This window comes from Numenius arquata, chromosome 1 (assembly GCF_964106895.1).
Source record: "Numenius arquata chromosome 1, bNumArq3.hap1.1, whole genome shotgun sequence".
NCBI lineage: Eukaryota > Metazoa > Chordata > Aves > Charadriiformes > Scolopacidae > Numenius > Numenius arquata.
Window position 1 is genome coordinate 68,399,293 of NC_133576.1, and position 288,358 is coordinate 68,687,650.

The following is a 288,358-nucleotide window of genomic DNA, read 5'->3' on the forward strand; positions in this document are numbered from 1 at the left end:
CTGGAATCAAGCGACTTATTGAAGCATCTCCCAAACTATGGGATAACACCTACTGTTCAGGCAGGAGCACACACTGCAAGGTGGCTTATTCTTCTTCTACCATTTCTGTTCTCAGCAAGGATTAGGAGTGCGTGGGCTTCCCCAAGAAATGCAAGATAGATGGTTTCTTCAGGAAATTTCAACCTGGTTTAGCAAATCCACAATAACAGAATGAGTTCTAATCATTATTTTCTGTCTTTACCTTCAAACACAGAAAGCAACAGTCAATACAACTAGAAGTGGTTTATATATAGAACGTCTGTGGTGCCATATGCCTTTGTTAGGTAATTAACAGGTTCTCTACACATCAGGTAAACTCCAACAAAGTGTTTACCAAATTAAAGCAAAGGGCCTGATACTGCAACCTTGCAAATCCACTGTTTGCAGGTAGTTCTGACGTGCGGAAAGCAGACTCCACAACCTGTGGGGTTGTAAAGTAGGTATGTTTATTCAGCGCCGGGCAGCACGGGGGGTCACCCCACCAAAATCGTGCGCACCCACCGCGGCAGTTAGCTTAGGATTTATACAATCAGATCTTACATATTCAAGGGGCGCCTATACATATCCATAACCTTTCCCCGAAAAGGCGGTCGTTATCACAATGAGTTACGAGAAATCATTTCCATGGTCTCTGCCTTTAACTCCTCCCCGTTGCACATGCGCAGTGTCTCCTGGTGGTCGTGGGCCGGGGTCTCGGGGATGAAGGCCATGTCTTCCTCGCTGTGTACCTCTCGCTTTTAATGTTAATGTGTTGCTCCAGGCCACGGGGTTGGGAAACCAGATGATCACTCTGTATACCAATTGTTCCCTTATCTCCCATCGAGGCCGACGTGACCACTTTATGGTTTCAACACATCCTTTCTTTTGCCTAAATACCTTATCAATGGCTTAAGGCGATGGATACACAGCTTAAACCAAGCAATGGCCCTGCCATTAACCCTTGAGTGTTATCTCCCTTATCAGTTCCATATTCAGTGAAGACAAGGAGACTGACCATGTAAGTAAAACTGGTCAGATTTAGATGTCCTGACACTGAATCCTGCAATGGAGACCAGAAAATGATGCTGAGCCATTCAGAGTAAGAGTCAGGCTTGGGTGTAAACAAATAAATCAAGCACAGAAAACCCTCTGGGGCAGACAGAACGGCTCTGGAGAAGATGCTTTAAAGATACTTCTGAGTTTCTTGTTCATGTAGTGAAAAGCCTCGCACTGGAGGCTTTTTGTGGAAGCTTGAGGAAAATCACAGAATCACAGAATCACCTAGGTTGGAAGGGACCTTTTAAGATCATCTAGTCCAACCGATTAAACAAACAAACAAAAAAAAAAAAATGAAAAGCAACTTGTTATGATTCTTTCTCGTTCTTCTTTTGGGATTCCTGTGTATTCAGACATCCTTTTAGCATGTATGGTGTTCTCTGGAGGTTCACAGATTGCTCATAGTTTTCAACAGTGTGGTAAATACAGCCTCTGTATTGTCCCAGACGCACTGGTGCCACTTTCACAAGTACTTTGCGGCCTAATGTCTGACTAGGCATTCCTGCGCTCCAGCTTTCTCTTGCAGAACATTTGCTGAGTAGCTGTACCGGGTCAGGAAAAAGGTCTGGACAGGGCAGTATCCTTCCTCTGAAAGGGCCAGAAGCAGAAAGCCTGGAGAAAGAGTAAGAGAAACGTATGATATTCTTCCCAATTACTCCTCTAGCTTCTAGCAGTCAGTGTACCAGGATCCTGATATAGTTTATTCTATTTAGAGAATTGTGCCACAGCCCCATGCTCCTAATTGAACTTGTACCCACAGAACCTGTTAGTGGCTGTCCCGTTAGTTCCTTAACAGTAACTGCTTTTATTTTAAAACCCTACAACTACCTATTCTTCCTGTGGAAAAAAAAAAAACCAAAAAAACCAAAAACCAAAACTACCACCACCACCAAAAAAAAACCCCCAAAAACCCCAAAACCCACCAAAACACTGAGCCAAAACCAGAACCAAAACCACCATGTTTTTCATGTAACTTGTATGTTTGGTATCTGAGTGTTAAGAGCCCGAGTTTGCAATTGCAAATATTATCATATATAATAATGTGTGATAAAAAAGTTTGAGCCTGTGCCACTTGTAGGCTGTAAGAATGATTGGGAAGGGAACAGATGCTGATACATACCCGTCAACAACATGGTAGTGTGTGTACATATGGGGTCAAAAAAAGGGCAAGTCATCATGTGGACTATCTCCTGATGGGTCCTCATCAGCCTAACTATCATCCTCAGACACCTGGTTGAGCAAGATTAGTTTGATGCATTATGCTGTGTCACTGATGTTGCAAGAATTACATCTCACCTGTTATTCTGGTGAGACTAGAAACAGCAAGCTGTTGGTAAAATGATTCCTAGCAAGAAGCCTTGTCCAGATGTATTACCCATGACATCCATCTGCCATGAGTGTCAATGGCAGGCCCTATCATCATCAACCACAGGAAAAGAGTCAAAGACAGTGAACAAACACTTATCTGTAGAGCTGCAGGCAGTTTCCCTCAGTGATTAACAGTAAGAACCTAGCAAGCCACTCATTGCATGGTCACTTTGCCTTGCCACAGGAGGAACGTGTACCCATATGAAATGGTTAGAATAAAAGTTGCCCAGCTGTGTACCCCTTTATTAAGAGGAATTGTTATGTTTGCTAGCCCTTGACAGCATGTTGGGCTTACCTCCCCTTGTCTGGATATTCAGCCTCCAGGAGTCTAGCACTGCATTCATTGTACATCTCTATGGCCATAGGAAGAGGCAGAAGAGGCTGCAGCTGAGAGGGCCTGTCTTGCATATGCAGAAAGGTCTGCTCCTCTCCACGAGTTGCCCAGTGTGAGCTGTTTTGGATTGCTCAGTGATTGAATCACTGGGGATACCCTGTGCCATGTGTGTGCACTTAGAATCATAGAGTAGTTTGGGTTGGAAGGGACCTTAGACGTCATCTAGTCCAACCTCCCCTCCAATAAGCAGGGACATCTTCAACTAGACCAGGTTGCTCAGAGCCCTGTCCAACTTGACCTTGAATGCTTCCGGTGAAGGGGCACCTACACCTCTCTGGGCAACCTGTTCCAGTGTTTCACCACCCTCATTGTAAAAAAACAATTATTCCTTCCATCTAGTCTAAATCTTCCCTCTTTTAGTTTAAAGCCATTACCCCTTGTCCTATCGCAACAGGCCCTGCTAAAAAGTTTGTGCCCATCTTTCTGGGAGGCCACAATAATAAATAGTCTCTATAAAGTTTCCCCAGAGCTTTCTCTTCTCCAGGCTGAACAACCCCAACTCTCTCAGCCTATCTTCACAGGAGAGGGGCTCCAGCCCTCTGGTCATTTTTGTGGCCCTTCTCTGGATTTGTTCCAACAGGTCCATGTCTTTCCTGTGCTGAGGACTCCAGAGCTGGACACAGTACTCCAGGTGGGGTCTCACCAGGGCAGAGCAGAGGGGCAGAATCAGCTCCCTCGACCTGCTAGCCACGCTGCTTTTGGTGCAGCCCAGGATACGGTTGGCTTTCTGGGCTGAAACTGCACATTGTCGGCTCATGTCCAGCTTTTCATCCACCAGTACCCCCAAGTCCTTCTCCACAGAGCTGCTCTCAATCCCTTCATCCCCCAGCCTTTATTGATACTGGGAGTTGCCCTGACCCAGGTGCAGGACTTTGCACTTGGCCTTGTTGAACCTCATGAGGTTCACATGGACCCACTTCTTGAGCCTGTCCAGGTCCCACTGGATGGCATCCTGTTTCTCAGGTGTGTCAACTGCACCACTCAGCTTGGTGTCATCTGCAAACTTGCTGAGCGTGCACTTGATCCCACTGTCTGTGTCATTGATGAAGATACTGAACAACACTTCACTCCACTGTGTCCCTGTTGGACTTGGCCAAGCTACATGCCCTTCACCGAGAAACAGGAGGTCTTGTTGCCTCCCACCTTTTTGTGGGAATAACCTGCATAAAAGAAAAGAAATAGCCATGGGACTTTATGAAGTTTTGCCTCCCAATAGGATCTGCAATTTTTCACTCTTTTCAATCCCCAATGGGCTGGATTAATTGTATTCAGATACTATTACCCCACTTTTTAAAACAAAGAAATGATGAACATGGAGGTCTGTGGCTACTCAAAGCCATAGGGGAAGCCTAGGTGAAAACAGAGATCCAAATCCTCACCTTGGGTCAGGATAGCACTGTTACTAATAGATGGGCATGCCTTTCCCTTGCTCCTCCTTTCCAGCTTCCAGTCACCCACTCAGTCCTGTGGCTTCTCCATGGCCACTAAGAATTTGCAAATTTCTAATTCCACAGCATAAAACGAAAAGCTGGAAAAAGGAATGGATATGTGAGATTTTATTTTTTTTTCTTGGCAACATTTAAGAATGAAGGGGATGAAGAGAAGACACACAGGAAGCCCAGATAGCTCCCCCGTCCTGGATGAGACCCTCACCTCAAAGTGAAGCACGGACTCCCCTCTCTTTTACAAATAGAACATGGGGCTAATGCTCCATAGGAAGAAAACACCTACTCGGAAACATCCCGGTTCACTGTCTTTACCCAGTATGTACCTTTCTGGGCAACAGTGAGGATGTGTCATGTACACACATGTGATCGAGTGCACGTGTGTGTGCTTTCCAATTAATTCTTTCTGCTCTTGTGGTGATTTTTTGGTCTCTCTAAAAGGACAACCAGTATAAGAATGACATTTTGCAATCAAATGTTGAATGCATTTTTTATTTAAACATTACAATTAAATTACAAAAGCTTCTGGAACAAAGAAAGGATGCCAAGGAGGAAAGAGCTGAAAACTCAGATTGCATTTTCTCATTCATTGTGAAAGCAAAACACATTGGCAGCAGCAAGGCGTTTTATAGAAAAGTTTCAGATGGACAGTACAAAGACCTTTCTGTCAATATTGTCACTGAAACACCTTGCTGTCATGAAGCACGTCTTTTTTTCTGACCACACTGCTTAGTGTTGGCTAATTGGTTTTCATTGTGGGAAACAAGTAATAATTATTTGAGAATTACTGGAATACTTTACTGTTAATCTCTGCTAATATAACACAATCTTCTTCTTGGGAAAATGTCCAAACATAATTTACTTTACCCTAGTAAAAATGTCTACTGCTGTTGTTAAAAGTTTTATTTGCACAAGTATGTTCCTAATCTATGTTAATTTCATGCATTATATCTCTATTTTTTGGAATAAATACTGAGAATCATTAGAGAAATTTCCTTGGAATGCAAAATCCAAACAAACTTCATATTTTCTTTTATGGGCAAAATTCCACCACCTTTATTTACACAAGTAGCATCCTGCTCCCTCTATTACTTCACTGCAAGCTAGAGGCTCAAGCAGTGAAAATCAGCATAGCCCCATTAGGATCTACTGCATTGTATTAACTTCTAATGGAAATTGGGCTGAGCAGTTTCACCTGTGGAGTAATGAGCTACTTCTAACCAGTAAAGGTGCTCAAACATAGCCCTACACTTAGTAATTTGGCACATTTACAACTGGCGTTACTCAGTAACCTATCAGATGACAATAGTGGAGCTCTTCTGTAAAATATAGGTTAAGCCTACATTTGTATGACTGTACATCTGAAGTATAAAAACCACGATATGTAGTACACTCGAACAGTTAAAAAATATAACTTATTTTATTTGTAAACTATCAATGCAAGATACTCAGCAGCAAAGAAGCCATGTTCAATGTCTTCTGATCTTTTATAAAGATCTGTTGCTGTAAGTAATATAATCGTCTCCGAAACATCTGAGGTTACATGTAGAAACAATCAAGGCAATATTATTTGTACATATTATTAAACATGCAAAAAACTTCCTGAAGAATATTGCCCAAATGTAGAAAGTCGTCTGGATCTCAAATTTTCCTTGGTAGCATCTGCTTTGTAAGTATGGCTCACATGTGGCTTCAGAGTCCTTCAGTTTATTTTGGAGAATTGGCACCTTTAATAACAGGCTCCCTATTCAAATATGTGGCCCAGTAAACTAAATTGAAAGTTCCAAACAGCACTGGGAAAATTATCCGGGACATTTTGTCAATCTTACTGATGCTGTTGTAAGTCTTTTTGCTTTCAGCGGGCTTTTCTTCTGCAGGCTTCACTGGGGCAGATGCAGTGTTTGAGATGACAGATGGGGCTGAGTCCTTTGGCATGTTTGGTGCGGGGGTCATCTTCCCGGTGCTGTAAGTATTAGTTGATTTACTTCCCATCAATTCACGTTCTTTTTTCTGCAGTGTGAAGAACAAAAGAACAGAAAGTGGAAACACATTCTCAAGATATTAACCCAAAAATCTAAGTACCATAATCAATCCTGCTAACAAATGCCTGTTGGCTATTCCGACTTTGACTCCCAAGCAGCTGTTTCTGCCTCGATTTTACAGCCCTTACTTAGGTTAAACTTCCCTGACACCAGAGAAAGCTAAGAGCAGCTGGCCAGACCTGGATCCCACCTGGTGTGTGCACTAGCAGCCTCTTTTGTTAGGGCAATGCAGTCCTGCACCTGCAGAGGTTGCTGCCCCATGGGCAGCTGCCAAGACGCGGACCTCACCCTCCTGGCTGCAGCAAGGAGTGTGGTGAGGGACTCATTGCTCCTTGAGCAAGCTTCCCCTCTCTGTGTCACTCTTACAGGACGCCTGTGGGTAGGAGCTCTCTCTAAGAGACCATTTGCTAAGAGTCAGTCCTATTCCAGAATCTTCATTTCAGTGTGAAACGCGAAAGTTTGTGTTTTCACAGAACTGCTCTTTTGTCTCTTTATTATTGGGGATACTGTGGTGGGACATACAGATGGTGGAGACTGATAGTCTATCTCTGTAAACAGAAGGTGGCATATTTCCTTGCATATTTTCCCCTATAGGAAGGTGAAAGTATGTCATGAGTTAATAAAATACCTTTTTCACAAAGAAGCTGAAAATTGTCCATTCAGTTATTTGAACTACGCTGAATAACTGCTTTTTATTCTAGATATTTAACAAATGTAAGGTAAGCACCTTGATTTTAGCAGCTTCCTGGGCTTTTTTGCCATCCCATGCCCAACTCCTCTTGGTGAAATAGTTGACTGTTGCAAATTCAATCAATGCAGAAAATACAAAGGCATAGCAGACAGCTATAAACCAGTCCATTGCAGTAGCGTAGGCCACTTTTGGCAAAGAGTTACGGGCACTGATACTTAAGGTGGTCATGGTGAGAACTGTTGTTACTCCTGTAAAGGAGGAAAAAAAAGAGGCAGAGATGAGTTTGGTAGCCCTTACATCCCTAACAAGTTATGAACAGGCCCCAATTCAGCAGGATACCGAAGAAGGCCACGTGAATTCAGTCAGTGTTTGTATATTACAGTCCAAAAGAGTAAGATACTTTGCTCCCCAAGAAAAAATGAAAGCCTCCACCCTCAGGTGTTTATTTCTGTGGTTTCCTGGTTATCTCTAGTATTTAAATAAGTATTTTTAGGGGTAACACAAACCCAGCTGTTACATAAACCAAATCCATACTGGTATTTTATCCCCATACACTGATGCATGGTATGTATAGAGTGTCCCTCATTAAGCAGTACATTATAAAATCAGTGAGCAACCCATTTAGCAGTAACTGCCAGAATAAGGTGGGATTACTGATTTTATTTCCCTACATGGAGATTTTACATAAAAAATTGTTGGCTGTTATTGATTCCCTTGACTGTAGCTCCTCCTTTCCCACAGGCCATTAAATGACAGAGCTGCCACTACTTTAATCTGTGGACGGATGCCCCCAGTAGGACAAAATTCAACTCTTAGTTACAGCTTTGCAAACCTAGAATGGATACCACTGGTCAGCAAAGCGACGCTGGTACCTGTATTTTCCCCATACAGCTTGCTGAACTGATTTTTTGATCCAAACTGCTGACTGATTTCAGTAGGTTTGTACAGAAGGATGAATCTTTTAAGAACAGCTGAATGAAGTTTTTACATAATAAACTGTTCCCACTCCCCTCATTTTTCATCTAGTGAAAATTTTCTATTTCATCAGCCTTCATTTAGAAGACTGTGTTTATTTTCTGCAATCTTCTACTGATAAATGGAGTCATTTAAGAGACCCCGAAGGATTTTTCCATGACAACTTCTGTAGTAAATATACACTTTCTAAATGCAAAGTCATATTAACTTGTTTGATGGTAATAGAGATAATTGTCACTAATTAACCTCTACATGGTTTTCCCAGATAAACATCTTAAAACAGAGATAAACAAAATGTCTCAAAGTGAAATCTGTTTCAAATGCTTAACTAGAGTATACACTAAATATGATAATATGTATGGGGTTTTGTTCTAAACAATCCAGTATTTTACCTGAGTGGGAAAAAACCCTACAAATCACACTAATCTAATTCTTCTGTCTTCTGTCCTTAACCTTCATACAATTGATTCTTGAGCACTTTCTGTCATAACTTTAGCAAAAAAGCTCAGTGTTTTTAAATGGATTTTGAATCTAAACTGGAAGAGAACAAGGGAAAATCTAGAACATCTAACATCTCAAGTAGATATAAGCATTAGTGCACTGTGGTTTTGCTACAGCAAATCACTTCCACAAGCCAGATTGTTCTTTCCCATGTGCTGGGAGAAAGGGGGATACTCACCAAAGACAGTCCTAGCAGGGACAGATTCTCTGTTTAGCCAAAACGACACTTGTGATAAGATGACAGTCATGATGCAAGGAAGGTACGTCTGGATGACAAAATAACCAATTTTTCTTTTCAGATGAAAATGGGCTGTCATAATCGTATATTCGCCTAGAAGGAGAAAAATGCACATGTGGGTAAAATATGGGAGACTTACTGATTTAGGAACTTAAGCAGGCCAGCTCCACCCCCCCATTTGAGGAAACCATTCAGCCATTCTTAATTGCATGAAATATGTCTTGATTTCTGCACTGTAGAAAACAAGGACTTGAGACAGAGGTGCTGCTAGATCCTGCTAGTCTTCACATTCAGTCCCCAAACGCAAGAAGACAACGACTGGCTGTTCCTACTGCACTGAAAGGCTGTGGTCCTTTTATGCACCTGGGACATCTTGATGTTCACAGGCTTAAAAAATCCGGGTGGCTGGCACTGCCTGGTTTTGACTCAGTCCTGCAAACTGTCTTATCAGAGTAACGATTAAGGCCATCTACTCTAAGAAAACTGATTTAGCAGAAGGACTTAACCTCATTAGGGCAACTGTTACTGCCAAGCCATCAGTTTTTCCGAATGAGAACTCCCTCTGCACTGCACTTCAGGGACTGCCCATCCCAGTGTTGGTGCTGCAAAAAATTCAAGCTTTGCTTATGACCCTGGGATGTCTTGTTGATCTCAGTACCCAAACCCATCAGATGGCTCCTCCAGGAAACAAAATCCCTCTAGTACATGCAGTTTTCCTAGGATTTGGTACACTTTAGCCCTTGGAAAGAGAATGTTTCTGGATAGACATTGTGCCAAATCTTGTTCACTTGGGCAATGAATATTGTACTGCCTGCATGGAGAATTCACTGAAAACTGCCACCACAGTGCTAAATTCTGTACCTTTTTTATATGCCAAATTCACAGCATTGCCTTAATCTGGCTTTTGTCAGGTCTTCTGAATTTCAATAAAAGCCTAAAAAAATGCACTCCAAAAATCAACAGATCAGCTGTCACCTTCGCTAATGTTTCAGAAAAAATGAAAACTTAAATGGTTCTTTCAGACTGTTCCTGTAAAACCATATAGCTGTTACTGAAGGCTATTCATTGATGGTAACTGCTCCCCAAAGCAAAAATCTTACTACGTAAAAACAGAGTAGTTTGTCTAAGAAAAATAAGAGTAAAAACAAAATGTAAGAATGTAAAACAACTAACCCCCTTCAATCCCTAACAGATCTCCACTCACATTGATATCAAATTAATTTAAAAGCATGCATCATTCATCTGGGTACGGATGAATCAGAATAATGCCTGTTCTGAAAGATATATTTTCCTCCAAGAATAAACCAAACACAGCTATAATCTCTGTTGCAAGATTTGACTGTTAGTCTCTATAGACCAGCCACAAAAGGAAAATATATAACAGACTGATTCTGCCTTGAGTGAATAGCCTGAGTTGAGCCGCAGCCAGCATTGCTAAGCAGTTAGATTTGGCAGATTATTTCTACGTGACAATATGGCTAATTAGCAGAGAACAGGTCTACAGTGAAAGTGGCTTTGCAGGTATAGCTGCACTGGTATGTTATGCTAGAGGAGCTCCGTTATTCTGCATGAAGTTTACAGACCTTGTTCGGGCTGAGGATTTTAGATAGAAAGACTGGAACTGGAATAGCACAGAAATGCCTTAGCTGACAGCTTGCCTCAATCTTTATGACTTTCTTCTGGAGTCTGATTTTCTGGTGAAACGGTTCCCTGAAGAGGGATGTGGAGATAGGCAGGGAATGCTGTGAAACTGGGGAGAAAATCCCTGTGAAGAGACATCTAATTCCTTTCCATTTAGTGCAATTTTGAACCAGGGATGCTGAACATGCTGTGGTCTCAGGAGGAACCCCACTTGCTCTTTATTTAGGAGCATTCAGTTTGTGGATACCCATAAAATATGCCAGGAGCAGCAGGGTCTATGTGCCTGTAATCTGTTTCTCAGTTGCTACTGCACTGGGATGTGTTTGAGTCACAGTTTCCCTGCTCGCTAAGGAGTGACGATGTGCATTATTGATTTTGACAGTATGCTTTCAGAGCTGGAATAAAAAACCATCTACACAGCTTCAGCAGAGCAACAGGACCCTCTTTTTTCCTTTCTAAAATGCAGTGAACTAAAACCTACATTTTGATGGCTCTCCACAGCTGATTTTTACCTTATCATTTTCTTTAACCTATCAAAGCTCTTGTCTCCACTGAAATAATGATACGACTTTGATTTTGTACTTGCTCTTCTTCCAATTGGTATCTTCTCCAATTTCCCATGCTGTTCTTTTTCAAAAATGCCTACACTAGGAATGCTTCCTCCAGCAGACTAAGGGCTTAAGTAAACCCCATAGCTTGGTTTTTAATGCCCTACGACGACTGCTTAAAGTAAAGCCAAAAGCTGCCTGAGTTGGCCTTTTGTTTATATAGAACAAAATCCGGGCTCTCTTGCAGTGGCAAAGCTCCCTTTTATTTCTGTAAGGCCACTGTTTATCCTTAGACCATAAGCTTTCTTGAGCAAGAGCTAATTTTTGTTATAGGTTTATGTAGCACTTAAAAAGAGAATCCTGTTCCTGATGGGGTCCACTCGTCACCGCACAAAACAATTTTAATAACAAATTTAGCACTAATGAAAAGCCCTAGAGCAGGAATGGCTGCATTTCTTCACAGAGCTATGCTGCTGTGCTGCTGCTGGTCTTAATGTTGTGGGTTTTTTTATGCTTTAAAAGCTGCTACAGGATTTTTTTGGTATCTAGGTGATACGAGTTCTGGAGATCATGCTAACAAATTTTCCAGGATCTTACATGCATTCTTCCATCACCATTATGCTGGAATTCAACACAATGTTTTAATGAGGATAGAACAGCCCCTGGGCTTGTTTTTTTTACTGGATATACCTGGACTCAGGTGTACCAATAGCTGTTCTGGTGAGATCCTGACATTAGGCCTGTGAGACCACATCCCTGACCACGCCAACATCCAGAATATTTTGGCCCATGAGAAATGCCCGTGTCCTTTATACAGTGATGCAGGGGAAACATTCATCTCAACAAAAAATGAGAATTATTTGGTGCAAAATGAAGAGCTGAATGCTTCTTTTATTATTTAGGCTTTGGATATTTCAGAGCTCAGGCTCCAGCTGGCAGAAGATAAAGGAGTGGGTTTTTGTTTTGTTTTGTGGCACTGCAGATCCTAAGTTAGCAATGAGAGATTCTGGATATGGGGAGCAGAACTGGGCAACCATTTGCAGAAGGCAGTAAGATCCACTTGGACCCAAATCCTGTATATGATTGCGTTCAGCACTTGAACCACCAGGTCATAACAGATGCTGGGCCTGTTGGAAACAGCGTGAGTAGTCAAATATCTTGTTTTGGGAGAGTGACGTTTGGGGATGTTAACACAAAAAAAACCAACCCCAAACAGGTGGAAATGTCAGAGCTGTTTTCCGTGGCATGGCTAAAATGTTCCCAATTTCAAGATTGGTTGATGAATTAGGAGTGCCAGGATATCTTTTCTGAGAAGACAGCTAAACTTAGCAGCTTGCCTACAAAATCAACAGAATCCTAAGGGACTGGTGCAGGTCCAGCATTTCTGCTAGAAAGGAGAGCATAAATGTCCTATCACATACACAAACATTTTGCCTATGCAACTGCAAGGGCTGTGTAGTTTGACTCGTGTATCAAAAAACCCACAAAAGATCCAAGCACTTGGATTTGTGCAATAGCTATTTGGTTTTCCTTTTTCACGTTCAACAATTCTAATAGAAGGAAGAAATGCCTTAGACAGCGTTCATAAGTAACCCTGATTACTGGCCTCCTACGAGCTTGATGAAGTCCAGAAAATCCACCGCTGACTGATGCTTTCCCTGTGCAAAATCGGATTTTTGTATTTTGCTAATCCCCGGTTACAATCTGTGTCCTGCTCTTTGTGATCCACCCTGCAATCAGAATCCAGCCAGCCCAGATGTAACTCCGGACATTAATATAAAATCTTGACGTTGGAAAGCAAGCATTTATTAGCCTAAATCTTAAGATACAGGAGGGAGGTGTTTACTGGGCAGAAACTTTGGCATTTATCTGAAGAGCCCCGTTTCCTTGGGCTGAGGAGTACAAGGAGCTTTCACAGGCAAAGCTGCAAACTGGAAGTGACCTGGAGCTGACACACTGGAGCGCTCACTGCCTGGGCTGGATGGTTTTCTTGCTCTGAGGAGCAGAACGAGCTTGTAGGAGATGCCCCAGTACATCCTCTGGATCTTTTTCTTGGCAATGATGAAGGCAAGAGGGGAGCTGCCATTCATTGCAGAAAACAACGCAGCTATGATGGTAAACTGGTAAGAAAAAAACTGTCTTTGCTCTTTAATGGGAGATAGTATACTTGTCCTTTTTTTTCAGCAGTGGTTGCTCTGACTCTGTCTATATGCTTCTCTGGACTTTAGATATCTGCCTTTAGCAACAGCTTGCTGTCTCCTGAAATGGGGGAGGATGGGGGTGAAGCTCTATAGGACAGAGACAGCAGTTGTGTTTTGCGGCTCCCCTGTGCTGGACGAGGCAAGCTTTCCCTCACTTTGTCTCCTGTTTGGAGAATAGGTGGCAAGCTCAGGGGCCCCTCTATTTGCCATGTTTAGTCAGTTTGAGTAGAAAGCTTTATGCACCTTCATGTTTTGGTCCCACTAACTTCGTGTGTGAGTGTGTGTGTACCTGTTTTCACATCGCCTAAACTTCCTGCGGATAGTAACAGGTTCCTGACTCAATCTACCCTAACTAATCTCATCCTCTACAGCCCTGCTTTCGGCTCAGAGCCCATCATTTTTCACCGGGACACGCTGCCTCACCAGAAGACTCTGTCGGACTTTGCCAGCGGGAATTGCTCGCAGTCATGTTGCTGCAGGCTTTCCCTTTCCCTTCCCTGAACCCCGCGCGACCACCCGCAGTGGAAATCCCACTTCCTTCCCTTCCTGGCAGGCTATTTCATTTCCAGGCTGAGAAGCCCACTTGCTGGATGCCGCTAATGCTCTCCAGACCGAGTGCATTGTGTAACCTGGTTAAGCCCCCGGTCCTGCTGAGCCCACGTGAGCCCTGTCCTGGCCTCGACCCCCCCGGGAGTCCCCCTGCCAATGCGCGCCCAGGGCTGCCCTTGCGTGGAAGCCTTAAGAAGCAGGGGGGCATGGCCTCACGTGGGTGCCCGGCCTGCGATTAAAGCTTCTTTGCCTCCCTAATGCTGCCACATCTGGCGCCTCCGCTAGCAGCCCGGGAGGAAATGGGAATCCTCGGCGTTGGCACCTCCTCTCCAGCCACGTGGTGCCCCCGGACACGCTACTGAGCCACGCCACAAGCCACAGCCTCACCTGCCCTCCGCTCCCTTCCCCCCCGCCACGGTTTCATCAAGCAAATAATTTTAAAGCGATGATTGGAACGGATCAAAACGCGTGGGTGGTGTTTGCCTCCCAGGGTGGTTCCTCCCACAGGGAAATAAGCCAGCAATAGCACTGGCAGCCGCAGCAAAGGCAGTGGCCAAGAAGCTGTGTGCAGTTTCTCCACCGCTCCCGTTAAACAGCAGGGGCTTGGATGCATCTTTAGCATCAGCCTTGCGGCGTGCCCAAGAGCCAGCATACAACCCTCTCAGTGTTTCAGTGCCTCTGCCAAGTAGCCAGGAACCTGCACAGGACCTCCGCAGCACCCCACGTACCACCGATGCTTCCCTGTTCCCCTTGCAAAGTAACCAGAGCCAGTGGATCTCCCCTCCTGTTCTAGCTATCAGCAACCATGGGATAGAAATATTCTCCCTACCTGTACTGGTACTGATGTTTTCAGTTCCTACAGTTTGTCCCATCAGGTGGTACTGGTTAAGTCGCGAACCATCTTCAGCCACCACCACAGACGTTGTGGTGCTATTAGTCCACACATAGATCACTTCAGAATTTGGGTAAGCATCTGTTGACAAGAGGGAAAAAAGAGGGTGATGAGTAAGAAACACTGTGTAATATTTTAGTGGATCCTTAAACGATAAACGGTGTGGAGAGGGAAGAATGGAGGAGTGAGAGTGAATGGAGAAAAACAAATAAAGATGATACAATCATGTTCCCATATGCCCAGCTCAAAAAAAAAAAAATAAATTAGGTTGAAGCCTTCTAATATCACAGATGTGTGGGATGGCTTGTCAGAGGCTGGAACAGTGGAGGTATAAATATAATCCAACACAACCACTCGATTCGGCAAAGAGCAGCTCAGACTCACCTATCTGGCAGCTCCTAAACCCCAGCAAGCTGCAAAAGGCATTTAGCTTATTTCCCCCCCTCGAAAGGACTTGGGCATCTAAAGTGCCTGAACAACAGGGACGTGTGTCTTGTCCCATCTCCAAGATAAATTATACTAAGTGATGCCATGTGCAAGTGCAGGATCTGGTGTTTGCATGCTGACTTTGGGACATGTACGTGTGGATGAGAGTGTAGGTCTGGCGTGCAGGAGATGGCTGTAGATAAAGGAAGCTGGGATGTGAGTGCCTGTGCCTGTGATGCTGTGGAACCGGAGACAGGATTCAGAGGTGAGACTGCATGAAGGAGAGCAAGAGTGTGTGTACCAGAGCAAAAGGATGGTGGTGTGGAAACACCTGCACACCTGGAGATGCAAATGTGATAAGATTTCTCTCACATTCATTTAGAAGTCCTAGGAAATAAAGGTGGTGGCAGTACTGCCAACTCATTCCTTCCTCTATAAACGTTGCTGTTATTTTTAATGCCCTAACACCTGGAGTAATTATGCTATTATGAAGAAATCTCATTTTTCTGTTAGAAAGACAGTCAATGTTTGTTTTATTTTTTTAAGCCTTCTCTGCAGATAAAGTCTCAAAAACTCCAGGAGCCGACAATACATTTAAATATGTGTTTATTTAACACAAGGAGGTCTCACATTTCTTAAGGCACCCTGATCACTGAAAGCTTTCAGGTAACATTACTGCAGGCACGTTACAGTGGGCTGGAGTCCACTGCACTAAAACCTCTGGAAAGCAGGCAAGGCTTACTTTCCAAATCGGGGGTGAAATACAGATAGAGTTGGAAGCAGTCTGAAGCTATACTAATATCGCACATTCTGCATTCTGTAAGCTGGGGGTGCAGAATGTTTCCTACTGGAAAAAATCACATCCTAGTTCACTGCAATCTGTGCAAGAGGCAACACATGGTGGCTTTCCAGGCAAGGACTTGAGAGTCAAGAGCAAGAGGTTAGCTTGAAAGATCACGTATACTGGCTCCATCAGACTGCGAGTTTTGTTTTCTAGAGCTAGTAAGCTGTCTTGGAAAGCTGCAGCTCCATGGAGGACTTAAAAATTGTCACAGACAGTGGTTCAGCGTGAGCTGAAGCACTGCAATGGCAAGAAATAGACAAAGGTGGTCCCTGGATCCATACAATCAGGAATGTCAAACAGAAAATGGGAAGTGATCCTGGTTCAGGTTAAGAGCATTTGTGCATAGCACAATGAGCTGCAGATCACTTGGATGCTAGAGCAGGTAGCAGGGAAGAAAGAAGCACCTTGTTTTCACTGTTGTTAATGTTCCCATAGCATCTGTGGGAAGTGCTGCCAGAAGCAGGACACTAGGCTAGATACACCTTTGGTCTGACCATTTACGGCTATTTGTACATTGTTGTCCACACCTTAGAAAAGATATGGAAACAATGAGGACAGAGAGGGGGACAGAGTTCAAAAGAGGGTCACAAATATCTCTATGGGCTGGAGAACAAGTCACGATTTGAAGCTTAAGGAGCTCAACTTAGCTTACTGACAAGAAGCTGAGACGTGATTCAAGCACTGAGTTTGGATACTTGCATACAGAAGAGATCTAAAACCGGGGTGAATTTCGTGAACTACTGACAAAAGGAAAAGAAAAAGTCAGTGTCTGAAAGATGGTTTCAGGTAGAGTCTGATGAAGAAAATTATGGACTACTGTCACTAGAAAGTAATGATGGGATGAGATCTTTCTTGTCACATATCTGACAGTTGTTGCTGCTGTCTTCAGGACTGGAGCTGATCCAGGCTTTGGAAGCTGAGGATCTACAAATCCTCCATGCCTTATTAGCCATGCAGCCGTGCAGGACTGCCCACAGGCCTTCCATGTGCTTGTATTTGTAGCTATGCAGTAAAATTACTGTAATTACATCTCATGATCTGCTTTGAAAGGCTAAGAAGGAATTTCTTCCCTATTTAAAAATATTTGCATCACAAAAAGTGATGGAATTTCACCTTCCCTTTTAGAGCTGAGATACTTTCTCATCTCAGAGATGATTACAAATTCACAACATGTTGTAAATAATTCCAAAGCTAGATCTAGAGAAGGCAAGTAGGAGGAGAGGGGTCCATTAAAAAAGGTGGTGCAGAAAGCCCTCTTTTTTTAATGCTTATTTGGTATATGCTGTTCATGTGCTGATATCCCCAGTGAATATTGGATTTGTGCAGGCAGATTTGGGATTGTCAGAGAATTTGATTTTTACCTATGTTACTTCCTATGAAAAGAAAAGATTGGACTTCTTGCTGGGATGATCCAGATGTACCCCACGTGAGCAGTTCCCTGTTACTGCAACGATGGCAGACAGTGGGATAATTGTGTTTGTCCTGTTTTCTGCCAATGGCACACAATAATTCAGCCCGACTAGACACTTCCTGGTGAGAGCACTGTAACCAAATTCCACTGAAATTGCGACTACACAGGAAGATAGGCCTGTAAAGCTTAACAAGTATTCAGATGCTTTAGTCCTCTGCTCTCCTTAGCCTTGGGGGTCCTAAAATAAATCAGTGCCTCTGCTTTGAATTGCAGCCTTTACCTAGGTACTTAAATACATGCACAGGTACTAGGTTGGAGGCTCCTACTCTGGAGAAGCCCAGCACCTCCTCCTGTAAAAAATATCTGTCATTCAGACAGAGGCCAGAAGGTGCCAAAAATCCACCCAGATCTCGCAGGTATGCCCAAGTGATACTTTGTGAGGCTGCTTTCTTTCCAAACCATGGCAGAGAAGGGATGCTGCCCGGCACCCACTTCCTACCCAGGCCACCTGGTGAGAAGAGAGAACACTCAGGCAGGCAAAAGTAGAGCTTGAGGCCAGTCCTTGGAAGAGCCCACCCCAACCCGATGCAGCCTGCAGTGATGTTCTCCCCTCCAAAGAAGTTTGTCAAATAGGAATAATATGAATTTACCCCAGTCTAGAGATCACATATGTGTTATGATACTCATCTATCTTCCATGCAGGCCTAAGAAAACATGGTCTGGTTTTAAAAAGCTGCAGTGTAAGATTTTTGGCTTATTGCCTTCTTTCCTCACTATGGGCCAGGCTCTGAGTGTCTAAGCCCTCTTGGGGGAAAGAGAAGAATGGAGAAAATGTCAAAACATGAATGTGAATGTAAAAAAATACAGCCATCCTCTCAGTCCATGAGTACCCTTCAGAGAAATTTACAACTCTACAGGAAAAGGCCACCCCGTGCACCCTGGTGTGTCAGCTGAACCACTGGCCATCTCTTTTCTGGTCATCTAAATAAACCTCCAAGTAGATAAACCTGTGTACTTGTAGCAGGTAGTTGTCTTCCTACCTCAAACCTTCTGACCCGTCATTCCAGAAACCTCAAACTCCAATTATCCCAAACTTGACTACCAAAACCTCCAGCTCTGCTGCTGCTAACCCATGCAGTATAATTAGGCAGAGTCATATTGAAAGCTGAAAGTGTGGGAGTCGGCTACAATAAAGTTATTTTGCTATCAGAATAGAGCAGGTGCTAATGGAGAGATAGTATTATTCATTGTCATACCAAATTGTGTAAAAACCTTCCTCCACTTAAAGAAAGCTTCCAGTAGGTTGCCTACCAGCCATGCTTGCTGAAGGCCTGAAGAACTTCAGCTCATGCTTTCTAGAGTTGTTATAAGAAAGGTTTACCGCTGGCAAGGGAATAAGGCCCTCCCCTCCTCTCTCTGGTACACACAGGAGGGACAAGGACTCTCCCAAAGGGTGACAGAAAAATGTAGTAGAGGCTTTGGTTTAGCAAGCTGGGAGAATGCTACTGGTGTTACTGTAAAAGCAAACTCACATTCAAAGCAGTGGCTTTGAATGAAAATGCAAGTGAGAATGCCTGGTATTTATTCTACTTTAAGCAAGTGTGTTTCTTCTGGTTTTATGAATCCAAATAATTAATTTGGTGTCCTTTACATTAATTTTGCTGGCTTGCCAAAGAAAGGAAGAAGCCTCATTAAATCATTCTCTTCTAAGCTCAGTCTTTCAAAAAGCAAAAAAAAAGGTAGCAGTTGAGATGAACAGCTAAAATTACAGAGGTATAATGCTATTAAAAGTGAGAAAGTGACAACAGACGTTTATTTCTAGTGGACATTTGATAAATGGCTGCAGGCTTATCACCAACCAGAATGATGAAATAAGTAATTTCTTCTCCTGTTTACTGATGAGCAGATCCGTTTTTTCTACATTCTAACATCCAACACACACCACACAATATAAAAATGGTGAAGATCTCCTTTGCTCTTCTCCCACCTTCGTCCTGCTCTCCTATGTCTGGCAAGGAAAGCATGACATGGTCTTTCTTACGCCAGTGAACAGAGGGCACAGGAGCGACCACAGCCCAAGTGAGGAAATACATTAAGACAAAAGCCTGACAAAGCAGAGCAGCCAGTTGGTAAGACCTGGAGGATCCCTGCCATTCGCCTTGGCACTGAGGGGTGCCCTGTCTTCCCTGTTTTCATTTGCAAATGAAAACAGTGCTATCAGTGCTGCATCCTCCTGTACATTCAACAAGCAGCCCACAAGCAGGGAGTCTTCTCCTGCCACTGTCCCCACTGCAGGGCAGTGGTGGCACCTGTGGCTAGTGACAGTCTCCCTTCTCCACTTTCTCTCTCCTCCACATTGGAATAAACTCCAAGGAAAAAAAAAAAAAAAAAAGAAGAAAAAAAAAAAGAAGGAAAAAAAGAGTATTTTTTTGGCTCCTTAAGTCAAATAAACCTAAGTGTGGATTGCTGAGTCCAAACTTTATATCCATGGGACCTAGATGTATTTCTAGGACTGATTTTTTGAAGCTATAATCCATGAAAAAAAATCAGCACCGATGTCTGCCAGCAAGTTTTCATATCTACAAAACAGGGCATAAAATAATTTAGGGAAAAATAATCCCTCTCCAAAACACCCCCCAGATCCTTCTACAGACCTCACAGGAAGCCATAAAACCAGTGCCTGCATAATTAAGTGAAGGCAACCTGTGAAATGTGGAATCTGTGTGTATGGGTGCCCACCCTGCATGCTTAAGTTGCATTCCACAATTAAACAAACCGTTTATCGACAAACCATGGCTGGAACTTTTCTTTCAGAATTATGCCAGTTGGAGGCTGAATTCACTTACAGATACCCTGTAGAAAGATGAGTTTTGGCTTGTTTTCTATTTTATTCATAACAATTGTGCAGTTACAGTCTTAGCCTTTATCATCATATTTAGTACATGCCACAGGTTCGTCAGACAGTCTAGTCTTGGGAATATTGCTAATCCCCATCAAAGCCTGTTGACTATGAAAGATGTGCATAAATTGTCAGCTTTTTTAGAAGCTCTAATTACAATCTGAATACGCATACAAATCTCTACCTTTCTATCCTATTTATCCATTAATGCATTTGACTCACTTAGATACTGTTACACAACTCAATAGAGATCCAGATTTACAGCTTCTCAAAGACTTCTGCAAGCAGTAAACCAGTGCTGCTACTATGACATCATACACTAGCTTGAATTCTAAGAGTCAGGCTGGGTTTCTTCTGATTTGTGCACAAATAGTTTTTAACCCATTACAAAGTATCTATCAACGGTTGAACCTCTGCAACTGAGGCCAGGTTTGAGCTCTGTAACTGGAATTTCTCAATAAATTGGTTTGATAAGAATGAATCGATGTACAAATGAGATCGCTCTATAGGAAGAACTAGTGGAAAAGAGATCTAGTAAAAATGTAATTTTAAATATAAAAATAGCAAGACATGGTACTAAATATGCATGGACTGGGCCTAGGGGGAAATAGCTTTTTATAACAGTAAGTTATTAAAGTAAAACAGCAATTTAAATACTAAGAGAAATGTATTCACGCATTCCATGAATAAGAGCCTAAAATGAAGACTTTGCCAGTGTGATGAACTCTGCTGTTCTTGGGAGAATTTGAGGGTCATGGAAATTACTTTAGGGACCTGAAATCATAGAATTAAGACTGATCATTTAAATTGGCATGAGCTTACAGCATATGGATAAACAGCGTTCATGATTTTAAATACGTGCCATGGACAAGAAGTGTAATGTGCATAAACACATGGGATTACAAATTTGCATCACACAGAACCACAGAATAGTTGGGGCTGGAAGGCACCTCTGGAGATCATCCAGTCCCACCCCCTGCTCAAGCAGGGACACTAAAAGCACATTTTCCAGAACCATGTCCAGTCAGGTTTTGAATATCTCCACAGAAGGAGATGTCACAGCCGCTCTGGCCAACCTGTTCCAATTCTCAGTCACCCTTACAGTAAAAACATGTCTTCTCATGTTCAAATGGAATTTAATGTTGTTTAATTTGTGCCCACTGTTTCTTATCCCGTCACTGAGCACCACTGAGCAGAGCCTGGCTCCCTCTTCTTTGTTACCTTCCATCATGTATCAATACAGATGGATTAGGTCTCCCTGAGCTTTCTCTTCTCCAGATTGAACAGTCCCAGCTCTCTCAGCCTCTCCTCCCAGTCCTTAAGTGATCTTTGTCACCCTGCGCCAGACTTGCTCCACAAAGTCCATATTTTTCTTGTACTGAGGAGCTCAGAATGGGACACAGTGCTCCAAATGCGAGTAGAAATGAAATGCTCAGAATGGACGTTTTTTGGAATGGCACAGTATCATGTAGATGGGACAATGGGTGACATCCATCAGCTCTCCCCTCTAAGGCTCTACAGAGGGACCTGGACAGGTTGGATCAATGGGCCAAGGCCAATGGGATGAGGTTTAATAAGGCCAAGTGCCTGGTCCTGCATTTCGGTCACAACAACCCCAGGCAGCGCTACAGGCTTGGGGAAGAGTGGCTGGAAAGCTGCCCAGCAGAAAAGGACCTGGGGGTGTTGGTGGACAGCCGGCTTAACATGAGCCAGCAGTGTGCCCAGGTGGCCAAGAAGGCCAACGGCATCCTGCCCTGTATCAGGAATAGCGTGGCCAGCAGGAGTAGGGCAGTGATGGTGCCTCTGTACTCGGCCCTGGTGAGGCCTCACCTCGAGTACTGTGTTCAGTTCTGGGCCCCTCACTACAGGAAGGACACTGAGTTGCTGGAGCGTGTCCAGAGGAGAGCCACCAAGCTGGTGAGGGGTCTGGAGAACAAGTCATATGAGGAGTGGCTGAGGGAACTGGGCATGTTTAGTTTGGAGAAGAGGAGGCTGAAGGGGGACCTCATTGCCCTCTACAAATACCTGAAAAGAGGCTGTAGAGAGGTGGGTGTTGGCCTCTTCTCCCAAGGGAATAATGACAGGACCAGAGGAAATGGTGTAAAGTTGCGGCAGGGGAGGATTAGATTAGATATTAGGAAGAATTACTTTACTGAGAGAGTGGTCAGGCACTGGAACAGCCTGCCCAGGGAGGTGGTGGAGTCGCCATCCCTGGAGGTATTTAAGGAACGTGTAGACATGGCACTTCAGGGCATGCTCTTGTGCCTGAGATTGTTGGTTTGTGTCTGTTTGTGGGTGGTGTGGTGTGTGGTTGTGGGTGTTTGATTTGTTTTGGTTTTGGTGTTTGGTGTTGTATTTTGTTGTGGTGTGTGGTTTTTTGTTTTGGTTTGGTTTTTTTCTGTTGGTTGAACTCGATGATCTCAAAGGTCCCTTTCAACCAAGAAGATTCTGTGATTCTGTGATCCATGGAGGAAATTATTCATGGACTTGAAAAAATTCTTGTATTAAAACTGATGATAAAAGATAACAGGACACCATTCGCTGTGAAACTGGCAGTAGGAAGTTCAGTGTTACTAAAATGATTGTTTCTGTCCTTCCTGCGGTTACAATAAAAATATAATTGGATACCATAGGCAGTATTTTATATGTTTTCCCGATACACAATTTTATTTGATCTTGTTGTCACATTCTGCAGGGAATAGAATAGGATGTTCTGAAAAATGTGCCAGACAGGTCTCGAGAGACTTCATTACTAAGCAACACTAATATGCTATACTGATCATTACTAAAAAAAATAAAACCCTAAGTTAGGTCAAAATGACTGTTTCAGAACGTAATTTATAAGTCACCGAAAGGTGGGAATAGGAATGTGATAGAAGTGTCTATGGATTGGAAATGAAATGGAAGCACAGACTGTACCCACAAGGTGGTGAGACATACAGAACTGAAGGTGCCTGTGAAATTCATTTTGAGACACATAGTTTTTTAAAAGCCATTTTCTTTGGCTTTTCAAAGAAAGCGACAGGTGGGAGGTCCTCCTCAACTTTAGAAGTTCCAGTTCATGGGGGAAAACTCTAAATGTGACCCAATTTAGAGTTCAAAAATATAAAGCATAGGAAAAAAAACCCAAAACAACACTTTATGATTTTGCCTGAAAGTAACTTTGTAATTGTGGAGGTGGGATTCATGATTAGCATAGGCAAGGCTGCTGACTGCTTTAATACAATAAACTGACTATTTGCAAGCTGGTATACTAAATCACAGTCATACCAATGATGAATGTAACGTGAATACTAACGAACAGTTGTCCTGATAATTCACTCAGACACAGTACCTTCACAGGATGCTATTTCACCGTTTAAAAAGACCCTTGAGCTAGGAGATGTGCAGAGTAATACAGAATGCCTCTCAAGGATGATTGTGGAGACAGCATGGCACTTTGAGCGATGCCCCTTAAAGAAGTATGCATATTTGCCACCACGCAGGCAGTATCACCAGTGACAGCGTCACCTCTTCCCTGCCCCATCCTGCTCACCCAAGTGGCCACAAGGGAGACATCAGAGCGGTGCATCTATTGCCCAAGCACTGGGACCGCTGTGACTAGGACTGACTCCTTGCTGTGAAATCTGACAACATAGGCACCTGGATTAAAAACCAAGCACAGCACACCAAAGTGAGTTGTGTGTCCTGCGGTAGGAGGTCCTGAGGCTCCACTCAGAAAAAGAGGAAAAAAAAAAAAACAGCAAAGAAAAAGTTTTCCCATTGGGCAGCCTGGAGCACCTTAAACGGCAACAGACATGTTGTGGGATGCCTGCCATGAGCTGAGTGAAAGGGGTGACTAAACAGGGTCTACTGTGGGGCTGTCACACATCCAGGTGCTCCCAGGTACCAGGCAGCACCAGGTCATCTTCCCAAAGGCCCTGCTCTCATGTGAGAGCTGACATTAGGGAGCAGGTGATACCTTCCTTCTTTCACCTCTTCCCATTTCTTCCTCTCATTGCACTCAGCATTTATAACACAGCTTCTTGCTTTATTTTCAGATTTAGTGGTAGCTTTCTCGATCTACAACTGATCTCAGAATTGATTTTACACCACATTTAATGGTGGCTACACAATTGCTTTTCATATGGAACGGGTCTAAATGGTATTCCAGCCTCTGATGCTTTCTTTTTTTTTTCTGTTATGGACAGTATAAATATCTGCTGCAAGAGGACTAGAGCAACAGAGCAGTCAGATGTGCTGGGATGACATTTAAAAACTTGAAATATCCTGGGACCTTCCTGACCCTATGTTGGTCTTTGTAGGCCAGGCATATGGTAATTCCAAATCAGTCGGCCAGTCTGAGCGCTGTACTAACATTTAATGAACTTTGAATTTGCAACCACAATATTAGGCAGCCATATTAACTGCTTCATTAGAAAAAACAGCATGGTCATGAGGAAGATGTTAGAGATTTAATTTACTTTTTGCAAGGCAAACAAAAGTATTCTCCAAAGTGTGACTGACACCATTACTCACTTTGCATAGTACTCTAAGCAATCTCGATGGCAGCAGTCCACTCATTTTGCAAGCTGCCACTTAATATCAGCAAAGCTAATGCGATCAGCCTTCCAGGAGCATCACTGGAGTTTCTTTTGAAAAATGCAGAGTGAATATTAGAAAATACTCCATTTGATCTTGATGTGGAGGGTACCTCCACAAATGTGGTATTTTTGCTCATATCTAACATCACAGAAAGAAACCGTGACCTCACCATAATCAACAGATATTCTTCCCACCCACTTGAGTGGCACCAGGAACTCAGGAACTCACCCATCACAGTTAGCCTATCTGCTAAGCTTACCATTCAAAGCATCCTCACTTATAAATCAGTATGACCTGAAAGTGGTCAAGAGTGACTGGGACTACTTGTGGAACTAAATACATACCTTTGTTTCTGAAACCGGTCCCTTAATGAAGACATTTACAAATCTCAGAAGTTCTGCTACATTAATAACACTGTGCAAAAGTGTAATCAATAGATATGTAGAGATAGCAGGCTGAAATATTATTATTCAAACACTTTAATACTGCTCTGAGATTGCAATCACTAGAACTTATTCCCTATGCTAGAGGTGCAATCATCTAAAACTCAGAAGCTGGATTGCAGACTCCTGCCGTGGGACGTAGGGCAGCCCTGTATTTAAGAGAAGGGGAGACAACCTCCCGAGGCCATCGTTTCAGACTGCCCAGCCTCAGTGATGGCCAGAAGCAGCCCCTCTGATGTGAGCTGTTGCTTACCAGAGGCGGTCCTATTTCACCTGCTGTTTGCCACAGCACTCAGGCGCATGTCCCCTCTTTGGGAACTGGCCCCTTCCAGTCACGGACACCCAGGCCCAAAGGTGCGGATCGTCTCATCTTCCCTGTCTGCAAGTAAAACAGCTCCTTATCTAGCTGACCTATTTTAGTCATCTGCTTTAGGAGGAGATTAACCTGAGCCTAAAAATACCTGCTTCTGTCCCCTGAATATAAGAGGGTGAGAGTCATCAGCTCAGCTGTATATATTTACTCTGTAGAAATATAAACTTAGAAGGGAGGAATCCCAGCTTTGATGACAGATTTACCGCTGGGATGCTTTCAGCAAAACATCTAGGTGCTATCACTGGCTGGCCCTGAGGAGACTTTCAGTGGCTACGATGTGAGAACCAGGGAAAAACAGAGGGCCCTTCAAGCTTTCCTTCTTCCCACTGCTCCTTCCCTCACATTTCTTCATGGGAGACAACATGAAACAGCTGTTTCTTTTGAAGAAGCTTGCTGAGCTGGGACTGCAGCAAGTGCTAGGTCACAGCTTGAGCTAACTTGGCTCCCAGTGCAGGGGAGGAGGCTAATGCGACTTCCGGCACCGGAGAGTCAGGGCTCCCTGGCCTACCAGAGACTGAGGTGTCATGAAGGAGCTGCCAGACTGGAAACTGAAATCCAAGTTTCAGCAGTGTCTTGCAGCTTTTTCCCCCCCAAAAAACCCCGTAGGCAAGTCATTCTGTCATTAATGTACTGCAGTAGTACTGGGAGGCTCTAATTGAACCTAGGGACCCATAATGACAGAGGCAATAAAAGCAGGTAATGAACCACTCTGCCTTTGCTCAGAAGAGACTGTAATTGCTCTTTGCCTCCTTTATCCCCACCTGCAAAATGCAGGCAGCAGAGACCTACCAACCTCACACCAGCACCATGAGCATGATTTCAGAAACATTTGTGAGAAATGCTTACAAGCCATGGAAACAGCCGCCTTAGAAAATAACAGCCATTAAAAACCTGGCTTGTAAAGCAGTGGAGCAGTATTTACCCATTTGTCCCATTTACAAATAATATCCCATTTATTAGTGGCATAAACCCGTGATCCATGGCTGGCAACCGTAAGCCCTCACTGTGCCTTTTGGGGCACGACAGGCCCAGCAATGTCTTTGCAGGTTTGCACCTAAGGGTCATTTGAAAGCTCGAGCACATTAAGCACAGAGTCTCTGCATGTTGTGTTCTACTCCTGACAACTCAAATTGAATCACTGTTTTCCTGTAATCAGGCAGTGGAGCAGCCTTTAAATTTAGGCTGAAATCTCCAGAGTGGGAAACGCATGCTGATGTTTGTACCATCAGCAAAGCACCTGGATCTTCACGCCACTCCAACACAATTGTGTCTAGAGCTCTTTCAGGCAAGATAAAAAACTCCACCACTGGGTTATCTCCACACCAACTTCTTCCTTCTTCTTCCCCTGCCTGAACTTTTCTTTCCTTGAGCTCAAGAACGCCAGCAGTTGAGCTCTTCCTCGCCGAAAAGCCTGATGCCCGTGGGCAGGTGAGGTGACCCTCCTAATGAGGGTCCTGCTCCCTGGGCAGGTGGCGCGCAGGCTGTCAGCCACGGCCACTCAAGGGGCTCTCTGCAGTGGCCACAAAAGCTGCCATCGGCACCCCTGGGAAGCACTTCTTATTGATACCTCCCTTTAACGCTCTAATATGAACCTCAGGGGGGAAAAATGTGCTGGCTTCTAAACAAGGGGGTGATCAGAAGTAAGAAGTGACCGACCCAGAGCTGGGCAGCATTTCACAGGGAAGCACCCACACACCCAGAGGACTGGATGGTAGCAAACATTGCATTTTTAATACGTTTTTTAAATTATCTCAGTGCAAACAGTAACCATGTATACGTGACAAAGACTTTGAAAAGTTAATTAACGACAGTGACTACAGATGCTTAAAGAGGATACTAGCACAGTTTCTCCAGTCTTTTCTGGAAAGTCCTGAATGTGTGTCATTGTAATAAGTGAAGAAAAACTGACTGGTCTGATAATTTTAGGGAGCTTTTAGAAAGGGCCCTTTTCCCTTTTGTCACACTAAAAGGTATCACTTCTATGGGAAACCTACCAGACGAGTGAGAAGTTAGGGCCAAAATCATTTGCAAGTTCTGATGCAGACTGGGGTCCTGTAACAGTAGCTGCTACAGAAACCCACACCACGCAGTCCAGGCCCAGGATCCTACGTTTTAATTTCTAAGTAGATTCCTCTTAAGAAAGCTTCTTAGATCTCTGAAATACTTGAATATGAGAGTATTTTCTTTTACGCACCACGCTTGCTGAATCTCCTGCCCTTTGGGAGCTCCAGGCTGCACTGCTCCACCCCGACTATGGGACTCCATGCAAGGATGAAGCTGCTGACAGCACTGACAATAAACAATAAAGAGGTGTCTGTATTGCTATACATGCATATCTGAAATGCGTACAGGCTCTGTCACACCCCCTGTGAGAAGGCTTAAGTATCTATTGGTATAACCCACTCCACTCCACGCAGGAGGAACAGCACTGCTCATACAAGATGCTTGCAGAAATGATAACGTTGTCTCTATACTGAAGAGCCCTACTGACTGTGTTATTAAGATCCTTTGAAAAATGAGGCTTCCAGCAGAAATTGCTAAAATAGTACCTAGGAGAGATACAAAAGCTTGCCATCAACATATGGAACACCTAACCAATTTACAGCACTGACTGTTTCTTCTGAACAAAGTATAACAGAAATACGTATTTTTGAACTAGCGATGTAGAGAAAAATGGACTTCTAAGTTACTCTGACCAGGGTACAATACACTTATCTAAATCTGAGCTAGTATTGCAGAAAAATTGCTAGGAACTTCTAAAATATGATTCATCTCATCCTTAGGCAGGTATCAAAAAATACTCTAATGAACTGCACTACAGAGGTACTTATTTCCTGTCAGTGGCCATAAAGGGAGTCTAGAGAGCTAACTGTGACATATTTGTCTATCTAAAATTGCCAGAGATCCATCCTGTCCATTTTCCAAGGCTTTCCTGTAGATGCAAGGCTTTTGATATGGGCCACGATATGAAAAATAAGCACCACCGTGCTCATTCTGCCTCAGAGCATTTCCACGTCCCACAATAGGTAAGAGCAGCAGCAGATTTGGGGGGAGTCTAGTGCAGCCTTGTGGCTCTGGTGAATCCCCATTTGGTTTTGAGTATATTTCAGTCAGGAGTCTGTGTCTTAAGAACTTCTAAGATAAAAGACTGAATTTTTCAAACAGCGCAGCCCCACGACTAGTCATGTGTCCATGATTTCAAGGAAACTAGAGGCAAATAACAGCAATACCATTAGGTGATCTCCACCTTCTCCACTCATTCTTAAGGGTTATAAGGAAAATTAGTTCAGGCTAGATGCTTATGCTTTACTACCTAAACTTAAATAGAATTACAACCCTGGCCCAAGCTAATTGTCTAGACTGCCTGTCTGATGCTGCCACAAGTACCTCTTTCAGCATGTCTGGAGACCTATCTTCTACATTAGGGTAGTAGAATTCCAACCAAAGTGGTAGCTGGTAACTGCTGGTAACATGTGGCAGGAGGAGGGAGCAGAGAAACATATCAAACATTTTAGAAATACTCAATTTTAGTATTCACCTAGCTCCTCCTTATTTTAGTCACTCAATGTCCACTGCAATGGAGGTGTCTACCTGAGCTGTGATAAAACTTAGTAAAATGTAAGAGAAGACATTACATGAGCAATCAGCACGCCTCCCTTGACTTCAAGTAAAACTTCTATACACTGCATAAAGATCAAACCTATCACTTCTATATTAAGTGGCTTTTGCCTTAAATTGCAAAATCACAATGTAGTCTTGAACTTGGCTGCTTAGCATTTCACAGAGAACCTCCCTGGCTCTTTCCACATGGCCTTTCATGAAGAAGACACTAACACTTTCCAGCAAAGTCAACAAGCCATGCTGCCTGTCTCCACTCTGAGGAATGGACTCAGGAGCCTCTTCTGTCCAGCTGACAGAGATAAGTAATAGAAAAGCTCTGCCTCTACGTGCGAGACCCAGGAAAACCTACAAAGAGACATTTTCCTTTTTCAATGTCTCCTAAAATTAACATTTGTTTGTATTTATTATTCATTTAGTTATATTCTTATACAAGACTTTTACTCATAGGTTTTGAGAGGTTGAATACATTCTTTATCACATTTTACTAAACCAGATTAGAGTCTGTTTAGAAGGACTCTGTTTTGAAGTGAATCTCCCTCCACACCTGCAGTTCTCCTGCAGCTTCACAGGTGCTAAACGGGGAGAAGCACAAAATCAACAAAACTCCTATAGGTGCCTTTACGTCAGTGCTATCTCGGCTAATTCTCAGCATTATAAGGAAACATCACTATCAGGGGAATTTTCTTAAAATACTTTTTTTTTGGAGAAATTTCACAGCAGCTGCAGGTGCATGTATAGTTTGTGAACAGTGAGTTCCTTAATGTTAAGTGTTGCAATAAAATCCTGGCATACCGGTGAAGTTACCATCTCCTCTGACTTCACCAGCCTTCCTAGAGGAAAATAATTTGAGCATGCCTCCTGCTACAGAAATAGCCTATGCACTTTCCTTTATCAAAGACCACAGCAGACACCATGACTCAGTTTGAGCTGTTAAAAAGGAAGATGTACATAAACCACGTTAAGTACTTTCTTCAGATGCCATGAATTGTACCTAGTGCTATTTCTCATAAACAAGCTCCCTTTTTGATCTACAGTGATCAACCTTTGCCATCTTCATGGCTGAATTAAATTCATCAGGAACAAATGCCAGGCCTGCTTCTTCCCCTGCTCGTGAGCTAAGGGGTCTCATTATTTTCAGAATATTCATTAGACTCTCTAGTTAATCTAAAAATAGTAGGGTTTTTTCACAGCCGAGTGACTAGTGGGCAGCAGATTCATGCATTTATCTGTTCCACAATACAAGATGTGATAACTACATGTACTCAGACACTGTGCCTTCAAGAGATGGTTGCCATAAATAGACTCCACTTTACAGTATTTGACATTGTCAAAGGACTGGTTAACATTCACTAATAGCCATTAACTAATTCAGCTTCAGGGCAACCCTGTGAGCTAGGTAAAACTGATATAATTAACGCATGAGTAAAATGAGATTTAGGAGTTAAGTCAGTTGCCTGGGCAGAGGCCTTCATGGTCTACTGGATTAGACATCTGTCTCTCCAACCAAAGAAGTTGAATCTAATCCTTTTTCTGACATTGATTTGCTGTGTGACCTTAGGGAAAGTCAATTAACTTCTCTGCCTCAGCTGCCCTAGAGATAATGATGCTTACCTACCCAGTGACACATGGGTGTTTGGAAACTGTACTAAACGATACTTTTAATGTACTCTTAAGGCCTATCAGTGGACGAGGTGAAACATTAAAGCTTCCTAGCTTTAATGTCCTTGCTGTCTTATCTAATGCCTCCTCGCCACACCAGAAATAGCTTGGGGGTAAGGAGGAATTTCTTAGGCTAACACACTGCTAGCAAAACTGTGGCTGGCATCAGGAAATTTTATCAGATCCTGTCTGAGCAGCAAATTTATTTAGAGTACAGGTCAGTGCTAGAACTGCAACAGAAAGATTTTAAGCTTGGCCGTGGAAGAAACCAGCATCCTTCCCATGTTACCATGAGGTAATGAACAGACAGCTACGGCCATCTCCACTGAGTGTCCCTGATTCAAAGGCGGCAGAGCCTGTCTGCAGAGACTTGAAAGCCTGCGCTCATGCACCATCCCCAGTTCCCTTGTACCTCTAAATGAGATTTCTGCAGGATAATTTGTACAGGTGGCCTTATCATTAGCAGGGATGCAAACCCAGAGGGAGAGTACCCACGTACACGCACCTTCTGGAGCAGATCCCCCTGATCTTGCCATCTCTGAGTGCTGGAGCATTGTACTTAAAAGGAAGACAACTAAAACCTGCTCTGTTCAGTTCATTAGAAGCCGTCCTGTTCAGCCTGGAGAAGAGAAGGCTCCGGGGAGACCTCATAACAGCCTTCCAATATCTGAAGGGAGCCTACAGGAGAGCCGGAGATGGACGCTTTGTCAGGAGATGTAGTGACAGGACAAGGGGTAATGGTTTTAAATTGGAAGAGGGGAGATTTAGACTAGATATTAGGAGGAAATTCTTTACTGAAGGGTAGTGAAGCACTGGAACAGGTTGCCCAGGGAACTTGTGGATGCCCCATCCCTGGAAGTGTTTAAGGCCAGGCTGGATGGGGCTTTGAGCAACCTGCTCTAGTGGAGGTGTCCCTGCCCATGGCAGGGCGTTGGAGCTCAATGGTCTTTAAGGTCCCTTCCAACTCTAACCATTCTATGATTCTATGATTCTATGATCCTTGAACTTCTGTCCTCTTGCCAGCATAGTCTTTCATGATGTGCCATAGGGCATTAAGAAGTATTACTTCTGTAGTTGGCATTTGAACTGCCCAGCAGGTATCTAGGCTGCTGGTGTGTGCGTGTAACTTTATATCCCTTTTCCCATATTTGACCTTGTTTTTAATTATTTCTCCAAAATATTCTGTTGGTACATATAATGCTGCCTAGGCCCATAAAATCTCCCATAATTCTAATACAGCAAGAAACCCGTCAAGTGGGATGGAAGAATTTATCTCTTACATTTACCTTTATTTCTGCGAGCAAGATTAACATTCCTTCCTTTTAATACTGAAGGAAATGTCAGGGTTTTTTCCTTTTTGCTTGGTGAATTATAGCAAGTGCGGTGGACACTCATGCAGCCAGAAAAATAATAACCTGCTCCTGCCTCTGATGTGGCACCAACCGTTTCTTGGCATCCCTTCTGCTGCTGATCCGCCCCTGCGTCGGCTGCTTTGTTTCACTGCCCCGCTCTCTCCATCCTCTGACCAGTTAGCACTCGTCTCTTCTCCACCCTCCCAGCTCTACTGATAATGTGTTTAACATTTACTTTGATGCTATTTCTTGAGGCTTTGCAAAATCTGTCTTGGAAAGAAGACCATTAAAAAGAAACCCTTTGGGGAAAGACAGGGAGGAAAGCTAAAGCAGAAAGGGCATGTGCTTGTGTATAATATACCCCTGTAGGCTTTGTTTTGCTGCAAGCCTGAAGATGACTTAATGCAGACCCGTACTGCTGTAAATAGGGAATAAATATTGTATTCTCCTAAAATACATCTGGGCTAATTCAATAAACTCTGACTTATTGGTTGCTACTTGGGCAAAAATCTGCATATTAAATCCCAATAAATTACTAATGAGCTGTCAGATCAGTAATATAGATATTTCCAAGGCTGAAAAAATGTCTATAGCTTGTCCCTGTATATTTACTTTCTGCAGAGGCTACCGGTGTGGACTAGCACACAAATGGCTCCATGTCTGTGCATTGTGGAAGAACTTAACGGTGACTTGTAGTAGCTTATAAAACATAGTCCAGGATCGTATACTAAGTGTGACAAAGAGCATGAACTAAAATCGTATTCTAATGCCTAAATATGAGTTTTCAGTGTTGGTTTTTCCCCTCGTTAAAATTACCCGTGTGCTAATAGATGATTAATATGTAACATTTCATACAAGCAGAACATGTAATTGTATTCAGAGAGATTGGTGGGTTTTTTCAACGCTATTGAAGACTGTACTCCTTCTAAGCATTTGCAGCTTATCTAGTAATGTTATCTCCTGCACTTGCATGTTTTGGGGTTTTTTTTGGGTCACACTATACAGAAAGTTAGAACCTATACCTTACTGCACCTAATCTACTAATGCATTGAAGCATCCACTTAACTTAAAGGTTGAGCTTCAGATCTCTGCTGCATTAGGCTCTTTGTTTAAATATGTTTCTTTCAGTTCTATATTGCATATTTTGCAAGACTTCATAAAACTACCCAACTCCCCAGTTCTATAATCTGCACTGGAGACCAAAAGCTGTGACTTTAACTTTATCTATCAATACAGTAAAGAATATGTAATTCCAGGAAGGACAACTTATTTTTCTTTTTCATCTTAATTCTTTCCAGTAGCTTCTGTTTAACCCAATATACAAATAATAACAGTTTCCTATGAGATGTTTTCCCATTTTTAAGTTTAGAATGAAATATAATACATGTAATTTTTTTAAGGTGAGTATAAAGGTGTATGGACTTTCAGATTTATATTGGCTTTGCTGTAAATTAATGTTGCTGAAGTAAACGGACAGACTTGAACTTTTGGTGACCTTGTAAAATACTGGTGGCTATTCATATGAAACTGGGTCTATCTGGATTGGAAAACGGAAGGGACATCAGTTCACCTTAAGTTTAGTAATTTGGTAATTGTTACTGTAAACAGTGTTTTTACTTCTTAGTGTGATCACTAGAAGACAATGCATAGCCAGTATTAAACCAGGACAGACACAGACGATAAAGGCAAAGCTTAATCTTGCTAGGATTAGTGACTCTAAATTGATACAACTGAAAAAACATTGAAAAATGCTAAGTTAGGTGGCTTCAGGGACTAGCAAAATGACTTGCCTGGTAATTTTCAAAAGTCTTTAGAGACACTGATTGCACCTGGAACCTCTGATTTGATTACCGAAATAAAAATTGTCTACTGTAGTAGCCTCATCTGTACTTTAATTAAGAGCTTTGTATTTAAATATAACCATGATCCCCTGAGGTTATTTTTAAAGTAAGCTTCTGGCAAGGCAGCAGTGTTGTGGATTAGAGGCTTGGAATTGAGGAAAACGCATCATTCACCATACAGTTTAGAATAATGTGTGCATATATATAAATACATGTGTATACAACATCATGTAACAAGATACAAGACTGGATTTATTAAAGCCAAATGGAAAGATATTTCCTCCTTTAATATTCTAGATCTCTTTTAATATATGCGATGTAGAGATATTGCACTGCAGTTTGATTCATGTAAATACCACAACAGCACATCAATCTGATACTGTCCAATGAAAGCTCCATTTTTCTACAAATGTAAAACCAAGTTATTGACTTAGCCGTCTGCATCTACTACCCCATCTAACAGTGGCTGTTAGACTTGATGTGGATATATAAGACATATCAGCCATCACCTCACCATTTATCACAGAGCATGCAGCAGTGCCAGACAAAGCACTGTAAATGAGCAGCAGGGATGGCAGACTGGGGGTGCTAATGAACAATGTTAAAAGGGAAGGGGCGGGGAAAGGGCGAACGATTCGTACAAGACATGTTGGAACATGAAAAGTCACATAACAGATTTTTCCAGCTCTTATTTCAGGAGAGAACTTACAGCTTCCAAATTTTAATGGGCAAGCATGTGCATCCATTGGGAAATCTTCAAGCTGCATGGGACATTCAGCAGAGATAGTCAATCTGTGAGGAGTAAAAAGAAAACACATCATTTTTTTTTTCTGTGCCTTCACTTTAGGCCTCTCACTGCAATACACGAGTGCTGACACAAGCAAGCTTTTCCTGAAGGCTTCTCACTCCTGCTGAAATCACAGCAACCCCCAGTTAAACTCAATGCAAGATAAGCCAGGTGGACCACTGTGTGTGCATGCTGTAGGCCTTATCTAGTCACGCTGACACACGTGAACTCATTTTATTTATGTAAGCTGTCCAGTAAGATCTTTCTTTCTTATTCGTACATGAAGGAACTCCTGTGCTGAAGCTTCTGCTACACATCTTATTCTTATCTGCTTTCTGTAGATACTGTAACTGGACTAGGAATTTGATTCCTGAGCACAGCACTGTTACAGACATAAAGAAGCACTGACTTTATATATACATGTAAATACTTAAAGACATAAAAATAGATATTTTAAAGAAATGTATATGAAAGTATTTATATCTATATATAAAGTCATATATAAAGTCAATGACTTACATATACAATTTTATATATGACCTTATATAGCACTAGAGTCAGTTTCTGTGAAAATCACCTGGTATCAGGGAAGTCTCTTTCAGTTCAACATACTGTGAATTACCTGGGCACCTTGTCAGGAAAAAAACTACAGGGTTATTTCCCCCCACTGTATTGCCTGGGGAAGCTATTCTATCCTGGACCGCCCTGCCAGTATGCTGAAATTCTTGAGCTATAGTGGAAACAGACATATCCCGTGGATGTTCTGTATGACTGACAGATCAAGCTGAACACAAAGAAAAGTCTGACGTAAATTTCTGAGCAGTGCAGTATCAGTTATACTGCTGTCAAATATATCAAGAAAGCCAAAGGTTACTTTTCTAGGTGTACGCAGGACATAGCACAATGAGAATCTGGTTTTGATTAGGCGATTTTGATATTTGCATAATACAGATGGCTTGCTCAGGATAGTGAGGACGCAAATCTCATCTCATTTTACATTATGAATGCCCTTATGTCTTTCTTGTTTTATGCTGCTCTTCCTCCTCAGAGGCGTCAGATCAGAGATACCCAAAGCCTCACAGACTGCCCAGTGCTGGGGTGACACAGGGCTCTGCTGGAGGGCAGCCTGCTTCCTCACCAAAGAAATCCACAACACCGTACCACCAGAATGCAAAATACCCTTTCCTATCACAACAGCCACATGTAGCGATACTCCCCAGCTATATATACTCACCTCTTCATATCAGCACACCAAAGTGAGTATTCTTGCTACAAGAACCTCTATCCAAAGGGATCATAAAGGGTAACAATCTGTCCATGTACAGATGGCACAGCGTTCAGCCAGTCCAATTCAATACAACACAATGATGCCTTGCCGGGGCACTCCAGCTACATGGACAATAAATTGGGGGAAACATCTCCGCTCTCTGCCAACACACAGAAATTTTGGAGCTTTACCAATAGCTGGAAATGGCAAAATAAGCACAGAGAAATGCAATAGTGTTGTTGGCTAGAGGTCGTATCACGAGGATGAGCTGGGAAACAGGGAGGGAAAAAGGCAAACTAATAGAAAATGTAAAGGTAATACACCATATAAAGCAAAAGAAAAAAAAAATCCCATTCAGAACAAAGATAACTGTTAGGAACAGACGGGAAGCCTACAATATAGACAAGAAATTACTTAGGCCTGAGATACCAGCCCTTAGGCAAAACTGATCTTGGACTTTGTTTTTGTAGAAGAAATTTTAAAATCACTAAAAAACAGAGTTGTCTGCAGTGGAGACTGCCCTTGGGCACCAAAGTCAGCAAAGCCACAGTCACTGAGAGTGCTACATGGATGAATTTAACAAGCTGGTTCTGGTAGTAACATCCTGCCCAGAACCTGTATCCTTTTCATAAAAATCACTCTAATGGGTACTTGAAAGCAAGACTGCCATCCCTCAGTGCATGGTTGTATTTTCTGTACTAAGTATTGCAAATTTAATTTTCATGATAAATTCAGAAACCTTGCTCCAAGTGCCATAAGAAAGCTGGCGTGTTTTACTGCTGTCCATCTCCTGTGTATTTGTCTACCAACAGTTCAAGTAAATTTTTTCAAATTCTGCAGCTTGACAACATTTTAATACACATACTTGTCATCTGCAAGCATCAAAGGAGGGGATCCCTACATCCATTTACCAAGAGAGCAGCTGTGGAATTGGAAAGTGAAGGAAGACTCAATGCAGACTTATTAGTAAGACGTTCTGTTTCATCTGATTGTCCAATGAATTGCATCCTGCTGCCTGCATATATGGAAATAACCCTTGTGTGTAATGAGGAAGGCTGTAGACATTCCTCAGCTGTAAATGTGCAGGAGAGGTGAAGATGAGGTGCAGAGAGACTGTGACCTAGTGGAATTTAATCAAATCCCTCCAGAGATTATTTTTGTCTGTCTTAAATGAAAGGGTAGCACATAAAGCTGGAGGGCACCTGGTTGCCGTTACCTGTCTCAGAAGCCACAAAAACCTTAGTGGTGCCATGGCCACTCCCGTGCCCCCTCTGAATTCCTTATCCAGCAAAAGGTAGCATATCCCTTCAAAGGATGGTGTCTGGTGCAGTCTTCTGGGTCTAGCCCAGGGGTAGGGAGAACCAATTTTAGCAGCTGCAAATGTGTTTGGGTACAGCCTTTCCTTTCATTATCATGAATTCTTTGGATGAAGAAGTTCTTTCTGCTCCTTATCAATGATACCTACATGCTGCTTTCCTTTTCCCATGCCTCCATCCTAGGGTCACCCCTAGTCTGGCCATCTTGAACAAATGAACTGGCTATACCTGTTTGTAACATGCTATTTTTAAAAGTATGTAGCTGAGCCTCTCACACAAATTTAAAATGCTCAGTGAACACTCTCCCAGCTACCTCTTACAAAGTGGGCATTAGCCGAGCCTTGTGAAGCGCCTTGTAATGGGCAATGCAACAGAAGACTTGACTGAGGATTCTGATATAACACATAAATGTCACCACCCTGAATTTCTGCAGAGCGCTCTGTGCCCAACAGGAGCTGTTTTTCATTACTGTGTAAGGACCTGAAAAACAGAGTCACTAAATTGACTCCTGGTTCAAAGAGACTGGATTTCCTACTGCATGCAGAAAAGAAAAAAAAAAGCGCAGCACAGCAGCTGTCTCTTACACTCTGGGGGCTGGAAGCATGGGTCCCTGCATACAGATTTGCTCCTAGGTGCAGAGCACAAACGATATATTCACATCAGAACTCCAGGAGTCACAAAGAAATTGATATCTGGGTCTGCTTCTTCAAATGTCACCTGGGGTGATATTTGCACGCTTTGGCTTTTAACATTGTGTTAACGCATACCCTAGTTTACACAGCTGATTATAACAAAATTACTCCCAGTTTGCATTTATTGAAAGAAGGGAAAGGAGGCCTTGCCATACATACATGAAACAGCCTTTGCCTAATTCTTTCAATGTGGTCACTCCAGAACGATCTCCCAGTGCTCACTGCAGCACAGTTATCTGAGCTAGAGACAGTCTCCAAACCAGGATTTTTCTGTCACAGCATAAGCACTGCTCAAACTGCAGTTCTTTCCAACAGAAGCATTTAAAAGCTTCCCTCCTCCACCATCATTCTGTGTTAATAAAAGCCCTATGCGATTAGTTTCACTCAAACAGAGTTTTTGACAAGATTATAAGAGTCTGTTAAAGGTCCTTTACAATGGGAAGACGAAACTCTGATTTTATTGAAGTGAATGGTAAAATTCTCCCTGACTTCAGTGGGGCCAGTATTCACCCAAAATATGTAACAAACCTGGTTACAGCTGCTGATTTATCATTAACGACTTCACTTTCATAATGCTCCAAATACTTACACTGCTATCCAAACGTTAATCAACCAACAAAATGCTACAGCATACCTTAACTATCTGAAAAAAAAAAGTTAGGGCTACAAATTATTTCACTTCTCATCCAAATTGTACATGAAAGTTTCATCAAAGCTTCATTATGTATAGCCTTTACTTTAAGAACATAAAGTGATTACTGATGTTCTGTTTCAACAAAATATAGACACGTAACCGAATACTCATCTAAGAAAAGCACAGCAATTCAAGCAGCAAGTCTTCTTCCCTCCAGAAAAGTCACCTTCAACCATTTCCCACGGGAGAACTAAGTAAGGCAATGCTTTCAAGAGGCCGTTGCTTTTTAGCAGATGGGGGGAGAAGGAGGTGTTAAAGTCAAGGATGTGGGAAGGAAATAAACGCAGATGTTTGGGAGCCAGCAACTGTGCTGCAAGGAGAGCACAAGGCACTCTGTCCCGCAAGAGCCTGTTTCAGGGGGCTGCAGGGAACCTCCCCGCTGTTCCCATGATTTCCCTCAGTGCAAGGAGCATCTGCTCCTACTGGTGGGAAAATAGCTGGGAGACTGAGCAAAGCTATCATCTCTCTGCTACCCTGGAAGTGTAGAACACACTTTCCGGAGTATTATCTGCAGCTGCCAGGCAGGAGGTGAGGGCAGTCACCTGCCCCGGGAGCCAACAGCCAGACGCAGAAACACGCTTTTTCTTATCAGCTACTAGCTTTAGTATGCAAACAAATTAAAACAGAGAGCTTTAGAAAGAGAGGGGAGCAGAAAGGCAGAGTCACCAGTGGCTTTTGGGAGAATTTAACTCAAGATAAATGTTGAATAACAAGAGTTACTGATGAGGGGGACACAAAGAAAGTTTTGTTGTCTCTGAGCTACTGGGGCTGGAGAGATATGAAGCTCTTCTGCCCGTTTACCCTAATCCCCAAACCAGCTCTGTCTTCTTAGTTGTTTATTTCTGTGCACTGCCCTTGCCCCTGACTAAAGGGAGCATTTTAACACTGTGCTTTGGCCCTACCTGTGCTGGCAAGCAGTACCCACTGTGTGGCTCAGGCCAGAAGGGGCGCAGAAGAGGCAACGTGCCCTTCCCAGAATGACACCACCCATCACGATTTTCCTTTAAAAAAGGCAAAATGTTTGCTTGAAACTCATCTCAAACCTATCTCAACATCTCCCCAACATGTCAAAAAAACCAGTTAAGTGGATCCAGCCTTACCCAATCCATACCCCACCTCAAGGGGCTGGCTGGCTACCTGCAAAGGGAGACTTCAGGGTTGGGTCAGACCCTTCTAAGGAACCAACTCCAGGAGGAGCTTCCCTGGGTACCTGCTCTGACAGGACCTCAACAGAACAATTTGAACCCTTGCAGCATCTCCGGTATGCACTCTTGCACGCTCAACATGGATAAAAGAGTAACAGAGAATTGCTGGTTTGTGTTGGTTTTGTTTTTTTCATACCGTGAACACATTGTTAGGTTTGTGAAATTATTTATTTAGCCTTGACTCAGGACACAACTATTCACCCATTCTCCCACTGTGATATCTTGGGAACACTTCTATAAACAAACTATTATTCCTTGCAAAGGGTTTTAAAGCAAGACTTGTTACAGGCCCCAGCACAGTAACTGCATAGTCCAGGGAACTGATGTCTCCCTGCGTTCCTTAAGTAAAAGTAATGTGTGCTTATGCTCCGGGGAAACCTTATAACTGCCTTCCAGTACCTGAATAGGGGCTTACAGGAGAGATGGGGAGAGACTCTTTATCAGGGATGAGGGGTAATGGCTTCAAACTGAAAGAGGGGAGATTTAGATCAGATACCAGAAAGAAATTCTTTACTGTGAGGGTGGTGAGGCACTGGAACAGGTTGCCCAGGGAACTTGTGGATGCCCCATCCCTGGAAGTGTTTAAGGCCAGGCTGGATGGGGCTTTGAGCAACCTGGTCTAGTGGGAGGTGTCCTTGCCCATGGCAGGGGGGTTGGAACTTGATAATCTTTAAGGTCCCTTCCAACTCTAACCATTCTATGATTCTGTGATTCTATGTATATATACACAAACACACACACACACACACATGTAAAGACCTTTCCCAGTTCTGAAGCACTTCCCATACTGTCCTGACAAAACCCGCTGATGGTGGTGATAGTGGGTTACCTAAACACAGAACAGAACTGTTAGGATGTGGATACATGTTCAGTCGTGGTACCAACTCAGGCTCTTGTTCTGCAGCTCTACATGGGATACGGAGGCAGTTCACCAGTGCTTCTTATTTATAACACCTGTTGTATGCCCTTTTACTTGGATTTCACCATACCAGGCAAACAGAGCAGAAGCTAAGAGCTGGACTGAAGTGGTCTGCAGAAATTTCTATCTTAGCCCATTTTTTCTTCATAACCATTCTGCCAAGAATGCCCTTTCCCAACTTCCCTGTGATGTGGAGATGTGCTATCTTTTTATGACACTGAAATGTGCTTTGAAAATGCCATAGGGAAGGGACTATGGAAGACTAAGAGCTCCAGTTACTGATGTTTTTGTGAGCTGTGAATACATAATTCAGAGGTATGGTGTACTTGACAGCCAAACTCTCATTTTAAGCAAACCAAATCCTTAGCATAGCTTATGCTGAAGTGAGAAAACAAGACTTTAATTGCCTAGATTAACTGCTGAAGACTAGGTTATCCTGAGATGATCTGAGGTGGACAGGATTGATCTCAAAAGCTGTGCCACTACTGGAATGACCTCCCTGCATGTGGATACCTTGGCATGCCCAGAGCACACTGTTAGATGAGGGCAGGGGGGATGTTCAGCCTCTAGACACAGGAAAAACAGAGAAAGGCAATAAAATAACCATTAGGACACTTAAGTTATCTGATCTTTTATAGGGATTTAGGAGATTATAGGAAGAATCACATTTCCAGCTCCTGGTAAAAGTTTATAATAGAGGTAATACCTTTCATTCTACAGTATTTGCATAAAACCAATAGATAGAGCACTGAGTTTATGCTCATCCATCCTTGCCATGCATTGTCTAATGAAGTCCATAAGCAAAGTAAAACTTACTGGAAGAAGCTCTGTTTTTTTATCAGACTAACTGGTGCAGTAAAAAGTCCAAGTGTTTTGGCAGTCAACTCCTTCTTTAGGTTCTCTGCCTACAAACTTTACTTTCATAAAGAAACTTCAGACCATTATGGCTGCGCAGCTATGCATGCTATCGCATAATATCACACCCATCTACTTGACAGTTTCACTTAAAAACCTCTCCAAGCTTTCTCTCCTTGCTGGTCCCTTATACATGATGAACTCTGCTTGACACCCCATGAGAAAGGCCTTCAATTCTCTCCTCTGCAGTAGCTTCTATTTCTACTGAACTCTTCAATTGAAAAGCAAAAATGTAACTAGTATTAGCAATGCTAAAAAGCTGATGCAGTTATTGATGCAGGTAAAATGGGAAACAACATCTCAACCAGCCCACACTTCATTATGCCGTGCCAAACATTTCCCCAAGTTTGCACATGCTACACGTTTTGACTATGACCTTCTCATCAGCATGGCCCTTTGGTGGCGTGTTCAACTATGTGCTAACTGCATTAAATACAATTGTTCTTGAAGTGCAATGCAAGACTGAACTATGAGCTTCTCTTTGGCTCTCAAGAGAGGCCAGTCCCAGCTACTGGCAGAACCAGCCAGCAATGGCAATACCCTGTGCCACTTGACTGCACAGGAGGTCATCCAATCCTTGCTTTCAGTGGGAGAAAACCCAAGTACCCAAGAGAGAAGGGAGCACAGAAAAGTCCTGCAGGCACCCTAGGCAATGGAGGCTAAGGACTGTGATGGGCACAGAGCACTCGTCCTCCGATTTTGATACCACCTGTTAGATGATTCAATGGGTGCAGGTTTTCTGACTGGCCAGAGGGGCTTTTGTTCCTCCATTTCTGCCTGTCAGTATGGCACATGTTTCTCCTTGGATGAGGGTAACCTGGCTGCACAGCCATACTATTCCTTCCTCCCAGTTCACACAACCTTTGTATTTGTCTGGACAGGCACAAAATTGCATGCAGTATTTTCTACAAAGAAAAATGAGCTGGATTTAGAAAGTAATAAAGGACATGGGGACTGGATGCGGAGTACCAGCCCATTTGGGCTCTCTCACATCTCAACCGGGATGAACAGACATGGGAGGGCAGGTAGGAGGGATTATGATCTGGCAACCCTAAATACAGAGCTGAAATCCTTGGTTATTTTCCATAGTTCAGACGAACAATCTAGAGCTCCAAAATATCTCACCAATTTCCTTTCAGCCACTTGCATTTAACTCCAGCCTTTTCTTATTCACCTCACATTTCTGTGTCCACCTCCCAGGTCACCTCTCATCAAGACCTCCTGCTTTTTGTGCAACTTCAATGCTCCTCCACGCCTCTGTGTGAAAGGGGCATGCACCAAGCAATTTGATGATACGTTTTTTCACAGGGAAACATGCGCACACGCCTATTTGTAGATACATGGAGGAGGTTGTTTAGCCATCGAAGCAGGACATTATTATCTGGGGTTTTTTGCCTTGCTTCTGAAATGCTGCACGCTCCTGATCAATGCAGCCGTGAAGTGCCAGGTAAAGGGGCAGGCTGAGTGTGCTCACCGCTCTAGGGAAAAAGCCCTCTGATCCCTCAGCTGTTTCACACCATGAACAGTCATTAAACAGGCCTCAATTTACCATCTGTCTGCTATTTATACTACCACCAGTGCTAGCATCTGCTACAGCGTAAGCACCTGCTTGCTGTAGTGCAACCTGAGAGAAGGAAGGGCCAAATATCCTGATGACATTTGACTGTTCCCATGATAAATCATGTTCATCAATGTACTTGGCTCCTTCTCTCCACCCAGATTTCCGCAGGCTGAAGATGCAGTTTTGCAGCTGCGTGGGAGTTCCTTTTTCCTATCAAGACCACTGGGGTACTGTTTCCCCCAGCTCATTCTCCCCTGTGCCCTTGCACACAAACAGGGATGGAGCTGTGCCTACACCTCAGCAATGGGTCAACTCAGTGAGATCTTCAGAAGAGACAGAAAAGCAAAAGCAGGTAGAGTGGGTGAGATACATATTCTACCACTGGACTGAGCAAACCTAGAGATAGTGGTTTGAGTTTAATTGAGGTGGAAATCAATTTGCATAACTGATGCTTTTAAGATGCACTGTTAATGACAAAAACATAGTAGGTATTTATTATTTTGACTAAGGAGGTTTTGCTAATTTTCCTTATCTTTAGCTGAATCTCCAAGTCAAAACATAGTGCGTTTTTTTCATGGACAGAACACACGAGTGCAATAGCCACTGAAGAAACGACTGTGGAGCAATGAGACAACCTTAGGAAGTCTGACTGAGCCATTATAATAATCCAGGGTTTTATCATCCCTTCGTGTCCTGAAGTTTCATGGCCCAAATTGCTGGAAGGACTATACAAAGGAAAGGCTAGCCTTGCTTGCAGAAAGTCTTCCTAGGCTTTTATACTGCATATAGTGTCTACTATAGGACACAACCTTAGAATTTTAGCTAAAGCCTGGTGAAAAAGACTTGCTTCATCATTTAGAGCAACCAGACAGAAATAAGTTTGGAATTTTTTGAATGATACACATATCTTACACGACTGTAAGATAGAAATTTTTGTATGCAGTTTCAGGAAATTTTGATTTAACAGTAAGAAACTGAGTAAGTCAGGCTGAACATCAATATAAGATATGCTAACATAGTAAGCTCTTTTAGAATCATAGAATCATAGAATCATAGAATGGCTAGAGTTGGAAAGGACCTTAAAGATCATCTAGTTCCAACCCCCCTGCCATGGGCAGGGACACCTCTCACTAGAGCAGGTTGCTCAAAGCCCCATCCAGCCTGGCCTTGAACACTTCCAGGGATGGGGCATCCACAAGTTCCCTGGGCAACCTGTTCCAGTGCCTCACCACCCTCACTGTAAAGAATTTCTTCCTTATATCTAATCTAAATCTCTTCTCTTCCAATTTAAAACCATTGCCCCTTGTCCTGTCACCACTCTTCCTGACAAAGAGTCCCTCTTCAGCTCTTCTGTAGGCTCCCTTCAGGTATTGAGAGGCTGTTATAAGGTCTCCCCGGAGCCTTCTCTTCTCCAGGCTGAACAACCCCAGCTCTCTCAGTCTGTCTTCATAGGAGAGGTGCTCCATCCCTCTGATCATCCTCGTGGCCCTCCGCTGGACCCGTTCCAACAGGTCCATGTCCTTTCTGTGTTGAGGACTCCAGAGCTGGACACAGTACTCCAGGAGGGGTCTCACGAGTGCAGAGTAGAGGGGCAGAATCACCACGCGAGACCTGCTGGCCACACTTCTCCTGATGCAGCCCAGGACACGGTTGGCTCTCTGGGCTGCCAGTGCACACTGCCTGCTCATGTTGAGCTTCTCATCCATAAGCACTCCCAAGTCCTTCTCCTCGGGGCTGCTCTCCAGCCATTCTCCACCCAACTTGTATTTGTGCCTGGGGTTGCCACGTCCCAGGTGCAGGACCCTGCACTTGGCTTGGTTGAACTTCATGCAATTTGCACAAGCCCACCTCTCCAGCCTGTCTAGGTCCCTCTGGATGGCATCCCTTCCCTCCAGCGTGTCAACTGCGCCACCGAGCTTGGTGTCATCAGCAAACTTGCTGAGGGTGCACTCTATCCCACTGTCCATGTCACTTTTATGTCTTTATGACTTTAACATGTCATGTTACTTTTAGAAAGTAACTGAGATGTCCAAAGGCAGTATCTTAAGACTTCTACAGAACTGAGTAGACAAAAGACTAGAAACAGGCACTGCCAGTGGACTACGCATTAAATGACAAGCCATGTGCGCTTTTTCATCTGCACCATCACACAAGACACTTTCCTGTAGAAAGGCTGAAGAAGCCGAGTAGAAAGGAATGGAACAATGAAGCCTATCCCTACCCACACCCATTGCACAACTTTACTCAGCTATAGTATTTTGATTTGATGAAGCCTTCAGAGAAGGGCAAATTACTAAGAATTTCCTATAGGGTAACTGTGGTATAACACAATCCAGGATTAATTAATGTTTCTGAAGCACCTTAGACCAGACCCTTCCTGTCTCTTTTTCCAAAGTAGCTTGGAGCCACTCTCCAGCCTCCCTAAGCCCTTTATTCCTCACACGTGCTTTTGCTTTCTGACTACTTCAGATATCTATATCCCAACTTGCAGTACCTCCTAGTTGTTCCTGAGTGACCATCATCAATACCAAGCATCCTGCTCCCCGAAACCCTTCTAACCCCATTTCTTGCAAAACCGAATCTCACCTAAGCCCTCAAATGCATCTTCCTGATCCTCTACTGTTGACTCAGCCACAGGTACCTGGCACCCACCAGCAGCTAACTGGCCTCTGGCGTCCCTTGCTAGGCACCCCTTTCCTCACCAACATTCTATGGGCTCTTATCTAAATAAGCAAAGGCAGGATTGCAATTTATTGAGGTTTCTTGAGCTCGTCCTAAGTGCATTATATTCCCTCCTACACCTACCTAAACAAATGTGGAGGACTGAACCGAATTTAAGCATGCTCACATGTGTTACACTTGCACAACCTTAGGCTTTATGTTGCATGGAGAGGAAACTGTGCAAGTCCTCCACAATGGAGCTACAGGACCAGTTGCTGTTCAGAACACCCCATAGCTTTAGATGGCTGGCACACTACCCATCTCCAGGCTACATGAGTACGGGGGTGGGAAACACCAATGGAAATAAGTAAGTAGGATGGGACTTGTGACTAAACACAGACATCAATAGTAACAGCAGTTACCCCATGCTCCTTTTCCTGCCACTGTGAAAGAAACAGGAACCCCTTAAACAGTGAGTGGAGAGAAATAACCATCTTTCATATTAAAGTAGGCTTCTGAAGTAATGCAGATACCTAACTCCTTAAGAAAGCCTCTCCCCTGCACTGGGAGCAATTCTGAGCCAAGAGGCTTAGCTGCAGCCATCAACATTAAGGATGAGTAAAATTAGCTGAGGTGAATCCCACCCATCCTGCCTGGAGCACAATACCACAGCATATTTTAGATTACTCATTGGCAGTCTGATGTTTCAGCACAAACATAACTGTACTCCAGGGGACGGTATTTCCAATTAGGCAGATGAAGATTTTAATTTCAGTCTAAGTGAAACGACTAGAGTTCACTGTGATGTTATCCTCCCCTGGTAATAAAAAAAGATAGCGTAGCCATAACAATTCTTCAGCATCTACCAGGTACTTCCAAAGACCCCAGCTGCAGAAGCTGGGACCTGTCTGCAGATTTGGGCAAAGACAGACTCACCAACGCAGCTGTGCTTTCCTGGGGGTACTTGGGGGGTACCCATCAGGGCACTGCTTCCCTCTGGTATCTGTTCAGTCACCCCATCCCTCCATGCATACCCAGGACATCAGGTCGGCCCTCCTGGTTCACCCTTATAAGATGGGGAATGCACAAGGAAATCTGGCAGAAATTGTACCAGGTAACCCCAAGGGAAAGTTGGGTCTGCCTCTGTGCTCAGCGCAGACCTGGAACTAAAGTTGGACCTTTTGTAATCCCTCAAAGTCCAGGCAAGCATCTCCCTCATCCATGGACAGGCTGGTTCTGGTTTGGGTTTTGTCTTTTAATCAATTCTGCCCTTGCCGTGCAAGTTCCCATCTCTGTGATGGAGATCTCTGTGGGGCTCTGCCCATTTTTATTACCAGCAGAATAGGCTATTGTCACGCACTCTACATAGGGACTATATTTGGGCAGGTCATAATTGTCCGTTTTGAATGTATTACACCACAAGTCTTCTCTGATGCCTTTCTCTCCCTGTGGGTAACTCCAGCCATGGATTTTTCAAAACAACAAATCTGAGTTCCTTGAAGGACAACTTTTGAGAAACGGAGCAATGTGCAATCAAAGGAGAGAGACGGGAACCAATAGGCTTGGTGTTAAAACAAGAATCCTGCTGCTACCCTCAGGGAAGGGCCCTTAACTTTGTATATTCCTATTTTCTCTCACTCTGTCAAAATCTGAATTGATGAAAAGCAGCTGAGAGTCCTTGCCACCACGGCAGTTTTTCATCACTCTGCAAGACTCAGCCCAATGTGAAGAATTATTTTTTTTTCTTCCAGCTTCAGGCAGTTTGAAGCCTGAATATGAAAGAAAAGGCAGCAAGTCTGACACGGGGAAAGGAAATGCGTATTTGTATGGCTTGATAGCTCCTAATTAGTTTTGTAATATTTATACAATACCCAAAAGCATTGCCAGATCCCTTTCTGTAAATATAAATGGATGCATAAATGAAATCTTCCCTTTGAAATAAGAAAAAAGTATTCAAATTGAACAGAAGTGTTCCCATCTCGATGGCTGGCTGATTGAAAACTAAGGGTTCGTTTTAAAGCAGAGACTTTCTGGTCACTCCTTGCTCAGGGCCATACAAGCAACCCTGCATCTGGGAAAGGCTGCCTTCTGGCAAAGTCAGCACTTGAGAACCCACACGATTTTCATAGAATAATTTTCCCTTAAAAAAACCAAGCAAACAAAATCTAGCTTTCCTACTGGAAGTCCTGAAAGCAGTATCATATCTTCCAGCCAACTGGTTTTATAATCAATAGCTCTACAGCATAAAATGGTTAGGTTACTAATGAAATGCTTCATGTAAGAGCAGACCTTGTGCTAACACGCATCCAGGACATGCGTACACTCGCATGTACAATTTTAACACTCAGTGCTCATATACGAATATTTTCAGCCTCGATAAGCTAGTGTATTCATTACAGAACAGCAAGCAGCGTGGTTATGCTGCCATCAAGTGGATAGCTATCCTACATATTGCTGAATTTTATATATCTCTCAGGAGTGATAGATAGCTGTATATCAGGGCTGTACTAAAAATTTTGCAGTTTCTTAACACCACACTGACAAATGTCTGCAGTCTCCAGCTGATAAGTTATGCATTTGCAGATTAATGGCACAGATACGACGGTAAACACTCTCAGAATCTCCGGCAACCTTCAGCTGCTGTAATAACAGAAAAATCTGTTTGTACACTCTTCAGATGTATGACCATGTCATTTTTAAAAATCCCAAATTATATCAGATGCTTGGTATCCCCAGTGGTAGCAAAAAGTGGCTTAGGGTACTTTCAAAATGATGGTGAGAGTGGGAGTTCAAGGAGGCTAGCCCTTGTATTGATACAAAAACATTTTTCAGTATCTACAAATCATCAGAAATTCCCTATGAACTGCTGGCCAAAAGTTCAGTTACGGTCCAAAGGTTTAGCTCTAGTGAGCATGCTCTACTTCATACAAATTCTAGTAAAAAAAAAAAAAGGCAGACTCGCAGCTTTTTTTCTGGCATCCTACAGTCCAGCTTATCAGAGCTTCTGTCTTTATGGCCAAATCCCACTGAGTAAAAAAATGCAGCTTACTGAGACATGTTGGTTCTCTAAGCCTGAAAAGGTTGCTTAAACCAGTCCCCATTTTTCGGAACAGTTTCATGGAAGAAACGAGCTTTATGCTTTTTACAACATTTATTTCTCAGAGAAGATAAACTAAATAAATTTAAGTTTTTAAATGAACAAATCATTTTTTTGCCTCCATTCATGAAGCTATTTTCTATACAGATTAGGGAAATATGAAGTGTATTTACTAGTGCTTTTTTACCACAGTGCTCTTACAAAAAAAAATAAAAAAAATCATTTAAAAAGTGGAGATACGGACAATACTCCCCTCTAGGGGCAGAAACAGAATTTGCAACATTCAATTCAGCAGTGTATCATTTGTAAATCACATTAGCGAAATAAAACAAATAGGGCCTACCAAATCAAAGACAATCAGAATTATTAAGTTGTTCCCTGCAGAGAACGTTGCTGCCAATGAAATCTGTCTAAAGAACATATTATGTTCCTGTATTCAGGCAGGAGGGTTTCAATACTGCACGTATATAGAAGCCCATTTATTAGATTTCCCTAGCAACATATATCCCATCAACTTCTGACCTAGACAACATATCATCAAATGCAATATGCAAAGAATACATTTTTCTTTATAAGTAAACACGTGTATCATGAAAATGTATGTACTGACAAGTGCTAAAGCTGAAAGTTTGCTTAGCTGATCATCCTCGGTATATTTGGAAGTCAAATAAGATGGAAGGTCAGCATTGGCTCGGCTGCTTTCCTCCTCTTCATTCAGGCAGCCAGATGCGAGGTTGCAAAAGCAATTCAGGCATCTCTGTCAATGACAGAGGGTCCAATCCTCCCTACACGGATTACTCCTACGTACAGTCTGGGAAGCTCGCAATTCCTCCTTGGAAACGAGGGGAACACAGAGCTAACAGAGGGTTGTCTCCACATCCCCAGATCCTCAGAACTGAGTAAGGCTGACTGGAGCTACAGGAGATGGGGCTCAAGCCCCGGCTAAGACCCAGTACCTTCAACCAGTGCACCACTGACGAGGCAAGCAGCTCTCCCTTCAAAAAGCCCAGTGCTGCCCATCTTCTCAAGGAAAGCCATGCCAGGTAGTGCTGCTGAGCTGCTACCTTCATCTGGACATGCAAAGGCAGCTGAAGGGGCTGGCTGCATGTCACAGCCACCTCTGGACAGGTTGGGACGGGATCCTCAAGCCACCCAGTGGCAGAGCATTGCTCTCGCTGCTGAGATGCCCATCATGAAAAACTGCTGTCGCTAAAGTAGCACAGCTCCGTGCACGTTTCAAAAGCAGTTTCCTGACTTGTGTTTAAACAGAATAGCATAGACACTCTTATTTTTAAAGTCATTACTTGCAATAGTGGAAGGCAAGCTATTTAAAAAGCTTTGCGCTCCATTTCTTATCACATACACCGTGGTTAGTGGGAATTTTTCCACACACATGCACACCCACACACAATACTCTACCAAAAAAAAAAAAGTTATGTTGCATGTTTTTTAGGTTACAAAAGCACTCTGTGTCTTTCTGTAGCCTACAAAAACAAAAACCCCAAACCCAGGGGAAAAGAGACTGAGTGGGACGATGAAAAAGTCTGTGTCAGCCCCAATTTTTTCTCCAGCTGCATATGCTGAGCAGGGAACCGTCTTTTCCTCAATATGCCTATAGCCTGCGGCACCTAATGTGACAATACTCTGCCATGGTCACAGGAGAGGCATCTCCACTGAGTAACTCGGATTCAGCAGCGAGCTCACCTGGGTCTCGCTCACTCAGGTCTTGCTCCGCTACCTCAGGTGGCTCAGCTCATCGCCTCACAGATCGGTGCTTCACCGCATTTCTGTAACACTGCAAAACCCAGTGCTTGCCCAGGAATAACATGCCAGCTGTGAATCCGCCACACAACGCAATGTTTTCTCCAGGCTGACTGCTAGCCTGGTTAAGTAATTTACACAGATAATTGGGAATTGCCTCTGCAGTGGTCTCTGGAGTGGTACTAGTGCAGTCTTAGCAGCAGTGAGATTTATTTCAAGCCCAGCATTACCAATATTTTTGTGAAATATAGGCTTCTCTGATAGTTATTCTGACTTTCATTCATTTAAGCATGTATGTGTACCCTCATATTGTTTCAGGAGCTTATTATTACAGAGGTCTCTAACTTGGAGCTAGTAAGAACAGCAATACACATAGCAGAAGAGAAAACGAGAGGTTTTTTTCCTTCTTTTAAACATGACCTCTATCGTGGCTAAGTCTTTTTAGCACTAGTGCAGTTACAACTCTGATGCTCTAAAGCTGTAAGGACTTACATATGGATACCTTACTTCTCTTAAATCTCTCTTCCTTTCAGAAGAAGAGAATTAAGGCTAGGGCCATAACAAATAAATAAAACGGGTCAAAACCACCTGAAATAAAACCTGGGAAGCTCCAGGTGCCTGCACACAAAAGCGTAATCTCCTTGAGCCCCAACAAGCCTTAACCACTGGGCCCCAGGAGCTCACCTTCCCAACATGCAGCACCGTGTGGCTGTCAGCTCTGCCCTGCAGAGCCAGCCCTGCAGCGGGACGGGACACCGGCAGAAGCTCAACTCCCCCCTTTCCCATGTTAGGGGCTAACTTCTGAAAACCTGGGCATCTAGGCACCTAACCTCAGGCTCCCGAGCACTTGGCTGTGTCTCAGGCACGACTCTGGGCTTGTATATGAAAAGCTCAGAATAACACTCTGTTGCTCAATAGGTTTTTCCTTTCATCTCTTTTGTCTTGTCTGTATGATTACACTCTTGGAGAAAACCCTGTTGAAGATAGATGGCAGTCTTAATTACTAGAGGCTAATTACCTTTAATGAGCAAATTGCCGTTTCACTGATGTGGGATTTGGCCTGAGAAGAATTTCAGACAATCCTCAAACATCACTGATATTATATCCTATATCTAGGTTACTCATTGATGAAGCTTGACAGTATCCTCTAATCAGATGAGGAGCACGACCCTGAAGATCTGAGACACCAATTTACTTCTCTGCCAATATAATGTGCCAGCTTTGTTTTCAGGAAAGTACTTGCTAAAGCAGCTTCACAGTGCTGCTAGCTTATTTCATTTTTCCCTATGATGATTTCCCTTTTAGCACTATTAGTGAAATCGAAAAAAAAATAATAATAAAAGCTCCACGGGTTCAAGATGTACTGCCCCAGAACAAGATCTCAGTTTCTGGCCTTGGAGACAGTTCTCCCGCAATCAGTACTGCAGCTGCAAATACAAACAGTAAGAGAGAACAGATCTTCATAAAAAAGCTGGACTGAATCATCAAATCTGTTGAGAATATGCCTTCCATTTAATCAAAGGAAATATTTAAGCACTAGCAGTATTCAGAAGCTACAAATTAATTGGTACTTGTAGGCAGCGATTATGTTTTCCATTTTTCTTGATATTCACATAAATATGTGTGAAAGATTGGTTGCCCAGCTCCACTAGGAGTGGGGTAAGTGATATATTTGCAGAGCTAGTTGGGAATGATCACCAGAAGGAATCGATGCCGGGTATTACCTCATGGTATACAGCAGAGTGCCGTCATCCTCCAGGCGCAGAAGTTTGTTTGGGGTTGTCATGTTGTGAGCAATAGACTTCTTGCCATTGTGGAAAAAAGTGTCTGGGGTCCAAATCTTGCTGGCGAGCAGGTTGTTAAGAGGGAGGCGTTGCATAGGGCCTTTGAATCGCAGCCTTTCGTCTTTCCAGCTTTGTCGGAAAAAAACATCAATGGTGTATTCCTGGCACAAGGAAACAGTCGAGGTATTACAGGATCTGAATAGAAGTGATGGTTCTAAAAATGGTTTTAGCAAAGTAAATACATTGGAGTTGGCAGCCACATGTTCAAACTTACCATTTCTGTGTCTGACACTGGACCAAAACTGGTAACATAGATGTCTGTTTTCACCTGAGTTATTCTCTCTGTAATAAATACAGGTTCTGATTAGTAATTGCTTTAAGATACAAATATGTGCTTGTGATGCATTTCTTTATTAAAAATTTCTGAATCACTCAAAAATCCCCAATAGCTTGAAATTAAGATGATGTTTGAGGAGGAATTTCATCCCTGATCAAATGCAGTTGTCGACCTCTGGGAGCCCAGGCTCTCTTCTTAAAAGTAGTGGAAAGACACAGGCCCTTCAAGGGTGCAGTTCCTCTGACTGACAGGTTTTGATCACAGATCATAGAATCACAGAACTCTTTGGCTTGGAAGGGATCTTAAAGATCATCTAGTTTCAACACCCCCCTGCCATGGTCAGGGACACCTCCCACTAGAGCAGGTTGCTCAAAGCCCCATCCAACCTTGAATACCTCTAGGGATGAGGCATCTACAATTTCTCAGTGCAATCTGTTCCAGTGACTCACCACCCGCACAGTAAAGTATTTCTTCCTAATATCTAACCTAAATCTACCCTACCCTCTTTCAGTTTAAAATGGTTACCCCTCGTCCTATCACTACATTTCCTGATAAAGAGTCCCTCCCCATCTCTCCGGTAGCCCCCCTTCAGGTACTGGAAGGCTGCTATAAGGTCTCCCTGGAGCCTTCTCTTCTCCAGGCTGAACAACCCCAACTCCGTCAGCCTGTCTTCATAGGAGAGGTGCTCCAGCCCCCTGATCATCTTCATGGCCGTCCTCTGGACTCGTTCCAACAGGTCCATGTCCTTCCTATGTTGGGGGCCCCAGAACTGGACACAATACTCCAGGTGGGCTTTCACAAGAGCAGAGTAGAGGGAGAGAATGACCTCCTTCGACCAGCTGGCCACTCTTCTTTCGATGCAGCCCAAGATGCACTTGGCTTTCTGGGCTGCAAGTGCACATTGCCAGCTGGTATTCGATACCTACTACAGGACGAGATGAAGTGTATCTTGGAAGGACCTATTCCCCTCCACTGGCTTGGGTGATCTGCCCAATTTCAGACATCTATACTATAGATGTCCAAAGTTAGGTGAAATTAATTCTACCCTCAAGACTCTAAGTCCTTCTGGCATCTTTTCAAACCCAGAACTAATTTAATTTAAGGGCAGAAATTTCAGAAGTTTGTTACATAAGATAGGAGCATCAAGCCCTATTTTCAAGCATCTCTGTGTAAAGTGAGAGGAGAAGGAGAGAAAGGGATGAAAGCAATGTGTTGGTCTCACAAGAGGAAGGGGTGGGGGTAGCCAGATTAAAAAAGGGCCAGGAAGAAACATAACAGATGGTTTACACATGGATAGAAGATGAGAGAAATCTGGGGGATAGAGAGCTGAAGGAGGGCTCAACAAGGTTAGGATGGCAAGCAACTATTCACATGTTATGGTTTTAAAATAGCTGCTGTAGAGGTTATCAAAATGACATATCAATAAAGATTTCCTGTAGCTGTCTAAAAGTGGATGGTTTGGGGGTCTGTTTTTAACGAAGAGTTTCATCACCAACACAATTTTATACATGCTGACCAGTGAGGGAACCTTGCAGCAACCTGCTAGCACCATCTCCCTCACCTTAAGGAGTATCAGAAAGAAAAGAAACCCAAATTGTGTTCAATTACAGAAAAAATGCATCACATGCTCTCCTAACCCAATCTCAGATGGCCTCAATGACTGAAAGAAGACGACTTTCAGTGACCTTTGATTGTGCCCTGTTTGCCAGGAGACAAATCTATTTTCTGGGCTTTGTTTAGCTAATGAAACACAAACCCCTCACCAAGGCCCATGCCAAGAGCAGGTACCCATTCAGGAGGGCATCACGTAGACAACAGTCCCACATAGCAGAGAACAAGCCACAGCGAAGGTGTTACCTACCTCCCAGTCCCGGGCGCAGTCGATTGTCGTAGCCGTCCAGCAGACCATCCAAGATCCTGGTGAATATAGTGATGTTATCATTGGTGTCCTCTTTTCCCGATGCTGTTGGCGTTTGTGAGAAGCTATTTTATGCAAACAAAAAGAAAGACATCAACAGCCGTGCCGGCCTCGAGGGAACTTTGCAATGGAGCCTCTGAGCCTCTGCCCTCTCCTGTAGCTCCAGCTGGGCAGCATGGGGAGCTGCAGCGATTTCACCACTGCTATAAGCAACCATAAATCACTCTCCCTGGAGGAGGACCCAAGGAAGGACCCATGCCATGGAGGTACAGCCCTGGGGTGCTGAATCAGGGGATGCCTGAGCCCACTGACCCTCTTGCCATAATGCACAGGGAGATCCCAGGCCCCCGCGCTGCCCTGTCCCACCTCAGCTCTACCATTTCGCTGGCTCTGGCACGTCTCTGTCCCCTGCAGGGAGCAAGGTCTGTTCACGGGGCCAGCAAAAGTTGTTACTGCCTTTTCCCTGGGTTGGCTCTCCTGTCTTTGGGAACTGCATCAGCTGGCAGAGGAGCTGCACAGGTTTGCCTGGGGACACTCCTTCAAGTCTGCCTGAAGGTACTCTTTAATCCTTACATGCCAAACAGCTCCTAATTTCCACAGTGTATGTAATTTTTTGCCAGAACAAAGGACGAACTCTAACCTTTTGTGAGGATAACAAGCTCCCATTGAATTCAAAAATCCCACCCCAGATCACTGGGGTATCTGAAAAAAACATACTATAGTACAGAAAACACAGTTCTTCATTACTCCTCTCTCTTTTGCATAAATTAGTTCTCCCTTGTAGTATGAAAATAACAGCAATGTGTAGTGGGCCTCATTCCCTATCTTTTGGGCCAGATTTGTTTTTATTCTGAACTCTTTTTTATTTCATCATTTTATCCATGGCTCAGACCTAGGAAGCTGCTCACAGCACAACTATAACTTGCATTTTAAAGTACATTTGATTTTCATTTAAAGATGCTTAAGAGAAACCCCTGCCTTGTAATGCCTTTGTTTACCTGAAGAACAGACACATTATGTTTATCCATAAGCACGCTTCACCTGCAGCAAGCAACAAGCATCTCTTAAGACAGCAAGCTTGCTCACATTCAGTGCTTATTCAAGTTTCAGTCTCTGCTGAAATCGCCAACAAATGCTCCAGCTGTGACAGGGCACATCACCCCACTAGCGACCGTGCCCTGCCCCATGCACCCTGCCAGCAGACAGGAATCACTTACACTCCAACAACCTGAACGTGACATGAGCCAGTCACCCAGAGATAAAAAATAATAAAGAAAAAAAAAAAATCCATGTTTATTTACTACCAGTCCCCAGGGAAATAAATCAGCAAGTAAATAAACAGAGAACCTCAAAGAATCCCTCTGAAGAGCTTGCCTTGCAGAATGCTTGTATCGATGCTTTAGGCTTACCTAACAAAATGGGATTTATACAAAGAAAGAAAAGGGACCTCAACCTGGTTTTACCTGCATGAGATTTATACTAATGGGACCTCGGTGACATCCGTGCAATGAGTCCAGAAGTTATAGTGACATGAGACCTGGCTCAGGATGAGCTGCTGGTGGCCATGTAGCCCCTCACAGACATTGGGACCTCTGGTCCTGTGCCTGTTTCCTTTACAGCTTGTGTGCTTCTGCTGGAAAAGGAAAGGATTGCAAAGCCTCTCAGGAAAGGAGATGGAGGCCAGGCGGTGGGAGCATAGGTTCGATTCCCAGGAAGGCTGAATCACATGCAAACACCTGGCCAAGGAGGCTCCTTGTGGCCCAAGTGCCATCGGCACAGCCACAACCCTCAACAAGCTCAGAGCCACCAAGGAGCTTCCCTTTGCTGCAGGGGGAGACATAGCCACTCATCTCACACATTTTTAAGGCCATCCCATCTCTCGGTGGCCAAAAGACCAAATTAATTCTGATTTCTGTGCTGTCACCACAACCCTTAGTGAGTAACTGATGCAGACAACATCGCAGACACGCTTGACTATAATGAAAGACAGTTAATCCAGCAGACACAAACTGATTACAGAAACATTAGACATCCTTGCATGCTGGACCATTCAAGAAAAAAGACTGCATACTTTTTTTGTCAATCGTAATCAAAGGTATTGACCATGTAAAGGTGAATATTTACAAGCAGCAGCCTAACAAATACAAACAGGAGACAGAAGTTACAGAGGTTCTTCATATGCAGCAACCATAACTAACACTTTGGTAAAATCCTGGAACGCTACTTTAAAAAATTCTCATTTTAGCTTCTTTTTTTTTCATCAGAAAGAGATATGCATCACGCTGTCTGCCTGCTTCACCTTATCAATGCAGGAACCTGTTTTCATTTTCCAATGCATCTGACAAAGCAGCAGAGAGATCAAACTTCATTTCATTCCGACAAGTTTCATGAGAAGCAGCGACTAGACAAGAGGAGAGCGATCTAAATTAGTGCCTCATTAAGTAAAAATGTGAGGTCAGCAGTCATCTATTCCCTCTGGCTTGCTGACTGGGCCAGTCAGCACACATGTAGCTCAGAAACAGCCTCAGCAAAACCAGCCCACCTCCTCTCTGCTAATTAAGAGATACAGAGGAGACTTGCAGGGTTATTAGGAAAGATCCTGGGAGAAAAGGACTGCAGAGGTAAAATGTAGGTATTGCAATGAATGGGAGATGGGAACAAGGGATGGCAAATGCAGAGCTGGGATGATTGCAAAGGTACGGTGCTGGGGGACCAGGACACAAAGCTTCACTAGTTTCTCTGCTCTTGAAAAAGCTTGTTATTTTTAGTGCTTATGGCTGAATTCAAAGCCAATTGAACTCAGAGGGAAGACTTCCATTGAACTATTTTTGTGGGGACGGGACAAAATATACTTAGTTCTTATAACTGCTCCTCTGAATCTAACAAGAGTAATTGATGCAGCTTCCTTCTATCTCAGCTATGTACATCTTTCACAAGAATAGTATACACACCTCAAATGCTGAAATACTTTTATATCTTTACAAGAAAAGCTAATTAATAGGTGAAGAACATGGAGAAACAACTAGGGTGAAGACTCATAAAAAGTTTGCACTTCATCTGCAAAACCGCAATCCAATTTAGATTTGGCAGATCACCTGAAAAAGAAGGCATCTAACGCTGAATTTTGGAGAAATGTCAGTATCACGTGAAGTTGCATTTGTAGATGGATTGCTGTTTGCCATTAATGCAAACGATACTTTTTCTTTCACTTAAAGATTAGCGTTTAATTTATATTTTTGAGATTGCTGGTGAAATAGCAACTTATGTTTTGGAGTAAGTGCTGAGGTTGTCTTTTGTTATATGAGACCTTTAAACTGTACTTGCAAAGTTACACAAGTACATTAGATACTATAGGTCTATGAGTAGTGAAAAAACAAGTGGTGTCCTAAATTATTTCCACACAACTAAAGATTAGGTTTTATCAACATATTAGCAGGTAAGCACATTATTGCCTCTCTGCAACCAATAATATTTTTTATAGCAGACATTTTCAGTTATGGATAAAAATAAACCTAGAAAAGAACCTTAGGAAAATGCTAAGAAAATTCAAAGATAATTACATTTAAAGCTCATTACTAAACATAAACTAAACCAACCAGGAATACTTCTCATCACATTTATTTAATATTGCAATTTCAGGGTGACTGAAAAAATCAGAAGCCACAGAAGGGGCCCATCAGTGTAAAATATAATGACTCTCTAAAGATTCTCATCTACCTCTTCTGAGGAGTACATCATTTACCATTTTAAACATCACTGTCTTTTTTGCCATCTAGTCAAAATCATGACAGGTGCTATTCATAGCTTAGTTGTAATAAGTGCAAAACGTATGGTAGATATTTCATGATTTCCCGAAAACTTTTAAAAAAAAGAACAAAAACAACGTTAAGAGACACTGGAAAAATAACTGAGGAGTATTTTGTGATTGAAAGATGTATTTTTTTGTCTCTCTGTCTTAGAGTTTCCAATAGTTTATTTTAATAGGATTGGAATCAAGAACAGTGTGGCAAGTAGGGACCGAGAGGTGATCGTCCCCCTGTACTCGGCACTGGTGAGACCCCACCTCGAGTACTGTGTCCAGTTTTGGGCCCCCTACCACAAGAGGGACATTGAGGTGCTGGAGCGGGTCCAGAGAAGGGCAACGAAGCTGGTGAGGGGTCTGGAGCACAAGTCTTACGAGGAGAGGCTGAGGGAGCTGGGGTTGTTCAGTCTGGGGAAGAGGAGACTGAGGGGAGACCTTATTGTTCTGTACAAGTACCTGAAAGGAGGCTGTAGAGAGGCGGGGGTCGGTCTCTTCTCCCAAGTCACAGATGATAGGACAAGGGGTAATGGCTTCAAGTTGCGCCAGGGGAAGTTCAGGTTGGATATTAGGAAACATTTCTTTACTGAAAGGGTTATCAGGCATTGGAATGGGCTGCCCAGGGAGGTGGTGGAGTCACCATCCCTGGAGGTATTTAAGAAACGTGTAGACATGGTTCTTCAGGGCATGCTCTAGTGTCCAAGATTACTGGTTTGCGGTGGGGTGCTGTGTGGGTGGGTGATGGTTTTTGGTTTGGTTGTTGTTGTTGTGTGTTCAGGTGGTGGGTGGTGGTTTTGTTTGTGGTGTGTTTTTTTTTTTTTTTTTTTTTTTTTTTACTGTTGGTTGGACTTGATGATCTCTGAGGTCCCTTCCAACCACTACGATTCTGATTTGTAGTTAAATCAGTAGTTGAGGATGGCTTCCTTCAAGAATTATACTAGAACTTCAGACAAATTAACAGTTTGTGGAAAAGACAGTGGAGAACGCACTTGCACACTTTTGGATACTGTCGGCTGGCCAGACATCAAAGGCTTTACTCTTCTAAGTTAGCCTCTTACCACCCCTTTCTTACAGATTCTCAAGATCTGAAAATGCTGGTATTTTGTGAATTTGTGCAATGAAGATTCAATTCTTTCACATCAGATTAGGATAGGGGAGAGGACTGACTAAAATGATGAAACTTTAATGGTCTTTGCAGATCCTTAAAGAATAATTTCATTCTTTCATTTAGCAGAGCAGTACTTCACTGCCTTCTGGGAACGAGCAATTTGTGTGCAGTGCAATGAGAGCCTGTTTTTCATAGGGCGACATCTTGCCGTCCTCACCCCCTTGCACCTTAATGCTCTTTTCAATATCCTGAATTTCTCCCCGTCATTAAACACCTCGCAGTACTCCCAGCTCCCCAGGTCACCGACCTGCAGCTTCACTGGGATGCAACGCATGCCAGGGCTGATCCTGCACCAAGCACGTGCTGGATGGCTGCAGGTACGCGCCTGCTTTCTGGCCAGCCAGCAGGCCAAGTGAAACAGAGATGCTGAATCCATAGCTTTCTTTGAGGCGGAGGGACTAACTGATGTCTGTTTGCCCCCTCCAAGCAGTTCTAGGTCCCCACTTAGCTTTTTGAACCCGTTAGACAATTTTAATAATTGGAAAACTATCTCGAGACACAGAGAAGAAAAGGAAAACAGAATAATAAAAAAAAAAGGATAAGCATGACTGCATAAGCATATAATTCTTACGATGTTAGTCTTAAAAATATGAGGAAGAACTCCCTAGCATCCGCAAGTACTTGGAAAGGAATAAACCAGCAGAACTAACTGCTTAGGGTTGCAGAGACCAACGTGAAATAATATCCTGAAGGAGAGGTATGTTTAGCCTAAATAGCAGGATTATGGTCTTAGTGATAAGGACTGTGAGCTAGTGGAAAAGTATGTGAAACTACAGACACACCAGGACTTCATTTTTACAGTGTACAGAGAAGTCTTGCATTGGCTACATTTAATTGGGATCTTCTGTTTTCCGTGTTTCTACTACTATAAATATTATTAGCAGACCGCAACTAAACTGTGGTTACACCAACAACATCTGTCCCCATTGGTTTCGGCTCTTGGACAGATTTCTGAAATCGCACATCTAAAATGCAAAAGCACAGGGACTGTGCGTCACCAGCATGTCCCCAGAGATGTCCCCATGGACAGTCTGGGGCTTGCAAAAAACGTCAGGATGCAGTCAGGCTGGCCAGCACGAGGCTGGCCACGTGCTACCTCGTCCCAGGGAGATCTCGGTGCAGACAGTCACCCATTGCGCTGACCTTCGCAGGGGTGAAACTGGGGGCTCCTTGAGGACCAAAAAGTGCAAGATGCTGGGTGGTGCCACGGCTCCCGTGGCGTCTGGCAGGACAGGACCCTGCGTACGCTGATTTCCTTCCTCGACTGATGCACTCAGCCTTACAGCATTGCCTCTGCGGGCATCAGCCTGAAGGGAGCAGGGTCCAAATTATACTACTTTTCCACTGACCCCCTGTCAGGAAAGCACCCACCTTCTGCTTGGTTTTGTCAGCCTGACCCTGGGGGCCTTGCACTCATGAAACAGATAGAATTCTGTGCGATCCTTCACGTGAAACAAATGGGAGGAATCAGCCTCTTTTCTCACGTGAAAATACTCTTCACGGTTATATTTGACTTTTAACTATTCTCTAGCTCTTTTATTATTGTTTACTTTCAAGACAATTGTGAACTACCTTGAAATCCTCCAGTAAAATACCTTAGCTTGTTAGAGCATTATACAACCCAAGGCTGAATTCAAGCAAGCTTGAAAAAGCCTTGATTTATGCTGGACTGTTTCTGCCAAGGGAGGGTCATAAAACTGTTACACCAACAATGGCGGGGGGGCAACTTCGCATCCTCTTCTCATTTCATCTGTATCTTTGAATTTTAATTCAGTGATTTTTCTTTAAATAACTTCTACCAACTATGCCTACAGTCCTTCTCTACCGCCTATTGATGTGGATAACTCTTGATAGTCATTCCGCATTTATGTTAAACATTAATCACAGACTTTTGCTGAGATTTCTGAAGTAGCCTAGGAGACTGAGATACATAATTCCTGTTTATTTTACCAGGCATTGTGCATCAAATTCCCCCAAGCTGGCTTTGGCTATGTCAGCAAAAACTGTATTTATGATTTAATATAAATATGGAAAGACTATGGAGAATCGTAGACAAATCTCTGCCTTCCTCTGTAATGTCCTACTGTATTTTGCTTTTTCATTTGTACTCATTTGACCGATCACTTTTATCTAGCACATTGCAAAAGGCACTGCACTGTAACAGTGTAGTCCAAACACGGATGAAGCTAATAAAGGAGAACTTGGTAGCAACAGCAATTATTATCAGTATTAGATTCTTGCAGTTAATATACCAGCCTACATGTAAATTGTACCGTTCCGTCCTGAACAGTCAGTCCCAAAGCACTTAGCAAATTACACTCTGAAACTGCTCCTGCCTCTGAAACAGAAGTGCTGGAGCATCATCTGTCTTTTGAGCAGGGTCAAAATTCAGCCCTAAGGCAGCGTGTGAATGGAGCAGCGAATTGGAGCTGCTTATCTCTGCAGGCCCGGACTAAAATTACTAGATCAGAAATGGGGGGTAGAAGGAGGGGGGGGAGGAAGGTTACGTGATGATCTCATTTTAGTGCACGGCTTTTTGAGTAACTCGCAGAAAACAAGTGTCCTAGTTTCCCCTAGCTGTCCTGTTCTGATTATCTGCCAGGTTACAGGTCACACCAATTCCTACCTGGGACTTAGATTTAGTATTTGCTTTGGAATCGAAAGGAAGAATTAAACCCTCTTTTTTTACAGCCTCACCTTTCTGTTTTTCTGTTAGAGTTAACAATTAAAAGACCCCACACCAAACAGGTCATGCTCAACTACTGCAACGTCCCTGCCTTCTGCAGGGATGATGGACAATCAGGAAGGGCTTAAGATTATAGTCCTCAAGATTTTCTCAATGTGGTAATACTTTGTCAAATTACAACCATGTCAAGTCAAGTTTAAACCCAGTCCCACAATATCTAAGCCCTCTTTATTTCTATCACAAGGTCCAGGGAGAGTTTTGCCTTAGATCACAGGGAAAGCAGGATCAAGCTTTTCCAAGGTGAATAAATCAGTGTGCAGCTCTTTGTATCCTTTGTAGGATGCAGTCCTACAACCACTCACATACAGCACTGTGGTCACAGGCTTCCCGCCTGCCTACATAGGACAAACGCTGGAGACAGAGCTAAGTTTTGCTTACAGCATAGACAGTCATCACTCCAAGTTTGGTCTTTCTCCTAGTTCCAATCTGGAAAGAAATCACTTTGCTTGAAATCAGAAACTGATTTGCATCTCCATTTTGTATCTTCTTATAGCAAGGAATTGATGGGTGTGCTTGTGAATCAGCACGTTGGGAGGATTCATTTTTTTCTGGTGAAATCATAAATAATTGTTCTCCTCCACAAAGAAGAATCAACCTACGTTTCCAGAGCACTTGCGAAATGCTTTTTCTAGACTCCATTGCATAGCCTCACTTTGGAAAGTTCTTAAGATCTCTGGGTTTAGGAAAAAAACCCATATAAATAGGGGGGTTCTATTTGGTTTGCTGTTGGTTTTTTTTCTAAGAGCTATAGTAGGAGTATTTCTTCAATAGTTTTCAGAATATCACCGTCAGAAAAGCATCCACAGCGAAAATAAGGAAACAGGATTCCTCGCTATACGCTTCAGGGAAACACAATGTCTAAATATTCTAGCAAGTTTCAAACTCAGCCGTTTGCTTCTTCTGAGCAGTCACGATCTCCGCTTACTCACTAGGAAAGCCTGTACCAGCCAGCAGCCCGCACCGAGTCCTGCTGTCGCCGTCTTGCACTGCTGCCTTAGAGCCTGCACCCACCAGGTGAGACAGAGGGAAGGTGCAAGCCCCGCTCACGGCAGCCACAGGGGAAGGCAGCACCGCAGCCCCCAGCTGTGCCACGTACGCCCAGGTTAGAGCCGTCAGCATCTGTAGGCCAGGTGCAGGGAGCTCCCCGTGCCCCCCAAACCTTCCCGCAAGAGCGTTACAGGCATGAAGAACTGATACGAAACAGTAAATTCAAGCAGGAAAGCAAATCGTTCCCTTCCCCCTGACAGCAGCACGTTAAGATGAAATGCAAAGCCCGCCTGTTTTGTTCGGCTGCTCCGCACCACGCGGAGCCAAGGTTTTTCATTTCCTTAAGAAAAACAACCCACAGCAAAAATTCAAACGCAACTGGCAACTCACCCGAAGTGGCTGGCTAAACTCATGGAAATGCAGAAGAGGAAGAAGTTTTTGATCATGATAAAGCCAGAGACCATCCCATTGTCCATTCCAGAGCAGAGGAGGAACGCAGGTGGTAGCTTTGGTAAAGGTGCAGCTGCTCACTTTGTTCTTACACTGCAACAATACAACAACAACAAAAAAAAAGATAAATTATTACACGGACAAACAGCAGGACAGCCGAGTTCAGCTAACGCCGCATCTTCTGCTATCTGTTTTTCACAAACTTATCTAGGCTTATGTAAACATCAGCTGTTTATGTAAAAATTGTATATCTTCAAGGACATGTTTTACCTTCTGCTGACAGCAAACTGCAAAACAGGAAAAATTCTTAGTGGCCCAGTTTTCCCTTATATTCGTCCGTCATATAAGTAACTAAAGAAAGAGTCACCATTTTCCAAATGCCACTTTCGACCCTTTACCTATTTCCACAACTTCCACACGCCTGCAAACCCAGGGCTGTGTGCAGCCTCCGCATCCTTTCCTTCCATCGCAATTTTTTTCCCATTAAATACCCGTCTTCCCTTTCCAAAATCCCAGTTGAAATGCCAAGAAACACCTACTGCTTCTTGGAATTCACGCTGCTGATGCACGGCTTAGCAAAAAGGGGGTGGGGGGAGGATTAGGGGGGGTGGAGAGGGGTAAAAAGTGACCTTCCTCGCAAAGGCACATAAACCTCACGCTAGCACGAAGAATGACAGTAATGTAGCTGCTCCAGCGACTGCCGCTTTTCGGATACCTGCCTCAGCGACCAGATCACCAATCTCAGCATTGTGCGCTAACGTTTTCCTCTGTGCCCTATTAAAAAAAAAAAAGGCAAAAAAAACCCCAAACCAACAAAAAAACCAAAAACAACCCCCAGACCAACCAAAAACACACCCAGAGGGGAGCTTGCCCGGATTTTCCACCTGAACCCTGTGCCCCCCGCGCTACACCGCTCAGCAACTTACTCACCCCCCACCCCGCCGGCGCAGCAAGGAGAAAAGCCCAAACCAAAAGCCGCCCTCCCCAACCCCGGGGCTCCCCCCCCCGCTCGCCCGCCCGGCGCTGCCCCGCGGCGGGTCCCGCTCGCACCGCGCCGGGCACTGCGGGGCCGCCGCTCCCTTCCGCACAGGCGCAACCCTGGACCAGCCCGTACCTGCCCGGCCAACATCGCCCGCTCCCCGCCGCCGCCCGCGCAACTGCGCCCCGGGGCGCCGCGCACCGCTTCGCGGAGGGTGGCACCTGCCCGCTCCGCCGCCCCTTCCCTTCTTCCTTTACCTTCTTCCCTATCCGTCCCCAGGACTGGCCCCCACCCCGCCCGCCAAAGTTTCCCGCGGCCATGTGCGCGGCGTTGGGCGCAGCGGCGGCCGCCCAAGGGGTCTGCGGGCACGGCTCCCCGCCGCCCACCACCGGCCCGTCCGGGTGCCGGAGCCCGGCTCTTACCAGCCGCCGGCGGGGGTGCGAGGGCGAGGGGGGGGGCGGTGTTCGCCCGAAAGTTGCGGAGCGGCAGCGGGAGCGGAGCGGGAGCGCGGCGCTGCCTCCCCGCCGCTTGGCAGGCGCGGCCCCGCCGCAGCGCCGCGCCCGCGCCGCCCCCGCGGCCGGGAGCGCGGGTGGGTTCGCGGGGCGCGCCCGCCCCTCGGGGACCCCAACGAGGAGACCCCCTCGGGGGGAACCGCCCCCGGCCCCGCTGGAGCCTCGGGGGAGACCGGCGGCTTCCCGGGCTCCCCGCACCGGCCGCCCGGGAGCAGCCCCCGCCTGTTCCCCACTTCCACCCCCCGGGGCCCTCCCACCGACCCCCCGCGGGGAGAGCCCCTGGCACAGCCCGGCCGTCCAGGGGTCGTGTCACCGTGGGGCAGGGCCATCCCTAACAGCGGGTGAGGCTTGCCGGTATGTAGACTCCTTACACACACATACATAAGCGTGCACACATACACACGTATATATATACACACGCCCATACACACCTAGATCTGTATCTACATTCCTCTTCTGTAGCCAGTGGACCAGATCTAAACCATTATAACTCTTAAATGCTGAAGTGGGCATTTGTACCTGCAATGTTAATTCTTTGTACATAGGTGATCCCTAGGTCCCTTCCAACCGAAACCATTCTGTGATTCTGTCCTCATGATTACACATCCACCGTTGGCATCGGTATTAAAAATTTCAGGGGACTTTACGATAACTTCAAGGTTTCCTTGTTGGCTCTGTGTAGGGTTGCTCCAGAAAAAAAATGGATGCACTGCTCCACAGCCTCAGTATAGGGAGCTTTGTGTCCAAGTCACTTGCATTATATGCTGCTTGCAGGTGTGGAAGGATTGGTGCATTTGGAACTATCCAAAAGACGAAAGGAGTGTTGTAGAGTCCTAGTTCCCGTGGATGCCTTGAGATGCGTGCAACATTTTGGAACACGTGTGTGTTACATGTGATAAATATGATTTCAATATAGGCTGCTGTGACCCTACTTTGAAATAACACTCCAAGCTCGGTTATTAAATTAACAGCTCTAACGAGGTAATCTCTGTCTTTCAGGCAACATTATGGATCAATGGAGCATTTGTCTTTTTCCTATATCCATAAAAACGCTCTATGAAATTAATCCCTCCACTGAAATCGATACTGATTCTGTAGCTCATTGCCATAGAGGATGCTTCTATACGTGTGCCTAGTTCACGGTCTGCACGGTTTGAACTGAAAACTGGTCCTTATGAATTTAAATTTTCATATTTTTTGGTTATATGTGGTGCTTAGCTGCGTTCGGGTTTTCCAGCAGTGATTGATGATCTTAAATGCAGAGCCAATGACATACGGTGTTCCTCGTTGTTCCTTAGTGACTTCAATAAATATGAAGTTGTGAATGAATGTTGCTATCAGAATAGCTTTCCTGGTGCTTAAAAATATCTGAGTAAAGTAAGTATAAAGCGCCAGTAGTTTCTCATTATAATGTTCTCGCCTAGGAGTGTTTAAATCAGATTTTTTACAGTGCTTTGATTTCTGGTATGAGCTATTTATATCTCCTCATAGGTGATGCTGTGAAAAATATGTGATCTTTAAATAATTTTACAAAAGCAAGCCGTGGAAACTTTGGCCTAGGCTTTCCGAGGTGAGGGCTTCGGCTGCTCGCCCCAGCAATCTGGTGAGCAGCACCCAGCCCTGATTCCTCTGACGGGCTACATCTTCCTTCCCCGCGAAGCCGCAGGCTGCGGAGCCACTTCGCGACACCGAAGGGAGGAAGCATTTAAGACGCAGGGACGCGAAATAGGGAGAAGGTATTAAAGAAGAAGAAGGAAAAAAAAGAAATTAAACGAAAAAGCGCCTTTCTCTGCGAAACCGCGGGCTGATCAGTGGGTTCGCCCGCCGTGTCGCCGTCCCCCCGCCCCGGGTGGGACACCACCACCCCCCCACGGTAAAGGGCCGCAGCTCACTTCGCCGCCGCCAGGGGGTAGCCCAGCTCCACGTAAGACGGGAGGCGGGCAGCGCGCGGTGCGGCGCGGGCAGCGCGCGCCCGCCGGAGCGGGCGGTGGCGCCCGCGGGCCGCGCTAGCCCGCTGGCCACCAGGGTGGTGGTCGTGGGGGTGCCGGGCGGGAGCCGGTGTGGGTGAGGTGCCGGGGAGGGTGGCCGGTAAAGCTGCTGGGAAGCCACCGCCTGCTGCGCGGCGCCTTCAGGACGGCAAAAAACAAGCGGTTACTCGCCCGTGGCGAGTAACAGCCGCAAGGAAGCGAGTCTAACGGCTCCGAGCAGCAGCCTCGGGCTGGGTTTTTTTGTTTTGTTTTGTTTGTTTTTCTTTTTTTTTTCCCTTTCCTTGTCTGTACGGTAGCAGCGCAATACAGATCTGGTTCTGTTTGCCAGTTAATTTTAGATAATGACACAATATATCGGAAACGTTGTTTATAATGCAAGGTATTAACTCCTGGGCAAAGGTGCTTTCTTGAGAGCTTGTCAGACATTAATTGTGTAGGTTTTCAAGCTGGATCCCTGCAGGATGGTGGCATTGACCTGTGATAGCAGAGTTATTACAAGTAATAGAGATATCTTTGCTTTGAAGGCAAATGTATCGTACGTGTCCTCCGCTGTGGTTTTTTTCAGGCACTCCCTTGAGATTCACACTTGCCCTATTTGTATTCTTAGCCTCCTTGTTTGGTTTTAAAGGATTTGTTGAATTTAGTGTGTGAAACAATTGCTTTTTATCATGGTCAAGGAAACGTTTTGTTTGGCTGGTTATTTATTTTCTGCACTGGTGTTTAGCAAAAGCCAGCACAGCCTACCAGAAGCCATTTCATATCTGGGAGAAGTTTTGCGTGGTCCTTCTCTCACATTTCTCCTCCCTGCATCATTAAGTAATGTTTGTGGAAATAAATGCGTTTGAGGTAGATCATCCTCTGCACAGGACTGAAACAATAGTACAGGCAATCGGGCTGTGATTTTTTACCATGGCACTCGTAAGCACTTACACACTCGGCAGCTCACTGGGAAATGTGCACTAAGTCCTAACACCAAGACATGCTGTGTCGGAAAATTATCTGTTTCTCCAGCAGCCAAAGACATCTCTGTCATTGCCCAGGCCATTCCTTCTTCTCCCAGGAGAGCTACAGGAAGCTCATGAAGTTGCATGGAGGTGTGACATGTTGTGATTTTTGACCCAAGCAGTAGGGTCTTCAGAGGCTTTCTCTTCTGCCAAAACATTTCACTTCCGACATCTAGGTGGAGAGGATTGCCTATTTTCTTGAAATCTTCTCTTTGGCCTCCTGGCTAAGACTCTCAAAAGGTAGCACTTGGGACAGTGATTGAGAGAGCTTCTTAACAGAGCTTTGTGAAAGGCAGCTGGGGGTAGAGTAATGTTGGGAAGGATTGCTTGGAGATAGAGTTGGTCCCTTGTTGTGTGACACAGAATATGGTGCCACTGGGAGAGAGAGGTGGATGACTGCCCTCCCTGTCCCAGCAAAATTCCACCTGGTTGTGAAAAGCAACATTTTTAGCAAGCAACATTGATGCTTCTGCGTGCTATTTGTTGCTACTCCCAAATCTGCAGGTTCAAAGGTCTAAAAGCTTCATCCAAAACTAATCCTGAGCAGGTTGCTTTCTGCACACATTCAGATTAGAAATGAACAAAAGGCTGCATTTTCTGTTTGGTGGTTCATCCTATCTGTTATGGGCAACCTGTGCTTCAGTCCATTTCTACATATTAGGCTAACAGCTGAGCGAAGGTTGAGGGTATGCCCAAATACTGCTGTCACGGATTTATAGCACGCCCTAAGCTTCTGTGTTTCTGAAAACCACTCTAGGCACGTTACAGAGGTCCTACTCCTCCAAGATGAGCACCTCGGGTGCTGGCAGCCCTCTTTCTTAAAAGTGACTGGCAGGAATTTTAAATGAGTTTGGATCTGTATTAGACACTTTGCCCCATTAGACTGGGGAAATGATATCTAGAGATACCTCCCCCACCTGAAGGAGTGGAGAACACTTCCAAAATTTTTCAGTCCATTGTAAGGTTATAAATCCTCAGATTAGAGCATTTAAGCAAACATTGTCTGCTACTTACAACAACATCCCTGTCTTTCTGCACAAAGAGACATGAAGGGGCTCCACCTTTTTCCCCAAGCCCACCTTGTTGACTGTCTCCTTACAATTCCCCTCTCCCTTATAGATCCTATCAGCCCTACAGGTTAACCCAGCTGGTCCAGACTTACACAGTTTAAATCCCACCGATGTGGCTGAGTGCAACTGTTGAAAGCCTGGAGCTGGTTGGTGAGGAGCATGGGGCCAGAGCCAACAGTGGGGTTGCAGTGCCCTTTGCAGGGAAATGTTGCATACAGGAGGGTTTTGAGAGTTCACTCCTATCAGTTCAGCTCGCCAGTGAGATAGCCTTTTTCTCTTCTGCCCTGGAAAAGAGACAATTTCCTTTACACCAGTGGATAGCAATGCAAAGTCAGAGCGTGGGGTCAAACCTGCTCACAGATGTTTTTCCCATGGAAGAATTGAGGTTTAATTCACATCCTTGCCAGGTTCAGATGTGAAATCTTCTCCCTGTTCCTGCAGAGTCTATCAAAGTCTGCCCTTGAGATACAAACCATGAAAGACAAAGGGATTTGCAACATGTCCTGAACTGCTAGTTCATGATCTTAGATTCAGGAGGCGGAAGAGGCTACCTAGCAGCAGTCCCTCCTGCATCATGCAGTCCACAAATTTCCATAGCAGTATAAACTGTGACTTTCTGGTTTGCTTTCCTTTTGCTTTGTGAGAATACAGGCTGGTTTTTGTGGTTACTCATGAACTCCGCAGCAAGTCACCTCCTCCGTGAATGTTATATCCCATAAACAAGTGCCTGCTATTATCTCACCTTGAATCTGCCCCTGGTTTGTTCTTTTGTTGGCACGGTGTTTTTAGCTGAGATAAGATTGTGGACTAGTGAGATTGGCAATTGCGAGTAGAAGGAGATTTGAAATAAGGGTGTTGCCCAATCAAAGTTTATAACTTGAAGATCTCTTAGTTTGACACCCTAGGCCAAATTAACAAATTGATTTTGGACATAGTGGATACAGATGTGAAGTTCACATTTTGCCCAGCTCTTAGATGGACCAATTACAGGTTCCCTGCTTTGTGATCATAGAAATTGTGCTAATACTATGGGGATGACAGTGCAAATAGTTGTACTTAATCTTCTTAGCAGGTCTAGTAAGAAGCCGGTGTATTCAAAAGCCAAAGTCGGACATACATGGAGCAAACAGAAGCACATTTTGTCTTCTCCGTCTGTGTGTTTACTCAGTGGTGGCAGTCATTGTATCCTGACATTTCCAGGCAATTGCCTGTCGATCTTCCAGTTCTTCCAGAATTTAATTTTTAAACATGAAATATATAAACCATACTTTTACATGGAAAGAAATAATAATGTAAAAGATGAATAAGTGTTCTTTAAACATGTAAGATACTTGTAACTAATGCATTTGTGTAGATTATTCTGTGTTAAACAGTGATGATACATGCTTGCATCTAAAATGTTACGGTGTTCTATGTAAGCGTAGGGGTTTTTTATTGCACACAGTGAGCGTCAACTCAGAAAATCTCTGAACTAGAACTTTATGGTCCTATCATATATAAAATACCTTTAGTTAATTTCTTCAAAATGGCTAAATTTACTGGTTAGTATTTTAGCTAGCTTGAGTAGCAGTTATATCTGAAAAACAATGGGTCATTAGGGTAGCACTGTATAAGATCTTTTAGGTCTCAGTCCTCCTGTCTGGTCATTCGGGTGCATCTGTAAGTATGACACCACATGGTGCAGTCCTTGTGAGGATGGAGCACACCTTTAATGGTACCATTGAGCGCAAACCCAATTTACTCTGTATTTTGAAGCATCTAAGAAAACACTTTGTGGAGAATAACCACAATGATTCAGTGTCATACATGTGATTCATAAAGAAAGATTAATCAGGCTTAAACTAGAGCATACAAGTTCTGCATCAATATTCAAGGGTTATGCATATGCTACTGTACATGTAATTCCTTCCTAACAGGAAGGAGAGAACAAGTCTTAGAAGGAGCAATACAGAAATTCATTGAGCTAAGATGGAAGAACTGATGTTGATAAATTCTTCATTAAGTATATATTCAAATATTCATAATGAATGAAGGGTGAGTGCACTTATGGACAATATAGGACTGTAGTAGCCAAATGTATTTAGAAATGTTAAGGACAGAACATTTAAAGTTTAGAAATTGGTTACAGACAAGAGGTACCAAAGTGTATTTGACAGTACATCCCCAAATTTTATTATATATAGAAATGTATGTATATTTCTCTCTCATATTGAGGTTATAAGCTACAAATATTTATGCCTATTGATACATGTATGTGCAGATCAAGTCTCCCTGTCAACTGGGTTTTGGCTATGTAAATGCTAAGATAAGATTGGATTAACACATTTTAATTTGTTGTGATGAACTCAGGTCTTTTTGGCTGCTATAGTTTCCATATTTACTGCATTTCTCTGTGTTGTTTACATGTGCACTGGTCATATTGACAGAACTCATTATTTCTGTTTCTGATCAACGCAGGTAGCTGTCAAAAATGCCAACAAATATTTGCTTCCACTTTTGTAAAATTTTACACATGCTTTCAAGTCACCCTGTAATGATTCATTGTAATAATTAGCTGCTGCTACAGAAAATACATTAATGCATACCATTTGGAAAGCTGTAGACCCAACTTACATTTATTTTAGGATTTGCAATATACTGCTTTTCAGGCTGAATTTATTGGCAAGGGTTAGGTGGGAATAAATGTTCTCTGCAGTTCCAAATCCCATTAAATGTGACTTCTGTTATATAGATTCAAGTGCTATAATTAATAAAATTTAAAGAAAAATGAGGTTTAAAATTGTTCCATCTGGAATTAACATTTACAGAAATTGGACAGAGCCGTTGGAAAAAAAAAAAAAAAGGACATAACCTGAAAATGCCCTGTTTTGGAAAAGATAGTGATGGAGATTTCACAATGATCTATATATAACACTACAGGATGTTAAATATTAATGATTGAACTATAGCAAGCATTATAATATACCACACCAATGCAAGTGATGTCAGTCCTACAGCTTTGTGTGAAAGTATTTTGTCAGTCCCAGTACAGTAGAATCCAGAAAGATAAAAATAATATCATATATTATGTATACCAGTCAATAAGCCAGATCTTCATGTAGCATAAATTGCTGAAGTGAACGGCAGTGGAACTACGCCCATACATCAGCTGAGGTTATGCCTCAAGTGTGACCCAGTAATTATGATTCAGTCAATGAGAGTTTGTTTGAATCTGAAGAATGAGATTTGGCACAAATATTAAGTAGCGACGTGGGTTTTTTTTTCCTTTTGTAAATAATTTATTGAATGAAAAATGCAGGTGGCTTGCACACAAAACAACTGCAGAGCAGGCTAAAATTTGGCAATTTGTATTAGTCAATGGAAAAAAAAGTAGAGTAAAACACTATATATATTGAGCATTTTCATTTTAATATTTCTAAAAAAAGCCCATAGGATTGAAGAGGAGGATATAGCTGCAGAAAGAGTTAAGAACAGCTGTGCGGAATCATCACATAACCCATGCTTCATGTATGCCCTTTGGCTGTGAGATACCCAGATTGATCTTTGCTATGGGCAGCCATTATCTTTTTGGACACTAGGTGGGTTTTCCATCCAATTAGTCCATTGAACTTTGTATGGATTTTCCTTGGTCTCTCCTCATAAACTGTTCCAGTTTTGCAGAAGTGATTGAATGTTCAGCAGGTCAGCTCTCAGCGGAGATGAATACCTGCTTGCCAGCCCTTGCCAAGGAAAGTTTTGCCTGGAGGGAAGGAAAGCATCCTACCTCCAAAGCTGCACAAGTAGGATGTAGCAGATCTAAGTTCAGTCCTGGGTGCAGAGTGTTTTCCTTGACTATCTGTGCTGCAGTTTTTGAAGGAGCCAAACAGGCATGGCATACTCTGTTGGGGTCTCCAGGCTGCAGGCTCATTATGTCTGGTCCTTTTTTACAGTCCACAGCAACTCCACTGGCTGCAAATTTTGGAGAAACAGCATTACTTGCGTAAGTAAAATGAGCTGGATTTATCAGCATGCCTTTCAACTTCAGCAACTGGAGACTAGTGGATTAGTTTTGGGGCTGTATACTTGGATGACAGACTGCTGATCAATTACAAGAAACTGTGTACGAGAAACTGTGCCTGCTTGTCTAAACAGTATCACTTGTGGATCCTGGGAGCTAACACCCATGTTAATTTCAGCAGCCAAAGAATGGGAACGGTCACTGAACATACCATCTCAGGGGCATAGAAGAGGATCAAAAGAATAGCTTCAAAAAGAAAAAATTGACCTGAATAAAATATGACTGCCAGAATGGTTGCAGTTTGATCTACTGGTGTTTTCCCAGTTTACTAAAAAGAACAAAACAACAGCCATCAAATGTTGATCAGATGCTTTTTGTGTGGAGAGTGCTAGGGCAGAATCATGGGTACACTCAAGACAGCAGGAGGGAATGAGTTTCAGGTGAATAATACAAGAGAAGAGACCTTAAACCTGTCAGTTAGTTTTCCACTCTAAACGTGTTTCATCGTAAAGTGTCATTTTGTTCAAATCAGATTATGGTGCTTTTATAACACCTTTTTGAGTTCCAGCATCTACACCGTGGAAAAGTAAATTATGCACCCTGGAACCACCAGCACCCCAGTATCTCAGGCATTCACCCAGAGGTGGGTGAACCAGGTTCAAGACCCTTTTGTAAACACCAAACTCAAGTATTAGTTTCTTAATGTGATGATAAACCAAATATTCTGGCAGCTGACTATTAACTGTGTATCTTATTTTATGGATGACCAGCTCAGGCTGCCCAAGGCTTATAGCGCACTTGCAGTAGTAGACAAAGTCTGTGAGAGCTGTGGTTTCTCAGCACCTCTGACTGCAAGGCAGTGCAGTCTCCAGTAATGTGCACAGGGTTGCAAGCCATGAATTTTAATCCTTGCTCTGCCACTAATTCACTGTGTAGCTCCAGGCAAGTCCCTATCTCTTCAGCTGTAAAATGGGAAGAATAATAATGGTTTCCTATCTTTCGGCAGAGATAAATTCATCTGTGTTCTTGAGGCATGCAAATACTACAGTGATGAGTGGCCCAGAAAAGACCATGAAAAAATGAATAATTCTGTATTTACTGCAGGCTTTGGGTGTGCAGTAAAGAAGGCACTGCTAACTGGCTGGTGAAGATTACTTCTCTAAGTAGCTGCTTATTCAGTAGGTACTGTGTAATCAGTACCTACTTATCCTATGTAATGAATGATAAAGGATTCTTTGGGGAAAAAAAAAGAGAGGCAAAGACACATTTCAAGAAAAATCTTAATACTGTTTTACAGGAAAGCACAATTAGGACTTCTTTGTCCATTTAGGCTTTAGTGTTCTCCAGCTTTAAAGCACTTGATTTCAGCAACCGTCACAATGTTCTTCTAAGGCAACTGTTTTCTGTGCAGGCACATGATTAGGTCTGTAACTTGCTCCCTGTCATAAGAGCTTCACTCAAAAATAACATTTTGGCTGTGCACGTGTATCTGTTCTTCATGTGCAATTATTTCTATCTGAAAACCAGGAATAACAAACCTGCCCTCTTTTTAATGTCTGTTCTGATCACATCATCATTTTCCCATTCTTATATTGCATTTTTCTGGGGTCTCAGATTAGTTGTAGGGTAGGCGACCTGTTCAATTTGTTCACACACTGTCTTTCTCTTTGTATACAGATAATATTCCCCCAAAGGGCTCTTCTGACAAATAGATTTTTGCTATTGAACCCAGCAAGGAAAACAATGAAGACCACTGTACACGGTGGTATGCTAACACTTCAATTCAAACTTTATTAGAGTAGGCTGAGCCTGTTTATCCTGCAATTTAACTGCTTATTAGACCATTGCTATTGCATCTGCTAAAAGCATGCACAATCCACAAAACAGGCTGCCACATGTCCCTTTACAATTACATTGTTGGGAGATCTGTATTGTCATTCTCTATTTTGTATTTGTGTATACGATGTGTCAGGGCAGCAGTCCCCTGACGGGGCACATTTGAGTATAGCTGGAGTCATGCTTACTTTTGTATCCATAAGCAGATCTAAGCTCTGCCAAGACAGAATATGCACAGATTTGTTGCTCTAATCTCCACCCCATTTGGGTGTGAGGGATTTAAAATTAGGACATATCAAATTGGAATCGTGATATTTTGAAGTAGTCTTGACATAAAAGCGAATCATCCACTGCATAATGCTTACAGCCTTTTAATGTGTCTAATAAAGGAGCATGTTTTATTGTATCCTAACTCCACACATTTCTAGACATATACTTGATATTCTTATCTGTGATATCTGATAAGAATATCACAGATCTATTTGAGATAATAAGAATATACTGCATAAAACAAAGCAATATATGACCTCAAAGCATATTTAGAAATTATATAGTAAAAGCATTTCTTCTTGCTACTTATATTGAGAACCTTCATGAGCAAATATTTTGGAGCAAATTACTTCCATAAATGTCTCTTTTTAGGCCCTGATCTTATGAACTGCACACATTATTTATTCTGGGCGTAGGAATTCATTGCAACTGAACCCATATGCAAAGTTATTGAGGTGATTAACTCAGTAGAAAAATGTTTGCAACACTGTTCTTCAGGTTTTTACTTTTCACTTTACAAATGGTGCTACCAGCTATGAGCAGGATACAGACAATAGGCACAGAATTATTGTCAGGGATGGCTGTTACCTCTAGTCACTTATGAATTAAACATCTGCTGTCTCACATTGAAAAAGTTTTAAAAATAGTTTGCATATGAAAAGGATGACTGTAAAAGAGATTTCAGTGAAGAAATCTTTAGCTTGTTGTGAACACGGCAGCCTTGCTGCTCACTAAGAGTTTGCCAGAAGTACGTCACCCTTTGCATTGTTGTCTGACAGAATCTGATGGCCTAAATTTCTTTTAATATCTTCTGCTTAGTGTTTCCTATTGGCTAGGTCGACATCTTCAAGACACCTAGATATTAGAAAACATAGCCAAGTAAGTAGAACATGGATTATCTGAATGTGAGTTTTCATGTAGACAGGCCAGCTGAAACCATCTTTTTTCTTTCACCACTGATAATGCTCACTGGGAAAAGTCTCCTACCATGATCTCCCAGGAGAACCATGGCCACTGAAATAATGCTACTGTTGAGAGGTAAGAGATGAACATAATTGCAACAAGCAGAATTTCAGCAGGGACAGTGCTAAATACAAAAATTCAGTGTTAGAATACATCGGACTGATTGTAACCTGGCTGTACTTGGAGTTAAATGTAAAATTCTTGTCTTCCTGGAATAGCACCCTGATGCTTGTAATCAAAACCAATTCGAAACACTGATGTCTGTTTTTTGGTGTCAGGGAAAGAGATTAAGGGGAAGGAGAGATCACTGTCATCTTTCATATCACAGAATGTACTTTGAAAAGGTCACAGTGAGACCAGGGAAAACGTGAACAGAGGGAGAATGTACCATCTACCACCACTCCAGGACCAGTTGTAATGTTGAACTGAGAGCCAGAACCATAATCAAGACTGTAATAAGAATGATGCCTAAACTCAGTAAAATCTGTGGTGGCAAGCAGCAACTACGCAATTGTGGCTTAATTAACCCAGCTATGACTGCACACAGGTTAACATTTTAAAGACAAGATTTAATGTGGAAAGGAGCTGATGCTGTATGTTTTGTTGTGTGTTTTTGTTGAGATGCATGGAGAGAGTTGAGCATGTTTGGAAGGTGATACCTGAGCAATGCTCCATATTATATAAAGGGCCTGAATCATTCAGAAGATTTGCTATCTTTTAAAAAAATTAACAGATACAGCTGCTACTCCATGGCTTGTGGGCCTTCAGATGCCTACATAAAAAATGAAAGCCTTCCCTGCCATTCTCTCTATTGCATGTAAACAGTCCATGATATTGGTAACTTTGCTAATGTGGGTAATTTTGTTTCAGTCTTTTTTTTATTATTATTCTTATTATTTTCCTCCCTCCCTCCTTCCTTGTATCTATTTCCCCAGTGGCTAAAAGATTAACGATTAACCTCCCATTAGAGAGGAACAAGAAGATGGCTTCAGCATTATTTATTTATTATTCTTTTTCTTAGCTGGAAATTGAATTATACACTCCCTATTTAAGACCCTTCTAATGAAAATGTCAGTTATCATGAACTAAATGTTCTTTAATAGTACCAGTACATAGCTAGCTAGTAGAAAAGAGTAGTAGGAGGATGAGGAGAGGGAAAAAGGGAAACTCAGGTGTAGAACTGTGCACATCTACACATGGAAATAGATAAACACCTTACAAGAACAAATGGATTAATCCTCATTGCACCCTGCAATGTGGTCAAGTCTTTCTCAGTGATAGAAGGGAAATATTAATAAGGATAGCTTTGTGATTTGATAGGGCATAAAAATTAAATTGTCTGTCCCAGATGTTAGATAAATGCTTCTCTTGGTAAAATCTTCTAACTTCTGCTAATGAATATATGAAATAAAACCCCTAGAATATCCCATGCTGCCTATGTTATAAAGATTTCCTCTTACGTAGTTCTAAGGAAAATGACCCAGCTCCCGTATCAGACAGTACATCAGAGACTTCAAAGATCACTTGTGTTCCCCACAGTTCAGGCTAACCTTCTTATCTTAGTATAGTAGTAGCTGGTAGATGTTGCTGCCCAGTACCACAGTATGGTGGGGTTCTTTCCAAAGGAGAAACAAAGTTTGTTCCTCCATTGAATTCATTAGCAAAATGGCTCTTGTGCCCATGCTAAGCCATCGCTGCACTCTCGTCCATGTTGGCTCTTCTGACCTGTGCAGACTTTTTTGGCCTCTTCTGTTTGTCTGAGCTGCACAGATGACACAAGGACTTGCCCCAAATTCTCTTTCACTTGGGATGTCACCAGCTCCCTTCTCTCTCTCATCCCAGTTACCTATGCAAGAATGGCCAGAGCACTCAAAGCGGTTCCCTTCCTCTTTGCTGAGTTCTCAGTATCTTCATACTTAAGCACGTTTCTAATCACTGAAGAGTTAGGCAGCAGCTCAGGGCTAAGTGACAGCTCAGAGGCTGGATGCAGCAGAGAGCTCATGCCCTGGCATTTAATACATTTTATAGAACAAGAAGAGAAAACCTGGGGCCTGGCATGCCCTCAGATTCAACAGTGCCCCATAGCATTACACAGGCTCAAAGCTCTCTGGTTTAGAGGGACAATATTAAGGACACACCTCAGTTTAATCTGGGTTGTCCTTTGACTATCAACAGATAAAGTCACATCACATTTAAAAATAGTGCCACCCTCATGTGGATAAAGCCCTAAACACTCTGGTTTTATCACAGTTTAAAGGCGATGGGAATCTCAAGCACTTTTATTCATCCGTAAGCAACCATAAGAGATACTTCCTAAGGGAAAGGTTGACCTAGTGCTAGTTGGCCCTTGGAACAAGGAGGGTGACTACAGCACATGAAGTGTGTGTGTGGGCAGGGTGGGGGGGCACACACATACCCGTGTGTATGCTCCCGTGCTCTTCCAAGGCAGGGTCGTGCATTTTACTGAGGGCTGTGTCTGCATTGCACCCCCGTTCCTGGTCTATCAACCAACCTTCAAGATGGGAAAAAGAAACCCCAGCCTTATTCCACCCTGGCCAAACCCCCAGAAGAGGGCACGTTGTAGGCCGGAGAAGCTGCAGCATCTGGCCCACGTCTGCTGTGCCTGATGGAGCTCCAGAGCTCCCAATGGGCTGTGCAGCTTGCCATAACCTCCAGAGTAGTCATGTTTGCGTGAGGCACAATCTGGCCTATAGTTTCATATAAGCCCCTTTATTTAGCAGAAAAATAAAAAGTTGTTAGTCAGAACAATGTTTTCTTTTTCTAAGGATTATTGCTCTTTAATTATTGTTCTAAGTGAATTGTATGCATTATATGAAAACAGATTAGAAAGAAATATGATTTAAAGAAATGATTTATGTTACAAGAGTTAGATTAATCTTTCCAGGAGGGAACCTGGAAAAGATGCCAGAGCATACCACACTGAAACGTAGGAGCTGTCAGCTCCATTGGTTCCTCTCTCAGCCTAGCATCTATTACAGTGGACTTGTAGCGATTTCATTTAATACTGAAGGGATCATATTAAGAAAAGAATAAAGGTTGACGAAGTATGTGTTTTGTTCAATTTGCTACTGTTTTAAAGAATGGGGTTGAAAACTTTCTGAAAGTTATTAGATTGTATGCATTGAATGAAAAGTAAGAAAATTTGTAAAGCATAATATGACGTTGATTTCTAAAGTAAAAAGGAAATTGGATCTAAAGTTCAGTGAACTATAGCTGATTTTCATTATAGACATTTCTACTGAGAAATTCTGTCAAGATTTAAAACCGCTGCTAAATGTACAGACACCTAGTGAAATGGCAAACCTCTGTACAGTTATAAGCATATAAGAATGGGAACGCTGGATCAGACCAAAATACCCTGTTGTGTGATTCCCCATAGAACTTACAGAAATTGAGTAAGAACAGGGAAAGTACTTACAGGGCCACCAAAAGAGATGGCAGTTCCCTTGTGCTTAGCAGCAATAAAGGGCTGGGAAGGCTGCAGGAGGGTCCAGCCTCAGACTCCAGTCCCTCCGGCTGCAGTCTCAGTCTTCTCTGGGTCTCTCTTGGAGTCCCCACTTTCTATCTGGGGTCCGCATGCTGAAATTTCAAGGGCCTGGGAAGGGTGAAAGGGAAAAAAAAAAAACCCAGGTAGTTTGGGAGTAATAAGAAACTTTCTGGTAGTAAAGGAATTAGTATCTTGTTTGCTCAAGGGCCAAGATTGCATTCCCTGGCACCCAGCGTTCAGTGGGAAGTCAGCTCCTCCATAACTCCTGAGTTCCAGCAATCTGCAGTTTAGAGTTAAAAGTTAATCTATATTTAATCATATATAATAAATCTATAAATAAGAGTTATGCATGCCAAAATGAAGGGTATTGGGATGTCTGAAATATTGTAAAATGGATGTCTAATTGATTTATTTTGTCTAAAGCACTGTTGGATATAGAGCTGCTTTCAATAGGGGAAACTTATGTTTCCTAGAAGTTACAACAGAGTATGGGGTATTAGGAGACTAACGTTCTCTTCCCTGTCTGCCAGGGAAACCTTATAACCAAGGCTCACTGCATGACATTGATAAATGATTTAATTCAATGGTGTTTGCTCCATATTCCTCAAGTGGGATTTTTAAACGGAGATGAATAACTACTCTCTTCTCTGAGGTTTCAGATGCCTCAATTTTACATTGTCTAATATATGTATACAGAACAATTGAGAACTTTGAAAGAAAAACATGAAATATAGTTAAAATTTATATTAGAACCTTTTAGCCAGTTTGCATGCATAACAATTTATAAAGATGATAATGAACAAAGCCAGGCAATTTGGAGATTCTAATGGATGAATAAGCACTGAATAAATATGAACACATACAGGGGTATGAACAGGTATTTTTTTGTTGTTTTTACTGGCTATAGAAAAACATTTCAGGCTTATCTAAAATTGTCTATAAAATTCTTGATAAACTGAGGTGTTGAAACGTGTGCTTTGGATTTCAGTAGTCTTTTTTCAGACTTAAGTACTTCACAGTGTTTTAAAATAAAGATGGAGGGAATTTTGAAACATCATTTGAATAAAAATATCTAAACCATTTCATTCTCAAAAAGTCAATGCTTTCTTTTTTAGCAAAGTCAAGAGGAGAGCTGAGAGTATTCCAGTGTCACTGGATCTTGATTTTGCATTAAAAAAAAGAAAAAAAAAAAAGTTTTAGCTGCTAAAATCCCACCGAGCCCTAATTAAAGCACTGATCTAGAATAAAACAGCACTGCAACAGATGGTGGGATGTCCAAGTATGTTCAGGACAGTTTAAGTGTACATATTCACATCTCAAAAACCTGTAAAATAAAAAAGTTTTATTTCTTCTGATTCATTTTTAAAGCAAAGAACACTTCCATGTTCTCCAGTTTATAGAACATTTCCAATTTTTTGTAGACTGCCATGACTACAATTTACAGCTCTCTCACCATCACACTTTATGTGAAGTTGGGAAAATGCAGAAATGCATACGCTCTGTTACCAGCTTGTTTCTCTTTTAAATCAAAACTTCTGATGTTTAAAGAAGAGTTGTGGATAAAAGAAAGTACAGCTTGAGGCTGTGATATAATGTACTTAAAGGTCCCAAAGGCAATATTCTTAACATCTACAACCAACCCTGAAACATAACCTAGGAATGTAAATGTTAGGGCTGGGCTCTTAAATTCAAGTTTCCTGACACACTGCAGGCTGACAGCCTTTGAATTTATAAAGGCTTCCTATCTAAACAACCAAAAGGACTAACGATCACTTAGAATAATTATTTTGATCTGTACTTACAAAGCAGTAGCAACCTATGAGAAAGTATTACCATGTACATATCCAGGTGATTATTTCATCTGATCATACATGTTTTCATCATCTTAAAATTGTTCATCCATGCACAATTTGGAGACTAGCTTTGTCTGCACAAAGTAGGCAGTTGGGAGGTGTGTCAGGGGGACAGACCTAACCCTATTTTCTGTATTTGTGTATAACAATATATACACTCACAACGAGGTTTAGAATGGATCAAGAAATTATTCTTCCTCGTTATATTTTTTCAAATAGTTGAAATGATTAAGTATTTAATGGAAATGACTTCTCTCCATTTTTTTAGTTTCCTAAATACTATTTTTTAAACAAAACAAAAGAAAGTATTTTTTTTTGTTTTCTGTGGGTGCCTACAAAATCCAAGGAATGATCCAGGGAAACCCTAACTTCTTTGGAGACCAAGGGCACCTTAAATTTTTGCAGTAAAAGTACATGAGGGGGACCTAATGGGCGCTGTCAAATAGATGTGCTCATTAGCACGGCTATTACACCACAGCACTGAGTTCAGCACAGAGCATGTTAGTGACACCTACTTTCATTCAAAACTGTCATAATGTTGGGTCAAGGTGACCTCTGCATTTTGTAATACAGGTCACAGAGTAACAGAGACATCCTGGCACTAGGATGCCAGGATGAGAACTCAAGGCTCTTTTCTGCCTCCCGTGTAACTTCACATGGAAAACCTAAATCCCTCTGTGGGGAGCTGGCCTTTTCAGTCATCAGCCTTTCAGAAGTGGTGTCAACTATTCTTCATGAATTAATTTTTTTTTTTACCCAGACTATTAACTTGCATTCTGAAAAAGAAAAAAAAAACCTTTAAAGAATAAATAGAAATCGAAGAGGCTGAGAGAGTAGAGTTTGTTCTAAGTAATAATTTCTGCTGCCACCAAAATTGAAGTGCATTCCAATATACCTTAAAGGTGCACAATCCTTGTACCAAGAAGTAGATCTCATGTATTTCACAGGACAAGGGGTAATGGTTTTAAATTGGAAGAGGGGAGATTTAGATCAGATATTAGGAGGAAATTCTTTACTGTGAGGGTAGTGAAGCACTGGAACAGGTTGCCCAGGGAAGTTGTGGATGCCCCATCCCTGGAAGTGTTCAAGGCCAGGCTGGATGGAGCTTTGAGCAACCTGCTCTAGTGGAGGTGTCCCTGCCCATGGCAGCGGAGTTGGAACTAGATGATCTTTGGGGTCCCTTCCAACTCTGACCATTCTATGATTCTATTTTATAATATGGATACACTTGTCAAGCATATATTCTGGCCTGTGAAAGCATAAAGATATTTTTTTTCTACAGGATTTCATGAGCATTAACTGAACCTGAAAGTTTTCCTTTCTGAAAAAATGCTTATGTTTTACAACCACACTCCAATAGCTCATGAGAGTTAGAAGGGACACCGGCAAGTGCTTCAGGGGATGGAAGAACAGAAATTAAAAATATGAAACTGAATGATTTTCTGAAGAACCACTGACTTAAGGAAAAAGAAGGAAAATCAGTCATTTATTTCTGGAGGGTATAGTAATGAAAACAACAGGACAGTTTAAGATGTGAAAATTATTTTAGTGCTGGGTCACAGTGAACCACAAACAGGTATTTCTGATCGCATTGAACATAAAAATTCCCATAATGAATCATGTCAAAGTTGCATCTGGTTTGCTGTCTAGTTTGCTGCCTCTGACAATGGGCACATAATTTGGAAGGAGCATAAACAAACAGGACACATAGAAAGTAAAGTAATTCTTCCACAGGCATAACCTTTCGGTTTCAAGCAGTCCAAGGTCTATGGACTTTCTCAGCCAGAGGGTGCATTCACAACATTGATTTTAATACCCATTGATGGAGCTCCTTTTGGTGCATTTGTCTAATGGATTTTTGAGCCCATTTATAACTGTTGCCTCCACAGCTTCCTCTGGCAAGCAGCTCCACAATTTAATTATGCATTGTGTGAAAAAGGATTTCATATTGCTCACTTTAAACTGACCACCTGATCATCTGAGTGTTCCTTTGTTTTTTATTGTATGAGCAATAACAAATAATCATTTATGCAGTCTATGGTTTCGTATACATCTATCATATCTCTCCTCCCTCATCTGCTTTCCAGACTTAAGAGTCTCAACCTAAGTCTCTTTCTTCCTACCAATGCCATTTCATACTTTTAATTGTCCCTGTAGCTGTCCCTGTAGATCTTCCCTATACCTTTATCTATCTCTCAAGCTCTTTGAGGTGGAAGAGACCTGCATGAAGTTTACAGGATGTGGGTAGACTACAGCTTTCTACAATACTATACCAATTCTGTTTTGTTCTATTATCCCTGATTATTCTTAGCACTTGTTTACCTTTTTGAGCTCTGCTGAACATGGAGCTGGGACCTTCACTGAACCATCTGCAGTGACTCTGAGATCTTTACTGTAAGGATAATGGCAAATTTACGCACCACCGTTGTGTGTAATTTTTATATTTGGAAATAGAATGCATTAAAAAAAAAGAAAAGAAATCCCGTGGAGTAAAATAACTGTATAGAACCTATTGGATCTGAACTAGAACTAGACACCTTCAAGAACATCAGTGATTTAAAATGTTAGTAAAAAGGTGTCCATGTCTTGACATATTCTCACTTCATTCTTCCTACCTTGCTCTTAAATGCCAACGAACAGGTTTTTAGACTTGCAAATTCGCTGGCATGTTTCTGAGCAAAGCTAAACTTCCCAACTCTGGCTGATGTCAAAAGGAGTCAAGACTGGCTAGCCCTCATAGAATTGGACCTGAAAAGTATTGTTCTAGTAACTGTTTATACTATGTGACATTGTCACTTCCATACTCTTTGTGGAGCTTGATGCTGGGAAAAATGAATTTCTAGAGAGGTTATGAAAGATCAAGGATGCTATAATGTCATCATAATTACATGTAACTTGGGCATCAGCATTACATAAAAGCATATTGAATGCTTACTTAACATAACATTTGAATAAATCATGTTTAAAATCATGTTCACTGAAACATTTATTTCAGCTAGAGCCACATAGTTTAAGCTCCTCATACATAAACATTTTTGGCATTATTTATGAAAACTTGGCTTGCATCCACTTAATTTATACTTTAAAAAATAAGAGATAGCTATGAGAGTCTTATATTTATAGCAGAAACCTCCATCGTCGTCTGCTTACTGAGGTTTCAGCAGATCTACAATGGTAATTCAATAACTGTGTCCATAATATCCTGGGAGTTTTAAACACAATTTCCCATTTTTGCGTTTGGCATTTCACTCTGTACTTTCTTACTTTTCTTGATAGGCTTCTAAGTACTAAAAATAATTTGTTAGTGCCTATCATGCTGTGTGACAATGATGCTCTTGAATGCCTAACCTGGTTAGCATGGGTTGAACCTCCCAGGAAAAGTGAAAGTGAATTTTATTGACACATTAGTGTGGGTGCCTCACTGTTTCTGAAGGTTCTGCAGGTAGGATTTGCAAGGTGGGCTGAGTAATCTTCAGGTAGAAGTCCAGAAGCAGCTGTTCCAGGGAGGAAGAGTTACACTAAGGTTTTGCATTTATCTGCTAAACCTATAGTTATTGCACCAAAGCCATGTAGTATGGGCTTAATTTCATCTCTGTTGTGCATTCTGGGTGAAACAACAAAAGTATTTTTTTCACTTCAAAATGAAAAAGGCTCAAATATATTGAGGCGTGCATTCTCCAAGTCTGTGGAGAAGGAGTTTAACATCACATTTGCTTTTTTTCCTGTTTGTAAATGGCTTGTGTGAGTCATTTCAGAGTAGAAAGAGAAAGTATTTTTTTCTTAATAGTGCCATTCCACGTTCAGATGTTTTCAGATTCTGAAGCTGAAATATCTCACTTTCTTATTGTTAGTATTACCTTCTGAGCTATAAATATTAGCCTTTGTATCTATATTTTCATGCTGAATCATTTTGTTAGATACAAAACATCAAGAGTACTTGTTAAGCACTCCGTGATTCACGAGCATTGCTTCATGTCCTGGCCTTAATCCAGAAAGGGCTACCACATTTCACTCTCCTAAAGACTATTTTCAAATGAATATGATATTTGACTTAATTTCTGCTTTTACGTGATCTTGTAGGATTTAAAGGTGTGACAAAAAGTGATGATCGCTCTTTAAAATTTAACTTGCATTTAGTTAAAAGACTCCAGCAATTCCAGAAATATAGTACTAACTTAGCAGCTTTCCTGTTTTTTTGCTGTCCACTTACCATTAGCAGAGGTATTCTAAAGACATATAAGACATCTTGGTCTGTTACACTTTTGGAGGGCAGTATGCTCAATGTACTGAAACAGATCTAGCCTTCCTCCCCGTTAAAACACCATGGATGGGAATTATCTTATGTGGTATTACATACTCAAAAGTTTAACATCTGACTAGGTATAGGCTATGTTTGTAGTTATTAGGTACTGCTGGAGGGTGATTCATCTACCCTATTTTACCTTTTTCAGCCTTTGGAGTTCCTTTCAGTCTTTGGACTTTATTTCCCATCCACAGTATTAAAGCAGCCTATGGTAACTGGCTTAGACCTACACATTTAATTTCTGATGTTTACACCAGCAAGAAGGAATCACAAGCAGAGACATTCTGAGTCTCAGTACCATCCAGAAATTGTACAGACTTTAAAAAACAGCACACAAAGTTCTTATTTTGCAGTTCAGGAACGCCCTAACATTCCAGTATAGGTTGCTTATGGTATCTTTTCCTGTATTATATTGAGTGAGACTTCAAGAGAGCTGGGAGGAGAAAAAAGGGGGAAAGACAAGTTACTATTTTTGTTACTTTAATAATCCTAAATGCAAAACATTAGCTCTTTCTAGCAACAAAAACTCCACCAGCAGCAATACTGAAACCATATGCCCTCCATTTGATTTACCATCAATGACTGCCTGGCTGCGCACAGAGCCTCTCTGCTTAATAGTGGCTCTAGGCAAGTGCATGTATAATATTCAAAGCAGTTTTGTTCTTTTATTAAAGTTGTGATAAGGATGCAGAGCATTTTAATGGGAATAATCAATTATATAATGATATTCATATACAACAAAGTGCTTTTAATACAAGTACTTTTAATGTGGCGCTTTTGTGATGGGGGAATTACTTTTGTAATACTTTTAGAAGCATGTCTTCCCTTGGTGCCAGGCAGACAGAAACAGTAGGAGACTTCTGTAAGAGATGAACTCCATTTACTCATCATTCACAAGAAGGCATTTTTCAATGCAGAAACCAAAGGATTTTACCATCCTGCTGAATAAGAGAATTTCAACATCGAGATGGGTTTACATTTTTGGAAGAGAAGAAAAAAATGGAGTGCATTATCAATCTGAATAAAAGCCCATAGTGAAACTTCAACATTTAAAAGATGAAATTTTATTATTTTACTGTTTCGTTTGCCTAATTATTTTCCTGATCTCCCTTTGCTGTTATCATCTGTCTTCCAAAAAAAAGAAGCTAAGTTAATTCTATCCTGCCATTGGCAATTTTGCTGATAGATGTCAAAAGTTATAAACAGAAGGTGCCCATACAAGATGTTTTGCACTCTTTTGAGAATGTTAATAAATATATTAAAAGAAACTGTTAGTATATCCAAGTTTCTTTTTATCTTATGGGTACGGATATATTTAGGTAAGGGGTTTGAAACCAGACACTTATTCCACCTGTTTGTTTAGTAGTGCCCTCTTCAACCCATAGCTAATTTACTATGAATTCCATGCCAGTTGTCATGGTTACAGGGTGAGCTGCATCTGTCTCTCAGGTATCGTTGGCTATGTTTGGGAGCATAGTCCTAAAGCAAGACATAGGCTGAGCATGCTCCCTGACTTTCTATATCCAGCCTCTGCAAATGTAGAGTGCTTGCTCCTATACCTCGCAGCAAGTAGCCATGTGCACTTCAGAGAAGAGCCTGGCTATCTTCTTGTCTCGATATTGACCATGTAGCTCTACCAATATGAGATATGTGACTGTAGTCAGGGGATATATTTGGGTCAATGTTGAGGCTTCAGATGTCCCTTTTCTGCTCTTCCTCCCCTCCTCTCTCCTTTGCTGAGCTCAAAAATTTACCCCAAGCCTGTATCGAGTCACGGTGGCAGACAACTAAGAAGCGTGGACACTAAACAAAACTATACTTAAGAATATCAATCAAACCACAAAATAGCATGTTCAGGCATGGTTGCAGGCATGCAATACTATGATCTTTAAACACAGAGCAATGTGACTTGTGAATCCTGATGCCTAGAACTATCAAAAGAACATAAGGTATTGTGAAGTTTGGAGTTGGATTCATCTGAAGATTAGATGTAGGTGTCTACATGAGAACTGGGTGCTCCCATTATGTCAACAGAGATCTAGTCAACTCAGTTAATGGAGCCTATGTATAGAAAGCTGGGGATCCTTCTCCTGGGCGGTATCTGACCTGAGAGGCTCAGCCCAGTTCCCATACACAAGCATCCTGCGCCATTGGGATGTTCCCAGGAATCCCCCTTGGACTCCAGTAACCTCTCCAGTAGAGCGTGTGTATTACATAGGTCCTGTCTTGTAACTGACAGCTCTATTCAGTGTTCCAAGTAACTCAGGGCATCTTAAATGGAGTAGATGGTGGCATCTAACCTGAGCCCTACCCAGCCCTGCCCGTTCTGTTCTAGATGGCAGTGTATTTCAAGGGGATCCAAGACATGACAGAGGCCCCACATCTCCCTATCCAGTGCACAAGGGAGTTGGGCATTCACAATACTCAGCTCTTAACATCCTTTAGCCAGTACATATTTAATGTGAAATGCACAACCACTCCGGGAACAGGGACCAAACCCAGGATTTACCTTTCCCATATAAGTGGAGCTTAATGCATTCAAACTCAGGATCATTTAGCCCATGCTTTTAGTTGCTTCTCTTTAACTTCTCTAAGCAGACAGGTAAAGTAATGCACAGAGACATAAATCAGATTGTAAGATACAAATCAATACTTATTATGGAGAGCCCCTTACATTCATCACGCCTTCTCAGAAACTACTTAGCTAAAACTTATATTTTATTGCTGATTCCAGCAAAGCCAACACATTTCAGACAACATCTCCTCTTGCTCTCTCTTAATAGTAGCAGTATTTCAGAAGAGCCCTTTTTTACCACATGTTCTGAAACAGTCCAAAAAAAAAAATAATTTCAGGATAAAAACCTCTTGTTTCTGGTTAAAAAATGCAGAATGTATTCTGCAAAGTCATATGGATTTGAATTGAAAAAGCTCAAAAATATAGACTTAAGCTTCAATTTTTCAATAGGCCCTTTTTATATGAACCTCAATGTTTAAACACACATAAAAGTATTTAAAACATCAGAGATAAAGTATTTCATTTTACTTTGAATAGATTGCATTAAACTTCAATGTTAGTTTGACATAAAAAATAATGAAATAACTGAATTGAATAACATTCCTCTGGATCAATTAGAAATCTTTTCTGAAAATTATTCACATAGCTCTATCAAAACCATATTGTTGCATTGTGTTTTTCACAAAAGCAATTACTATTTTTTTCCTTTTTCATTTCTTGGCAACAGAGTCATGGATCTATAATTAAAAACTCACTTAGACAACTTCCAAAAGATTATTACAATCTTGTCATGTCAGGGGTTGAACAAGTCAATTTATAGATTTTTTTTTTTCCCATCTGTAGATTCTACAATGATGGTCTGAAAACCCTCAAGGCTCTAAACTATGTTTTGTTTTGGCTGTGGACACAGGGCATGCAAATGATATTCTCTCTTTCTCTCTTTTTAGGAATGCAGTTGAAGAAAACAAAAAACTATATGCAATTTATGACACAAGGTGAGTAACGTTTTTAAAAACATGATTATCTGTAAAAGGAATGCTTACCCTTTAAAATGTTAAAAATTATTACTAACATTTATTAATTTGTTTTCCTGAGCCACAAAGTAATCTTTAAATCAAGGCACAATGACAACTACTTTGATTATCATACATAAAATTCTGTATCTACTTGATCATGACTCCCCTTTATATATAGTGATTTCCCTTTCTATACAGTGCATATAACAAAGAAATGTAGTTACACAGCCAGCTTAATTTACATGTTATTCCACAGATGGAAGATGGCCCACAATCCTGATCTGTGTATTATAAGCTTACCCATGGTTGCTTCTGATGCCAGTGTTTGGGGAATGAGAGAGAAGGGCTGGCTGGCAGACCCTTAGGAAGAGGGGATGCATTTAAAGAGACTAAAAGAGGCACTTCTACCAGCAGAGCACTGTGTCTTGGCAGTGCACGGATGTGGATACAGCCTCTGTATAAACACACCTCCACATTTTGAAGCGTTTCCTTTCCCCTCATCCTTCATGGGTTGTTTCCTGTTAAGGGCACTCCTTAGCATAAGTAAAAAAACGTCCTCAAAGGATAAGAGGAAGACATACATCAGACTTTCACTTTATTCTACCCATAGCTTTTTCTTTGTTACCCTGGATTATTGCTTCCAGAACTCTTCCTAATCTTAGCAAATCAGGATTGATGCCAAATCATTTCACTGCACTTCCTCCTCATTGCTGATGCTGTTTTATGTGGGAGTGTTTGCATGTATAAATGGCTTGCTTTCCCCCTCACCTCCCCAGTGTTTATTCTTTGTCTTTCTATTTTTCCACTGTTAAAATTCAAAGGGACATTTGGATGAAAAAGTCAGGAACCAGCATCTCTTGGTGTTTTAGCTAGTCCTTATTCAGACGCATCAGTTAGGATTCTGACTTAATCTTCCTTTAAGTATACATAATACTAAATCTAAGCAATCAATTCAAACAACTTGCACTTGTCTTCTTCATTCCATATAATCTCCTGCACAATGAGGCTTGGGTCTTGACTTGGAATTCTGGCTGCTGTAGTAAAAAATTGCATAAACAATAATTATCACAAATGAGATCCATTAAGTTATTGATAAATGCAAGAACACAAATAAATGGGCTATATCCTTCTATTTTTATCTAACCTTACAGAAAAAAAGGTAACTGCTGCATACTGTTTTGTTAAGAATAATGTGCTCCTGACAAAGGGATTTAGATGAAAACACTCAAGTAGAAACTCTTAACAAAGAAGTCCTGTGTAAAATACTTCTTCCTCAACTGCAGTTACAGTAAAAAAAATAAATCAGAACTCAGTTGTTTGTCTGTTTTTCCAAACACGGACTGTGTTTTCATCAGGACAGAGATTTAAAGAATAGTACTTCTAAAGCACCACAGGCTTCTCTAATGCATTTGTGTTATTTCAGTGCATAATCATTAATCTTTATGATGAAAAAATGTGAGTTATAAGGAGCCTTGATTATTTCTTCCTCTGCCAAAGTGTCAATGGATTTTTATTTTGATGTGCCTGACTCATTATGTGCATAATCCAGAGGTTTTGCCGCATAAGGAATGGAATATTGCAGGAATACTCTTTAAAATTCATTCAGATAATGCAAATTTTTGTTCTATTTTCTTGAATATGAAGAAAAATAACCATCTGAAAATTAAACAACAGTTCAAAACAATTTGGGTCAAGCCTCTTATTAAAGGCAAATTTGTCCGCATTACTCATATTGATTAATGCCTTATTCTTTATGTGGCCCACTGAAACATTCCGATCTCCACTACATCAGAACTGTTGACATAACAATATTAATATTTCCGTATAATTAAATGAAAACCAGCAAATTACGCAACCAAAGCAAACGGATTCATGCAACACTGTTTGCAATCTGCCTGACAGAAATGGGGACAATGAGTATAAACTCATTGCCAGTTATAAGCTCAGCATAAACTGTTAAGTATTACTTAACATCAGCAAATATTACATATGCTTTCAGATACATTTACATAGTAGATAAATATAATATTGTTTTCCTCACATAGTTATGTCCAACAACCACTGCTCATTATCTGAACAAGCAAAACACAGTGTATGAAACTGTTAAAGTGTAGAGTATTCCCTTAGCCCTGGTGCCACGCATCTACTGTACAGCATCCTCCCATCACTCTAAAACTCAGCTTCTGCTGAGACACTGTAGGACAGAAAGAAAGGAAGTTGAGCTTTCTGAAGGAAATACTAAGTTTCTGTTCAATGGTATTTTGGCAAAAATGGTCCTCAACTTCTGATTTCATAAAGTAAAAAAGAAGTCAGGCTTGGGGAAAAAAAGAAAAAAAGAGTTGAAAACTTTCTTGTGGATTTTTTCCCAGCCAGTTTTATTAATTACACCTTCTCAGCAGGTTAAACCAGCAGTCTATTAAAATTGCTGCAAGGCAGAATAGGTAAGCAGCAGCATGGGTCTCAGCCTAGTAAGATTAATGTCCTGTGTTCCTCAGAAGACACCACTTCAGCTGTAGCAGCAATTCTTCCCACCTTTTTTAGTTTCTGCCTCTCTCTCTTTTGTATCTCCAAACCCTCTGTGATTGCAGTTTACGCCAGGATAAGACTGGGTTTTTGTCAAAATCAGCTAAATGACAGACAAGCCAGAGAGGAAAATGAAAAAGAAAACGTTCTGATAAGTGATTCTGACCTCAGCGTGTAAGTTGGGTTATGTTCATTTTGTCAGGCAAACCCTCAGTACCACTTTCCAGTGCAAGAGCTCAGTGATGTATTGCACGGTGTGATCAAATACTTCTCTGATTCTCGAGTGAGTCTTTCTCCTGCAGCCTGGTGACTGATAGTGGTAGTGCTCCAAATGCATTAGTTGTGAGCAGACATCTCCTCTTCTCTTTCCTTCTCGTTATTGCCTCCTCTTCTGTATCTCCATTAGTACTGACATTGATGAAGAAAATTGGAATTTGTTCCAAAATTTTGAGTGGCTCTGCATTCCACTCCCACTGCCTTCAACAATTTCTGTTCTTTAACAAAGGCTTAGTGTGCTCTGTTCCAGCTCCTGACATGATGCACCCCATCATGGGTGCACCTACATAGCATTTGAGTTCAGACCAGGACTGTGCCTGTGAAGTAAGTCATTTGATCATTCCCACTTACTGTGCTTTGGTTCACATCTCAGAGCAGTCTCAGGGCACACCAACTTGATTCCTTTCATATGAAACTAAGGTAGAAAATGCACCCCAGCCACACACTGAACGTGGTCCAACCGCTAATGAACATCTAGTCTATGGGACCAGATTAGAACTTTTCCTAAGTGAAAAAAACCTGTAACCCAATATGTGTATGGTGTGGATGTCAGATCCTCAGCAATAGCACTTTTTCTTACAGACCAGCCTTGGTGCTTGCAAGCCCAGACGTAGCCAATGAATCCATTGTAACCCCACTTACCCCAAGGATTTTCATGTGTGGGCTTGGCAGGTGTATTCTTCCACATGTATTTGCATTGGCCCATTGCTCCTTCACACATAGTGCCTGCCTTTGCAGTTCAGACTTACTCATTTTTGAAGTGGCCTTTACCTATATTGGCAATGCTAACGAAGAAAAGAATATTACTGTGCTTACCTTATTGAACTAAATTTGATTGGGACCATAGATCTTAACTGTCCCATGGCCCAGAGGCTGGAATATTCACCAAAGTAGTAGAAACAGTGATGAATTTTAGTCCCTGAACTACAGCATTCGAAGTCTCATCTTTTACAGGGATAATTTTACTGGGACAGAAAGACTGTATGTTGGAAAAAGAGCAAGAGTGAGAACGAGCAATGATGAAGGCACCTAAGGGCAGCAGAGAATCAGGTTCTGTTCCTTACACCTCTGAACATTGATTTATTTGATCCAGTAATTAATTCATGAATTACTGGATTATTTATAAAATAACAGTAATTCATAAATAAGAGACAAATCACTAGGCCACAGAGTGATGTTAACTCTTTCTCTCTCTCCCCTACTTAACTACTTGCTGGAAAGTGGAACATTTCAGACGACTGAGATGAAAACCTTACCCTGAGGTTCTGTAGTCTGGGTTCATCTCAGGAGATACATACTTGGAATTTTCTTGGATGGAGAACCTGCAGGTTCTGACTGGGTGCTTTGCTTTAGTGAGTAAAAGTGCCAAGACTTCTCCCTGCCGTGCATTGAAATAACCTGTTTACTTTTTGAAGGGAGATGTTTAGTTGCCTAATTCCAGGAGAAAAGTCAGGGTGGCAAATTTTCGGGGCAGGACAAGGAGTCTATTTCTGTGCCCATTTTTTTCCTATTGGACCCATTAAATAGCTCCCCAAAAGTCTTTGCTTCTATTATTTCTTTTAATACTCTGCATTATGCAGGGCTTTGCTGGAGCTTACCTCCAGACCACTGCCACAGAAGCTTTATTCTGAGTCTTTCCTGCAGACAAAACCCAAAGTGCCATTTTCATTGTAAACGCCATATCACTGAGAAGTTGAGGTGATTTTTACCTTTCATGAAATTCATTGATCATTTATAATTTTTAATGTCTTTCAGTTACTGCTAAGCCTAATTGAATCCAAAGTCCAAAGGAACAAATGCTCCATAACGCCCTAACTATTTCTTTGTCCCATTAGCTCCAACCTGGATTATCTTTAAACTACCCACAAGTAAATGGAAACAGTTGCTCTGAAAGATCAAGAAGACAAATACTTAAATGAAGTGATAAAATATGACAGACTACAGCACTGTTGATGCTGTACCTACCTCAGATGTGTTTCCAAAGTACCAGGATAGCGTGTTAATCAGAAATAGTGTTCTCTAAAATATTTTATTTCTGTTATAAAACTGACATTCTATTTAGGAAAAGTTATTAGTGCTTAAATGTGCTTTTAAACCATGTTAAATTCTTCATAAGAATTATTTTCTTCAGTGTTAATACTTCCTTTCAACACTTAGGGGGAAAGAACTGAGTCGGTACCCTTCCCTAAATTCACCTTCGCTGAAGTCTTCGAAAGAATTAGTCTTCAATACTGCCCATCCATAGCATTCAAAAAAAATATCAGGATCCAGGGCCCTCAAATCACTTCATATACATATAATATGACTTTTCATTTTTGAGCCCTTGAGTCACGTATGCCTCATGTCAGAATTCTCAAGCTTTCATCATAAGCATTATCAATTTTTAAATGAAAGCTAGGATTTTCATTTACTTCATAATCACAGTAATTATAACACTATTAAAAAATCCAAATATTGCAAGACTTAATAGGAAATCACAAGGCTTGGCAACACGCAAGTTTCTCTACATTTTTCCTCATTGTCTATAGGGTTTTACATTGTTTTTAAAACTGAGCCTGCTCCTTCTTTTATTGGTCCTTTGTTATTACCTGCAACAGTAACAAGGTCAGGACGAATGGATCGCACTTATCTTTCTTTTCGAGAATTTGTTAAGGAGAGACGAAAAGCCATCCATGCTTTCTCACCTGTACACAACACCACAGCAAGCGTCCATCCATCCTTTTCCTAGCAGTTTCTCTAAGGGAAAAGGATACATAGAAGGAAAAACAGGTGGTAAGAGAAAAAGTGAGAAAAAAAGACATTGCTTTTCTCCCTTGACTAGTGAAATGTTGTGCTCTATCATGGACTGGTGGCCAGCGATTGCAATGTAACCAGAATCAGGAGCTGGCTCAGGGCATGTTTACGCCATTGGTAGAGCATGGTGAAGAGGACTGGCATTGAGAAGGAGCTGGCTGTGGAACCAAAGGCAACACAGCCAAGTCGGCGTGCTTCTGTTTCCATGCCAATTAGTCCTGCTGAAAGGAATAATTAACCTGGAAGGAGGTTAACAACAATAACAACTGTGCTGTCTCCACCCCAACCAGTGTTTTATACAAAGTTAGAAGCACCCAGAAGCCCACAGGCAACACAACAGTGAGCCTATAGCTCTCACCATACGTCCCTTTGGCACCAGCGCAGTTTCCCATTCAGTGCCACATAGTCCCCGGCTACACACGCTTCGGAGCCAGTGGAGGCAAAACATGACGCTCTAGATGTGTGCTAATGGCATCCTCGCAGGGATGGCTGAAGGGACCCTCGGGCCCAGTACCTGTACGTGCTCACCACGCACACCCCTCTGGCCATGGCAGGGACCCCCTCCGGCCCTCTGCGGGTCAGGGCCGGGCTCCCAGCCCGGCTCCCTCTCCTGCCCCAGCGGCCTCCCCCCGGGGCACGGCTCCCGAGGGGCAGGTGGGCGCAGTCGCCCCGATCGGGGCTGGGGAGGGCAGCCTGCCCCAGGGCTGAAGCTCGACCCGCGCCCCCTCAGTCCGGCCCGGCGTCGGGCAGCTCCCTCCCACCCGGCTCCGAGGGGGTCCCGGCGGGCCACCGCCCCGGATCCCCTCGTCCTCCCGGAGAGAAGGAGGCGGCTGTGGGGAGCCGGCTGCCAGGGGGCTGCCAGGGCGCTGCCAGGGGGCTACCCCCGCCCTCAGGGGGGCTTGCCGCGGGGCCGTTGCCGTGGCCGGCGGGGCGGGCGTGCCCCGAGGCGGTGCTCGAGGAGCCACCGCCTCCTGCTGCCGGTCCCGGCGAGACCCGCTCCCCACCGCGCCCCTCCTCGGGATCTCCGCCGGGGGGGACGGCGGCGCCCTCCCCTCCCCTCCCGGCTGGCGGGAAGGCGGCAGGGCGGGCGGGCAGGCAGGCGGCGGGGAAGCCAGGCGGCCGGGCTCCGGCGGAGGGCGGCTTCCTCCGGGGCTCGGCGGAGTCCGGCCGCGGGGTGGGCTCAGCTGGGTGCGCGGGCGGCCCCCGCGGACTAGGCAGCGGTGTTGGGGCAGGGGGTGGGGGATAGTATTTTTTTTTTTGGGGGGGGGGGAGGGCGGGGGGGTGTGTGTGGGGGGGAGACGACGACGACGGGGACTGTCGCCTCCGCCTCTTCCTCAGCGGCAGCCGGGGCAGCCGGATCGCGGCTGCGGCGGCGGCGGCTGCTGCGCGGAGGGAGCGCGGAGCGGAGGGATGTGGGGCTTTGGAGGAGGCAGGATCTTCGGGGTCTTCTCCGCTCCCGTCCTGGTGGCCGTGGTCTGCTGCGCCCAGAGGTAGGAGCCAGCGTGCCCCGGCGGCGGCGGCGGCGGGATGTGTTTCGCCAGGGGAACAAGCTGATGTTCTCTCGCCCCATCTCCTTCCTCCTCCTCCTGCCGTCGCCCCTGGCCCCCCGCACCCTGTCCTCTGCCTCCCCCGCCCGACACCCCCTCTCATCTCTCTCGCCCTCACAGTGTGAACGATCCCGGCAACATGTCCTTCGTGAAAGAAACTGTGGATAAATTGTTGAAGGGCTACGACATCCGCCTCCGGCCGGATTTCGGAGGTGAGTCGCCCTGACGGGGCTCGCCGCCCGGAGCCCCCTTCCCTCTACCTACCTCCCCTGGCTCTCTCCGGGGCTGCCCGCCGCTCCTACACGGCGGAGTCGGCTCCCGCGGCCCCGCCGCCGCGGCCCCTCTGGCCCGCCAAGTGGCGGAGCGGCGGCGGCTGACGGTCCCCTCTGCCCGCAGGTCCGCCCGTCTGCGTGGGGATGAACATCGACATCGCCAGCATCGACATGGTCTCCGAAGTCAACATGGTGAGTAGCCGGGGGAGCCCGGCCGGCGCCGGGGCTGCCGCCCGTTCCCCGTCCCTCCCTTCTCGCGAAGTCGCCGCTGCCAGGGGCAGCCGAGCGGGGCGCCGAGCGCTGCCCTCTCCGCCTGAAAACTTTATTTGCCCCGGAGACGCGCTTCCCCCGTCCCTCCTTTTCCCCTCTCGGGATAAACCTCATCCTCTGCCGCGGGTGTGCGTGGCCCGACCGAGCCCGGGGGTGTCAGGCCGCCTGAGACCCCCCCATCCTCCTCCTCCTCCTCCTCCTCCTACCCGTTCCCCTCCCGGTCGCCGCCAGCCGGAGCTCGCTTGCGCTCCGCCGGGCCACCGGCACCGGCGGGATGCAGAGCGGAGCGGGCTGGCGGCGATCGGCGGGGATTGCCGGTGTCGGTGTCGGAGGGCCACGGCTGTCGGCATTCTCTCGCTTCTGGCGCGGTTCGGGCTTCCCAACAACCCGGCTTGTCGGGGGGATAAACTCTGTACGTGTGCGAGCGTGTTAATTACTGTTGGGCATCTAGAGCAGGCGCGGTTGCCTACGGGCTTTGGAGGAATTGTAATTTCGCTTGGCAAAGCGATGCTGTTGGGGGGCTGTCAGGGCCATTGAGGAACAGGCAGGTGTTTAGCGTGTTTCTGCGGTTCGGTCCCCCAGTCTGTGCAGTTTGGTAGTTTGGGGTTGGAAGACTGGATCGCCGTTTCTTGTCCTAATCCTAAATCTGAGGTGGTTTTTTTTTGTGTTTCTGAGCAAACTACTCGTTCCTCCTGTGCCTCAGATTTTTCCTTTTGCAAATCTGACGTAAAAGATCAGCCTACTCTGCAATGCTGTAGTTACATTTATGGCATTAAAAGTAATAATCTGCACGTTTGGAAGCTGAGCTCTCTTTCAGTAAGTAACACTAACACCAGCACTACCCCTCTTTCGTTCGCTGTTGCGGTGTTACAAGGTAGCATAGCTTGGCTTCATACCTGATCTGTGTATTTTCATTAATCCTGCCCTTTCTTTCATGGGGTCTACCAAAAGTGGTGAGAGAGAAACTTTTTGCTCTACTTCCAGTCTTTTAAAAAATGGTTTTAACAGAGATAGTTACCTGTTTGCAGTTAAAAGTGCCACCAACATCTTCCTTTCTACTCATTCCAGAGGGACAAATGAGGCAGTTCCTACTTATAAGAGTTTATTTTAGGCTTCTTGCAAATTCAGGCAGCTGCAGAGACACAGGCTCTTCTGTACGTGTAGGATTGCTTCTCAGAAATTGGAAGCTGAGTCTTTGAAGAGTAATTCAAAAGTCTGACTTCACTATCCCCATTGCCACCTTCCCCACCTTTGGCTATGTTCCATACGCAGAGAATTTAACACATTTTGTGTTAAATTAATACATAACAGTTTGTGTATGTGAAGTGCTATACAGGCAATAAATATTATCAAAGGGCAGGCTGAGACTGGAAAGAAAATGAGGGGATGTACGGTGCTTTTTGTGTTTCCCTCCCCAGCTGTGGGAAAGCCTGTTAGGTTTAAATAACAACTTGTCCAACCTACTGTAGCAGGGGTATAAGGAAAAGTAAGTAATTAGACTGCTTCTTGCGCTGCTAGACTAGGTAATTAGATCTTGAATAAGACAAGAGCTCCTCAACAGAATGGGTGCCATCCCTTTCTCCCTAACAGTGAGCCAGCCTACCAATTTCTTTAGTTTCTAACTGGGCCACAAGTCAGTGCCCACTGGTACCCATTAGTTGCCAGAGCTCTAAAGAAATGAATAAGTTTTTTCCATGCCCTCTCATGCGGCAATGGAAAGTCTGAAAAATATCAATACAGATCTTGCAACAGAAATAAATGTGTGTTTCTGAAGGGAATTGCTAAAGAACTATTGTTACAAAAACTGTGTTAATTTACTTCAGGAAAAATGAGCAGCAAGGGCTTCTGGCTGGCAAACACCTTACTACAGCTGAGCTTATCTTTTCTCCCTGTGAAAGAAGTCAATCTTTGACTAAGCACAGCTATATTCAAGTACTGCCTGAGTTGATTGCTTCCGCTTGTTTTAGGTAACTTTATTCTGATCTTCAAAGATTCTTGAGTAAATATCAAGAAACAATGAATAAGGATGAACAGAAGGAGCTTTTCAAGATTACTGAAGTGTACATTCTAAGATAGTAATTTGGAGGGGGGAAAAAAGGTCACAATTAGTTTGAAGACCTGAGCCATAGCTGTTGAACTTCGTGTTGGTTACCAACTAAACTTTTGATCTTTGACATGTTCTTTCATTTAATTCCAAGGAGATATTGTGAGCATTGACCTTTAGCCTCATCAACTATTGAAATGTCTTACAAGAATTTCTCTCTATGAACTGTGGTAGTACGGACATTAATTCCTTTGATTTAAATCTAGACATTGGTGTAACCTTTTATAAATTAGCTTGTTAAAATTCATCTCTATATTAAAAATAAAATAACCAGAGAATTAACATTCTTCAATTTTATGAATATAAATAAAAAGTTATTACAGCAAGTTTTATTATACTGCCTTCTAGGCAGCCTGTAATGTAGCTTTCAGGGACATGATGACAAGTCTTTGTAACAAGAATTACAGCTTGTATCATACTCTTTGCTATTCTTAATCAAACTGTAGGCTTATGCACAATATAGTCCTCTATGAATATTCAGTTACCAGTTATTCCTTTGGCATTCCAGCATTTTAAAAAAGTGTTTGTGTATTTTTAGTATTTCTATTGAAAATTATTAAAAATCATTTGGCAGCTGTACATCCAGGCTACCTGTAGCTATTTTTTAGAATAGACTTATTGAATAGTAATTTGCATCTTCTCAGATTACATCAAACAGTTAACTTTTTTCTTTACTTTTGATGCTGAAATGCTAAACTGAATCATGAGGACTGATGCAAGTATCAGAACTGTACAGCATCAGGTTGTTTTACTGAAAACTTTTAAATAAGCAGTTTCTATTTGATCTCATAACATCTTGAAAATACTGAGTAACATTATTGAAATTGTTACTCTGCTATACTATTTACATCATACTGAAAATTCTAAACATTTATGAAGTAAAAATAATAAGCTTTTATGTTTATTCTTTGAGTTATATATATGGTAGCAAGAATGAATTAATGAAGTTGCATGTAAGAAGTGCATTGTTCAAGGAAGAGCTGCAGTCTGTTAATGACCTGCACATATATATGTATATACATATATGGATATTTTTTATTTCCCTGATTCACCTGTGCATGCTTTCCCATTATTATTTACCTATTTCGCAAATTATACCTGTAATTGCGTACTTAACCATCTTCCTATTTACCTCCAATAATTGCATTTAAAACTGCTGTAAATGTCTGTAAAATGTATGGTAATGTAGCTCTCCAAACAAAATACTAATCGATAATAACAGACATAATACTGAGAAAATGCTGTAAGTCATTTTATGAATAAAGAATATGGAAGATTACTGTTGTCGGATTTCAAGAACTTAGCTTTATAATTTATCCTTTTACATTATTTGGGTTGTGTTCTTTACTTTCTGTGTTTTAGAGGTATGTTTTGCTTAGATGATGTGAATTGAAAAATAAATAGTTCTCTACTTTTTCACCAGTCTGTCAGCCTGTTTCCAATCAGACAGTATCCACAGTTGGTGAATTTGTATAGTCTGATTCTTGTTCAACATTAGGTCTGTGAATCAAGTGCGTTAGTTCCAGGCATATAATTTTCAAGCACCCAAATACTCCCGTAGCTTTTTATCTTCAGGAAGTTAAATAATCAATACACTGAGTCTCCAAATAACCCCCTCTTTAAACTTACTATTATAGCTGGAAGACTAAGGTGCTGTGCTTTCATTTTCCCATCATTTCAGGATGTGTGTTACAGTTTATGGGAGGTAAAGCTATGAAGCTGGTAGTGGAAACAAGGGGATCAGTGCAAAAATGAACCTTTCTCCTTAGAGATAATGTTTTATGGAGAATAGTATAATCTAAGAAAGGATACTTGTGCTACTGCTTTCTAAAATGCTGTCTGTGTTTTCTTTGTGTGTAGAGGGGACTTCAGGGCTGTTCTTCCAGGTTTTTTCAAAGGCTCTAATTTCGATAAAATTAAACTCAAACCAGCAAAACCCAGGAGGCATCATTGGCTACATAGTCATCCTGCTGTTTTGAGAATACTGTACTCAGAAAATTAGTTTGACATAAAGTCAGACCATAAAACTTATGAGTTGTTGTTTCTGAAAAAGATGTAATCTGTTCTATGCTAACACTGTAATTTTTTATTTTTACATATGTTCCATTATAAAACTGCAAGTACGCATATGGACTTCATTGGGTGCCTGCTGATTTTCAAAGCAATTTTGATGTCTTTCTGACAGACTGTGTTTTAGTTGCTGCTCTAAGGTCAACTAAAGTTCTTACTCACCGAGGGAAAATATTGTCTACTTTCCTTAGATAGTGGTGCATAAATAATTATTTTGAAGTGAATTAGTTCATATTTCACCTGAAGTACTGAAGGTACAGAACCTTCATACTTCTGTTGATGAGATTTATAACATCTTAGATGATTAAAAAATGGGATGGTATTCAGTTCATGTAAATTGAGTTGTATACAATTAGATGTCTAAATGTGAGCTGGATTGCTAAGCTCTACAACCGTAGTTAACGGGGATCTAGAATGGGATGTGGCTGCATAGGCAAAGGTGTCTACTGTCATTTTGGTTTCATGGTATCGTACTTGCCCTCCAATTTCCAGTCCAGGTTGGTGTAGATCTCTTGCAAGCCCTCTGCCGTGTCTGTGTGCTCTGTGTACATGTTAGACATGACACCAGCTCCTGAAGTTTAAAGAACTGAGTCTTATTCTTGTTAATACAGGTGATGGAGTCCAGAGAAATATTCATCTTAAAATAAACACTTCAGTAGAGCTTCTTAGATATTTTTAGTACCTCAAGGTTTGGATTCCAGTTGCCTCTCCAGAAGGGTAGGGGACAGAGATCCCGTGCTGTACCTGTCAGCCCTGTGTAGGGGTCCTGCATAATCCAGGGCATCCAAAATAGCACCAGACACCCTTGCTTGGGTAAGTAATTGTTACCTAATGAGCCAAAGCTCATCCTCCAGGCTCCCTCTGGAAGCAGGAGGAGATAAACACTAATGTCTATGAGATATCCATGTGTGTTTGGTTTTTGTTTGTTTTTTTAAAGAAGGAAGGATTCATCTTTCTGGGAGGTGTCCATCTTTCCTGAATGGCTATGGAGAAAGCCAAGATAATTCAGTTAGTCTTCGAGTGGCTGCAGCTAAGCACAGTGAAAGATGACCTATGTTTCCTATCATAAACATAGCTTATATTTCCTGCCATAAACAGCTACTTTATAAATACTTTGAAAATAGAATCTCAAAGTTACCTCATGCAGGAAATCATAACTGAGTTGTGACATATTTTGCTTTGAAGATTCAGATGGAGAAATTAAATGAGTTGTACTAATAGAGTGATTACATAATTGTTTTTATCGCAAACACAAGTTTTCTAGCTAGAAGATTAATGTGTGCAGTGCTTATGACTTGACCACAAATCACAAGAGTATGAAATAGAATATATAACTTTATATACTGATTTTTGCTTTTATATATTTTAGAATTTAATGTACATAGGGATATTAGTAGATCACACTAAATAGATATGGCAAATAGACCACATAAATAATTTTGTGTATGTGTATATATATATATATATGTATGTATGTGTTGACAGACAGAAAAAAAAAGACAACAGGAAGAAGAAAAAAGAAATACTGCCCGAGCGGGGAAGCACCTCCTGAGGCCAGCATAGCCCTGCAAAGTGTGTGCACTCTCACTGTGCTGGTGATGAGCCAGCAGGCATCCACTAGGAGGTGGCCGCAATGGGCACTGCTCCTGGATGACAAGTCTATCTTAGCAGGTTACCTGCCCTCTAGTTGCCAGCTGGCAACAAGAGCATCCTTTCTTCTGATCCCGTCTCTTGGCCCTATTCGTTTTTCTTCCTCAGGACAGTATCCATGGATCCACTCCTCTCCCCTCTCCTATCATGTTTCCTAGTTCGTGTTGATGGAGAGAAATGCTTGTTGCAGACAGTGTGATAGGAGAATGACTTCTGTTTGGCCAAGGGAATTGATGACCAAGGCTTCTGCTTATCTGTAGAGGAAAGCTGTTGCTGTAGAGGGGAAAAAAATACCTGCTTATGCAGAGAAAAGGAGGTAGTTTATGTTGCTGGGAGGTGGCAAGAGGCTTTTTAAAAGCCAACTCCAGCTGCCAACGTTGAATCATCCTGACTTGGATGATGAAATAGATACAATCTGTGATGACATCCATCTGGAATAATTGCAAACATTTCAGGGGACAAAAAGGGAATTCAAAATGATGTTTACAAATTAGGGGAATGGCCCTAAATAAAGAAGGGGCAAGCACAAAGTGCTACATTTTGTAAGGGAGGAAGAATCCAGTATTTAAAATGAGAAAGAATTAGCTAAGCAGCAGCACAGAAAAAAAGGATGTAAAGGTTTTACTGGACCAGAGTCTGAAGCAAGTGAAAAAGTTAATCCAAGTCACAAGTGCAATACAATTGAAAAAAAGACACATCTTACTTTCAGGTACGTAAATAAAAGTGTCATTCCTGAGACAGAAGGATTTCTCTGTCCAACCTTAGTGAAGCCTGAGCAAGAACGCTCTGTCCAGTGTTTTTGCACTGGCTTTCAGGGAGATGGAAATGAACAGGATGTGTAAGGAAGGGAAACAAATGTTTCTAATTAAAATAATTAGAAAACAGGGCGTATGCGGCAATGTTGAAGTAAATGGGTTTGTTTAGCACTGAAAAATAGGATGGAGAGAAGACATAAATGCAGGAAGCTGGTGGTAGGAGGAGGATGATCAGCTGCTCTTTAGAACCATTTGAAGTAAGACTTGAAGAAATTAATTAATTGATTTCTGATTAGTTTTCAGCTAGTTACATTTGTTGTAACATCTCCTTTGTTGCAGTTTTTCAAGAAGAGAGTAGAAAAATACCTCTTCCAATGGTGCTGCTCTTGCCCCTGGAGAGGCTGGGATAGCTGATGCTTTAAGATCTTTTCCAGCACTATATTTCTGTGAATCTGTGCTCTGATTTAATTTTCGTTTCTGTCAGCGCTCCCCTGAGTTGTACAGGCAAGTGCGTATTGGTGTGGTTTCAGATGCCCCTGCTGGTCTCGTGCTGGTGCTGAAGATGATCAGGAGTCTCCCATAGGCCGTTTGTAACGTATGCCAGTGTCATAAGGGTATGTCACGCCATTTGAGATGTCTTTAGATACCACTGTTGTGTATGTATCTTCATCGTGTTCTCAGTATCTTTGCATTGATTGCAGCAGGTGTCGCATGTGTGTCCTTTTGAATATGCTGGTCATAAAAAAAAAGAGTTGTAAAATGCAAGATCAGGACTTCTGTGCATGTAACCATAAGTACATTTTTACTTCTGTTGACAACCTTTCATCATGCCCAAGCAGTGAAGAAGTATGCTAATTTAAGTTATACAGGAGCGAAAAATTCACAGAAACTTTATGGATTTATACCTACTATATGCCTAGCATTTTTTCCGATTCCTTTGAAGACAGAAAAAAAGAGAAAAGAAAGAGTGATATTTATATGAAGGTTTTTATTTATGCACTGAGCGCTTATTCAGATAATTTAATGTCTGTAGCCATACAGAAAACTTAGCAATTGGATAAAGGCACGGCAGACAGATTCATGCATGGCAGAAGACAATGCGCAAACAGAGAAACATCCATGACACATCTGACTAAAGATCCATCCAGCCAAGTGTCCTGACTGGTACTGGCTGGTAGTGGACACTTAGGGAAGAATAAAATAAACATGTTTAAACTTCTCTAGTGTACCCTTGTAACCTCCCATGATTTGTGACTTGAGACTTCCTGAGTCTAAAGACTCTGAGAGAGCGCGCTTTTTGTTTAGATGTCACCAGAGCATTGGGATCATTTAGTAATGATACACTTTTCCCCACAATTTTCATTTTAATAAAGATTTTATTATGTAAATAATTTTAACTCAGGTACTATCAATTGCAATCCATCAATACTGAAGGATAATATAAACTGCCAGTTGAAGAGGTTGAGTAACATTTAGCTACCATTAGGGGTTTTAGCTTATCCAGGACAAAGTTTCTTTTTTCTCCCATGTGACACAGTCATAAAAAATAGCTGGAAGAAGAATAATTTCAAAAGGAGAGTTCATTTAATATTTGTAATTGAATTTCAGTTCCTTATAACTACAGATAATGCAAGGAAAAAATCCCCAAGTCTAGGCATGTCTAATTCATTATTCACTATTACGGATTTGAACCAATAATTTTGGCAAAATAATTTGTTCTCTCAGCAGTTAGGAACCGGTTACAGGTTGCTGTGATAATGTAACCTGCAATATGAATGTAATATTGCATACAGCAGAGAGGGAAGGTAAAACAGCTGTGCTGGGAGGTCCGCAGTTATGCTGGATAATTGGCAGTTCAATAGCAGTTAATGACTTTTTTTTTATACTAATATGAATGTTGAATTTTCATTAGTTCATGGGTATGTCTCCATGGCACAATACAGCACTCTGCAGAGATGCCAGAGGTACCTCTGGTGCAGTTAGTACAGTTTCTGGAAGCTGTGAAGTTATGTCAGTACAGAGCTCAGTACAGGATGGCTGTATCAGTGGGAGTTAGGTCCTTGAATACAACTTGTTTCACAAGCTTTAAATAGGTTATCCAGCATGTGACCAGCATCCAGCCAGAGCTGATCATCAGAGCTCCATTTAACAGAGATAAGCAGTTCCGTAAGACAATATTTTTTGTTCTAAGACCGGTATTTAAGACAGTAGGATGACTGGCCCTCCAGAAGTGCCTGTCTAGAAGTGCTCACAGGGAAAAGGGGGGGAGAAGACAATGAGAAGAGTTGACTGTCCTAGAATAGGTGCTCAGTTTTTAGTTTATGTTGGCGTGAATTCCACCAATTGTTCCTCCTTAACATGCCTTTTTGAAGGTAAGTAGAAGACTGTGCTGAACTGGTACAGAGCTGATATCTAGCAGCACTAACTAATATTATCTAGCAGGTTAATGCAAGTAAAATTCTATATAGAGTTCGAACTATAGAGGGTTTTTCTGGTAGACTTTGTGTGAGTCCTGAATTGAAATACATGTAGGACAGAGAATATAACCTTTAAAAGCAAGCTTAAATCCATATGATTTAAAAATAGCTCATCCCTTGGTCTTTTAATTGAGATGTAAGATAGCCCCACTATCATACTCTTCTGGTCTGTTAACCCTAAGGTTACTTGAAAGGAAGAGCTTCATTCCGTTGAGTCACACATGGCTATTTCATGAGGGATATTTTAACATCTCCCATTCAGGTGGTTACTTATCCATCATAGGGTTAGCACGTGACCTCATTGCTTAGTTATAACGTCAAACGTTAAGGTGTAATCCAATTCACACACCAAGTGAGTTCGGGTAGGCAGGGCCCTCCACTCTTTGGGACTGGGTTGGTGCATATTTAAAGAGCTGAGGGCTTCCCCTTCCAGGAGCTGAGCTTGGCTGTGTGGGGAATCTGAGCCCCTCTCACGTTTTTCAGTGGGGAAATAATTCTGGAAGAGTAAGAAATTGAATCTGCCAAACTTAAAATGCTAAGATGTAAACTAGTGGAAACTGTATTTCTACTTAATCAAAAGCTATTTTTCTTGGTGGTTTCTGATGCCACTGTGCCTTTTAAAATGCACTGAAATTTTGCAGTTGGAAATAATAGAAAATACAAAAATGGATTTAAATTCTGAATTTTAAAATACATCAACTCAAGATGGGAGTAGTGAGTAATGCAGTAAGTGTCATTATTCATTAAAATAAAAAAAGATGAACTTAGGCCTTTTTTTTGGTAATATAACACAATAACATGTCTGTGTTTCCCTGTACCAGCAGTGATTTGCTTTAGCTTCTGACCTCCGAGGCTATTCAGATAACAACACTTGGCCTTTCTACACATTTTCCTATCATGTAAAATAGGCTTTCTATTCGGATAACAAAAACATCTCCCAAACCAACTGGAACTTTGCATAGGAAAATATGTGCAGGACTTGCAGAATAGATATGATCCTCAATTTTGTTTTTGAAAGGACCCCATAAACTATGGACCTGCCAGATTTAAGAGTTGTGACTCTCCTGATAATCTGTAGAACGTCAAGACTTCTGTGCTTGAGCACGGTGCCTGAGCTCAGGCATGCACCCATCGTGTGTTAATCATTGCTATGGATTTGGTCCAGCATTTTCCCAGGTGATGTTGGGTACTGTCTGGAGGTTAGCACATGCCAGGTCCATTCCCACTAGGCAGCTTAGGTGCAGATACTTGTGCTGTGAAATAAATTAATCTATAGAGAAACAAGCTGTGCCATGCCACTTGTCCTTCAGACCAGAAAACTCCCTGGCTCACTTCATTTGCTAGGCTAGATATATCCAAAGAACGCATTGCACCCCTGTGAAGTTATGTAGTCACCCTTTCTTGTGGGAGAGCTGTGATACATCCTATCTGACTGGCAGTGCCTATACTAGAAGATAACTCATTGCAGAGAGCCTGTTTCTTTCCATTCTCTCTACAGGGAGGGTGACTTGGGCCAAATGCCCATCTGTTACGATTCTGGATGTAAGTGAAGTGAATGTCACCTGCCTGTCCTCTTGACTGACTTGCTGTCAGAGCTCTGTTTCTCTTGGAGACTGTGTTTTCTAGTGAAAATAGGTGAACAGATATTCTCTGCACATTGGGAAACAGCTGTTGCAAACTTGTTTCTTGGGGACAAGCTCTGTCTCTTGGTCTTGCTTGGCTCTTACCCATTGACGGTGACTTGCCACACTTGGAAAGCTGTGTGTTCAGCTGCATTACAGAGCAGAAAGCTCTGGTAGATAAGCAACAGCTACCAATGAAGAGAAAGAGGAGCTTGAAGTGGCATCCAAGCCAGCTACACTGGGCAGTTAACATGCACTTAAATTCAGATTGAGATGTTGTTCACCTCAGTTTAGTCTTTCTGTGGAGGATTTCCAGAGTACTTAACTTTCTCTTCTTGAAAACAAACTGAAGAAAGTACCAGAGTCCCCTAATCAGCCTTCATTAGGCACCTAGGATGTGGGTGCAAGTTAATTGCCTAGATGAAGTGGACTGGACTTCACTTTTACCTCATGTGACAGAGAAAGCAGGTTGTCCTTGGGCAGTAAGGGATTATGGAATGTGAAGAGAAGTAGTTAGCGGTACCTGTGTGTTTGTGTGATGAATGAGAGGTGATTAAGAGAAATCAGTTTTAAGGAGGAAATGTGTAATTTCCTTTTAATCAAAAAATGGTGTCTCTCTTGGTATTTCTTCCAATTTTTTTTCCAGAAAAAAAGGTCAAGATAGCTTGGGAATAGATTTGCTATGATTATCTGCCTACAATTCTTTTTATAAACCCTCCCCCTTAAATGGACAGAAAAAAAAAGAGGAAGAAAAAAATGGCCACTGAATTAGAAGATGCATTTAAGATAGTTGATCAGCTTATCTTTCCAGTAGACCCACTTTAGTTGCATGCTCATATATTATTAACCTGATTGTAAAGTACTGCATCAAGGTTGATACTGTATGTCTTTCCCGGCATACCCATTTATGTGGTGTTAGGTGCTTTTTGAATTGGAGGCTGATGCTGTAATTTGGAAAGGGGAGTCAGAGGTTTGCATAAACTAATCTTGTTATCCATTAGCGAAGTATTTATTTATATTTACATTAAAAAATATATATAATTTCAGCCTCTGAAGAAGATCCCTTTTGCTTAGCCTTCCTAAAGAAACGATCTAGCCCTAACACGTGTCATGTTATTCCTTTCCTTCATTAGTCACATCTAAAAGGATCTTATATATAATCTTGCCTTGTATTCCTCTAATTTACCCACAGAGACACATGCATAATGTCATTTAGTAACCTGCTGGCACAAAAGCTTCTATATATGCAAAGTGATTTGACCGAAAACAGAATTATTCCTCTCAGACCTAAGTATACCTATTAATTCAACTGCTGGTGCTCACTGCACAGCTGTCTTTAAGACAGAAGTCATAGTCATTTGTTACTACTTTTCCCTAAAAGTCCTGGAATGATTTTTTTTTAATAGCTCAAGAAAGTGACCAAATCTCATGAGACTCTGTGTTAATCTTTTGCAATTTTTCTTTCTCGTCCCTCTTGACTCTTGATTATTCGCATCTATTGTGCTCTGAAGCAGGATTTTTCTCATTTCTCTGTATTTTTCTCATCATTAATTTTCTAGTCCTTTTCCTAAGGTGTGCAGTCTACAAAAAAAAAAAAAAATCTGTTGTGGAAAACCAGATTCCTCCCTCTCCCTGAAAACACTGCTGAATTAAGCTAAATACAAATGTAGTTTGCTATTTTCTGGCACACAATTATCTAGGCCTTCTGAGCTTGACTATAGCTGATGCTTGCTATTGCATAGCATGATAATAAATTAGTTTTAAAATTCTTTGTAACACTATATGCTGTTTGATTATAACGTTTACAGAGCAATATTGAATGTATCTGCACCCTACATTGTTGAATCCTATAAGTCTCTTTATACATTGATATGTTATTCTGGCCTCCTTCATGATAATAAACCCAAAGCAAACCTGAAATAAAATGTTATGATGAATCTATACTTAATGGCAGATCACTTCTGAGGAATTTGATTAAAACACAGCAATAATGCAGTAACAATGCTCAAGATTCTGAAGATGGATTTAGTTAATTGCTTCTAGAGGACACAAAATGAAATAGTGCCTTTCAAAGATGAGTGATAAATCTTCAGATATATGGAAATAATGGGTGTGAAGAATTGACTAGATGTAATGTTGATGAAGGTAATCAAAGGATGAAAATGTCAGGGTTACTTTTCAATTTGTCATTGAATTGTGGTCATCTATCACTGCAACCAGATTTTGTCCTAGCTTCTACCGAGCCCAGCAGTATATTTCCTTCTTTTTCTCCCTGTTGTCTCTTGCTGAATCTTCATGTCTATTACTCTCCAGTCATCTTTTTGTCAGAAGTGTGGTATTTCTTCATCAGTTCTTGCAGCAGAGCCAACCCACTGCCACCTAGGCATTTTCATATTCTTCAAGACACCCTTGCATACAGCTGGCTACCCTGCCTCATCCCTCAACGCTCAGCTTCAAATCTTCCTCTTTGTCTCCTTTTCTTCTAGTGTGGCATGGCTTTCAGTACAGGCGTGTTAATTTCTTTGAAAACAGAAAGTGTTTATTTTTAATGATACTGTTATGCTATGTCTTTTTTTATTTATTATTGACTTGAATAGCAGACATTTGTGCTGTATCAATAAATAGAAGAAGGGCCAAGTCTCTAAAAGACTTGAGGGACCAGAGCTCTTCAAAAAAATCCTGCAGTTTACTTCTACCTCTGCTTTTGCTGTGGTGAGCCATACTATAAACCGTGACTGTTTCTAATGGAGTAAGAGAACACAGGGAAGGAAGACAAGGGCAAATTGTTCAATTTTTAGATTACTGTAAGATTGTAGTGGAGTGAAAGTTCAATTTTATTTGATTATCATTGCTCAACAGGGACAGGGTATGTTTAGTGTTTTTCACAAAAACCATTGTTAAATAGGCAGTTGCTCAGACGGAGCTGTGGTCTCCACATGACCAAAAACATATATTCAATATTCCTCCAGGACATTTACTTTATTGAGTGACTGAAAAAACTCCAGAGGAGACTATTTTAGCATGTTATGTCATATCAGACTTCCAAGGAACACATTTTCCCTTCCAAGGAAAAAAGTCCAGTTTGGCTATTACATGCAGTGGTGCAATTTCAGTGGTGTCAAAGAGAAGAGGTTTTGGCCCATCTTCTGTTGGCTGTTGCACAGACTGGCAGAAGCAAAGCAATCCAGCGCTAATGCTGATATCGTGACCATCAGGTTATCCCATTGTGTCATTGTAGGACGGCACAAAAGCTACAAGCATGCAGATCTTCATGCCAGAATTGTAATTTTTAATCAGTTAGGTATCATAGCCTGACTTTTTAGGTTCTTTACAGGGGGAGAGAGGGCCATGCCTTCCATCCTGTGTATATTCCTTGAAAAACTAGGACCACAGCATTATGAGTATTGGAGAGTAAGTTAAAAGCAGCAGCAGAATTATATGTAGTTACAAGACTGAATTCCGAATATACTTAAAATCTTAATTTCTTTGAAAAACTTGTTTTGAGCCATTACTTCTGTTGATTGTGCCATGATCTGTATGAATTTTAGGTCTTGTTCTGCCCTCTTCTTGTTTCTAAAAGCAACAAAACATAGCAGAACCAAGCTGATTTCCAGTTCAGTATCTTCATACACATGCGAAAGGTATTGCTTTCTCTTTAGCTTTGCAGGAGTATTGGCTGGAGTTCTCAAATGCTGATGTGTTTCTAAAACTTGCCCTTTTTCATTAATCACTCTCTGGCTTACCTTTGCTGTTGTTAATCAAGTGTTCTCTTTAGTGGCCACCAACTTTAATGCCAGTCATGATTCATGCTGATGTATTGTCTAGCGTTGTCCTGTAAGTTTTATGTATGAAAAGGAGCTTTTTAAATCCAGAGGTCTAAGAAATAGCCAGATCCTGTTCTGGAGTCTACCTGTTCGTTGTTGTCTCAATGCAGTAGAGTAAATAAGAAGCTAAGGATTCCCTTTAGGCAGAAGGGAAGAAAATAGCTGTTGGAAATACCTCCCTGGAGCTAACACCCCCTTTTCGTCTAGGCAGGACATGGAGAGAAGTTTGCCAGGATGAACAGAGGATAGAATTTGTGTGCAACAGGGTCTGTTTGACACTTAGATGACTTGGCAGCATTGTGTTTCTCTAGTCTTTGCTCTGCTGCAGTTTATGCTGGGAGCTGGCTCAGTCGGGCCTTTGGGGTCAGAGGAACAGGAAGGTGATTTAAGACAACTTTTCCAATTTTTCCCTTCATTGTCCCCTTCCCTTCTGACTGTAAGCTCTACCTGATGAAGATCTGATCAGTACATTTTCAAAACATTGTTTTCTTAATACTTTTAAAGGAAAACTCCTGGTGAAAAATACAGAAACTGAATAAAAGTTTTGTTTGACTCAGTGTATATTATCTACCAGCAGGTCCAATACCATTTTTTTTCTTGGTTTCCCTTCATGGGAATAAAAATACTAGAACATAAGACACACATAAAAGAGGAGAAAAAATGTTTTATTAATTATTCAATAATCTCCAGAGGCTCAGTGTCATTTAGAGTTAGTGCACATCCTAAAGAAATTATTAAAGACTTTACAGTTCAACAGTTACTGCCGGACCATGAAGAAATATCCCCAGGAACAGGATTTCCCTGACATGAGTATGTGTGTATGTGTGTGTGTTTCTTCTGCCATCCCACCACATCTCTCAGCGCCTTCTCTTGACTTACACAAAAAAGGCAGGGGACATACACATGCAGACCCTGCTGCCAATAGGCTGCTCCATGTTAATAAACTAAAGAGTTTTGGAAAACATTCTTGAGTGCTGGAAGTCCAACCAACCCTACCAATAAATCCCTGAAGCGCTTGCTGGGGTGGTCTTGGCCCCTGCCAGCTGGCACTCCCTCAAAGGCTTCCCAGGCACTGCTCAGGAGTCTGCATGGGCCAGAGATGCTTCTGATAACCAGCTAGCCTACAGCCACCCCTTTTTGGAAGGTGAGAAAGTCTTATAGGAAGGGCTCGAGATGTTCTTGCCAAATGGCCTCAGTGCCAGAGTATATGTTTAATATTCTCATCATGTTTAATTCACTAGTAGAGATATAGCCATAGAGTCTCTTTGAGAAATTCATATACTGACCTGTAGGCCTAATAAATTCAGCTTTTTTTTGGTACCAGATGTACTGACTGTACTGCATTGAGCCTTATTAAGCATTGTCACTAAGCCACACTTGTTGGACTTTTAAACGAGGGTTAATTCTCAGCAGGAATTCACAGCTGGTGAAAATTCCCCAGAGTTTTCTGTGACAAAAGGCTCCAGTGATGTTTACAGTTCAGCTTTTCCCAAAGAATTTTTTTCTGAAGGAAATGCATGACTCAGGACTCAACAGGCCTCAGACCTATAGCTGATGCTATGCTGGCAGGTTACCCCTGTTGGGTGCAATGGCCAGCTGTATGGATGCCACCACCCTGTGCTTTTCATCCTTGGCACCGTCAGAATCTTTCTATGGTGCAAACTTTCTTTCTGCTTTCTTGTAGTGCTCCAAAGAAATATTTGATATTCAGTTTGTGTGAGAGATGAGGGAGAAAATGTCAATAAAGTTAACACAGAGAAACATTTGTTTGATGTGTACTGATCAAACCAGGTAATTGTGGGGTTTTTTTTAATGCTATGTAGAATTATTTTGCAGGCTTTATTTTAACAAAAGTAAGAAACTGTCTATTTTGGAAACATGTCAGTGGAGAATGAAACCAACTGACATCTCCGTTTATAACAGCAATCTATAAGATTTCCATTAAAGAATGTCTTCTCTGCACTGAGCTGATCAGACCTACCTGTGTGCTCTTCAGGTTGACCTTTCAGCTGCTGATGGGGTCCAGAGGGTCTGGTCCTGCCCAAATGCCTCTATTCTCTAGTGAAGAGCCTGGCAAGTGAGATGTGGGCGGGGACAGATAGTTTAGAAAACCAAGGTTTTGTAAGGGAATTGATTACCAGATTGTCATGGTAACCATGTGTTTGAAATAACTGTGGAATTTGCTTTTCATTGATAGGTCTCAAAGTTCCATCTAAAAGAGTTCAATAGTCTTACGGTATGGGGCCACAGACGAGAGGAAGCATGCCCTACATCATTCAGCAGATCAGTGACAGTACCTGCTATCATGAGGTCTGGTCCAGCTTTTGGTGACAAAAGCTGGTACTGTGCAGCCCAGCAGGTGCAGATCTTCAGAATGCAGCTGGGTGGCCAACGTCCATAGAATCATAGAATGGTTAGAGTTGGAAGGGACCTTAAAGATCATCGAGTTCCAACCCCCCTGCCATAGGCAAGGACACCTCCCACTAGAGCAGGTTGCTCAAAGCCCCATCCAGCCTGGCCTTAAACACTTCCAGATGCATCCACAACTTCTCTGGGCAACCTGTTCCAGTGCCTCACCACCCTCACAGTAAAGAATTTCTTTCTGGTATCTAATCTAAATCTCCCCTCTTCCAATTTAAAACTGTTACCCCTTGTCCTGTCACTACACTTCCTGACAAAGAGTCCCTCCCCATCTGTCCTGTAGGCTCCCTTCAGATATTGGAAGGCTGCTATAAGGTCATCCCAGAGCCTTCTCTTCTCCAGGCTGAAAGACATGAAATGCTTCTGCTGGGAGTTCACTTTGTAGAAGTAGTTCTGGTTTGGTTCAGTGGGGTGCATAACGAGTTGTGATTGGAGCTTTAGATATCCTTATGGAGAGCACCTCTGGTTTGGGTCTGTCCAAGAGGAGTAAAGTTGACCTGCTCCCAAATAGCTTTACAGCGTGAACCAAGGTATAGTAAGGGAGAGAAATGGCAGATTCACTTCAAAAGCACATTCCTGATTTGAGTTACAGTGCTAGTATAGATAACTCAAAGCCATACTGACTCCCATTTTTAGAATGAATTGTCATTTCATTTTGGGACACTGAAGCACATCCCCATCTGATGTGTTATTTATACATCACTTAATTAGCAACTAGTTGTGAAGTGATATCTTCACCTTTATTCTCATTTCTCTGCTGTTCACAAGAAGCTGCTGTAAATAGGTGTAAGAATTGCTATATCAGCTCATACCAAATGTCTCTTAGCCAAGTATCATATCTCTGACTGTGGCTAGTATCAGATGTTTAATGAATAGCATAAAAAAGTGATACTTCCCTGGAGAAGTCTCCCAGCCTTCATAATTTTCAGTTCAGAAATATCTGTGGTTGCAGTTGGTTTCTTAATGCTTAAGCTAGACGATATTAAAATAAATGATTGCACTTATTTAGCTAATGTACTCCTACATAAAGAATATTGCTTTGTATTGTATTTTGACACATTTTTCCTTGTGCATCATGCTTTTTACAACATATTGTTATAAAGTGTGTCATTGTCGTTGTTAGTTGCACTCGTTAAATCCCCAAAGGTGTCCGGTGTAAATCACTGAGGATGCAGTGAAATCTATCTCCGTGCCATCATTCAGATTTCTGGAAGTTGCTTGCTTTCACCACTGTTTCCTCTGAATGCCAGGAAACTTCAGTGTACAAACAGTATAAAGCACTGTGTGGCTGTCTGTGACTGTAAAAGGGAAAAACTGTAAGCTCTCCTCTAAATTTCTGGACTTCTCCAGTCTGGAAATCTCAAACCAGCAATTCGTTTGCTTTAAATTGCACTCGTCCTCAAACATCTTTCTGAAGCAATGTTTGAATTATGCTATTGTGAATTCAGGAGGAGAAAATCTGAGTGTCTTTGAATATTCAGTCATGGATTAATTTATGTCTGAGACTACTTTTCCTCAAGCTCCTTTTGCCTACAATACTGAATCCTACAGTATAAGATGTAGGCATGTGTAATCCCCTAGATGAGAGTTTCTGATGACTTCAGTGAACTTTAAAAAAAGAAACTGTAATACATTTTGAAAGCTGTTAGAATCTGTATTTTTTAATACAGAATAGGAATTGAGAGCAGATGCGGTGTTCTTTTAAGAACTCGTGACTCCTCCCTTTCCAAAAAGATAAAGCTTCAGAATGTAAGTCATCATGAAATCCAGGACAGAAAATTGATTAGAGATCAGGATTAGGTGTTACATTTCTTGAAATGGAGAGTAGAACTTTTATTTGCATCATAAAAAGGTGGAAAACAGGATATTTTTCCCCTGGTCAGGACATTCTTGAGGTATGGCGCCTGGAGACACACACCCTTATTCAGGAGTTGGCAATGAGTTCCCAGGTGTCATAGTTTAGACATAATCTATTGTTCCTACTACACACACAGATCTTTCACTGACACACGCCTTCTCAGTATGTACTTCCTCATTTTCTTCCCCTCATCATCTTCTTCACTGTTGTCTACCCTGGAACTGGTATAGAGTTTTCCAGACAAGTCAATCTTTGTAGCCTCAGGTATGACGAAGAGCAAGAGGAGAGCAAAGAGACAAAGAGAGAAACTAATCTGCACAATAATTTTCTCCCTCTGTTGTGATGCTGTGAAGTGCTCAGATTCATCTCTAGTGAATTATTTCAAGGTCTTCCAAGACTATTTTGGCAAAAGTTGCTGACTGGATGGTGCAACAGAAGTTACAAGTGTCTATATGTTCTCTACCCCTCCTTCACCATAGCTGCAAGTTGTCAGACTTCAGTGTGGATCCCTGCTGTGACCAGATAGGCAGACAACAGGCACAAGGTGCCTTTTGAGGAACTAGAGCTCTTATTCTTGCAGGGTATGAAGAACCACTGTAGAAGCCTTCCAACAGAATTCTGGAGTGTAGGGGGAGAGAAAGCCAAGTAGTGGACTTACTGTGATGTGAAGTCTTCTCTTGAGGTCACTTCCAGATGCAAACCATTAATTAAGGGAGCTGTGTGAGAACCAGACTGTCCACTTAATGGCATTTTTGTTATTTACATGTTTGTTCTGGCCTAGAATCAACAAAATTGTCGTATTTAGATAATTAAAAAAATTTCTTGGGAGCAGTCAAAATGTTTTTTATCATAATGCTGATTTTCTTTTTCAATGTAGTGTTAATTTAATATGAAACTATACTGAAATATTTACTGAAATATTGCAACAAAACATTGATTTTCTTCAAACATTTTTTTTTCTAAATGGCATTTTGTCAAAATCAATATATTCTGGCAGACAAAGTATAATTTTGATGCCATAGTATTTTTTAGCAATGTGGAAACAACTAAAGTGCTATTAGAATCTACTCATTATGGTGCTAAGTGCTCCTAGCAAAGCAGAAGTGTGTGTGTAACAAAGCTGGCATCTGTGTGCCGGTGGAATCTCTTCAGTACAAGTGGGAAAATAAAGACTTAGAATAGCCTTTATTTACTTACTACAACGTAGTAGCAATGGTAGAGCTAACTCCAGGAACGCAGGAGTGTATTGAAACCTGAGCTTTCAAGTTCTTACTTTCACTGTTATTTTAGGCAGCACAGGTAGCACCAGCATTTTAGCACATAATGATCACACATTTTCTTTGTAACTGTATTCGTTGTCACGCTCCAGCAAATCTCTGCTTGAAATCAATTTATTACATAGATATACTTGGTCATTTTTTTGTTTATTTATTTATTCATTCCTTTATTTGTTGTTTGTTTGTTTGGTTTGTTTTGTTTTGTTTTTCCCAAAGAGGCTTCTGTGGAGCAGTTTAGTCCTTCACAGCGCGATGCAGTTTCATCAGATACTTTCAGAGAAGTAAACATTATGTGCCTATTAAATATTTCTCTGAAGATCGTAGAATCATAGAATCATAGAATGGTTAGTGTTGGAAGGGACCTTAAAGATCATTGAGTTCTAACCCCCCTGCCATGGGCAGGGACACCTCCACTAGAGCAGGTTGCTCAAAGTCCCATCCAGCCTGGCCTTAAACACTTCCAGGGATGGGGCATCCACAACTTCTCTGGGCAACCTGTTCGAGTGTTAATTTATAGTTACAATCAATTCTGACTGACTAATCTCAAAAGACAGGGTACGAATGTACCCTATCAGGCAGACCTTTGTGATCCTTTGTAAAGTTACATCCACTCAACAAAGGTCTACTCATTTTAGAGTATTATTTGCTCTGTTAAGTTAGCTGAATGAGTATATGAAGAATATGTGGGTCTGTATTTGGTCCTTCTCAGTCTGGACAGGGGCGGATGTTAGTATCTTTTGACTGATGAAGTCTAGGGTGAGAGGTGTAGCATTAGGACTGGTCCTATCAGCCAGCGGTGTGTGTACAGATATAACAGCCTGTCCTTAAACACACAGTAAGCTGGTTGAACTCAAGCGGAGTCTGACTAAGTGTGTTTTTCTACACTGGGATTGTAAAAGTCATTAACTGCTGCATGCTTAGATTGGGCTATTAATTCCTAGGTAAGACCACAGGTATCACAAAAATCACAGAAAGCCCTTGACTCTCAGGATAGGCCTATTACTGGGGTCATACTGGGATAATTTCATACTCCTCAAGATCCTGCTGTCATGCTTACAGTCCAGGCTCAGGAAAGTAGCTCCAGGTGCATGCAGTGATGTGGCATTTGTAAAGACCATATCATTGCATAGAGCGATTGCTGCTGGAGCAGCAAGTCGACATTAGAAATTACTCTAAATACAGACTGAATCTTCTGTTTGATGCATAATTTTCCCATTTATTTTTGCAATGTTTTTATTTAATAAGTTTTTTTACACTTTAATCATCACAGAAAGGATATGTTTTACATCCTCAGTAACATATGTAGCTATATATAATAGTGAATTATCATGAGGAGGAAAGGAAATATTTCAATTGAAACTGAAAGCCTTTCTTGAAATTGCAGCATTTTCAGTGCTGTCTTCCAGTGATGCCGCTTGTAGCAAGCAATGAGCTGTCTTCTTGCCAGAACCTCCTGAATTGCTGCAGAAGGTTTTTTTTTTTTCCTCTTTTTGGTGCTGACACACGACATGCATCTCAGGCACTGGCCTGCTCTCTCTGTCATGCACCTGATGTAGCTGACAAACTCGTTTCATTGCCAAAATCATCCCATGACCCATCATGTGTGCCTCTATTTGCGATACCTCACTTCTGAAAGTAGTGATTCTGTGACATTTTATATCAATCGGGAATTAGGAGGTTTTTTTAAGATGCTGTATATCATCTCCTGTATGAAAATAACATGGTATTCTATTATGCTACATTTCAATAGTTCAGCTGAGATTTGATACAGTAGAACAAGGTTATGGATCTGATTAATCACCCCTCTGTAGAATGCCTGGGTTTTGTTCAGGTTATTCTTTCTGGCAAGTGGTGTATTTTCTTCCTTTGAATGTGAAATAATTTAATGTCAGTGTGGCATCACTTAACCTTTATTATTTATATATATGGGGAAAATAATCTGTTTAAATTGACTGGAATGATGTTTGCAAAACACATTTTAGGATTAATGTTTAAGAAACATGTTGTTTTTGAAATAATTTTACAGAGGAATACAATAAAATAACTAGGCAAAAATCCCAACTTCAGAAGTGTCTCTGCAGTGGCTCCTGAAAATATGTTGACATAAAAAATTATTTCTTATAATTTTGACTGTATCTTAACCAATGCATTAGACTACCAGTACTGTGTGCATGTTAGGGTAAAATAAATGTAAAAATTATTCACGTAATAGTGCATAGACAAGCTCGTAATTATTTATAACTTGTTGATTGCTTAATAGAGCATTAGTCACCTGAGTTTTCATTTTATTTTCCTTTAAGATATCTCATAATTTTAGAAATAAACAAAGACAGACTTTGAACATTTTACATAAATGTGTCCTGGCCTGTTGTCATTGAGTTTTTCAAAATGACATTTTGCTTTTTGTTCAGATTGTGTTTCTGCTTGAACAGCTCGCACGCATTTTTGTAGTGTCTGAACTGCTTCTCCTTGAAAGGTAGGCATTTGCCTCCAAGGTACAGTCCTGTGCTGCACTCAGTCTTCTGCAAATCCAGTTAACATTTTAGGAAGATAGAATCATGGATAATTCTGTGTTCTCAAAGAGGAATAAGTAAGATGAACCAACACTAAATGTTGTATTGTTTCACTCAGCAATGTTTTTTGTTCCTGCACATTAAACAATATTGTTTTAAAGAGTATCCTTCTTTTGGACCTGTAATGCTAATAAAAATAACTATTCCATTCCCACAGTGAGTGGTTTTTTTCCAAGTACTTACTTGGATAAGATTATCAGCTAAAAAAGGGTGTATTTTGGTATGTATTTCTTTTACCAGAGTTGCTGAGTATTTTTTAATAATAAATTAGGTAACTGCAAGCAAAATGCAGAGAAGTGGCACTGAAAAAAAAAATGACTTCTTCCTCTCTTCCATGCAATTTCACCATTATATTTAAAGCTTTCAAAACCAGCTGTAGTTGCTGGTTAACATGTTGCGGTTAAAACCCTAAGGTATACTTTTTCATTGTTTTTACTGCAGGGTCTGATAAAAGTAATAGCAGTTCTAACCTCCTCTCTTCTGTCAGTTATTTTAAATGGGCTTTTATACTTGGAGAGCTTATCATAAATTTCTAATGATAGTGCCAATGAAGTTTGTTGCAAGTTCCTTCACTGCAGTGACACATAGTGCATATCGTAACGCAATGGAGTGGCCACTAAATAGGCTGCCAGTGACTTCCAAACTCCCAGAGCAACCCAGAGGGTCTCTGGAGGCTCTGTGTAAGTTTTCTGCTCTATTAATTAAAAACGATTTCTTTAATATGGGGAACCTATCTTGACTATAGTCATAAATTCCTAATCCCTTCGTTGTCATCTGTTAAAAGTGTGGATGATTTCTGACTAGAATTCTTCATTTAGGCTTAAATGTTTTTATCATGTTCTCGAGTGGAAGTGTGAGCAAATGCAGCTGCACCTTTTGGGAATAGAAGCTATTTTAAAAGATAAAGTTATCTTGCTATTTTTGTTATTTTCTGTATCATGAAGAAGCAGAGAAATGTAGAGTCAGGAAAAAAAAAAAAAAGTTATTCTTCCTCCAATCCTAAATCTGCTGCTTTCCCCGGAAATTAGGTAGAGTTTGGAATACTTACTGTCTCCCCAGAGCCACTAGATTAAATCAAATTGAGATTACTTAACTCTCCCAGTTAATGCCTTTGAGAAATTGCAGTAGGAGCTGATCACGCCGGTGGTGTGAGTAGCACGAGTGTGGCGAAGAGGGACTACTCCCTCCCGGGACCCTTCCCCAAGGATTTGCCGGTGGGAGACCAGCAGCATATACCTCAGGTTATGGGACGTTGCAGCAGCTGTGGTCCTTTAACCCCTTTCCCCTCTTGCCCCTAGTACCTGCTTCAAACAGAGATTGCCAACTGCAAAGGGGAAAGAGAAACTAAAATAAATGTCATGTATGCTCTGGGTCAGCGTTATCAGTATTCCTTGCTCTGTTGAATCCTGCGTAGCCTCTGAAGGAGTGCAGCCCGAAGGCCCACAATTTATAATCTGGCTGCAGGAATTTCCTTTCGGTTCATTTATTGAAAATCACCTCGGAAATGACAGCATCCCAACTATTCCAGTCATGCTGTGGCGGGAATCCTTTCTACTTGGTTTATAGTGGCGGTATGACAGAGCCATGCAGAGAGGGTGGAGAAGAAGGGGAGAGCCTTGCCAGGGTTCTTCAAACTGGCAGTGACATTTTAAGGCTTCGGTTCAGCATCGCTGTGAGGCACAGTCTGGTCAGCAGAGTTAAAGACACTCCTGATGTTAAATGATTTGCTAAATAAAAGTGGATAAATGCGCTTTTCTGACTTGGTGTTGTAATTGGGGAAGAAAAGTTTTTTAAAGGATTTATTTGTGGAGAAGTTTAATAGATACAGTTTCAAGATTCACGGTCCATTTAAAAATAAAACTTGATAAATGATCTTATAGTTGAAGATAAAAGAGTAAAACACATTATGAGTAAAGCTTTATTTTTCCCTTATATTGTTCTCATACTTGGCTAGTTCAAGTGCAGCATCATTCTTATGTACAGTATTAACTGGCATTTTGGTTTATGCCACAAAATCACTTTTACATTTTAAATTTTAAAACCAGAATGAGCATTTTGTAGGAAGATCAGAAAAGAAAGTAAACATAATTGCTAAGAATTAATTAGAAAGCGTTTATTTCTCAGTGAAGGAGTGGCAAATTGACTTAAGTTTTAAGTGACATTATCTGACCACCTGATATGCTTGGAATTAACACCCTAATCCTGAGATAATCTCTGCTTGCAGCGTACCGATACTGAAAAGATAAAGAGCAATTCAGAGTCATTAGAGAAGATGCAATATACATATACCATACAAATACTCTATATGGCAGTGGTTTAGAGCAAATGTGAGGGAGAGGTGGTCAGTGGGATATGTTAGGCTGTGGAGGAGATTGACAGTTAAGCAGTGGAAGTCTCCATTTGTAAACTGCGTACCAACATGCTTAGGAACAAGTAATTTCAAATCATTAAGTGAATGGGTTAGCAGGATAAGTCAGTATCTTTTGCCCTCTCTAAAAGATGTATGTAAACAAAAAACCCCTCTCCATTCAGCAGGATTTTTTATGTTTGTTTTTTGGTATTTCAGCCCTTATAAGACAGACTGCCTCATGCTCTTCTCCTGTGTACCTTCATTTGGTTTCGACTGATTTGTGTGTGCGGGTTGCAGGTGAAGCAGAGTATGGTCTGCTCTACTGGCTGGCTCTGGTTCCAAGGTTGAGACATCAGTACATTTCACCTATTTATTAAAATCGGCCATGAAACCAAATGAACAGCAGCAGACACCTTAACTTCAGGAGGGATCTGAAGCTTTAGAGTGGTCAGTCCTGGGCTATGTCTGGATATCAAGACCGAAGAACATAGATCAGAGAATCTCTGGGGGAGATGCGTTTTTGTGTTTGTAGTGTTTTTTTAGATGCTTGTCAGTACCAATGTATGGGGAAACTGGATGGCGTTCAGGCCTTTTAGTTTTTTAAACTCACCTTTTAAGTTTGAATAATGTAATTCTGGGTGTATATATCTCATCTGAGCAAAATTTATTTCTTCAACACCAGTGTGGTGCTCAGCACTGCGAAATGACTGAGGATGTATAAGGGTTAGACTTCTAATATTTGCCTTTGAGAAATTGATTCAGCACTGGCTGTCTTCCATAAATTTTTGAATCGGGTTCTGAATCACATTGGTGATGTGATCTTAACCTCCAAGAATGTAGGGTGGAAGTAGGGCAACGTGGAATCTGTATTCACTGCTAAATGAGAGAGCCAGTGCTGGAGCAGAGGGCTGGGCTGGTCAGGGATTGTCTGGCAACGGCGCAGTGCAGAGCGGGAGGGCAGCAGTGCTCTGCTTTAAGGCCAGGTGCCAGATGTGAAGTTTAATGATGGCTATCGCATCTTGAAACTCATTACAAAGCTGAATTGCATTAGTGCTTGTCAGATATAAAAACAACTTGCAAGGCATTTTCTTGTTTTATGGATTTTGAGCGGTGAGAGCTTTTTTAAGGTGTTTTTTTTTTTTTTTTCTGCAACTGTAAGGCCTAGAAATTTATAAAAACCCTGGAGTTCTTCTGTAGTTTATATGATGCCAAAATGAAAGTTTTTTTCCTGTACCTTTACTTTTTATGCTGTAAAAGGTAAATCTCTGTAAAGGTATGTACCTCTGTACACAACTTCTCTAATCCAGAAGAGTATATGCCCATAAGCATCTAGATGGGGTAAGAAATCAGAGAGAGGTAGGACTGAGAAACAGAATTGCAGGAGTGAACTTGGAACAGTTCATCATACATAAAAAAAAAGAAAGAAAAAAGATATGGTTGTTAAAAATCGCAGTAGTTTGATAGGATTTATTTTTCCTTGGAGTTTTTAGTGAAGCAGACATTATTTTTGATTCTTCTCTTGTGGTGTTGGTCCTTTAAAAAGTCTTTATGCAGGGTCCTACAAAGTCGTTCTTGACGCGTATTTGGAATAATGTAAGTTGGAAGTGACTGAAAGAAGTACATTATACAGGCTCTGTAGAGTAAGTAGCAGCTAAGTTTCTTCAGTCTACCATCAAGCCTTCATATATAAAACTAAGTTCAATTTTCCCTTCTTGTAAAGGGGGAAAGATTTGATTATAGAAGTGGATAGTCCTTGATTTTGTAGCTGTTTTTCTTACCAGCTATGTGCCCAGAGCTCTCAAAGGTATCTCTAGATGTATATCTACAATAAGCACATCTGAAAATGTTGGAGAAGGAAGGAGTCTACATTATTGGAAGGCTCCCATGATTCATTATTCCTCCTCCCAGTGAGACGTCCCTGGCCAGACAGCTCTAAAGTTCAAACATTTTATTTAAATTTTCAGAAACTTTATAGAGAATGACAACAAGACAGGTTGTGTTGAAATCCCTTGACCCGTACATTTTTGAGAAAACACAATAAATAATACTCCCACTGATAAATATTTTTATAGGGAGTTCTAATATCTGCATGGTGTTTATCAAGAGTATAGATGGCATAGTTCAGTGCCATTATTACCTGAAACCTGGCTACAACGTGACATACTTTGGTTTGAAGACATCTTTTGTTGTAATCGATGATTTTACTTGCATATGTGCAATAGGCTCCTTTTTTTTCAGACAATGAAAGCAGATTAAGAACCAATAAATGCCTATGTCATGCATATTTGGAGTCAGAGTTTACCCTTGAGGGGGTTCTTCAGTGCTTGTCCACTCAGTGAACTGCTAGTCATTTAACTAACTAAATGTGTATTTATTGAACAGATTTGCATTGATACAATATGCAATAAAACTGGGTTGGAAGTTGCAATCTTAGTATATTTATTAATCACAAAAATTACTTATTTTAAGTTATTTGGATAACAAATGAAGCATAATTACATTTAATCAGGGTTGCAAGGCATGTTTAGGAAAAACTTTGCTGTATAATGAAAAGCTTAAGGGAAGTGAGAACAAATGTGACCTGGATTGTCCGCCACTTTGAGTTTGAGTATAATTTTACCAGGATTATTATTTCAAACCATTTATTTGATGTCCATCCCCATTTCTTTGAAAAATAAGGATGGAATCATAGCTTCTGGGAAGTTGGAAAAGACTGTGCTTGGTGTTTGCAGGGGTTTCAGTCTTTATGGAAAGCTGCTGCCAAACCACTTCACAGCCTGATAGATTCTAGCATATTTAAATAAGGCAATTGATTGTATTTGGGACAAATTCTTTGATTTGGAGAATGTAGAAAAAATATTTTAAACTTTGTGAGTTTATATATATTAAGCTGATCAAACTGTGAAAGTTTCTCTCAGTGATCAGAGGATGCTTCTGCAGTTTAAGGAAGAGAACTTGAACACGGATCTCAATTAATGATGCTCCAGTTTTAAAGTAAAATAAACCTTCTTTACTTTTACTGATCCTATCAGTGCTACTGTGCACTTTCAAGGGATGGATTATAAATCCCACTTCAGATTTTCACATGCTGAGGTGAACAAACCCACTTTATTGAACATCAACCTGAAATATTCATGCTCACAACTATGAAACACTGATGTTCTGTAACACAAATATCTTGAGGAAAAGCTGCTAGTAAACAAACACGTGTAAGTCAACATTTGGTATAGAAATATATTGCAATGCAAAGTAAATTGTTTATTTTGGTGATAATGAATATTTTAGTTAATGGAACAAAAAGAATCCTGCTGCATACAGAGCTCAAGAACAGTTAATACTGATAAAAATACGATTTTTGTCATTCCAATTTCCCTAGTGATAGTACCTGTCACAACTTATGTTTTTAATAATTTTGTAGTTGGATTAAATATGAAAAATATTTCAGCTGCATCTTAAGTACAGAATTCCTTCTTCAGCCCTCCATTACCCTACTGAGATATATAGTAGGCTTTTATTGAATGACTGCATGGAAATAATGCTTTGACTTACCCAGCTTATGCCAGGCTAGAATTTCGATTAGTTAAGATGAAAATATCTTCTTTGCTTACTCTGCCTTTGTAAAAGAGTGTGTAAAACAAAGATTGAGTACTTTGAGTTGTATGGATGATTCAATAATGTTTGTGCTCCTTTTAGCGATGTTGGGGTATGGTGTCATCATTTGTATCCTCATAAAATGTAATTAGGTATTGAATGTTTGCCTTCAAAAATGTTCAACCTCTGCTGCCTTTTTTCAAGAAGTCTGGCAGTGGACCATGAAGTGGAGGACAGTCAGTTCTCCTGCTGCATCACATCCTACAGTATTTTCTTCCTGAAATGTTTAGTATTGTTTTAATGTTCAGCTAACAGGTCTTACTTACTTTGCTGCATACGGCAGGTGAGAGGCATCAAGCCACTTACTTATGTTCTTAAAAATATATTTAAGTGCTTAGCTCTGTCTGGTTTAGGAAGATGATGGCTGAAATGATATGCTTGCCAAAATGCAGTGAATTATGAAAAAAATATAGTAAAACTTGGAAGATCTTGGCTGTCAATGCTATGTACAAGTCACTATCTTACAGTACGAGACATCTCAAAACCTTTTTAAACTTTATGTAATTATAAAAAGTTCCAGTAATTTCCTCCACAGCTGAAATACGGCTCCCTAGGTCCATAGGATATAGTTTCTTGGTTTGCACTTGTAATAGCTTTTGGCTTAGAGGACACTCCAAATGAATGGTGCAGTAGTAATATAGATACGGAAGATAAGTTTCAAGAGAAATCTCCTCTATTTCTGCTGCAATTAGCAAAAATTGGGTTACAAAATGATCCTAGGGCCCTTACCCTTTTTTTTCATCTTTGTCTTCATCTTCTTTGCCACCGCTGCCTTCTCATATCATCCACTTTCTTTCACCAGAATGCTTCTCTGACATTTCTGGAGTGCTTTTTTTCTGCTTTTTTGTTTCTTCAGTTTCCTATGGGTAAAATGGCTGAGTGTTTTTCTACTGGAAGTTTTCAGACTTTGCTCTTCTGAAGAAGACGATGACAGGACAGCGTTAATGTCCCTTTCCTGCAAATACCCCACATTCAAAACCAAAATTGGGAGGCAAGTAGCTTGAGCTATGTTTGTAGCCATCCACTTCAATACGGTGAACTTCCTCAAGTCATCCAAACTAAAACTGGCTGGAGCAAGCATGGAGGGGTATTCCTCCATGAAGTTTAACCCCAGTGGAACTGGTGGTGCCAAGAGTGTATCACAACACGCAGTGGCTGAGCGTGGAGTGATGGTGTCACCATCCTGATACAGCTGTTGTCAGGACTTTGCTAGTGCTGCTGTGCCATGATGTGGTACTACTGCTGCACCATGGGCATAAGAGTTGTCTGTGGGACCTTGTAACTCTCTTCTCTCATTTGTATGGTGTATTTGCTGGATTTACTGAATCCTCCTGTACGTCACCTACCATGCAGAAAAACCTGTCATGTCTAAACAATTTCTCTCTTGCAGTCCATCAGACTACTTTTGGAGGCAGACCTACTCAAACATCTCTGATAACTCAGATACATAGGACTGCAGTATATAGACACTAAAATGACCTATCAAGCAGATCTTGATTTCCCGAATTTTATCTGTCAGCTTTCACTGACTCTCTACCTGGATGTTAAAGACACACCTCTGGCACACAATCAGGAGATGAATCTGCCATCGTTGTGGTCCTGAAGGTCATCAGGAGGTGCTTACAATAAATATGTCAGACAGTTTGCATTGTATGTGAGACCTTTGATTCTGGAAATGACAGTGGGCTTTTGTCCATTTGCATGCCGATATCAGATGCATTTTAACTGGTATCTAAAATAGCTATCAAAGGCTGATGGTTCCATCCCGTGGTAAAAAAATGAGGAGTGAAGTTCCTGAACTTTTGGAGAAGGCAGTTTACTGCACTGCACTGTTTACCTGAGCAGGCATTGCTTGTATTTATACTGCTACTGTGTGTGCCTTTTGCAAGCACTGAAGCAATTTAAGTTTTGCCCATAGAAATTCTCTGGGAATAAGAACATTAAGCTTGCAAACTGGAAGTCATGCCTTTTACATAATGATTAGTAGTACAGTAGGAAAAACAATGTCTCTACCAGCCTTTTGTTGATGAACCTTAATTTAAGAGCCTGCTTCTGCCCTTCTAATGCCACTGGTTGTTAACTTACTCTTGGTTCTTTTAGTGGATGGAATTGTGACCCTGTCTAATCCTGCCATTGCAAGGGATGCCATTCAATAATGCCTTTCTCTGTTCCGATGCTTGTAAATCTGCAGTGGATTTATTTCACCCATTTACAGAGTAAAGGACTCCACCATGCCCTGTGTGCAACAGGAATAAAGTTAGGCAGATGTGGTGAGTAGAGAGTTAAATAATAATTTTAATCTTCAGGCTTAGGGCTGCACAGAGCAGAATCCAGGCTGAAATTATTTGAATATTTGCTAATATTGCTTAATTGCTGTGTTTCATGAAAAATGTTACCTTCTCCCATGATACTCATAACTTCAAAATGCTGAAAATATCTGCATAGAAAAATGTCAACAGGCTAAATTAGCCTAGACAGACAGTCCTGTAACTGCAACTATAACCTTGAAGTACTCATCAAATTACCAGGCTAAGCTTTCTTTAGACATTGTTTGTGTATTGTTCATACTCACACATTATATTATGCCACATAGGGAAACCCCAGGTTTTTTAAAGCATTCTTCCAATACAAATCATTATTTTCCATTCCAGAAACAATTCTGCTAAGCTTGTTTGGCTTATCAGGCCGATCTGTACAACTTGGGAAACAAATCATCAGGAGCAAATGCTTCCATTAGTTGTTTTCAGCCAATCCACAGATGGAAAAACACTGGGTGAACTGTAAGAAATGGTGTTTGTTTAATGACTGCTCCATGTTGAGAGTGCCCATGTGGCATTAAATGAGTCAAGCTGATGAGATGCACTGACACCTGTACAGGTTTGTGTGTAATAAACAGTTTTTGCAGAACATTTGAAGGTACATGAGCCAATATGTGCTGCTGCATCCTTCACCTTGCACACCATTACTGCTCAAGAACATGCTTGGAGCTAGGGGAGCTTTTCTGGTTACCCAGCAAAGAGGCAAAATCTGTAGATCATACTCATCTGTGATTTCAGGCATCCCATTCCAGCTGGAGTGGTGAAGTTAATGCCAGCTCAGCAGTTGCACAAATGAAGACAGATTTTCAGATTAGAAGCACGGGTTTTGACAAGACTGTTCCTTTGTGGGTGTTGGAATTTGTGCTGGGTATTTTGCTGATCAGTACTTGTGACGTTGATGGATCACTATAACCCATCTTTTTGCCGTTTCTGTTACCTCAGCATTATCGCTTTGTGATTTTGATATTTATGATGGCTCAAGTTCTAGAGGACCTTATAATGTATACTTCAGGTTGAAAAACTGTTCTATCAGAGACTGTGGTTCTTTCAAACTTCGTTATGCTGTGGAAATCCCAGTTCTCTCTGTCATCCAGTACATATTTTAGGTAGTTAGGAGTGTGATTAGACATGGCCATTGCCATCACCTTCTTTCTATGCCAACTGGAGTCTCTATTACAACTTCTCTGTCTTTTTTTATTTCCCTTTCCCTAACTCTGCATACCATGGTTAATATGGTCTAGTTTTTGTTCTGATATCAACTGTCTACTGTAGCTTTCTTCACAACCAAACACCGAGCTTCGTAGGGATCAAGAAATCAGACCAGGAGTCAGTGAATTCAGTGCTGCTCTCTCTATTACTTTACCACAACTTTTCACAAAAATTTACACAAAAATAATTTACCCAAAAGAAAAAAAACTTAAGAGAATTGTTAGCTAGCACCTAAATAATTGAAAATAGCTTGGGGATGTGTTTTTTTAAAAAAAAAAAAATTCTGGTATTTTCTTCAATGTTTTTACAATTTTTTGAAAGTCAGATCTTTTTTAAGTAAAAAACAGTATGAGATTTCACATTGGAATGAGTTTAGGATCTGATTCTGATATTCCTACCCTTACTGATCAGTCCTTTTATATTTGGGGCTCTAGTGGCTTGTGATAGGCTTACTGTAGCAGAATTAAGATACTAGAATCTAGCCTTCCCTACACTTTCATTATGTAACTTTAGCAAGTTTGTGCAATATCACATAATCCTCATGTGAAACAATTTGGATTAAAAGTTTCCCCCCACCCCTTCCCTCTCACACGCATGTCTTTGGTTGCTTTCCTCTTCAGAATATAAATGGTATTCTGACTGTTGTTCCCTGTGAAGCGTTTTTGCAAATCCCATTAGGAAACTTCTGTTTTGTAAAAAAAAAAAAAAAAGAATTTTTTCTTTTTTTTGATGTTTACTTAAAACCAGCTTTTGATAGTAAACGCTGAAGTGCTGCTTTCTTTGTATTCAGCTCCTAATGATCTAGAAAGTATCCATCACTGAAACACTTATTAAAATTCTTAGTCAGTAGATGTAATTTAAGAGACCCGAACTGTCCAGAGGGCAGTAGATGTAGATAGCTCTTTAAAAATGCAAGACATGTAAACTAATTTTTGCCAGCAGTTAATCAACAGCATGAAAAGTAGAAAACTTCTGACACAGTAATAAGTTTAATTATTGTTCTCTTTATCCTGGCAGATAGAATTTCTTCTAAATCTGTGTTAAAAGCAACAAAGTTTTATATATTGCTATGAAATTTTCTGGGTCTGTCTGATCACAGGTGATCAGATTTTTCTTTTTTGGTTTTGGGTTCTTCACCCTTTTGGAGCTGTAATGTCCTCCCTCAGTGCATTTGATGATGTTTAATGCTATAAATACACAGTGCCCGATTTTCTTTTTCTTCTTAAATATCCTTTTGGTTATCTAACACATAAAATAGTAAATATTATACACTTTGAGAAACATTCAGTGATGTTCATGGAATTTGTTTCTCCTGGTTGTAACAGTCATTCTTTATTTTCCTAATACAAAAGTGTGTGTATTTGTCTAATCCTTTTCTTCTATTTTAGTTTTAAAGGTAGATTGGGATTGGCCACATGCGTGCACAAGGGAATTAAGTGGGTTGTAAGAATAGCCTTTTAGCCTTGGCTGTGCTACCGGCCTTTCTTGTTGCCAAATTGTAGGTTGCACGAGAAACCAATAGATTTCCAAATAAATCGCACCAGAATGCAGAATACTGCTTAAAAATCACTCTTACCTTTAAAAATGGGAGGTAAGGAGGCAACTTTGACTCTAGAAGATTTGTTGTGGGCAAAAGTGGCTGCTGTCATGATTATTGTGGTGCAGGAATGCGTATGCACGCCCTAACTTTTCTCACTATTCAATAGAAATATGTAGTCTAGCTAGGTAGTTGCAGGAAGACAAATTTGCTCGAGGTCTGGGATAGGGAACCGAAAACATAGGAGAGCAGCAACAGGCAAGATTTTTACAGCACAACAAAATGATAATGTTTTAGAACTTACAAGTCTTCAAAACCAAGGGGAAAAAGTCCAACCCCAAACGAGACATCACTGTGTGCTCTTATTTTACTAAGAGCAAAATATCAGAAAATTCTGCATGGTAATTTCTCTATGACAGCCAAAGAAGATTGACTTGGAGCTTCAATGAGCATCTCAGGTAATTGCAGTTTCTGGTGCACACAGATTCTTTGCTTATTTTGTGCTGCTTCAGCACTTTTCAAAATAAAGTCATTGTCACTTAATTGAACACATGTAATACAACAGATTTAGTTGATGATTGGTCCAAAGTCTTCCTCGTGTATATTCCCTGGAATTGTGCCACAGATGAAATTAGTTCTTTTTTTTTTTTTTTTTTCCTAGAGCACTGAATTATATTCTGAGTTATTATTTTGCATCAAAAGGCAAATGCTAATAATAGCAATCAGCTTGCTTAGTCCAACATCCTAAGTGTGTTAGTGGCATAATGATTTCAGCTACTGTGCTTTATCAGCAATATGCCTGGGGACTGTGCCAGCTGAAGAGTATATAGTAAAGAGTAACACCATTGACATACCAACATTAAGAGTTTTTAGTATACCTTAAATGTACAGTGTTTTAAAAACTATTAAACATAAGATTGTTCTCAGTCAGTCCCTGACTCCCTTTATTAACACTAAGATCTGCTTAAAGAAATTGACGGTAGAAAGATTTGCTTTCTCACTGCTGCATTAATCTAAGATTCTACACATGGCTTAAATTATACATGATGGAAAAGGGAGAAGAGTAGAGAAATTTAATTAAATTAAATGACCAAGTTGTCTCAATCCAAACACATTTGGTCAAAAATTGTGCCAGCAATTGCTGTGTCAGTGTTCAGGCTGACCCCAGCTGAGATACATCTAAAATGTTCTGTTTGAACTTCAAAAAAAAGAGAACTAAACAAGCCAGAAACCCCTTAAATAAAGATCTCATGAATAATATTAGCAATAAGAAAAGAATTTACAGCTACTAATGTAAGTTTTGTTTGTGTATATCATAAGGACACACAGTTCTCGATGGAGTGTCTTGCTATGAATTCTGCAGGGCTTGCAGGGAAAGATCCACAAAGATGTATAATTTTTTTCCAGGTTCCCAGGACACCAGCACAGTACCCATCTACTAGTTCCCCTCCTACACATTATGGGGTGTCAGGGCAATAAAAGGTTTTGCCTGAATGCCCCATTACTCATAAAAACAGATTTCCCCATACATGCACACAATGGTTATTCAGAACTTACTGGCTCTTGCTCTTTCAGGTGACAGTCAAACTCCTTGGTGTTGCAGGATGAGCTTTTGTCAAGCTTATCCTTCATCCTAAACATAAGGCCCTGAAGACAACACTTTTCAGATGAGATAATATATGTATACTACATATTTCATGTCTGTATCTTACATATCCTTCTAAATACTGTTTTGTAAAATAAACCTTAGGCTTTATTCTTTTTTTTTCCCCTCTGCTGGTTCAGGAATAGAGTTGTATTTCTTTTCATTTTGATTCTTATTTTTTCTTCAAGGTTTATCTATCTTGGATATTTTGTTACATTGCTATTACAAGTGTTGTGATGTTTTGGTGCATCAATGGTATTTTCTTTGGTAGGAATTTTTATTATAAAAACACATGAAACAACATAAAGGAAGATAAAAAAAAATAAATCTTTCCCTTGTGTGTTTGAGATGAAACCTGTTGAAAATAATAGATTATTTTAGTAATCCATTCAATAGAAGCCAAAGCCCTGTTGCTTAACATTGTACCATCCTTCTGAATTTAATGTTAGTGAAGCAATACCAGAATTCACAACAGATTTAAAAATTAAGGACAACTCTTGACATCTTTATTCAGGGAAAAGTGGACTCTGTTGCAGGAGCTGAGGATGCTGTATTGTCAGTATTTTCTCCACTGGCAAAGGTGACTTTGCTGTTTTTTCCTTCCTGTAGCACCATGTACTTCCCTTGTCTTCTCCTCAGCTCTGCAAGGCTGATGGTCTTTGTACAGCTTTGTACAGCACTTTATACAGCTTTGTCAATTATTTTTTCAACTAAGGCTCTTCACAAAAAAACTTTTTGTGAGTTGTGTTGGGACAGCAATGCAATATTAGAGAAATACAGATACAGAAAGGTGAAACAAGCTTTTATAGGTGTATGGGAGTGTGATTTCAATTTTGATTTTAGCAGATTTTTAGTTAGCATGAGAGAACAATCTGCTGACTTTACAAAACCTGAAAATTTCCCAGAACTGAGATCCGTCATCTTTAGGAGTTCTGGTTTCTGGTTTTCCTCTCTAGAAATAGTCACTGCTTTAGGTTTAAGTTTTCCATCAAATTTTCCTTTAAAAGTGTTTCCGTTTTTAAATCCCATCCTAATTACAGTGTTATTCAGGCAATAGATATCATTTACTTGTTCATTACTGTATTGTTGTCCTTGTTTGAGGGAGTTTTCTGTTGTCACAAGATGCTTTGGGCAAATGTCAGCTGACTAGCCAGTATTATTTTTCAGTTTGGGATGTAAACAGAGTGTTTACACTAAATAACTGTTCCTTTTCCCAGAAGAAGAAGTTGCTAGTGCTGAATTACATTATTATCTCTGAATATACATGGACTAAGTGCATGATATTCTTAGGACACACATGCAGAACTGATCATCATGGAAAAACATAAATCTGAAAAGTCCCAGTGGCCATCACTAGCTCTTGGTAAAGGAGAGACACAATTGTACAGGAACAAACCTGGGATGATTGTGCCCTCAGCTCAAACAACCAACAACTGTTCTTGCTGAGGACATGGAGCTGCTTTCATGAAATGAGAAGCTGGATGGTTCCTCAGCATCAAGTGACCGTACTCATAAACCTGCATTCCTGTTCGTGAAGTAAACTTTATTGGTTAAAGCCACTTACCTGATGTCCTAAATGCTTTTACCTCACTAGTGGGTTGAGCTGAGGGTAATTACTGTTGAGTTGCTGAGTTACAACTGCAATCACAGGACTTTAGTCACCTATGATCATCAGTCCATCCACTCTCTGCCTAAGACAATTGCTTTTAATATGCTATTCTTTTCTACCATTCCCTCTCCTATTGTGCTCCCTCTTCTTTGCCATTTTTGCCTTCTCACTCCTTTTGTCATCCTGCCTTATGTACCTATATATAGAAAGCATGGCACCCTCTTTCTGTGACTCTAGTATAACTTTGGTTGCTGTTGTGCTCTCCTCTCTGCTTGGTTTTTTTTTCTTTAACTTTTCCTGATGTAGTAAGTACTTTGGTTAAGGTACTGGCTCAGAGACTTCTGGTGTGGGGTCCTGTTTTAAGTTAATCCTGTCTTATTACAAATCAGTGACTTAATTAATAGCATCTTCTGTATGTTGTTGTGATGAGCATTGTGCTTAAGTGTCATGCATTCAGCATAGCAAAAGAATTTTAAAAGGGCAGAGAGAGGTCCTTAAAGGATAAGCTGGGAAAAAAAAAATATCTTTATTATGCTGATGTACAGTACTGTTGTGAGAAATTGGTTTATAAGGAAATTACACTACTGTCTTTAAAAATTAAAATTAGTACCACGGAAACATTGCTGACTTCCACTCACAGCACATAACAATGCAGTTGTCTTCAAGGAAAACCTTGTATTTATTCGTTTTAATAAATAGAACCTACTGGAATAAAATATTCTACTATCAAGGACAAATTATATTTATTTTGGTAGAATTTAGCATCTAAGTAATGTATCAGGTAAAATATCAAATCTACGTGAAATATGTAAATAGATGATGCACATTATACTTATGACTGTTTGACAAGAAGACATTTTTGAGTATAGTGAAAGTGATGCTTTCATTTGAAGATGTAATTTTTCTTGAAAACTAAAAATAGCTTCTTATTCAGATAGATTATCTAGCTATGTTGCATGGAAACCATTTTTCTCTATTACTGTACTTATGTAAGTGTACTTTCCCCAGACACTGGCTTCAGGCTGAAAAGCACAATTGTATTTTTGTTAAATTAACAGTTTAAGGTCAGGTTCTTTTTCCCTCTGCTGCTTTATAGATATGTGCAAGTCTTATCTCACATAACCTCTGTGCCTTTGTGTGACACACTGAGCTTCTGTAACGTAATGGAAGGGTTCACAGTAAAATGTTGTGGAAGGTTGACTTCCATCTTCTGCCTTTAGCCAGGCTAGTGTAAGTTACAACTTCTGTTGTGAGCTGTCTGTGGATCTCAGAGGATGGTATTAGTATAACATTTTAAAAGTTGAATTTAAATAATTCTATTTTGCTGTATCACTGGTCAAAATGAACTCATTTTGTTCTGGTGAAAAAATTATCTTCGGGTTACTGAACTGGGTTTTATTTTGTTGCTGGTTTTTGTGTTGTTCTACATGAATAGCTTTTGGACAGACCCAGAGCTATTTGGATAACACACTTTTCAGTGCTTTTGAATCTTTGAGTTTTAGCTGTATTTAAAGCTCAATTTCCTCCTCTTTTAATAATTATTTCACTGCAAGTGAAATAGTTTTGTGTTACCTTTAGTTATTGAAATATGTTCTAAACTATGATTTTAGCTTAATAAAGACTTTTTCCTCTGGGAATTTCTTTTCTGTATATTTTCTCTGCGAGACACTGAGACAAAATATTTGAAGAGGAGTTTTCATGGGTCTGTGGGTTCCCTGTACTACTTCATGATTTTCCATTTCTCCTGCCTCTCCGCCAGCCTTTGGAGAGCTGCGTATGTTCACCTCGGCAGTTTCTCCATGTTCCTGCTGTCTCCATGTATTGATTTCTGCTTTCCCTCCTTGCAGACCTTCAGAGATACAAAGCTGTAACAAATAAAGCTGTGTTCCTTGGTGTTTATTAACACAGCATCTGTATCTGTCACTGCTGTGATATGCCTTTATTATAGATGAAGAGATACTTCAGTCTCGGGGTTTGAGTGGGTAGGAGCGTGTGCCCTCTGAACAAAAGAAAAATGAAATCTTTGTGATAGTCATCTTGAAGCGAACCATTTGACTAAGAGTGTCATATGAAATGGTGCTTCTCTCTACGAAGCTCACTATGGCTGGAGTGTAAGAACAGGGTGGTTGTATATGGAAAAGACTGTGCAGACTCCCAAAGACCTCTGAGAGAGCCTAGGCTTGTTCCGAGATCATAAATTGGCTCTACTCCTTTATTTTAAGAGAGAACGCTAACGTGTGAATCTTGGGATTATATATTTGTATTAGCTGCTGTTCGAAATAATTTTTCCCACTTTTTTTTAAATATCTTGTTCCAGCATCCCTATAAACATCCATATAAACAGCCTTCTGCTGCTGATCATAGTTTCCCAAAGAGGAAAAATCTGCATAGGTGCCTCAGTTACATTTGCCAGTTATCAGCCTTTATTTTCCCATGTTCAGCTGACCCTTATCACAACCTGTGAGCAGAAGCACTGGGACACCTCATCCTTGGAGAAAAGACTCCAAAATTTGCCTTGAGCACTGGTCGTTAGTGTCCTGTTTAGGGCCTGAGTGATAAGTGCTGTGATTACTTTTTGGCCTTCATAGTAACACCTGGAAGATCCCTTGGGCCCATCTCTTTAGACATAAGACACAAAGGACCAGATGTGCTATTCCCTGTGCTGCATAGGGTCCATGCCTTGACCTCCTAAATCTCTTCCTGTCCAGTGGGATTGTTTTTCCACTGCAAACCAGAAGGAAGCTTCTCTGACTCGGGCATTAGTGTCATCCTGAAAATGTCCTCTTAAGGCACCGCTGGCTGTAAAACTTCCTTGCCAGTTGCCTTGAAAATGTATGTCTCTCAGCTGGGTGGAAGAGAGCTCAATTCCACCATTTTAACAGTCTTGTTATTCCATTGTTTTCTCCAAAGCTGCATTCATCTGTGGTTAACTGTAAGGATTAGAATTCCAAATCTTATTTAGTCATTTCACATCCTTTAAACATCTTTCAAAGCTCGTAATACTCTTCTTACTTTCCTAATTACCAACAAATAATATCCCAGAATGCCTTCCTGCTTCTTTTAATGGCCCTTTTCAGCTACATCTCACTTCAGATGAGGTTTATTTGAAGTTTCCAGAACAGACAATTTTTGGAGATGCAACATGGCAAAAAGTGCTAAGAGACTCTTCAAAACATAATTAACACCTATTTATTCTGAGTCTCGTATTTTACAAGTGGCTTTACCAAGCACTCTCAAATTTGGGCCAAAGAAAGGTCTGCTAATGAGAAATGTCTGCAATATCTGAAAAAGAAACATGCATTTTGTTGTGTGAGGTGTTTCTTTTGGTTTTGCATTTTGGTTTTGGTTTTTTTTTTTTGGTTTGGGTTTTTTTTGTCTGCTCGTTTTTTTGGGTTTTTTTTTGAGGATCTAAAGACTAGAGGTGGAGTTGAGAGCCCTGGAAGGAAAGCACAGAGCCAAATGGTGAATGTTTACATCTTCCTCTCATTTCTCTCTTTTATACCAGAACATGCTCTAAGAAATGGAAACTCACTGTATTTCTACATGAATAAGGTATAGGATTGAAGGAAAAATCTCACTGATATGTTTTCCCTATTATTAGAAGGAAATCTCAAATTCATAGCTTGTTTCTCCTAAAAAATAGATTAAAAATACCAAATCAGAGAAGCATCTCAATTGTGCAATTTCCTTCAGCTACAGAGCTTTTAGTCTTCCTGCATTTTCCATTCACCTATAGAGAGGCAGCCTGACAAGGCTGCTGTGCACAGCTATTAGGTTTAATTGTCATGGCTTTACTTTGCTTTTCTTTAACCAGAAAATGTTTGTGGCTAAAAATAGAGCATTCTTTTCTGATGTAGATATAACATCTGTAGGAGCTTAACGGCTTACATACTGTTTGCCAGCAGAATGGTGATTTATAAAATACTTACAAGGGAGCAACTCTGTTTGTAGGGAACCTAAGAGGTCTCAGATGGGGGATTGTTTTAGATGGTCAAGCCATATTTGTGTGTTTTTACTTTTAATTTTTAGTCTATAGTCCTTCCCCTCTTCAGCCCCCATTTCCTCTTTCTTTTTTTCATTTAAGAATTTTTTTTTATTTTTTTATTTTTTTGCAAATGATACATTATGATGTACAGAAAGGAACAATGCAGACCTCATTAAACAGAAATGCTCAGATAAAATTAAATGATTACTGTTTAGCATTTTATATGCCCTGTGTAAAGACTAGAGGACAACCCACAGAGTAGAGGCAAAGACAAATATGACAGTGGTGCCCTGTCCTGTGGCCCCAAATGGAAGACAAGCCTTGCCAACTCACCACTTCAAAACTGAGTACTCTAGGCTAGCTACCCATAGCCAGCTACATCTATTGCAGTTGACAGACTGTTTCTCCACTGATTTTGGCAAAGTGAACTCAAGGTTACCATGCAGTGGATGTGCTCTTACTGAAAGTAAACTAAAATTTGCTAACAGCAGCACTGCGTCCATCACCACCTGCCAAATGTTTTTTTATTTCTATTTGTTTTGGTAAATTAATTATATCAAACAACCAGACTTGGGTTTTTTTCTCTGAATTCTTGTTCACGCAATGTCCTTGATCTCCTCTTGCAAGCTGGAGTATGCCAGAAAAAGAATGATTTTTGTTTTCTGCTAGAATATAAACCCAGTAATACAATGTGCAGAAAATAATGTAAAACTCCTCGGGGTAGCTCTGTACCCTGGTTCTCAAAAATAATAGAAATATTAATATTGTCATCTTAGATATCAAAGATGTGGGCTGACCTATGGGCTACTCATCAGCAGCATAAAAAGCCATCATCTTCTTGGATATATATTTGTGTATCTATATAGTTTTAAAATACAGTTTTCATTGCTTGCGAAGGGAGCAGTACCAGACTAGTAGCCCTGAGGGTTGCAGTCTTTTGGTGATGCACAGGACAGGTACCAGCAGTCAGTCCAGTGCCAGGATAGGAGGTGTCCAAAGGGGCCTGATTCCTAGGAATAGCAAGATCATCCTCCTGGAAGCCAAGCCCGGCACCTCCGTGGCAGGGAAGGGTATGATCTGCTGGTGCCAACTCAGCCCCTGCACCATGAGAGCAGTTCTGTATCACTCGTCCGCTGGTGGATTGTGCTTTCCTGGAACTGGCCACCCCTCAGCTGGGTGTCAGACTGAAGCTAGAGGCTTGTCTGAGGAAATACCTTGGTTTATTCTTTTGCAGCTGCTGATGTGATAGAACATTGTCAGCTGAAGACCTTATGGCCAAGCCCAGCTTATTTAAAAATATCTCCCTTCGTTTATTATCACCATATCATTTGAATAAATAAATCATAATGAACAGGTAGATTGAAGAGAGTAGTCAGGGAGTGGGTCTCCCATATCAAGGTACAGTTCAATCCTTTCTTCTTGAGAATTTTTTCCTTAGGTCTTAGCTACTTGGCTGAATGGTATGTTTTCCAAAGGTCTTACTAGCAGAGGTTGTCCCACTCCTCTGAAAGAGTTTTTATCATCCTATAATACTCCAGTTCCTGCAAACAAATCTGCAAATCTGGAATAAAATTACCATTCAGCATTTTGTCTGTGAATTTTCAAGTTTTAATTTGATTAAAGACCAAGACATTAGCATCCTGAAAAGCAGTAGAATTACACAGGAGGTAGAAACCCAACCTGAGATCTGCTCAGGAGCTCATTTCAGAAGCACAGGACTCCTGGAGTGCCGGTGGGAGTATTGGAAGAGGTTGCCATATTATCACTCTCCCTAGGCTGGACAGGAAATCGCACCTATCTTGTCACCAATGCAAAACTCTCCTCAGCCCCCGCTGATATAATTCAGTTTGTTTCTGGAGGGAGGCATGTCTGAGGGCAAAGTGGTAATTTATTCTATGTCTTTGGCCTCCCAGCTGAGTTTCCTCACAAGGGTGTAATTCAGGTCTTATTCAGCTGCTCACTTAGGTGTGTCTTCAACTTGGAGCACGTACATTGTCCCCTTTGCTTCCATATGAACTTCTCCTAGGCATAAAGTTAGGAATGTACTGAAATGTTTTGGGCAGCGTGAATTTTTTTTAGCCCGACTTATAAAGGAAAAAATGTTCTTAATCACCTTTCGGCATTGGTGCTTTAATCATTAAGGAGAATGAAATATTTGGTATAAGCTGTGAACAATGCTCGGTACAGGACTGAGGATCTGGCTCTTGTAACCTACGTTGGATTTAGAGAAATGACCTGCAGGGCAAAGGATCTGAGCTGTCCATTTTTTCATGCTCTTTCTAAAACTAAACACATTCAGAAGTCTGTAGAAGGGAGCTCTTCAGTCAGCACATTATATCAATAGGAATGATAATTGTTACAGGGTATTCCATGTTTTCTAGAGTGTTTCTGCAGATTTTCATTTTACAGCTATTACAATTACACTAATTATACACATAAATACACCCTGCACTTGTAGACAGATTGTTTGAAAAATGTACATACTAATGGGATCTTTTCAATACAAATTAAGCCAGCTTGAACTATTTAAGTTAATTTATATAATAGAACTTGCCTATGAAGCTTAACATTTTGGTCTTGATTATAAACAAGGATATCTGAGAGTGCACTTATTACTCCTGTGAAGCCTTCCTACTGTGAAGAGGGAGTGAGGTTTTGTTTGTTTAGATTTTTTTTAAAGTTTACAATTAGATTTAAGCCACTACAAAATATCTGAAGGCATGTTTGGGTAGAAATGCTATTCATTCAGATTCCCTTTTTTCCCCCTCTCAGACATTAGACCCAGTGAACAGCAAACATTTCTGAAGTTTGTTGCACCCTTGTCTACAAACAGACTAGGAGAATGGGCACAAGATACCAGTCCAAATGGCTTCTTCCAAAAACAGGGGAGGGTATCCCAAGTTGCAAGTACAGAACTCATGTCAGAAACCATAAACTGTCTGCTGAGCTTAGCATGGGGAGAGAGAGGGAATTCCAAGTAGTCTCCTCTTGCTTCTTTTCATGCTTGGCCTTCAAAATGTCCACCCCTCTGCCAAGAACTCAAGGAGGGAAACAGCAAAAAGAGTGTATAAAGATCACGGAGAGGGACTAGATCAAGGCTGTAAATAAGCAAGACCAAAAAATGATTAGCAATGGGCTATAATTCCAGCGGCTGGTCCTCTGAAACAGGCTGGCCTTTCTCTCCAATAGAACCTTGCATTGAATAATTAATAATTAAAAATTATGTCAGAGACACAACAATTAAAAAAAAAACAAACCACAAACACCACCACCACCCTCCTACCTCTCCCCCCAAGTTTTAATTGTGTTAACTGGGATTGGAAAGATTTCTTCAGCACTGGCTATTATTAAGACAAGTTACCATGCTTGAATAACTTTCTTTCCATAACTATTACCAAAGAATTCCCTGTGTACATATGTGATAGTTAAACCCTCTCATGAGTTCTCTTGTCTATGTCTGAACAAGCACTAGCTATTGTCAATATATTTTTATTTGATCTTTGGTGCCATTTGGATCCAAAGGTTTGCGTTCCCTTGATCAATCCTGGACAATGCTTAGATAAATACATAGCCCCAGGCTTGCCTTTCCGTTCATACTCTGTGTTTGTTTAATGTTACAATTCATTTTATGTCTTCTCTTTCTGCTTGTAATTGCTAATGCATCTACAGTAAGTTTCTAAAGTGTGTCCTTGTGTGATCCAAGCTTACTTCAGTGTCCTTTGGTGACATTGCCTTTCGTTTTCTGTTTTTCTTCACATCTTTCTCATTTTCCTTTGTTCTTTTTTTAAGTACAGACAATCAAGCAATTTTTTTTTTGCCAGTAAGTTTGAATTCAGAGCTCCCACACTGGGAATCCCACCACTGCCCCTTTTTCTTCTTCTGTCACATTTGCTTTGTGTGTTTCAACTTCTGAAAGCAGCTGTATCTTTTGTGGCTCATTTGCTTTTGTATTTTATCAGATTGCTCTCTACCCCTCCACAAAGGGAGCTATCCTCATCTTCCTCACCCTTCTGCTACTCAAAGAAAAATGCCCACATGTTTTTGGATGCAGTTCTCCATCATGGGTAAGGTTTCAGGCTACTCATGACCTGTTTCTGCTGGAATTGTAATGAGAGACCCCTAAGATTTTGTGCTTTCAAGTGCATTGAGAAGATCATAGTACAAGAATAACTGACTGTAATTTTAATAGGCAAAGAGGTTAGCGTAACAGTAGAATTGGTTGTATTTCTATTTCTTCCCAAACAACCTTTTGCATCTCAGTATGTCTTTTAGAGCGTAAACTGTACAGAATGAAGACTGTGTTAATGTCTATTCTGTGCAGCAGCTGCCAAATACAGCTTAAACTAAATCGATACATTCAGGTGTTTCTTTAATGTTCCTTTTTAAGAATAATAAAAGGAGATATTTTTTAGCACTAAATATTATTTCAGTTCACCAGTACTGCTTGCTGCTGTTTTACCTTCCTGGGTTTTTTTTTTTCCACCTATTGCCATTTAAAACAAGGAACACAGAGACTGTGGGGATAGATGTTAACATTCAAATTCAAAGGGAAAGTCACTTGCTCTGCTTAACATTATGAACTGATGCTTTAAAAAATTATCTGCTTCAGTGCTAATTTTACCTTGTGATGGAAGTTAGGCTTTAAATATGTAAAACACAGTGAGAGGGCAACAGCCGCTATCAGTAGCCTGGAGAAGTTGGCTTGTTTGGCTCAGAATAATTGCATGACCTGCCTCTCAAAGCCAGGTTTGTTTAACTACCTAGAAACACAGGAGAGAGCTGCAGGAACTCCTGAAGCTTGGAGAGAGCTTGAAGGAAAGGTAGTGTCCTTTTAGATCACAAATGCTTTTAGGGTTGTAGACACCTAGGAGCCCAGAAACTGCTGAAAGAAGACAACTGAGTCCAAAAGTTTCAGGAGACAAAATTGCTATCATGTGAATAATGTGGAATAATAGGGAACAGTCTGTGGAGGGCTTTACAAGGTATATACTAACAGTAGCAACATCTTTCATGCCCTCCAACATGTATTAATCAATAAGTGTTCTATACTGATTACTAAGAGAAAGACAACTCCTAAATTCTGCAAAGGAAGGGAAGCAGAGTATTGACTTGAAGAAAACCAAACAGTCATCTCCTCCTCCCCCTCCAGTAGTATTTATGCATAATGGATTTCTTTAAACAGTCCAAATTTCATGGTTCGGAGAATGAAGCCTCATGGGCTGTGCCACTACTACAAGAAAGAGACAGTTCAGTATCTCTTCAGATAAAGCTGTGGACTTTAGCAAAAAGAATCTTATTAAAGTCAAAAATAGCAATTGTAGCCCATGCTAATTACATTATGCACACTCCAACAACTGATAGCCATTGACCTGTATGGAACATTTCCAGTTAGAAACTGATTAAAACTGCTTCAAGCAATCATTCTGTTTTACGGGGAAGCGCTGATGCCTGATGTAATGACCTAACCAACGCTGAATGCAAAGCCCTCTAAGCAGAGCGGTACAAATATAGACAGCCAAAAGGCCATGCACTGTATGCTTATCAGCTGTGAATGCTGAGAGCAGGTTTCATAGCCATGAATAATCCTAAGTGGGCTAGTCATCCTCAGCACATTCCCATGTAGCTGAATGTACAGTGGCTAATTTATTTCTGGGATGAACCAGATATGTTTTCAAAAATATCTTGGTTTCCCATGTAGTGCAAGAAGTTACATTTATGTCCTATTTGAATTTGGTAAGTGGGTGAAAAGCATCAGTAGAATGTCATTGCTCTGCTCATGGCAGCTCAAACAGTTCATCTCTTCCTCCAGCCCTTTGCTAGTCCTGGGTTAAAAAGAGCTGAACGATTGGGGACCCCACTTTCTGCAGTATGCTCCTAAATATAAAAGGTGTGTCCCCTTTCCTGCCAGTAGTCCTTAAGGAGTTTTATGTAAAACGTAGGTATTTACATAATTAGGATACACATTTAAGGGCCACTAAACACGAGAATGTAACTATGTTTGACATACTGTAGAGCCCTGAAGGCTTTAGAAACTTAGATTTGCTGTATCTGAATAATGCAGTTGTCATAAATTGATGTTACCCATCCTGTATCTACATTTGACAATATAAACCAAAGATTGCCGTATGCTGCATGCCATGTACCAAGACCCGAACATTTATCCAGGTTGGTTTGGTTCTTTATAAGCCGGTCTTCTGTACTACATCAAGGTGGTGCGTGACTTTACCCACACCAATGCAGCAAAGAATGGTTAGAATAAATGCATTTCTGAATTATCCTTTTAATTCTCTCTTTATTATTTTCAAAATGCTGAAGTTATTAAAATTTAAATTCAGATTTTTGATGCTTTTTTTCCTGAGGTGCATTGCTAAATAAATTTATTTTTCCATTTTCTTACCAAATTAGAAAAAAGAGTAAGGATAACAAATGTAGATCATTTGTATATATTAAAATTAGATCTATGATAAGGAATTCTCCCTTACCAGTATTTTATATTAAGTGATAAAAAGAAAAACATTTGCTTGAAATTTCCAGACACTAATTATTCTTCTTGGGAAAGAGAAAATCATTACAAATGGTCAGGTTTTGGTAAGTGTTTCAAAATCCAGCAAAGGTAAGCCGGAAGGAGGCAGACGAGCATAGCAATAAACAATGATGGAGAATCTGACATTCTTGTTTGCAGTTCAATAGTTTCCATGCTTCCAAGCTCAATATAAGTCAGATCAACTCCCTTACCTCACTAATCCTTCCAAACCGGTTACATGACAGGTTGCTGGTGTTGTTGGCCAGAAAAGCTAGAAAGTAAGGTGAAGGCATGAATAGCGGGAAAGGAATTTCAGAGCTGTTGGGAAACAATCAGGAAAAAAGTTAATATCCCAATCCGTTTTCTGTAATACCCTGATCAGTTTGACTGGACCAACTAGAATTTTATTTAGATTAAAGGAGGATGTACACATTTGGTTGTGGAGTCTAATGGATGATAAAGTTCCAAGCTAAATAAGTGGAGAAATTCAAGCCTGTACAGAGGTATCGGAACGTGGCAGTGCCCATTCCCCACCCCTGTTCAATAAAAACAGGTTCACAGTGACCCACATGTCACACAAAGTCTTTCCATTTGGGTTTTTTTTTTTCTTTTTTCTTTTTTCTCCACAAGAGAGTTCTGGCCCGTTGCTATAACAACTTCATAGCAACATCAGAGTATCAAGCACAAATGGCTAACCCAGACCATGGAGCCTCAGTTCACCCCCTTTCACTGTGCCCTGTGTATCCTTTCAACAACAGTTTTACATAACGTGCACCAAGGATTCACGTGGGCCTCCACACAAATTAAAATTTCAACCAGATAGCCCTCAGCGTGACTGTACATTCTTTGCAGCTTTTCTGTGTTGCTAGTTAATGGTTATTAGAGAAAAGGTTAGTGTTTGGCACATGATTTTAGACAAATGAAACAAACACAATACATTTGCACTGTGAAATTTAATTATATTATTGTGTAAATTGGATTATTTTTTTTCCTTCTGTATCTTAAGTTATCTGGGCAATAGCTTATCCAGCTATAATTAAATTCACAAACAAGTGAGAATGAGCTGCAGGATTATGCAAGACTCGTGCTCGGGATTTACTATGTGACATTGGTAAACAACCAGTGAAGTAGCATTTCCATGGCTGGCATGAAAATGGTACCTCTTTTTTCTTGGAGAATCTAATTTCAGATTCCAGAAGTACTCTATTTTACTGCAGCAACTGGGAGATGGAGATGACTTAGCTTTTCAGAATTACAGAAAATGATGTAGCAGACCCCAAGAGAGTTGGCCTATTACTTGCCTTTCTACAGAGAGTCTCAGTTTAGCTGGGCAGAAATTGTCTTTCCTCCCCCAGCACCAGGAGGAAACAAATTCAGATCATTAATTTCTACAAGCTTATATGTAGAAATATATAGATAAACTCAGAGGACCTTCCAGTTAAAGAGGAAGATGCCACAGTGAGCCTTTTTCAGCCATTTCCCTTCCTCAGAGTCATCATTTTCCAATACATGTGGAACATTAATCTTTTTGAGATTTGAAAGAAAGGCCATTGAAGATTATGGTCTTTTTCAATATATCCTTTGACTTGTAAACCATTTGGATTAGTTGTCTTTCTAATTTTCTGTTTGGTCTCTAGGTTTCTTTTGGAGAGGTGATTTTTTCCTTCTCCAAGTATATTAAAATTAGACTTGTCTTTTTTTGTGTTTGTGTGTGTGGAAAAAGTGAGATCAATTCAGAAGGCACTTACTAGTTTCCAAAGGCGATTTAAGTCAGAATAATTAAATAGAAGAGGTTTCATTTTACTTTATAGGCCTTCAGTGGCACTCTTAGGCATGGACATCTGAGGATCAATTCCTTTCTTTACTGTAATAAGTTTTGACTCATTTACCATTTGGAAGATATAATCATGAGCATGGTTTACTTGCATATGGGGTCCCGCAAGTCTCCCCTATTTGACAATGTTGTACTTGGTGCAATTCTTGCACTTGGTGCACTTCGGTGTTCACTGGAGCAGAAAGAGGAGATCATGGACTATGTGAATGTCCTAGCCATCTAGTGCCAGAGTTAACTTCAGGTTTGCTTCCTAATGGCTCCCTGAGTACTTGAATATTCTAAACCTAGTGGAAGAACAAGAAGCCTTAAAGACAGGAGTTTTAATTTATCAAAGTCAAAGAGACAGGCTTTGATTTTGAAATCAAAATACCCTTCAGAATACCCCTGGCAGAGACACTTGTCTGAGAGGTCTGCACTCATATCTCTATAACTAAAGCCAGCTATCTTTGTTAGATGTCCTAATGGATAGAAAAAAGTAACACCTTCCTTTCTTGCTTTCCTTCTTTCTTGTACTGGGAGTAGTTCAAAGTCTAGCTTTCCCCCTCTGTTACTTTGATTGCATTTAAAATGTTTGAAATGGCTGGTGACATTAACTATTGTCTCATTAGCATCCTTCCTAATGGTCAGATCATAGTTGACTTGATTAATCCTGGTTGGAGACTCAAGAGGTGTAACTTGTTGCCGTAGATGCTAGCATGGGCAGTCTTCCATACACATTGGTACTGGAATAGAGAACAAGTCAGAGCAAGACCTGTGTGGCTTTCACTCTCCCACCAAAGTTTGGGTAGGGAAGAGGATGTGGATACAAGTTCAGTTCCAGCCTTCCCAGGCATCAGGTTTATGGAGCACAGGAGGAGCAGCTGCTGAGCCACACTGCTCTCCTCACTTGGAGGTGGTGATACATAGGGATGTTTCCTGAGCTTGAAATATTTTATATGTAGACCATGGAAAAAGACAAAGTGGGGCTCTTAAATACTGTCTTGGCATTTCCACAGTGCTAGTATTTCTTGGTTCCCTTGCAAAGTTGTTAATAAAAACAGCTAATTCTGTTCACTTTTTTTTGCACGTGACCTACGTTTTCTCACATTTTTCTGAATTAAGAGATACTGTGTTAACTTCTGTGTTTTGAAGAAAGAGGTAGTAGGGAGAAAAGGCAAAACTATCACCCATTTAGCATGGCTAATCTGAGCAGGAAAATGTTAACTTAGAATTTTACAAATGGTTTTCTCATCATATCTATAAATCATGCCTCTGTAAACAAATTTATGTTTCTACTTAAAAGCAGCTTTTTTCCAATCATATACTTTGCACTTCTCTATCAAAATTGTTCAGTCCTGCTTAGGATTTTGCCTTATGTCCTTGCTGGGGTAGCTGACCACAAAGAAATTACAGCAATACACTTTACAGTTAATGCCTAAAACATAGGAAGTCCTGCCTCCAGGTTTGTTTGCATCTGCTTGTTTGATTTGGTTTTCCCTGGTACTGTTTATGAGTGGGTGATGAACACTGCCGTGTATTTGTCTCTGATTTGCCTGAAGCCTTCAGTTTGATCTACAGATGCTTGAAAAAGCCCATCTGGCATCAGTACAGCAAGCCTTCTGATGTTAACCTGTTTTCCCGGGGAGGTAAAATTGCATCCTTATTCCTAATGTCATCTACTGGTATTTGGGCTGGTGTAGTTTTCCTTGCTTGTTTGAAAGCAAGGGTACAGTTCAGATTCAGTCCTGCCAGTTGCTGTTCCTGCCTATAGGTGCTCTGATGCAACCCATGCATCTGCATGTTTTACGGCAATGTTCCAGATATGCTGTTGTCTACCAGCCCACTCTGTGCACTGCAGACAGCCTGGGAACCCTGTGCAAGGGGATGTATGATTTATCCTTGAGGGCTTTTCCAGAAGCCCTGTACTCTGACCTATAGATTCTGTGCATACTCATTCACAGTTTGTTTTCAGACGGAGCAACTTGCTTTAAGCCCTTCTCTCCAGAGAAACAGTAAAAGCTCCTCTTACCTGTATCAAGCATATGTAGTGTTGTACAGCAGTAGTTATACTGTGGCTGTAGTGTGAGACAGCACCAAATCAGGAACCATTATTTTCAGCTTGTCACCCAAATCAGCCTACATCCACAGGAGATGGATTACTCAGTCTTCTAAGCTCTCCCACTGGAATTCTCTATGTAGAGCTTCTGATTTCCTTGGCTACAAAGGCCTGAATCTTACTGAAGTTCCTTCCCTCCTTCCCTCTCCCTTTCTCTCAGTCTCCAGCAGAAGTCACCTCAGTGCTGAACTTGTTGGAACCCAGAATCTTTTCCAAGGTCTGTACCGTAGCTTTGCCTATGGAGGGACACTTTTGTGCTTGTCTTCTGTAACACAGACATATCCTTCCAGTACATTTATCCTGAGCAAATTCCCCCAACCAATATACTCAGGAATGGCTGGAATGTGTTTTGCCAGTTTCTAAAGGTCACTCGTGTAGGATGGGCTTCTTTTTATTTCTCCTCACTAGATTTCTTCATGAAAATGCACACAGTTGAGATAGTACTGGTCATACTTTGTCCCAGAACTAAATTGTATTGCCCTTTTTGAATTCCAAAAGTTCATTCAACAGCTCTTCAATAATTATTATCAAAAAATTAATAATATGTAAAATTGTCTTAGTTGGACAACAATTTGCGTAGAGTATAGTTTTGCCCTTCTGATTAAAAGCTTGTATCATACAACTCTTCTGCTATTCATCCAATATTTCCTATGTCAAGTTTTAATGACTTTGTAAAATGAGTGTTGCTTGACAGATACATTTCTGCTATTAATTTGATTAATTAATTTGATGTAGGATTAATGAGAATGAACATTTTCTTGCTGTTCTTGTTGGCTCTGCTTTGTAAGTTTTCAAAAATTACTTCTGCACACAAGAGATGAATAGGATATAAACACTCCTGTATTCTCCAGGTATACATATGCTTCAATACTTAAAATTCTACCTTTTGTCTGCTTTAGGTCATAAAATATGTAGCAACTGTAATATTGGTATAACTAAGTTATTTTTTGATTGCCTTTGTACTTGGAAAAAGCTGGAGTGCTTGGACCAGAAGACCACAGTTGCACAAGCTCAGATGCCAGGCATGTATTTGTAAAAGAAAAATTCTTCACCAGCAAGATTTGTTCTTGAAGATACTATTTCTAGCTGGTCATTTGCTGCACATGTAGAGATATTAGGAACTGGTATGTCTACTTATTCAAGGTAAAATCCTGCCCTTTTTGAAGACTTTGGCAATAAGCCATTCAGGAATGCGTTTCCCCTATCAGTGTATATATTGACAAGCATTGTTTGTATTGTCAAGCATATATTGTCAAGCATTGTTTATCTGGAGGTGGTTACAGCTTTGGGAGTTGAAACTCCCATTCTGGTAATTTATTTTGAGGATGTCTGGGTGGAAAAGTTGGAAATGAACATCACAGAAATGGACTGAAAAAGAGTTGAATCAGTTAAGTATTTCTTATCATCTTTTATCTCATTTCTCTTTTGAGTCATTTATAAAGCAAAAATGAAACCCTGATAGAGAAACAGCAGGGGCTTCTTCTATGACTAAGTTAGCAAAATAGAACAGAAAGTGGGAGAAGTTACACAGGAGGCATGAAATTTGTTTGACATCAGAATTTGTGGCCTATGCTTTTGCCTGTTACTTGTGACTCAGTCAGCTATTTCAGTCTAATGTCTCTGCAACTTTTGCTCATCTCTTTCCTTTTTATTTTTTAGATTTTTTTAGTCTGTATTAATTCTGTAGTGGAGAGGGTTGGAATCCTTTGCTCTGTTACAGTTACCTAGTTGCTATTAGGTGCTACAGGTATTCCATCTGGCCTCTGGGTACAGTCCCAAGGAATGGAGTGGGTCATCTGATGGTCATGTATCCTGTCTGAAGTTTCATGCAGAAATCTTAGATACCCAAGAGGAGTAGGTTAATGTGTCTTGGTAACTCAACCCTGCCCGCAGGTACCAAAGGGACACATGAATCTTCTTCCATGCCAGCCGAAGACATTACTGTAAAAGTGCCTATCTAGTATCTAGATACACCAAGATCTGCCAGAACCGCCAGAGTGCAGAAACACACTAGGCTCCAGGAAAATGAATTTTAGTGTCAGAGATCCATTCACCTCTATATATTTGTACCTGTTGTAATGAATTTCCTGGCAGGCAGGTTTTTTTTCTCACATTATGCCTCTAGTATGGAAATACTTGCTTGACATTATGATTATTAATTCCTTCAGACAAAGGGTTAATTTCTCTCCGGAAATAAAAAGAAACCTAGTTTGGATTTAGGGTCTGATTATGAGTCTAAATTTTTTCTATAATGTTAATTATTTTATTACTGTTTGTTCACTTACCCTCTGTTTCCCTGCAGTAAATGAAAAAGGGTTTCTAATAAATATGAAATTACAGCTTTAGATATTGTAAAAAAAATTAAGCTAATGGTTGTGTGCAAAAATTTATTTACCACCTTGGGAGGAAAATTTAGAGCGCATTCGTAAGAAGACCACAACACACCAATGCTTGTCCAGTAGTTTGTGAGTCTGTCTGGCAAGTGTAACTGCCAGGACCAATTCTATCTAAAGTAGGTGTGTTATTTCTTGCTTTATTTCTACAAGCAAATGTGTCGAGAAATTTGTATAGAGGCATATAATATGAATAATGACAGGACCAGAGGAAATGGTCTGAAGTTGGGGCAGGGGAGGTTTAGATTAGATATTAGGAAGAATTACTTTACTGAGAGAGTGGTCAGGCACTGGAACAGCCTGCCCAGGGAGGTGGTGGAGTCACCATCCCTGGAGGGATTTAAGAAACGTGTAGACATGGCACTTCAGGGCATGCTCTAGTGCCCGAAATTGTTGGTTTATGTCTGTTTGTGGGTGGGTGTGGTGTGTGGTTGTGGGTGTTTGTTTTGGTTTCATTTTGGTGTTTGGTGTTGTGTTGGTTGGTTTTTTTTTGTTTTGTTTTTGGGGTTTTTTGTTTGTTTGTTTGGTTGGTTTGGTTTGGTTTTTGGTTTGGTTTTTTTTTTTTTTTCTGTTGGTTGAACTCGATGATCTCAAAGGTCCCTTCCAACCAAGATGATTCTGTGATTCTGTGATATGGTATACTAGAAGGGGTTAGTTATCTGTTTACTGTCTTGAGTGGCAAGTAGACAATGGATGATCCTTCCTATTTACAGAACATTTGGAGGCAGCAGGAAAGTGAAATATAAAGCTTTTCCTAAACTTAGTATAAACAAATATCAACCCTTCAGCTCTAGAAATATACTGAGGGGCTGAAATGGACAAGAGTTGGTTGCAATTATGTGGTGAGAATTAGAATAGCAAGACTGAGATTACATTTAAAATAGACATTTGATTCAGATTCTGAGGTATTTAGTTCAGAGGTGGCTTTGTTTCAACCCTAATTAGTCCAAGTTGAGTAACTTGCCTGTGAAAACTGAATTAGGGTTCATAAGTGGTGCCTAAATTATGAGTGCATTTGTCTTAGGTTGCATACGCAGTCAATGGAAAGTGAAGTGCACCTCCCGATGCTTCAGCTTGCCTAAGACCTAAATGGCCCTCTGGAGTAGCTTGCCTTCTCCACTGGCCTGGGGCAATTGTGCATCTCACCCATGTAGGTGCTTAAAATTCAGCTGGATGAGCCTGGGCCTAAGGACTTACACTCTCCAAAGAAGTAATAAATGTCTTCTTTTTCTTCTTCCTGTCATTCATGAAAAAGAAAGTGTGGTCATCATTTAGCCTGTATTTAGAGTCACTGCCTGTACAACAAAATAGAAGATGGGCTTTGTTTTCAGATGTTTATTATAGTGTGTAGCATTTCCTTCCTTGGAAGCTTTTGTCTCTTCAATGTCCAGCAATATTTGGCATTATTGGCTGTGAAAGAGTTTTTCAATGATCACAAGTGTTCAGAATATGGAACTGAAATATGCAGTCACATCTTTCTGCTTAGAAATGATCACGGGTCTGTGCTTGGGAGGGGCTGGAAAATTAAGAATGCAATACACTGGCACTGAAATACAACAGAATATCCTGGGCAAGCTTCTCATGGGATACCATTGCTATTGTCATCCAACATCCACCTGAGTCTCTTATCATTGCCTTCACTGCATAATGGCTCAAATAATAAACTTTGTTATTTTTGATAAGAAGAGAATAAAGAGGGAAGGGGAGAGGTAGAGAAAGGAAAGCAGAGGGGGATGGAGAAAGGCAAGTGTAAAGCAAAAAGAAGCAGTGTTTTGGAGCGGGGAAATTTAAATTATTATTAAGTAGTAAGCAAGCTACTAAAAGGTTCAGAAAATTGTGTTTTAATCCAGTTGCCAAGCGTTCAGTTCATGAGTTATCTTGTGTCAAGTATCCAGTAGAGTGAAAATGTTCTTTTTCTTGAAAGATGTGAGATGGGTTACTTGGATTACAAGGTCATAAGCTGGTGTTTGGATGCCAGATTCTGAAAGCTCTGAAAAAACAAAACCTTGAGCACTAAATGAGCTATAAGTAACACACTGAAAGACACTATATTGTGGACTAGAATTATTTTGTAATGAGACACTGAAGAAAAATCCTAAGAAATCCTTGTAAAATAAGTACTATTTATTTTGTTCATGCAGGAAGAAAAATATTTACCCACTTTCTAAGTTAATTTCTCTCACAATCAATATTTACATTCCTAGATTTGAACAGGCTCTCTCATACTTGTAATATTTGTATTTCAGAACAAGTAGGCTTCTGTGACTACTTTATAGATTTCAGGAAAAAAGCTATTTCAATTTTATGTATATATTCTTTCAAGTAATGTGTACACACAAACATCAATGTACCAATGAAAGGATTATAGATCTAGATGAAATTACTTTAAATTTTTACAGACTATAAGTAAACAGTGTCTGTTGGACAGAATTTTCTTTTTATTATCATTTGTAATTTTTGTGCTGTCTCTTCATTAAGAGTCAAAAAGGAAATAAAATCTGCTAGTAATCATTGCCACTGATTTTATATCCTTTTTGTGTATATTGTCTTTTGGAAAGGAAGAGCTTGTACTGGCATCAGTAGTAAGTGTTTTACATAATTTACTAGTAGTCTCACTATTCATGCCTATTGTCAGATCAGCAGGGGACACTGGGGAAACGTATCCTGGTTTCACCATGGTGTTTATTGGTGACCCCAGCTTAGCAAAGTTATCTGACATTTGGGTGCTCCTTTTATCGTTGTCCTCTTTTTGGTGAGTTCTTGGGCTTTATGTACTGCCAATGAGAGTGACATGAGCGAACCAACTGCTGAGGACAGTATGAATATTAAAATGTTTTCTAAGGCAATAAAAATGTTCTGAAATTATTTTTCTTCAGCTAAGATAGTTTTTTTTTTTTTCTACAAACTTTCTGAGTGTTTTCTAAGGCTCAACAGTCCACAGGCTATCAAAGATGGATGCAAATATGTGTGGGAGTACAGAAGGGAAAATATGAAACATTTTTGTCATAGGGAAAACTGTTTGGCAGGAACACACTCTTTGAGTTAGTGCCAGCCAGATTATATTGGTAGACAGAGATCACATAATAGTCCAAAGTTACCGAAAGAGGACAGATGTAAGAAAGAAATGTGTTTATCTCATGATTATGGGGATGCAAATGATGTGCACTTGTGTACGTCAAATATCCTCAGAAGCATCAGAGTGGCTGCCCATGGAGTTTCGGGTTGCTTCTTCACTAAAACTGGCATAATGGAAATTTGGCAGACTCTCTAGTTTGGTTAATGTAATTTTTTTTTTTTTTTAATCTAAATGAGGCTATGTTTTAATCAAGTTTGTTTTAGTATTTTCACTGAGCTGATTTAATTGAACAAGTGGACAAGCAGATACCAGTTAACAAAGTCGTTACATCCTGTTGCATACCTTTATTCTGCTGCTGCTAATACTGCAGTTTTATGTGAGTGACAAAGTAAAAGTGCTGATAGGAAGGTGAGCACTAACAAATGCAAAAATATAGTATCCGTAGTGCACAATATAAACTACTGCTGGTTTTTTTTTCAGGAGAAATACAATAAAATCTGCATAGCAGGCTGACAGCTCTACTGCCCTCAGCTATCACATACATCTCCCTAACTTTAGCCAAGTTGTATCATTGCTTTTATACAGATATTCATTGTGTCAGCTGACATTTTACTGCTTTCTATTTTTTGCAGCCTGAAATGGCAGTCACTGAGTCTGAAAGAAAGAGGTGTTTTCACCTGCTACCCCCAGCAAATGCATTAAACTGAAGAGGCTTGCTATTTCTAAGCAGACAACTGCGTTTTGAAATTCATTTTGTTTCTAAAGTTAACAATAATAAAATCTTGTATGAGCAAGAAATGAGCAAATCTTGGATTTTAACCACACACTCTAGTCAGTTATGGGCTGATGTTTTCCTGAATTGGAAACACTGAAAGGGTAGTGCAGCTCTAGGAATGAGCTGATTCAGCCCTTGAGTTCAATACACAGGCACTTGGGAACTCATTTGTTTACCCTTTTTTTTTTATATATATATATTGTAAGTATAAAATGACACTGTCTTTGTTCTGCATCCATAGGATGTCAATTAATTCTACTTCAACAGTGGCTTAAATCTCAAAAATTGAAGTGAAAAACAAAGGTTTTACTAGAACATATTTTGGGCATATTAAAATGCATTAATATATAAACAGCTTTTGAGCATGTTTCTTTTCAGCTTTTCTATTCACCTGGTGCTTCATAATTTTTATTCCAGACAGAGTCAATTTTGTAAATACTAAAGAATGAAATTGTTTTTGTGAATATTAATTAAATAATCATTAAAACACTAACAGCACATGTGGATATTACTGTGCTGAGATTTATGCAGTTTGATAACATACAGGGTCTTGTTACCATTTTGATGAGAAAGGGAAATGAATGTTTAGTGTTATTTGGTCCAGTCGTGGTGTTTATTTACAAAGGAGACACAAAAAGTTGAGAATATACGCAGTCATGTTTCCCTGGTCACGCTGTGCATAAAGAGGAATATCCCTTGTGTTCAGAAATAACTTGGTCATTGCTACAAGCACTCTAACCAAAAAACCCAAACCCTCTAGTTCTTGGCTTTCTCCCAGGGCTGCACATGCGGTGTTCTCCTCATGGATGGTGCATTTTCACTCTGGTCCTTACTTCCTTTCATGTATCTCTTTATACTGAAACTAAATCTCCAGCATCTACATTTTCAAACTGTCCTTGGACACTGGTGTGATAGATACCTTTTCTTGCTGAGCTGAATCATGTGTAAGGTGCTGACGTCCTAGTATTTCAGCTATTTCCACTCTTTCGTTTGAAGTCTGGGTTCTTGGTAAAACCATACCTGCACAAATATGGTATCTCCTTTGGACTGAAGTACTTGCCAGGCTTCTTGAGGATAATGCATTAGGATTTGGGGTTTTTTTCCCTCTGGCTTCAGTAAAGGCTTTTGACAGATAAATATTTTTAGTGTCAATCTCTGTTGCATATGGGTGTCATTCTGTTCCTTTTATTTATACTGTTTTGAAATGTATCAGCTAGTGACACTGTATCATGTGATGGTAATAGATGATCAAAATGTTTGCTTCTGTTACTGCCGAACAAGGGAGAGCACAACCCCTCAAGCCACTCTGACTTCACTGCAACAGAGCATTTATATTTCCAAATCGTTTCCAGCTCTGATGCACGGGTTATTTCTACACCATAACTAAATTGTACAAGTACAAAAAAGGTAAAGTTCAGCTGTGGTGTTTTCTGTGAAGCTGTTTCTTCTTGTGGAGTGATACCTACACCAAATGAATGGGGTTTTGTCATTATGGTTGGAGGCTCTATTAACAACGGTACTGCATGTTTAAACAAACGTTAGGGGTGAAGTTTTGTGGTTTTAAGATTGCTCCATTGCTCCATACTGCTGGACCAAGATGGCGAGGATTCTCTGATTAGAATTTTCTGGTAAAAACTTCACAGTTAAAATGATCAGTGAAGGGAAAGTGTGTGCACTCCAGAATATTTTTTTTAAGTGTTGTGTTTAAAGAGTATGTTTTAAGTAAAGGATATCCACATTGTTTTTCTTCATACAAAGAGTAAAACAATAAAATGTTCAGTAAAGATGCAATAGTCAGAATAGAAATTTCTAAAAATTGTTTTCAGAAGGGAGTTTTAAAAATTTCTTAGAAATAGTTTGGCTAATCCATCTGAAGAAAGTTTGGGCATCCTGGGAAAGTTGTGATATATGTTATTGATGAGGGAAACAAATAAGGAAATACAATGACTGCATGAAGATCAGTTTGGTTGTAATATATTGTGATTCACTCCTTGCTAATGAGTATTTTAATTACTTTCAATAGTTATCATGAGTTCCTTTTGAGGAACTGATTTGAAATCTATATAATTCAAAGGAAAGTCTCCAAATGACTAAGTGCCATTTCCTTAATGCTCTACATCTAACTATCCAGGGAGTTAGACCTGAATGAACTGTCTCTTCTGTGAATACCTTTCATTCTGTAACACAACATTAAACCACACAGCAATATTAGCCTCTGGAAACTGCCAGAGAGAGAGAGGGATCTGTAGCCAAACGCTTTAGATCAGTAGCCAAAAGCCAAAGCTTTTTTCACCTGCACATGAATCTTAGAATAAAACACAAAATGCTTTTGGCTGAATTTTGGAAGTCTTGCAGCTTTCCTCTTCTGTCCATTGAATTTATGGGCCTAGTAAATTTGAGCCTGGGCGGCTCAGATAACATGTGAAAACCTGAGCTTATTGATAAAATCGTTAGTTTTTAGGTGGCTTCAATGATCTGTATTTTTTCGAAGGCAGGGAGTTACATTTACTACCTATGGGGTTTGGAGAGATTTAGATTAGTGAGGTTTAGACTGGTTGCATCTAACAGTGAGTAAACACAGCTGATGCACAGAAATATGCCAAGAGCCAACACACAGCAACCAGCAAAGTTCCCAAGACCAGCCCTGCAGAATTGCATGACTATTTGTTATTCACAGCACTTTTATATGGAAGAGAAATACTTATTAAAACACATTCACATAAACACAAGTGCTTGCTTGTGGAAAAAGATTGATTCCCACACCTTAAAATATTCTATTTCAGTTTCTGCACTGTTACGTCTGTACGAGTTCAGACTAAATCCACAGCAGAGAAATGAGGACGAATCTATTGCTCTGGTCTGATAATATTGTAACAACAAGGGTAATCTAAAAAGCTCATAGTGGCAGAAACAAGTATGGGGGAATACATTTAGAGGAAGAAGTATGAGTTCTGTGGAAGGCAGAATGCATTTAACAGCACAGACCAAATCAGATATACTCAGAAACAAAAATATGGCAAAGACGATAAAGCTCTGGTGGCATAGACCATATAATGGATGACTGTAGGTGGAATACTAACAAAATCAATAAAGGAAGAATTTGCCTGAGCACAAACTCAGCTTATCGAAGGAGAAAGAAATGCCTAGCAGACAGAACCAACAGAAAAAGCCAGTGTTTGCCTTGAAAGGAGGGAAGCACATGTTTAATTCTGGGTTGTATTTAGTCTTCCATCATAGCATTCAACATGAATCATTATTTTATTGTTTACTGGGAGAAACATACATCTCCTTTACAAGAGTACAATCCCATCAGAACCTGTAGAGTTCTAGTAGCATCACATTAGCTGGATCTGGCCCATTATTTGTAAATTGTCTGAGCTCAGTCCAGGATCTGAATCACACAACAGAAGTATTTGAAAATATGCAGCTCTTCTGCTATGACTCTGTTCTAGAGAATGCTTATCCAGGCATGGATGTGCCATAGCTATGAATATGCTCTCATCCTGTCTAAGTACAATAGTAACTGTAGTTGCATGGAAACCACACATTATCACTGTTGTTGCAGGTTTTCATCAATATCTCCTTGTAATGCTTCCTTTCAGTCAAAATTGAATATAATCCTTGAATGCAAGAATAAGCATATTTAAAATAAAACTGTGATAATGCTAACATGATGATGTAGAAACAGTCTGAAAGCAGCAACTGCTTATATCTGGGCTGTAACTTACATCCTGGTTTTGCCAAACATCAGGATGCCAAAGCCGAGTTTTACCTCTGCTTTGTGTCTTCTTTCTTCATCAGCCTTCATGACCAATCTTCCCTGTGCATCAGTCACACTTGGATCCTGATACTGGGGCATCAGTCCTCTCCTGGGAAGCTCCAAAGTCCAGAACACAAAAGCACAGAAGTCTCCAACTCCTATTTACCAACTTGTCACGCCACTCAAACTACAACCTCAAAGTAGGCTTTTGCCTCCTGTTCCCACACTCCTGGGCCTTTACATCACTTTTTGGTGCAGCAGCCCATCAGCAGGTGACATCAGGCACCAGCAGGATGACACTCTGTGGAGGGTGTCATCCCTCCAGTATCACTAGACCCCGTGCATATGGTTTCATACACTTTTGAGGTCCGTGTTTCAGTTTCCAAATGCACACTGATGTAAGTGTTCAGTGTGAAGTACACACTTGAGTAGGATTGAGACATGTAAATAGCTTTGTGGCTTTAGCTCTGAGTGTGCTTGGACAGGTCCCACAACTTCAGGTTTAATTTCTATTTCTGTTTTCTGTTCATGACACTGTAAGTCATCTTAAATAAACACTTTGAATCTTTCATTAGTGACAATCAATGACAGCGACCAACAAATCAGATTGTCGTTAAGTGGGCAACTGATGCTTCTAAATATAATTGATACATTCTTTCTAATAAATTAGAAAAATTTTGATTAATTTATTCTGATTAATTTCCATTCAAATTCGAGCAATTTATTTGATGAGATCTTTGGTAAGGAATTTAAGATCCTAAGTAATTTAGGAGCCTACATCCTAACAGCATCTAGGCACCTTTGAAAGAAAAAAGACCTATTGCCGACTTTATATAAATTGGAGTTTATTTTAGTTCTTTCTGTGAAAGGTTAATGCTAAATGATGAACTGTGGCTGGGTGGCTATTGAGGCAATCCATTGTGAACTGTCTTAGATTGCATCTGAACATGGAGTGTTTCCTCCCTAGGATCAAGGTAAGCAATCCAGATGTGTCCTGCTGTGTGTTGTGCTAAGACATAGGTGCACACATTCCCTCCGTCTCCCGTTACTCCATTTGAAAGAAATCAGTGTACATGGTGCAGGGAGAGAGTCATAATGCACTATATTTTTCATGTCTCTGAGGTAAACAAGACAGTGTTTTATTCAGAAGACAGGTTGTCTCTTTCCTAGCCTTTTATTAGCCCTTTTCTACATCTTTTCCAGTTTAACTTTTGCAGGAAAGGTGTCTGGAACTTCAAAGTGTATTTTAGGTGAAATCGTAACTGATACCTTGTGCAATGACTGCTACTTCTGTTGCCTGGTGCGTGCTGGGATCACAATAGCACCTTTCACATATTCATTTCACTGATAAATCATAGCACTCTTGCAATCACCCAAAGTACCCAGCTTCATCTGCCACACTTCCTACCTACTGATAGCTAACATTGCTGTCATTCTAAGTCCCTCAGTGGTTGGCTTTCCACTTGTGTGTTCCCCAGTTTCAAACCGCTTCATCCTCTTTGACTGAAAGGAGACCTTTACTAAGTAGGAATAACTGCAGTGTATCCCAAACATATGACAATCGATGAAATTCTAACCTTCTAAAAGGCAGGGGCTAATCTCCTACAGGCTTCATTATAATTTGTATTTGTCATTACTGGAAACACCCAAATGACATTACATTTTGTACTAATTTGAAGAATATTCCCGCAAAGGAAGGTCAACCAATTCTGAAAACACAAAGTATGTAAAATAAATTCTGGTACTCTGAAAAAGCAATATTACGTACTGATAGTTTTAAAACAAATTTTAATTAAATTAGCCTTCTAGAATTCATAGCCTCAGGGAAAGGTTTTAAAACAATAGCCCCAAGCAGTGATTCTTCGTATATTTCGGATGGCTTACGAATGATCAGCAAATTACTTTTTTTAAATGGTAACATTAACCATAAACCAGCAGCTTTTTAAAGCCTGGGTGGGGTGGCTGTGTTACTAGAAATATGAGTTAGTGTGACATGAAGACACTGGGTGTTTCTCTCATGTACGGTAGCACAAAACCAGGATTTAAAGCCTGCATGTCTGCACATACAAATGTGTATATGATCTGTATATCTGGTAGGAAAGATAAAATCCCTTATATTAGTATTTAGTTATTATATTATCAGAGACCCACTTTTTGAATCCATTTGGAATATTTCTACCATGTCATGTTATTCTAATAATAACATGTACATCAATAATTCTAGCAAAGGCCTTTTCTAAGCATAAAATAAATCACTGCATTGGGGAACGGGATCTGAATTCAAAGAATGTAAATTCTTTAATTAGTATAAATGCATTTGTTACAGGTAGTTGTAAAAGATAACCTATCAACCATGTTTTTCGAATGCATCCATTTCCATCATTACTACCACATTTCTAAGAGCTTTTGTCCCAGCATCAGGTGTTTTAATGTGCTCAGCATTCAGTAGCTTCTACTCTGAAGAAAAAGTTGCTGGATTTGGGACCAGTCAGAAAAGCTGGCCATATAGGAGTGAATTCTTTGTGAGATGAACCTGGACAAACGTGAAAGAGATAATGTAAAATTAGGTTATGTATTAAAGTACAGATCAGATGCATGTTTTATTTCTTATTTAGAGATGCGGTCTACATTTTGTTGTTGTTTTCTATAAATAATGATTTGGTAATTCTGTTTCTGCTAGTAGCTGATAATTGCAATTCTAATTAGAAAAAGATACAAAGTTGCTATAGTCGTCACAGAAACTAGCTAGTTGTGTGGAAAAAGTATCTCTTTGCATAAATAAGAACAGAATCAAAATTCACTGTAGCACACTAAGGTGGACAAATAATTATTTTTAGCTTTCTGCTCATCTATACTGGCATGTACTGTAGTTTCAGATACATCTTTCTCATGTTGCAGAATTTGAACTATTTACATGTTGATTTTGTACCATGTAAAAAATTTGATATTTGGTTATGAGCAGAGCCATTTTGTCTATATACTGTGAATAAAATCAGATCATTTAGTAGTGCAACAAATGTCCCTAAAATTTAAACTGTTAAAAGAATTTATCTGTGGATTGAACAGATAGTCAAATGTTTAAAGTCAAATGTTTACATTTCCTCATGTCCTGTTACTTGGGAGAAGAGACTGACCCCCACCTCACTATTACTCCCTTTCAGGCAGTCGTAGAGAGCGATAAAGCCTCCCCTCAGCCTCCTTTCCTCCAGGCTAAACAACCCCAGCTCCCTCAGCCTCTCCTCATAAGACTTGTGCTCTAGACCATTCACCAGCTTAGTTATCTTTCGTTGTCTGTCTTGTAGTGAGGGGCCCAAAACTGAGCAGTTTGTTTTGTTTTTTGTTTTTTTGTTTTTTTGTTTTTTTGTTTTTTTTATGGCAGTAAAGCCAACAGCTACTCCCTTGCACAGCAGCAAGACTCCGCACATCAGGCGAGTGGCGTTGCCTGCCTGCAGGCTTGCCTGGTGGTAGCCAGATGGGTGGTAGCAATTTGTCCCTGGGCACGGCAGCAAGTCCAAGAGCTGTGCTGTCACCAACTGACCCAAAATCCAGGGCTACAGACGTAGGCGAGAGCGGTGGAGAGGCTGCACGAGGGACTATGGGATTGGAGGTCACAAATTGAGGAGACAGACATAACTGAGTGAAGAATTGTTCTGCAGAGGATTTATAGTTAAACTTCTGTCTCCTGATGTAGACCAGAAAAGTATGTAATTGTTGTGTTGTGTTGTGTTAAAAAGGGTAAACGCACCACTTTAATTGAGGTTTTAACCAATTTAAAAATCTTTCAACATGTGAAAAATACTGAAATAAAATGTGAATGGTGGTGTAGTTGGAAAATAAGGTCAAGAATATTATCCCTATCAATCAACATAAATTGGAAAGAACACAGTTCTGACTTCAAGCCCCAAACTAATTCAAATTTCACATAGACTAAATTTATCTACCAACTTCAAACAATGTTTTCAATTGGAATAATGTATCTCTTGTGTTTATTTGCTAACTTCCCAACTATAAAATAGGTATTTTAGCTATGATCCATTGCCATGTTGTTTGCTTCAAAGGAATTTTACCTCTACTTCACAAAAATCTAATTTTTTCATGTTCCTATTCGTGCTGTGCATATACAAGTATCGAAAGGTAACAATTAGACGCATCTGCTTACATTTGCCAGGAGCAGATGTTAGACAAATTAAAGTGAACATAACTATCACTCAACATCATTAAAGAAGCAACTCTATAATAAATTCTGAACTCTGACAGGCAGTTAAATATCCTACATTGGCATATTTATGCTATTTGCAAAAATCTCATGTACAAAATTATCTTCATATGCAGTTGAATCAAAAATGAATTGTGTAAGTGTTCCAGGTCATAACTTCTGCTTCCTTTCCCCCGGAATGATTAGTTCTCAATCCCAACAGCAGTGCTTATTAACACCACAGGACATGCTCATCAGCTCATGACCAATGCAGTAGAGTCCTAAATGACTTAATAGCGCACTCCAGGAAAATAAACATGAGAACAGCGTTATGAAGTTAGACCAGAAGTCCATCTTTCTTGGTATACTGTTTCCAGCTGCGGGCAATGGTGAAGGCTCAAGAAGGGTATAAAAGTAGGATGAGACTAAATTGTGGTATTTCTTTGATATTCTCCCAGCATCAAACTATGAATCTGCTTGGGAGTTTCCTTGGACCTCTGCATGCAATGGTTCTTCCTTTTTTCTATTTCTTTTCCAAGCCATCTTAACATTCATTTTGCTTATTTTGACTTTACAGAATATTGAATTGATCTCTTCATAAAACTGCTGATTAATATCGCAATGTGTTTTTTTTTTTCTGAGTGGTCATAGTTAGCTCAGAACCTACCAGTTGGTCCATAGCTAGGATTGGCCTTTCCACATATACATTACTGTGCATCAGATTGAATTTTATCTATTTTGTCACTCGGGCATTCAGAATGCTGCTGTTGTTCTGCACTTCCTCACACTCACATCTTTTGTTTTTATTATTCTGGGAAATGTTGTAGCAAATATAAGCACCTTAATGTGCATCCCCTGTCTATGCCATTTATGATGATGACCAGAATTAAGTCCTGCACTCTGTTCAGGTCTGCAAGCGTACTCCCGCTCTTGTGAAAACTGACTGCTAGGCACTGTTTGTTTCTTGTCTTTTACCTTGTCATTAGTCTGAGGCAGGAAATACTTTCTTGTTCTACAAGGCTTTGTTTAAGACCATTTGATGATTTGTAATAAGTGTTTATGTCTTTAGCAAATTATTTCTTACGTGGTTTTGGCTTGCTTTTCTATGTTTATCTTCTTAGCTATTTCTTCACCTTCAGATGTGACTACTTATTTTTGAAGTACATCTTTTTAGTTCTAATAAAATTATTTACTGAAATTTTAAACATCTTGGGTTTTGTTTGTTTGTTACTCAACAGTTATTTTTGATATACAGAAGTTCATATTATGATGAATAGAAACAATCTCTTCTCCAACTTGGAAACTAGCTGTCTCATTTTCATATAGCTTACTTTTTGAAATTAAATGCTATTTTTATGTCATTTTAGATTTTTCTCAGTTTTAAAAGATGATTTCCCTATTACATCAGGGTTATGGAACAGTTGTTCAGTCACAGGGTTTTGACCCGTGACTTGCACATTGCTCAGAACCAAGTCAAGAGTGTCTTGCCTTGTTTCAGCTTTCACCAAAAGCTCCTCCATGAATCAGTCATTTGTGGTGTCATTTAGTCTCTGCATCACACCCCAAGCTGACATTTACCCAGCCTATGTGGGGGTGACTGAAGTTTCTGATTAGTAATTTGGTTTTTTGCTGTCTCTTAAATCTTTCTTGGCACCTCACTAACACCATTGTCATCCTGATTAGGCAGTGAAAACTTATTTCTAATACTTATGTAGGCCTGGCATCTTAATCCGTAGAGACAACTTGTAATATTCAGTACAGTTAACTATCTGATGCAAAGCTTTCTTTAACATAAACTACATTCTTCTTTTTCTTGCCTATGTAGCTTGTTTTGTGTTACAGGTTTCTACCTACTGCTTTCCTTCCACTGAGTCTCTGATGCTCCTATTAGGCGAATATTCTCACTTAAACCTAGATATCCCAGTTCCTTCATCTTATTTAAAAAATAGCATTTCAATAGTAGCATGTATGTGTTTGATCTGGTTGCTTGTTTTTCTGTGCTATCTTTAAATGGTATTTTTGGGTGCAGAATGAGCTTAACTTTTGTCCTAAATGATTCGTACCAGATTCTGTCTTATCTTTTGCTCAAGGATATAAAACTTTTATAATTTTACCCCTTTGTGATTCATCCCCCAAGCCAGATTTTCTTCTGCACCTGTTGACTTTCCTATAGTCTTTAATTCAATCCCCTTCTCTGGTAACGTTTCTGGTTTTTAGTCCAAGAAGCTTTACCTAAATCCTATTTTTGCTGTGCAGACTTTCTATAAAGTTTGTCCACTTCCTAATGAATATAAACCCTTCATCCCTATGTTGTTGTCTGAAAGACTGACTCTCCAGCTAGCATGAAAAAGCACTGCCAGAGCAAGAGCAGAGGTAGTGATCAAGGATATAATTTTTGTATTTGAGGAGGCCATCTGATTATCCTAACCAAGGTGCTCTACAGACTACTAAGCTCTGTCTGAAAGCAATAGTATATGATGGAGCTTGCTCGTGCTCCTTTAGTCAGCCACATTTTGTTCACCCACAGGCTTCGTGGCGAAAATGATTTCTTGACTCTTAAATGCACTTTGCTGCTTCTGAGGTATTTGACAATAGTAGATGAATTAGGTAAGTAAATGAGTAGTGGTTATAGGCCGTACATTTGGTAGGGAAGTCTTTGGTTCTCTAAATAACTGCTCTGTGTCTTTACTTCTGAATTCAAGGAGTGCCTTTGAAATCAGTGTGTCCATGTAGCACAGATTTATATGAGTAATTTTGCTTCAGGACAAGCATTACCTACAGCAGAGTAATGTCTAGAGAGGGAAAAAGGGAGGTATATAAGGTAAGGTATAAAAGGTAAGGGAGATATATAAACTGAGTTTTAAATTCTCATTGTTTTCACCAAATTTCCAAGGAAATAAAAATATTTTCCTTCTGTCCTTCCAGTTGGTACAACACTAGGAGGAATGTCGCAAAACACAAGTAACCCCTTCTACATTCAATTACTTGAAGTGAACATATGGCAGAATACATTCACAGTTTTTTGTCTACGCATATCTTGTGCTGTACGTACGAGTTGATGTTGGAAAATAGCCTACAATAGCCTTGAGGAAAGTATTGTTACTGTATGTAGGTCATTGAACCATAGAATCACAGAATGGTTTGAGTTGGAAAGGACCTTAAAGATCATCGAGTTCCAACCCCCCTGCCACGGGCAGGGACACCTCCCACTAGACCAGGTTGCTCAAAGCCCCATCCAGCCTGGCCTTGAACACTTCCAAGGATGGGGCATCCACATCTTCTCTGGGCAACATGTTCCTCTATCTCACCACCCTCACAGTAAAGAATTTCTTCCTAATATCTAACCTACATCTACCTTCTTTCAGTTTAAAACTCTTACCCTTCATCCTATTGCTACACTCCCTGATAAAGAGTCCCTCCTCATCTTTCCTGCAGGCACTGTTTAAGTACTGGAAGACCGCTATAAGGTCTCCCTGGAGCTTTCTCTTCTCCAGGCTGAACAGCCCCAACTCTGTCAGTCAGTCTTCAGAGGAGAGGTACTCCAGCCCCCTGATCATCCTCGTGGTCCTCCTCTGGACCCGCTACAACAGGTCCATGTCCTTCTTATGTTGGGGGTCCCAGAGCTGGATGCAGTGGAGTCTCATGAGAGTGAAGTAGAGGGAGAGAATGACATCCCTTGACCTGCTGGCCATGCTTCTTTTGATGCAGCCCGGGATGCGATTGACTTTCTGTGCTGTGAGTGCATATTGGCAGCTCATGTTGAGCTTCTCATCCCCCAACATCCCCAAGTCCGTCTCCTCCAGGCTGCTCTCAAATCATTCTCTGCCCAGCCTGTATTTGTGCTTGGGATTGCCCTGACGCAGGTGCAGGATCTTGCACTTGGCCTGGTTGGACATCATCAGATTCACATATAGGGGAAAGTAACCAACACTTTATCCACTACAGGAGCAGTTTTGCTCTAAGTATCCTAAGTAGGTAAAAACCCCTGGGAGTGCCCACTGTCATCAGAGAATGCCAGTTCAGAAAGTCCAGCTACTATAACTGGAAGTTTTGAAGATTTGTGACTAAATACATGTTTCATGTCAGTTGTTTAGACCATCCTGTTTGCAGTTTCAGGAGTCGGGCAGCATTACAGTTTGAAATCCTCCTCATTTTTCTTTATGAAGTGACACATTTTGATTTCACGGTTCCAAAAGCTATTAGCAGATCTTTGCAGGGTGTTCAGATCACGTGCAGGAGAGGAGACGCTCCCTCAACAAGGCATTTCCCTTTAAAATCACTCACAGCCTAATTTTTTAAATGGCGCTGGCAGGGGCATGCTCTTTTCCACTTCTTTTGTAAGTCTCTGTACAGCAAGAGGATTGTGTGTGGGTTGAATATCATGTACACTTGTAATATTTCCTCTTGGATGCAGCATTTGGCTTTTGTTACCCATTCATTTATTTTGCGCTTTACCAAGTTTTATGAGCATAGCTGTGGCACGTGATGAGTTTACCCTACCCAGGAATTAGTTCTTAGCAAATGCATAGTTCTCCTTTTGACTTAGCACGCATCCTGATTTTGTGACTGCAAGATATAAAGTTGGATTTAGTGTTACTGATAGAGTGAAAGGGTGAAGTAAGGGAAGCTGGCAGCATAAGTAACACCGCTGGGAGGGAAGGGAATAGGCTGCCCGGGGCAGTTCACTGATCACCTTTCCGACTCTCAGACATTGCAGAGAAATCTCTTCTAGTTTCATAGAATAACAGAATTATGGAATGGTTTAGGTTGGAAGGGACCTTAAAGATCATCTAGTTCCAACCCCCTGCCATTGGGTGTGTGTGTGGGTCATTTCCTTCCTCAAAAATGAACATATAACATCCTGGTCACCATGAACTGCCCATTAACGTACAAAGAGCCACAGATGCTGTGGACACCCTGTCATGGTGTCTGTGGTGGCAAGGGCTCCCCACGGAGAGCAGCAGGACAGGGCCTGGCAACCAGGGCCTGTCCCACCCCTGGCCAGGCACAGAGCAGCCACGGGCACCGGGGCAGCCCCAGCCTTGGGCATCGGCCATCTCCCTGGGGATGGGGACAGGCCAAGGCTGGGACATGGGCCCACGGGTGGGTTCAACTCAGGGGACCCATGGCTGGGAAGAGCTGTGGGGAGCTGGAGACTGGCCCTGCTGCAGCATTGTTGGGGCTGACAGCCCTGGGGGTCTGGCATGGGGTCCTGGGTCCTGAGCAGGGCAGGAGGAGCCCCAGGGGACCAGCAGGGCTAAGGAGATCTGCGGGTTCCCTCCAGGCCTGGCATACCCAAATGGCATGTGCCTCGATATTGGAAAGTACACAGGTGATGTATCAAGTTACATATTTTAAAAGCATTTGATAACCAATGTGTTCTCAGTCTCTTTCTCAAAGGGCATTTCATTTGTGGTGTCTGTCTTGAATGGGATTTCCTGTAAGAATATCTGGTGGTTCAGATAATCACAGACAGCTAGTAGAAATTAAGACATCAACCTTGCTGCTCTACGGCCAGTGAGATTGGCTGGCTCCCAGAGTCAGCAAATGAATAGGTTTGGAGGTGAGAAAATTTAAAAAGTTCTCCCCACAGTGGAGTAAATATTCCTTTTTTTAACCAAAAAGTGTGGATGTGAACAGATATGTATTTCATTTTTCATTCAAGGGCATATTTCCATTAGCTCTCTGTTTCTAAATATAGTTTTGTTTTATTCATTAACTCTGGAGTGATTAAAATATATCATATGAGTTCTGGAGTGTCTGTAGAAAGGTCTTCTAACAATTCTATGGTGACAAAAAGACTGTAGACTTTTCAATCTGATTAATGGGTTTACTGAAAATTGTTTTGGAGGGTTTTCATCTTTAATCATAGCAAATAAGAGGGGCATGGAACTGTATATTTATGGTCACATTATTTAAAACACATCTGTGTATCTAGTAAAAGTAGAAGAGGAAAAAGAGCTATGAAGGCTCTTATTAACTACCTCCATCCCTGCTGTCCTGGAGCACCTTGCAAACACTAAAAGAATTATGCATGCAATAGTCTAAGAAATAAGAAGACCTGAACAAATATGACAAATAATATCAACTTATAGGGTTTTCTTTGAGTTTTGTTTTTCCTTCCAGATTTTTATTTAAAATTCAAGTAGTGCCAAAGACAGATATAAGTTAATAATATTTATGGAAAGGACAAAGCAGAAGTGTGAGAATTACTGCATTCTCTAAAATGGGTGCCTGGTAAATCCCAAATTTTTAGCCTCTGTTCATATCTCATGATATGAAAAAAGCCCAAAGCACAGCTTTAAGATTTTAGGGCACTAGCTTGTTTCTCCAACCCACTCATGGCACATCCCGCTATTGTGTAGGAGGCACAATCCATTAGTTGTCAGTTTCCATCTCTCTAAGGTCAGCTGCCTCAATCGTGGGAACCAGCTGACAGCTGATAAAGGTTGATTTTTTTGTTCCCTGTAGGTTGTTAGCAGGATTTCAATTAGTGCAATTAAATGTACCTGTTTTCTTGAGGGCCTGTCAGCTATAAAATAAATAAATTTGTGCTTCATGAAGCAAGTTCCATGCCTCACTGAGCCTAGGATTATTTTTCTTTCTTATAAGTATTTTTTTTTATTCAGGATATTTGGTAGGATTTTTTCTGACTTGATCTCTTTGAGAGTTTTCAAGTATAGCATCTAAACATTTGATGTTTCTATTTCTCTTTTTTAGGAGGGCTTCTTCAGATGTTGAATTTTATGTTGTATCTGTCCATCATCAAGAGGATTTTGATTGCAGTTTGCCACCTAATCTTTGGACAGATCTTCAGGGGTGTAGTGAAAAACCATATTTCTTTTAGCTAGCTTTCTGCCACCAGATCAGAGAGTATGATACCCTTGATGCGTAAAGGTGTACCTTAGGTTGTTCTTTGATCAGTCTTTTGGGAATAGAAACTCCTGATCACTGAGAAGTCTATGGTGTTGTAATACCCGTGATACTCTGAATCAGAGAAGAAATATATATAAGTATTCTTCCCCCCGCCCCCATCTGTCAGGGATTAAATAGCCCAGGCTGACTTCTTATTGTCCTGACTTATGTCTCTGAACTGAAGTATTTGCAGGAACTTTCTTCTGTCTCTCTCCGCATTTGCCTACCAAAGCTCAGCGCAAGCATTTGCTTGTCAGCTGGTGTTCTCTGATGTTTGGATGAGAGAACACTCAATGAGCGGGAAGGCATCCCCATCAGTTTGTTGTGAGCAGAGGAACACATACAGAGAAAAGCCAATACGCAGCTTTTGAGTAGCAAGCTCCTGTGGCCATGGCAGGAAGGTGCCATATGGCAGTGCCTACCAAGGGTGCCCAGATGCTCCCCTCGTTGTTGAGAAGCTTTATTTCTCTTGCAGTGACCAACACCTGTCCCGAAAAGCTGAGGAGAAGCTGCTTTGGCCGGTTGCTATGTCAACCATGCTCCCATTGCCTGCAGAAAGCCAAGCGCTCGTTGGTATGGCAACCCTCCTCAGAGCACCCAGAGATGCTCTGTGGGAAACAGGCTCTTTGGAGAAGGCACTGTGGTTGTGGTGGAGATAAACTCTTGTGCCAAGGGGCATGAGAGGGCAGGAAAGACCCATGCAATGATACATTTATTTGGAAAACTCTATTTTTTAGCATCATAATGGTTTCTTGGAGGCTAAATATTTCCTTACTTGTAACACTGTCCTTGTGTGTTTCCATAGAATAAGAAAAAAATCATGGTAGTTTGGTACAAAGGATACCAAGATAACATGGATATATAGAGGGTCACAGTGCAATCAGTGCAATTGAGGTGCTTTAGCATTGCATTTTCTTAACAGAAGAGTATTTTAGCCACATGCTTGGAGAAATATGTGCCATGTTTTCAACTGGTCATTATTACAGGTTTTTTGAGTGGTGCCAGAGAGAAGTCTGGATCAGGATCTTATAGGTGAGATGAATCTTGAGTATAACAGCAGGTAGACCAAGAAACGTTAGAGGAAGGTGCTTTGGTGGGGTAGGGTGGATGTGTGTGTGTCTGTGTGCATGCACAAATCTGCTTCACTCAGGCTGCTCATGAACTACATCTAACACCAGAGAGGTTCTAATCAGGCAGTTTTCTTGTAGAAGACTTTGCAGAAGAATGGAGTTTGGTGATTTTCTTCATTCACTGACAATGAAATAAGTAATATGTAGTTTAGACACTGGGCAAATCAAAGTGTCAAGTAAAGTGCAATGTAAATTTTTCTTTAATGAAGCTTTTTTTTTAATATGGAAGTTGCTGAACCTTTTAGAAAACTTTGAATGCTAAGAAAAATGTTTAAGTGATCATCTCACAAAACAGACTGGTATCTCTGGTAAATTCTGATTTCCTAAGGTTAGCCTTTCTGAATATGTCTTTATTATATTCATATTTAACTGTGAATTAATGTGTGCATGAATCTATTTCTCAGGTCTCTTCTGTATATAGTAGGGGGACAGATTTACAGCTATGTTGTCAAAGTGTAGGATTCATGAGTTTGACTTTGCAACTCACTTTGAGCTGATTGGGAAGAATGTAACTCAATCATCAATGCTTTAGAAATAGCTCCTTATGCTAGTGCAGCCATATCTAATTTTTGAAATTATGTGAAAGATGAGGGAAGGGACCTTGAAGTTATACGGAGACTAATGCATGGATTTTCAACACATCTGTATATTCACTGAATGAATATTTACTTTATTAATTCATCAAAAATAAATAATCCAAAAGCTGATGGTAATCATCACATTTGTCTGTTGGTCAAGAAAACCACAATGTGAATTTAGATTCAACTACAAATCTAAGACTGGAATTTGCATTTCAAGTAGATACAAGGCTGTCCTCCCAAACAGCAGAATAGTTTTTTTTTGTGTAACTTTTTCCAATATTTACTGTAATTTTCAATATATTTATTTGTCTTGCATAAGTAATTTCTTTTTATTAACTGTCATATTAACAGTATTTCATCATAATTATTAATTATAGTGTTCTATCTAGCAGTCATTTTGAAGAAACAACATTTTTACAGCTAATGGAAAACTTTAACATCCTTGATACATAATGCACCAAGACTGTAAACAGTGATCGTCAATTTTAGAGCATTATTGCTGCTATAATGTTGTTAATTTTATTTTGATGACTAAACTATATTTTTAAATTTTTCTTTCCCATTTATTGAGTGCAGAAGGGAAAAGATAAGCATAACAAACTCTGTAATAGAAAACAAATTATGGTTTGCTTTTAGTATTACCAGCACATTAGTATTTATCGTTCATTAGTCCTATAGTCAGTGCATTAGGTACTGTAGAGTAGCATACTATAATATATTCTGCCTGTCTGAAGTGGCTTTGTAGTTAAATCACAGTTGTGTTTCCTACATAGTATGTTCAGTCTGTGAAAAGACAAATATCATGTAGAAAATGCTTAAAAATGTCTTTGCACATGGTAAGCTTCCTATAATACTTGTAACTCTCTGTAATTCTTGCTTCAGATATTTTGAAATCACAGCTAATACACACAAAGAATACAGATATGTTGCACTCTGCTTAAGTTGCAATAGAGGCCTCTTTACCATTGCGTCTAAATTCCTTCCCAAGTAATATCTACTATTTGAGTTTTTTCTTTTCTTTTTTTTTTTTCTTCAGGGAAAACTATGTTGAAAAACACCAGCACACCTTTCTGTATGCCTTTCCTTACATTAGTGGCATCATGGCAGTGCTAAAAGGTCAGGGATGCTTGTCACCATTCTTTGTCCTTGTAGGATGTTCCGTGGTCTTTGAATACGCAACATAAAACTCATGTTTCTTCTGCAGCCAAACTTTTCCCATTTTGAGGACATTTCTCCTGTACTTCAGGAGCACTGTGTTTGTCCTTCTGTCAGGGCTTTGAGTGATTTTGTTACTATTCGCCACCTAAAGCATCTATTACTGTGAGGAACTGGAGAGAGGAAAGGGGGACCTTGGATGTGGAAAAAAAAAAATGATTTATGGAGGTCTTTGCTGCTGAGAAAATTGTCCACTGCTCTGTACAGTATTTAGAATTTCCTAAAGCTGGCAACTCTGTGTCATCTTTGACATATAATAGCACCCCAATACAGTAGCTGTAGTGGGATTAATCTCTTCTAGCTTTAGACATCTACCCTTTTGACCTCTATATCAGAGCTAGTCACCATAAGCTCCCCTGGAGGAAGGTAGCCCTTAATAAACTTTGTAGGCTACTTACCTAGGGGTAAAAGTTCATTTTCTCATTTTACCTGACAAATACCTAGGGCATTTTTCCAGCACACACTCGAACCACTTTTGCATTTTCCCCTGAAGTGTAGAAACGGGGAAAACTTCCTTTATGGGTACAAAGCCTGGCGAATTAGCTAATGAAAGAATGAGAACTGACATCCTTATGGGTTTTAATACGCTTAGTTTCTGCTGGTGGTGACTTTTGTAGAGCCACCCTAAGAAACTGGCTTTTCCTGCTCACTTTTTCACCCCTTGCACAACCAAGCAGGGTTGCACAACCAATTGCACTGAAAAGTGCAATTCTAATATGAGTTTGCTGCTGCTTTTTGCTTTGAGGTGATCAGAAAAAGTGTGATGGTGAACAAGCATGGTTCATATTCATTCCTTCTATCCCATCACCTCCAGAGCAGGTCGGGCTGACAGAGAACAATTGCACAGTGATCCTTCAAGGTGTCTGGTAGCACACATGCCTTCTTGGGCTTTCTATTTCTCTCCTCTCTGTTGTTCAAAGTGCAGAGTGTGGGGTTAGGCAGACACGTCAGTGCATCTGCATAGTATATTGCCATTGCGGAAGATGCCGCTTGAGCATTTTCCTTAGTAGATACCAAGTAAAGAACTGGGAATGAGCTGATATTTCACATGCAATAACGTACTTCTTTTTTAAATAACTTTTTGGGGCATCATTGCTTTCAATACATGCAAATATAGTCATATACATTAGTAGATGTATAGATAGGTGTTTTTATTTAAAGTTAAGATGAAATAAAAAGTAAAGGTTCATTGAGAAAGCACTAATGAAATTTGTACCTTAGAAGATGTATTTTGGAAATTTGTCTTTCAGTCAAGAACTGGAAGCTCTTGATGTTTGCTGGATGTTGCTTTTTCTGTGTGCAATTTGTAAACTTTTTTCTCTGTTGTTCCCTGCCATAGTTAAATAAACAAATAAAATGGCAGACTATTAGTGCATGTGTTGTTACATATGTGTTACTTACCTAGTTAATTACTCCATTTTGTAGCTGTTAACATGAAATTTATCTCAAGCCAAAGGAAAAAGGAGGCTAGCCTAAAGCTCTCTTCTACTCAAATTTACTGCTCCTCTTATATTTTAGGGCTAACTGGTTCACTTCTTTCAATGCTGTGCAGTACCACCCCATCTCCTTATTTCTGCTTTCTATTATTTTGTGTGTATATTGTACATTTATACATAGTGAGCTTTTGATGTACTGCTCATGTGTCCACAGCTTTTATAATCCTCAGTTTCTTGACATTGATGTGCAAACCATTATAGGAGCCAAGCACATAGCAAATTTTGAACATTAATAGAAACAAGCTTTAATTAAGGCAAAATGGAGATGGTAGAGGATATTTATTCTAATGCATCAGTCTCAGAAACTTGGTTGCAGAGAACTTGAGGAGAGATGTGGTCTTCCTCACATAATAATGGACAAAGGCAACTGCACCCAGTCTAGCATGTACCTTGTTCAGCGATAAGCAGGGACAATTAGTCCCATTGAAGAAAGCTTCTGACCAAAAGGTCAGAGCACGTTCTCTTGAGCAGTCGTGTTGAATTTGAGTTTTGAAGAATGAGCTTCCTTCCAGGCAGTTCCACACAGGCTTCTTTCTCCCATCACTGGAACCTTTTGTTTTCAAAGGTCTCCTATTAGATTCCTAAAATGGGAACAGTTTTTCATTGATATCTATAATGATTTATTTTTCTAAGCAATTAAAATTGATTTCTTAAAGATATATCAGCTCCCTCATTAAAGAGGATGAATCACTGAATAAAAAATGCAAAGCCTCTGAGTGTGAATGGCATGCTCAAGTTTCATTTGATTTCAAGGAAAGGCTGTAGGGCATGAGGGAAGCAGGTCAGGATCAGTGCCTGAAATTGGGTTGTCTCCACACAAAACCCGTTACAAGAATGGACCGTTCCCAACAGCCGTACTTAGAAAGCCTGAGCATCCTTTTCCCAAACAAGCCGCAAGCCTGAGGGGTTTTACATCACCAGCTTGTAGAACCAGATGCAAATGCAGGTATCCTGTGGCTTGCACACCTGCTGCTAAATACTTAAATGTGTTTGGAGATCACATAAATTTCTCAGTGCTTTGTGAAGAATTTCATGAAGAGTTTTATTGTTTAGAGAACTTCTGTAATTTGAAAATCAGAGTTTTAATGGCCTGCACTTACCGTCTCATTTTTTTTCATTGTTAAATATGACAATATTATCAGACCTTAAACTAGTGTTTTCTTTAATTGTAAACATTACTTTCCATATATAAGAAAGTATTATTTTCTGATGTTCACCTTTCTTATTTCATGCATAAAACCAGGATTTCTAAAAAGAAAAATGCCTTTCCACACTTTGAAATTTATGAGAGAAAGAAAAGACAAAGGTTTTTCTTTCTAAACAGGAAATTTTGCTATTTCATATGATTTTTTTTCAATTTCGTTGTTACTTATCTTTGAAATGTTTCCTTGGTTTTTTTCAGTAATACCATGAAGCAAATGAAGGAGGCCTAGTGTCCAAGACTTTCAAAGTGTTTCAACATAGCATTATTATGACATGGCCACGTCAAGTTAGCAAATTCTGAAATGAAGTAAACAATTTTTAAATGGATCCTTTATGCTTCTATATCCATGTTCAGGCTCTTATATTAGTGATCGCAGCTGTTAGCAGACACCATGAACCTTAACTGACAAAGTTATGAAAACTAAACATTGACATTAGTAGGATTTTACTGCAATTTACTGTTCTCCTAAGTACCAGTGTAGCCTGTTGATGAGAAAATCTTTATGTCACTGCAAGGTGCAGTCTCACACAAAGGCATATGTATAGACAACATCTTTGCAGCTTATTGTTCAGATACAATTTTGCATACTACTTCAAAATACTGTGAATATTTTTCCATTCATCTGTCAGTTTAAAAAATGGGGAAAATAGCAGTATTTACCTATTACCTCGTTTATCATTCCACAAACACCATAATTTCAGGTAGTTGTCAGGGGAACTAAATGAAAGAAATGGAGTAGCAGGACAAAGCATACCAATAATAACTGAATTTCTTAAGATTTGAAATGCTCCCTTAGACTAGAGTGAATCTTGAATTATTAGTATTACTTAATCAGTGATAGGAGTATTTAAAATTAAATTAAACTAACAGCAAAATAAGCTAGTTATGCCAAGTATGATTGACTGTTCTGCTTCTGTTTTTTCCTCACCAGGATTACACTTTGACTATGTATTTTCAACAGTACTGGAGAGATAAGAGGCTGGCTTATGCTGGCATACCTCTCAACCTCACACTTGATAACCGAGTGGCAGATCAACTCTGGGTGCCTGACACTTACTTCTTAAATGACAAGAAATCATTTGTGCATGGTGTTACTGTGAAGAATCGAATGATTCGCCTTCACCCGGACGGAACGGTGCTTTACGGCCTCAGGTCTGTACTTCCATGATTAAGATTTAATCACTTTCGTTATGTATTGTTGATATTTGTTTTCTGGTACAAGGTTATTACAAGCATTGGGTAGTGTATTATGTAACCTTCCCTGTAACTCCGAAAGATGCCTGTAGAAAACAAATGACACACTCGATGTTTCTTAATTTTGCCAGAAGCGCCTTCAGTCAGGTTTTATCTGTTTCTGTAAAGTCACCATATCTGGAAAGCCCAGCGGCTATAGGAAGCAGAAAGGCAAGCATTAATTGTAAACCTGAAAATTTTGTCCAAAATACAGGCGGTAAAATTGAACGCGGGTGCTTATGTTGTCTCTTGATGTGTCGGTAGTCCACAAAGTTACAAGTAGCCCTGGTTAAATGGAGACAGCCACAGGCAAGACCATAACTGTGGGTGCCTTCAGTGATTTTTTCAAACAGGGATCAGCACTGCAGTGCATTGTTTCAAACCAGAGGTACAAAGTGACCTTACGTTATCGTACTTTCTACGTATTTTAGGCTTGACCTGTGTTTTCTTTGTTTTCTGTCATACCTTTTATGGTTAGGAATGCTGAAAAATCCTTCCCTTAGTAAACATAATTACACTAGCAAAAATCTTAATGGAAGACTCAGTAGTATCAAAAAGTTGTTTTCTTTAGACAGGATACTCCATTTGCTCTGTTGGTTTAAACTATACCATCAAAACAAGACTTTGCCAGTGAAGGTTCCATTTCCATCATCAGAAGTTTCTTGTGTTTTTAAGCATAGATAACACTCAATATTGCTGCACACACCTAGTGCAGGATAAAGAGTCCCTAGTATAAAAATGAATGAGATCTGAAAAGTGGTTGATGGATTGTATGACTAGTTTACCTGCTCTTGTTTTTTTATCAACAGTTGAACTTTTTACCAGTCTTGGCTCTTGGCTTCTCACCTCTTTAACCCCTATTACATATTGTGTATGCACTATAATTGGATTAATCTTTCTAGCCACCTATTATGAAACTTGAAAGAAGTTTAGGATGTTCAGGAAATTTTTTAGGAAAGGGAGGCTTTCATCTCGCATGCTTTTGACCAAATATGGAACACTGCAAGTTTAGGATTACTACCACAAGTAGTTAAATATCAAAAAATGATGCAAGGTATTTTCGTCCATCCCCACAAGCAATGTAATAAAAAAGTGATGGAGATTAGAAATCTTGTGATTGTAATAACGTATAGAAGTCTTGCTGGTACACTAAAAACATTTTGAATCATTAAGATGAGGATTATCTGTCATAAAGTAGTGTATTTGAGTAAGTTAGCTGCCTCTTCTGGAAAATGTAAATGTCTACAGGCAGATTGCATTTCACTTGATAGTATTTGCTCGGCAACGATTTCACCAGTGGCTCATGCGTGGCAAACTTCTTTCCATTGTCTTTCCTCTGAAAAAACGCAATATCCATAGTCAGATCTCCACGGTGTGAAGCAGCCGAGTTACTTAATGAAGGATAACTGTCTGAAATTAAATCTTGGCAAAATACAGGGCATTGTGATCAGAAGGAATAAAATATCTGAGCCTTGGCTAAAACTTGAGCTTTCTGTTGCTCTACCACTAGCCTAACTTCTTCTGTTGTGGATTCAGAGCATCCCAGTGGTGTTGGTCTCAAGCTGCAGTCTAGAGGCAATGATTCATCCTGTGGTCTGAGACCAGAACCTGGAGTTTCTGTGCCACAAACACAGGGTCACTGAGAATAATAGGGGAAATTTTGGAGGGCTGCAGCAGATTATAGAATAACCATGGAGCAAAGCAGTTCCTCAAAAATTTGTAACAAAAGTGATCCCAAGGCCACACTAGCTCTGTGTTCTCTTCTGAACAATGTAGAGTTTATCACAGTTTTGAAAGACTTCGCTTTCAGTTATCCAGGGTTCCTCACTTCTTCAGAGAAAGCAGTTTGTTGCTGCTGCAAAAGTTTGTGAGCAGGGGAACGGGGCAGTAACTTTTGAAGTTCAATCCCTTTCTGGGGAATCTTTTTCTTTGGGCACTATACTGACTTTTTTCCACCTTGTTCAGAACGATATACAAGACATACGATGATACAACAGGTTTTTCTCATAATAGACCAGAAAAAGTAATAATGACATTATAACCAGAGATCAAAAATAAAGTCTTGCCAACTGCTTGTGTGTTTGCCGTATCTAGGCCTCTTGTTCTCAGGCAGTACAATGCTAAATGTTATAAATAAATAGAGTGGAGGAATAGATTTGCTTTATCTGAAAGGATGCTCATAGTTATCACCTGAATATAAAACGTCATGGACGTTTGCAAGGTGAAAAGGTTGGGTGTGATCGGTCAGACAAGGCAACTACACTTAATTCTGTTCTTTTTTAGATAAGTTTATTTCTGTATCAAGATGAAAAGAGGATCAAGTTAGTCATCAGGACTGTGACCTAGTCAGATAAGAAGTATTTATATTGCTTAGGCTGACTGCTATTATGAACTTTTTGGGGACAGAAAATAGCCTTCTGTCAGTTGTTTATGTAGCACCTCCCAGCACATCACAGGTGGGGCTCCTATACAATATTTCAGAATAATCAAAGGCAATCAGCCTGGTGATAAAGTAGCAGAGAAGGGTATGAGAAGCTGTATCCAGAGGACAGATAACTGGAGTAGGAAATTTTAAACAATTAAGAATATTTCCTTTGTGTATTGCTTTCACCCAAAATGTATGTGTCTCTGTACTGCTTTATCTTTGTCTGACTCGTAATTGTTTCTCTGTCACTGCTGTGATGATGAATTCTTGAAACCTTCTTGTCCTGCTGTGTCAGGCAGCATCCCATCCCATAAAAAAATAAACTTGCTCTTCTTGGGAGTGTGCACAAGTCTGAGCAATTAACATTTGCTTTTGGTGAGCATTTGTGCAAGTTAAATTTGGTCGCTTGAATGTTCATTCAGGAGGGACCTCTGAACACTGAACTTACTTTGAGTAAATGGGGTAAATTTGTTTCTATATCTAGCTGCATCTTCTTTTCTGGTGGATATTTATGAAATTAAAAACATAAATTGCTGTAGTGCAAAAAGTTTCTTGAGCAAGAACATGCAGTTTCTGGTATTGGAACTTGTCACACAGAACCACTATGGTATGTGAACAGGCCAAAATAAAAATACTTTCCTTAAAAAGTCATAAGGAAATTAGTAAGTAGAATGCAAGTTTGCCAGCTGCATAATTTTTACTAATTCTGTCAAATTAATAATTTGTAAGTACACGTTTTCTGTATGTCTGGCATTTAAAGCTAATTATACAACATAGTAGTTAAGATGCTGGTACCACACTCCCTCTTTTTTCAACTTAGCTCATGGTGGATTCTGCTGCAGGATCTTAAATGAGCCCTCCATCAGTGTAGGGGAATGTACTAAAGCAAAGCATGGGTTAGAAACCCCACAGCAGCAATGCCCAAGTGTGCCTGCTTGTTTTACTTAGAGCACAGTTATCAATTGACTCTGGAGCAAGATCATTTGATTGCACAATCAGTATGGCTTTGTAAAGCTGATCACAGATTTAAGACTAAGCTTTCTCCTCTAAGACCCTAGGCTATTACTGACTTTATATGATTAGCTAGAGCAGCTAGTAGTCGTCATACGGAGGAGACATTAATTGCCATAAGTAATAGCCCTGTGTCTAGCACCTTACTTGAAGGTCCAGAAGGGCACTTGTAAATGTTCAGTGCAAAGAAAACATCCTGCTAAACTAAAGTGCAGAATAGCTGAGGAATTGTTGTTCGTAAACTGTTCCAGCCCAGTGGGACATGTGCTAACAGAAGAACCAGAGCATCTCTCAGCAGGCAGCTGGAGGAGGATTGACCTGAAGTATCCTCTTGTGATACAATACTTGATCCCTGAAAGCTTGTGGGACTAACATAAGGGTATTCAGAGGACACCCAGAGTGGGCAGCAGTGGCAAAGGCATGATCATGCCATAGATATGGCTGGGAAGGACAAACATCAGGTGTGTGCCTTTCTTACTGGCTACCGGTAGGAGCACAAGTGAGAACATATGCCAAGTAACTGATCCTTGAGCTTTTTTCTCTCCTGGCCCATCCGTTGCCTTTGTGCTTATACAGCTGTCTCTCCCTTTGCAAAGAAATATAATATTTTCTTGCAAAAACAGTTTCTCAGCAAGAGAAAGATGGCTTCTGTTGTCCTATGAGATAGCTATAATGGTCTTAATCCCTTCCTTTGGATATTATGTGAAGTTATTTGTCTGAAATAACCTATATACTAAGGATAACCATTTTTCCTTCCTTTTCTGGGAGAATCAGATAAGGTATTCATAATAACACCAGGTTTTTGTTAGTGTGAAGGAGTTGAAGAAAGGCACCTAACTATTTTTCTCATCTTGAAAAAGTTACCCCTGAATTTTAAACTAGTTTACCAAATTGGAAGACTGTCATTTCTGAAAGGTTAAGGGATTAAAGAGGAAGCTTCAAAACTGAAAAAACACATGGACAAAACCTTAACATTGAGGGTTCTAGCCTTTAGAGGTCTATTTAAGGCATTTCCCCTCTTGTGTTATGAGCATAAGTTACCACCAGAATATTATTTGTTTAGGAATTAACTGTGTACAAAGTCCATGTCTTGTTTATATCAGAAATGGATCATTAAGAAACATACCTAGTCAGGTCCAGAACATAATATAAATGTAAAATTTATATGGCTCCATTATAAAGAAATAATACATAATAACCTACATAGTGTCGGTGAAGGCTATGATTCAGCAAAACACTGAAATACACTGAAGATTAATTGTGAGCATATGGTTATTTCTGTCTAAAAGTTAGTACAAATATATAAATCCATTAATTTAAAAATAAAGTGCAAATGCTGTTAATGCAATTGTTTTCGTTGTACTTGTGTGTTGTTAACACTCCTGATATACAAGAGCTGGATTAAAAAATGCAGATTCTTCATTACAGAAGTGTTTTGCAAATTCAGCATTAGAAATAAAAAAGCAAAAATATATTGCTATTTGGAAATAAAATTTAAAATTCAATATGGTGGTTCATTAGAAAATCCTCTTTAAATTTGAAAACTAGAGAGGTATACTCAACTATGAAAAAAAACATTTTTCTGGACTTAAGACATTTTTTCAACATCTCAGGTTTGTTCTAGAGCTGCCGTAGAACCAAGAAATCAGTTATTGACACAGCTCTAATCACTTTGACATTTGTAGCAGATATTTTTCTCTTCACTTTTTCCGATATAAAGTCATAGTCTTTAATCTCAGAAAATTTTTGTGTAATATTTGCATGTGCAGATAGGTCCATTGAACTCCAAAGGGACTGGTTGCAGAAGAGTAAGTCACAGTGAGTTGTTCCATTGCAGTCAGTGTAGCCGCTGCTTTTTTAAGCTGCTGCTCCATGTAAAACGATGGACCAGATTCTCAATTATTGTAAGCTATTCTTCGGAGTCCTCACTTTGAAAAATAAACAACAAAACCTGTATTACTGGCTGTACAGTAATTCTATTTGATGTTTGTATTTTAGAATCACAACCACTGCAGCTTGTATGATGGACTTGAGAAGATACCCATTAGATGAACAGAACTGCACTCTGGAAATAGAAAGCTGTATGTATATAAGAAAATGCATGTAAAACCTAGTTCAGATGCGGGGCAGTTTTCCTTTTATAGAAATGTGTAATATTTATAGTGGTGTCTGTAAACACTATGTGAATCATGTAATTATCACCCTTTGGGTTTTTTGTTTGTTTATTTGACTTTTTGAAAAAATATAGGGGGTCATCCATTTCTATATGGATGGATACATCCTAGAAAAATGGGTTTGGGACAGAATGAAGCCATTTATTGCTCCAGCCTAACTTGGCAGAGGCAGTGACTGGATGCTTATCTTCAACACAAGAGAATTAATGTTCATATCTTAATCAGATCCATTTTCGAGAGAGCAAACACTGTGATATCATTTTCTTTCTGTGTGCTTTTATTATGCATGGATGGTCTTGCCGCAGGACCCCTCCTGGGCTTTCAGATCAGCCCCATTTATGATTTGCAATTCTGTTCCACACAGAACCAGATTCTCTCCTCCATCTAGTCATGTCCTAGGATTGCAATATTCAGATGTATATTTGTGCTTCAAGAGTTCCTGATCCATTTGTGCTACAGACCGGAGATTCTTGGCCATATACAGAAAATACCGGTATATAATCTAGATTCAACTGCAGTTCTCCACTAGAGAAGCTAATGGAAATGGTGCGATTCACACTCCTTAGTATGAGTGGAAAAGATCTGCTCCAATTATGTTTGTCTGTATTCATTGAATAATCCACCTTTTCCTGGTGATTATCAGCATAAATATAAACTTGGTTTCAGAGCTAAATGCATATGATGTCTTAAATCATGCTAATCTGCAATTTTGCAGATTTTGGGGTAGCAATTTCTGTTTCATTGGGGACATTAATCCTTATATGAATTTTAGAAGTGTTATACTAAAAAAAAAAAAAAAAAGAAAAGAAAAGAAAACAGAGTATTTTGCCTCAAATCCCTGTGTAGACTGTAATGGGAAAGCTCTTTGGAAGACCTTCCCACAGGCATAAAGAACAAAATGCCGTACACCACTCCAGCTGTTCCAATTCTTTTCATTGTCTCAAATGACAAACTGTGTGTACTGTTACTGTCTTTGAAGCTACATTTGAGTCTGCTATTATTTCTGACTTACTCTCCTGCTTTGCCTGCAGATGGCTACACAACTGATGACATAGAGTTCTACTGGAGAGGTGGAGATAACGCAGTCACTGGCGTGGAGAGGATTGAGCTTCCTCAGTTCTCCATCGTGGAATATAGACTGGTGTCAAAGAATGTTGTCTTTGCCACAGGCAAGTGCCCATTTTGTGTTTAATTTCCTTGTGTATGAGAATTACTGGTTTATTAATCGTAATTATATATAGTCTTAGCACTGTGTTGTGTGTTTGGCTAAAGAAATTACTTGAAAAAGCCTGGAGCCAGAAGCCCATGAAATAGCATTTCTTGTTTATCTTTCTTTTCCTTGTGTATGTGTGTGTAATATTTAATCAGGCGCCTAAATATCTATGATCTAAATAAGTATGAAATCATTCACCTCTGAATCATCAGTTTAAATGTAGCCTACAGGGTTACTGATCATACATAAGTATGTTTTGGCATACTAAGTCAAAAAGCCACCGTTTTCATGAACACCTCCTTACAACTTTTCAGTGCATGTTTGTTCTGTTGTTGTATAGTGAATGCAATGCCTTTTGTATCTTGGTTTGCACTGATGGGTACATAGTACTGTATATATACATAGCCAGTGCTTTTCTTATCATTGTTAAGATGCTAAAATTAAATCCCTGGTTTTTGTCATTGTTACCTTGAAGATGTAATAAAAGTTACTGGTAACTCACAGCATTGGATGTCTTCAGGTGACAAAGCACAATGTTGATTTACATGTTTAATGTTAGGCACCAGCATAGGAAAATGTTGTTATGTGTGAAAAGACCAAAGAAACACAGAAAGCCATCACTATTTGGGACGTCCAGATTTTCAGTACTCTTCAGACCACAGGAGTGTGCTGTTCCATCTGTCCCAGCGCACTAGAACAAATGAAGCACAGCTCTATTATGTTTGTAAGCATCACTTCACCCACTCTTTGGACACAGCAACTGTTTCAAAGTACACAGAAACACAAGTTGTATTTCAGAACAAAATGTAAATATTGCTGGGATTGAAATTAATATGAGGGGGTTTGCCAACTGCTGCGGTTCTTGTTTATCATTGTGAATGGAAGGGTGTTTTAAAGATAAATCAACGCTCTAATCCTGTATCCCTCCGTTCTGCAGCCAGTGTTACCTTCAGCACCCAGGGCTTCCCTGCCCCTCCACAAGATGGGATATACTTTTGTGGAATAGCTCTTTGGACAACAGTGAGAATACAGAAAACTTATTTGGGAAGCTTTTATGACAGTCCAATGCCACCTTTTAGTTCCATGTGAAGTATTTAAGTAAGGACATGATTTATTAATTTAGAAATGAGAGATGTTAAATTCAGGAAAAAGAGAAATCCAAAGAGCTGTGAAGCAAATATGAGAGGGAATGAAAACTAGGAATGAAAACATTTATATGACTGACGAAATATTCAGACTCATAACAGTTCTTTCCAAAAAAACTTGTGGAAGGAGTAAAAAAGTCTCATGCTTCAGGGTTTAAGACAGCTTGACATTAGGTAGTAGGATGAGACAGTCACAGAGAACAGATTACTCTATGTTTCTTGTACCATTTTCTGAAGCATATAATTTTTGTCACTGATGAAGACATGGTACTGCATTTACTAATATTTTGGTACAGGCCATTATGAAAATGCTTGATTAATTATGAAATTTTGTGATAAGTATTTCCATGCAGGAGAGACATCAGATTTGTTTCTCAAAACGACATATTTAATTTTAAATCTGAAGCATGCTAGTGAATCTGACGGATAAAGTCAGCACACTCTTTTCAAATTTCTTTTTTAAGACCCTACTTTTTTATGGTCCTAGTAATTAGGGCCGGTTTCTACATTTTTGTGGAAAGTAAGTCGGGCATGCTATTTTTTTCTGGCTTTGAGGTTATTGAAGTCTCAAGGGAAGATATTAGTTCTTTGAGCACAGTATCTCAGTGAACATTTCAGAGATTTCAGTACTAGTGTGCTTTGATTGCATAAAACTAAAAGAAGACTTCAGAGTCATGCCATAAACAGCTTTTGGAGCAGTTATTTCTCCTATCGTCCATGAGGAACAGTGCTGTATAATCTTGTGTAACTTATGCAAATGGAAAAACCTGTTCCCATAGTTACTACTGAGAAGCCACGGTAAGCATGAGAAAAAACCCATAGCTAATGCCATAAAGCTGTGCGGGGCTGCAAGAATACTGGCGGAACTGCATGCATGTCGAAACATAGCATTGGAGTTAAAAATTATCTTCCCAAATTAGCATAATGGGTCAGGAAAAAAATATAAAAGTAAGTATGGGCAAGTGCAAAGTGCAACATTTATACAACTAATTATTCTTATGCAAATTCAGGACAGGGAATACCAGGTTAGGCCAGATTTCTGTGTGTAGAAATCTAGGGGTTACTAATGATCTCAGACTGAACATGAGACAATAACATGTTTTGGGGGAAAAAAAGGAAAAAACCCACATCTTACAAGGAGTCTGACTTGCATTGCTAAGGCCTGAGCTGCATGTTTGTGGATAGCACTCTTCAAGACAGTTGTGGAGCAACAGAAAAGGGTCTAGGGAAAATTAGCAAGTAGGAAGTCCAGAAAATGGCATACATGAGGTTTGTGGGGAGCCAGGTATGATGATGTAGTTTAAAAAAAAGAAAGAGAACACTTGGTGGGAGATAAAGTTTTCAAGTGTCTAGAGAGCATCTGCAAAGACATAAGGAAGAGCTTGTTCTCTTTATCCATGATGAAAATAAAAGAGCATATAAATTGCCCTGAAGAAGAAAAATTTGGTTTGATTATCCTTCTACCACCAACTGAAGGCCATACAGGCTACCATAAGACATCTAAAATGGCACTAGATGCCCACGTGTCAGTAACTGAATTAAGCCCATAGCCAAATGATATCAAATCAGTGCTGTCTATGGAGCCTAAAGAGCTATTCAGCTCTTGAATACCTCTATTCTGTCAAGTGAATAGCTCTTAGGACACTATTCAGTTGCCTAAACATAGGTATCTTGTGCCTCTTGAGATGCTGTAGCTGTAGGTAACTGCTTAGCAGTTAGGCTGCTGTCCTGGAGTCTTACAGTCTTGTGTCCAATGTGCCATGCTAGTGCTTCAGTATTAATTGCTTAACTAGTATTAAGTTTACTCATCAGTAGCCTAAGGCATCTCAAATATCATTAGACACCTCTATACAGGCAATTCAATCACACCCTTAGAATCAGCTGGCTGTAAATCTGGATCTCCATGGTTTACGCTGAGAGCTTATGTGCCATCTGTGTGTAAATATCTGCATGCAAACACCTGAAGTTCAATGCCTAGACCTGTGAGCTGAATCTGTCCCCTAAATGTTTGTTATCCAGAAATGCTAGGAAACTGAACAGGAATGGGGATATGTAAAACATCTAAAAGCTTCAAGATGCTGAGCAGTCAGAGCCAGATTAGCAACCTGTTGGTAAGAGGAGGGTAGTCTTAAAAGATTTGAAAATTAATTATTTGCTGTATTCTGAAAGATCAATCTGTAAAGTACATTTCCAATTAGCCACAGAACCTTCCCAGAAGAACAGATTAAAATAAGAATTTTGTAACTGACCAGCTCTGTTATCTTGGTTCATATTTGGATAAAACAGCAAGAGACTAATTTAGCCTTGAAGCTAGATGTTTCAGCTTGGTAGCTTTTAATGAAATTGAAATAGAAACAAGTAATTACTTTTTACCAAGTGCCCAAATATATGAAAGAGGAATATTTTGAGCTCAGTTATTGATTAAGTATTTGTTTTCATGCCTGCATTCTCAATACTGTTGTTAGATTTACATACTTCAGGCCAAATTCTGTTCTTCCTGTACTATTTAAGTTAGCCCATAAACATCAAATGTTATATGAGATGGGAGGAAGGGTAACAAATCTGGTCCCTCAACAACAACGCTGTTCTTTAGGCAAAAACAAATTTTGATGGAATGTTAACAACCAGAATTTCCTGGTAATTAATCTCTAAATGTACTGAGCCTTAATTGACAAATCATTATCCAAGCACAATCAGGCAAGTAACAGTGTAATTGTTGAGCTCACCAAGAAATCCATTTTTATTAAATAAATTGCACAAGATGGTTCCTTCTTAGATAAATAAAGATCTGAACTTACAGTCTTTGTTCCATGCAGGTTAGGACCTATCCTTTTCACTGAGCTTTAGCCGTCTAGAAAAAGAAGGGAAAATAAGTAGGGGAAATAAGGAATGTTCCTTCCTTTAATTCTTTTTTTTTCCACAGGTTACTGTGGTCTGTTTGCTGGACGTGACATATTATAGCAGACTGCAGGCAGGGCAAATAGATCATCTGTGAAGGCATAAAAGTAATACAGATGAAAGCAATACAAACTTTTGTAGTCTCTGGGAAAGGTACCTAAAGGAGAAATCTTGCTGCATACTGTGAAAAAACAGGGCTAACAGTTTATGTTTCAGTTTCAACCTGAACTATTCAAAGACCAACTACTCCGAAATTTCTTGAGATCCAGACCTCCCAATAAAATTTGAGCTTGAAAAATGACCACAAAACAGGACAACATTCTGTTTACCTCTGCAAAACAGAGCAATGTGTCAACTCCAGTAAGTAGCTGTGATGCCAGCAAGACTTTTGGTTAGATTGTCCAGGAGCTACAGACCCTCAAAACCTGCCCTCAGACTTGCAAGGCAGGGATTCATTTTGCTCTGATTTAAGGTGAATATAATTTCAGTGCCTGTATATGAACTAAGTGTCTTAGTTGATGGGAATCTAGTCAATAAAGTCTGTGGAGTCTGGGGACAAATTCAGTCCACCAATGGGAGTCTATTTCAGGAGGAGATGGATAATTCTCTAGGTTTCATTTACTAGACTGACTAAATGAACCGACTCTCCCATAAATGTAATCGGAGCTTAGACACCTAGCTTGTGTATGCAGTTAAAGTGAGTTGCTTAATCAACTGCTATTTGAGACGTCATAGGGCAGCCCTGTTAGTCTCCAGCTTCTGATTGAAAAGATATAGGGGCTATGTCATATCCACCAGCTGCATGCTGGTATCTGAGATGTCATAGGGCATCTCAAAAGGAACAGTGCACCTTCAGATTCACAACTGAATCTCTCTCTTACAGTCCAACTCCAACTCTAGAGCAGGAAGACAGCCAGCACTGACAGCCCTGGCCATAGGTATGGTTCTTAGGGTTCTACCTTTTAGCTTCAGGGCAAAGAACCTGGTGCTTGAATCAACCTGATGTTGACATCTGTGGCCTTGAGACAATCCATCTGGAGAATCCACCTTTAAGGCCAGATCCCACTAGTTTCAGTAATTACCTTCTCTCATTAGACGGAGATGGTGATGAGGTAATGGATGATGGTCATGGGTGAAGCATTCAAGATAAATGTCTAAAGTTTGCTCTGTTACGCTGTTTCTCAGCTAAGGATTTCATTACTGAGTATTACTGACATAGACGACACATTCTCTCCGCTGTTAACACACGCCTCCTCCATCCACACCATTTTCCCTGCTTTAAAAATAGCAAAGTGCTCTCTTCTTTCTCTGAGGTTCCTCAATGTGTCCAGGGTCCTTGGCACTGAAGCAGCCCAAAAAGAGGCTTTGATTCAGTGATTCAGTTTCATTGAACCTTCTTGAATGGATCTCTCAGATTATTTATCAAAGAGTCAGTATTTTATGGGGGACTTTGCAGTCATCACCTCTATCAATCATATTCCACAGACACCCAGACCTGGACAGGGCTTTTGGAAGAGATTTATAGAGAATCATTTACGTGGGTATTGTATTATATGAAATTATTTTCCTCAACAGAACTTTAAAAATATTTCTTTCTGAAGAAAGTGCACTACTCTTACTGCAGAAAGGTGATCAAATCTGCTATATTTTTAATGTATTTCATGATGGCAGGGTATGCTCCTGCTTTGTTTACGTTGCCTGCAGACACAAGGCCATAGAAACTGTTTCATAAGAAGCTCAATGAAAAACTAAAGCTTTGTAAGCAAAAAAGCAGGCATAGTTTCAAAGAGAAAATTTGTCTTTTGAAATTAAACATTGGTCATTGGAAAATGAGGATTCTAAGCAAGCTAAATTCTAAATGGTTCTTTGCTGAAAATTATGTTGACTGCTTTAGACAGCAGAAAACCTTGGTCTGATTTTCATGATGAAATAAATTCTTCTGACTCTTCCAATAATCTTCTATTGGTGAAGCCAGAAGACATTTCATCCTGGAAAAAATTATTACTGTTTGAAGTAATCACAGCAATCAAATACATCTACCAGAGATTTCTTTTTCCAGTGATAGTTTGATAGTTTGAGATATTTTGAGATAGTTTGAGATTATTTGGTAAAAGAGTTAAGGGTAGTTGCATTAAGTTTGATACTACCTGGGTGCTTCTGCTACCTGGAAATGGTGTAGCATTTTTTTCTGCGATATGACTCAAAGTATACCTAACTAGCAACAATGCGATGAAAAGAAATCTGCATTTTTCTATTCCTTCTTTCACCTTCTTTCTCAGGAAATCCATCATTCTTGTGCATTTGTGCAAGTATAATTTCTTATGCTCATCTGCAAACATATGAACATAATTTAAAGGGAAGTTTGTAATTTTTTCTTTGTTTCTAGATGTAATCTTTCATATCTTGCACATATTTGCATTAGAATGGTTGGGATGGGATCTAGCATCTAGTTGGGCCCTCAGTGTGTTCAGATATGTTTTTTAAGAGGTCTATAACTAGAGCTTTAGGTGAGCTATTAGAAGTATCATAACTAAGACTAATAATGCAAACATTGAAAGCATGGAACTAATATTGTGTGAAGGACTACCTTTTTCTTGTACAGCTGTACTCACATTTATCCATCTTTGCATTCGGTGAAAGAAGTAATGATTTTTCAACTGTTTTAGATTTCTAAATACATAAAATATATTCAGTAATATTAACACCAACTTTGAAATAAACCAGTTTTAAGTTAAATAATAAAATGTTTTGTTTGAAACATTTACATTGAGGTTATTAATTTTGTCATTATTTATTTGCTCCAATTACAACAATTCATTATTCCTATATATATACTCTCTATATGTATACACACACACAAAAATTCATCTTTTTTTTGCTTAAAATATTTTTGGAATAAAAATTCTGTCCAGCTGTAATTGAGTTAGAGGCCTTTGGATCTGCTCTGAAGGCTTTTCCTCACTGGGTTTCATTACAATTTATTTTTGACACCACAGGTAGCTTGTTTCTCATAGTTCAGATGTAATTAAGAAGTGCCATCTCATGAACTACTCTTCCATGTAAATATAAAACTATGCACATTAGTAATCCTCTCAATATAAATACATAAAACTGTGTATTTGAATAAGCATTTTGCATGGAGACCTAAGCATCTGTTTTGAAAAACTAACCGGTGCTTACCCATCTGTTCACTAATCTAGAATAAGTTACTCTCTCTTTTCTTCCCAAATATTAATTGCTTGAATATTACTATATCCACTGCAAGGTTTCTTTTAATACCAACCAGTAATACAGTGAAGGCGTTTTCCCTACTGTTCTGCAGATGTCATAGTACCCCATAAAATGTGCATGCTGTAGTTTCTACGGAAACTGAAGACAAGTATCTCCAACTGTCTTTTCTTCAGTATAAATAACCCTGTTTTCCCTTCCTTTTCTTCAGGTGCCTATCCAAGACTCTCACTGAGCTTCAGGTTGAAGAGAAATATTGGATACTTTATTCTTCAAACCTACATGCCCTCCATACTGATTACCATTTTATCATGGGTGTCATTCTGGATCAATTATGATGCATCAGCAGCAAGAGTTGCCCTTGGTATGTGCTGAGAATGAGTGGGACATTAAAATGTTAGACTGAATGTAGCCTTCGGAGGTTGTTAAAGACTGCAATATGATGTCAGTATTTTGGTATTCCAAAATCATTTACGTCAAAATCATGTCATCCAGTATTGCCTCAAAACTGATGAGTTTTCCCCTCCATGCAAGAGTTTAGCTAAATGTCTGACATGAGCTGCTCTTATGGGTCCCAGCCTTGTTTTTATCAAAGTTAATGTTGTTGTCAGTAGCTTCAATGAGGGGACCAGCTCCAGAATCATACTCCAAGGGCTTAAGCGTGGGCTTTTAGTTCAGTTCATGGTGAGAAGACAAGTGTGGCTCCAAGCCTCTACCTGAGGTCCTGCCTGCTTTAAATGACAGTGGCAGGAACAGACCTCAAGAACCATGTGCTAGTTCCAAGTGCAGGGGCACATCAGCTATGGACCATGACATTCCACCTAACCCTCAGAATGCACGATATACCAAGAGCATTTTTATGACAGTTTAAAGTGCCATTTACCTCATGGCAAAAAAACATGTATTTGACACAGGTTGGTGATTGCTGTCCAAGGCCTTTTCAGATCAAAGTATCCTTTAGATAAGGGAAGGTGGCTTCAAAATATTTCACAGGAAATATTTCATCTATTAAGAAGCATACTCAGGGATAGCAATAGACAAGGAGGATTAAATGGATCCATAAATCCTTCTGACTACTGCTGCCTCTCATATCATCCCAAATCCTGTCTTCATCATGTACTTCCCAACAGCATTTAGCTTCCTCCCCAAAACTTGACAGTAAGCCTACACTGTATAGCTTCCTGCTATGCTCTCTTCTCTTCTTAAAACAGGAACATATTCCCTAGTTCCTTTGTTCTTCTGATATTTACCACAGCAAACCATGACTCCAACCTGTGCCCATATGATTCCCCATCTCTGTACCTGGTACCTCCCAAGGTCCCACATACCAAAGCATGGTGGGCAGCTACAGCTATACATTTGTGCAGTATCATATTACGTCCTAGCATCTGAACTTGCATAACTGAAGATATTGTAGATTAACTGCAGTTACTGTACAGTAATTCTGCAGGTATTGTGGATTAGCTGATGCATATGGCATGACACAGTCCAGCGTCACCACTCAGCAGCTAGGGCATGTTCAGCACATTGCAGCTAAGTAGCAGCTTAATGGGAGGTGGCATGAAGAATCCAAACAGTTCTGATGTATTCATAAATTAATTACTGGATCCAGATCCACCCTGGAGACATTTGACCGAATGAAGGGAACACTTCAAAAACATCAGTCAGCATCTAGATTTTTACATGCCAGCCAGGACTGCAGAGAACAGATGGCTAGACAGAAGTTACCAAACCCCGTGACATTCCATGCCCTTCTATAATGGGTTCACACAGTTTTTCCTTGTTTAAGGAATAAGACTCTCTCACGTGGCCTGTTTCTGTGTAGCAGAAGTTCATCAAGTACTGTACTGTGATAACACAAATATTAGAACAAAAGTCAGAGAGTACATTCAAAGCAAGCTCAGGAGCCCAGATGCTCTATTTCCAATTGAAAAAAATTCCTTTTGAGAGGAAGAAAATCTATCTAGAAGGTTCTTCTGTGAAAACAATTCATGCCTTGGTGATTATGTCTGTGTTGTTTGTATAGTAAAGCTCAGTATCATAGGTCTAATCCTGTGCTCCTTTGTATACACCTCTTATGAGTCTGAAGCTGATATGAAATGGTATCAAAGTTGACTGGCTCTGAAAAGCACAGTACAGAGGAGGATAATGCCTGCTGGCTTAGGTATTTGTTAGAGGAAGAATCCCCTGTGCAGTCCTTAGGAACATGGAGACAAGCTTTTACTGTACCTCTGCAGGAAGTTTGTGTTCTCTGAAAGAGCCCGATTTTAGTTCATTCACTTCCATGTTTTGCTCTCGTCCCTGATCCCTCACTGCACATGATGTCTGTGGTCCCCCCTGTGCTGACCCAAGTAGTTCCCTCAACAGAGAAACCCAGGCATGGAGCAAAGGCCAGCTCATTCCAGAGACTATGTGCTATGGACACTGCAGACAGAGGCTGATATAGGGCTGATCTCAAGAGAAATATTAAAAACCATCGTTCTGTTCAAAACTGAGATGTTGCTAGTTAGCCCTAGAAGTTCCTAAATTTAGTCCTTTGAGCAAGGAGCAAAATAATCTCAAGAGTTCTGACTCTTGGAAAGGACTGTAATCATAAGATTATCCTATTTTTATATGATAGGTGAGTGTCACCTTCTCCTCCAGCTGTGCTTTAAAATAAATTATTGATCCTTTGCCTGCAGGATGTCAGGATCTCCCAGAGGATGTATTTCTTTTGGTTAGTGATAACCACCTTTCTATTCAGTGTTTAATCTTATGGATCACCAAGAGAGCCACCAAACTCTCCCTGTGTGGTGTTTAAGGTCTTCTCTCTGGAATCTAGATTACAGCCTGGGAACAGGCACCAAAAATGTAGGCACCATAACCTTCACTGGGCAGTCTTCTAAGCCCTGTGTTGACCTACTAGCATCTGTGGAGTGATAGTGAGATGCCGAGGGTGTGTTAAAAGGAATCTGTGGGATTTCTGATACAAGAAACAATTGGATCTTAGCTAATTCATTGAATCCCTTATGGGAAGCAGCAGCAGGTAATCCTACAAGGAAAGGCACTAATTCAGGCTAGCGAAATCCCTTGGGCTGCAAACATATGATAGGGTTTGCTGCAGTTCTCCACCCTTCTTACCCCTGTTCCCTATGCTCGCATGGAGCTTTTCTAGAGACTTTGTCAAAGTTTCTCTAGGTAAAAAAAAATGTGAGCTATACTCCTTATTTACTGCAGAGCTGGGTGAGTTATACCCAATAAAATTTTTAAATAAGCTTGTGCTCTGGATGTCTCTGCTTTATTTCAAGACGCGAAACGTCTGACATCAACACACACTTGTTTCACAGTTCAGAGAAAAAGCACTGAAAACTGTACGACGCTGACCTACTAAATATACAAAATATCTGTTACAGAACCTCATAGGCTACTATTACAGTTCCCTGGGATGACACTGTTTACACCGACAGCTTGATTTTGAGTTATACTGTCTTTATTTCTGTCTCTTCAGGTAAAAGGTGTGTTTTATAATATGCCAGCAGTTTTCTTTCATTCTTTATTTTTGTTCTGCCTGCATTTTACTGACTACTAACAAACTGATGGTATAATTAAGGAATCAGAGAAAATAGTAATGGAGGGGACCCCTATTAAAGTGGCTTGCCTCTTTTACCATCATAGACTTATTCCACAAATTTGTGTTTTCAGCCACCTGTGATTTGCGATTCTCATAAAATTTCCAGCAGAGATACAGACCCTGCAGTTTATTATGAACTCAAGCAGACTGACAATAAATTTGCTTTTCTTACCAGCTTTTCAAAACACTGCTCTGTAATATATTTTCAGGTGCTATATCCATCTCTAGGTAAATAAATGAGGGTTTGACATACCTTATAGATTTTCTAGGTACTTGATTAGTGCCCAGTAGATCACAATAAAAATGCTGCTCTCCTTCCTTGGCTTTTTCTTTCCACAAATGCACAAACCTGTCTGCCTCTCACTGGTCATCTCGCTTTTTCCTATGTAGAGATTAGACTGTTGCTCTAAAATGCTCAAATCCCTCTTCTATATTGTCCTTTTTTGAAATAGGTGTCTAAAACAAATGGGATGAACTGTTCTAGAAAGGTCCCGGTCTCTCTCCACGCACTACAGGGTGGCCTACAGGACTAACTTCAACCAACTGCTTAACTCCTAGAAATTTAAAACTGCATGAGAAGAATCTTTCAGCATCTATATGAATGCTCTGCCTTAATATGTGCACACAGTTTTATCTATCCAGACCACCAATTAGTTCTGTCACTTTTTATAAACCTCTCTGCAATGTGTTAAGCAGCACCGTGCTGGAAGAGCACACCTTTAAATGCTTGGCAGACTGTTTGCCTTTCTGTCACAGATCAGTTTGGTCTTCATGGAGATCTTCAGCACAGCTGCACTGGCTTCCATGAAGCTACATTAACTCATGGCAGTGGTGCCAGGCTCCCTTGTTAGCTGTTCCCCCTGATCATATGAAGGAAGTAACGTAACAGAGTAATAATTCATCAAGTTTTAATTTTACTTTCTTTTGCAGTGACGTCACCTGAGAGATATCTTCACACTGACAAGGCAATTTTGCCAAAAATGAAAACAAAATTGATGCATGATCTGCTTGGAGTTATAAGATATGTGCTTTTTTTTTTCCCTTGTGTAGGAATTACAACTGTGCTGACTATGACTACAATCAACACTCATCTGCGAGAGACTTTGCCTAAAATTCCATATGTTAAAGCCATTGACATGTATCTTATGGGCTGCTTTGTATTTGTCTTCTTGGCCTTACTTGAATACGCCTTTGTCAACTACATTTTCTTTGGAAAAGGCCCTCAAAGGCAGAAGAAACTTGCAGAAAGAACAGCAAAGGCAAACAATGATCGCTCAAAGTTTGAAGGCAGCCGGGTAGGACTCTTTAATCTATATATAGTCTTTCTTTTCTTTTATTTGAAAAACTGTATGAAGCAAACAAACAAAAAGCTTGTGTAAAAACAGCACCAACATCTCCTTTTTGTGGACAAGCTTTGGCATTTTTATATTCAAGAACCTACATAGAAGAATATATTTAGGCATGCAGAAATTGAAGTGAGTATGAGCTGTATGACAAGTAACTGTAAGAAGAAGGAAACAATGGGAGCGCAGCTAGCTAGAAAATAAAGGCTGAGATCTACAAAGACATTTATTTGTCTAAATCCAATATAATTTCTTTGTTATTTTGTTTAAGTATCTATGTAAGGGAATCCTGGATCTGAGCATACTTTTTCTCACTTCACTTAGAGCAGACACGTTTAGAATGGGAGAGAACAGATAAGGATTAGTTCTGTCATGCTAATTAATTGGCCAGCATAGCTGAATCGCTGTGTGTGGCATCATCATCTGCTGCTGTTTAGGACAAGCAGAAAATTATGATTCCAAGAGAAACTTTCAAATTGATTTCTGAAGCACGGTATTGGCATGGTGTGTGCTGATTACATTCCAGCCTGTTTCCTTGCTTGGAGTATTACTTCATCCAATGAATACCTCTTTTTTTCACCCCTTTGGAAGAAAAATTCAAGGTATTCAACACTATATGATATCAGCAAACCATAACAGATTGAATAGAACATCTTTTTTGCCTAAAATACTCCCAGTGAGGCTTTTTCATTCTGTTCTGTTGAGTAAGACTATTTTTTTTCTATCAGCTATAATCAGGAGAGTTCACAGTGGTGAAACTAGTACCGGTGTATTAAATACCAGTATCATAAAAATAAGTTCAAGTTGGTTTTTTTGATCGCAATGATTCTGTCTGCTATAGTAAATGTAATGCACACCTAATGGTGTTGATGAGAAGCTCGACGTGAGCCGGTGATGTGCACTGGCAGCCCAGAAAGCCAACCACATCCTGGGCTGCATCAAAAGAAGCATGGCCAGCAGGTCAAGGGAGGTGACTCTGCCCCTCTACTATGCTCCTGTGAGACCCCACCTGGAGTACTGTGTCCAAATCTGGAGTCCTCAGCACAGGAAGGACATGGACCTGTTGGAATGGGTCTAGCGAAGGACCATGAAAATGATCAGAGGGCTGGAGCACCTCCCCTATGAAGACAGACTGAGGGAGTTGGGGTTGTTCAGCCTGGAGAGGAGGAGGGTCTGGGGAGACCTTATAGCGGTCTTCCAGTACTTAAACAGTTCCTGCAGGAAAGATGGGGAGGGACTCTATCAGGGAGTGTACCGATAGGACAAGGGGTAATGGTTTTAAACTGAAAGAGGGGAGATTTATATTAGATATTAGGAAGAAATTCTTTACTGTGAGGGTGGTGAGACACTGGAACGTGTTGCCCAGAGAAGTTGTGGATGCCCCATCCTTGGAAGTGTTCAAGGCCAGGCTGGATGGGGTTTTGAGCAACCTGCTCTAGTGGGAGGTGTCCCTGCCCATGGCAGGGGGCTGGAACTAGATGATCTTTAAGGTCCCAAGTGCCGGGTCCTGCACTTGGGTCACAACAACCCCATGCAGCGCTACAGGCTTGTGGCTGGAGAGCTGCCTGGCAGAAAAGGACCTGGGGGTGTTGGTCGACTGTCAGCTGAACATGAGCCAGCAGTGTGCCCAGGTGGCCAAAAAGGCCAACAGCATCCTGGCCTGTATCAAGAACAGTGTGGTGAGTAGGACCCGAGAGGTGATCGTCCCCCTGTACTCGGCACTGGTGAGACCCCACCTTGAGTACTGTGTCCAGTTTTGGGCCCCCTACCACAGGAAAGACATTGAGGTGCTGGAGCAGGTCCAGAGAAGGGCAACGAAGCTGGTGAGGGGTCTGGAGCACAAGTCTTACGAAGAGAGGCTGAGGGAACTGGGGTTGTTCAGTCTGGGGAAGAGGAGACTGAGGGGAGACCTTATTGCTCTCTACAAGTACCTGAAAGGAGGCTGTAGAGAGGCGGGGGTCGGTCTCTTCTCCCAAGTTACAGATGATAGGACAAGGGGTAATGGCCTCAAGTTACGCCAGGGGAAGTTCAGGTTAGATATTAGGAAATATTTCTTTACTGAAAGGGTTATCAGGCATTGGAATGGGCTGCCCAGGGAGGTGGTTGAGGCACCATCCCTGGAGGTATTCAAGAGAGGAGTTGACATGGTGCTCGGGGATATGGATTAGTGTTGGGTGGTGTGGTGGTGTGTGTGTGGGTTGTGTGTGGTGTGGTGTGTGTGGGTTTTTTTTTTTTTTTTGGTTGTTTTTTTTTTTTTTTTCAGTGGTTGGACTAGATGATCTTAAAGGGTCCCTTCCAACCTAGGTGATTCTGTGATTCTGTCCCATCCAACTCAAACAATTCTATTATTCTAATAATAATTCTTTGGAATAATTTTTGAACCAATAAACTCGTTTTTGTCCATTATGAAACCAAATTCTCATCACAGTTGGCAGTAGAACTAAGGACTTAGGACTAAGTTAACAGGAAGAATGAATTCCTGGAAAAATAAGTAGTTATAGTAATAATAATAATAAAAAAAAACAGATGGGAAAAAAAAGAGTACCACAACTGAAAGTAATGGAGAAGATTTTAGCTGCAAGCAGGTAAGGCAGATGTTCTCCCAAAGGAAACCATCTGGTGAATCTCATCCATTTAAATGATTTACATAATTCAGTACAAGTCTTGCTAATGGGCTCAATAGCACCCTGTGCCTGACTCTTCTTCTATCTTGACATCAATTGGTCTACATTGTCAAAAGAAGCATATGTACCTTAACTAATGAAAATGAGGAGTTTTCATTGTGTAATTTTTATAGCTCAGATCTGATCATACAATATATTAATCTTTTTTTCTCACTTTTGACTTATAACCTTTCCTTTTCTTTATGGACCATCTGAAGCAAATATCATGGACCGTTCTGACTTTTCTGCTGGTTTAATATACATCATGTGTGAATGAAATTGGGATATAAATTCAGCACACCAGAGCTGAAAGAAGAGTGTGTGTTGGAGTCCCAGCTGTAAAAGGGAGCTCTGTATGCTTTGTAGAAATGCATATGCTCATACTGACTGTGAATATTTGCTGTTCAAATGACATAGGATAAATAATGAGGCATGGTTCCATTCTGTGTGGAAAACATTTTGTCTCCAGGCCTCACTGGTGAAGTCAACAGAGCCCTGTTGCAGTCACTGGATTCAGTGCACTCGGAGAAGTGGTGCCAGCATACAACAGTGAAAGACAGGGAAATTTAGGTAGAGCTGGTCAGAAATCTTCCTTTGAAACAAAGCATAGACAGAAAATGCAGATTTGTTTGATGTAGAATGTCAAATCTGAATTTCTGATTTGAGAAACACTGGCAAATGCAAAGCAGAGGGGACTACTCAGAGCAAGTAAGAGGTCCCATTGCTTTCAGGATGAGCAACTTGAGGAAAATACGTCTAGTATACCTACTTTGAACAAAGTTCAACAGGGCAGTTTCAAGACCTGATGAGTTGCATCCCAGAGTCCTGAGGAACTGGCTGATGTAGTTGTCAAGCTATTCTCCATGATATTTGAAAAGTTATGGCAGTCAGGTGAAGTCCCTGGTGACTGGAAAAGCGGAAACATTGCACCAATTTTTAAAAAGGGTAGAAAGGAGGACCCTAGGAACTACTGACCTGTCAGCCTCACCTCTGTGCTTTGGAAGACTGTGGCACAGATCCTCCTAGAAGCCGTGCTAAGGCACATGGAGGACAGGGAGGTGATTTGAGACAGCTAGCATGGCTTCACCAAGGGCAAGTCCTGCTTGACCAACCTAGTGGCCTTCTGTGATGGAATGACTGCATCAGTGGGCAAGCCAAGAGAGGGTGTCATCTATCTAGACTTCTGTAAGGCCTTTGACACAGTCTCCCCCAACATCCTTCTCTCTAAATTGGAGAGAGAGGATTTGATGGGTGGACTGTTCGGTAGATGAGGAATTGTTTGGGTGGTCACATCCAGAGAGTAGTGGTCAATGGCAAAATGGCGAAATGGAGGTCGGTGACAAGATGTGCCCCTTAGGGGTCTGTACTAGGACCAGCACTGTTCAATATCTTCATTAATGACCTACACAGTGGGATTGAGTGCACCCTCAGCAAGTCTCTGGACAACACCAAGCCTGAGGAATGGGATGCCATCCGGAGGGACCTGGACAAGCCTGAGAAGTGGGTCTGCACAAACCTCATGATTTTCAACATTTGCTTGCTTCTTGCTTTAGAACTGGGACTTAGGGGCTGGATATCCTGGGAGAGGCTCACAAACTCCAGAGCATGCTGCGCTGTAAGGAGGCTGAGAGCCATGGATGAAGACTACCTTGTGCAAGTTCAATAGAAGTGTTGGTTTTGTCATTTCAGTGAGGCTTCTATGGAGTGTATTTAGAAAGGCAAGGTTTCTAGTCCTGGGAAATATTTCAAATCTCACATGAATTGAGGCTGAGCAACATTTTTGAAGACAGGGAGAGTGCCTAAAAACAGGCAGCCCCCTTAGCAGCTATCACCGCTATTTGATGACTGTCAAAATGTACACTGTGCTGGAAATAAGATTGAAAAGAGTTCAAATATAAAACTAGAAGAAGGGACTATTTTTAGTTTGTCTCTAAGACTACCATTTTGGGTTGATGTGTGCTGCTGTTTTGTTTTAGTAATTGAATTTGCTTGTATACGAACCATATGCATGAGCTCCCTGGCATTGGTTTAGAGTCCTAGCTCAGAGCACTAGAAAAAGAAAACAAAACACAAAACCCAAACCAAATAAATAAATAAGGGTTAGTCCATTAATTGTCCACATCAGATACTGTGACTTGTGGGTGTAGTGACAGAGTAACTCTGTGCTGTATCATGTCCAGCCTGAGTCAGGAAGGGCTGCGGCGCTGTGGAAATCACTTGTTTGTGTTGGGAGGCAGCACTAGCAGAGCAGAGGCAGCACAACACATTGCCTGGTGTTCCGGCTCTGAGTTTTAGCATTGCTCATATGGTACCCAAGCCTGGAAGTGCTGCTGAGGAAATGTCTTTCTCTCAGGCAAAGGCAACAACAGAAGGATGAGGGAAAATGCTGGGTTTTTTCACTCAGGAGTGTTTTAGCCCATGGAAACCAGTAGAACCAGCATGGACACTGGTGTTGTAGTTCATTTTTCACCCATCAGAGGACTGAACTCTGGAGTACAAGCTAGCAGGCTTGGTTATAAACACCCCTCTTTCTTAGAGTAACAAAATGGTTTTTTGTGCATTCCTAGTCTTATTTGATTGTAGAGCAGGAGAGTTTTAATAGAAAAAATGTTCTAGGGCACAAAATTCACAGATGTGGGTATGTTTGTGTTTTATTTGATAATTGCTTTGCAAAGCAGCCACTGTTCATGCTCAGTAACTCTGCTTCCTAATGCATTTGCATTTGTGTTGTCCTGCGTCAGAGGTTACGGGCTTGAAAAGCCAAAATTGGCTCAGCCATCTCCATGTTGCTGCTGCTGCTATGGACATGCCTCTCCGATGCCAAGCTTTTAGGCACTTCTCTCGGAGTTATTCCTGATGCACTGCCACTGAGGCTTGCTGTGTTGAGGAGGGCTCCACCAGCTGCTGCCACTGAGCTGCCTGTTGGCTTCACTGCTCTCGTCACGGCTTTCTGTCCGATCCTGCCTGTGTGTTAAAGCCAATGAGCCCAATAGCTCCAGGTATAAGGGAAAAAAGAGCCCTCTCAGCATGGAAACAGCACAGCCGGTGTCCTCATGTTGCGGGGTGACAAGGAAAAACAGTGGAGAGAGGAGAACTCTCTGCCCTGTGTTCTCCCGTGTAGCACTGAAGCTGAAGGTGGCACGGTGACTGAGGCACGTCTGACTAAACTGAATCTCTGGGAATGGTTTCAGAAGATTCAGAGCTGGTGATGAGATGAAACCTGAGTGAGCCTTTACGAATGACTCATCTGTGGATCAGCAGCTGACTACAAAGAAAATTTCACACTTAGCCATCTCTACTTTTGACTGCTTTTGCATCATATTTTATTTCACATAATGCACTGTAAATAGTATTTCTCGCCGAACTTTTCCAGCCTTTACCAGTAAACTGTAGCTACTGGAGATGAACATAGGATGCTCCTTTTTTGTGTAAACCAATATTCATACACTGACCAGTTTCGGATGGAAAACTCTCTCTTTAATACCTTGATATACTGGTTCATATATAAGGACAAGCTCTAGGATAAGGGAAGAAGTAAATCTTGATTTTTCATAGAATATTTCTTCTGCCTATGGTATTGGTGCCTAAATCAAAGTTCTCTGTTTGTGGAAAAACTGTCGGAAAAGAATAGGTAGCCTGCAAAAATATTTTCCTTTGAAAATTGATCACCATTCTTACAGATCAATTCTGTTTCTCCTGTTAGCATTGGCAGATTCAGGCTTCATTTGTAGCTCTCCGTGCACTTTCAGTTTTGCTATAGAAATTGTTTCTTTTAAATAAGGCTCAGATACAGCCTGATTTACAACTAAATCAGCATGAGAGAGCTCTAAGGCAATTCTGTTCTCACTTGTTGTTCACTCTTGTGGTAGGGGCCACTGGCATAATCAGCTGGTGGGCATGTGTTTTGGACATTGCTCCTTCTGGGCCAACCCACAGAGGTTATGATTTGTTACAGTCCCCTGCTAAAAATATTGCTTCTTAGTTCAAGCTGTGGCAATTTACATTTTGTGTTTGGTGGGACCAAAAGTTCAGCCTCAGGGTATCAATCAGGAGGGTAACTATCACACAAGCTTATTCAAGCTTCAACCCCCTGTGGCTGTCAGACATGTGGGAAGAGCTTCCTTTGAACACAAATAATGCATAACCCTTTATAAAAAGGCCCTTCTCATGAGACAGTTCCTGCATGTTTTTTTAGCTCTGGAGATTCCTGGCTCAAATCCTCACTGTTGGCCAAGGCGGCAGCTTCCCACCAGACATTGCTGAGAATAGAGGCCACTTACATCTATTTAGCGCTTTTAAAGAATTGTTAATTGTAGCAACCCTTCTCACAAGTGGGATTTTATTCTGAGAATGAGTATCTTGGCTGCTGTGGCAGAATTATCACTCAGTTTAAATTGGGAAATATGAGAATAGCAAAGCTGCCAGTATTCTCTTGTGCATCTTCATCTTTCCTGGATACTTTTTTCAGTGCTGTTTTGAACAGTGGGATATTTCTGAAACAGGAGTGTGATGAGTAGGTGCCAAGTTTTGAAAAATATCTGTCAAGGGTGATAAGCACAGTTCTTGTGGGAAGAACTCTGGTCCTGTAGTGCTTATGATGGAGACGTTCAGTGTTGCACTGGGAGACTTATGCGTGTATTAATTTTGTTTGACAACCACCTTGCACAAACAAGTATAAATGGTGTAAATCCAGAGATAGTAATAAGGTTTGTACATGTAATCCTTAGTACAGCCCAGAGAGTGTAAGAATTCACAGACAGTGTAAAATACAGGGAAAGGGAGGACCATAACACCCATTTCCTTTTCTTTGTCTGTTCAAATATACCAAGGTTAATTGTCAAACTTCCTTCGTACTTGGTGGACAGTAATACTAAGCTACAGTTTCCTATTTTCTTTTTTTATTCTTCATGCTTTCCTTTTTTTTTTCCCAAGACCTTTCCATCTTCCCAGTTCTGCTGGCTACCTTGGGTTCACCTACTAGACTGATATGACATAATTATCTCGTTCATTTTTTTATGCTTATTAATTAATATAAACATATTACAATAGTAGTGAGAGAAGTTTCAACTTTTCAACTCAAGGAGAACACTCAACACTATCATTTTCATTGTGATTGTAGTTTTTTTTATTTTTAAAATATCCAAGGCATGATGTGGTCAATGAATTTTGCTTTAAGCACAAGAAACACTTCGAGCCTGATCTTTTACTGTTCTACGTGTTGGAAATCCATTTATACATAAGTAGAGAAGATGAAAACTGCTGCCAGATAGTTTGCCCCTTGCATAACCATAGATGCTTGCACCAGGGCATATCAGGAGAGAATCAGGTATCTGGAGTCTAGATTACAATTTCCACCAAAAATAATTTCCATTTTATTATAATTTTAAGGGGAGATCTATTTTGTGGGTTAATGTACTTGAATAGTAATTTTGATGTAAAATAGTACAAGACTAACTACAGAGACAGCTTTTCATGCTGTTATTTAAACCCGTTATTTGCATTTATATTGCTTCATATGATGGAAAGTGTTTACATGGTATTTAAAAATTTGGGATTGATGAACTCCCAAACATGCCTAAGGGGTTTGAGCAAAATGCTTACTTTCTTTCTTTTTGTGTAGTAGAGTGAAAGACTTATGAGGAAAAAGAGATTTCATTGTAAAGTACTCCTTAAAATTTATGGAATATTTAACAGAGAACTAAATGAACCTGAAATAATTCAGACACTACCTAATAGTAAATCAAGCTTTATGGTAGTTTCCCAACCCTAGTATAGTGTTTCCAAACTGGCATTAAAGCTGAAATTTTCCAAGAGTCTTGATTAGAGAAAGGTATTCAGTAGCAGCCCTTCACTTGCATTTCTTTAAAAATATAATACTTAACATCTAAATGAGGTAGTATCTGGTCTAGAATTAAGAAGTAGATTCAGGACTTTCAGGTGTAAAAGGTTGTTGAAGTTTCATATCTACAATGTACAATTCAAGTTAAGCCTATTAGAGATGTGGTGTTCCTTCAGGAGTAAGGACCAGAGGTTCTTCGTGAGCCTTATCTTAAGTCTCCTCTTTCTGGCTTCAGTTAGGTAAGTTATGGTGATTTTTGTGTGATGATGTTAGACTGCTAGCATATTTGGATTTTTTCTTTGTACTGTAATATGTATCATTCAGAATTGGTTAGCCTTTAAAAGTGAATCTGTTTTTCCATGTATGAAAGGTCTCACAGCATTTCATGCTTCTCAGCCTCCAAGAGGAGTTATGTGAGATTCAGTCACTTCGCCCTGTTGCATGAGCTGTAGTTTTTCAGAGGTGGGACAGGTGGGGTTTGATTAAAACTGATTCTGAAATATGAACACCAGTTTTGCATATTTGGATCCATGCTGATTCAGCAGGGAATTAATTAATGATTTGGTACTCAGCTGTTTTCATCTGCTTTGATGAGCTCACTGGGAAACACTTCATGGAAACAACCAGCCCTGGCTTGTGTCAGGGAGGAGATGGGAGCACCAGCAGTGGACACCACAGCAGGGAAATGGGAATGAATGGCTTCAGGTGGAGCCACGATCAGGCAGGAAGGGGATTACAAGAGGCATAGAGGTACAGGGAGAAAAAGGAAATTTTTAGGATAAAGCATGATAGTAAGGAGTGAGGGGAACTTGGCCGAATACACAATGTCATCTCTCTAATTTATAATAAGGTAAGACCAAAACCCAGTGTTTACATTTTGGGGAGAATTTCCAGTGCACAGAGAGTGACACTTCTGAGCCAAGTGATAAAATCATATTATAACAAGTAAAACTAAAGTTTTATCAAAGACATTGGGTTTATTCATCATGTGTAGCCATGATGTGAATCTAAATTTCTTAATCTGTATCTGTACCTGGAGTAACAGTTTCCCTGGAGCCACCATTCTGCACTCATGTTCACCCACAGAGGATTTTGCCTTACCTGTATATTCAGGCAAACATGAGTAAACTTGCACATGATACCCTGCCATTATTGGTTTGCTTCTTTATTCATTGAGAGAGCTTGCGTACATTTTTCAAAGTCATTTAAAGCATTGCTTAAATCATTCAGAAGTCATGCTTATGTGCAAATACCTTTTAACATGTTGCATGCATTAAGTATTCATACTTCACAAAATCACCTTAAGATTGTCAGAAAGCATTAGCAGATATTGGTCTAACTTTGTTGAGAGCTTAGGTGGTTTATCCAAAACCTCTGAAGGAATCAATATAATTTACAGCAGTAGATCTCAAGAATATCTGTCGACTAGAAGCCTGAATTCAGTTTCTGCAGACCCCTTCTTGTCTCCACCTGCTCCTTCCTTCTCTTTGGCATGCAAGTCTGTAGCCCTATTAACAGAGAGATGCATTACAAAAGTATGTTTCCAAATATGTTTCATTTGACATTTTGAGAAAATAAATGCTGTCATACAACCTCATAGGAGATAACGGTATGTTTAGACAAAGCATTTACACAAATGTTGCAACTTTCTGACCACCTTTCTGCTTCAATTTGTAGATGCAGTGACAAATAGTGAAAAGTGGGGGCATCATTGGCAGATCAGGGGCAGAAGCTACGTTAGGGTGGCACTTAAGGTTGGCAGTTAAGGTGAAGCAGGCCAAGGGGTAAAATAAGTGGAATCAAATTAATACTTTCCTTGGGCAGGAGAAGCCTGAACACATAGATGTACCCTCCAGAATACAAGCTTTCAGTTGACACATCACTTACAAAAATCCAGGCTTGGTGTAGAAGGACAAAGTGCCCATGGATGAGCTAATGCCTGTATATGTGTAGGTGGAAGACAGAATCTGGAGACATCAGGAAGACCTGAGGGAAAGATCAGCTGCCATCTGTGGTGGTGGAAGGAAAGGGAGTAAAGACCTTCAAGGGGAAGGCAGTGCTGTCAGGGTGGAACCCAGCAAAATGGTCTTTGCTGTGGCATCTTTAGTAAGCTGAAGGCCATTTCTCAAATCTCAGGAGGAGATGGGAAAGGAGATGACATGATGCTGTGAGGGCCTGGATGAGAGATTTAAAACTTCATAAGGAAAATGCAGATTGTGGAGATATTTTACACAGTGCTGTTACAAATCTGGATCATAATTTGTACTCTTTGTGGAATAAAACCAGAGAAAATGGAATCAGTTATTTTCAGAGACCACCAGAAGTAGTGATGGTATCCATGGTTGTATTTTATGGCTATGTGTATTCCCTGGTTACAGATACTGCTCAACAGCATGAACTCATTTCTGCAAACCTCAAGCTTGTACTTTTGTACCCAATGGGTTTCTGCCATGGGGAAAATAAATTCTTCTTAATCACCACTGAGGCTTCTCCACCACATTATTTTGGTTCATGTTGTTTATTTTTATTTATAGCCACTCATCAGCATAATGTACTGTTGCCTACAACAGCAGAATTTGTTGCATACTTTAGGATTGTTTTTTCTACTTACCTATATGTCATTTTATATTCTTTTTCCATTTGCAAGAAGCTTGGCAAAGCATTACTGATATGCTATCATAACTGTTTTCACTGAGAAAAGATAAGCTGTAGCATCAATAAGTGATGAAAGAAATATACATTTTACAGAATTTTAACAGGTTGGAAAAACCTAAATGCATATGGACAGACACATAGCTACGCATACTTTTAACGCATGATGCAAAGCTTGCAAAGGACGTAGTGTCAGATGACTGTACAAACTTCAGAAGGCCATGACAATAGTGTGTTTCTCAACCACTTTTAAACAGATGCTTCTAGGATGAGATGTTCAACTGATGCACAGTTAATACAGCTAGATCATGCGGCAGGTTAGAAAAAAAGTATTAATTGCAGGATGAATTATGGATGAATAAATTGTATACGTAAAACTGGGAATTATCCTGTATACCAAGATTCACTGTCTATTTCTGACATGGGGAACTGAGTTCACTTGAACAGTTACACGTGTTAACTGCTTGAAAATACCCAATGCAGATAATTTATTTTCAGATATTGCAGATAATGCAGATATTTTATATTCGGACATTATTTTCCTTTCCCAAAAGCAGGCAGGAAAGTTGGAGCTGATACCTGCATCAGCTGTCTTCTCTGCCTGTCCTCCAGCATGCAGGACATGGGGCATAAGGGAATGTGGTCCCCCACCACTGAAGCTGCCAAATACAGACTAATACAGTGTTGTTCAGGACTGCCCCTTAGTGTCACTCATGGGAACTGGAAGTTTTTCTGGATTGAAGGAGCTGTACCCAAGTGTGTGCTGCTATTGGTAGTCAGGGGAACTAGAGAGTCTGGACTAGAGTTTAAGGACTCTAAATGTGCATAACCTTCCTCTTATTTACTGAAAATGGCATTGCATTGCTCACCTGTGCTCAGCACTGTGCTCACCTGTGCCTCTTGGATATGGAGGTGGAAGGGAAGAGTGTCGCCTCTTTCCTCAGTTCAGCAGCTTTCTTCCATGTCAAGTTCACCGCTTTTTAAGATCACCTATTCAAGTGGAAAAGCACCGCAGTTAAACATTGCCATGATTACAAAACTGTGCAAATGACTTTGGAACGGAAAGCTTAAGAGAGAAGTTGTAAATAAGGTCTGTGATTCCAAAATGCAAGAGTTCAGCAGGTCAGAGCTAGTCTTGTGATTTTAGAAAACTTCACATGTAGGTAGTAGAGAGAGAATCTATCCCTTACCCTCTCCCCCCACTGCCAGCAGCATACGAGATTTCACTGAACTGCACCGTCCTTTAGAACATGGCTGGTTTAGAGGGAGAGGAAGATTACTGGTTTTGCCAAATACGGGTTGTACTGGATGTTGGTAGTATGACGATAGCCCTGTTTGTAAAAGTATTTAAGTACTTGACTAATTTTAAGCAGCTGAGTATTGCCATTTTTTTCTAAGATTATCACATGCTTAAAATGAATACATGCTTTCTTAAAATATGAGTGGGTTTGGAGATTTAAATACACCCACATTCTGCTGATAGATGTCAAGTCTTTTGAAAGAATTTCTATTTCTATTTTTTGCCCCCTAGGTGGACACCCATGGAAATATTCTCCTAACATCGCTTGAAATTCACAATGAAGTGGCAAGCAACGAGGTCACCACCAGTGTTACGGATGCCAGAAATTCAACGATATCCTTTGACAACTCAGGAATCCAGTACAGAAAACAAAGCTCACATCGCGAAAGCCTTGGAAGGCGTTCGTCAGAAAGAACAGGCTCCCACAGCAAGAGAGGCCATTTACGAAGAAGGTCTTCGCAATTGAAAATAAAAATCCCTGATCTAACAGATGTGAATGCCATTGACAGATGGTCAAGAATGGTGTTTCCGTTCACATTTTCTCTTTTCAACTTAATTTACTGGCTATACTATGTTAACTGAGTGACTGAACTTTTTTAAAGGACTTCAATTATAACAAGTGAAGTACTACTTGCCTGCAGAGTTTATATATATATTTATACATAAAATATATATATATATGAACTTTTACTATGTAGACCATACTCATGTATGTGTGAATACATATAGCAAAGAACTGTGTGTATATAAAAGCACACACTGCAAAGCAAAAGTATATGTATGCACACACACATGTGCACATTCGTTCTGAGGTTATGGACACTTTAACATAGAATGCACTTCAGAGGAACTTTTTAAATCAAAAGGCAGGCGTCGTCAAAACTACAAGCCTTGAGAAAGTAAGTGTTGTATATTATCACTACGAAACTTTGATTGTCATAGAAATTTTCAAACAGCTGTAATCGTGTGTAAAGTCAGTATTTAGTAACATTGTTTGTAAATGCTGTCATACACACTAATCAAAAAGTAGTAAAGTTACACTGGTAAGTTTAAAATAAGTCATTTATATTGCAGATCCATCAACTACAATTTCATCAAGCCAAATTTATTTTTCTTTGCTAAAATTTCTTGGGTTTATATATGTCATAATGTTTTTCCCCAGTCCTGAATGGGCACAGTTTTTAGTGATCTCTTGCTTTCTCTTCTGCAGTAAGCAAACTGATCATGGGAGTGTTGTGCTAGGTCTTTGGCGACATATACATGTTCATAATGTTTCAAACAAGCATTTTAAGTGTCCATCAACAGTGAAACAAATCTTTTGTAAGTACTGTAAATGTACAGCACATTTTCCTTCCCTTGGACTGGTTCCAGCTGCCATGTCATTTTGAAAGAAAACAGCACATTTTTAGTATAATTTAGCTGAGAATTCAACTACTGTCAATGTGTTCTACATCTGCTGTAGATGTAAAGATTGTTATTCCAGTGAAAGCATAGAAGATGTCTCAGGTTATTTGCTACTTCAACATGAAACCACCTAGCTGTAGCCTTTTTTAAACATGCATTCACATTATTTAACATTCTTATAACATTGTATGTTAATGTAAAATATATTTGCATAATATGCATATAAGTATATTTTCTCAATATTTTTCTTCCCTGTGCTTGCTATCGTGACCGCATGCTATGTCATATTTTTGTTTCTGTGATGTTACAACTTTTTATTCTATAGAATTGAGCAAATAGAGCACTTCCAATACTTTGATTCAGTAATGGAGCATTTTCATATTTTATTTATGTACTCAAAAGTATATACACGTACACTTATCAAGCTAGTGTGCTGCCATCACAGATCACAAGAGATAGCAAACAATATGTTTTGTTTCAGCATCAACTATGTTCAAACATAACCTTCATGCAAATGTGACCACTTTGGTATTCATTCCCTCACCGGGATTCCAACTTTTTTTCAGTCTAGTAGATTGTAGTCGTCAAGGTATGCCAATTTCAGATCTGTAAACTTAATTTGTTATTTATCAGAACTAAACCTTTCTAAAGAAAAGAAGATATATTTTTTGTAAAGTGTTTCTATCATGTACATTCACAAATAACAACAGATACAGTAGCGTAAATAGATCTAAAAAAAAATAAAAAATAACCAGGCATGACCCTGACAGTTCTCTGCATGTAGAATTCCTCTGGACATTGATGGGGATTTTTGGCAGATAGAGAGCTTCGGGTGCTAGTTAGAGATGTCTACGGGAGAAAAATATGTGGATACCCATCCACCAAAAACACCAAAAAGGGATGAAACTGAAAAGGCTGCCTTGGCTCTGTAATGACCCGTGTTCTCGCTAGTACTTGACTTATCTGTGAGTAGAGCAATGATACTTGTGTCGCTGCCGTGTACGGTCCGTTACTGTTCCCACCCCCTGACTATTTGCAACTGAACTGTGAAACTTTGCTCTGGGCTGAAATTCAGCATAGAGGAACCTGGGTTGCGAGGTCTGTGTTGTCATCCCATCCCCGGGGCTGCTCCTTGAACTGGAATGGGCTCGGCACGGTTGCCTTGCAGCAAAACCTGCAATGCGATCCCCAGCTGGTGGCGTTCACCGCAACCCCCGGCTGCCGGCGTGTGCAGGATCAGCACCGCAGTCCTGCTGCATCCTTGGCAGTGGTGCAAAGTGGCTGTAACTGCAGTTTTTAAGCACTCTGTCTGCAAACAACTATACAGTATGAAGAGCCTCAAAGGAACCCCTATAGCTGCAGCGGAAAAACTTGGTTTTGAAAAGCTCCTCAGTGTTAGCTCCCAATGGTAAACCCCAGTGTACTATGAGCTCTCTAATATCTCTTCAAACTCTGAAGAGATTATAGAGCACATTGTCATCATTATAATCAAAGTAACTAAACAATTAACACCCTCCCAAAGTACATATTTAGCAGAATTGTTGAAAAGCCCTCCCAAGTTTTTATCCTGACATCAAAACATAATTAAACAAAAAAAATCTGATTTTAATAAAACTGAAAAATGGTAGGCTTTGCTTTAGAAAAATTACCCTAATGAAATGACCTTTCAGCAAGTCTTTCAGTAAGTGACCTAAGCAACTACCCTGAAATATGGGATTCAAGAAGATAGTGGTCCCACACTCGTGATTTAATGACAGTTCTCTCTTTTCTTCAAGTCCCAGCTCCTAGAAATCATGTGGTCAGGCAGGGATTTTTAACAAGAAGAGGAGACTTTTTAGTTGTGATAGAAATGTATACTCAAAGTCCCACAGAAAACTTTTCTCCTGTGGCTTCAGCCAGGATATTCAAGTAGGTGGAAAATTACTGTCTGGCCAGAGCAAAGAGGCAACGTGCATTTTCGGGACCGTGAAGAGAACTGAGTCTGTGAGGACTCTTCCTCTCTTACCCTTTGCAAAACTGGAGGGCAGTGTGCTAATGCAGCCCCTTTCATGGAACCATACTCCCCAACTTGCCTCTCATGGCAAGAAGAAGGCAGTTGCACGTTTCAGCTTTTTCACAAGATTTCATATTCATCAGCCTAGTTGAGTTCCATGGGGCACAAGCAGCTTGAACCTTGAACAAATTCAAGTCTTGCTTTGCCTTGAAAAAAGCCAGGAAATTCTCACTTAAGGTTAACACTTCATCTTTAACATGCATTTTTGTGCCTTTTTTTGCCAATTCCCTTCTTCCAGTCCCAGCACCGCTTCTAACATACAGACACACACACACAACCATGTGTTAAGAACAGTGTTTGCCTTGACCTCCCATTTTCTGGCTCTTGTCCCTTTATGCTAGCTGCAGTGTATGATTTTAGATGTAGATGTCTTTAAGACTAAAAATGGTAATTTCAACCAAGTTGCACCAGATTAATGTATTTCATAGCTAATTAACTCCTTCCTAACTGAACACTATTATAAATACCATTTACACACCATTTGTAAAAGGCATTAAGAAAGAAAGAAAACTGGATCTTATGTTATAGCCCAAAAGGTCAATAAACAGTAGAAATATTATGGTGGTTTAACTCTAAGTTGATTTCATCCCATTGTAAAGATAAACTAAAACCCAGTCTTTTTTGCTTAAGGCACATCTATGTATTTTTGGTATTCTTCAGCCGTGAAAAAAAAAAAAAAAAAAAGAATAGTAAAATGGAATGATAAAGAGATGCTTTATGAAAATATTGATGAATGAATATTCATTTATTAAAAAGGATTTAAAAATTAATTGCTTACTTCTTTTTTTCGGGGATGGAGGGAGTATGATGACTGTATGTTGGGCTGAATTTTAATGTTTAATTACGTGTTAAATATCATGTAATGGTTTGTCTTACACAATTTTACAAAAAAAAATCCCCATGAATGCACTTTCTTATCAACACCCAAGTAACAAAAGGGATTCTTAAGCATTAAACTACTCTATTTCCTAGTGTTTTCTACGGTAGAGTAAGGAAGAGACAAAAAAGACATCCACTGACTTAGCAAGATTCTAAATGGCAAATGACCCTCTGCTCAAGATGGGGCATGGCCTGTTAAGAGCAGAAAGTTTTATCTGAAAGCCCGACTTGCCCAGGAGAGCTTTTGATATCAAAACAAGACAGTGGTATGATGTTTATTTGTTTCATTAATCAAGTCATAAATATTTCAAAACCAAACAAAAAAAATTTTTTCTAGCTATGCTAATTGTATCATGAATGCTAATTGTGTTCATTACACTTTTTTATGGCTAAGTATTAGTAAGTTATTTTAGAGGAGTCAGGATACAGACAGATTCCAAGAAGGGTTTTTAAAGTCATCTTGACAGTAGCTCACCAACCCCTTCCCCCAGAACCAAAAAATACCCTAAAGATTCAGAAAGCAGACTGTCCTTAAACCCACTTGCCATGCTTTGCGTTCGAACAAACTGTCTGTCAGTTTGGAGTTAACTTTCTTCCTAGCAGCTGGTATAGTGCTATGTTTTGGATTTGGGATGAGAATAGTGTTGGTAACACACTAATGTTTTTAGTTGTTGGTAAGCACTCAAGGTCTTTTCTGCTCCTCACACCACCCCATCAGCAAGTACGCTGGGGGTGCACAAGAAGTTGGGAGGAGACACAACAGGAACAGCTGACCCCAACTGACCAAAGGGATATTGGATATTTCATGCCACGTGACATCATGCTTAGTATATAAAGCTGGGGGAAGAAGAAGAAAGAGGGGGACGTTCAGAGTGATGGTGTTCATTCTCCCAAGTAACTGGTACGTATGATGGAGCCCTGCTCTCCTGGGGATGGCTGCACACCTGCCTGCCCATGGGAAGCAGGGAAGGAATTCCTTGTTTTGCTTTGCTTGTGTGTGAGACTTTTGCTCTACCCATTAAACTGTCTTTGTCTCAATCCACGAGTTTTTTCTCACTTTTACTCTTCTGATTCTCTCCTCCATCACACAGGGGGAGGAGTGAGCAACCAGCTGCATGGTCCTAGCTGCTGGCTGGGGTTAAACCACAACAGTCACATGCTTGCTTAAATCTCATAGTAGCTAATGGCATATGTCACAACTTCTAGGAGTAGATAAAATATTCAGCACCATAGATGTAGCTGCAAGGCCTTTGAAATCAACAGAAAGGTTCCTTTTGATTTTGGCATGTTTCTGCTCTCTTTTAGCAACACTTCCTAGATCTTTAGTAAGATCTAGTATCTATTTATTCCACACATTGTATAGCAGAAAAAAATCAGTGGTGTACCAAACAGTTTTGTGTTTGGGAATATCTGGTAAGACATGTATTTATCTGAGTATTTTGGACCTGATCTACGGCTAAACATTATCAATTAATGGTTTAAGTACTAGTCATTATATTAAAGGAGTTATTAGAAATGGTTGGCTGTTTTCCCCAAATAAATATGGTCCTTTTAGTATCAAGACTATTTCCATAGATGTTGGTTTTATAGTCACAACTGTCTCAACAGCAGACGGTACCTGCTAATAGAAGTATGGCAGACAGTTGAAAACTAAAGTAAAAGCAGTGGGAATCCCAAGGCTTCTCTGAACTTTTTTTGAACAGACAGAATCTCTCATAATTTCTTTCAAACTCTTCCAAATACAGGACCTGAGATTTTCTAAAATTATTTCAGATTTTGGGTGTTTGATTTATGTGGTTCTTATAACTTGTGAGGGTTGACTTGTGAACTCACACACATACCCTCAGACAATTAAACGCTTTGGCAGCTTACCCAACATAGAGCATCATTTGTCATACTTGAAAATGAAAGGGATATGTAATAGTGCAAAAAGAACAGCTGCTGCCCCTAAAATCAACCAGAACTAAAATTATTGCCTAATTAACTGAACTTTAGGTAGTGCTTAAGCAAGCACAATATTTATTTGGACAGTGTCCCTTGCCTTTGCAACGTGCTATGCAGTATGCCTTTGTCCCAGCATTGCAGCCTAATTTAGATTAGCAGGTTTTCTTCTCCCCTGGAAACAAGGGAAAACTCAGAAAGTGGCCACTCAGGCCCAGTTTGCCCTGCACTGGCTTATCTCAGCAAGGCACAGGTTCCCTAGACAGATCTCCCCGAAGCCACTCAGACCCCTGCTCTGAATCCCTCTTTGGAGGCACTGATCTCTCTCCTTTGACTCCAGAGGGAGCCTTAGGCTAAACTCTGAATTATCCCCCAGTTTACCATCAGCAGTTGGCTTCTTTCACATGTTATTTCTCCTGCTGCAAAAACCTGGAATAAAGTAACTATTATCCTAGCTGGCAGGATGCACACTGGCAAACAGCATGTGTACTCGGGGCTATGATACATCATGGTAATCTTTAGGTTATTCATTCTAAAATTGTATTTAAATATATTTCAGTTTATGCTCTAGCCCTCAGGAGTTAGCACACTTGTCTCCAGGTGCTGATGCTTTTTGTATGAATGTGCCTGGAAGTCTGCGAGAGAGCACGGGGAGTTTTCTAAAGACTTAAAATCCATTTAGCAATAGTCTCCTGGGCATTTCCTCCATCCTTCATCCGTATCACAGGTCAGGCTTTACATTAACCCTGCACTAAGTTAACCACCTGTCTACAGGTGACCCAGAGCTCAAGCCTGCAGATGTGTGCTGCCAAGTAATGTCTTCCTCAGTTGTACCATTAGATATTCTGCTTGTTAGAAAATGTCTCACAGATCAGATGCTATATTAGTTTAACAACTAACTGCTGCTTCACACTTTTTCCATCTAAAATGCCAGCACTGCCACTAGAGACCCCATTTTCTCATCCTTTGAAAATTACTAGAAAAAGGGGAATTTGCAGGCTGTCAGGCAATCAAGAACTTCTCTCTGTACACCCAGGCTCAAATTTTGCTGCAGGTTATACATTTAATCCACAGGGATAGATGTAATTTGGTACAAAACTCTCCCTGCCTAGGGCTACTCTTAAGAGTTTGCAGTCCAAAACACCAGTAATGTAGGTAGATGCAAAAGTATTTAAAATTGCTAGCAATGAAGTCTTTCTGTCTTTTTTCTTCCAGGGATATTTAATGTGAAAAGCACAAACAGCTGCGGGAGCAGGAACCAGCGCACAGTAAATCTCCCAGTTTAGGCTGAGCTAGGCTGGAGTCAGGCACTCATACTCCTCTTGCGTTCAAAGGTCTTTCTTCTTAGCTGAGCAGCTGGAGAGTTTTGATGGAAATTCCCAGCTCAGCTGAGAACAGTCCCAGGACATAACCCAGAGCATCCTTCAGACGAGTGCTCTACACATCTGCCTCTGATGTAAAGAGCTGACCAAAGCACTACATCTAGCCATATCTTCGGTGGAGGGGAGCCTCCTGTCATGAAAATGCTTTGGGTGCAAGCAGATATCTGTGAGTGCCTTCAAGGCATGGATTCTCCCTAAGCTCTGTATTTCCCGTTGCTTCTCCCGGACAATTGCACACTGTATGTGCTGCTTTGCCCTTTGGAGCTGTCTAATTCCCCCACCGCTGCAGAGGACACAACAGCTGAATTTGTTCCCTCTCACATGGGGCATTTATCTGAGGCACCCAGTTAGTCCTTCAGTCATTGTAGACCCTATTTATGACTAACAGAAATACATACTAACATTCTCAGGGCTATTTAAAGCCCACATCTGGAGTTCCAAGCCAACATTTTTAGTTTTAGTTCTTTGACTAGCTGCAAAACCTGCCCCCAGAGAAGCTTGTGAGGGATGACAGAGAGAACTGCGTGCACAGCTGTGCTGCTGCACGGTGCTCTGCACCCAAAGTTGCCATGCTTGAAGTTTACACGTGGCAGGGAGCACAAGAGAGGATTAAGGCTAGAGAAATAGAAATAATTCCTACACTTGCCTGCGTTTATAATGTTTTGGACTAAACTATTTCAGTTGCAGATGATAGAAAACATCCTATGATGCAAGACAGGCTGAGAGAGCTGGGGTTGTTCAGCCTGGAGAAGAGAAGGCTCTGGGATGACTCATAGCAGCCTTCCAATATCTGAAGGGAACCTACAGGAGAGCCGGAGAGGACTCTTTGTCAGGAAATGTAGTGACAGGACAAGGGGTAATAGTTTTAAATTGGAAGAGGGGAGATTTAGATTAGATATTAGGAAGAAATTCTTTACTGTGAGGGTGGTGAGGCACGGGAACAGGTTGCCCAGGGAAGTTGTGGATGCCCCATCCCTGGAAGTGTTCAAGACCAGGCTGGATGGAGCTTTGAGCAACCTGCTCTAGTGGAAGTGTCCCTGCCCATGGCAGGAGGGTTGGAACTCGATGATCTTTAAGGTCCCTTCCAACCCAAACCATTCTATGATTCTATGATTCTAAGTGATCCCATATAATGGTCAACACTTTGTCCCACTCACATCCCCTTCCATACCAGTGAGAGTAAGTGTGAGCTTACAACTTTGGCTGGAAACTCGACCATCTTGGCTGTTGGGAACTAACTTCTGATTGCTAATTGGGATTAGAAAACTATGACATGACTTCATCTGCAAATGGGAATGATTTCAAGACACGTTTTCCTGTGAACTTAATACTCCTGACTTTGCCTTATTCTAAGCTGGAAGTGTACACAACTGCACATAGTGCAAAGTATTAACAATGAAACAATCCTAAGGATACCCATAACCTGCTATTACTGCTTGGGCATTATCTAAAATGCTGTCAACAATTACATTTGCAAAGTATGCTTAGTTTATAATGGCACTGATTAGGTATTTTATATGGGCAGTTCTGATAGCATACTTCCATGTATCTCATTTACTTTAACAAGGCATTTTTTGGTGAAGCCAATGCTGGAATGATTTCCTAATGACCTCACTGATGTTAAATTTCTCTTGATCATAACTTCTTGCAGACCTGTTACATTCTGAATGCAGACGACAGTTTTGACATTCACAAAGATGTAGGTTTAATTATTATCTTGATTACTTGAGCTGGAAAGCCAGATGCCTAAATATCATGAAAGGTCAAGTAGAACAAATTCTGATAGTCCGTATCTTTCAGTGTTAGAAATGTTACTTGGATTGGATGGTGACTTAAAAAATAATAACAAGTAATTGGAAAATCAAGGGCTTTTTTCTTTGCACAACTCTTTTCCTGCACAAGAGTTACTTAAACATTGTTTAAACAGGAATCTGGTCCTAAAAGATGCAAGAATTTGAGCTGGCATACCAAAGACGTGTAAATTACCTCAAATAAAAGAGAACAGAAAGGAGAGGTACCCAAGACACCAAGTTCTATAAAGATCTGATAGTTTTTCCCAGTGTCCCATGGTAGGTAACACTTTATTGTTGAGAGACTCACATAAAGCACAGCAAGCCTCCTCTTTTATAGCAGAGAATTTGTCAATATCCTTTACTTTTATGTGCATGATTTATAAATCTATTTTCTAAAGCAATTTGAGGGTTGTAAAATCATACCATTATTTAGTACACAGCTCCTCATGGATTCTGGTTTATCAACTGTTAGGTAAAGAGTGGAAGAAACATCTGCTAATCACTCATTAAACTAGAATAGATTCAAACAAATGACTGCTGTTAAGAGTCCTGATCCAAACCCCGTTATAGTCTACAGAAAACTCTCGGAGGTTTCAACAGGCTTTGCATACCACCTGAAGTTAATACTAGCCAAACTGATGGAAAAATTACATCTTAATTGATTACATAAAATTCAAGACATAAAAAAAATGCCAGAACTTAAGGCATCTATGGGAAAGATCAAAACACAGTCAAAGACTTAAACCTGAAATTGCAATAGCTGCAGGGCATAGAAATTTGTGTGATTTTAGTTTGATCGAGTACATTGTGACTGGTAAGGTGACAAATAACCAGATTGCATTTTCATTTGTCCATGGATGTCTGTAAACCCCAGACTTGCCCCACAGGAGCAAGATGTCAAACCAAATAAATAACCTCCAAACCACCCCAAAACAATGGAAGCAGAGCACCTCTGGTAGGTCAGAAGGCTCTCCCCACCTCTGGAGGCAGGATGATGTTCTACTGCAACACATATGTATTCTCATTATTTTTTATTAATACAAATGCTTATATCACCATATTAATAGTTTTACTGATATTTAATAATAATAGAGACATATTACATGCTTTGTTGAAAAGGAAACCTTATCTAAGAGCAGACTGCGTTGAACCAGGTTACTGTAGTTGAAGATACGAGACAGGTGTACAAAAGCAAGAGGGGCATGATTTTTGTGCTGTTTCCTGCCCACTGACACCAGCTCAGCAGTCTGAGGGTGAACTACTACAGGTTTAAATGAGGACAGAGAGATGATAACAACTGTGAAGGATGAGAACCTCGAATGCAGGAAGGCAAGGGGAGCTACCGTCATGCTGCTGATAATGTGGCAATTTTGGGGGAATTTCTGTTTAAAATTGAAGTGGCCCATTTGGAGTTCAGTGCTGTCTGGGATGTCAAATGATCTTGAAAGGCAAATTTCGGATGTTCAGCTGTAATAAGAAAAACAGTTGATAACCGCTAAAGCACCATCTTCATGGATATACAGCTTTTTCCATTGTAAAGTGATTGTAAAACATGAAGGTAAGAGCTTCAGGGGACTGACTGGATGAGGGTCTGATAGCTAGCTGTGGAAATATTCAGTGCACTCAGTCCTATTGATAGCTGCTACCTAACAAAAAGGCTGCCAGCAAATCCTCCACTCATTTCCATTTTCATTGGCTTTTTCGAGAGCGAGACCTGAACACTAGGAGCACCCTGCCTTGTCAAAGGCAGGCAGTCCTGTCACTCACTCCTTTTCACACAGTGATCAGCCTCTACCTTGAAGTCCCAGAGATTGCCCTGGTGGCTCCAGCTGACAGAACGTTGCAGACTCTTGCCGCTCAGATGGTTGGAAAGCTCCCTGGGCTGAATGTACTTATGGCTGATTTTTTCCCTCCTTTTTTTCTTTTGCCAAAATTGCCCTTTAGCTCAAATAGCCCTTCTCCATCTGGCATTTACTCTTTTGATATATTTCTAGACAGAAACCACATCTTTCTCAACCTTCCCTTTGCTGAGCAAAAATAAGTTCAGCTATTTTTAGTCATATCATGCTCCTCTCTCCCCTGACCACCAGTGGGTCTTTCTCTCACTTGTTGCAGGAAAAAAAATAAAAATAAAAATCCTTTTTCTGGACCATAAATGACCAAAATGTTATATACTGTTCCTACTGTCTTTATTCCACTGACTGACATCCTCTCTTGAGTTCTTCAGACACACTCTCCTCATAACCATTGTCAGTCTTTTCCCCTGCCCAGTCCTTAGCTCATCATTTATTTTCAGTCTTCTTTTGTGTCCCTAATTCTCTCCTCCCTTTGCTATCCGTTTACCTTCTGATTTAAGGAAAGGACTTTGTGGTAACATATATTACAGGGAAGGAGAAGCCCTGAATTAGAGGTGAAGGAAAAGTTTGCATTCCATCTCATGGATGAATAATAGAGCCCAAGTCGTCTGTGTCTTTCACCCAGCACCACTGACAAATAAGGGAAGAACAGGTTTTGAAGCACAGAGAAAGCCAGACATCGACAGGTGATGGGTATTTTCCAAAGTGCTGCATTTCCTCCATGGGGCTCAGACGTAACACACCCCTGGTATGGCGTGAGCACTAACGCTGGCAGGAAGAGTATTTGAACACTGAATTATCTCTGGCTTTGAAACCAAAGCTACCATTTATGTGTGAAACGAGGTGCTTGGGATGGGGCTGTGGTGGACCACAGTACCTACTCTCACCAGCTCAGCTAAGCATAAAAACTGCTCGCAAATGTTGTTCTCAATAACCACCCAGGGAAAAAAGGGCAGCGCTGGCAACAACCTAGCATGGAGCAGAGCGGTGCGCTGTGCTTATAACGACCCATTGGTGTCTCTGGCTGCCTGGTGTGGGTTGTGCCCTGCGGGCACAGCAGCCCACTGGAGCAGGGGTGTTTCAGAAAGCCAAAGGAGCTTTGGTGCAGAGACTTGTTTTAAACAAGACACTGGTGCAGAGACGTGTTTTAAAACCCATCACTGAATACTAGCTGACATTTTGTAAAATGACTGAAACTGCCTGCCCTTTCTTTTTCTTTTTTTTTGGTACTCCACTTGCAGGGCCGCACGGAGTCCTGATTTCCAAGATGTCCCTGCCGAAAATCAGATCTCATTCAAGCCCCAAGACAAGTGGTGATCCCACAACCAGTCATGACTTGCTGCTTATAGCATGAAAAGGGGAGATGATTTCTTTGACGGGACAGAAGGAAGCTGAAGACAAAGCTGAGAACAAAGGTTGTTTAATTCAGAGACCTGATCCATGAGCAGCAGTTGAACAATTAAACTGTCAGTGTCAGTCCTCTCTACACCAAATATCTGTTACTCTGCAAAGGTGTCATGGACTGACTGCTATGCCTGGGTTTGCGTACACCAATGCCCAGGACAAGCTCGAGGCACCTCCGTAAGGAAGGTACTGGTTTTGGTACTAAGGGTTGAGGAAACTGAGGAAAAAAGGTGATATTTGTTTGCAGTCTCATTCAAATAGAGCAATACAAAAGTATCTCTTTTTGCCAAAAAAAGCCTCAAAGTCTCTGTCAACAAGACATGGGGAAGATGAGGAAGAAAGCATCTGTCCTCAGCTCCCCTTCCTACGAGGGCATGTGCTCCTAGTTCTGGGGGAGCCAATGGATGTCCACACCCAGAGACCTTCATCTACCCTTCATCTAAAGGATGACAGAGCTAATGGGATGTCATCCCACCCTGTATGTCAGGAAAAGCCTCCTAGTGGCTCTGGGGCTCCTCTACAACTGATCCTAATGGTGCCTGAAAAGATGCTCAGTAAAGGGTCAAGTGCAGTACCAAGAACAATTTGTATTATTAAATATATATCTTGTTTGGACTCTAATTCTTTTGGGTTTTCCAGTTATACTGTATCAAGGATGAAAGCAACCTTGAAAGAGGCAAAAGTTGAGCGCTATGCTAAAATTCATTCTCATCAGAGCTGTTACTGGAGGACAAGAGGATTGTTTATGGTTTTTCAAATAACAGAGTACTTGTCACAGCTGCAGTTGTGTGCTTTTTTAATCTAATTGCTGACTTGAAATGCAAATGACTGTAAAATTTCACAGACACATTTTAAAAATGCAAATTGCTTGTGATGACAAAGTAATTTTCACGTACTATTTTTCATTGCTTATGAGTAGCATTTTTTGTTTGTCTGGGGATTTTTAAATAAAACTTCCCAGGCAGTTAAAATACCTAGCTTAAACTATGGAGAAACATCCTTGTATTGACAAATACAAATGTTTGTAATATTGGGGACATACTTTGCACATATTGAAGAGCAAATACATTACAGATAAGCATGGTCTCTGCAACCTTAATTCCCATTGCTGTATATGAATTAATGCAGTAAGTTGCAGGTCCTTAGCTGTGTGATTTTTCCTGCAGCATCAATATATCAGAATGGGCCAAAGTTTTAACAATTGTCTGGCTAAAAAGCCTAAATATTTGAAGCTGGTGGAGATGCTTGGATGCTCAGAAACTTCAGGCAGAAGCCTGAAAATATAAGGTTGCTTTCAGGAACTGGGAAAGGCTCTGTGACAGTGGGTTCCAGAATGGATGTTCAGTTTGGACTAGGCAGCTACACCATGGCTGCCTGCAGCTGTTGGATTGGATACAGCGATGCTGGTGGTCCCTCCCTTTCTATTTTTAAAGATCTTGGCCTTTAATGTTTGCACTAGAGTGTAGCTGTGTACTCGCTAAAAAAGTGGGATGAATCCCAGTTGATGGAACAAATTGCTCTCACTGAGAACAAACCCAATCAGTTACTAACACACCATGCCAGTAGGAGGCTTGCCAAAGTTGACTTAGGCCTCCAGGCGATAATGCTGTGCAAATAGCATTAGATCGCAACTAAAAGCCTGAAACTGAGGAACAGGAGTATTGCAGAACAGATGTGTAGCAAGCAGAAAACTGAAAGAAGGAGACGACATAAAAAATATCTGTAACAACATAGGAAGTTTGCAGCTTCTCTGCAAAAATACTCTGAAAACCAAGCTGGCACGTCACTGGCACAATTTTTATGTGCACATCCAGTGTACACAAGAGGGACTAACTTCTTTTCAGAGATAGCTGCTCAGCAATTTCTCTAAAAATCAGATTACTGGTGTCTGTATTGGGTTGGGATATCCAATAACAGGCCTCCAAAACTGCTTGCTATCTTAGCTGAGATCATAAAAGAATCGCGAGAAATTATTTGCACACAATTCAGACTACAGCCTTGTTATTGGCAACTTAACATGGAGTTTTGCAGCCTCAAAATTTCTGTTCTCCTGATGGACAAGACTTGATTTTCAAAGATAATTTTCCAGGTTTTATTCAATGTGTTCTTTAATACACAGAAGTGCTTAGTCAGTGTGTCTGGGATATTTTAAAGATATTTTTAGGAGGCTTAAAGAAGGATTTAGCTTCTGATTGCTGAAATCTGATGTCTGATACATACACACACATAGAGGCAGGAACACTCAAAGGGAGCTCCTGAGAAATACCTGCACTGAGCTGCTTTTGCTTTTTCACCAACTGGAGACAGCATGAGCTCTGAAACGGAAAGTGGAAAAACTATGACTCCACAGCCCTTCACAGAGCCTCCCAAAATCCTTCTAAGAGGCAGAGCTTATCAGCTTGATGTGGCTTCCTTGTGGTTCCGAGAGGGAGACCCAGGCAAGTCTCTCTAGCGCCGTACAGCTCTGTGTTGTGCCAACACACAGCTTGGTCACCGCTGGTTCAGGCATGTCTACACCATGCTCCATTGCATCATGTAAACATGCCCTTCCTGTCCCTTCTGTTACTCTCTGAATGGTGCAAATGTAGACTATAATCAGTTGCATAAAGGCAGAGGTATAAATAACAACAACTGATTAGGAGAACATTGCAATTAATCACAAGAATGCAGGCTCGATGAACTCTGTTGTCATTTTTAATGAACCATACATTATAATTAGAGATACCCAAGGGGAATTGTAAGCACTTGCCAGTGCAGAGATGTAGAGTACAAGAGTACTGCATCAAGAGCTTGTTGTCATGCCATTTGTTAGGCTGTTCAAGCTTTCTTCACAAACTGTGAGCTGTGTCTCAGTGATGGCTAGAAAACTCAGCATGGAAGAAAAAAAAGTGAAAAAAGAAAGGAAGAAAAATAGGTCCATCCTAATCCTTTATATTTCTGTAGGAATGTATGTGATTCCATAGGGTCTGCAAGAACTGTGAAAGTAATGCAGAAGTCCCTCTGTTGTATCCAAACTACAAACATATCTCAAAGGTGGGGTACCAGAGCGAACACCAGCAACAGATTTCCCTTTAATACAGCTATGACATATCTGGTGTTGCAGTAGGGGATATCAGAGTGAACAATTCTGCACACCCAACTCAGAAGAAAAGCAGTCTGCAGAACTCAGCTGTGTGTGATGGAGTCTGATACACACAGCCTAAGATATTACTTAGGGTCAACTTTGATGATTCTTTGCGTGATATACATATACAAGGTCAATTGGTTCTCCCAGAGATGGTTCCTGCTTTTGCTAACTTAATAACCCATCCATTCTGTGGACCATCCATCAATGTATACTTTTTCAGACAGCCTGTTCTTCTGTGGATCATTTTCCCAGATAATCTGCTTGTCTGTGGAACATCCACCAAATTATGTTTTACTTCAGGAGTGGATTAATAATATTTTAAGACACAGTAACTTCCTGGTATGTTTCCAAGTGTGATTCAGGACAGATTTAATATATTCTTGGTCACACAAACATCCTTCCTTTAGAGTTCTGAAATTTCTCAGGGTCCCTAGAAATTAGACTTACATAGCAATAGGAAAACAATATGCATGCTATTATGCTACCTTGCTGTACTATATATGCACATGCTTACTAAATACACAATATTAAAATGTGTACGTGTATTATTTCACAAATGTGTATATATATATCTTTCTAATATCTTATTAATAAAATCTATCTAATTTATCTAATTTATCTAATGGCAAAGTTATCAAACTTGTTTACTTACATTCTTTTGATTGTTTTCAAGCTACTACAACTCAGATGACATTTCTAGCAGACTTTAAATCCTATTTAAAAGACACCCTGACATTTTGAAGAGTAGGGGAGTAAAGCTACCTCAGAAGTTCCCATGAGATAGCCAGTGGTTTGATTTGTTTAGTCAGACAATATCCATAAGTCTGTATATGTATACATATAAACTAGTGTTCAGAGGAAGCAGAAGATTGCTGAGAGCCTGAAGTAAGAGCCTGACAGCATAGTTAAGTGCTTTTTTCCCCTTGGAGATTACAAGTTGCATGAAATGTGACACAAACTAGTGTGAGCTAGGAGGGAAATTCAAGAAGGCTGGAAAATAGAAAAACACCACGTTCAAGAGTCTTCCTGAATATTTATCTTGTTTGGGATACATCTGAGATCATCCTTAGGGTCAAAGACTCCTGTGCATCTAATTCGAGAAGTTAAACATGGTTAAGTGCTTTTTTCCCTCAGAGGTTCCCTTTCTTCAATTATGTATCTGAGAAGAGCCATCAGGCATTGTCCAGAGATATTTTTTGTGAGCAGATGCGAGGAATAGGAACAGCACAGTAGTGAGCTTTTGTTTGTGATTGAAAGGCAAATAAAGATCATAGGTGGACACAGAACTACTTGAGAAGCATGATACAAAAAGCAACCTACCATTAATCTTCCTTCCTGAATTTTAAGCTCTTTAGGCACATTCATCTTTAATTTGATAGACATCTTCAATTTGATAGACTGTTCGAATTAATTTAAGCAAGAGGGTCACAAAACTCCTGCCTTCACCTGCTGGCATCCAGACATACTCTAACCTGTAATTAGACAGAAATCAAATCTAAAACAGGAAAAGGAGGAAGATGGGATGTGCCACAATGAGAAAGGTCATATAAGTAGTTCTCTTGGTCACAGGCAGTCATCATGCCTATCCACACAGTGTCAGGACATACTGCCTAGCTGTACTGGAGAATGATTTTGGAGTGGGCTTCCAACCCAAGTACAAGTTTTGCTAACGATACAGAACCAGCAGCAGGGTGACTGAATGAATGATGGAAAACAGGTTTTTTTACAGAAAGAGACAGATGTTGCTTGAAATGGTGATCACTGCTCCACATTTGACTAAGCTTTGGGCTCTTAAATGCCTACTTTTAGATGAAGGGGAAGATGAAGAAGACATTTGATACCATTGAGGCAAAAGAGCGGTTTTTTTGCCATTTCCAGTTAATGAAATTTTACAAAGACATTGCACAGAATTTTCCTTCTGTGTATGGCTCTTTCCCTTTCACACACATGCTTGTCTTACATAACTTGAAAATTATAAACCTCCTAACATGTGGAAGATCCCAACAATACCATGGGAATGGTATGAGTCTGCTCCCACCCAGCTGAAGAGAGTGTTACTGTTGCTATTGTTGTTTTCTGTTTTCTTTCCCCAAAGTGCTCTTCATCTGTGGTGACCCTGGAGAGGACACATGCAAAGATGTATGGACCCTTAGGGCCAAGAGACAAATGACCATATGGCTACATTTTGTAACTAGATATTAAAATTGCTGGTTCAGAAAATCACTAGCTTCCACTGCTCCTGCACAGTTACAGAAGAGTGTGACAACATTAGGAAACAATGCCCAAAGACTTCACTGAGAAAATGCTGTCTCCATGTCAGCACAGCACCACTGACTTCATTGGACGTGCTGTGGATTCACAACCCTATAACTCAGAGAAAAAATATACCTAGTGGGGCAAGAATATAGTAGTAAAAAATAAAAACAGCAAACAAAAAACAGATGACAAATCACAGAGGAGAACAAAAGGTTTATCATTGATGTAAGAAAAACAGCTGTTGTCCAGGTTATCCTGAAAGTACAGATGGTCTGAGCTTCCTCTTCATCCGGATTAAACAAATTAGAGAAAAAAATGAATCCACTGCAAAAATAGCAGTATGAATTCCTTGTCCCCTTTTCCAACATTTTAAAAATTGTCAAACTGTGTTATGCTTTTGTTACACTGCTACAAAAGAAAGGAATGATTCTGTTTTGGGATCAGAGGAGTCAGATTGGGCATTTGATGTCCTTATTGCGAGTCCTCCTTAGTCCAAGGAGACTCTAGACATTGGTTAGGGCTGAGTTTAGGCCACTCATGAAGCCAGTATCAATGCAGAACATTTGTGCTTTCAGTCATTTGTCCTTCTGGAATAAATAACTTTGTTCCACAGCAAAAACAGTGCCCAAATTAGAGGCTGCATGAGAATTCCCTAATGAGGGTCTTCTGCTCTCTATGGAGTGGGACAGTGATTTACTTCAGTGTCTCCTTGCTCTCTTAGGGTACCAATGATCACCATTCTTTATTTTCTTGCTATTACTCTTACTGAAAGGAGGGAAGGTGATTTATTTATTTTTTTGTTTTGCCCTTCAGCAATCTGGAGAATGGATACTGGACTGCCACTGGTCACCCAAAATTTAATAATGTGGGTGTCCCTAATGTGTCCCTCTCTGTTTCAGTTCACGTGATGCCTCTCACCACAGACTCGCAGATTTTTTCTAAAAAACTGTTTTGAGAAAGCAAACCTTGTCCTGAGTGACAGCTGCAGTAGGTGGCAGGCCCAAACAAAAATGAATCAAGTCCCAAAAGGTGTATGTATAAAATGTAGATGTTTTTGTGACCCTCTAGCATCACGAGGAAGAGACAAGGACCTTCAGGAGGGACTGTATCAGTATCTGAGAGAGGGGGGAAGGGGTTGCTTCTCTGCCTTCATCAACTCACAGAAGAGCTTAGGTAAATAGCTTAGAGCAGATCACTAACTTCTAGCTGGAAAGGAGACCACCTCACCTTCCTCATATTGTCCCAGTGCTGGGCACACAGTGGGAAAATGTCCAGAAAACAGCAGCGCTGTTACAGAAGCTTCCTGTAAATATATTTCCAACAATCCTTTAAAAAATGGATTTTCAATTATTTCACAGAATCAGCAAGTAATATACTGCCTCCGAGATCAATACAGAGGCTGAGTGTGTGCTTGGTTGATCCAGTATTACCAGGGCTGGCAGGATATACTGAAGATCCCCTTGGGACTTAAGACTTTTTATAACCAAAGTACTTGCCAAGATAGTTTCTCCTCTGATATTTCCTACTCTCCTTGGAGAAGAAGAGGGAAGAAGGCAAGGTTCAACCAGTATTTTTTTGACTCTAGGTGCTCACACTGTTTTACTAGGCACTGTACCTAATCTGCAGAGGTAGACTTCCTCTCAAAGAACAATTTACAGTACCTTTGTGATTCTTCTCCTCTTATTTGCCTCCCGGACATACCATGCCTACTGTATTTTCTTCATAGGAGGAAGAAAACAGAGTTTCTTCAGACTCAGAAACCTATTTATATCTCTGAAGGTCACTTCAGGAACCCACTGATTAAAGATGATCTATCAGTTTCATAAACACGCTCCAGTCCCATCTGTATCTATAGCATATCTGTGCCTTCAGTGATAAATGGAAATTCAGTAATTATTTATCTAATAAGTTGTGAGGCCATAAAGGCTAGAATACCTCTTATTGCAGAGGAGACAGAAGATTTTATTGAATAAAAACAAGTGCAAAATTTGACTGTGTGCAATATTAAAAACGTAAAGAAGCCATCTGTCTTTTCTTGATGGAGAACGATTTTGTGTGTTATGCAGTCATTAATAATGCATACTGGAAGAGTTTGCTATATTTGTTTGAAGTGAAGCTAGCACTGTGCCTAATGGAACACTAATTAGGGTTCCTAGAAGTCAAAATGCTGTGGAAATAGATAGATGAGTTACCCAGCTACCAAAAAAAACCCAAAGCCAAACAAAACCCAAACCCAAAACATTAGCACATTTATGCGTTGCTGACATAGAACAATACAAACAGCAGAAGGTGAAAGCAATACTTTTTGAGAAAATCTTCTATGCCCTCTCTCTGCATATGCATATTTTTAGCATAGGTACACATATGCCATTCATCACCTATGCAAACCAGTAAACTGGGTGCCATTTATAGTTCACTTGAGGAAGCTGATGGAACAACGTTTCATTATACCTATCCATATAAGCTTACATACATAGACACAAAAACTGTATATAGACTTTGTAGAGGTTAAATTCATACATATGAAAGACTGAGCAATAAACACCCAGTTAAAGCAAAATCTATAAACTGTTTAAAGGGTAGTAATGCTCTCAACTCTTACAGTAAAAATAGATGTCATTATGCAGCTCAGTGTATAATACCTCTCATTAACTTCAGCACTGGCTTATGTGGAACTCATGAAGCTAAAATAACGCTACTATCGTTGCCAAAAAAAGCTGGGAAAACTCAAAATTTGCTTGTGTAATTTGAATGTAACACCTCTGTTCTACTGCATACGCCTTATGAGAGAGTTTTTACGTGTTCAGACACTGCTGTTCCAGATGACACTGGCAATATTTAGTATACATCATACATATATGATACATATATCATCAAAGACTGATTTGCACTTGCTTCTGATGCTTCTTATCTTTGAGATCGTCTGCAAACAGCATTATTTTGACTTTTTTTTTACAGTAGTTTTTCATACAGTCTTCATAGCTTTCTAAAAAAACAGAAATAGAAGCAAAATCCAAGACTTGTTTAGGTACCATCCTATTGACACAGTTTTGGGCAATCCACAGGGTTGGCACTTTTAGTTGTCTTGCCTGGGGCTGGCACAGGTCCTGACAGCAACAAGGGTGCTGGGTCCCCACCTGCAGGGACCTCCACCAGACCCAGTATGACATGCACTCTGTTGTTGCATTTCACAGCATTTCGTCTTCACCTTCTCTTCCCCATTCCTAAAGCAGCCACAGTCCATTCAGCAACCACATTGCCAAATTGGTCTCCATTTCTGTGAGCTCCCCATCCCTCTTCCCACTTCCTCACCCTGAGACACCTCGTCTCCTGCTCTGGGCTGTTGGTCTTCTCTACCCCAGAGCTTCCTCCTAGCTCTGGGGGATACTCCCAGGCTTTAGACCTCAACTTCCTCATCAGTCTTAATCACCGTGACTGACTTTAACTGAGTTTATATATGCACCTGGAGGACTCTAGGGCTTGTGCTTTCTGAAGGAGAAGAGGTCACAAAAACAGGGGGTATAATTTTTCTTCAGAAATCAAACTCAAAAATAATGTGATAAACTCATGAGAGTTGGCAGCATTGAGTACTATACATTGCTGAAGGCCTCTGAAAGTCACTAATGCTCAGTAAAATACTGAGTATTACAATAATACTCAGTAAAACAGATCACTGAAGAATTTTGTGAGCTGGAAAATACACTTCCCCTCCATCAGAAGAAATAACTCTCATTGCAGACTAGACCACAAGACTTTCCCTCACACCTCACTCAACCCTTGGCCTGAGTTTTAGAGACCACCTAACCAGTCATCTGAGACAAAAAAGAAGAAAGGAAATGCTTTAAGAAGAAGAGAAGAGCTACAGTAACGCTAGAGAACTCAGTATGATGTAAGGAAGGGCTCACATTTGATTTCTTGTTTCTAGTGTTTGCAAAACCTTAGAGGAGACTGTTTTGCCTCTGGCAGTTATTTGTCCAGGTGATGCAGATCCGAGCTCTTGTTCCTTTGAAGCATGGGAAGTCTTTTAAAAAATGGAGCTATAACTCCTTATTCTGTTGCTTGTTTCTCCATTACTTTCTGAGGAAGAAATGAGTTTCCAGTTTATGATAGGGGTGAATAAAGAAAAATTAGGAGGACAACAACAGGAAATAATGTTGTGTTATTTCAGAAGGATCTGTGGATGAAAAAGAACAGAGCTTTTGGAATTCCCTTGTTTCTTTCTTTAATAAAGTCTGTTCTGGTGCCCTGCTGATGTACACCTGTTGAAGTACTACTCTGTCATTGGTGGTGGTTGAGAGGGACTCACAGGAGAACAGGAATTTGAAGTAGGAGAAAGCAAAGAAGTGGATAAATGAGGCTGACACCAGTAGGTGCTCAGAGAAGAGCTGAGCCATAGAATCACGACTCTTGGTGCTAACTGACGAGCCAGGGAGACATATGCAAGAGTGGCATGGAGGTCATGTTAAATCTGAGCAAATATACTGGGGCTACCACCTCCTGCTAGCACTCTCTGGCCCAAGGAGGAACTGTTCCATTGTAGTGTGTTAAAGGCAGACTGTTTGGAGAACCTGAGGAGAAAGACAATCTGGGCTCCTCAGTGTGTCACTGTGGCTGTGATGTACAATGGTTTAGCAATTATTTGTGGTTTTTTCTCAAATATTTGCCTTCTCCTCAAACGTGAAAGTTTGGTTTGGTGGGTTTTTTTGTTTTTGTTTTTGTTTTTGTGGAGGGAAGCTCAGTCTTCTCTTTTTAGCTTCTTTTCTGCTGTCTTCTCATGTCATTGAGACCATCATACTGATTTCAGCTTCAAGTCACAACAAACATAGTCTTCAACTTCTGTCATTTTGATGTATGCCTTTTCAGGGAGGTTCAATTTAAGATATTCCAAGGACTTTGAGGAAATTAATGCTCAAATTCTATAGATTCAGCAGAAGCCTAATGCAACTCCATATTGCAGCCACCCTGTTGGTAACCTGCAGACATTGGAAGAGTTTGTTTCAAGACTTTTCTCTTCCATGCTACACCATTCAGTGCACTTGTATTTAGCCCAAAATACTTTCTGTTAATATGAAATACAGCTAATCTTTCAGTTTGTGATATACTTCACTTGGTGATACCTTATCAGGATTACTGCAGAAGATGGGTTTCCAATGAATGCCCAGAAACAGACGATTAATCTAAAGTATCAGACTCAGCACAAAACACCTGGTGATCCTGGGACCCAGACCAATGTAATGTGGTCTCATCTGAAGCCTGATTAATAAGCTTGATGTCCCTATGAGCTAGAGGCTTGCACTTAACAATGACTGGGAGAGGCAGCTAGAAGTGAAGTGAAGCAAAGCACAGTCTGACCCTGAAGGGCACTAGTAAGTATTTTTGTTTGCTTCCATGAACATCAGAATGACGGGAAGAAATATTTTAATTAACCTAGCTTTTGTCTAGGACCTAGCTTTAGGACCTAGCCTGGTCCAAACTTTTTCTCTCATTTAGAAGAAAATTTCCTCTCCATCCTTACTCTTCCACCAGATGTCTCTCGCCTGGCCTTTCTGAGGCTAAAGGAACTTTAGCAAAGGTAGAAAAATCTACCTTGGCAGACGACTTGCACTGCTAAAAATAATCTCCCCTATGCACTGAGTAGGTGGGGCAAAGGTTATTCAAAATGTGTACGTATTGATCCTATCATTCATGTGCCAGAAGTAATTGCTCCCTCTGAGCATGTTTATAGATCTATACTAACTCCTGGTTTCCCCTCAGCATGTCAGGACTGAACGAAATCTTTCATAGATCTGCATGGCTTCTGGAGCACATAGAGAGTCACAGAAGTTTCTGTGGCTGGTCTGGCAGAAGCAGACTGCCTGGGACAGACTCTTCTGATGACCATTGCTACCATGAACCTTCACAAGCAGCTGAGCAGGGACCCTGTGGATGTGCCTCTCTAAGGGCTCACAGGACCCACGACGTGCTAAGAATGACGGTTTACACTGCAGAGTTCCTTTCAAGCAAGTTTTCGACCACTGTGTTTTTTCTTCAGGGAAATGTGATCCTAACCTCTCTCTCAGTTATGCTCCAGGTTCAACTATGGTTTCCCGTTAGATTTAGTAACATTTGGAAATCTGAAAATGGATATTTTTTTTTCCAAAATCTGCAGAGAGATTACCCTGAAACAAACTTTATTCTCATCCTGGCTGACTTCTGTGAAAGATGAAAAGTCTCCTTGTTTCTCCGTTCCCCACATTGGACTGAAGCACACTTTTCTGACATTTCTTACCATGGCTGGCAAAATCAGTCCATGACCTGTTCCAATTAACTAGTAGTGTTATAGTATGCAAAGAGCCAGCAACTCTCATAAATGCAATGTGAAGTGCCTTTTCTCAGTGCTTTTGTATCTACAACTTCCTCCATTCCTTCTCTGCCCTCTCCACAAGCTTGAGCCTCTCAGGCTTGCTACTGGAAGGAATGTGTGGCAATTAGCCTCAAATCCCAGCTCACTCTGGTTATGTTTGTAGGGGTAGATAAAAGCTGGACAAAAACTGACTCCTGGTGCCTTAACCAAATGGGACATTTATAGTCCCCTTACAGAAAGCTTACTTTGAAGACAGCCAATTTGAGCAGGTCAAAACAGAGTTAGAGAATGAGCTAATACTTAAAAAAAAAAGCTTCAGAAAATATTAATTTAATTTAGCCTCTGCTCCCCGTTTGCATGTTTGCATGTTCATGTACCCATGACCAAAAGAATTCTGTGTTGTTTTGGCATTAAGATAAGTTTTCCTACCCTTACTCTCCTCCTTTGGCAAAACACCTAGCTCTCTCAGGTAATGCAAGACACTTATCCCGTATCCCCTAACACGCCTAAAGCCAAAGTAGCAAAGCCTCTTGTGAAACAACTAAAAACATGTCCCTTGGCATGTTTGTTCTAACTCACTGAATCAGCTTTACTCAATAGGGAACACGGGGCATAGTGCCTGACATGTTGATGTGACAGGTGGCAATTAGACAACGCTAGGACAACTGCCAAAAATGCTGCCTGCAACTGTGTGACCACTGAGGATACACATTGTTTAATCAGTGATCACAAAGCAGGAGCACCTGGAACATTTAATATCTTCATAGGTATCTCCTTCCTGCCAGCTATGCTTATATATTGTGATCTAACTTCAAGTCTCAACTGAGCTCCTGGGAGAGGTTTTGCTGCAACTTATAAGGTAGGACTGAGAATAAAGAATTTACTCACCAGCTGTTTGTAACTGTTTTTGAAACACAAATATTAGTTGTTGAATTCCTAGCTGCCGTGGCTGCCTGGGAGCACTGACCAGTGGGGAACCACAAGAGGTAAGGAGATGACAGCTGACACTTTGGTTCAGTTGCAGCTGGTGCACTTTCTGCCTTTGTTTTTAACATGCTGTCTGTAGGAAAGCCAAAAAGCCAGGAAGGCACAAAATAAAACAGGAGAGGCAGCAAGAGAGCCAGGTTTAGGGGCAGGTAACCCAAACAATTACTCACCATCAGGTCTGTTGGGGAACTAGTTAACATTCAAGCAGTTCAAATCTTTGAGTGTGGGAGAAGGACAGAGCGGTTTGCACTTTAGTCTATGCCTAAAGCCCCATAAGTGTAACATCAAAGTAAGTGAAGGGGTCAAAGTATTAACTGAGAAATTAGTGGGGAGAGATTTAGAGAGGTTTCCACCATTGTTTTTTCCAGAGCCAAAGAGATTCTGACACTTGTTCAAAAAGAAAGACTTGCTGACCTCAAGCCCAGCAAACTTTCTCCCTACCAGAAGACCAGTGATAAAGGATTCCTCCCTCAAGAAATACAGCCTTGATGTGATGAATTAATATCAAAATACTTATTAAACAGCTTTCAGTAAGGGAGGGGATTTTGCTAAAATTTTGTATGAAAGATTAGATCGGATGAATTATTGCCAAACATTGAGGAAAAATGGAAGGGCCAAATGATACCATGCTTCTATCTCTCACCATAAATTGTCTTTCTCTATTTTCCTGTTTTGGCATGCTAACAGTGTGACAGGGATGAAGGTGGCTGTACTGACAGAAGGCTTACAGGGACAGACAGGTGGAGAAAAGGACTGAAAATGTAGAAAGAGGCTGAAGCATGTAGTAGCTCAGGTATATATGTCATCACTGAAGGTGTTCAGATATCTCCCAGTTTCAATCACAGTGTGACTACAATCCAGAGCAACTTCTAATGTGTCAAGGGTGTTCGTATGAAGCACACGGTCAGGCGAAATACTGGTGACATGCTGTGTATGTATGTGTGCCAAGTACCTAACTGCGCTTTGAAGCCACTTGGTAAGCACGTAAAGCAGTGGGGCAGAATATGCATTTTATGCAAAGGATGCCGGGCTGGGAGACCCGGGACCCTAGCAGCTGCCCACTTAGTTTGTAATGGTAATTGCTTGGCCAGCCATCTGCCACATGTTGTGCTGTCTTGCTGCTCACTGCATTGTCCAAACAAAGCAAATATGAGTGGCGGTTCTGGTGCTGTGTTTGTGCTGAGGGAACTTAGGCAGATGCTGAAGGAGAGGACAAAGTTTTGGCCTAGAAAACCACTGAATTGGAGTGCAGAATGGATGTCCATGTACAGCAGCATGTGCTGTCCTGAGAAGGGGACAGCATGGGGACTGGAACTGGTTTGTTCACAAACATCAAAAGACACTACCAACAGAGACAGAGCATAAATACAGAAGGATAAGAAACCATCATGGCTCAAACCAAAGTCCAACAAGCCCAGAATGTTTACTCCACAAGTAGTCAAGAGCAGAAGAACAGGGCGTGCAGATGGATATCTCCCTAGAAGAGTCTCCCAGCTTTGACAACCTGAGAAGCAGGAGCACCCTGAGCAGGAAGTGGTGCCTGTGTATGCAACAGACCTTAAGGACTTTTCTGTCACTAAGTTTTCCAGCTGCTTTTGGGATCAAAGTAATCTTCGAGGATTTAGGGATGTGTTCAGTCTTTCCAGTATTTATTTTTCCAGTATGGTTGTGCTTAACCTGCTTGCAGCACAACTGAAATACTGTGGTGGTACAGTCTTTGTGACTATTTCAGACCGCGTTAAAACTATTACCACATTTGAAGTGGTTGAACTTTGAGTATCAGAACATTCTGAAGCACTGCACGTTTGGATTTATTTATAACTCGTGGAAATTGGTATTATGATAAATGTGTGACTGCAGGAAAGAGCTGAGGTAGGCAGAGGTATTTTCTATATCTATTTCCCAAAGAAAGTCTTGTATATCTCTTTGTACATGATTAATTGTGGTTGCCTGAGCTCTTACAGAAGACCTATAGCTGAAGAACTGTGCGGTTATTATATATCCATTTAATTCTACCTTAGAACCCTACACTTCCATAGAAAGTACCACACAACTTATCTGAAGCTCCACAAGCTTAGATTTCTTTTGGCCTTGCTTATACTCTGGTGAGTATAAATTCAAAACTTTAATAAAAATAAGTGCGTTTGAGCAGTTCGGGAGAACAGATAAACAGGAGGAAATAAAGCATGGTATTTATGGCTTTACAGAGCACAGAAACAGTCTCTTTATTTTACAGTGCAAATAGGAACTCGTTCTGCCTCAGTTGTGCTAAGGACCAGAAGGCTAATTTGTGAGTCAAATGTGCCTTTGTTCCACTGAGGAGTGCTATCTTCCCAGGCCAGTATGATGCTCCACATTGTCACTGTATTTGCCTAGAATAACTGCGAGTCCTTTTCACGAGTCTCCTGGCTGCAAGATAATGCATAATATTTATGGTCACAAAGTAAACCAGGTGGTTTTCTGATGTCTGGTCCCCTATGCTCTCACTGGTGAGACCGACTCTGCTTGCGTGTCTCAGGGACCTACTTGCACTCTTGTTGATATATAGTTGATATGGTTGTTTCCAGACATTTTCCCCTTCCCCCTGACCTTTTTCAGTCTCTCATGGGGAACTAGAAACTTGGTTTTCCTGACTTTGCAGTGATCTGCTCAAAGGTTTCCCCAGGTAGAAAACAATATCTTTAATGTGGCAGCCAGACACAGAGGTTCTGTGGAAGCAGACATTGTGGAAATACACCCAAGCTGGCACTGAGCAGCTGCCTTTGCTGATAACTTACGTTGTTGTGCTTCCACTCAACACCAGAACAAGACCCTTCCTACCCACAATACGAAGACCCTTCTCCACGTGTCCCATTCCCCCCTCGCCAAGGAAATAGGCTACTGGGTTATGAAATGTGCTTTTAGTTAGTTTTGGCCCACGATTTTCATCACGTGACAGCATTTCAGTCAGTTACAAGAAGGCAGGAATTTACTTACTAATTTACTTACAGACATTAATCTTCATGTCTGCTATCCTGGAGGAAAACTGGAGCACTGTGTTGACAGAAAAGCCCCGAGTCTCTCTCTGTCTCTCAATAAAATTTGTCAATCAACTCACAGCATAATAAATTTGAAATGTGCAGTGGTAAATGGAGTCCAGATAGTACATTGGGGCAAATGCAGGTTTGTGTGGCTAATCAGTTAAACTCCTCTCTCTTTCTGTGGTGACGTGATAGTTTCTCTTTTTTAAAGGAAGTCCAAACACCACACAGCATGGATGCTTCTCTTTTGTGGGGGCAGGCTGCAGTTCCCAATGAGGATGCAGCATTACAGACATATGATGCTAAGTGTTAAATTTCTTTATAACCATGCTTGTTTAATTTTCCTGTTCATAATGAATAGTACAACTAAATCCAATATTTGATGCTCTTGAGATAAATTGTTTTGCCCATGGATGAAGTAGTTTTGTGATCTACTCTCAGGAAAACTTTCAAAATATGTTTATTAACCAGCTTTGCTGGAATTTGGCTTGAAGACACAGGGTTTAAACTAAGGATAATTCAAAGAGAATGCAAAAGCAGATGGAATTGCCCTCTTCTGGGAAATTAAAAATAGGTGTTTTGCCTACTCCTAAAATATTTCAGGTATAAACTCCTTACTTAGTGTTGGTTGGCTTAAGAGAATGGTGTTTGCTAACATGACATGATTTTATTATGAAAAATATTTTTGGATGAGTTGCTAGTATGTACAGATGTTGTGTAACAATGCACATGTTTTGAAGGTAAGACTGCATTATATATGTTCCAAATAGGCTGAACCTACCCTGGCAATATCACAATCAGGAGAGTTCACTGAATTAAGCTTGTAGATACTGCTAGATTCTAAATTTAAATTGGGAAAAGTTACTACAAAAATGTAAAACAAACTTTCTGGAATGAAAGCCACTCATGAAACAAGTTTTTTACTTCTAAGAGGACAAGCTAAAAGTCACTGTGATAAATGGAATATGTGGTCCTTACAAAATCCAAATGGTCTTTATTATCTCTACATCATTAACATCTACATAATTTTCACTCTCATAGGCCATTTCATAAGCACTGTGGGCTCCCATTTTCTGATCAGTGAAGCTGGATGCATTCAGTGAAATATCATCATGCTCACACTTGGGATAAATTCTGCTCAGGTAATGAATAAAATGTAGTAGACTGCTATTGTACTGGTTCCCCAGAGAACACTCATGGCAAAGCCAGCATCTAATTCAGCACTAAACTTATTGCAGCAGCTTTTACTAGTTAGAAGAAGAAACACAATTAACTTGCTAGTTTTAACTTTTAGTTTTGATGGTTTTGGAAGTTGGATACTGCCCTCCCCAATTTATTAATGTAAGAGATGATTCAAACAGATAAGACCGTTGTCATCCTGGCTTTTGATATCATTGCTCCAACATCACTGTGCCCCTTGACGTAGTCCTACAGTATGTCTCAGCCATCTGTATGTAGACATCAATCCATTGTGGGTGATGGTTGCAACTAGGCAGGGATGGGGTGGGAGAAGGGACTTGGTGTCATGTATATTTTAGTTTCTGTTCTTGCTTAAACTGATGGCAGGATCTTTATTTGCCCCCAGAGTCCACTCACCAGCCAGAGTTTATTTATGGAATTACAGTATTGCAGGGAACAATGTAGTAATGTCCTACATAACCAGTGGAACTCTGTAAAATTGTCTGGATAGGGTGTGATTGACGTGACCTCAGAAAGTCTTCTTAAGTCACGTGGGTAGTAAAAAGGCAACCTAAGTGATCAACCCATCTGCTGGCTTGGTGAGTCTTGCAAGCTAAACTTGTCCACATACTTCTCTCTCAGATACCTTACAGAGACTTTAGTTAAGCTACTGGGAGGTGGAAAAGACCCGAGCCAGCATTTTATTTCATTCAACTCTCACTCCTTTTGCATAGCTGCAAACAGTCTCTAATCCCTCTTATGTGTTGGACGCACCAATAAAGCCAGAACCAGGCTCCATCTAGCTATTAGTAGCTGCAAAGTCAGGGCTGAAGTCATCTCACTGATGTCCACAGATTTCTGTCCCATTCAGCAGAACTTCTGGCTCACAGAAAACATTACAGCAGTTTCTGCGAGGTCCAGTTCCATTGGAAGGGCTGTAGACAGTGTAGGAGGAGATGAATGGGGGTCACAGCATCAAATAGGGATGCAACTGTGGTGAAAACATTTTTTTGGGTGTCCTTGGACTAGTGCAAAGTGCAGGCATTTTTTAACACAAGCAGATCCCTATGTTATTGTATTCTAAATGTCACTATATTGAAAATGCAATACTTCACAGCCTTACAAATATTGTTTTAGAAGGACAAAGGCAGCTTGTGAATCACCAAACGTTATTTGCAAGCTGATCACGGTTTTCATGTAAATGGCATTCACTTAGCATTTGTCAGTTTGGTTAAAGCTGAGATAAAATTGTCTTGCCAAGCTTTCTCAGCATGCCGTCTCCCCACTTACCTCACTTGTCTGCCTTCTGCTTCCCTTTATCACAGCACCTGATTCACTGCGCAAACTGGATGGGAGATGACAGAGCCTCAGCCATAAGCTTGCCTGGCTGAAGTGACATTTCTTGTGAATGACTGTAATGCATGTGGCATTTACACGTACAGCATTTTGAAAAGGCAACAAATTATGTAGCGCTATCAAACAACCTTTTTTTTTCCTGCATTAAAGAAGGATGGACAGTTGCCGTTCACTATTTGACTATCAAAATACTTCTATGTAGAGTCAAAAACATCTGCTACCTTTATATTTAATGCAGTCTACTTAGCCCTACCTGATTAAGTGCTTCTCTGAAGCTGATGTTGGAAGTGATGTGTTTTTATCGCATCATTCCCCCTACTCTGAGATTCAGAGATATGATTTTCCTATTTTCTAGTAGGAAGAGGGAATGAAGTATGTTGGTCTGGGCTAGGAGAAATCCTGAATTCTTGCATGAAGGTCTGCGTTTTAGCAGTGTCCTGGATTCACTGCAGGTGTGACTTGGCCTGCATCAGCCCTTGTGCCTAACTTCTCATGAGCTGTCCACAGAAAAGGGAATCCAAATACTTACTCAGGCTGACCAAAAAAAAAGATGTCATTCTCCAAAGATACGTTGATCTACAGGCTGATCCAGGATCAGTCTGCCTCAGAGCTTATGCATATGGGGAAAAAATGGTATTCTAGTATCTAACTAGGCTCCAGATCCACCTCTGTAGGCTTAATTCTTTCTCCAGTGATTTAGCCAAGTTTCATAGCAAACATGTCACTATTAAAGCTGGAGTAATTAGACGGCTTAGAGCTGCTGCTGTAAATAGAATTTCACTCTCATCGTTTTTTGCCATTACACTGGCAGGAGTAACACTTGCAGAAGGTTTTACCAATCATTTCCTATGACAGTCTCTAATTCTCAGCTTCCTTAACCACTGCTGTATATAATTTCTTGACATGTAGCTAATTAGGACATGACATGAGAAAGACAGAGACCTATAACTTGAACATGTGCTTAGCAGAACAGAGGAGTTGCTCGATTAGAGCCTTAGCTTCTTGATTACTTTATATAATCTAAAGGGAGTATTGCCCCAACTGTATTTCTATGCAGGGATGTGTGGTAGAACCTCTCCCTGTGAAAACACAGACTGTCAAGTTCAGCCTCACCTGAGTTCTTCCTAAATCTTATTACTGCATCAGTTCAGATCCCTAGATTGACATATGGTAAACGGATTTATTTTCAGATATATCAAGTCTTCACTCTTTTCAACTAGGGCATTTAGAAGAGATCAAAATGGTATATCTTCTATTGCTAACATGCCAGTTACAACTCTTAATCCAGTTCTTTAAACAGATCTGACTGATTGGATTATTCCATTTTATTAAACTTAAGGGATGGGCATATGATCAAACACACTAAATTAGTTCCTGGCAACCTAAACCTACTGTAACTCTGAGAAAAAATGCCTTAGCATTTCATTGTCATTGCAAAGAAGCCATGAGCACCTGTAACATTGCTTTAAGGAATTGAAGTTGGGAACGCTTATTTGGAAAAAAATTCCATGGGCGAGGGGACTGGTGAAGATCTATTAGAAGCCTGAAAATTATTAAAAGATAATGGAAGACAAGATCATATCTTTAAATATTACCTTTCTTTGTAATAAACATAATTCTCTGAGGGAACCAATCTATGCATGCATGGAGGAAGTGTAAGGAAGATTTCATAGACATGGCAACTGACCAAGATGAATGGTGATGTGGTCACCGAGGGTCTTGTCGTCTTCCCAGAAAATGTTCTTAGTCCTGCCAAGTGATTTGACATCTGTATTGCCTGTATAATCTTGTATACTAAATATCTACATAAATATTTTCTAGCCCTCTTGGTCTTAATGTTGATGCCTCTCACAGTAGTATATTCTCTTCTTCACCCTTACAGCATCTGATGGTGAAACGAGTCAGAGAGACCTACAGGTTTTCTAAAAAAGGTCATTTTGCAGCTTTGTCTATTTAACTGTAAGAAAAGCTTCAGTTTCAGCAGTCCTGAGTACTTATGTCAGCATCGGTTATACCAGTCCAGGAAGTATACCAATATAGTTGTAGTCTCATTTGGGTTTACGTCAGCATTTCTATATGTTGCTTTAAAAAAGTCATACAGCAGGCTGGCAGTAATCCGCAGTGGTTAGGGAGTCCAGTTACAGAAGAGGACTAAGTCTGGGAAATACAAGTACAGAAAAAAACACCTAATCCTTTTCCCAAACAGTTTGCACACTCCATGCAGAAACCCACCTAACATAACAGGTAAATGAAAGAGCTGTGCTGCAAAAAACACTGGAGGTATTGATTCCAGCGCATCAGCAGGCTAGATGTTGTCAAGGTCTTTGCTGTCTTCACAGAGAAAGAGACTGTGAAGGAGGGACTGACGGACAATCTTGATGTAGCTTTGCAAAGATTTACAGAGGACTCTGGAAAATGTAGGTGGTGCCACAGGCTGAAAAGAGTTGCAGGAAGTCATTTGGATAGTGAACAGAGCTGAAATGGAAAGGCAAAGATATGAAGATCCTTGAAAGAGATGACAAGTGACCTGTTTCTGATAAAAAAGAAAAAAAAAAAAAAAAAGCCAGTGAAAATCTTCCAACAAAAGAGTAATATGATCAAAATTAATGACTCATAGAACAGCACTTTGCAGCAGCAGTCTGAATGGATATGCAAAGAGAGGGATTTGCCAAAGCAGATGAAAACAATTTTGTGCTAATAAAGATGTAAGATAGTGAAAACCTGGATGAGAGTCATAGTGTGTAAAGGAACTTTTGCAGCAGAAATCAACAATATCGAACCATAGCCAGAATGTGAAAAGCTAGAAAATGGAAACATTATGACTTAACGACGAGCTCGCAACATATTAGGGGTCACAGAATTACACAATGGTAGGGGTTGGAAGGGACCTTTAGAGATCATCTATTCCAACCCTGCTGCCGGAGCAGATTCACCTAGAGCAGGCTGGACAGGAACACATCCAGGAGGGTTTTGAATATGTCCAGAGAAGGAGACTGAATAACTCCAGAGAAGGGTCGCCACAATAAGGCAGAGAAACACTGTAATGGAGGAAAGAGGTATGGATCCACAGCTTCATTTTAACTCTAATAAGATTAATCTGGTGACTGGAGCTGCCAGATACAAGCCCAAGTCTTCAAACAGCGTGGTAACTACACGTGGTCACTTGGCACCTTCCACAGAGGAAGAGGCTGGCTGTTCACTAGCGGATAAGCTGTAACGGCATTTATTCCAGGTGTTGTGGAACAGACAACAGCAGAAGAAAGATCAAGTTTTGTTAAAATATATGCATATTCTTTTTACTGTATTTGTGTCTGGGATATTATCAGGCTTATTCACAAAGAAGCAGGCTGTGGCATCTAATTATCTTAATGTGCGGCGAATGGTAGATTTGTGCTTCCCTATGCAGAAATATTGCAAACAGGCCAACTACAGAAATGAAAGGAAAATGGAAAGCGGGGTAACTTCCTCAGATGGAGTTCATACTAGTAGCATAGAGGGAAGGAGGTAGAAGGGTAGTTAGAGCAAGAAGTAATTCCGCACAGGGTAGAGTCACTGCAGAGTATCGGTCTCAGCTGGGGCACCCACCTTGCTCACCCCTGGAAATTCTACTGTGGGGAGCAAGGGCAGCAAACTGTCTGGCCAGTGCTGGCCTGGGGGAACTTATCAATAAGTAGGAAAGGAGAGAGAGTAAAGTGAGTGCAATAGACATCAAGGGGAAGAGAACGAGGGGAGCTAGGGCATACAAATATCTGAATAACAGAGAGCCACAGCATCCAGAGTATGATCTAAGGAGCAGCTTGAAACACGTGGCTGGGAAAATCCATCAGCTCATGGGTGGGAGCAAAGAGTTGTGATGAAGTCTCCTTCTGCAACACTGTGACTGGTGGTTACTGGAACAACCACCACTGACAGCAAACTGATCTGTTAAAAAAATCCCTCTTCTGGGAGAATGGAGGTTGCTAAGAATCAAAGGTCTTTTGACCTAGACTTCTTCTCAGTAGTTAATATTGAGGAGCAGGGGGTAGAAGTATTATTTAGTGGTTTTCTTCCCTCCTCCTCACAGAATTGGACATCTTGACACACATCATACTCCCGAGGTATGTTAGTGGAAGGAAGGTCTGCAAGTATATGTAATCTTTGTTCTTAGGTTTGAGTCTACATGTCCTGATCCTCCTCTAGTACCTAGACAATGACTTGATTTGTTCTGAGACATGAGCAACCCACACGCTACACAAGCTTGTGCACAGGGTTGGACCTTAACTCAGATCACACTCCTACAGGTACCGTTGACTCAAATCCACACTGAGCTGTGGCTAACACAGACCATACAGATATGGCTACAGTGCCCTGCTTGCTCCTGGAAGGAAGATTGTAGTAGAGTAATGATCTCCTCTTAAATGGCAGTGATGTTCTTAAGAGGTCAGGGGGTTACCAGGACAGCTCCTGACACCAAGAAGGCCTTAGGACATGGAGTTCTTCAGCCTTGAGACTTTCTTAACTTGTCTGAGCAGGTAAGCAGCAGGTGGAGAGGCAAAATTTGCATTTAACGATTGCATATGTAGATGGGAACAAGAGTTGCTGCACTCAGACAAATCCAAATTTTATGAGATTATCTGTTCTGCTATCATCCCAAAGAAGTGAAAATCGAAGTTTTAGTTTCATTTCACCTTTCTTTTGATAAAATAGCATTTTCAATAGACTGCACTGAACCTCCAAAATCTCTTCTGAGGGGTGATGCTGAATTCAGTGGCCAGGCTTTTCCTTACTATCTGTCTCTAGGGTATTTCCATAAAGAGACAAGCAAAAGGAAGTAAACGAGCTCAAAGTATTTACTAAACACTGATGGGAATCAAAGCACTCAAATTTTAATTTAATCAGATTGTAGACTATAATTTAGAGAAATAATTTATCTCAGTTTTATTTTCTTGATAGACTTGGCAAGTAAAACCTTCAATTTAGCAAGTGTTAAACAAATTTATTTAAAATATCAATCATACTAAGCCTGAACTTACACACACAAACCCATCATTAACACAATTGCAGTTGTGAAAACTGTAAACATTACCATTTAACATTAACTTCCTAACAATCAAGAGATGAAATGTAAAAATTAGCTTCCAAGTTATCACTCACAGCTATCTTTGATTCAAAGTCTTTTGTGAATGCCTTAAATCATATTCCAGTGTTGATTATAAAATACATATACCCTTATTGAGACAACTCTATGAGCGTTCCTTCCTAATGTGTATATAAATTGCTTCAGGTCTAAATTATCTTTGATACCCATAAGTGCAGTTCCAGGGTACTCTTACAGATGTAATTTAAACAAATTGAAGGTCTTTTTAATACCATGCCATGTCCAAGCTGCAGAAAGTCATTATATAATTACAATATTAAATTATACATCATACAAAGCCATTTCTTCCTAGCTTCCCTTATACTCTGTCCTCTGTAGTAGAGGGTCTGTCTTTCACTGGCGGATACAGGTGCTCAACTTTTGTCCACCCTTATAGTGTTTGCTCCCTTTGCATGCTCTCCAAAGGGGGCAGATGTTGCAGAGAGGATCTAGCCCCTTCTGCACAGCTGTGGAGAGTTCCCAGAGCAGCAGAACCCTCTGCAAAGGGAAACCAGATTTGGAGATCCTGAAATATGTGTGGGTCCTTTTCAACCCCACCCTGCCTCTTCAGTCCCACAGGGATTTCCTTCCAGTGGGTGCACAGCTGAGCTAAAGGCTGAATGAAATGGGGTAGGTGAATCTGCAAATGCTTGCTCTGAAAATCCCCACTTGTCTAGGCACTAAGACCTGGATTTACTGTTAAATCAGTGTTTTGTGGAAGCAGTCTCTCTGCTGAGTAATTTGGCATGACATTCTTACTGAGTGACGCTTTGTCACTTAGTGATGGTCTCTGTTTTTACATCATTTCAAAGCAGTAATAACCTGTGGAATTTTGCCCAAATCCTATGACGTTTTTCTTCTAATATGCTTCATTGATTTAGACATTTCACTGAAAAAGTTATGGCTTGCTTCTTATTTACAATAAATCTTTGTTTTTGTAAACAAATCAGACTGTGGGAATGTGAATACTTCATACAGACAATACCAATATAGATTGTAACTGAGAAAAGTAAAAAAATGCTTACACATGATTGGCTTTCTACACAGTTGTCTCTGTATTGCTATAGTTCCTTGGTCTACTGCTCGTGGGGTAGAGTCAGCTCCCCACTGCTGTTGCAGTTTTTCTGCTGAAAAACTGAAGTGGCAAATAAGTTTTCTGCATCTTGTGGGAAAAAGAAACTAAGAAATGCTACTTTGGGGAATGAACTGCTCTCTGGCCTGTTTAAAGGCTGGAACACCAGAGCTACATCCCCAGAGCTAAAGGAGTGTAAGAGCTACTTTTCTTCAGGACTAGCAAAGCAAGAGGCATGGAATAAATATTCCCTTGTGGATGAGGTGTGTTTGCTATCTGAGACTAAGACACAAACCACACTGAAACCTGGGCAGTGATTACCTCTTCTTTCACAATGTTGTAAATGGGGAGTGTTAGAAGGGAACTTTTGTGCGACACCTAGAGATTAGAGGCAGAAAAAAGAAACATGAAAATGAGTGATGTGTCACAGAAACTCTGCTTTCAAAACAGAAATATCTTCAACAAAACAAAGGCTGTGAGCCTGTGGTATTGTTCATGATTCTGATAGCCAGGATAAGGGATCCAAACTTGGCACTTCTTTTTCCTGCACAATCTGATTTCTCCAGCATTGCCTCTTTGACGTTCATTGACACCATTAGAAGCCACAAAGTCAGTGAGGGCAGATGGCATCTCATCTACCCTAGAGGTGTCAAAGTTAGATGGCTAAGCTTGAGCTAGTCACAGCAGGCTTCTTTTACACTTATTAGAGAAAAATGAACACTTCTCAAGATGGTTCACTTGATCTGCCTTGGACAACTATTTTAAGATAAGATGAGTAATTTCTGGAGGCATTTTTTTCTTTGAACCAACTTTAAAGGTATTACTGGTGTCCAGCTTAGATCTTTACCTGCCAAAGTCGGGGTAGACTAACTTTTTCAGTAACTCAGCCAGTTGACATCATTGAGGATTCGGCCCACTTAAATCAAATATCCCAGTATGAAAAAGGCATATTAAATCAGGATAATGAATGTGTCTTGTAACCAGGAGCAATTCCCTCTTAAGCCAAGATGTTGGGAACAGCAGCAAACGTGAACCCTTACTTTACAGTGTGGAAGGGCATAAAACTGAAATCTTTCCAATAACACTGAATAGGTTTTACTAATTCCTCCTTCTTCCCCAGAGTAATTTGAATCCCAAATGAAATTATATTGCTATGTTTATAACACCATAAGGCACTTACTGGATAGTAGGTCTTACATTATTTTGACTTTTTGTCTTATGCTATTTCAAACCAGAGTAAACCCATTCTCTTCATTTTAACATTACTAGGAGGTTCCTTCCCAAACTCACCAAGTCTATGCATTGACTTCAGGGAAAGCTGAATGAGTCTCCAAACTTCACTGCTTGTGCTGCATTGGGTTTGGTGCTGTCACCTAACCGTAAGGAGTCCCGTGACATTTGGGGAGGAAATCCTTATGGGCTGTCAGATATGACACAACGCCTGCCTAGATTATCTGTCCTAGAAGAGATTCATGGCACTCTGCAGTGGCAGTCAGATAACTTTGAACATTTCAATAGCCCCTGGACACCTATTTTTAGGGAACCATCCTCCACCCTCGTACTCTGTCACTGCTGTCTCTTCTGCTTCCACATGCTAAGTGGCTTTCAGATGATGTTTCCTTTTTTCTGAGAAAAATATGTGAGGCAGCCAGGAGAAACCCAGCAGAGAACAGCATGTGGAAAGAAGTTAAAGCACAACATTGGGGGGCAAGATCTTACTTCAGGGCATCCTGAGGTTTTCCCTTTTGGTAAAAAAGTGCTGCGTTTCAGGGCATGACCACAGCAACATACGCTCTTTAATGTGTCCTAGTGCATGACAGACCGCATTGTTGGTCATAAGGCACTGCTTATATTTGTTTTGGTGCTGATTTTGATGCTGAATGTATAGCTCACAGATTATCAGTTAAGTACATGCCATAAATTAAACCATTTTGATCCCAATTCAGTTTACACTGAGATGAGCTTTTTTTTCCCATCACCAGGAGGCTTAGTCATGTTCTCTTCACCTTTATATTCACTATCTTGAGGATAGCTTATGAAAAAAATATGTATCTGAGAGGGAGGGTCAGTACTGTATTCAGCCTTTCTTGGTATTTCTCTTTCTTCACACATCTTTAATATATGAAATGCCTTATGCTTTCTCTTCATATGCTCTATTAGGCCTTTGTATTGACACATTCTTCATTCCTTCTCTACCCTATGGAGCTTCCTGGAGTGGGAGATTGACCTTTAGGAAGAGTCCCCACTTATTTGCAGGCTCTTTTCCTGCTAATACCCTTTCTAACATGTATTCATCAGACACAGCAGCTTCTGTGAACAGAGCAATAAATACTGAAAGTGGGCTCCCTCAATTAGCTGGTGAGGTGTATCCTCCACTGAGGCTGAAGATCTAAAGGAGTTAGGAAATCCCTTAAAATTTAGTAGCAAAGAGTGAAATTGCCAAATTCTGTTTCTGTGACCTTGTAATTCTTAAGCTCAGGGGCGCAAGACTGGCGAAGCCGACAAGAGAACAGAGACAACAGACTCCTATTCCTTGATGGTTATGTCCGTAATTTAAGATGAATGGCCAAGATTTTCTGAAGGCAGATTTTGAATCTAGAGATGCCCTAAGAACATCTTTTGATTTTTTTGATGATTGGGGCACAAGTTATAAGATTAGCTTTCTGAAAATAAACCCTTTAAGGTGTTTCTAATCAGGCACTAACATACTAGTCAGGCACATGGCACAAAGGATCATTTGAAAAATATTTGATAATATATATGGCAGCTTGATGGTAAGACAAGTGTTCTAATACCCTTGGGTGGTATTTTCTTTGTCTTTTAAATACTTGTTATGTATGAATGCAATAGAAAAGGACTTTGTTGGCAAGTACCAACTTCAACTGATTTCTCAACAGGATTTTTCTGTGTTTCAGAGGGTATATTTCCTTTTTCTATCTCATTCACCAGCATATCCTCAGCAAGTATAAATCAATAGAGCTTGAATTGCATTCCTGGAGCTATGCTGACTTCTGTCTCTTGGGTATATGCTCTACAATCTCTAAAACTTTAAATGCATAGAATACAAGGACTTCTGGATTATTAAATTAATGGGAAATATAGATTCACTTTGAAAGCAATACAAATCCAAAATGAGAGGCAGAAATCAGAATTTCAAAAGCTCATGACTTTTTGAAATGATTCATAACTCAAAGAACATGACCAGTTTTCTTCAAACTCAGTTGAAAGTTTTTTCTTTCTTTCCCTAGGAAATAGAACTGTTTTTTACACTGAACTTGTGGGGAGATGGATAACTCCATCTCCTCCAAAAAAGAAAATATAATTCATAACTTGAGAAAGGTTCTTGAAAGACAACATTTAGAAGATATTGTTCAGAAGAAGCTTTCTTTGTTTTATAGAGTTATTTGGTCAAAATACAATTTGCTGAGTTGTAAGAAGAGAGTGAAAAACATAAACAAAATGCAAGAGTTCTGCATTTTTTTCCCTTTTTTTTCCCCTTTTGTTTTCCAGTGATGGTGAGAGAATTGGATGAATCAAGACTCTACAGATTAACTGAGAAGAAAAAAAAAACTCAGTGGCAAGTTCCAGAATTGTTCTCAACTGGCAGAAAAGTGGAACAGGAGGAGTGGATTCGAAAAGAGAAGGCTATTGGGAAGGTACTGAAGCAATGACTATCAAATAGTCTGAGGAGTGAAATACTTCATGTACCAATGTTTGCTAACATCATCCAAGTCATTTCAAATAATGCCAACATTCATGTATGGAAAAAGGGGCAATGCCACTGTTCAATCTTTGCTGAATCACAAAGATGAATTTTCTATTTTAAGTCACAATAACTCTACAAGATGTTTTTAGGAATACTCTGATAACTTTTCTGTGTGGTCTTAACTTTTTAAAGATTCTTTTAAACTATTTGTTTTAGTGGAATTTTTTACCTTAACTAAAATGCAAACAGGCATTTCTGCAGTCTGTAGTAACATACAACCCCTCTTTCTTTTTCCCAAATGGCTACTCAAATCTTGGTAAGATTAACTCAGTTTGCAAAAATTAGAAACACTTAATATTTAGTGCTTCCACAGAGTTCTTAATCTTGAAGGAGGACAGCAGCCCTTAACTCTCAAAAAATTCTTGTGAAAAAAAAGTATACCCTTAAGGAAATGAAAAGTAAGCACATAAATTCGTAACATGTTCCCCCTGAGAGCACACTTTCAAATCTCTTCCACCAAGTGCTCTTACTGGAACAAAGTTAAAGTTTTTATTGCACGTGTTCTCAACAATCTGAAGAAAAGTATCTGAAATGAGGGCTAAACTGGTCAGATTTGCATTAACAGACCTGAGAGAGTATCAATTATCGCACAAAATGTCCTCTGGTTCTCAGACTGTCACTCAGTTTCCAGCTTGGTCCTTTTACTGAGTACCAGTCTGGGGATAGCATCGCAGATCATCAAGAATAACTAAAATGCAGTAGCTGTCAAAGCAATAAAATTATTTGCTTCAGCATAATTGATGGCTATTTATTCCATTAACATAAATGGTATGAAAAGGTTGCATGTTTTCAGAATTTACTAGTGTGTCAAGACAATGAAGGAGGTGAGGCTGGCACAGTAAATATTCTGTCTGCCTCTTCAAAACATTATCCTATATTTGTGCTGAGTAAAAAAAAAATCTTCAAACTCTAATTTCCTCCTCCCTTCCTATTTTGGCCCTAATTTCTTTAAAAGAGCAGTGGGATCTAGCTACACAGGACTATAGCAGAACATCCAAGGAAGAAAGAGACGTGAGATTTTTTTCTGACTGATCTCATTTTGCATTTGCAATCTGGTCTATCCGTAAACCTATTTGAAGGGAGAGATACACATGCATGGTCAGCGAAATCAAGTTCCTGAATTGTTCTGTCCCTCAAACTTTTTGCTGTGTCTTTGACATCTGCATTGGTGTTTTTCTGGCTGTGGTAGAGAGAAGGAAGAGACATAGAATCATAGAATCATGGAATGGTTAGAGTTGGAAGGGACCTTAAAAATCATCTAGTTCCAACCCCCCTGCTTGTTCTAGGGTCTCAGAAAGAAGAGGAAAGTAGAAAACTGATAACTATTTAATGAAAAACCCAAAACCAGATATGAAGGCCAGCTGCCCGCTTCAAACCCTGCAGTCAGCAAGGGAACACTTCCATAAGTAGGCTTAGATATGAAAGTCCTAGTTGCCTCCCTGGGTTTAATCAGGCACAAATGTTCTGGGGAGCCTAGCAGGGACAGTGAGGTCTATGGGGACACTCAAGGGCCTGGCACTAGTCCAGAAAGTACAAAGATAAAAGAAACCAAGGTAGGTGCTGGCTGGGGTCTCCTTCATATTTGCTTTTTAATCTGTTTTCTACCCTGGTCAGAATACCTACTTGACAAGAATGGAAATATGAATAGAGCTTTAAATTGAATTGTATTGTATGGCTTTTCTTTTTTTTTTTAATGAAATTCCATTATATCGTAGCTTTTGTACAAAATTATATTGTACTTTTTTTTCAATAATTACTTCAAGAAAAAAGAATCCACCTGTGAGAAGACAAGTTGTCGATTCATGATTCTTGTTTTTGAATGTATATAAGCTAATTTGTTGCTAATTTTCATTACCATTTGATGGTTACCTTTTTGCATTCATGCAAAAGGACAGTTGAAACTTAACAAAAATGGTGCCCAAACAAATACTACCATTTTAAGAAATATTGGAAATGAGGCTTAACATTGCTGACAGCTGTGAATGAGCCCAGAAAACAAGACAGATACAGAAAGACGCATCACTGGTCAGAGATGTGAAACATCCTCTGATTAAGCATATAACAAATAACATCCACTAGCTAAAATGAATATTTTATTTAACTGAAGACTATTCCATGACTGGTTAGTAGATAACAACAACTTTCCCTTAAAATAACTCTCTGAAAATCTGTTTAATTTCCGTCTCTTACAGTGATCCTAAGGACTGGGAAGAAACATCAGCTAGCATATAGAATCACAAAGTGGTTAGAGTTGGAAGGGACCTTAAAGATCATCTTGAACTTAGTCAGTTCAATAGTGCGTAAAGCATTGCACCTGGAACAGCCAACTACATCATACAACATAGGGAATATATATATATATATATTGAATGTATATAATTTTATATATATATATATATATACACTGATTTGGTTTAAAAGGGGCCTGTGGGTTAATAATGACCTGAGCAGCTGCCAAGGTACATCAAGGGTCAGCTGTCCCAACAAGGCCAGGGCACCCAAGGGTAGCCATGGGGCCAGCAGGGCTGTGTCCTTAACAACCACAGAAAACTCATAGGTCCCAGAAAGGCAGCAAGCTCAGGGATGGTGACTGAGGTAAACCCAGAGCTATGTGACTGCTTGGCATGGCCACGGTGTCAGGGCAGGGTTGAGGTCCAGCCAGGAAGTCAAGTTTTTAGATTAGGGTCAATAAAGTACATGCCCAGGTGTAGCGACACCTATGGCAATAGAGCACGCAATGACAAAGAGAGAGTGTATGAGATCAAATGCAGCTCCAAGGAAAGGGTAGCCCTTGGTGAAACTTCTCCCGGCTCTTTTTGCCTCAGGTCATCCCCAGAAGTATGATCACAGGATATTCATAGCAGAGATGGTCTGAGCACATGCCACCAGATCCCAAGGAAGGGGAAGAGATTACAGAGCCTGTTTGTGCACACAGAATCCCAGTCGTCACACTAAAAGGAGTTTTTGACACTAAGATACAGTAATAGGTCAAAGCTTTCACTCTAGTCAGGTCTCAGAAGGATGTTAGGTCTACTTATTCAAGAAATATGAAGGGGAGGGAAAATGCTCAATAGAGAAACGAAAGTGATTGGCTGTCCAGAAAACTTACTGCATGCAGAAAGATTGCAAGAATGGCATTTTCTAGTTCAGAAATCATAGAATCATAGGATGGTTTGGATTGGAAGGGACCTTAAAGATAATCTAGTTCCAAGCCCCCTACCACGGCCGGGAACACCTCCCACTAGAGCAGGTTGCTCCAAGCTCCGTCCAGCCTGGTGTTTTACACTTCCAGGGATGGGGCATCCACAGCTTCTCTAGGCAACCTGTTCCAGTGTCCCACCACCCTCACACTAAAGAATTTCTTCCTGATACCTAACATAAATCTCTCCTCTTCCAATTTAAAACCATTACCCCTTGTCCTATCACTAAACTCCCTGATAAAGAGTCCCTCTCCATCTCTCCTGTAGGCCCCCTTTAGGTACTGGAAGGCAGCTATAAGTTCTCCCTGGAACTTTCTCTTCTCCAGGCTGAACAATCCCAACTCTCTCAGCCTGTTTTCATAGAAGAGGTGCTCCAACCCTCTAATCATCTTTATGGCCGTCCTCTGGACTCATTCCAACAGGTCCATGTACTTCTTTCGTTGAGGGCTCCAGAGCTGGATGCAGTACTCCAGGTCAGGTCTCAAGAGAGTAGGGTAGAGGGGTAGAATCACCTCCCTTGACCTGCTGGTCATGTTTCTTTCGATGCAGCCCAGGATACGGTTGGCTTTCTGGGCTGCCAGCGCACATTGCCGTCTCATGTTGAGCTTTTCATTCACCAAGACCCCCAGGTCCTCCTCAGGGCTGCTTTCAATCCATTCTCTGCCCAGCCTGTATTTGTGCCTGGGATTGCCATGCCCGAGGTGCAAGACCTTACACTTGGCCTTGTTAAACTTCATGAAGTTTGCACAGACCCACCTCTCAAGCCTGTCAGAATCCCTCTGGATGGCATGCCTTCCATTAACAGTGTTGACTGCACCACACAGCTTGATGTTGTTGGCAAACTTGCTATGTGTGCAATCAATCCCACTGTCCATGCCGACAATAAAGATGTTAAACAGCACCAATCCCAGTACTGACCCCCGAGGAACACCACTCATCACTGGCCAATTTGCTCCAATTTAGAGACAAGGATGTCATGCAGGACGGTGTCAATTGCTTTGTGCAAATCCAGGTAGATGATGGCAGTTACTCTTCCCTCATCCACCAAAGCTGTAATTGCGTCATAGAAGGTCACCAAATTTGTCAGACATGATTTGCCTTTAGTGAAGCCACGTTGGCTGTCACCGATCACCTCCTTATTTTCCATGTGCCTCAGCAGAGTTTCCAGGAGGACCTCCTCCATGGTCTTGCCAGGTACAGGGGTGAGACTGACTGTCCTGTAATTCCCCAGATCTTCCATTCTTCCCTTTTTAAAAATGGGTGTTATGTTTCCCCTTTTCCAATCAACAGGAACTTCACTGGACTGCCATGACTTCTTAAATATGACGCATAGTGGCTTAGCAACTTCATCTGCCAGTTTTCTCAGGAACCACGGATGTATCTCATCAGGTCCCATATTCTTCAAACGTATAAAACAATACCTGCAAAAAAAGAAGAGAATGTGGTTGCCCATGTGGTTGAATTAGAAATGGATGAAAATGCAAACACTAGATGTAAAATAATGTAAAGCATAAGGAGAAACTTTGTCATCACACAAATAGTTATGCCCTGGAACTATGCATACTGCAGAATGGAATTTTTTTTAGAGCTGGATGGCCTCTTGAAAGCTTTTCAAGGTCTTGTTTCAGTATTTTTCCTAAAAACGCTCACACTAAATGCTTTCATCTAGCTTTGGGGACCACTTGGGTCTCCATTCTCTTCTCCAGCAGGTATTAGAGTTTCACTGTGTTTCTATAACTTCAAGACTGGAGATTTGACTGAATTTTTGGCAATTTTTGATTGAAATCCCTTCATTAAATCATACTTTTAGATGTGAAACCCACTGGCAGAATGGAAGGAACTTTTAATTCTTAATGGAAACATCTAGCACTACAAGCATTTTGAGTCAAAATGTCATTTTGACATAGTAATTCTTGTATGTTGTAATTCAGCACCCAACAGGGTAGGGATCAATAGCTGCCCTCATTTGCTGTTTGTATGACAACACAGAACTCATCCCTTAGGGGCGTATGCTTAAAGTAAATGATGTTGCTAAGAAACCCATTAAAGTATGTTGTTAATTGATGATGAATAGCCTCCTAGTTATTGGGAACATTTCTTACCAGCTCTGTTTCATGTGGTATGCAAATGAGACAACATGTACTGGTAGTTGCTGATGTCAATGACACTGGTTATTTAAGAAGTGCACACAGCAGGGAATGAGAAAGGCCACAATTATCCGATAAGGAAATTGCTTTTGTTTGCTTTGATGTTGGTAACATTATTTGGGTGACATCACAAAACTCTGTGTGACTGAAAGGAAGCAAGTGAGAAAACAGAAAGCACAGTGAAATGGCCTGACTTCTTGCAGTGAACATTTGTTTCTTTGCCACAGTCTCAGGAGCAGAAGCTGTTTCTTCTCAGTTGCTGTTTGTTCTTGGAGCAAGGTTCTGAACATAAGTAAATGCTCTGGCTAATGTTAATTTCAAAAAATATTTTCAGCCACGTCACCATTGTAAAATACACTCAGAACAAATAAGTAGGCTCTGTTGCCATGATTGTCCTCTTGATAGAAATGTATGATGAAATATACTTCATTAGAAATAAATCAAATATAATAGTTGGTACTGTCCTGCGCATTTCAGTGGGTATTCTAAGGCTTTCCATATTGCTTTTAAAACCATGGCCAAAGGTGCCCTGCATCCTCTTTAAGTAGGATGCAAGCACTGAGAAAAGGTGAGAGTTGCTCAGTAAAACAAAGAGCAGCATACAGAAGGACAAAAATATTGAACATTGCTCTAGTTAACAGGGTTTCTAGGAAATACTGGAAGGGAAAGAGCTTTATGGAAAATATATGGCATCTGCAAAGGGAACAGCAGTATATTTTGCCCCTTTTCTGACTTTTCTTCTCTGCTGAAATGCCATGAGTTGTAGAAGAGCTTGCATAAAGACTGACTAATGGATTGTACCGTGGGAGCTCTTGCAACATGTCCCCTCCCTAAATGGCTTCTTGCTGAAAGCTGGGCATAAGTAATAGGAAAAGAATCACATTTTATTTCCATTTTAGGCATTTTACACTGACCAAAGTGGAGATAGCACAACAGGCAGGCCGACCTTTACTCTGCTTTTCTGGGGTGCAGATTCTTATGCTGGCCAAACGACCCCTTCTACACTACTATAAAATAAACAAAGATGTTACAAAAGGCGTTCCCTTGAAAGATCAGGTCTTGTGGGGATAAATGTATGCCCAGAGGTGCTCCAGCAGAAAATGCTGTTGTGCTCAGGCCCTTGCCTTAGGGTAATGGCCAATTCTGGGATGAAACCAGCTGCCATAGACAGGGGTTGCACAGTCGTGAATGAGACCACGTAAAGCATCTGTATTTGCACACATTTTTTCCCTGTGCCCGAAATGCTTCTGCTTTCACAAGCTGCCTCCTACACTCCAGTTTGTTGTGATAGCTGATCATAAATATTAAAATAAGTAGTTTTAACATTTTCACAAATGCAGCTATCTAACTTCATTCACCTGGACTTTCATCTGCTGAATACTCACCATCCCCTGGTTTGGTTCTGAAAATCTTTCTAGGCTATACATTTTTATAGTTAATATAGAGTTCATTCAACAAATTGTGTTGTTAATCACTAGTCATTGTTTTGTCTTCAGAAAACCTACAACAGTTACACAAAGTAGAAGCAGAGAACAGAACAGGATTTAAATGCAACATGACATAAATCATATATACACCTGTAGCAATGTTTTCTCACATTGAGTATTTTGACAGCTTTAAGGATAGTGTGTGTCTGTCTCAGGATGTTTTGACCAATGATTTGTAAAAAAAAATGGGACAAGTTTTAAAAAATTGTCAGCAACTCATTTTGTCTTTTCTGTATGTCCTTATCCCTAGTTTTAATTGACATGAATTGTTTATTCCAATCTCTTCTGATTTGTAAGAAAGTGTAGTGAAAAGGCCTGGTAATATAACACAAAACTTTTCATATGAATCTTTTCAGACAGTGAATATTATGTTGAGGAGCACAGGAGAACACAGCTGTGAAGTAAAATAAGAAAGTTTATTTCTGAAATTAAAAAAAAAAAAAGTATGTTGATGCAATTTATTACAATCTTTTTGGAAAGGAACTTCATTTTTTAAGCATTTCTTTAAGTTTACAAAGACTAATATATTTATTAATCTAATCTTAACAAAAGACTTAATCATTCTTCTTTCAGAAATCGTGGAAATTTTTGAGATTTGTTTCATTTTAGCTTTGGAAAGATTTGAGTATTTGGGAAGGATTGATTCTGAATGTTTAGGTGTCTCACTTAAGTGTTGACTTACAGAAGACAAAAGTCAGCATTGAATGGAGAGTAATTGATTCTTAATACTAAGCAAAGAGGATGTTGTTGGGTTATTAAAATATTATTGGTCATTTATGTTACTTCAAATCTCTCAGGTTTTTTCTTTATTTCTGCATTGCAAGTTCTATGATCAAGAATATATATTTGCAGGGCTGAGCCTTCAAAAGCTAACCAGAAAACTGTTAAATGTTAACATAGCGGACACATTTTATAGCATTCTTTCCTCCATATTACAAAGAAAAAGGTTACAAATATAATAAAATCAGAATTATAAAATAAAAAAAAATAATAATTGGTCAAGAATTACCCAAGAAGAAGAGCCTTTATAGCTCTTTTCTATGGCAAATTTATTGGATGAGTGTGTCTGAGAGGGCAAAAATTTCTATCCATCCAAAGTAGAGGTTCCTGCCTTCAGTGACTTCTTCCAACACAGCAAGGCAAGATCAAGAGTCACCTGGATCTCTGCACGCAGTCACTTAAGTTAACATGAATTTTCAGCATAAGCTCTGGGGAACAGATGCGACTGCTACTATTAAATTTGTGCACAATGACCTGCTTAGTATTTCAGATATGTAGGGATTTTTTGTATATATATAGAAGTAAAATGATCCTAGTTACTAATGTTTTTTCACCATCCAAAGCACATTTTTTAAATTTAGAACACATCCAAAATTTGTGTCCACTGACTATTGCATTTGTTTCTGCTTCAGACAGAGCAGAATTCACTTTCAAACTTAACATGTGGCAATCTCAAAATACAGTCTGCACATAGAAAACAAGAGTCCTCTTGTCATGTAACTTCATGAAGTTCCTTACACTGCGTTGTATTAACTCCAGAAAACTACTAAAATCTACTTATGAGGATTAATTGTGATTTACTTTTTTGACAAAGTAGTTTATTGATTAAACTTGGTCCTGAAGCTTACATTCAGTTTAGAGTAAGAGCCTGCGGTAACCACTTAGCACAATGAGAAATTTGTTTCACCATGAACACATAAGGAAAAGCTTTGTAACTGAAAGATATTCCATCTTTTCATGTGGCCCCTTCCCTTGAAACAGGTCTTATAATGTGTGGATCAGTCCAAGTAAGTCATTGTCGTGTTTAATCAAAGATTAGAAGAAAAACTAATTTCATCATCCATCTCCCCTCAAAGATATCTCCGGGTCAACAGTGTAGGAAACTAAAGTTATTAACTAGATGATGAAGGAATTCTGCCAAGAACAGTACATGACTGCTCCCACGAGATCTCTAAATACCACTAATACTTTCTTCAGTAAAATTAATCCCTGTTCATTAACGCAAAACACTGAGCAAAATCTGCATGCTTTAACCTGACAGCAGAGCCTGTTCTGGCCACACAGCCTTTTCTGCATGCCAGATTTGGAAATTGGGGGTTAGGAAATTCAGCTTCTTAAAAGGTTTTTGGATTCCTTCCAGTTACTGCCTTCTGCTCCCGATCATGAAAAAAAGCCTCGTTTTCTAGGAGCTGTGGAGGCATGGCCAACCACACGCAGCTCCAGTCTGGAGAGAGGGATGCAGTGGTTGCGCATTTGAAGTGAAGCTGTGGAGAAGGCTTTCTTTGTCAGGAGACAAGAATCTTCGGTCAGTGTGGTTAGCCAGCAACAAGCAATGTGAAAGGTTGAGACTGCCAGCCCAGGTCTGAGGATTTCTTTCACTTCCTCTGAGGGCTGTTCACTGACTATGAATTTTTGCTGTTCTTTTATTTTCTAAATGGAAATTCAAAAGGCACCTGATGCCCATTAAAATTAACTCTGGTATTTCAAGTGGAACTGCACCTAAGCTGTCACAGTGAAGTGATGTTGTACTAAAGATATTTCTTTGTAATGAAAACTTTATTTTTTGGGGGGCCTGGAAATATCTACTCACCTATAAGAAGTCAGTAAGGAGACCTTAACTGCCTGAGTTCACACTCAACATTCAGGTATGGCTGTGAGAAGTAGATGAAGACAAAAAGATACAATGAGTGTCATTGCAGTGTAAAAAATAATAATAAAAAAAATCATACTTGTTTAACAACTGCCTCAAGTAAGTTTTCTTTGCTATTTTTCTTCTTAGGGAAGTAAAATGTAAAATAGTACAAGGGAACAGTATAAAGCAAGAATCCACTGAATGCTTGTGTTTCTGCTCTGATTTTCAACCTGTGTCAGTTTGGCAACTTCTGTTGACTTTAACAGAGACATTTAATGGTAACATTTTCAAGGGCATCTAAACAACTTAGACTCTTAAATGGGTTTAAAACTTTATATGGTCTATTGAGATCATAAGTATCTTTCTGAGTCAATCACACTTTAACTCCTAAGGTCTGACTCTAAAAAAGGGATTTAAGTGCCACAGTCAGAGCTGTAATACAATTATGTACATGTGGTTTAGATATACGGCCCTTGAGACTGGAAACACAAACAACGAGTGAAGAGAAGCAACTCCTTTACTGGGCATAGTTAATGCTGGACACACAGCTCAGCAGTGCAATGGCTGTACTGCACCCTATCCGGACTACCAGGCTGGAGAAAAAAGCCCATTTGGAAAGATCTGATTTGAGATGCCTCTGCAGTATCCAGTTTGTTTGTTAAGGTTGCACCACAGCAAAGCAGGAATTCAGGATTCACCTGGGTAGGACAGGCCAAGCTGAGCCTTTCTCCAGCAGAATGGTGGGACACAGCCAGAAGGGAGGAGGCTGGAAGATGACTCAGTCTCACCCACTTCAGCTGCAGCACCTTCAGTGACCACACAAGGTGCATGGAACAACTTCTGATACCTTAGACACTGAAAAGGAAGGGAGAGACATTAGCAAAACATATTCTTGCATGAACATGTCCAGTGAATGAGGGCTTATAAAATGATCTCTTTGAAAAACTGCACATACACTATGACAAAAAATCAAAGCTTATAGCAAATAATGTGTGCCATTGGCCATTCACCTTGCTTCTCCCCATGGTACCTGGTCTGAGGCAGCCAAGGCAGTGCAATGTGGGCTATACACTGAGGTTGGCAGGCTGATACTGAGAAGCTGGCTGTTCGCTTTGTGTCCCTAAATTTCCTTCTTTTTTCCTTTTTTCTTTTGTTAGTAGGAGAGCTTTCATGCCACTTGCAATTTTTCTCCCATTGTTTTCTCCACAGCTGCTCTGAAGATTCCTATGAGGCTGAGGCCGTCTTAGGAGCAAGCTAGCAAGCCACCCACCAACACTTCCACTTCAATCTTCCCTTCTAATGTCCTTTCCTTCACTGTCTGACACATTGCAAGCTCTTACTTTCCATCTGTATGTCAGCAGAGCCAGTGAAAGTCAAAGCACATAACTTACATGGCTGTGACACTGCATCAGTCAAGTACACACAGATCCCTCTCAGGCTTGTGACTTGAATGAAAGTGTAATACTTGTTCTTAAATCAGCTAATCCACTCATATTTTGGGGAAGGAGTCCATATTTAAAAATGCAGTGACCTAATTCTTCCATGGCTAGGATTTAACTATTGACAGCATGTAGTTATATTCTGCTTCATTCAACAAAGTTTACACGGGAGGATTATGAATTTAAACCTGTTTCTTGTAATAATTTCCCTTTTTATTTTATAAATATTTGCTTTCAGAATATCATTTACCCTCAACTGCATCAATTCAATGAGATTTTTGCTTGTCCTGCCACCATTTGGCTTATCACATCTGTAAAACTGTTCCATACATATCATCCAATAAATAAACTTTTATGCTGCTTCAAATTCTACCACCCGGTTGATACATGTTATCTTCCAGGTTGTAAGCTCTTTCTAGCAGTAATTCTCATTTTCTAAGCGTAGTGGCTAGCACCAAAAGTCATATCTGGCTTTACTGATGCTCACCCCAATGTTCTCTGTGATTCTGTCCTGCCATTTTCACCACTTGGGGATTTCCTGGAGCACCCCATTGCATCTGCTCAATGCCCACACTAGACTTTCCTCCTTGTAAGAACCAACATCATGAGGCAAGTGGGCGTACAAGCACCTGATTTTGTCCTGTCACCCATCTAGGTGACCCTAACCTGGACTGGGAAACCATACCTATAATAATACTACGGATTTAGTCCAAGGAATGTGATCCATGCAGGTTCACTAGGTGCTGTTAATGAGAAGTTATTAATTTCCAGTGTAGAATCCCTCATCCCTAATTACTTTTCCCTTCTGTTTGAGAATTCACTGACTCAGAATATGGACTTTGGCATTTGGAGAGGATAGTGGGTTTAAATTAAGTACATAGATAAAAAGGATACACAAACAAGCTTTTTCCAGCCATCAGATAAAGGTTGGGTTTTTTCTTACATAATATTTGCAATGGGTATCACTGCATTTAAAGAAAACTTCAATAGCTACCTCATGGCAAAATTTGCCAGAGAGATGTAACTATTATTGGATGAGCATTTTAACCTTGTTCTATTATTTCTCTTTTCTTAATCATGAGAAGTGGAGAAAAGCAGGGCTGAAATTAAGTGTGAAAAACTATCAACTTTTGCATTTGGTAATGTTGGTGTAAGATAGGAGTTGGGCCCCACATCAAAGCTAAGCAATGAATTTTTCATTAGCTGACAAGGTTAAATAATTCACCAGAAGGAAGGGGAAGCAAGAGAACAACTTCAGCTCAGCTGAAACTCTTCAGCCTCCCCAGCACAAACCTTCCTTTCTTCTGAGCTCACACCCCAGGAAAAGAGCCGTATCCTCAGACAACTTGGTGTATAGGATGGAACGTGCTCTTCATTTCTGCTGAAGCCCTTCAGCTATGCACAAAACTGTGTAACTCTTCAGGGACACTGAGACTGAAACCCAGGTTGTCTGTGTCCCCTGTGCTGCCCTAAGCAGCCAGCTGGACGGCTGTCCTGGTGCAAGTAGATGGTCCTGGGTGTATTCAAATGCTTTGAACAGAGTGGAAAGGCTGCAAGCAGAGGGTGAGAGAAAGATCCTGCGGAAAACTGCACCACAGTGTTGAGCCTGCTCTCCTGGGAGGTCAAAGAGGAGGATCAGAGACATACAGAGGGTATCTGCAGGCCTCTGAGGACTTCGTGAAAGCAACTTCAAATCAAACAGCAAAACCCAGATTAAATTGTTTTGCAAATGCAGCACCAACCTGACATTAGAACAATAAAAGCACATATGTTTGGAAAAAGAAACCTGCATGCTAGGAAAGAGAAAAAGGCTTTCACTCTAAATTTGTGGGGAAGTATCTCGATAATATCTTGCTTCCATTTAAGTCAACACTGGAATACTGGTCGGACCATGGGGGGGCTTCATGGGAGTAAGGAAGATTAGCACAGACTTCAATTTCACGAGACTTGTAATAGACACTCAGGCCCCATTTTAAAGACTTTGCAAATGTGTCTTAAGGAAAAACCTTTTGCAAGCATTTATTGGACAGCTGCTGTGATAATGGAGGCAGTGCCGTGACTCCTCTCGTGTATCAGGCATTACACTCTTTCTCCCACTCCAGATGCAGCTATTTTACCTTACAGACTTACATAGGTTTATTGATTTAGAGCCTTTTCTAAGGATCACAAGAGATTAATATGATTAACTTCATACAAAAGAATGTTGTCATAAACACTTATTAAAATTCCTGCTTTTTGTGCATGCACTTGTCAACCGGAAATTGGCAAAAATACAAAAGATGATGATGGAAATTAATTTCCCTGAAGGAACCATTAAATCTTTCTCCTCCCTTTTCTCCCCCCATCTACACCTCCCTCTTACTTCATGGGCTCCAGTACTGGAAGCTTTTAATTGTCTAGATTGTCAGTTTTTGACATCTTAATCTCCCCTGATGAGCCTGGCATCTTAGAAGCATAACATCTGAATGCTAAACACTGCATATGTGTTTGGATAGCTTGGATAGCTGCTATGCACAAACTAGCTGCAGCTGGGCCCCAGTTTGCATCAGTGCTCCACTTTACATGTCCTAGCCCCTCTCCTGCTCACCATGGTGCAGATATGTGGCTCCACCAGCTTCCCCAAAGTCATTATCTTGTCTCTGATTTGAAAGTCAGGATTTCATCATCTGCAAAATTTATCTGTAACAGAAACCCCAGGCAGCCACAAAAGCAAATATTGCTACGAATCGGGCACTGGTATCAGTTTATTTCCGGTCAGGTCAGTTTGCACCACTGATATCAAGAGAGTTTGAACCACCAGATCGGAAGAGAAACTGGTGTGCTGTGCTTGTATGGACTATGTACTGCCCAGACCTGGCAGCCTCCTCTCCCCACTGAAGACTCTAGGTCTAGGTTTGACCTAGAGTCAAACCCATAAATTTTTACTCTGGATGATACCAATCAAAACTATATAACATAGTTGCCATTTATTATAATGAAGTCTAGACTGGTTGAAGTGAACCTGGGGGTCCCTGGGACTGGGGAGGCTGGGAACAACATAGCTGTATGTATGAAAAGAGGTGGGCAGCCTTGATCTTACAACTGGTTTTGTGAAAATGCTCATGGGAGAAGAATGAAGAAACAGACTGGAGAAGTAAGCAACTGCTTATATTGGTTGACTAAATGCGGGGGTACTAATACTAATTACCTTGCTTGTTTGATAAATACTGTGCATTCAGGGACTGTGCACCAGCTGCACCACTATGAAAATTTGGAGTTTTCTTTCAAGGCTGCACTTGGAGAAGAGCGTCATCGAGTAAGGCCATTGCACTGGCTGCCTCGAAGCAAGTTTCTTTAAACAGCTCTTGTAAAGTCTTGGAGGTTAGATCTTCCAGAATAGTGCCAGCTTTCCCTCTGCAAATTACAGAATTATAGTGGACTGCGTTGCTTCTCTGCTGTAATTTTCCCGTATTTACACAGATCTATTTTTTTCATTAGTCATAACATAACTATTTCCTGGAGAAGTCTGTTACCTGTTCATGTAGCTGTAAGGTGCTAGAGTAGCTGCTGGCTGTGCACTTACATCCATTACAGAATGTAACCTTGAGGCCAAGGTGGGTCTTGCTGACATTACATTTTTCTTTCAAAATCAATTACAGTCACAAAAGAAATGAAGAAATGAAAGAATATAAAAAATTAGAAGTATAATGTTAAAGCAGTGGCTGTTAGTGGTACTTTACCAAAAGTGAAAGAGATTCTGCTTGTAATTGATTCAGCCTGGGAGAATGCTGCAAGCTGTACAGAGGCACCAGAAATGCTCCATACCTGGATCCTCACCATCCCAAAAATGCACGCATCCTCCAAACCAAGCTCTTCTGCTATACCATAAAGCTGCTGTCAGCACTTTCAGTTGCTTACATAGGTCATTTTGATGACAAGACCACAGTTTGTGCAGCTGTAAAGGCTCTGTGGTAGCAGTCCAGGCTTAGTGGAAGGAGTCATTCAAGGTGCCACCAAGTGTGGCTGGGGAGAATACTTCCTAGAGTCCTTGGGAATCTGGGAAATGCTGGGTTTTACTGGCTGCTCCCTGGGAAACCAATAGAGAAGTGCAGGACAGAGAGGTAGATTAGAGCAACCTTCCTCCAGTCATTTGTAAATATGCCCCTGCTTGCTTGCACTTCCTGGAGCTACAGGCAACTGCTTCCCTCTGTGGACAGTGTCTATTGCAGGTCTGATGGGTCCGTATTTCTAAAGTGGTGTTTTTTTAAATAAAAGGACCTCATTTACGATGGAGCTAAGAGTGCTATTTTGGAACAGCACACAAAGACACTGTAAGGATGGCAGTACAGACTGAATTGTTTATTTGCAGACCTTTCTGATGCCACGGGGAAAAGCTGCTCAGTTCACGTGGTTTGAATTAGATCAGAACTGAAACAGTTTATTGATTTATTAATGACAGATCATTGACTCACAAACTATGAACCATATATGCAGAATCAATATTGGCAATGTAACAGATAAACCACAAAACTAGACAGTCACAAAATGTTAATAAACACCTACAAACTTCTAAATGCCCTTCTGTAGCTGATCCCAGGGAGTTCTGATCTCACACAGATGTGGATGTGAGAGATGCAGCTGGTCTGGCTGCTTGTCACCCCCCCCCCCGCTCCCAACACCCCACAGACCTCTGTGTTGGTGAGGAAGGCCCTGTGGGTCCACAGGCACACCTTGAGGTGTGGGTCCCTCCACACTGCACCCACACAGTCACCCTCTCTGGGTGCTGTCTGCATCCCCCTCCCCTGTCCGCCAGGGAGGCTGCTTGGGCAGGGCCTGTGGAGCCACCAAGGTTTTCACTGATGCTCTGTTCCCACCCCAAGCACTCTCTCCTCTGATGCAAGTATTTTATGCTTCTTTTATACTAATTTTCAAGCCCACTCCTTTGTTTCAAAATTGTCTGTGTATCTCCTGGTTATCATTTAATCCAGCAAATGGTAGGTTTCCTACATGCCCTCTGTACAGTTAAGGTGTCAGACACACACATACATGTGCACACATGCATCATTTACTGTCACATTTGTCTTACCTGCTGTTGTTGTCCAGGCCCTTTGCCATGGGAATCACGGGACAAAATCATGCCTGATGGCATAACTTATCTTTCCCTTCTGAGCAATACAAATATTTGAAGATTCAATGAATATGGAATAGTAAATGCTGGCAATGTGCTTTTTTTCACTGTGATATCTATTGTTTTACAAATATTTTTTGCCTGGAACTAAACTGAATAATTCACACTTGAATAGCCTTAGCTGTGTTTCTGCCTTGTGATTTTTTTCAGTTCCATCTTTCAGAAACATTTTGGAAATACATAAAAGGCATTTTGCATAGTTAGAGCTTTTGGATTGTAAATGTTAACATTTAAACAAATCAGTTAAAAACTTTATTATTCTGAACAGAAAAAAGATTTCAGACTCTTACCTGAATCAAAACTTGCAGCTGAAAATGTTACCTCTAAATTGAATCTGAAAACTGAACAGCCTTTGGTTTCAATAGTTGAGAGGACTTTTGCTATGACTTACAATAGTTTTCATTTCCCATAGAGAATGCATTTGCATTGGTTTGTTTCGACTCACTGCTGTATTTAGTTAGTATTTCAAAGCAAAGCAACCTCTCCTGTGTTTTTCTTCCTGTCATCACCATTACCACTGAGGGCAGGGGACTGACAGAAGCCTTGCAGCCAGCCCCAATTACAGTCAGACATGCCGTATGGGACTCACTGGACCAGATGTCCCGATTTACACTGTAGACTTTCATGTCTTGGGCTTATCACCAGCAGAGAGAAGCAGGCTTTTCTATGTATGATTTAATTAATCTTAACATGGATGTTTAAAATAAGTCAGTGGAACCAAGCTCCAGTGACTCTAAACTGAGCTTGGGAAAACAGGGTCACATATGGACATCAACACCACAGGCATTAGAAAGTTAGGTGAGATGACTCCAACCCACAATGTCAACCCACTGCAGCTCACATAAATTAGTGCCACGGTGCATGGAAGGAATGGAGGATTTAACAGATAAAAAGAAAGTCTTAGTCGTGCTCCAGATGTGAGCAAGGTCAATTCGAACACCAGAGGAATGTAAGCAATACTCAGATTAATCCATCCACTACTATCCTTTGATATCACATAAATAAGAGTGTAAGTCACAGAAGTCTCAGTGACTTTACCAGGAAAGATGCAGTCTGCTATCCTACCACTAAATTTACTACTGTAGATTTCTTTATCTCTGTCCTTTAGATGTTTCTTATACCTATCAGTAGGTTAAACATTGAGAGTCATCACCTTTGAAAACAGAGCCAGTTATTTTTATCGCCTAAATAGGGATGGGGAGCTTGTAAATTGCTAGGCTCTTGTTTCATAGTTTGAGTGTACTGGACCGCAGCAAGAATGTTGTATAAATCAGAGATGAGATTGAACACTCCTTTGTAATGCATGGGAAGAAATCACATGGACTTCATCAGGAGCTTCAGTTTGGAAATGGATACTGACAATTATATATAGCCAGTAGTTCATATCACTTTCTAAAAGACAAGGCTTACATTTCATGTCCAAAACATTGTACACAACATAAGGTAACTCTTCCAGACCTTCTTGTGAAGGGCAAAGGCAAATTCAGTACTGCACTAGGGATTGGTGGCTACTCCGTACCTGTGGTCATGACGTGATGACCTTTGGTGGGAACAGAGGGCAGTCCCAGCTACTCAGTGATTCTTCAGACATTACTGGTAAACATTATATACTCAAATTTTCATGCTTCATCTAGAAGCAAGTTTAACATCACTGCCAATACATTTTTGTGTGTTGTAGACTGTTGAGGAAACGGCTATCATTTTATATATATTTATTATATATATTATATACCTATTTAAGAAGGAGAAGGCAGAGAAGTAATATAGCATAAGGTGGTTCCTTAGTGAGATGGGTGCAAGCAAGCACGATGGGTGATACTTACCTCATTTTAGATGGCTGCTAGTTGTCTACATCGGACCTGGCCACCTCATCCACCTTTATCATCAATATAGAGGATAAATCATTTAGGTCATGATTTCACCCGGCCTACTTTAGACACCTTTGTCAGGATAAGAGTGGCAGAACCTTAGAAATGTCTGTATCTTTATCTTGCAAGTGGTAGCTCAGGTGTGGGCATCTACATTGTAAATATAGATTTGATCAGAGGAATACCTTTGGTCAGGTGAATACCTCCTGAGTGTGTTTAGGAAGAAAGAAGCAAAATCAATGTAGAGAAGGGGAGATGGTACTGTAGAAAGTAAGTATTCTTAGAAGACTTCAAGGAGACTAAAGGCAAAATCACTGTGTAACATTGTGAGCAAAGGATTCATATGACCTTCATATCAAAAGAAGAAATGAACATGAATATGGAAGCAGTATTTTCAATATTAAATGTGAGTAAAGCAAACAAATAAAAAACTCCATAAAAATACAGTCTGTATTGTCAAATACAATGAGGAATTGGAGAAGGTTGAGCAAAGCATTATTCAAGACAGTGAAGCAAAGGCCTGTTAGGGTGAGATTTTTAAAAAAAAATGTGCTGTAATATAGCATGTGACAAAAAAATTGCCATAAAGGAGACCAAAAAGTGACCTGATTGCAATATTTAAGACTCACCCCATGAAGAAAAATGTTGTTTATTAAAAGATTCCTTGATTTAAAAGAGAGCGACTAGTAGCTGAAAGCTGATATCAGATGCATTTCAATAAGTCTTGTGCAAACTTTTAATTGTGACATGAAATTACCAAATGAAACAGTGGACCATTTCACACTAGCAGATCAAGTCCTTTCTGTTTGGAAGAAATAGTTTAGTTAAATACAGTCTGTAGTGTTCAATTTGGGGACCAAGGGATGGAATATAACAGCCTTCTCTACAAGACAAAGCAAGCCTAGTGGCACCTCCAGGCTCTGAAATGTCTGAAGCTCCTTGGAGAACAAAGTCAAACGTTATTAATTTACAAACAGTTGTCAGCCTCTCTTGGGAAGCCTTAGTGGAGATTAAAAAAATTTTGCAAGTAGAAAACCATCACTATTTGCAAAGTAAGAATTACTACAGTTCACCTACACATCTGCAAGAGAGAAAGAAGCAGGGAAATGGTGCGTATACAGACTGCAGATCATGATATTCAGCAGGAAAATGGTTACGGTGAAAAAATTTACTCTTGAATTTCAATTTTGATGGTGTATTATGCAAAGGAATATCAAGAAGACAATGATCATTTAGAAAGATTAAGATATTCATCATAATGACTTTACAAGCTACAATTTAAGGAACAAAAAAAGCTCCAGGTTTTCTCTGTAGCTTTTTTTTTAAAGCCATATTGAAATGTAAAATTAAAGGACCCCTCATTTTTTTAGATTGTTCTGCTCTTCCATATAAAATTATCATTCCTCTTCTGGGGAATAAGAACACATTCTCTGTTTGTCAGCCTGCTTTTGTGGGTGCCATTCAAAACTTGTCACTGAAATAATACCAGTGTTTCTTATTTGTCTTATCTCACTATATATAAGCCTTTCTTTGTTAGGTCCATCTGACATTTGCAGTTTATTTGGGTCTTTATGATGTGGGGTGAAAGAGACCTAAAACTGACATTGCACCTAAGCAAACCCATTTGTTCTTACAGAGGTGCAAAATGAATGTACACAGAGAAAACAAGATAAAGCAAAGTGAAAAAACTAATGCTAGAAGCACAGACGCACTGTAACCAGATTTCATTGTGAACCGCTTGTTCACCAGAGAATCCTAATCATCAACAGAAGAGGATACTCATTAAAAGAAGAGAAATTACTTAGTAGGACTGTAACACAGTAACTATGCTGCTACTTGTGTCCAATTCCTAGGTACACGAGTTTACTCTATCCAGCACTATTCTCAGGGAAAGGGTGCACTCCAGCCCTTTCCGTTTTTCTGCCCTGTTCTCATAGCACCACAGAATCTATGAATAATTTAGGTTGGAGGAAATCCTTGGTGGTCATCTAGTCTAATACCCCACTCAAAGCAGGTCCAGTCAGACCATTTTGCTGAGGGTTGTGTCCAGATGCAGTTTGTCACCAGGGGCGGAAATCCAACAGCCTCTCTAAGGAACCTCTTTCAAAATTTAGCCATCTTTCCCTTTACAATTTTCCCTACATCTGGGCTTTCCTATGTTTCAACTTGTATCCATGGCCTCTTGTCTTATCCCTGTGAATCTCTGAGAAGAATCTGGTTCAGCCGCCTTTACACCTACTTAATAGGTCAGTAAAAACACTAATAAGTTTCCTCGAAACAGTTTCTTTTTCAGGATGAACAATCCTCTCTTCCTCAGCCACTTCTCATTTGTTAGGTGCTCCAGCCTCTGACCGTCTTAGTGGCCTCCACTGCATTTTTCCTCATACACCAAAGTCTTTCTTGGCCCGGGGAGCCCCAGACTGCACAAAGTTCTCCAGCTGTGGTCTTATAAGTGCTGAAGAGAGGTGAAGGATCACTAGCCTCAACCTGCTGGCTAATTGTATTGCTAACACAACCCAGTATGTGGTTAGCCTTCATCTAACACAGCCAGCAGGCACAGCATAGCTAGCTCGAGTACTGTGTGCAGTTTTGGGCACCTCAATATAAGAAGGACATCAGACTATTCGAGTGTGTCCGAAGGACGGCGACCAAGATGGTGAAAGGTGCCAAGGGCAAGACTTGGAGTGGCTGAGATGATGTGGTTTGTTCAGCTTGGAGAAGGGGTGACCTCATTGCAGTCTACTCCTTCCTCAAGAGAGGCAGCTGAGGAGGAGGTGCTGATCTCCTCTCTCCGATGACCAGTTATAGGATGCATGGAAATATAAAGATGGGTCAGGGAGAGTTCAGATTGAACATTGGGAAAAGGTTCTTCACTGAGAGGGTTGCTGGTCATTGGAACAGGGTTCCCAGGTTAGTGGTCATAGCACCAAACCTGTCAGAGTTCAAGGAGCATTTGGATGGCGCTCTTAGTCGTATGGTTTAGTTTTAGGCAGTTCTGCAGGTAGCTGGTCTTCATGACCTTTATGGTTCCCTTTCAGCTCGAGATATTCTATGATTCTATGATCTCTGCACACTACTGACTTGTGGTCAACTTCTTGCCCAGCATGATCCTTAAGTCCTTTTTTGCAAAACTGCCTTCTGGCCAGTTGCCCCAAGCCTATACTGATACATGGACTATCCACCCTCAGGTGCAAAACTTTGCATCTCCATTTGCTAAACAAAATGTTCAGCATCTTTGTGAGCTTCCTGTCAGCCCATATCTCCAGAATGTCAATGTGCCAGCGAATAGCAGCCCTGCCCTCCAGCGTACCAATCACTCCACTCAAATTAGCACTGTCCACAAGCACGCTAAGAGGGCATGCTGTCCCGCTCTGCAGATCTCAAATAAAGTCTTGGGAATGGCATTGGGAAAGTGCTGATTCCTAAAAGACATCACTAGTAGCTAGTGACTAGTTGGATTTTGTACTATTGATCACAATCCTTTGAGTCGGTGGTCCAGTCTTCCATATATCTTATAGTCCACTGATCCAAATGATGTCTCACCAATTTGGCTGTAAAAATACTACATCAAAACCTTGCCATGGTAAATATAAATGATATCTACTGCTTTCCTGTTGCCCATGGCTCAGAAGGCAAACAGGTTGGTCAGGTGTGGTATGCCCTGCCTCTTCCAGGTCACCTTCTTGCCTTCCATGTGCTTAGAGATGGCTTCCAGGAGGATTTGCTCCACCTCCTTCCCAGGAACTAAGATGAGACTGACATGTTGTTATTCTTGCAAAAGACTGTGACAATTGACTTTTCCCAGTCATCAGGAATCTTCACACATAGGTGATCTGCTTTAACTTAGTTTAGAAAAAGAGGTAGGGAAAATTTTGGCTCATTTTTTTAGGGTGTTGTTTTGTTTTCAAAAGTATCTGTTTGTTCTTCGTTCTTACAGTTTCGTTTTCTCACTTCACTGAAGTTCTTACTGCTAATCCAGCTTCCAAAACATTGGGAAAAGTAAGGAATGACCAGTGATGCTCATTCCACATTAAAGAAGGTGACATTCTGGGGACAGGCACACAAAAAAATCTGAAGATTCAACCTTAAAAGCAGTGGACAAGATATTTTAGACATGATATATCATTTAAAAATCAAATAGAAAAAAAATGTAAAATCTGGACACTCCTCTGTGTCTGCAGATTCCTCTTTTTTTCATCTTACAAAATATCAGTCACAAAATTTCTGGCAGCTATAGGATAGTGAGAAAAAGCTTCTTTTATGTCCTCAGAAACCATCCTATTCCCTTCATTTCTCTTAGCAGCATATAAACTTACTAGTGCTTTAACATCAAGGTACATAAAGGCAAATACCTTTCTGAGTAAAATCCTTTCATTATTTTTCTTTGTATAAATGATTCATGTTCCCTTATAAACCATGCTGGTAGAACTTTGATTCTTTCAAAACTTTTTTATAGACTTAACTCCAAGGCAACTGGGTTAGTGAGACTCATACCTAGCGCAGGCATGTTTGTCATCATGATTTGTCACTGCATCAGGTGAAAACTTCGAAGTTAATCGGTTCATATTTAAACAATGCTTTGAAAATGCAAAGCTCAATGCTGGTTTTTTCCATAATGAAGCCCATTTCTTATAGTGACTGAGAAGCAGTCAGTATAAAATCATAGGCTCTTAAATCTGTGGGAATTGTACTTAATGAGAATAACTCTGATTCTCATTATATTGATTTCAGTGGGAAAACTTTCACTCATTTTGATGGGAACAAGACTGACTCTTGCTGAGGATTTGGAGCCAGTCCAGTAAAGTATATGAAAAGGAGGTACAACCACATATTATCTTCACTGCTCAGGCTCCTGTTATCAGACTGTGCTATCTGTGAATGTTCCTGCCTGAGCACATAGGAGGAGCTGAGTACGAGAGACCGGAATGCTTATGGAAAGCCTTCAAGTATAAATGTTTGCCTAAACTTCATATTTTGGACCCTAGGTAAGGCTTATTAAGTTCTGTTCATGCAGAGTCCAGAGCCCAAATTTCTTCCTAAGAGCCTGTTGCTACCAGCAGTTTTCTAAAGAACTGGGCAAGACACATTGCTTTCAGTGGCAGGGGCTACAGATCCCACTTTTTAGTGTAGCCAAGTAGTTAGAGCAGCTAATTATGAAGCACAAAACCCAAGTTCAGTGCCTTGCTCAAGCATACCCTGTCCACTGGGCCACAAGCCAAAATATACAACGAGATTTCTCAAATCTTCCACAGATTATTTGTAACTGTGAAGTGAATAGTACAAGATTAATGAGGGAGGGGTGGCAAAAGAAAACACAAATCATTGTAAGACAGTCTTTATTAATGCTGTTTTTCTGTTCCCCAATATTTTAAAATAAAACCTGTCTTGTAGTTAAGAAGACAAGTTTAAAAGGACAAAACAACATGTTCTTAAAAGTTGTCATTTCCCAGAATTATGATAATGACAAGTAAAAAATTGCAAGACAAAAAGTGCGCCCTAATAGTGCTTTTATTTCTCTAATTTTCCTGCTAGTTCTTAGACATATTTCAAAGCAACTCACTGCTCTGAAGCATGCTGACACTTTGGGAAGGATTCCAGGACCCAGTCATAGGTCTTTAATGCTGCTTAGGTGCCATGGGATAACCCCCTTGTCCTCCAGCTGCCCCTCCAAAGGCAAAGCATCTACTGTGTTAGATCTGTCAATCCTGCACACATGTTGCAACTACATCAGGATGTCTAAAATGGCCTGCTGGAGGCCAGGCATGATAAGCCAGGTAGGCAACTAAATTCCACACTCTACCACTGTCAGGTTGTTGGAGCATGTTCAAAGCTCCATCAGGAATCACAGTTACAGCTGCATGGGAAGCTAACAAAGTTATGGTGCTGCATCTTCTCATAAGTTTTTGAGCTTCTTCTCCAAGGAAAGGAGTATGCATAGCGCAGTGCTGTGCAGAGATGCCAGCTCAGGTCCCAAATCCAGTGTGGCTACACTAGCATGCCATTATGCTTCAAAGCCAATTAGTGAGGCTTTGTCAATTCACATGTATCCAGGTAGTTTTCCCCATGCTTCCCTCAAATTTCCCTTCACTGCATAACCTGTTACTTAGCTTGTAATGTATAATAAAATCACTGTTTTGAAGTGCATTCCTGTGCATTCTTTCCATCAAAGTAATTTCCTGTTAAGATTACCACCTCTCTACTATGAGAAAAATAAAATTTATGAGATGTAAAGAGAACTTGCAAATTGTATATGATTCAATGAAGCTTCTGCTTTAAATGAAGTATCCAAATAAGCTTTGAAAAAGTTTGTCTTGGATGCAGGTCTGATTTATCTTTCCCCTACTCTGCATTTATGCTGCCTTTCTCTGAAGATCGAGTTTCTTTGTACAGATTTCCTTCTCTGACTTGTATAATTGCACTTACCTGGGTCATCTGTCCTTTTCAAGAGAGAAAGGAATTAAGTGAACAAAGATGTTCAGCAGCAAGTAGCAGGGATGGGTAGGAACATAATCTACTCACAAGATATGACTTTTTTTTTTTTCCCTCAGGTGACTAGAACTAGTCAATGTAGCTGTGCCAGCATTTACTTTAGGTGCCAATTCACATTGATAATACACATCCAGTTACAATCATTTTTTATCATACTGGTAGATCTCAAGGGTTCTACATTTCTGCAATGAGAATACATGAAGAGATATTTGCTGCCTTACTGTAAGCACTCACAATAACTGGATCAAAAGAAGTCTAAATACTTTTCTACATTTTGGTTAGAAGACCTTCAGAGAAAGAAGTGGCCTGCCTTTTTTCCTCATCATCCTGAGACTGTCTTTGTTGGAGCCTCTAGAAATGCACTTAACGGTGGAGCACCCTAACCTCAGTGCTTGTGAATAACTTGATAATTCCCCACATGCTGGTGTGCCTTTTGAATTTGGCTTTTTGATCCACCATGGCACCATTTTAATAAGTTACTAGGAATCAATTTTAAAGAAAATTTATTTAGTTCCATATTCTTTTTTATTCTTTTTTTTTTTTTCTTTTTCTTGGAATGAAACGCAAGGAAAAGTTATTTCTCAGAAATTTTAATTATTTTCATTTATGGAATCTCTGAGTAAAAGTACTGCAGCAGTGTGACTAAATCAGCCTGCACAAAATCTTTAAATAACCCTGTTTAAGGAGACCAGGAGGACTGACAAGTTGTTTGATAATGAAGTCCCACTCTTGCAAAATGTCTGTGGTTTTGCATTTATTTCATACAGGTTATGTGCTGTGAAGAGACGGTACTTGGTTTGGTCACATCCAGTTGTAGATCATAGTACTCATTCCTCACCCAAACGACAGTCCAATGATCTTCTCAAGATCTAGGGTTGATGATGCTTGGTTTTTTCATTAATACCATAGTCAAGCTGACTCAAACTGAAAAAGCTGTAAGTCAAGCACTAGGAAATCTGACAAAGATGGAATAGATGACTTATCATCGAGGAATTTTTTTTTCCATAATCACCTACAGTTAAAAATGAACACACAAAGGTACACCTGTACTGCCAGTAAATGACAGCAGTTGCAGTACAAATTATGAAGAATAGAGTGTTGCCAAAAATTCACGCAGAGAAATGAATCTCTTCCTGATGGGCATCATTTTCCAAATGGGCTCTCGCATGCTGTTGAGGTTTGAATTATGAGTTTCATGCAGATACAATCCGCAGTTCAAGTGCACGGGCTGGTGAACAGTAGCTGCTTGTCTAGAAAAAATGAAAACAAGTGATAACCTAGCAAATGAGTATTGTAAATTTAAATTAACAGAGAGGTTGTCTGCTTTAATCTCTGAGTGAAGGGCACATTGCTTTCAAAAATATGTCAGTGAAAGAAATAACTCTAACATAACTAAGTTTTTGACTTATAAGATCTGTGAATGTAGCTTTAAGAACTCAAGGAATTAAATCTTGTTTGTTGTTGATATATCAGCTGCAAGGAAATTCTCTTAAATGTCTCATTATTCACAGAACCTGTAAAGTAATGTCTAGGTATGAGTCTTGGTCACTAGCTCCTATGTAAGCTGTTTAAACTGTTGTAATGGTTAGCTAAGGCCAGATGGTGTACTCTTGTATCTGATAAGATTAATCTGCCATTTGGAAGAAGGTAAATTTGAAATTTATTTTCCACAAATTAAACCTTACTGAATTTTTTCAGTGTTTTCAAAAGAAAACACACTTCTTGCAATGTCCAAGTAAACAGTTTTCTGCACTATGGCCTCGTGTCTTAGTGGGGAATTATCAATATGTCTCTGGGACTTTCAGAGCTACCAAGAGTACAGCAGGCAAAGCAGAGCAATAACGCGGCCTCACCTGCCTGCACTGCCCAGAGCTCCTCCCTTGTGCTTCTGATACTGCTGATGGAGATCACAGCTCTTCCCTGAACTCTCCAGCACTGCAAACTTTCCTCTTTCCTTGTGTATTGCTTTAATTTACACTCTTTTTTTTCTTAGTTTATTACCATGGGAACATTTTATTGGACAGCCTTTTAAAAATGATTAATGAAGCATTTTCTGTACTGTTATAAAAGAACGTCTAACTTTATTTTTCATCACCATAGCATCTGAAGTACTTCACGGTCTTTTTCCTTATCTTCATGATTTATTTTGGACAAGCAAATGCTTACACCTGAGGAACGAAACCCCAGAGGGTGTGAGTCCTTGCTCTGCTGAAGTACTGACGTACCTAAAACAGACTCTGACAACATGTAGATGTCTGAGCTTAAAACTATGACCTATAAAGTTCCACCTAACCTCTCTGACATCTGCAGAGGCTGATTTGTTTGCTGGCCAGGTTTGCTCTTGGTGTAATACTCTTCTTCTGTGGGTACATCTATATTAGGATTTTAGTTCAGTAGGAGTGCATTTTTGAAGCTGATCTGGCTGTCCCTCTCACCGTGCTTCATGGACCGGTTTCACAGCACTCAAGGCAGGTTCTTTTCGGATGGCCTAAACTGGGAGATATATTCCCAAAATGTACCAAACACTTATTAGCTGGTAATGGTCACCGAGTCCATGGGCTGATGCTAGAGCTAGTGTAAGGAGGAATGTATATATAGTATGGACATCAGGTCCTGCACGCCACCTATCTCACTGTACAAATCTGTTCCTTTTGGATCACACTATTTGCTAGTGTAGACACAGTTTGTAATGGTGATGGGTGCCAAGGTCTTTACAAGGCAGATCTGGCCTCATCTGAAGTCACCCTGTGATACCAAGTTCAATACACACATGTAATTCACTCTGACAGCAGGGAGGATGGCACAGAAATGAAATACAGTGCTATAACATAATTTTCAAAAATACGTGATCTTTTCTCTAACAGTGAGCCTATATTGGTAACACAACCCGGGAAATAGTGTGCATGGGTTCAGTGACCTCTCAGTCTCACAAAGTTCAAATCCCCTTTTCCCAGACAAAACTCTCTTACTGATTTCATTACAGAGTGAGCTGGAAGGCGGTGGCTGTGGTATCAATAGTACCCAGCCTCGCTGTTAAAAATACACAAGTATTTGTGAGATCATGTTTGCGTATTTGACTGTAGCTGGGAGTGGGACTACCTCGTTTCTGAGCCTTCATGCAGGAACTGGATTTTTTTTTCCTCCTTTTTGACCCCAGTGGCAAAAGCATGGAAATGCTTTAGGAAGTGGAATGTCAGAGAAGCTCCTGTCAGATAGCAGCCCTCACTTACCTCCCTGTCGAGCCATCTTCATTTTACTTAGTAGGGTCAGTTCTTAAATTGTTTGCTGCACAGAGATGCAGCTTGAACTGGATGGCAGAGGGAATACTCACCTCTTTTTCACGTCCAATGCTTCTGGCTGCTATACTTTCCTGGAGAGTGAAAAAAGTAGGTTTGAAGCAGTTGAACTAGGCTTTCCATCACCAGAAAAACACCCTGCTTGGTGTGTTCGTGTGTGAGTATCCCTTGTGTACCCATTGTGTACCCCACATAGCAGACTCACTGCCAGTACTCTTCCTCATAACACCTTCCAAGGAAAAGGTGTTCTCTCAGAATTACTGACCAAGTTAAAAGATATTTTTACTTATCGCTTCTTTTTTCAGCATAATGCAAAGGAAACGTGTTTTTAACCTTAACCATTCTTAGAATTCACAGGAAAATTATTGGTCATCAACTGGCCACCTGAGGAGGCCTGAATTTGGTTTTTGAAACCTCAAGCCATACCACACAAACATTATCTTTAGAAGATAAGTTACCTTCATAATACTTGTCTACTCTTCAGCCTAATGGTGTAATTATGATTTATTTAATTTTATTAAGTCATCAAAGATTCTATTTCCTTACTGTATAGCTACAAAATATGCATAAGTTCTTAATGCATTGGGATACAAAAAAAGCAAATCAAAGTGAAGAACAATTCCTGAGATTTATGAAGCTGTGGTACTACTTCAATTTTAATAAAATATAGCCAATGACAAAAAAGAAATATAAAAGTATCTAATTATAATTATATAAAATGTAATTGTGAACATTATATAAATGTAAAATTGTATAAAAAATTGATGGCTAAGCTAGTCATATAATCACATCTCCATTGAAATAACCTTGATGGGTAAAATGGAGACAGCATTCCAGACAGGCGTCAAATCGAGAGGAATATTTATTTTCCACCAGCATAGTTAATTTCAAGTGTTTTTTTTTCATATTTTGATTCTCTCATCCTATTTTCATAACTTAACAATATCAGCCTTTGCCTTTCCCTTTCATTTTTTTTTGTATTCATTCCAAAATAAGGTAGAATATACCTCAAATTAGAAATTGAATTCATTTCATCTTAACCTGGTTAGCTACAAGGTGAATGCCTACATGTGAGCAATTGGCTTGGCTCCACTGTAGTCAACAGCTGTCTGGTCAACACCAGTCAATGAAGTCTAGAGAGCAGCTCACTGCAATCTAAAATAGCCACCAGGTAAACCAACCTTTATATACTATTGCTTATGTTTTCTAGATCTCTGTCAGCACTCATAGGAACTAAGAGAGATCAGAATTAGATGAATCCTATCCCAGACATTCTCTTGGTCCTTTACATTAATCAGCATCTATGTGCATATATTGCTGTGATATCCTGTTCTATAACAAGTTTTTTCTTGTTCTTACCAGTGCAATTTATCAGCAATTCTGTGGTTATATGTTTTATGTGACTTTGTTTCCCAGTTTACCATAAACTTTGCAACATGTAACATTTATATACATTAGTGCATTATAATGATTTCGGTAATTCTTTACACAAGTAATCATATTTAAGTCAAGGCATGTCTTCCAAGACACTTAAGTGCTTGTATAAACACTCTGTTTGCTGTGTTGAGAAAAAGGTCAATGACTTCAGATTGCTAAGATGCATATCCATTTTTGTAAATATTTTCAGTCTGTGTTTCTGGCTTCCTTCCAGTATTTTGTACTCATCCTGTTTGGGAAATATTTACGTTCTGCAGCAGAGATTGTCAAGAGATTGTCCTTAGAAACTTTACTTTTAGTTCCCTTCCAGAGGGGTCGTTTATTCTTCTCTTCTTTTAGTAATTATCAACCACAGCCTATTGTCAATCCCAGTTATTAAGTCTGGAGGACACTCCAGTTTATTCAACTCTAGAAAAAAAAAAAAAAGACTGAAAAATACAAAATTAATATTGGTAGTATTAGTCTATCCATATAAACAAGGGTTTACAATTAGAGCATCAGCATACATTGCACTATTGTTATTTAAAGTTTCTGGTCTGTTGGAGGAAAATCTGACATCTTAGTCTGCCTCCAGGAAACACCCAAAATCTTCAGCATTTCCATTATAGTTCAGACTGTGCTTGTGCTTTATTGGCAAGAGTACTATTTTAGCCATACTGGTGTTAAAAGACGGAGGTGTGCTACTTATTTCCTAGCAAGTAAGGAGTTAGCCAGCTGCTGATGCGTGTGTCATATAGGTACAGAGACTGGAGAAACAAACCGGGCAGAAAGCCCAGTCATTCCACTGGAGTAAACAAGAAAGCCATAAAACCAGCTACCTCATTGACAGGTAGAAATCACATTAGACAGTAGATAACAGAGCAGTAGCTTGTAGCCCAGATAGGGATTTGGGTTCTCCTTACTTATAAAAGAGTGCTGCTTTCTTTTTATTGCCTGTTCATGGTAATTTTCAGGAGTGGAATGCCCCAGGGAAAAATGTGCTTGATAGGACAGTTAATGCTAGACCAGATGGATCTCTCATAGGGCTTACAACTCCTTTCTTCCTTAGATTGCTACTATTGTCTTCCCTGTGTTGTTTTACCACACTGCACTTAACTCCTTAGCACCCTTTACAGCCCTTTTTCTCTGAAAGCCCTCCAGTTTGTCAACATTTTTCTGGCAATTTGGTATTTGTTTAGAAAGCAGTCAAGGTGCAGTAGATGAAAGGGCTGCTTCTTTCCTGCTTCATGAATCCTCTGGGTGCCCAGCTCCAAAGTGACACTGGATTTTTTTTTTTATCCCATCATATTGCATTAGAGACATCGGTGTAAATCTCTGCCCACTATTGCGTTCCATCTTCCAGCGTTAGACCTCTCCAGTATCTTTTCTCACACAGAGAATATTTATGATGAAACTTACGGTTATACTGCTCACTGTATTTCAGAATTACATTTTAAAGTGTGGGTGAATAATAAGACATGAAGCAAGGAGGGAAAGTAATGTTATGCTATTATGCTTATAACCATGTAGGCATCTGCAGTAAATAACAATCACTTCATATTTAGTAAAACTTGCATGTTGGTCATAGAGTATAAAACTGTTAATTTGAACACACAGTTTTTATAGCAGAAGTCCTGAGAAAAAACACAAAGAAAAATCCTAGATCCCCACTAAAAAAAAAGGTATAGAGGGACAAAAGAATGTGTCCACCTTCCCTAGGAGTCATTTCACCATATTTAGCTATATAAGTGTATGCATCCATTTTAAACCTGGTTTTAGGTCCCTGTTTTAGCATTTAGGGAAAAATTCCCTCTTTCTAAGACATGGGGCGAAATACATTCTGGGGTTCCTGGGTTTTTCCTCATTGACTATGGAATAGGCTGTTGAAAAGAGTCATCTGTCCTAATTCAAGCATCTGAAGGTTGATCTACACCTGACCTGCTTGCCCTGTGCTCCTTTTATGGTCACTGTAGAGAAGAAGGCCTCCTCAAGAACACAGTTCATCTCATCCTTAACGTTTGAAGTAGATCAGATGAATCACTTTCTCCAGATGTCTTTTGCTTTCCACTTACAAGAAAGTGTTAATTATTCCAAAATAGAGATCTAAGGTTTAGGTGTCTCAAATCTGGTGAGATGAATTTTGTTTTTTTGGGTTAGATGACCTCAGACTCTTCCCCAATGCCCACAACCTGAAGTGAAGACACCATCATTCAGAGGAGTGGGAGACACTTGTGCCTGCTCGTATGCATAGGCATAGCACCTTGCAACCCCTCAAGCAAGTGGGCTTCAGGATCCAAGCCCACTGGGAAGCAGGATTAATCTTGCTGAGAAGCTGGATTAATTAATAAAGTAGGACAGCATCACACTGTCTGTCAGCATAAATACACTGCTTCCAGCCAGTGTCTGACTGGCACTGTGGTGTATGGATGGTGCAGGCACACCAGCTCCTTCTAAAGCAGCTTTGGTACCTCCATCATGGAGCGACACTAGGAGAGACGAGTTCTAAATCTGCTGCTGGAAGTGAGAAGAGCATGTGGGGTAATAGGTAAACAAGTGAATGCATTGCACTGAAATTGGAGAGGAGGACTTAATGTCTTTTCAGGCTTTCAGTCTGTAGTCTTTGTTATGTTACCAACCTTTCAGGTGAGGGTAAGCAGTAATCCACGAGATGAACTCTGCAAGAGCACACTACTGTTAAACTGCACACTTTATAATCTTCAAATTCTAAGATAAAACACATCAAAGACCTCCAAATTATTTTTCAAAATTTTCCACGTGGATACAGAAGTTACTTTTAAGTATAGTTCATTTCTATCATCTCTGTGGTCATCCTCTTGGAAAAGCCATCTAAGACATCTTTTTAAAGAAACTCTTTTCATTTTCAGTCTTTTGTGACTCAGTTCTATTATAATTCTGGTCCACCATACATTTTTTCCTAGAGTCTTTTTTTAATAGATCTTTTTTTCTTTTTTTTTAACTGCATGATGTCCTTCCATTTCCAGTCTTGTCCTATCTGATTAAAATTACACAGCTTGTTTCAGAGGCTGGATCCAGTAATTGGCTTTCTAATGTCATCTGAATCTTTCCCTGCTCCTCCATAAAGTCTGACCCTCCTGCAGAATGGGCATCTTTGTTTCATTGCTTCTCTTTTATGGTCTCTCCCCTGTAATGTTTTGGTCTGACTTTCATCTTTGAGCATATTCTGAAGCTATAAGATTGCTGTTGGCTTAAATCTTATTTTGTTCTTCATGGTGGGAACTTCGTAAGCTGATCTTTGCAGTAAGAACAGACATCTACCTGCTGCCCTGCAGGTTTTGGCAAAGGTGGAGGGTGGGATACAACAGATGTCCCACTCCCAAATCCACCTCTAGGCTACAGTAGTGTAAGAAAAGTGGAGTACTGCTGCCCCAGAGATGGGGAGCTGTGCTACCTGTGACCATGAATGAAGACAGTCAGGCCAAAGAGGTGTAACGGGAAGAGAGGTGGACAGCCCACAAAGAAGAGGCTCAGGAGACTTGTTGCCATGAGAGGGAGACAAGAGCAGCCATACATTTATTCTATATCTGTATAAACACTTATTCAAGAAGGTTCCTATTTGTTGTTCTGGGCCAACCAAAGAAATGGCACAAATAAAAGTAGCAGCATCCATACAAATAAGCTATCCTTTAAAACTCTCAGGAGAGAAAAAAAAAGAAAATCCCATCATTTTTACAAACCTAAGGAAAAACAGCAAGTCTTGCAATAGACTTTAAAGCTCAGTCTTTCTAAAGGGGAAACAAAAAGCCAGAAAGCACTGAACTAATGATCATGACTGAACTGAGGATATGATATGATTTCTATCATATCTTTCAATAGCACTGTATTCTGGCATGCCCCAAAACATGCAAAACCCTAGAAATGCATCAAATACAATAAATTCAAGCACTAATTTCCCACAGTGGAAACAAAAGCACTTACATAATATTGTCTCAATATCAAGTGTGAATATTTTTCATGTATTTGTTACTCTATCTGATGCTGAACTTGTTAGTCTTTTAAAGCTGTTTTCTTCGGGTCTCCTTATTTGCTTAATAAATTTATTATAGCATTATTCACTAGCAGCCAAAAATACTTTAGTAAGCCTGTTGTAGGTTTTTATAGCTACAATCATTCTTCTACAACATTTTATTCTTGATAGTGAGAGTACCTGTAGTTTTTGGCAATTAAAAGCTGTGCTAGATGCATGTTTTCCCTTTACAGTACTATTGGTTTCAATGCATCACTGGTAGTTCTGCCTACTCTCTCTCCTCCGGTTCATGTTTTTTTCTGTCCTCAGGCTCACCTACATCTACCTGACACTGTCTTTTCCAGTGGAACTCCCTGGCAGAGTTTGCATCTGCCAACAACAGGGGCAAGGTTCCTGAGTGCGGTAGGATCTGACATAAGAATCTCTTTGCTTTTCAAGCATCTTTTTAGGGAGGTGGCAAAATCCTTGTCCCTTTGGAACTGCATGCATGAACTTACTCATTCAGTGATGGTCTGCTTTTAAAAAATTAGTTCTGAAGGAACATTTGGTACACCATATTTTGAGTGCAGACAAGTGTGCCCATCACCAATGAGAGAAAACAGTCTTTTACTTCTGTAAATCAACTCTCTGATGATTCTCATATAAGCTGTAAGTAAAGCCTCTATCTGCTGGGCCCCAGAGGATGCTGGTGACCCTGTGTCCTTGCTTAGAGTTTACACTGTGACTTTACTCCTGCATTGCCTGCGTTAATTATTCCTGCAGGACAGGAGCAGTTAAGAGCTTTCCAAGTCCAGTTCTGTGTGAAGACCTGTTGTTGTCTCTTCCCACTACTTTCCAATAGCTGCAGATAAAAGATGAAATTGATTTTAATATCTTTATACAATTCTTACTAATCAAGAGAACTGCCTGTTTTACTTACATGTTTGGTTACTACTATTGGATCATGCTTTTACTTTTGCACGTGTCTGCTTGCCTTCCTTATCCGAGATAAAAATTAACAACTGAATTCATTAACTGTTTTCCTTGTCTTGAAATAAAATTTATTGACAGGACCCCATGACATTTGTGAGAAGCAGTGTTTATGATTAAACTGTAAGGGTTCAAACCCTAGAAATGCAAAGTATGCCATTCAATGAAATAATATTTTTAGCCTTTTACATTTCAAGAGTCACTTTCAATGGCAATTTACTTCTACAGTATTCTCTTCATATAACATCTCTGTGGTTAGCAGAATAAACTTGTCTCTCATAAACATCATAGTTCTTGCTCATACATATTCTTTTTTAGGAGAAGGAGGAGAGTGGAAGGAATGTTACAGTCGGACATCCTTACCAGAAGCTCAAGAACAAGTTACGAATAGTTTCTACTTTCCAGTAGTCATCTGTTCCATTTTTGAGTCCCTCAGACTGTGTCACAATGTTCATAAGGGAGCCATATAGCATCACAAGAAAAAGAGAGGTACACAGGTCATCTGTGTGCAAATAAGCTGAACTTCTTTCTAGATACACAGTCCAGTAATAAAAAAAAAAAGACGGTCCAAATCTTGAAACCAAAATGTTATTATCCCATTTGTCATCCCCTTTTCCTATTTTGCAAATTCTAAAGAGGGATTATAGGTCCTTTACTCAGGGGAAGAGTCTCTTACTTCCCAGTTTAAATTTTAAAAATAATTCAGTTTAATACTGGAAATTTAACATTTCTCTAGTTGTAGAGAACAACGAAAGTGTCTCTGGACCCTTTGAACGTGTGTATTATGCTACTTTGCAACCCTGTCTTATTGTATGTGAGAATTCAACTCTGCTACTTTTAAAATAAGAGAATGGCATATTGTATGTAGCTCCATAATGATTAATGATGTATTTCCTCCATCATGATTAATGATGGAGGAAAGTGATTCTATTTACTCAAGTGTGATTCTTATCTTATATTTAAATATGCTTTAAATCATAAATAAATAAACGAGTCACCCATCTTCTTGGTCTCTTGCAACCAAACTCCAGGAAAGAAAACTGATCCAGCTGATGAAATTCCAAGTGCGGCTTTTATTTTGAATGGAGGTGAAGAAGGTCTTCTGGCACTGATTGCATCTCAGTGCTGCTGCTTGAGCATGGGTTCATGGGTATGGAAAGAACATCAAGCATACTTGGTTTCTGGCTGATCCTGATACTTAAATGAGGTTCTGTTGCAGTTCCCTTGGTTGAACAAAATGAAGCAGAGCTTTTTCTTTTTCCAGCTAACTGCTGTGCTGTACTGCCAAGAGGCCCCTATCATAATAAGAGAACATTTCTGGTGTATCTCTAGGATACATTTTATGGATGAATTATTAGCTTGAAACCCAGTCTGCTTTAACAATTATGTATAAAATTGACTTTCTATTTACCTGATTTGTAACTTCCAAGAGCACTGACACTATCCCGCATGACATCCTGGTCTCAAAATTGGAAACCCATGGATTCAATGGATGGACCACTTGGTGGATAAGGAACTGGCTGGATGGCCGCACTCAAAGGGTTGTGGTCAATGGCTCAATGTCCAAGTGGCAGCCAGTGACGAGTGGTGTTCCTCAGGGGTCGGTACTGGGACCAGTGCCATTTAACATCTTTGTCGGAGACATGGACAGTGGGATAGAGTTCACCCTCAGCAACTCTACCAGTGACACCAAGCTCGGTGATGCAGTCGACATGCTGGAGGGAAGGGATGCCATCCAGAGGGACCTGGACAGGCTTGAGAGGTGGGCTCATGCAAATCGCATGAAGTTCAACTAGGCCAAGTGCAGGGTCCTGCACCTGGGACGTGGCAATCCCAGGCACAAATACAGGTTGGGCAGAGAATGGCTGAAGAGCAGACCTGAGGAGAAGGGCTTGGGGGTGTTGGTGGATGAGAAGCTCAACATGAGCCGGCAGCGTGCACTGGCATCTCAGAAAGCCAACCGCATCCTGGGCTGCATCAAAAGAAGCGTGACCAGCAGGTTGTAGGAGGTTATTCTACTCCTTTACTCTGCACTCGTGAGACCCCACCTGGAGTACTGTGTCCAGCTCTGGAGTCCTCAACATAGAAAGGACATGGACCTGTTGGAACAGGTCCAGCGGAGGGCCACGAAGATGATCAGAGGGATGGAGTACCTCCCCTATGAAGACAGGCTGAGAGAGCTGGGGTTGTTCAGCCTGGAGAAGAGAAGGCTCCAGGGAGACCTTATAGCAGCCTACCAGTATCTGAAGGGAGCCTACAGGAGAGCCGGAGAGGGACTCTTTGTCAGGAGATGTAGTGACAGGACAAGGGATAATGGTTTTAAATTGGAAGACAGTAGATTTAGATTAGATACCAGAAAGAAATTCTTTACTGTGAGGGTGGTGAGGCACTGGAACAGGTTGCCCAGGGAAGTTGTGGATGCCCCATCCCTGGAAGTGTTTAAGGCCAGGCTGGATGGGACTTTGAGCAACCTGCTCTAGTGGAGGTGTCCCTGCCCATGGCAGGGGGGTTAGAACTCGATGATCTTTAAGGTCCCTTCCAATCCAAACCATTCTATGATTCTATGATTTTACAACTTAAAGAACATCATTTTGAAGTGCCACAATGGTACTATGTATAGTTCTGTACAGTAATGACTCATGAGCCCAACACATACAAGATTTTATGTAATTTTCATGTATTTCTTATAAAATATGGTAATAAAAATATGATAAAGACATTAAGAGAGATTTGATATAAAAGATCCCTTCCCTGATAAAGACTATGCAGTCCTTACAGAAGGGTACGGGGAAGAGGAGGGAAAAGGTTCAGCAAACACTGAAAAGTTGTTGCTCACTCAGTCTGCCACTCCTCTTACTTACATTGATGTAACTGAAGTAGGAAATACAGATCTGCAAAGAAGTTAAGAGCCTAATCTATAACACAATATTGGGCTACATTTTGTAATGCAAGCACATGGCTTGCTTCTTTAGGATCCTGCAAAGATGTTAATATGTGTTTGTGCCAACAGCAGCACTAGTCAAGCCATCCTCTCAGGACTGGGGCACTAGCTAAATGCAATTAAATTTTTCACTGTATGTCTTTATTTTCCAGCATATCTTTTTTTTTTTTAGAAAACGTAAAGTTACAGTAAGTATGAAAACCAATTCATAAAGTGGCACATTTCCTGAAGGTACCTAATTCTTCGTTATTGAGTAACCATCAATCCCAAATGCATAGAGAAGCTGGAGGCAAGAGGAGGGAGAGCAGTGATAGCTAGAGCAGTGGAAAGAAAGAGAAAAACAGCTTAAATTGGCTGAAGAAGCTGTTTTATGGACTTCTCTACACTAGAGGTATGCATTCACAGGAACCGTTGTTGGATGCATACTCTAGATTTAAAAGTTCAAATTTCCACAAACATTTTGTGTGTGCATGGTACAACAGAATACTTCCAGAAAAAAAATGAACCCAGAAAAAACACATCCAGATTGAAGGCTTTGGTGGATTGGGATGGTGAAGTACAGGAGCAAGTAAGGGACTTTATCAATCACATGAGGATTTATAAGCAGTCATAAAGCTCAACTTGTAGGGCATGAGGTGGGGTGGGTGCTACACACTAATTAATGGCTGTTGTAAAAATAATCTTTTCCAAATATAGGCACAGCATAGTCCAGAAATTTCTGAGGAGAAGGGTATAGACTTCTTACAAACCTTTGGGGCATTTTAAGAACAAAAGCAACCATCCTGCAATAAGTATCAAAAAAAAAACCCTGGGCCACTTTCTGTTCCCTATTGTTCTTATCTAGGACAAAACAGGCATATAATGTTGTATGGAGAATCTTTGCATTGCCTTTAGTGTACCTTTGGGCTTTTCTGTTGGAAAAAAATTGATTGTCTGTTTACAAGTGAGTTATAAGACAGGTAAATATACTGCAGATCACATCTGGGTTAAGATTATGGAGGTGGCTACAGAAGCTGATAAATTATTTTTCGTACTGGAGAGCAATACACGATGTAATCCAGAAGCATAATTCATAATGTATTAATATGTTAGTCTTAAAAGTGAGCTAGCAAGAGATTTACAGGCTGAAGCTGCTCTTCTGCTACAGCATGAGACAGCTTCCAGAGCAGCTTTTGTAAACACAATAAATGGTAGAAGAGTCAATATTGACTGATGGGGCTCAACACATTCAGTTTCAAAAGGATGTGAAATACTGAAAAAATTGTTTGGCTTAACAAACAAGTGGTGGAAGCTTTTCTAGACACACGGCAAATAAAAGAACTTAATTGCCAACCTGGCTGTACATAGAGAGAGTGCTGGGCTTCAAATTTCATACAGTAATGCTCTAGTAACTTGCCTATGTTTTAAAAGGCACATACTGTTTTGCTTTCACTGGTTTTATTTGGTTTCTGGGAAGATCTGATGTTGCTGGCTTAAATTCTTGAACAGAGTGTTCATTAGTTTTCAGAGGTTATATAAAATGCTACATATATGCATTTTAAAAAAAATAGAATTAATTAAAATGCCAATTTAATCTATAGTTTAGAACCAGGGCATATTAAATTAATATACAGGGTCTGTACAAACCTTTAATAAGAATATTGAGAGTGAAAAATTCTTTATTTTAACATGCCACTGTTCTTTTACCAGCTTCACTGAAATCAAAGAGGGTCTTTCAGTAATTTCTCACCATTATGAGAGATGAATTTGCAATCTAGCTTTGGTCAGTTCTCATTTTCAAATAGTAGGGTATAAGGAATCTCTGGATTGGTTTATGGTCCAAGCACTGAATGACTTGTACATTTTTTCTGATATTAAGCCAAGGAAAATTTAAAGAAAACAATTAGGTAAGCAGTTTAGAAACCAATGGTGTGAAGACAAGTTGATGGCTCTTAC

General features: G+C 40.6%; 2 protein-coding genes across 4 annotated transcripts; one reads left to right on the forward strand and one right to left on the reverse strand.

Moving 5' to 3' along the window:
- Window positions 1–5,988: 5,988 nt before the first annotated feature.
- On the reverse strand, window positions 5,989–64,102 carry GABRA5 (gamma-aminobutyric acid type A receptor subunit alpha5). Its single transcript, XM_074147392.1, has 9 exons — window positions 64,017–64,102; window positions 54,870–54,991; window positions 52,946–53,013; window positions 52,612–52,832; window positions 34,722–34,804; window positions 14,497–14,640; window positions 8,669–8,821; window positions 7,051–7,262; window positions 5,989–6,291 (listed from the first exon to the last, which is right to left on the reverse strand). Exons 1-9 carry the CDS (start codon window positions 64,100–64,102, stop codon window positions 5,989–5,991), a joined length of 1,392 nt encoding a protein of 463 aa, XP_074003493.1.
- On the forward strand, window positions 12,940–209,014 carry GABRB3 (gamma-aminobutyric acid type A receptor subunit beta3). Of its 3 annotated transcripts, none has more exons than XM_074147361.1 (10): window positions 12,940–13,040; window positions 89,822–89,869; window positions 97,150–97,241; window positions 97,426–97,493; window positions 176,630–176,850; window positions 182,366–182,448; window positions 183,573–183,710; window positions 191,237–191,389; window positions 195,686–195,930; window positions 208,664–209,014. In XM_074147361.1, the coding sequence occupies exons 1-10, from the start codon at window positions 12,940–12,942 to the stop codon at window positions 209,012–209,014; spliced, it is 1,500 nt and encodes a 499-aa protein (XP_074003462.1). The 3 variants fall into 3 exon arrangements, with proteins under 3 accessions (XP_074003462.1, XP_074003470.1, XP_074003480.1); XM_074147379.1 differs by lacking the exons at window positions 12,940–13,040; window positions 89,822–89,869 and adding exons at window positions 96,926–96,972; window positions 201,635–201,640; XM_074147369.1 differs by lacking the exons at window positions 12,940–13,040; window positions 89,822–89,869 and adding an exon at window positions 96,893–96,972.
- The last annotated feature ends 79,344 nt before the right edge of the window (window positions 209,015–288,358 follow it).

Bases quoted from the DNA above. Each gene is read 5' to 3' on its own strand.
- GABRB3 (XM_074147361.1), top strand. From the start codon at position 12,940: ATGCCCCAGTACATCCTCTGGATCTTTTTCTTGGCAATGATGAAGGCA. The intron at 13,041-89,821 runs GTAAGAAAAAAA...CTCTCTTTTTAG, and splicing joins GCAGCTATGATGGTAAACTG to GAATGCAGTTGAAGAAAACA. The intron at 89,870-97,149 runs GTGAGTAACGTT...TCGCCCTCACAG, and splicing joins TATGCAATTTATGACACAAG to TGTGAACGATCCCGGCAACA.
- GABRA5 (XM_074147392.1), bottom strand. From the start codon at position 64,102: ATGGACAATGGGATGGTCTCTGGCTTTATCATGATCAAAAACTTCTTC. The intron at 8,822-14,496 runs GTAGGGAGAATA...TTCTCCTTCTAG, and splicing joins AAACATCAGTACCAGTACAG to GCGAATATACGATTATGACA. The intron at 7,263-8,668 runs GTGAGTATCCCC...CCTCCTTTACAG, and splicing joins CCCTGCTAGGACTGTCTTTG to GAGTAACAACAGTTCTCACC.